This window comes from Engystomops pustulosus, chromosome 10 (assembly GCF_040894005.1).
Source record: "Engystomops pustulosus chromosome 10, aEngPut4.maternal, whole genome shotgun sequence".
Classification (NCBI taxonomy): Eukaryota; Metazoa; Chordata; class Amphibia; order Anura; family Leptodactylidae; genus Engystomops; species Engystomops pustulosus.
The window spans coordinates 45,523,582-45,811,939 of NC_092420.1; the positions used below are offsets into that span (position 1 = coordinate 45,523,582).

At 42.9% G+C, this 288,358-nt stretch overlaps 2 protein-coding genes and 1 long non-coding RNA gene across 6 annotated transcripts; 2 read left to right on the forward strand and 1 right to left on the reverse strand.

The window, feature by feature from the left end:
• Positions 1 to 105,028: 105,028 nt before the first annotated feature.
• FAM78B (family with sequence similarity 78 member B) lies at positions 105,029 to 205,249 on the reverse strand. Of its 3 annotated transcripts, none has more exons than XM_072126759.1 (2): positions 205,161 to 205,249; positions 105,029 to 107,346 (listed from the first exon to the last, which is right to left on the reverse strand). In XM_072126759.1, the coding sequence occupies exon 2, from the start codon at positions 107,235 to 107,237 to the stop codon at positions 106,824 to 106,826; it is 414 nt and encodes a 137-aa protein (XP_071982860.1). In that variant the 5' UTR covers positions 107,238 to 107,346; positions 205,161 to 205,249; the 3' UTR covers positions 105,029 to 106,823. The 3 variants fall into 3 exon arrangements, with proteins under 3 accessions (XP_071982860.1, XP_071982859.1, XP_071982858.1); XM_072126758.1 differs by lacking the exon at positions 205,161 to 205,249 and adding an exon at positions 205,016 to 205,113; XM_072126757.1 differs by lacking the exon at positions 205,161 to 205,249 and adding an exon at positions 199,044 to 199,957.
• Positions 134,104 to 134,951, forward strand: LOC140103617 (uncharacterized). Its single transcript, XR_011850147.1, has 4 exons — positions 134,104 to 134,136; positions 134,219 to 134,288; positions 134,376 to 134,430; positions 134,842 to 134,951. It is a non-coding gene; the product is annotated as an uncharacterized lncRNA (long non-coding RNA).
• Positions 205,250 to 207,709: 2,460 nt separating the features above from the next.
• On the forward strand, positions 207,710 to 210,781 carry LOC140104034 (uncharacterized). Of its 2 annotated transcripts, XR_011850230.1 has the most exons (4): positions 207,710 to 208,099; positions 208,450 to 209,155; positions 209,236 to 209,374; positions 209,810 to 210,781. XR_011850230.1 is itself a non-coding variant. In XM_072127373.1 (3 exons), exons 2-3 carry the CDS (start codon positions 208,687 to 208,689, stop codon positions 209,854 to 209,856), a joined length of 735 nt encoding a protein of 244 aa, XP_071983474.1. In that variant the 5' UTR covers positions 207,710 to 208,099; positions 208,450 to 208,686; the 3' UTR covers positions 209,857 to 210,781. The 2 variants fall into 2 exon arrangements, 1 of the variants encoding a protein (XP_071983474.1); XM_072127373.1 differs by having other exon boundaries at positions 208,450 to 209,374.
• Positions 210,782 to 288,358: the final 77,577 nt, after the last annotated feature.

Consider the following 288,358-nt stretch of genomic DNA (forward strand, 5'->3'; position numbering starts at 1 on the left):
GTGTCATTATTGTACATGGACACTGCAGGTTCTGGGTTCAAATCCCAATGAGGATAATAATTATTTTTTTTTTTATTGAGATGATTTTTATTATTATAATATGGCTAAAATTTGGGGCGTGGCCAGGGAGTGATTGGGGGTGTGGCTTAGGGGGATCGCCCCTAAAGCAGATAAACCGCCCTGGTAAGGAAGAACCCACCATCAGGAACCTAACTGACAGTCCCTGAGTAACCGTACAAGGTGACAGGGAAACCTACTTTGTCTGGCAGCTGCTGGATGGTGGAGCGGACAGGTTACCGGAATACAGATATAGGTCAGTGTTCACACTGGTAACAGAAACCGACACAAGAAAGACAGGAAGGTTGGGTCCCACTAGGAGATAAACAATACTGAGTGTGAGGGAATAGAATCCCAGTTTGAATCTGTTCTTCTACCATCCCCCCCCAAGTACACAGATCATCTTTCAGTTACATCCTCTTGAAGGCTATTGGAATGTGGGTATGGTCAGTAGGTTCCTTTGTCCCAAGAACCTATAAAAACTGTCTGCAACCTAAATAAATTGGAATTCTCACAAACATGTGAAGGTCTGAGTGATTCACCCAGCAACTCGTACTATACAATGATTTGGAACCACACATTACATCCAGAGATGGGGATATTTCCGTTCTTGTACCGTGTGCCAGCTCCTGTGTCCTGCTGTGCCTTCCTGGGTTCCTGCCCAGCGGGGTCTTCAGTCCATACCAGCGTTACCAGTGTTCCTCTGTGTTCCTGCTGTTATCTCAGGCTCGGAATGTTTCCTGCATTTCCTGCCGTACTACCTTGGCTGCCACCACGGGCCTAGTCGCACCGGTGGAATGACCTGGTGGCACCTGGTGAGGACCAGGTGCCCCTTAGACGTCAGTCCTGGGTGTCGGCTAGTACCATCATCTCCCGCGTTAGTCCAAAAGGCTTACAGAATCTTCCCAAAGAGACTCTCTGACAGTGCGTCCCTACGAACTGTGACATCGAACTCTAGTTCTCCTCCAAATAAAATCATTAAATATCCTTCGTAACAGTATAAACCACCTATCTTCAGTCCAACAAGGACTATTTGTCAAGATATTCAGAATTTGTGGAAGTAGAATCATCTTGGCTAATGCAATCCTGTCTGCTCTTGAAAGTGGTAGTTTGCTCCTTATTTTTATTTTGTTTCAATTATTTTCTATCAACGGTGAGAGATTAAATTCAATATACTCCATGAACTTCGGACTAATCTTTAGCCCCAAGTACTCAAAAGCCTCACCTGAGTTTAAAATACATAGTTCTCCTACTTGTCCCAAGCAAAATTTATCGAGTCTACATAAGGTTGAATTTTTCCAGTTGATCTCCAAACCTGAAACAAACTTAAACTCATCTAAAATTTCCATCGTTATAGGAACCGATTTTTCAGAATTTCTTAGGTATTTTGTCGTCGGCATAAAGAAGTATTTTATCATGTACTCCACCACACCCGCACCGCTCTATCTCCCATGTTCCTCTAATTTTTATAGCTGTTTTATAAACATGAATAACGTGAATAACAGTGGTGACATGGGGCACACTTGTCTTGTGCCTCTACTTCAGTTAAATCCATCTGTGTCAACTACTTGCTATCCTGTTGATTTTTAATCCTCCTACCCAGTCCGTTCCCAGGTCTACCCCCTTCTAGGAATGATTTTTGACCCAAGAAAAACATTTTATTTTGTGCCTTCTCCTTTAAGTAGGAATTATAATCATTCTGACGGTTTTCAAGTTCCTGGATTGCCTCTTCTGTTTTAAGTTTAATAGGATCTCCCTCGAGTATTTCAAATTGTGTCCGAAGGCATCATCTTTCTCATGAAACTTTCTCCGTAGATCTTTCTACAAAAAAAATCTGCCTCCCATATTATGTTAATGGGTGCTGAACCCAGATTTGTATCGGTGAAGAATTCAAGTTCCCTTCTTACCACTTCCAAATCTCCCAATAAGAATAATCAGCAAGGATTGAGTTTCCAGTGGGAAATTCTCTCTCTTTGCCCCAAACATAGCTGGAGAGACCTTGGGGAGTGGTCTGACAATACTCTTTTACCATACTTCATTTTTGCAATGTAATGAAAAAACTGGCCATTTACTAGTACTAAATCAATACAAGATCTTGTATTATAAGTAGCACTATAACAAGAAAAGGTTGGAGTCTTGTTCCCCGTCATCATATATTTTTTTAGAACCTCCAACTTAAACATGGGCAGGATATATACAAAACCTAGGGAACATTTGACACCCATTAATGCTCCATGCAAGAATATAAAGCGACCCAATCTATCAACTACTTTATCAATAACTTTGAAGTCAATGGCATTGTGTATTAGGACAGATATACCTCTGGAAAAAAATTTTATACACCATTTTTTTCAGGAATATCACGGTCTCCCTCGTCAAATGTGTTTCTAGAAGCACTATGATTGCTGGCAACTGTCTCTTAATTAAATCAAAGATAATAGATCTTTTTTTACTGATTATATAAACCTCTTATGTTTCAGGATACTAAATTAATCCCCATAAGACCTTAAATAAAAATAAAGAAAAACCCCACTCTGTCCAATCACATCACCAAGTCTATCATAATTTCAGAATCTGTGATCGTGATACCCAGAGAGCCAATGCTTATCACTGGGAAGAAAAAGAGGGGAAAAAAAGAAAAAAAAAACACCACCGGCCTTGAACTTTAACAGAAGAAGATATCAGAGCACCATAAAAGAAATATAAGCCTTTTTTCCTGTTATTATAGTACGGTATTGCATGACATCCGCTGCTTCTGTGGTGGGGTGCTGATGGTGGTCCCTTCCGGTGCTGTGCTGCAGCAGCGGTGGATGCCATGTGATGCCGCACACAATAGCGTAGGGACCCACTACATTGAGGTTAGTGTGAAGCGGGCTTATACAATTTGATCAAAATGTAACTTAGAGGAACATCGTCAAGTCATTATGGTGCAATCTGCACAGATCTCTGATATCTTAACCCATATCGATGACATCCAAAACAGGCACAGGCGCAATAACCTTCGCATTAGAGGCCTCACCGAGGACATTGGGCGCAAGATTTCTTCTCCTCCTTGCTAAAACAGCCTCAGAGTCGCCCCATTGAAAATGACCTCATCCATAGGTCCCTAGGACCGAAATCTACTGATCCAGCAAGGCCTTGTGACATTGTATGCTGTATTTACTTCTTTAAAGACAAGAAAGCCATTCTGAAAGGCGCCAGAGATGCAGAACCACTGTCATTTAAGGGCTCCCCAATGTCCATTTTGCCTGACCTGGCCAGACGTTCATTGCAGCTTCGCAAGGCTCTCAAACCACTTCTCAACGTACTGCAAGAAAGCAATATCACATATCGCTGGGGATACCCCTTCCATTTAATAGCCCGCAACGCAGGCAAGACCGCAATTTTCCGCTCTTTGGGAGATCCTTTCAACTTCTTGGGTACCTTGGAATTACCCATGATCTCTTTGCCAAATTGGCCCAAGCCACCCTCTCTATCCATCCAGCCACCGAGACCCGAATGGAAAACAGTAGAACCAAAACCAAGAAGAGAGCCCAAACGCCTGAACCCTTCACCACTCTAAATTTTTACCTGATTTCTCCCTACCGATGAGAGACTTGTTCAAGAGCCCTTGATGAATTTGCAAAAGATACCTTGCGCAGAAACCTAACTTGCCTCTTCTCCACACCTGGACTTTGCAAGCACCATGTCCTGCCAGGGGCTCTCTTGGTCATTGTCTTCCTCTACCCTGTTAGGGAACCATAGCCCTTGAGGCTCACTTGGCTTATCCCTACTACAACAGTTAAAAACAATGTTGCAGGAGATTAACACCTGCCACAGTTTTCCTTTTCTTCTTTATTAGGTTTTTGCTTTTTGTGTTGCCTATAGTCCCAGTGTAACCCCAATATCTTCCCTCTTCCCTTTCGTGTCATCCCATTGGTGTTCCCTACTCATACACCCTCTCAAAAGGGCCTAGAATCCGGTCATCAACCATGTCCTCCTTCTCCGTCTGCACATTTAATGCTAGAGGTCTCAACGCTCCAAACAAAAGAGGCCAAATCCTATACTGCATGCACCGTAAAAAGGTAATGATTGTGATGATTTCAAGAAACACATCTCAGTCCCCTACATGTGCCAAAATGCCCCACTTCACACTACTCAGTCTGGCATCACGGCCCAAACCCAACATGTAAAGAAGGGGGGATGTCCATAGCCTTGCATAAAACCTTCCAGCACACCCTTCTTGACTCTAAAACAGATCCAGAAGGCAGATGCCTCTTTTTAAAAATTTCCTTTGCAAATAGAACCTATACAATCGCTAATGTGTACTTTCCCAACCAGGGCCAAGTTGATTTTGGTATCCGAACACTCCGGGAACTAGCAGAATTTGCAGACGGTACCCAGATTGTGCTAGGAGGAGACTTCAAATCTCTCTTTTGATCCTCTCCAGGACTCTACAACTAGTAAGTATTCAGTTTCCTTCGTGCAGCTGCGTAGACTGAGGAGATCCCTAAGGGATATGCAATTAGTGGACCTATGAAGAATCCTTCTCCCCGTGGTAAAAGACTTCACATTCCATTCTGCAGCCCACAATAGCTACCATAGACTGGACCATCTTTTTATTTCACACCATCTCTTAGATTTAGAACCACGATGCTCCATAGATGGATTCCTATGGTCTGACCATGCTCCAGTCATGGGGTCCCTTACATTTGCAGCCCAATCTCTAAGACAACATTCTTGGTGGCTGAACGACAATCTATTAAATGACTCCTTATGTATATCGGACATAAAGGCAGCCATACAGTTCTTCCCCCTACAACATTCTGTAGACTCTTCTAATGCCACACTTAAATGGGAAGGCCTAAAATTTGACATAAAAGGTATCCTGAGGCACCATGGTTCACGTTTAAACAAGGAACGCACACTTAAACTTAAATCCCTTCTGGCAGAGTTGGGTCGGCTAGAGGGCATCAACAAAACTTCCCCTTCAGATGTGATTAAGGCAAATTTATCTACTACCCGCCAACAAATCTTGTCAGTCTTAGACCAAAAGACCCAATGTGCTCGGGATCGTATGCAAAGGGCTTCTATGAGTATGGGGACAAGTGCGGATCCTGGCTAGCCAGAGGTCTACACCCCAGAATGGCACACACTCACATTCTCTCTATCGATTCCCCTCTCAAGGGAAAGGTACATTCTCCCTCTGATATAATAGAGGAGTTTCATTTATTTAACGAACACCCCTACAAAACAAAAGACACTGCAAGCGCATTACTGCGCCCTGCCCCTCGGTAAATTGCGGAATACCTCGATCGACATGCTCCCCCCCCATACCCTCTGAGGCGATAGATAGACTTAAGGAGGATTTCACAGAACATGAGGTTCAACGAGTTCTCAAGGACCTTAAGTCTGGGAAAAGTCCGGGGCCGGATGGCCTCACCCTGCATTTTTTCAAATTATTTGGAGAAGACTTCATGCCTATGCTCCTAAAAACTTTTAATGCAGCGGCGGGGGGAACTCCCTTCCAGACCTTAAAGGCCACCATTACGGTATTGCCCAAACCTGGCAAACCATTAACATCCTGTGGAGACTAGAGACCCATTTCCTTACTGAATGTGGATGTTAAATTATATGCCAAAATTCTGGCACTCCGCCTTCAGCCTCTCATCCTAAACCTTATACACAGGGACCAGGTGGGGTTTGTGCCTGGATGGGAGGCATGGGACAATACGGCCAAAACAATCTCCATGATAGCGAATGCTCAACGTGCCGCCACTCCCCTTTGCCTTCTTTCCGTGGATTCCTAGAAGGCTTTCGATAGGGTTCGTTGGCTATTCTTATAGGCAGTCCTCCGAAGAATAGGCCTTGGCCCACAGATGCTGCAGGGTATTATGGCACTTTATCACAACCCCACATCACGGATGCAAGTAAACGGCTCTCTCTCAGACCCCTTCCTCATCGCCATTGGAACAAGGTAGGGATGCCCTCTTTCCCCCTTCCTGTATCTGTTGGCAATGGAACCCCTGGCAAATGCCATAAGGCTAAACCCCGACATCACCAGCTTGACGATGGGACAGCGGGATTGTAAGCTCTCCCTTTTTGCGGATGACCTCCTCATATACGCGACATCCCCAAGAATGTCGTTGCCTTCCCTGTTAAAGGAATTCCACATTTACGGGTCATTAAGCAACTTTAAGGTCAACACTCATAAATCCGAAATCCTCAATGTCACTCTACCCCCATGTGAACAGGCACACTTGGAATCTTCCTTTCCATTTAAATGGGCCAGGTCCACCATACGCTACCTGGGAACAAACATATCTGCAGACCTGAATCTTTTATTTAATTTAAACTACACGCCTCTGTTGAAGGCTATCGAGAAAGATCTCACCATATCTTGGTTTAGAAGAATTAATATTTTAAAAATGGACATGCTACCCCGCCTCTTGTACTTGTTCCAGACCATCCCCATTCCCCTACAAAAATCCTTTGGCTCCGGCGGATGACTCAATCATTTGTTTGGCACTCATCAAGGCCACGTATTAGACAATCTGTACTGAGTCTTAACAAATTAGATGGGTGCACCGGGTTACCTGATTTCCGCTCATACCATAGGGCTTCTATTGCTACGTTCATACTTGACTTATTTCACAAACACACCTCTAAACTATGGGTTGAGATAGAGCTGGAGCTAAACCACACACATGCCCTCGGAGCCTTCTGGTGGTCTCCAAGTACTTTAATACAAAACATCAATATCTCCCCTCTCTTAACGCTACTTAAATCCTGGCGCAAATTTAAGCGACTTACTACCCTCAGTACAGTACCAGGCCCCCTCACCCCGCGCATAGGCAACCCTGACTTACGCGACCTGCAAAACGCCCCTTCTAATGCTCAAGCTAGGTACCCTAGGGTAACCTAGGATACCTAGTGTAGTTGATGAGAACGGGATCCGCCCTAAGACCGTGTAACTACAGCACTGGGCCTAGCTCCATCTAGATGGCTACAATTCTTTCAGGTTCGTAAATTTTTTTACACCTTAGGCCCATCTGCACTATCTACTACTCTTACCCCATTCGAAGGATTGTGTATGGATTCCTCTCCGCCCATTCACACGATCTCCTTGGTCTACGCTATGCTGATGCAGGAGGGAGCGGGGGACACCCTGCCTCCTTTTGCTGCTACGTGGGAGAGGGACCTGAATAAGTCTGTTGTCTTGTGTCCCCCTGTAGTTTGTACTATGTTAACTGAGTTATAGTTTATGGTTTCTACCTTTTTAGATTGTGTTTTTTGTTTTTCCTGTTTTACCACATTTGATTTTATTATGCACTCAATCCTGTTAACCTAAGCATTTTATATAACGATACCTCTATACTTGAAATGCTTGTCATAATTTGCTTTAATTGTCAACGTGCATACTAAATAAAATTTGTTATTGAACCATAAAATGTAGCTAAGAACCTTGAGTTCATTATACAATGTAGCCTAGCGGCAGTAGATCATTGTGTGATGTTTGGATGTGCGGTCCAGTTTTTTCTCTCCCCATGTTGGTAAAAGAAATATAATGGTTTGTTCATAGAACAATCTCACCCAAAACGCTCCTACCTTCTAAATCGGTGGCTCAGAGTCCAGCGTGGTGGGGTTCCATCCCCTTAGCGGTTTATATGGTGTATAAGTGTGGAAGGTAAGCTCCTCATTACTGATGCATCTCCTGGCTGCCTCCCTTATCCAGACTCTCATATACAGCAAGTGGAGCCAGCCATACCCCTCCACCCCCTCACTTCAACTCCCCGGGATGATTTGGGACTGAGGTCCTCCATGTCCCGTTACCCGCACAGCCTCTGCTTTGCCTCCTTCACAGATATGATCGCTAACCGCGATCCTCCACACCGAGCTTACATCGATAACATAAAGTGCTGCTCCAGTGAGTTTCTGGTGCTCATGTCCTCCATCCTCCACGCACCCCACGGGAGATCGCCCAGATACACTGGTTTGCCAGGATGGCCTGAAGACACCAACCTGCAGCATGTCTCATTTTTGGATGCAGGGATTGCACGGCACATCTGTACGCCGGCTACGTCATGTTGCTATGTCCTGCCGCACTGCAACTCCCCCGAATGCTCATTGGGTTTAATATCGAGAGTCATGAATAAGAGATTCACTGAATGCAATAAACTAACAGGAGAGATTCAATGGATTCTAGCTAAAACACATAATTTTCAGGGACTACCCAGATTTCAATACCCAATATCCAATTTCAATGGAAACATACAGTCCCGACAAAAAAATCTTGAGGAGGATATAGCCCATAAGAAAAATAAGAAATTAAAAGCATGACTTAACGAAAGAGCAACAATTGCCCCCCCCCCCAAGAGGATACCCCTCAAACATCCTACAAGGATAAAAATAAAAATAATAAAAAAAACGTGGGAGAGAGAAATACAAAACCCAATGTAGGAAACAAATATGTTAATGACAAGGGAAGACATAACAAAGGGCCCAATAATTCTAGAGTTATACATAAGTCTAGATATAAACCAAGGAATTTTTGCACTGACAAAAGGAGAAAATCATCATACAATATCGATCTAAAAGAGAAATTGCCTAGCCCTCCCTGTCCTATAACTTTCACCCTGCAATGTTCCCATCTCCACAATCTCACTACACATGACACGTTCTTTTTTCATGGTCAAGACACCATCATTAATGCACACAAAATTTATCTCTTGAATATATCAACAGAGAAATTATGAGTAGTATCTCCCACAAGCATTACATCTCAACTCTCTTACTGCAACGACCTCTAGATCCGAGCAAACATGTATACACAACCAAAAATTTAATTCTCAACTATTTAATTCTGCTAAAAACACCAAAATCGGAGAAAAAAAAAGAACAAAGGGATGTAGGGGAGAGGCAGTGGTGGGGGTGGACCCAACCAAAAAAGAAAAAAAAAGGGATATCATTAAAGACCTCTAATACACAGCAGAAAAAATATCTAAATACAGTTCAGACATTCAACTTATCTAAACATATTCTTAGCAAAAATGAAGAACCCTTGCTATCTAAAGGCACACATTTCTGCCCTAGCAAGGTTACAGATGACTTTGACCTATTTGTAGATGTCAATTTGTTTGCGAACAACAAAGGTATTTAGCAAAAAGAGAGAAAAAAATTAAAATAGTTCAATTGAATTGACCTCAGGAGATGTGAACCCATCCCCCCTGTCTGTGGACCCATCAAGATGTAAAAACTAGATCCACCTTCTTTCCCCTACAACATAAGGGCCACTATCTAGAAACATTCTCATCTCTAGTCATAGAGTCATAGAATCCATAAAAACTTCACAGACAAGTGTGAACAATTTATCAAAAGAAAAAGACCGTGCACTGAGGACTGGCTGTACTAATGATTAAAGCCCAAAACTCAAAATACACCCATCCCAAAAATCAACACAAGACATCGTTTGTAAGAAAAGGTGGTGGGCGGCCACAGCTTTATTGCTAACAATATATATAATATACTAGACCTGTGAGGAACCCAGGCCCTTTACCTAACTTTCTCCTTGCATGCCAGGCCCCGCTTCCGCAGGGGCATGTCCTAGTTGGTCCATCAGGTGATTTGGACTAAAAGCCGTGAGGTTCTCCTCTACACTGTGCTCTGACCCCCATACAGAAGGAATAGGGCCCTCTCAATGGCGTCTTGGAGCCCAGATAGAAAAATATCCAGGCCGATCTCATTGAGATGAACACCGTCTTCCCTCTCATAAGGCCAGCTGTCTGTGGCGTATGACAATGCCACATCTAGACCTCACCAAATGGGCAACACGCATGTTCAGCATGCGCCCTGCCCTTTCAATGGAGTCAGGGTTACGGGCGCCATTCCAAATCGCTTGCGGCACTACTTCGGACCACACCATCACCAAGTCCACAAAGAAAGACAAAAAAAGTTCAATATCCGACTTTATAACAGATATCAATTCGGCCAGGCGTGTGGAACACATATCATTTCCTCCCGCGTGCACCACAAGGACCGTAGGGCCTGGGGAGGACCTGCTGATTGCCACCACCCCCGTCAGGACTTGAAGCCATTTAAGACCCTTGATGCCCCTCCATGACAGGTCCGCGTTGGTAAAGCCCAGGTTCAGACCTCCCGGACGAACAGCTGCTCGACGTGCCGCCCAAAATATATACGAATGGCTGACCAGCCACGCTTTTAGGCCTAAAAGAAAAACAAATTAGTCCAAAACCAAATTAGGCTGAACATAACGTTTGAAACAATCTGACTTACACCTGCCAATACGCATAATGTCAGCATCCAAAAGCCCATCGGCATCCACTGTTGTTGCAGTGCCTATACGGAAAGAATGGGTCCCAAATTCCGTTGCTGGGACATCCGCCACCCAGGGCCGCATCTGCCATAAGGCAGGATGAAAATCCTGCATCAGGCGGCAGATGGCAGAGCCCTGAAGGAGGATGCGGTACACAGCCCAACCACTATGTGTAGTTCTGCTTCTAGCACCAGCGCCCAGGCACTGCAATCAGTTCTTCTAGGGTAGCGTATGGGCGGCGCTGGCTACCTGTGATGTCCGGGAGGGATTGTGCTGCTGGGTGCAGCGATTTCACACACACACGTTCCTCCTGCGCTCTGCAGTGTAGGGAGAGTAAGCCCCGCCCACCAGCTCGGAGCTTCTGCTTGCACTCAGCAGACTTGTCCTGTGTGCTGCTGCTGCTGTTCCCCCTCCCTCCTGCACTGCTGTGGCAGTTTACTGTGTAGTCGGCAGTGACAGGAGGGAAGGGGAAGAATTACCAATGACACAGGAAGCCGAACAGGAGGACAGGAAAGTGATGCAACAGATGCCCAATCCCCAAGCTGATCCCTCCAGCAGCCCACACATGTGTCTCCCCTCAGCTGCTCACTTCCTCATCAGAGGCCCAGTCTTATCTTATTACCCCCCTCAGCTGCTCTTCAGCCTTCTCCATCCCCCAGCTGCTGCATCATCTGCAAGATCTAGAAAAAATGTAAGTAGTTATTTTTGATATGAGTGTATTGCATGTATCTGTGTATAATAATACATGTGGGATGTGTATATGCATATAGTAAGTGTTTGCGGGATGTGTATATGCATGTAGTAAACGTGTCTGGGGATTGTGTACATTTTTCGTGCGATGTAAAGGTGCTTTTAATGGCCCTTGGCACTCACTATTTAATAGTGAGGCAAAGTGCACTGGATAAATGGAGACTGGAAGAAAAAAATCTGTCACTCCCTGCATGCGCAAATCACATACATATGGGGCACAGTGTTATGTTCTGATGCTCTTCTGCTTTCTCTCCATTTATTACACATGCATGCTCAAACCAAGCCGAACAGGCATGTGTATGAGGGTGTTGAAAGAAATAGCAACTTAATGAAGGTTCATCTACCGGCAATCAGTATCTGTGTATGAGATGTATTAGTCTTGCACTACTTTGATGCTATTTGCCAGCGGCATGTGAGTCTCAAAAAGACTGGCATGTTCATGGTGCGGTGATGCACAGTGCTTGTACTGTACCTCACTGCATCAGGAAAGGTCCTTCACAACCTTTGAAGAGAACAATACTTTAATGAGGGGGTGCTGTACACTTCAATTGATGAAGAGAGTGATGTATAATATTTTAGTATGGGGGGGGGGGGAGCGGCATTTCAGTTATCGCCTCAGGCAGCAAAAAGGCTAGAATCGGCCCTGCCGCCACCAACAGTGCTCTTTTAAAAAGTGAGGTGGACTGGAATTTTAGTAAGGAGGGACCCATCCTGCTGGTAGAGAAAAGCTTGTGCTTTCAGGCGCTGAGCAATAAAACTCCCAAACAAGTGAACTGGGAAAAAAGAACCTCCCAACCTATCCACCGACAGACAACACCCGGAGCCATATATGTCTGTTTTAGACTTTTAGACATGCACTTTAATGAAATCCCCAACTAGCAGAACATACCCTTCGCCAAGGCTGGCCGATTCGCGGCCAGACGCAGCGACTCCCCACTGACCCGCATAAGTGCAAAAGAAAGCCAGTGCAAAACTGCTCTGCAGCAACAAAGCCTCAAATGGTGAAGAGCATACGTCTGCAGCAGAACATGCCTAGCCATGAACACAGTATTCAGTTGCAAGAAGCGTAGAACCAGATGTCTCAAAAGTGCTAAAACCTGTAAAGAACTTGGCGTGAGGCTGTTCAAGGATTGAACCGTACTCTCATTGTCTGACCAAAAATGAATCCTTTAATTCACCATTTTCGAACCCCACAATTCCACAGCCACCACGATCGATAACAGCTCCAGCAGCATCAAATTTTTTGTAAATTCCCTCTCCAACAACTGCGGTGGCCAGCGTTCCGCAGACCATTTTTTGCCAAAAATGGCGCCGTAACCAAAAGACCCTGCTGCATCCGTATACAACTGCAAGTCAGCATTATCAATCTCAGGTTCAAGGAAAGCTGAAACCCCACTGTAATCCGTCAAGAAAGACCTCCAAACCCTCAAATCATCCTTTGGCATCGTCGTCAAACGAATGTGTTGATAAGGCTTGGTTGTGCCCGCAGTTGCCAGAGAAACAGCCTCCTGGAAAACACCCTGCCTATCGGAAAAATCCTGCAGGCAAAAGTTAACTGGCCCAACAACGACTGCAAACACTGCAAAGTCACCTTGTCAGATAGGAGACAACAATCAATGTCCACAAGCAAGCGTTCCAACTTATTGGCCGGAAGACTGAGGGTCTTATTTTTTGAGTCAATCAAAAGTCAAAAAGATCAATTGTTGTGAAGGTCCCTCAGTCTTCTCCGCCGACAATGGAACAACGAAATATTCTGCAAAGTGATAAAACAGGTTCAGAAGCCTAAAACAGTTTGGAGAATCCTTCACACCTACAAACAAGAAATCATCCAAATAATGGATGGCTCAGTTCGAACCAGACTCCAAACGCACAACCCATTCCAAAAAACTACTGAACATTTCAAAAAATTTACAAGATATAGAGCAACCCATCGGTAGGCACATGTCCACAAAGAAATACCCGTTAAGTTTGCAGCCCAACAGGTGAAAACAGGATGGATGCACAGGGAGGCGGAAAGCCGACTCAATGGAGCAGATTTATCAAGTGTCTAAAAGTCAGAATATTTCTAGTTGCCCATAGCAAACAATCACAGCTCAGTTGTCATTTTACCAGTGTTCATGAATATTTTAAAGGGGAGCTGTGATTGGTTGCCATGGGCAACTAGAAATATTCTGACTTTCAGACACTTGATAAATCTGCCCCAATGTCCGACTTAGCCATAAGGCCCCCAGGGCCGGGCTTTATTAACCAATAGCACCGCCTTGTCAAAGGAAGTATAGGAAACTGCCACCTCCTCCCTGGGGATGCCAACGTTGACAGTCACCAGCTGGGTATGAAAGATGATGTATTAGCCTAAACTTACCCGACTCTTTCTTTGGGACCAAACCCAGTGGAGAGATCGCAGGTTCTCCAACAGTGGTGCTGAAAAAGGGCCAGCCATTCTACCCAGTTCAACTTTTTTAAACAATTTTCCGCAACTAAAACCTTGTTATCCCTAACCGATTTTAGATTATCTGACAACCGTAAACTGCTCAGCGGCACAAAAAGAATAATAAAACTTTAGGTAAAGCCATCGAGCAGCACCTTTGCCTCCTGCCTCAGATGGTAGCTGTCTAGCCATCCTTTGCACCAGCACGGGGGTCCTCCCCCCTACCCCGGCAGCAGATTTTGAGTGGGGGGGTGTCTCTTAAAGCAACTGCAGAATGTGCCCCAACCACAAATGGAGCATTCATGCTTGAACCTTCAGGATGCAAAGAAGCGACAGTGGCCCTCGCTAAAAAGCCAGCAGGATCCCAAACATTTGGAGGCTGAGAACCCAAGACGGCTCCTGAAAGAAAGGGAGCCTGAGGCAGAATAGGTCTGGCGACACCATAAACTGTATCCACATGTCCGCCGCCTTAGTCGCCCAACCCACCTCCGGCCTGGCCGCTAACCAGCGTCTAAACTCCTCATCGTATCTCCACTAGGAGGAAACCTCCATGTAGCTTCTGAGCAGTATATATGGTATCCAAGTATACAAAAAGATCCTGCGCGCAGTCAGGCTTCTGCTGTGCTATAATACTTTCCTTAACCGCAAAGGCCGGTAACCAGTTACCAGTTACCTAGCAACCTTGGCTTCTTATCCTTTCCCTTCTCCAAAGGCCTTTCCTTATCCACAGTTAGTTACTCATATCGACATATTCAAATTTAACAATTTTTTTCTCAAAGGTCAGCTGCAACCCGCATGCCTAATGGGGCTACCCCACAAAAATAAGAATCCCTAAACAGCATTCCAGCTGACCCCGAAGCCTGCGGCATTGTTGTCACCCCTGGGGACACAGCGACAGCACTCGCCTCCATTTTTGCTAAGACCGCCTTAAGAACGCAAACAACATTCTCGCCTGCAACAGAAGATTTTTTCCATGCATTATCACAGGGTAACTCACCAGCCGAAGAAAGGACCTGTGGCATCGAAACTGGAGGAGGATGTGCAATAGGTTCACTGGGCAGCACTGTGGAAGGAGCCGTGGGCGGTACTTTTGCATCGTCCACCCCACAAGGGGAAGAAATGCGTTGCCATCTCAGTGACCGCCTCTCTTGGGAGCAGATGTTACCACAAGATGATGACGAAGAGCGCCTGGAATAGGTCTGGCCCCAACTGGATCTACCAGAACACCTGTTGTCTCTGCTGCGAGACCTGGAATGCTGTCAGCTTGCATAGGGGGAATGGGAAAAGTATAGGGCCGAACGAGATTGGCAGCTGAAACTGCGTACCGGCGGTCCGCAGAATCATCACTATCATCCGTATCACCCGCCCCAGCGGTACATGGCTAAACGGCCAGGCTGTTTGGGTGGAGGGCCAGCAGGGGGAGAAACTGGAACCTGCGCTGTGTTCTCAGGCACAGCCACATTGTCTGGGTGAGGACACCATGCCCACATCTCTTCCCCGCGCGGGGCCAAACTATCAACAGCTTCTGGCACCCGACATGCAGCTCTTCACTTTAGCAGAGCGGAGAGCACGCTCTGCTGGTGGCGGAGTCAAGTAAGGGTTTTGGGACGGAGCCTGCGCTCGGCTCAGAGTCTTGATGGGGAAGGGACGAAGCCTGCACGGGGCTGGACCGTGCCGTGCAGGCGGGGCAGCCGAGGGAACAGGTAGCAGAGGAGCCGACACGGAAGGAGAGGGGTTTTTTTTTCCCCTCTTTTTTCAGCTAAATGGGTGCGAGCACAACTTGTTACATGGGGCAGAGAACCCCCCCGACGACATCTGCAGACCTGTAAGCCAATCAGCGACCGGCAGGCTTATGTGAGGTCACACAGGCTCACAGCCCTATAAAACTGTCGGCCATTTGCAATCCCGGCATTTCACACTGCACTGTGCAGTAGCAATTCTTGCTCCAATCCCTAGATGTTCTTTAAGGGGGATCTGTATACCCCAAATAGCAGTTCTATTTAGTGACAAAATCGATTCGGAAGAAATCTGTTTCGCATTCATGCATCTGTGATCTGTGGACCTCTCACTGGGTGTCAGTTGTGGGGTATCTGTATAACGCAAGTTGCCATACCTTTTTGTGGCTATAGTTTAGAGCCAAATTTACGTGTCAAATCCACGTAGTTTATAAACCAGTATGTCAGACAGAAAGGTGGCAGGTGAAGCAGGTAGAGGTGGCAGCACCGTAAGGGGACGTTGCAGCAGGGGTGACTTTGTGAGGCCAGAACTGCCGTTGTCATCTAGCGGCAGTGTGTTGATCAACAACCCAAAGGTTGTTTAATGGTTGACAAGGTCATCCATTTCCTCAAATATAACATCTGACAACCCCAGCCAAGAGTCCCTAGGTTCCTCTGATACAACAATTAGTTGGCATGGCCCAGGAGCAGGTCAGCGGCCCTCACCTGTCCTCAACCAGGCTCTGTCCTGTTCCTTTCCCGCAGCCAGAGAGCTACTGGTGGTCTGGGCTCAGCCCCACTATTCCGCAAGGACGAAGTGTTTGAGGACAGTCAGCAGCTTCTTGGCAATGAGGAGGCGGGGCAGACTTCCGCTACTTCCTGCAGTAGGCAGGCTGTGCATACTGACACCGGTGAGGAGAGTAGCAGTGACTGAGAAACGCAAATTGACGATGATGTAGCTGATCGAACTTAGAAGCTGGGTGTAGCAGGGGATTAATCATCGTCAGGCGAAGAAAATGTCAGCTTGTGCGTCAGGCAGCAGAGCAGGCAGCAAGTTGCTAGTGTGGCGATGAGTCAGCAGTGTGGCAGCAGTGTGAGGAGGGGAGCCAAACGTCCTCGGAGTACAAATCCCGTTCGGAGGTCCAAGTAAGCAGTGGCACAGGGGCTCAGCGAGGCAGCAGTGTTAGTAGTTGCTCAGTGCTGTGTGTTGGCAGTGTGGCATGAAAGTGAAGCATGGCCAGGGAGCTAATGTTGGCACCATGGCCCTGCGCCAACACATGCAGCCTCGCCATCCAATGACCTGGAAGAAATGGGCACAGATGTGGTCCATCCTGCAGGTGCAGAAACAGCAGCAGAACCTAGTGGCACACATGCTGTTTCAGCAAGTCAAGGCTCCAGCTCCTCTGCCGAAGGGAGCTGTTTGTCTTTGACATCATCTCCCGGTCCAGATGCTCCTGCTCCTCGCTATGCATGGCGCCAGCAGTTGTTGAGCGAGGCAAAGAGACTCTGCACCCTTCAGAGAACCAATGGCTTGTGCCGAACGGAGCTGGAGTTCCAAGCCACAATAATTTTTTCCAAAAAGGCAGTGCCAGCCCTTCACCAATATGTAGAACAGAAGGTGGGCCAGTCTTTGAGCTTATCAGTTTCTTCCAAGGTGCACAGCAGCGTGAACGTGTGGAGCTGTAACTATCTTCAGGGTCCTTTACAGCCCACTGGGTGAATGTGCTTCCCGCCCAGCCACACCAGCCTCTTTCTCCTCCACGTTGTCAAACTGCTGCTCCTGCGCCAGTGTCCGTCTCCTCCTTCTCCACCACCACCTCAGCCTCCACAAGTAATGCTCCATCATACCACATGTGCAGGGGACAGTGGTGTCACACAGTTTTACACCTGGTTTGCCAGGAGTGGAACTGCTCCGCGTCATGCAACAAGAAATCAATGTGTGGCTTTCTCCGCGACAACTAAAAATCGGAACCATGGCGACAGGTAATGGGAGGAACATGGTGTCCACGCTGCACCGAGGAGGAATTGTCCATGTGCACGTGTGGCGCACGTGTTCAATCTGGTTGTCAACAAGTTCCTGAAGTCTTCCACCCATCTGCAAGACATTCTAAAAATGGCCAGAACACTGTGCACACACTTCTTACAAAGCCAAGCACACCCTCCTCGAAATGCAGCATCAGAACGGCCTACCCCAACATAGTCTGATATGCAATATTTCCACCCGTTGGAATTCCAGCCTCCATATGTTAGACCGCCTGTATTAACAGAGAAAAGCCATTAATGATTATTTGATGATGCAAGCGGACCGCAGTACTCCCCTGTGTAACTTTGATGTCAGCCACTGGCAGTTCATGCGTGACACCTGCCGTTTGCTCAGGCTCTTTGAAGAGGTCACGTTATTTGTCAGTCGCCAGGACTGCTGGATGAATAACGTCATTCCACTGCTTCATGTCCTGGAACTCATGCTGCAAAATCTGTATGGTCAGGGCACTGGAGAAGTGGAGACTACATCTCATGGCCACATGAGTCCGGTGGGGGCTGAACTGGAGGAGAAGGAGGACATTGGAGCACAAGCAGAGTCTGGTGCAATTTGTGGTTTTTCTACTCAGGTGACAGGAGAGGAGGAGCAAGAGCATCCGGAGGAGGTAGAAGACGAGGCAGATGACCCAGAAGCAACGTGGCAGTATACAGTGGAGATGGAGGCCGGGAGTACCTCAGAGTCACTTCCGCAGATGGTCCGCAGCATGCTGCTTTGCCTAACTAGTGACAGCCGAATAGTCAACATCCGGCATAGGGATGACTTTTGGCTCTCCACCCTCTTAGACCCTTGCTACCGGTCAAAAATGGGTTACTTTTTTCCAGCTGCTTAGAGAGATGAACAACTGGCCTACTATAGAGAAATACTGAGCAAACAGTTGGCCGCTGCCTATGTGTGCCATTGTCCATCCTCTGTCAGGTCTGACCAGGGGATTCCTGGCAGTCATTGCTCACATACTACTGCCATGGCTGCTGTGTGGAGCTTATGGGGTAGGAGCAGTAGCAGTTCCATCAGCAGCAGCTTAAGTCTGGATTCCTTAATGAGCAACTTCCTTCACCCGCCTATTGAGGAGGGTAGCTGCCACCAGCAGCAGGACATGGAGCAGATCCTGCACCAGCAGGTGGTGGTCTACTTGGACAGCACTTCACCACCTAAGGTAGAGGATCCCATGGACTACTGGGCAGCCGAACTTGATGCGTGGCCGCAACTTGCAGAGTTTGCAGTAGAGAAGCTGTCCTGCCAGGCCAGTAGTGTGGCATCAGAGCGGGTGTTCAGTGCAGCGGGGGCCATTGTTACCCTCAGGAGAACCCGCTTGTCCACCCGTAATGTGGAGCGACTGACCTTTGCCAAGATGAATCAGGCTTGGATCAGACAGGATTTCAACTCACCAATGCCTAATGCATCAGATTAGATCAGCCATGACACCTCCTCCAAATGTTGAGAAATGAGTCTGGGTTCTAACTACCTGCCTCAGCCACTATTCTGATGCTGCCACTCATCTGCTGCCAGTTGCTCCATCTGCCTCCAACCATCTTTATCAGGGACTGGAATTGTCCGCCACCTCCACACAATATCATTGTGCAACTCTGCGGGTCCCTGCTGCTGCTGATGCCACCTTCACACTATATCATTGTGCCACTCTGCGGGCTCCTGCTGCTGATGCCACCTACACACTATATCATTGTGCCACTCTGCGGGCTCCTGCTGCTGCTGCTACTGTTGCCACCTCCACATTATATCATTGCAGGCTCCTGCTGCTGCTGATGCCACCTTCACACTTTATCATAATGCCACTCTGTGGGCTCCTGCTGCTGCTGCTATTGATGCCACACATCTGCTGCCAGTTGCTCCATCTGCCTCCAACCATCTTTACCAGGGACTGGAATTGTCCACCACCTCCACACAATATCATTTTGCCACTCTGCGGGTCCCTGCTGCTGCGGATGCCACCTTCATACTATATCATTGTGCCACTCTGTGGGCTCCTGCTGCTGCTGCTGCTGCTACTGACACAACCTCCCCACTATATCATTGTGCCACTCTGCGGGCTCCTGCTGCTGCTGCTGGTACTGTTGCCACCTCCACACTATATCATTGTGCCACCCTGCAGGCTCCTGCTGCTGCTGATGCCAGCTTCACACTAAATCATTATGCCACTCTGTGGGCTCCTGCTGCTACTGACGCCACCTCCACACTATATCAATGTGCCACTCTGCGGGCTCCTGTTGCTGCTGCTGCTACTGATACACACTATATCACTGTGGCTTTCCATGTTGCTGCCACCATGTTGCTGCCACCTGTGGGCTCTTGCTGCTGCCGCCACCTCCACACTCTTATCATTGTGCCACTTTGTGGCTTCTTGTTGCTGCTGCTTATGCCACCTTCACACAATATCATTGTGCCACTCTGTGGCCTACAATGTTGCTGCCACCTCCACACCTCTGACCTCATGCTGCTGCTGCTGGTGTCACCTTTGCAGTTCAAAGACCTGATATTTTCAGGAAAACTGAAAATTTACATTGAAGATTTCGAATTCAAATTCATTTCAAACTTCATCATTGTGCCACAATGTGGCCTCCTCTGCTGTGGGTTTTGTAGGCTCCTGCTGCTGCTGACTCCACCACCACATCATATCATTGTGCCACTCTGTGACTTTCGCTGTTGCTGCCACCTGTGGGCTCCTGCTGCTGCTTCTGCTGCTTCCACCTCCACATTCTTTTCATTGTGTCACTTTGTGGCCCCCTGTTGCTGCTGCTGATGCTACTGCCACCACCTCCACACTCTGTCATTGGACCCCTTTGTGGCTTTTCATGTTGCTGCTACCTGTGGGGTCCTGCTGCTGCTTCACACCTCCACACTCTTATCATTGTGACACTTTGTTGCCTACCATTAATCCGCCACCTCCATAACACAGGACATGCAAATATTCCATTTACTGCTCATCTTTTTTCTGGATCAACCCCTGTTTGTTTTTGGCTTAAGCAATACTGATGGGTTATTGACCGATTGAAAGAGGACACTGACGAGTGAAAAGACCGGCAAAATGATCAGTGACATCAAAGCAAAATTACTGCCGACACCCTCTCTACTCTTTTGGGGGGTTTCTACATGTATCCGTGTTTAACAGAACAGGTTCTGTCATAATCTATGGAATCATCTGATGTCAGTGTAAAAAGAGTGCACTCTTTGATGTTATAGTGGGATCTTGGCCCTCAGCTCAGTCCTTTCGAGCTGGCACAGATGTTAGCTTATCAGGCTGCGTTCCCGCTTCGCTTATTTGGTGAAGTTGGCCTCTGTAAGTGCACATGGAAGTGAAGAGTGAAGCGATTCTAAGAGCGGCGGCTGTCATGTGTGTGTCATATTAAAACACAGCATTGTTTGAAGACCAGACCACGCTCCCTATGCATATTTAAGCATGACACAATGTTCTAATACACCCTACAGGCTCTCTGCAGCCAGGAAATACCTGTTTTTTAACGCGACTTGTCATGATTCTATTCAGGTCAAATCAAATTTTTTCAAATAATTCGGCGAATCGGGACGAACTGTATTTTAACAAATTCGCTCATCTCTAACTGTAATCTGTCCAACTTCATCGATTTATATTTGCAGCTGTTGGTAGTCGACCCATCGACCATCATTTCTACAGGACTCTACTAGTCTCATTCTTGCCTTACAAAATATTTTCTGGGAAGACAGAACATCATTATATTCTAACATATTACATCATAAGAGGTTAGAAGCTGTAGAATGGTTCTTGAATCATAAAGGTTCATTCTTAGAGACACAAAGGATTTTTTTCATCAAGGCACTCAGATTTATCCTAGAACATAATGCATTCACCTTTGAGAAGAAATTTGCTGCTCCCCTCATGCAAATTTGTTTATGGGGTGGTTTTATTTTTAGATCTAGAGATTACATACAGTGGGAAACAGATGTTGACAAAGACCCACCTTAAACCGGTGGATACGAACAGTTTCCTTGAATACCTCACTGAATGTACCATTCAGTTAATTCCAAATCTGTAAGAATTGCATGAGAGTGGAAGATTATAAGGAACAATCTTCTATCCTAAAAGATAGATTCACACAGAAGAAGGGAGGCATATTAGGTAAATCTAAATCGTAAACAAGCGGATGCTATGAGACCATCAAAAGAGAAAAAAAGTATATCCATAAAAAAGAACCATACCCTTAACTTTATTACTACCTTTGATAAGGGAAATAGGAAAATATGACAGATATTCACTAAGCATTGGGGAACTCTCTTAAAATATCTCCTGTTAAAAGATGTGATCCCAAATAAACCCAAGATCACTTTTCGGAAATCAACAGCAATAAAAAACATTGTAGCCCCCAGCAAACTGGGGCAGATGGAGACAAAAACAAAAAAAAACATAGATGAGGAGGGGTGTAAAGAAATGTCGACATACAAAATGTTTCTGATCTTTAACATCAACGTCCACAGGTGACAATCTTTTGATCAAACAAGATCTATCATGTGGATCAGATTTTGTCATATATGCGATAAACTGTGCCTGTGGCCTTCAGAATGTGGACAGAACAATCCAAACCCTACGAGTTCGGTTGAATGGCCACAGGCACAGGGCGAAAACTTGTTTCCTTAAACACAGTCTCTCGAAACATCAACACTTTGAGTCTTTGGTTGTGACCCCCATAGAACAAATTTCAACAATCCAGTAAAATAGAATAAAAACATTGCACAGAAGGGAGTCTTTTTGGATTTATAAATACCCTAACACCTAATGGACTCAACGAAAAAATTGAGTTTGTATAAAGTAGTACATAATATTACAGAATACCCAGAGTACACCCCGCATACCAGGAAAGCTGTGATAAATCCTTCATATTGGCTTCTGCTAGACAGAGACATTCTGAAAGGTACCATTATCTAATTAGCTAGAGCTCTGTTTACAGAGGGAAAAAAATTATCATAATAGAATCTGCCACTTGTTTTCAGTAGGTTACGTGCATAATAGGCTTTTACCTTTTACATGATGGCGATTGACTTGTTGTTAGGAGTAAAGGTTCACTCTGGAGTGCGTATTCATGATGTGTCCCGTGGCCGCTGTTGGTATCGCGCTGCGTCTTTTGGTTGCTTGGCAACCGGATACAATTCTGACACACTTTACTCCCAGACATTTCATTACATGGTTTTGATCTCTTTTGTAAAGAACTCCGCTGTACCACTTTGTTGTTGACTTGCTACATGGGGTCCCGGACCTTTTGTGTATCTTGGGGTTATCGTTGGTTTAGTTGCGGCGTCTTTTTGGTTTCCTAGCAGTCGAACGCTGCCCTGACGCTGCCCCAACCCACACTGCATCCGGGTTACACCCAACACAGCTATGGATTACTTCCATTCTGAAATGGAATACAAACGCCAATTAATGTATTGTTGTCTCATAATATATTATTTTATTTTTTAAACATTAGCTTCAGCAAATATTTTATAGATGTTATGAAATGTTTTTATGCCTTTTAATGATTATTAGAGATGAGCGAGTATACTCGTCCGAGCTTGATGCTCATTCGAGTATTAAGGTACTCGAAACGGCTCGTTGCTCGGACAAGTATTTCCCCTGCTAGAGATCGAGCATTTAATTAAAAAAACACAGTGAAGAACAATGAAGAATAGAATAAAAACAGTGAACACAGGATCATTTAAGTGAAAAACACAGTGAAGAATAGATTACAGATGTTCGGCACATCTGCTTACCTGTCGGAAGATACACGCGGAACGGTGCAAACAAAATAGTATGTGAAGAACAATATATATGTGTGAAGAACACATTGAAGAACACGGTGAGCAGGACAGAGACAACGGGGAGCAGCACAGAGACACCGGGGAGCAGCACAGAGACATCGGGGAGCAGCACGGAGACACCGGGGAGCAGCACGGAGACACCGGGGAGCAGCACGGAGACACCGGGGCAGCGGCAGCAGCACGGAGACACCGGGGCAGCGGCAGCAGCACGGAGACATGGGGCAGCGGCAGCAGCACGGAGACATGGGGCAGCGGCAGCAGCACGGAGACATGGGGCAGCGGCAGCAGCACGGAGACATGGGGCAGCGGCAGCAGCACGGAGACATGGGGCAGCGGCAGCAGCACGGAGACATGGGGCAGCGGCAGCAGCACGGAGACATGGGGCAGCGGCAGCAGCACGAAGACATGGGGCAGCGGCAGCAGCACAAAGACATGGGGCAGCACGGAGAGATCAGGGAGACTTCAGTGGAAGAAGAGGAGCAGATCCCGGACCGCGTATCTCCCGACAAGTAAGCAGATGTGCCGAACATCTGCAATCTATTCTTCACTGTGTTCTTCACTGTGCTTTTCACTTAAATGATCCTGTGTTCACTGTGTTCACTGTTTTTATTCTATTCTTCACTGTTCTTCACATCTGCTAACTTGTCGGGAGATAATATACGCGCGGAACATTGAAGAATAGATTGCAGATGTCTGCTAACTTATCAGAAGACATTCTTTTTCAATTAATTAACACATTTTATTCCCGAACCATGGTCCCTTTGAAAAATGCTCGAGTCTCCCATTGACTTCAATGGGGCTCGTTATTCGAGACGAGCACTCGAGCATCGAATAACGAGCACTCGAGCATTTTAGTGCTCGCTCATATCTAATGATTATACATAATTTTATGACGCATTGTAATTCGATACACCTTAGATCAGTGGTTCTCAACCTGTGGGTCGCGACCCCGGCGGGGGTCGAACAACCAAAACACAGGGGTGGCCTTAACCAATCAGAGCTACAATTTTAGCGTGTTTTTGACGCAAAAACAATATTCTTGTACATGGTTTGGGGGTCACCGCAACATGAGGAACTGTATTGGGGGGTCACAGCATTAGAAAGGTTGAGAACCACTGCCTTAGATTATGACTCTCTTCCGGTAACATTATGGTTATTTAAATTATGAGTTATATGAACCTTGGTTTTATGTCTGACGAAGGCTTGAATCCTTTGTCGAAATGTGTCGCAATAAATCAATAAAAACATCTTCAAAGAAGCTGTTTGGAGAAGTCTCTGTATATGAGCAACGGTAAGATCCTATACTTCCATACAATATATGGGTTCTTCTACTGAAGTATGGTGACATGGTCACAGTGTAATATCCTTTATTGATTTAGAGTTTACGGTGTCTGCTTGGGAAAATGTAATTCACATAGCACATTTTTAAACTGCATGGTACTCAGTTCTGCACTACTCAGCCCGACTCAGCTTGGTACAGGTTGCTTTCCACCACAGAAAAATTCATTTATGTAGAGTTGGTTTTAGCAATTTCCAGAGTGCATGCAGGTGTGTATAACTAGCAGAGGCAGGGCTCTATAGCAGACTTCTAAATGGGGCCCCCTACCTCCTTAGAAAATATTATACATATTTGTATACATTCACACACTTATACACACAAATCTGTCCCAGTAGCGGATGACCACCTTGGGGAAATATATAGCAGGAATTAGAGAAGAGAGATCTACTGTCGCCTCCCTCTCCTCTATTTCTTTTCTGAACTGCCAATTCATACTGTATATTGTGGAGGATGTACGCTGTTATATACATATTATGCTGTACAATGTGCAGCATAATACGTATATAATGGTGCATATCCTCTATTCTTTAGTGTGTCAGGACAGGTGCTGGCTGCTACCGCTGTTGTCACGTTCCTGAGGGCACTGGCTGGGCACAGTGACTACCCAATTTATAGACGCCATGGCATTCTAGTACTGCTGTGGCTAGCTTGGTACCTGGCCTTAAGTAGGTATAAAAACCCAGTACCAGATACTTTGTTGTAGCTTTTAACAGTGGAAAAGAACAAGAGTGAGTTGTGCCAAGCCATGAAGTGGAAAAGGCCTAAAGATTCATGGTTATTAAATAATAGATCATATTTCTCTGCAAACCTGAAATACAGGTGTCTGCTTTGCTTTATGTATAGTTTCCTATCTGTTGATCTGTTACAGGCAATAAGGGTTTCTTTAAGGATAAATCACAACTACCTCAGGCAATGTGTTTTATATGGCTCTGCATGATCATCGGTGAACAGGTATTTGATTGTTACATACGACAGGCCCTGCTTTAGAGAGATTTAAAGAATTTTCTCATTTGTTATGATCCAGAGGACAAAGAATCGGAGAACCCTTCACATCTTAGTATTACTGAGTACCAAGGAAGTGGTGTTCTGGAGAGTAAAAGATCACTAATGACAAAGTATTCCAACCAGAGAGGTAGGAATAGGGAGATATACAAACATAGACAGGCCGGTGCTAGCCTTTTTGCTGCCTCAGGCGAAACTTAAAAATGCTGCCCCCCCATAGTCAAGCATCTTCAGCTCTATGTAGCACAACTTGACACTGTGCCCCTAAAAAACCACTGGCATTTAAAGTAAAATGGATCCAGTTTCTAAATATAAATTATAAACTATTCCCCACATAAAACATTCTTTATATAGTCCCCTGGATAAATATGTACTTACAGCACCCAAAATTATATATACCACACCCCCTGAACTACAATAACAGCCCTCATACATACTCCAAAATTAAATGTTATACTGATATACTGCCCCCATAGAGGTGTACTATATATAATTTTTTGCGGCTGTGATGCATAAATACTTTTAGGACATGTGTGGGGGTTACTATATGCTGCTGGGGCACGTGTGGGGGCTACATTATACTGCTGGGCACGTGTAGAGGCTACTATATGCTGCTGGGACATGTGTGGGGGCTACTATATAGTGCTGGGGCACATGTGGAGGCTACCTGTATACTGACGGACATGAGTGGGGGCTTCCTGTATACTGCTGGGCATGTGTGGGTCTACCGTATACTGCTGGGCATGTGTGGGAAGATAGGTTGGATACAGAGATGGGGGCCCGCCAGGTTCCACTAAGTCATGTGGTGCATGTAATAACTACCCGAAGTGTTCGTGTGGCGTGGCCCGCTCTTTGTAACGCATTGTTTAGTCCAAAGGTACATAAACAAAAACGGATACCCCTCACTTGGTGGGGAAATGGACAAAAACTCAATACAACATATTATTAAAAATTGTTAATTCTTTATTAATACAAAAAAACACACAAATACCAGTATAGTTACTGCTGGTGATATATACAGAAAATATTGAATAAAAAACACAGTGGTTTGGCACAGAAAAAACGGATAAACCTGGGCAGGTGAGGGAAGTTATAGTGTATTGGAGCAGGTGAATAAGAGGCTGGGCAATGCAGTACAGGTAGTCCCCGGGTTACGTACAAGATAGGGTCTGGAGGTTTGTTCTTAAGTTGAATTTGTATGCAAGTCGAAACTGTATACTTTATAATTGTAGATCCAGACAAAAAAGTTTTTGGGCCCAGTGACAATTGGAGTTTAAACATTTTTTGCTCCAATGGGACCAAGGATTATCAATAAAGCTTCATTACAGACACCTTACAGCTGATTATTGCAGTCTGGGACTATAGTAAAGCATTCAGAAAGCTTCCCCAGAAGTCAGAGGGGTCTGTCTGTAACTATGGGTTGTCTGTAAGTCGGGTGTCCTTAAGTAGGGGACCGCCTGTATATTGGGTATGTGATAGCTCCATGTGATACAGGGAGGCTCCTACGTAAAGGAGGATGATAGTGTCTTTAAGGGCTATCTAAAAGGTATGCCAGCTCTTACCAGTTCAAAGATGTTGCAAAACTCCGCTGCCAGGTTGGGACCGCGTCCCCATGGGCATGTGTGGGGACTACCTATATACTGTTATGCATATGTAAAGAACCTTTGCCTATGGTGATGGTAAAATCGCCTCTCCTCTAGGCGCAGAGGATGCCCCCTTGTCCTGGTCACAGGCCTAGGTATAAAAAGATCTTTGGAGAGATCCTTGTACTGTCCGTTCAGGTATTTTTGCATTGTGATGAGGTCTCCCCTCAGTCGTCTTTTTTCTAAACTGAATAATCCCAAATTTTGTAATCTGTCAGTGTATTCTAATCCCCCCCCCCATTCCCCTAATAATCCTGGTTGCTCTCCTCTGCACCAGTTCAAGCTCTACTATATCCTTTTTATACACTGGTGCCCAAAACTGTACACAATATTCCATGTGTGGTCTGACCAGGGATTTGTATAAGGGCAAAACGATGTCTTTATCATGAGAAACTATTCCTCTCTTGATACATCCCATAATTTTATTTGCTTTAACAGCAGCCGCCTGGCTCTGGTCACTAAAATTAAGTTAACCATCCACCGATACCCCCAAGTCCTTTTCAGCTCCAGTTTTACCAAGTAATTGACTGTTTAGAACATAATTATACTTTTTGTTTCCATGGCCCAGGTGCATAACTTTACATTTATCTTCATTAAACCTTATCAACCATTTCTCTGCCCACTTCTCAAGCTTCCACAAATCCCTCTGTAATGCTAAACTATCTACCTCAGTATTTATTACTTTACACAGCTTAGTATCATCTGCAAATATTGAAACTTGACTGTGTAAACCCACTACAAGGTCATTAATAAAAATATTAAAAAGAAGTGGCCCCAATACTGACCCCTGTGGCACTCCAATCTGAGAATGTGCCATTAATGACGACCCTCTGTTTTCTATCACTAAGCCAATTACTTACCCAAATACACAGATTTTCCCCTATTCCCAGCAGTCTCATTTTATATACCAGCCTTTTATGTGGCACGGTGTCAAATGCCTTTGAAAAGTCCAGATATACAACATCCACAGCGTCCCCCAGATGCAGTCTTGAACTTACCTCCTCGTAGAAACCAATCAGATTAGTCTGACAGGACCGATCTCTCATAAACCCATGCTGATGCTGGGTTATAAGGTTGTGCACAGTGAGATACTCCAGGATAGCATATCTAGCAAACCCCTCAAATATCCCCCCCCCCCACAGAAGTTAGATTCACTGGTCTGTAGTTTCCAGGATTGCTTTTTGATCCTTTTTTGTATATTGGTACCACATTTGCTATGCGCCAGTCCTGTGTAACATAACCAGTCCTCAGTGAATCTTCAAATATTAAAAATAACAGTCTGTCTATCACGGTACATAGTTCATGCAGAACCCGGGTGTGTATTCCATCTGGCCCCGGTGATTTATCTATCTTAGTGGTTGTGAGGCAGCGCCATACCTCTTCTTGGGTTAAACTGTTGACATTCCAAAAAGAATTTACATTAGTCCTCATTGTGTCTTCCACCAGGGGATTTTCTTGGGTAAAGACAGTTGAGAAGGCGACATTCAGTAGATTGGCCCTTTCCTCATCTCCTTCCACCATGACCCCCATGTTATTTATAAGGGGACCCACACTCTCTGTTTTTAGTTTCTTATCATTTATATACTTGAAAAATAATTTGGGGTTATTTTTGCTTTCCCTTGCAATATTTCTCTCAGTCTCTATTTTTGCGGCCTTTATCTGCTTTTTACATTATTTATTTTTCTCTCTATAATCCTGTAATGCCTCATCGCTACCTTCACGTTTTAGCACTTTAAACGCCTTATCTTTCTCGCTTATTGCTTTCCTTACAAGACTAGTTAGCCACATTGGAATTTTCTTGTTCCTCTTATGCTTTTTCCCATAAGGTATGTGTTTCTCACAGGAATTTTTCAAAATATATGAGAAAAAGTCCAATTTTTAGGGGGGAGGGGGGCTTTTGTCTTTGAGAACATTATCCCAGTCTATGCCGTCAAGGTCTTCCCTTAGTTGCAGAAAATTTGCCCTCCTGAAGTTTAGAGTGTTGGTTGCCCCTTCTCTAATGCTCTTAGTAAAGCGTAATACAAAATCAATGATATTATGATCACTATTACCCAGGTTCCCCCCCAACCTGTAATTTTGATACCCTATCCGGTCTGTTGGTTAGGATAAGGTCCAGCAATGCCCCCCCTCTTGTTGGCTCCAGGACTAGTTGCGACAGGTAATTGTCTTTTGTTGTTGACAATAACCTGCTGCCTTTGAAGGACCTGCAGGTTTCTGCCCCCCAGTCAATATCTGGTTAATTGAAGTCCCCCATGATAAGTACTTCACCATGCTTTGAAGCCGCATCCATTTCACTTATCAGCATTTCCTCTGCTGCCTCCATTATATTTGGAGCCTTATAACAAACCCCTAGTAATATTTTATTATTCTTTTTCCCTCCTCTTATCTCCACCCATAGGGACTCCACATTTGCATTTGCGTTACTGATGTCATCTCGCAAGACAGGCTTGAGGCAATTCACATATAAACAAACCCCTCCCCCTTTTTTATTTATACGATCCTTTCTAAAAAGACTATAACCATCTATAGTAACAGCCCAGTCATAGCTACTGTCCAGCCATGTCTTGCTGATACCCAATTTATCATATTTCCGCTCCAACATCAAGAGTTCCAGTTCCTCCATTTTGTTTGTGAGGCTTCTGGCATTTGTGTACATACACTTTATATGGTTTTCCCTATCCCTATTCATTTTGTTCTTATTCCCCAAATTCATTCCAGCCCCCTTCCTCCCCCATGGACTATGACGCTTCCCAGCTCTCTATCTACACTGTCTATTTGCACTGCACAAGTGTAGTTGCCCTCCCTCCAGGTGTCTAGTTTAAACACTCCTCCAACCTTCTAGCCATTTTTTCCCCCAAATCAGCTGCAACCTCCCCATTGAGGTGCAGCCCATCCCTACTGTAGAGCCTGTAGCCGACAGAAAAGTCAGCCCAGTTCTCCATGAACCCAAAACCCTCCTTCCTACACCAACTTTTGAGCCACTTATTTACATCCCTGATCTCCCGCTGCCTTTCTGGTGTGGCACGTGGTACAGGTAGTATTTCGGAGAAAACTACCTTTGAGGTCCTCGCCCTGAGCTTATGGCCTAAATCCCTGAAATCATTTTTAAAGACCTTCCACCTACCTCTTACTTTGTCATTAGTGCCAATGTGGACCATGACCGCTGGTTCCTCACCAGCCCCTCCCAGTAATCTGTCAACCCGATCCGCAACATGCCGAACCCGAGTACCCGGCAAACAACACACTATTCGATATGCACGGTCTTTGTGACAGATTGCCCTGTCTGTTCCCCTAATAATCGAATCTCCCACTACCAGCACCTGTCTGACCTTGCCTTGCTCCCATTACCCTTCTTACTGGAGTAGGCAGTGCCCTGGTTGCTAGAGGCCACATCTTGCTGCAGCATTGCTACCCCAGAGCTGATATCCCCCTCATCAGCCAGCCTGGCAAACTTATTGGGGTGCATCAGATCAGGGACTAGACTCCCTACAACTCTTCCCTCTACCCCGCCTTCTACATGTTACCCAACTAGCTGCCCCCTCACTCTGCACCTCCATACTTCCCTCCCCACACCCATCTTCCCCAGAGAGTTTGTGCTCCAGGAGCAGCAAACTTTGCTCCATATTGTCAATTGCCTGCAGCCTTGAAACTTCCTCATTAGGTCCAGAATCTGGGCTTCCAGATGAGCAATTTTCACACATCCCACACAGCAGTATTCTCCCTTCGAACGGCTGTTCAAGGAAAGCATACATGGCACAGGATGTACACTGTGTAGCAATGCCACTTATGGAGTCCATTGTTCTAATGGGGATTACAATAGAAATATGCATGAAAAGAAGAATTTACAGTCAAAGTAACACAAAATACAGCAGTTACCTGCTAAAGTCCCTCAAACTTAAGTCCCACTTAGGACACTGCACACAGAGCCGGCGCTATGGGTAGGCAAAGGTGGCAATTGCCCATGGCCCCTGGGAGAAAGAGGAGAATCTCTTCTTTCAAATGAATCTTGAATTTTGTTTCTAGGTGCCATGGATCCAGAGATATTCAGGTTTAAAGTGAGAATATCAGATGCCATTTTTATATATAAAAATCACTCCCAACGGCAGTTTAACAATTATTATCTCCATTTTCCTACATTTTCTAAACAAATTTAGATTAATAAAAAAGAGGAGACTCTCTTCTTTCATAGGAAAAAAGAAGTAAGGTTCTATGTGTCACAGAGCCAGAGATACAGCACCCTGAAATTAACCCTCCCTCCCCCCCAATCCAGATTCTTAGCCATCAGGCTGCAGGGAGAATTTGCTGCACAAGAGCTGCTGCACCTCACAGATAATAGAAATATTCACTTTATATCTTACTACATTTTGAGAAGGGATAATATCAACTAATATTTATGTTTTTAACCCTTCTCTATGCAGAACTATCTAAGAACACACAGAGGCAAAAATTAACTTATCACAGATGGTTGTAGTTTGTGATAATTCTGTAAAACACACACATGTCCTGGAATAAAGTTTTTATTTCACATCATCCTCCATTATTTGTACTATACGTATGTTATGACGTTCTCACTCTCATTCTTATGAAGGTTCTGTTATTGTGCTGCTAATACAATGGCGCACATCTAAAAGTGACTTTTATTATCTCATTAGGGAGGTTTATGGATATATAGTTATTTATTTGGGTTACCATTGTCTAAGGAGCAGACAATGATACATCTGTGTGAATTTCGTCAGTTCCATTTGCTGCATATTTTGGTGAATACAGTATATTGGTGTGGGGTCTGTATGATCTCCTCACATCTTACTGTTTTAGGAAAGTAGATTTTCTTTATATAAGTATTCTGGATTTTTACATATTTTAGAGGAAATTTTGGTTGTCTGCTTTCAAAATTCCATAGGTTTTATGGCGCCTTTACTTTTTATTCAGTTTTATTGATATATTTTGCAGGTTGTGACTGTCTAAAAATGTCTAGCTGAAAAGCAGATATCTAGTTATTACAGTTTTAGTGATATTATGTGGATTTATTTATGTTTGGATCAAATTTTTTGCCATCAAAGTCAAATTTTGAGTATTTTTAATAAAATGTTTAAATTTGAATCAAAATTGCATGAAGGCGCCTATGTCTATAAAATCTTTGATGCAATTTTGAAAATGGGGCAAGTGTCTGCTTTCAGAAAATATCGGTCCCTCTCCCCAATGGGTCTCACAGTCTAATCAACCTACCAGTAATTTTTTGGAGTGTGGGAGGAAACCAGAGGACCCGGAGGAAACCCATGCAGACACAGAGAGAACATACAAAATCTTTGCAGATGTTGACCAGTGCTGCAAGGCTGTAGTGCTAATCACGGAGCCACCATGCTGCCCATAAATCTCCCTATCATTTATCTATCTCCTATAAAATTCTCCCATATTCCAGTTTGTTTTACCATACTAAAGGAGCCTCTTAGTTTTGCCCAGGGCCCCACTTTGTCTAGAACCGGCCCTGTCTGCACACTTCGGATCAATGCACACTCGCCACCAAGCTCATACACTCGCTTTTCTGATGCTTTTTGAAAGGTTATCTGCCACAAAAATCTGCTGAGCTCACTGCAAGAAGATCTGGCTGCAAACCACCAAACAAACTGACCACAGAAGTATATGAAGGCTGCTAATTAGATAGCCACACCCCACTATTAATTAGGCAGCACCTGTGACTATATTGTCTAGATAAGCAAGGTGAATGCCTTCCTATACCCCCCACACAAAATACAGATTATGCAAGTAAAAATACCTTCAGATCTACTTGGTTGCAATAAAACTCACACAATGAAATTTAGGAAATAAAAATGTAGATGCACTTATCTATTTGTTGCTGGATCCAAAAAATACCCCTTCCCTTAAACGTAAGTCCCACTTAGGACACTGCACACACTTCGGATCAATGCACACTCGCCACCAAGCTCGTACACTCGCTTTTCTGATGCTTTTTGAAAGGTTATCTGCCACAAAAATCTGCTGAGCTCACTGCAAGGCCGTAGTCACACGTACCGCTAGGCGTCCGTTCATAACTCGACGCTAGCGCACAGGGGAGGTCCTCGGCCCGAACGCACATGCGTTTCAATGCATGCATGTGCGTTCGGGCCGAGGACCTCCCCCTGTGTGCTAGCGTCGCGTTATGGCGGACGCCTAGCGGTACGTGTGACCATGGCCCAACAAGATCTGGCTGCAACCCAAAAATTGCTGTATACTTCCTGTATACTGCTGGGAAGGTGCGGGGGTTACCTATATACTGCTGGGCAGGTGCAGGAGCTACCTGTATACTGTTAGGCAAGTGTTGGACTACTATATATTTCTGGGAATGTGTGGGGGCTACCTGTATACTGTTGGGCAAGTGTTGGACTACTATAAAATTGAGGATTCACACTGAAGGCATCAAAACTATGAATTAACAGATGTAGACTTGTATACTTAACAAAAAAGTGTGAAACACAGTGGCCGTGTCACAGCTGATGTGTGCGGGCTGAGAGCATAGATGTGCCTCTGCCCGCACTGCCGGGAATCTGAGGAGAGATGAAGTCGGAGCTGCGGGGTGAAAGGAGCACCACAGGTTAGTGTATTCTTTATTTTTTTTATGGGTCCCTTGCTGTGGACATTTAATTAGTGGGGAGAGCACTCCAGGGGAGATTTTATGGGTGGGAAAGCACTGCTGGGGACATTTTATAGGGGGGGGGGGGCATTGCTGGGGACATTTTATTAATGGTGGGGAGGCTGATGGGACATTTTATTATTGAAAAGAGGCCACTGCTGGATATGTATTTAGTGAAGGGAGACCGCTGCTGTACATGTTATTAGTGAGGGGAGGTTATTGCTGGAAATGTTATTAATGGGGGGAAGCCACTGCTGGACATGTTATTTGTGAAGGGAGGCCGCTGCTGGGGCATTTTATTATTGAAGGGAAGACACTGCTGGACATGTTATTAGTGAGGGGAGGCCACTACTGGATATGTTATTGGTGAGGGGAAGACCACTGCTGGACATGGTATTAGGAAGGCTGCTGCAGGACATTTTATTAGTGAGAGGAGGCTGCTGCTGGACATTTTATTAGTGAGAGGAGGCTGCTTTTGGGGCATATTATTAATGACGGGAGGCCACTGCTGGACATATTATTGGGACGCCGCTGTTGGCCTTGTTATTAGTGAAGGGAGGCCTCTTCTGGACATTTTATTAGTGAGAGGAGGCAGCTGCTGGACGTTTTATTACTGAGAGGAGGCCACTGCTGGACATTTTATTAGTGAGAGGAGGGAGCTGCTGGACATTTTATTAGGGAGGCCACTGCTGGATATGTTATTAGTGAAGGGAGGCCGGTGCTGAACATGTTAGAACTGAAGGGAGGCTGCTGCTAAAAATGTTAGAATTGAAGGGAGGCTGCTGCTAAACATGTTATAACTGAAGGGAGGCTTCTGCTGGACATGATATTAGTTAATGGAGGCTGCTGCTGGGAGATGTTATTAGTTAAGGGAGGCCGCTGCTGGGACATGTTATTTGAGAAAGGAGGCCACTGCTGAGATATATTGGCCTTGGTTGAACTTGATGGACAAGCGTCTTTTTTCAATCGTTTAAACTATGATATTATTAGTGACGGGAGGCCACCACTGGACATATTATTAGGGAGGCCTCTGCTGGACTTGTTATTAGTGAGAGGAGGCTTCTGCTGGCCATGTTATTAGTGAAGGGAGGCCACTGCTGAGCATGTTATTAGTGAGTGGAGGCCACTGCTGGACATGTTTTTAGTGAAGGGAGGCTGCTGAACATGGTATTAGTTAGGGGAGGCCACTACTGGACATGTTATTAGGGAGGCCACTACTGTACATGTTATTTGGGAGGCCACTGCTGGACATATTATTAGGGAGGGGAGGCCACTGCTGGACATGTTATTAGGGAGGCCACTGCTGGTACATGTTATAAGTGAAGGGAGGCCACTGCTGGTACATGTTATAAGTGAAGGGAGGCCACTGCTGGTACATGTTATAAGTGAAGGGAGGCTGCTGCTTGAACATGTTATTAGGGAGGCCACTGCTGGCTATGTTATTAGTGAAAGGAGGCCACTACTGGGACATATTATTAGTGAAGGGAGGTTGCTGCAGGTCATGTTATTACTGAAGGGAGGCCACTGCTGGACATGTTATTAGTGAGGGGAGGCCACTGCTGGGCCTGGTATTTGTGAGGGGAGGCCGCTGCTGGTACATGTTATTAGTGAGGGGAGGCCGCTGCTGGGACATGTTATTAGTGAAAGTAAGCCGCTGCTTGGACATATTATTAGTGAGGGGAGGCCACTGCTGGACATATTATTAGGGAGGCCGCTGCTGGACATGTTATTAGTGAAGGGAGGCTGCTGCTGGACATGTTATTAGTGAAGAGAGGCTGCTGCTGGACATGTTATTAGTGAAGGGAGGCTGCTGCTGGACATGTTATTAGTGAGGGGAGGCCGCTGCTGGACATGTTATTAGGGATGCCACTGCTGGCTAGTTATTAGTGAGGGGATGCCACTGCTGGACATCTTATTAGTGAAAGGAGGCCACTGCTGGGACATGTTATTAATGAGGGGAGGCCACTGCTCGAACATATTATTAGTGAGGGGAGGCCACTGCTGGGACATATTATTAGGGAGGCCGCTGCTGGACTTGTTATCTGTGAGAGGAGGCCACTGCTGGACATGTTATTAGTGAGGGGAGGCTGCTGCTGGGCATGTTATTAGAGAGGGGATGCTGCTGCTGGAAATGTTATTAGTGAGGGGTGGTTACTGTTGGGCATGTTATTAGAGAGGGGATGCTGCTGCTGGAAATGTTATTAGTGAGGGGTGGTTACTGTTGGACATGCTATTAGTGAAGGGAGGCTGCTGCTGGACATGTTATTAGGGAGGCCACCGGTGGGACATGTTATTAGTGAGGGGAGGCCACTTTTGGACATGTTATTAGGGAGGCCACTGTTGGACATGTTATTAGGCCACTGCTGGACATGTTATTAGTGAGGGGAGGCCGCTGCTGGACATGTTATTAGTGAGGGGAGGCTGCTTCTGGGTATGTTAGTGAAGAGAGGCCAGCTCTAAATATGTTATTAGTGAAAGGAGACCCCTGCTGGACATGTTATTAGTGAAGGGAGCCCACCACTGGACATGTTATTTGTGAGGGGAGGCCGCCGCTGGACATGTTATTAGTAAGGGGAGGCCACTGCTGGACATGTTATTAGTGGGGGGATGCCGCTGCTGGATATTTTATTAGTGAGGGGAGGCTGCTGCTGGACATGTTATCAGTGAGGGGAGGCCGCTGCTGGACATGTTATTAGTGAGGGGAGGCTGCTTCTGGGTATGTTAGTGAAGAGAGGCCAGCTCTGAATATGTTATTAGTGAAAGGAGACCCCTGCTGGACATGTTATTAGTGAAGGGAGCCCACCACTGGACATGTTATTTGTGAGGGGAGGCCGCCACTGGACATGTTATTAGTAAGGGGAGGCCACTGCTGGACATGTTATTAGGGAGGGGATGCCGCTGCTGGACATTTTATTAGTGAGGGGAGGCTGCTGATAGACATGTTATTAGGGAATGGCGGCTGCTTCTGGGCATGTTATTAGTGAAGAGAGGCGCTGGACATGTTGTTTTTGAATGGAGGCCACCACTGGACATGTTATTTGTTAAGGGAGGCCACTGCTGGACATGTTATTTGTTAAGGGAGGCCAATGCTGGACATGTTATTTGTTAAGGGAGGCCACCACTGGACATGTTATTAGTGAGGGGCAGCCACTGCTTGGACATGTAATTAGTTAGGGGAGGGAACTGCTGGGCATGTCATTAGTGAGGGGGGCCACTACAGAACATTTTATTAGGGAGGCCACTGCTGGATATGTTATTAATGAGGGTATGCCGCTGCTGGACATTTTCTTAGTGAGGGGAGGCTGCTTTTGGACATGTTATTAGTGAGGGGAGGCCGCTGCTGGACATGTTATTAGTGAAGGGAGGCTGCTTCTGGGTATGTTATTAGTGAAGAGAGGCTGGCGCTGGACATGTTATTAATGAGGGGAGGCCCCTGTTGGACATGTTATTTGTGAAGGGAGGCCACCGCTGGACATGTTATTTGTGAAGGGAGGCCACCGCCGAACATGTTATTTGTGAAGGGAGGCCACAGTTGGGACATGTTATTAGTTAGGGGAGGCCACTGCTGGGGCGTGTTATTAGTGAGGGGAGGCCGCTGCTGGACATGTTATTAGTGAGGTGAGGCTGCTGCTTAACATGTCATTAGTAAGGGGAGGCTGCTAGACATTTTATTAAAGTGTAGCAGCCACATTTCCCAACTTACTATACTCCAGGCCAAGTTTTCCCAGTTTTTTTATGGTAAAATTAGGTACACTCAGTTTAAAATCAGTTTACACTCAGGTTGGCTTTTACTTGCGTATATGTTGTATGTATATTTTTTCATTACAGTTAAAAGCCCAAAGACAAGGGGACATTATAGGTGTGTGGCTGTCTTATTAAAACATTAAAATGGGGATACAAAAAGAAGGGCAGTTGCAGAAAAGGGGGTATTTTAAACCTGGGGCTGCAATAAATTGTACATATTATGGGTTGGTGTTAGATATGGACTAATTGCGGGGCACACAATTTTATTTTCCAGGGACCATGGTAAGAGGGTTACCCGATCCGTGGTAAACAATTTTGGGTGCAGCCGGTTCCCAGATACAAAAAGGTTGGGGAACATTATATTGGCCGAGATTTTTTTTCAAGGAACGTAGTGTGAAGATGTTCTCCTGAAGCTACAGTCACTCGGGTGGCAAACTCTGCAGTGATAAGTCATGGCTGGGAGAAGTTTTCATGACCAGTTTCCTACCTGATGGATTGGCAACTATGAGGAGACTACAGGAAGAAGATTGGGATGGACCAGGCCAACGTAGAAATAGAAGGAAACAGTGGCAGCCTAACAGTAAGTGATGTCTGTGCTCGAGCGCAGCATATTTATTGCTTGTATATATTTTTGTTTGGTTATTTAAAGCTGATATATATTTATGCTTTCAGTATCTTCATTTGTAGTATATATTTATTTATATAAATGACCTTCCGCTACTTTCCCAACTCTGATCCCGTGCTGCCTGCCCTGACCTCCTGACTGTCCCGGACTCCATCTCTGCCTCACGATTCTGCACCTCGCCTTGGCCACCATCGCAGACAAAGTCGTGCCTTTGGCCACCTCGCCTTGGCCACCAACGCAGCAAGTCCAACCTGCTTTGAGGCGGGCTCTGTTGAAAACTGGTTACCACTTATAGTCCGCTCCCAGGTGTTACGTAATCATCCGTGGTGGTTCAGTCGGTCCACCACCCCTGAAGCCTGACATTTAAATAGTACTTTATTTTTGCTTAAGGAAAATATTTTTCTATTAGTGCTTTATATTTACTACTGATAGGCCTTATTGTAGATGGTCTCAGCAGCCCTTTTTTATTTCATTCTTATTGTTTTTTTAATGGGGAGGGGGGGCATTTAATTCTTTTCTTCAGGCTTCTCCATGATTCTTCTGCAGTCTTTTTACAATTTTACAGGGTTTTGCTTGTCTGCCTAGGGCACCAAAATGCCTCATCCCAGCCCGGCTGGGGCCCACTATGTTACACTATTGAACTGTTATAAAAGCAGCCCAGGATGTGCGCGTTGAGCGCTGCTAGCAGGTTCTGGACAGAAGCAGAATAACACTGTGTGCGCTGGGAGCTGCAGGTAAGGGCACACGGATGAGGAGTGTGACACAATGACGCTGTGAAACGGGCAGAGTTCACAGCACACACAGCATTCTGCTTCAGCTAAGGGCCTGCCAACGGCTAGCAGCACTCAAATAGTGATTTGGCAAGCTCTGTGTATCTCAACGTAATCTGTGTGTGCTATATAAAATATAAATTATTATTATTAATTAAATAGTAGTATGTGCCTTTGCAGTTAAAAAACATTTGGTTGTGTGCTCTCTCAGATGTGTGTGCCTTCATTGCTCCCTTCATTGTAGGCACTTTTCTGATGGACCTTTGGCACCTGGGGGCACTGTGAAGCCCATGATGATGACTGCAGGAGCTGCTTTTCCATTGCTGACAGATGTAGGATGATTATTTTCCAACTGACCTTCAGCTGTCGGTGGCACTATGGAGGTTGCGGTGGTGATCTCAGAAACTGAGGGTAGGGCGTTCTCACCGGACTCCTCAGGTCTCTTGGCAAGTGGTCCTGGGTACTTTAAGGTAGCTTCCTTGATGGATTGATCCAAAAGAGCCACTGTAGAAATGGTGGTGACCCTAGAAAATGCTCAGGCATGGGGAAGGAAAGCCTCCCCTCCACATCTCCCCAATAGTGTGTTATTATATAGAATGGCAAAACTATTGGAAATAAGAAAGTATACATGCAATATGTTGTCATCATAGAACACTATGCACTTTTAGTTGTATTAGTGGTTTGTGCTCATCTCTGTTTGAAATATAAGGAGCCAAATGGTTTATTTCAGTCTATAATAAATTGATATGCTCATTATGGAGATTTGAAAAATATATTTTTAGACTTTATACCCTTAAAAGGACATTTACCATCAGGATGAAGGATTTTAAACCAAGCACATTGACATGCTGGTGTTTGTCCCCTCTGGCAGGATATGCTTTTTGTTAAGCTTCCTTTCCCCTTGTTTATAAAAAAAAAAGGCTTTAAAAATTATGCAAATGAAACTGACGGACTCCACGCTCTATAGATTTTAATGGAGCCCAGAGCCCATAAGGCTCATTTGCATAATTTAAAAACCCTTTTTTTCCGTAAAAACCAGGACCTAATAAGTTAAAAGAAGAGCAGAAGAAGATCATGATAGAAGATTTCCTATAATACTTTAATATCTTGGTATAAATTGCCCCATATATATAATACCAATGCAATCTACCTTAGGGCAGTTTGGAATTTCTTTGTGCAAGTTGAGCCCTATTATTTAAGTGAATCTGATCTGTTTTCAGGATGTGCACACTTTTTTTATTGGTGTACTTTACTTCATGCTGTTGCAACACAGTGGGGCACATTTACTTACCCATCCCTTGCACGATGCCCACTGTGCGTTGTCTGACGATCATGCACTCCGCTCATATCGCTTCCCGCCCAGGTCCTTCTTTTTCCTGGTGCATGTAAGTGCATGGCTTGCGACACAAATGTTAAATCCCGCGCTCAGTCTGAATCCGTCAGATTTGTGTTGCATGAAAGCAGGTGCATTTGCGCCAAAATCCGACCGTGTGCGCCACAATCTCCTTTTAAATGAGGCACAAAACAGTAATCGTGGTGCAAACACATAATACATACACGTGCAGGCTCCAAAGACACTATTTAATGCCAAAAACTGGCACAAGCACAATAGTATATCAAGGCCATTGGCTTCAGTTTGTGCTAGCACCGAAAATGGATGCAGGTGTAAACAACAGTTCAGTGTTCATATACTATTGTTAGGAATAATGTTTTTTGATCTGTGCAATAACGTGGGGCAAACTGTGTCTCTTGCAGATCTAATGGAGATGTTGGTGGCTCTCCCGACTAGAAGTGACTTAGAGAAGTGACCAGATTACCAGAATGGAGGAAAAATGTTTGCGCGAATTGGAGGAGGTAAGAGCTAATTCAGAAGCAATTAGTAACCTTCCACACCAACATATCGAGCACGGAATGTGCTGAGATACATACACTGGTACAAACGCATTCCAATATCATAAAAGACCTGGTTTTGCAAATAGATGATCTTGAAAACCGAAGCAGGCGGAGAAATCTTAAGATCAGGGAACTACCTGAATCGGTGATGGGTGACCGGCTGAAAGAGGTTGCAGCCTTCATCTTTACTACCATAGTAGGAGAGCCAGAAAATACACCCATTGAGATTGACCGTATACAATGGGTTGAATATAAATTTAATAGAGGCTCTGATGCCACACGTGATGTTCTATGTCGCATTCATTATTTCCAACAAAAAGAAAATATCTTGAGAAAAGCCTGGGAGAGAGGCCCTATTTCAATTGAAAATGCAAAAAAAGTTTTTTTTGTTACCAAAACGTTACAAAACGTTCTTTAGCAAAGAGAAGGTTGTTGGGCCCATTGCTGCAAAGGGCAAAGGATGTTGGGGCGACATATCCTTTCTGTGTAATTCTGCGTAGAGATGGCTTGAAATAGTGTATACGCCGTCAAATCTGAACGGAGCATATATATATATTTTTGGGGATTGAACCCATAGAGATCCTGGATTGGACTTTATACCCCCAACAAGCCCCAATATAGTAAGAGCAAGAGGCCCGAAACAATGCTCAGAAACCCAACTTCTAATACTTTCAACCAGAAACTAACCAGTGGCTAGCACCAGCATTGCCTAGAACCACCCAAGACATTTCTGTGTTGCGCAGCATTTATCAGGGGTTTTTGGCTCACGCGATCGGATTTTGGCGTAATCGCTCCGACTTTCATGCAACGCAAATCGGTTTGTGCGGGATTTCAAATTCTATATGTGTAGCAAAACACGCACTTACAAGCACCGGTAAGTAGAAGGTGAACCCCGGTGGACCTTAGCAGGGAAGCAACAGATGCAGGAAATCGGGCGCACTAGCTACGTGAATATTTGCGCAGTAGCTCTATTAACACAAATAGTCTGGCCTGGGTTTTTCTATTTTTTGTTTCCAGACTTGGGGTAAAACCGTGGGGTGGGGGAAAGGTAATGGGCAAGACTAGTAGCAAGGGTATGAAAGATTAAAGCAAATAATATGTCTGCAACATGGTGAGCTCACTTTTCGAATGATCCCATGGAGAGCGATGCTGATGAGAAATAATAAATAAAACGTTAGGACTGGGGGAAGAGTAAAGAGGATGTATATTAATGAACGGTGGTATTGTGTACTGAATAAATTGCACCATTATTATTTATATACACTCACCGGCCACTTTATTAAGTACACCTGTCCAACTGCTCGTTAACACTTAATTTCTAATCAGACAATCATATGGCGGCAACTCAGTGCATTTAGGCATGTAGACATGGTCAAAACAATCTCCTGCAGTTCAAACCGAGTATCAGTATGGGGAGGAAAGGTGATTTGAGTGCCTTTGAACGTACCATGGTTGTTGGTGCCAGTAGGGCTAGTCTGAGTATTTCAGAAACTGCTGATCTACTGGGATTTTCACGCAGAACCATCTCTAGGGTTTACAGAGAATGGTCCGAAAAAGAAAAAACATCCAGTGAGCGGCAGTTCTGTGGGCGGAAATGCCTTGTTGATGCCAGAGGAGAATGGACAGACTGGTTCGAGCTGATAGAAAGGCAACAGTGACTCAAATCGGCACCCGTTACAACCAAGGTAGGCAGAAGAGCATCTCTGAACGCACAGTACGTCGAACTTTGAGGCAGATGGGCTACAGTAGCAGTAGACCACACCGGGTGCCACTCCTTTCAGCTAAGTACAGGAAACTGAGGCTACAATTTGCACAAGCTCATCGAAATTGGACAGTAGAAGATTGGAAAAGCGTTGCCTGGTCTGATGAGTCTCGATTTCTGCTGCGACATTCGGATGGTAGGATCAGAATTTGGCGTCAACAACATGAAAGCATGGATCCATCCTGCCTTGTATCAACGGTTCAGACTGGTGGTGGTGGTGTCATGGTGTGGGGAATATTTTCTCGGCACTCTTTGGGCCCCTTGGTACCAAATGAGCATCGTTGCAATGCCGCAGCCTACCTGAGTATTGTTGCTGACCATGTCCATCCCTTTATGACCACAATGTACCCAACATCTGATGGCTACTTTCAGCAGGATAATGCGCTATGTCATAAAGCTGGAATCATCTCAGACTGGTTTCTTGAACATGACAATGAGTTCACTGTACTCAAATGGCCTCCACAGTCACCAGATCTCAATCCAATAGAGCATCTTTGGGATGTGGTGGAAGGGAGATTCGCATCATGGATGTGCAGCCGGCAAATCTGCGGCAACTGTGTGATGCCATCATGTCAATATGGACCAAAATCTCTGAGGAATGCTTCCAGCACCTTGCTGAATCTATGCCACGAAGAATTGAGGCAGTTCTGAAGGCAAAAGGGGGTCCAACCTTTTACTAGCATGGTGTACCTAATAAAGTGGCCAGTGGGTGTAGATGTGCATTACAGAAAAGTGAGGGTACTTGTACGTTATTGGAGAATTGCTCGGTGGATTTCCTCATGGAGCGTAATTAATGTGAGAGTTAATGTACGCTGGGATTGTGACTGAATATTTGTATTTTAGGATATATTCTGTATAAATGTTACTTATATGAAGAAAAATGAGGGGGTGTAATAATGAAATTGTAAATGTTATGTGGTATCTATGATTTAAACAAATTTATCATTGTCTGTTTGGATATGTATAATAGATTGTCATTTGTTCGGATATTTATTATAGAAAAGTGGGATTGAACTATCTGGCACACTATTGTATGAATTTAGATACGTCCAATGGCAAATCATCAATTTCTCAGGGAACAATAAGATCAGTACAAAAGACCTTACACGCTTTTCAACTGATGGATACGTGGAGATTACTCTACCCTACTGAGAAGGATTACACCTTTTATTCGCATGCCCATAATGTATACTCCAGAATTGGATATATTTTTACATCACATCGAGCCATAACAAATCTCAGAGATGCAAAAATTTTTCCGATTTCGTTTTCAGATGATGCCCTAATCTCTGTTTCTTTGGCCCTCCATCTTCCTCAAGTAAGAAGCTGGAATTGGAAATTAAATGAGAGCATATTAGATGACAATTCAATAATTGAGGAACGTTCAGCCAAAATAAACAACTTTTTGAACAAAATGATACATCAGATATCTCTAAACAGTGGCTCTGGGAGGCGCATAAAAACCACATTAGGGGTATGCTGGTAGAAATAGAGAAAACATAATGCCCAGGTAGAAGATTTATTAAAACAAATACAACAGATAGAGAAAAATACATAAAAGGTCAATTCATCAGAGTTTGGGAGCACACTTATGTCAACTTAGGGAACAATATAAAACACTGACATTTAATGAAGCAAAGGCAACACTTCAGAAGTGTAGTCGACATTTCTATGAGTTCGGAAATAAGCCAGGAAAGACCTTAGCCAGAGCCTTGAGAGAACAGAGAAATGGGGCATATATTTCAAAGATTGCAAACACCCAGAATCAACTAATTACATTTTGGAAGTTTTTCATAAATATTATTCCGATTTATATAACATTGGGGAGAGAGAAGATATTGAGGCCTCAAAAATGGCAATACAAAAATATCTTGAAGAATCTGGGATGCCCAAGCACCCGTTGGGGGCAATTGAGGAGTTAGACATAACAGAGCAGCAATTTCAGGATGCTATCTCAACAACAGCATCAGGAAAAGCCTTGGGTCCCGATGGGTTTACAATTAAATATTATAAAGCCTTCTCAACACAACTCCAAAGTAGATTTTTAGAGACTTTTAATACGATACAACCAACTGAGTTTCTTCCACCTGGGCTTCTGAGAGCGCATATCTCCGTCATTCATAAGGAGGATAAGGATCCAAACTTTTGCGCGAGTTATAGACCTATTTCGCTCCTGAACTCTGATTTGAAGCTCTTTGCCAGGATCTTGGCATCACGTCTTTTGCCACATCTGGCAAAGATAGTGCAGAGAGATCAAATTGGTTTTATGCCCACTAGGGAATCAGGAGATGGGGCGACCAGGGTGATTAATGTGATCCATGAGGTTCGGAGAGGGGGTATCCCTGCGATTCTCTTATGTGCTGATGCAGAAAGAGCATTTGATAGAATCCGATGGGACTTCATTAAGAGCTCCTTGAGCTATGTAGGGTTGGGTGTGGGAATGCAGACATGGATTGGAGCCTATATGGAAATCCAACTACTGCAGTTAAAATAAATCTAATTACTTTACTATATCGAATGGGACCTCTCTCTCCTCTCATATTTGCTTTGGTGATGGAACCTCTTTTGTGCACTGTCAGGGCGAATGTAGATATAGAAGGTATTAAAATCGGGCAGAGGCATCATAAAGTGGCCGCATATGTGGATGATTTATTGTTTTTAATTGCTAGACCGATCATATCGCTACCTAACTTAATGGTAGATTTGCAAAAATATTCTAAATTATTGTTGTACAAAATTAACATGAATAAATCTGAAATATTAAATATCTCTATTTCTAGTGAAAAGGCAGCTATTTTGAAGAAGAAATTTCCCTTTAAATGGAAAACAGATGAGATCAGATACCTGGGAATAGCTTTAATGGCCGATCTAAATAAGTTTTTTAGAAATCATTTTATACCTTTAATAAGTCAGGTAGAGAAGGATCTGGATAAGTGGGGCAAAGGGACTTTCTCCTGGTTGGGTAGGTGTTCCATAATAAAAATGAATTTACTCCCAAGAATTTTATATCTCCTACAGGCAATTCCCATCACCATCCCCAAATCATTTTTATTTGGAGAGGGGAAAAAGGCTAGAGTATCATGGGAGATCCTATACCGGCCAAAACTCAGGATGTTTGGGCGTTCCAAATATATTTAGATACTATATAGCCACACACCTTTCAAGGGTAATAGATTGGCATAGGCATAAAGATCTAAAATTATGGGTAGAAATAGAGGAGAGTGTTTCCCCCGATTTCCCTTAAAAGTGCCCCCACTTCCTTCTCTGCCTGACTTTAAACATCCAACTATATCTCCTACATTAAAGATCTATAACAAATATCTACAGGAAAGTTCCCTATCTCCCCCTATCATCTCCATTATATCCTATTCTAAATAATCCAAATTTTAAGCCGGGAGGGATGGATCAGAGATTTAGAGAGTGGGCACAACATGGGAGGATACATGCCAGAGATTATATAAGGGAGAATGATTGGTGGTCACTGGAAGATCTAATCTCACAGGAGATTCCTAGTCAGCTGGGATACTGGAGAGCTATTCAATTACAGCATTTTTTGAAAACTCTACCACCGGGTGGTACTTTTTGTCGAGGACTAACAACATTTGAGGAAAGATGCTTGGGCAAAGGTCATGTTGCCCATTCCCTCTCAGTTATATATACTCAATTAAGGGATGGAGAGGTAAGAGGCAGACCAAATTTTATAGAGAAGTGGGAAAGAGATTTTGGATTAAACATAACAGAACAGCAAGAAAAACAGATGTATAGCATGGTACACGGTTCCTCAATAGCCTCTAACTCTCAGGAGCTGGGGTTTAACCCCTATGAGCCTCTTTTGGCCTTAAGGACGCGGCCCCATTCTTCAAATCTGACCTGTGTCACTATAAGTGGTTATAGCTTTGGAACGCTATGAGATATCCAGGGGATTTTTAGATTGTTTTCTCGTGACACATTGTACTTCAAATTAGTTTAAAAATTTGGATGAAATCTTTTGCGTTTAGTTATGAAAAAAAACAAAATTTGGCAAAAATTTGGAAAAATTCTTTATTTTCAACGTTCTAAATTCTCTACTTTTGATGCAGATAGCCATAGCTCCCAAATAAATTCATAACTTACATTTCCCAAATGTCTGCTTTATGTTGGCATGGTTCTTTAAGATTCCACATATTTTACTAGAATGTTATGAGGCTCAGAATTTAGGTACCATTTTTCAAATTTTTTGTAAAATCACCAAAACCTGGATTTAGATGGACCTGCTCAACTTCTAATTGACACTGAGAGACCTAAATAATAGTGAGACTCGTAAATTACCCCATTGTGGAAACTACACACCTAAACGTATGAAAAACCACTTTTAAGAAGTTTGTTAACGCTTTACGTGTTTTATAGGGGTTAAAACAAAATGGAGGTGCAGTCTGCAAATTGTAATATTTTTTCACAATACACTCATTTTGGGTGGAAAATTAAACATTTACAATGGATTAAATGAATAAAGGCTCCACAAAGTTTGTTACCCAATCTCTCCCGAGTACACGGATACTCTATATGTGGTGGTAACCTGCTGTATGGGTGCACGGCCGGGCATAGAAGGGAAGGAGGCGCCATCCAGATCAGATTTGCTATGTCACATTGTACAGGCTATAATTTTTTTCTTTTTTTATTGAGGACCTATAGGGGCTTATTTCTTTTGCCACATGAGATGCACTTTTCTGGTACGTAATTTGGGGGAATCTATAGGCTAATTGGTGAGATTTTATTAACTCTTTGTTGGTGGAGGAAATGAAAATCATCACTTTTCAGGAAGATTTTTATGGGTTTTTTTTTTTGGCTGTTTACCATACCATAAAAATAGTATATTATTTTTATTCTATGGGTCGCCACGATTACAAAAAGACCTCATTTATATAGATTTTTTATTTTTTCCCATTTTTACTGAATAAAAAGTAATTTGGCAAAAATGTTGTTAATTTTAGCATCACCGTCTTTCATATGCATAACTTTTTTATTTTTCGCCTCACAAATCTGTTTAATGGTTTAGTTTTTGCGAGAAGGATTGTTCTTTTTAGTGGTCTTATTTTAGAGTGCATAAGATTTTTTACATCACTTTTTAGAGCATTTTTTTATAGGGTATTAATTGAAAATGATCTTTTTTCTGGAGCTTTTTTTTTTTTTTTTATTTACGGGGTTCACTTTGCGGATCTAATAATGATTCTGTTTTATTATGCAGATTGTTACGGACGCAGGGATACCAAATATGTGGGGGTTTTGTGTATTTTATTCAATTGTACTGAATAAAAACCAATTTGGAGAAAATCTTGTTCATTTTAGCATCACCATCTTTACATATGCATAACTTTTTTATTTTTCGGCTGACAAATCTGGTTAGGGGCTTCTTTTTTGCGAGAAGAGTTGTTTTTTTTAGTGGGCTTATTTTGGAGTGCATAACATTTTTTAAATTACTTTTTAGAACATTTCTTTTATAGGGTATTAATTAAAAATTATCTTTTTTCGGAATGTTTTTGCGTTTTTTTTCTACGGCGTGTACCGTGCGGGTCCAGTAACGGTACAGATTGTTACGGACGCGGCAATACCAAATATGCGGGGGGGGGGGGGTTCGTGTTTTTGTGTGTTTTATACTTTATTAAGTGTTTTTTATAGGAAAGTGACATTTTAGGGGCTTATATTTTAATGCATTTATTTTTTATTTATTCTAATGTATTAACTTTAGTGTTTTTGACTTTTTTTTAATTATACATACTTGAACTTGAACCAGTGATGCTCTGATCACTGGTTCAAGTTCAATACACTGCTCTACAATACTATTTTATTGTAGAGCAGTGTAAACTGTCTGAGCATGCAGGCGCATGCTCAGACAGTTTGCAGTCAGACCCGAAAGGGATCTGACTGCCAGGGAGACCGGGCAGCTCCGGGACACATGCCAGTCCTCAGAGCTGCCCAGAAGTGTATCAGATCCCCCGGTAAGCGGCACGGGGGATCCGATCCATAGCGCAAAAACCCTTACACGCCGCGGTCATGCTTGACCGCGGCGTGTAAGGGGTTAACACCCGCGATCGGAGCCGGCTCCGATCGCGGGTGTTTTAGCGCAAGCTGTCAGCTGTACTAGACAGCTGACAGCCTCTGCTTCTGGTACCGGCTCCGTTTGTGAGCCGGTGCCAGAAGCAGGACGTTAAACAACGTCCCCGTGCCCTAAGTATCTAGCCCCGGGGACGTACTATAACGTCCTAGTGCGCCTAGGGGTTAAAATACTATTAAGATGGTACAGGGTCCCGGTTGTACTGAATAGGATGCATTCATCGGTTTCATCCATGTGTTGGAGATGTGGGGGGAGAGAGGTACCTTGATACACGTTTTCTGGGAATGCCCCGGTATCCATCCCCTCTGGGAACAGTTCGAATGAGTACTGGAGCAACTAGGTGAACATGAAACAGAACTGGACCCACCTCTTTGTTTACTTCATATGCCTAAAATTTCATTGAGAGATACAGATCTTCAATTACAGATCTTTAGTTAATGCAGTAAGGGCCTGGATAACCTCAAATTGGAGGAATTCATGTACTCCCACACATAAAGGATGGGTACAGAGAGTTGAAGAGATTAGGAGGATGGAGGACTTAACACCATAATTGCTTGAAGAATAATATCCGCAAATTGGGCTTGCTGTCCCCATGAGGAGACAGCGGAGAGGTCGGCTGTCGGGGGCTTTGGGTGGGGTGGATTGTGTTTGTGATTTTGTAGCATATGTATATATTTTGAAAATGCTTAAATTAAGAATTTGAAAAAAAAAATTACCCATATTTTATCAGGATGATAAATTAAATAGGATTTTACAAGATGGGTGCAATTTTGTATCCAAAAAAGGCATCTCACTGGGTGCGATTCTCTCACCTAGTATGTTTACCAGCAGGTCAGTTAGAACAGACATGTGGTTGAATACTAAAAGGTTTTCATAGTGGTGGAATCTCTCGATGCAATGTTTGCACATATGCTATTAATACCAAATCTGTGTTGGTTCCTAACAACAAAAAAAACATATTTAATTAAAACATTCATTAACTGTGACTCAACTTATATAGTTTATGTTATAGAATGTAAGGAATGCAATATGAAATATGTAGACTGTACAACCTGAAAACTGAAAACGAGAATTGCAGAGCACCTGAGGGATTGTTCCAAGGATACAATGAACAACATGTCAGGTGCCACAATACATTTTTCTTCTTGTAATTTTGGAGCTACTACATCATTTTATTTTTATGGGATAGAAAGGTTTCCCAGGGACAGACATAGATCCTTACTACAGAGGGAGGCATATTGGATCTTTAGTTTAGAGACCAGACATCCGGTCTCAATCTGAGATCCAATATTTCCTATTTCTATTGAAATATTTTTTTTAAAAAAACTCATTTATTTCTATGAGATCATAGCATAAACATTTTTTCCTTGAAGTATCCCAGTCAAAAAAGTTTTTTCATCCACATGCGAATGATGTTAGATAATATCTACTCGTTCAACTTTATATCTTGCATGACCACTTACGCTACGATGCCTTGGCAGTTAAGGATTATACAATAACAATTTAACAAATACAATATGGATACTTACCTGTCCTACAATATAGATTTTTTTTGGTTCACTGGAACATGCACCCTGGTTGTTTTTCAGATCGCGGTAATAGGTTGCTGTACACATTGGACGGATCAGCAGAAAACTGACACTTATGCCTGATGTTAACCTGCGACGGCGAAACGTACGTCGGGGTGCTGCGGTGGTGGTTAACCTGCAACGGCAAAACGTACGTCGGGGTGCTGCGGTGGTGGTCTTGAGAGCCCTGTGTTAGAGTGGTAGGCACTTAGACATGTAACGCCCTCTTTCTTATTTGGGCAAATTGACTGTTGGGCTTTGGTATCTATCTAATTATATGCATTTTGCTCTCAAATGTTTACTTTTATACCTACTGAGGTGGATTTGTGATTTAATTGACCACCACCGCTCATGTGTGTTTGTTGTTGTGTATTTTAGGTCATGTTTTTAAACTGTTTTGTCCTTTTTGGTTACCTTGTGGGAATAAAATTTGAGTATTGTACTTTATTGTTTCATGTATTGTGATTTTTTGGCTAATGTGGTCCTGTGTACTACTATTGGTATTCTCACTCATTCTTACAGTGAGGACCCGATGAACCAGCTCCAGGGTTTCCCAATTAATTATTGGATTATCGACAGGCTAAACCAAGAATGAATTTTCAGACAGATTTTCCATAACTAGCAAAGAACACAATTCTTCATGCATAGCTCCTACCACAAGCTTTATCTGCGGGGTTCAGAATTTAATTAACCCCGCCAGTAGAGGGGTCAAATCCGCACCCGACATCTGGATAGGAGTGGACAATGGAATCAATGACAGAGACAACTGAGAGACAAAATTATAATCTATGAAATTAGCTGCAGCACCTGAATCCAAGAAGGACCAACCAGTACAGGAAACAGATTGAAACTTAACAGTACAAGGCTCTTGGAACAGGTGTTGATCTGATGATCAGGACTTCCACAGTAGACGACATCTTATTCAATGTTGCTTCCGCTGTGCAGGAGAAATGCTATCCAGCTCCATTCGTTCCATTGCAAGTCAGTCACATACTATCTGAAAATGCAAGTGCTCGGTGGTCAGGTTCGTCATGAATCTTGCCTAAAGCAGAAAACAAAGCATCAAGAGAAGAACATGATAGAGAGTCAGGTGGGAGAGATAAGGCCCGATTTTTCGCATCCCCTTGCAAAAGGGAAATAACCAAGCCCACCCTTTGTGTCTCTGTGCCCGATGAGAGAAGCCGTAAAGAAAAATACAGTTTACATCCCTCCCAAAATAAAAATACATTTCTTACGGTTACCAAAAAACATTTCAGGGAGAGGAACCGTATGTTCTGGTGCAGGTGGCAGTAGAGCTGGAGGTGGTGTCTGCACCGGAACCTGCATGGCTTCCTGAATATGGAGACGGGCAGTCAGATCCTGAACAAGCTGAGTTAAGGTCTGGACCCGGGCAGCCGCAGCTGACAAAGGCTCCATGGGAGGAAAGAATGTAGCAGGTCAGATACAGAATGCAGACCTATGTGTGGCCATTGTTTCTGTTAGGGTTGGGTAACACTGAAGACAGGGGATAGCGTGCCCTGAGCTCGCCCCCAACCTCTGTCCCTTCCTATAGCCCCCCACGCTAAACCGTGGGGCGACTACTTGAAGACTCGGAATACACTAGTTAAGAGCGGGAAGGGAGCAACACGAACAGACTAACAAACATAAAACACAAAAGAGTAGTAAACTAGCCAGAGTCACAACGAGAGGGTACGTCAAGAGCAAACTCAGTAAGCAAAAGGGTCAACGTCAAAAACTAGCAAAGATCACAACAATACAGAATAAGAGCAGGTCAAACCCATAGCAGAGAGCAACCGATGAAGGGATTTCAAACACTGGCACAGTTGACTAGTGAAGCTGCAGTTTATGCAGGAAGAACCCCAGAACCTGATTAAAGCTGGATAACTTCTGGGAATTAACCCCTCATGGTGCAGGACAAAGCACAATCGCAGACACCATGCAGAGGTACCACAACTCCTAAACAGTGCAAGGTCTTAGCAGCCGCTGCCCAGAGCGCGCCAGAAACCGCTGGTAGCGGATGAGAGGTGGAGTCTGCGTGGAGAAGGTCGGAGAACGCTGCTAGCACCACCAGAAGCATCAGAGGAAGGACCAGAAATTCCAGCGTTCTCCCTTGCAGACTTGACAGGTATCCTATCGGAATTTTTCCCTGTTCGGGATAGAGCTCGCCAGGGCTACCTCTTGCCCCCACTGTTGTATATCTTGGTCATGAAATCGAGGGCCAATGCCATCAGAGCTAACAGTGAAATAACTGGCATAGATATTGGCAGTTCTACGTATAATTTGTCAGTCTTCGCAGATGACCTATTGCTGTATGTTACAAAACCTTAAACTAGCCTCCCGACGAAACTAAAAAGAAATAGACAAGTACTCAGTAGTCTCGAACTTCCGAGCATATGTTTCTAAATCAGAACTGCTCAATGTGAATCTTCCAGAGCAGCTGGTAGCCTCACTGTTGAGTTCCATGCCGTTCAAATGGTGTCAGGGGGCGATGAAGTACTTGGGGGTTTTAATTCCTTCTGACCCTTTCAAGGCATTTATTTTTAACTATACTCCACTGCTGAGTTCGGTAGAAAAGGATATGGTGGATGGGTAGGATGAATGCCTTGAAAATGGACATTCTCCGTAAAATTTTGTATGTGTTTTAAACAGTTCTGTGGGTGGTCCCTGGCTCCATTCTGCGTAAACTACGCTCCCTGGCCATGAGGATTGTTTGGGGGACTTTAAGACCACGGCTATCTTTCTCAACCCTTTCTAGGCCCAAGTCGGAGGGGGCTGTGGGTCTTCCAGATTTTTCCCTGTACCATTCTGCCACGGTACTTTCTTGCATTCTTAACCTCCTACACTGTGACCGGCATAGGCTGTGGGTGGAAATTGAGACAGCTAGCAATTCTTCCCCAAATTTAGCAGCTTTGTAGATTCCTCCTGGTCCATATTCAGGGCGACTGTGCCTGTCTCCCCTATTTAATGCTATTCTGAAAGTAGGGATGGGGTGATCCACAGAAGATTGGCTTCCTATCCTCCAGGTCCGCTTTCACCTCTGTCCTACAATCCAGACTTCCCACTGCGTTTGACAGACATTCTATTCCTAACTGTTCCAGATAGCCCAGTTATCCAATGATCATGTTTTGTCCTCAGCGAGTCTACAATCGATAAGTGACATATTGCCGCAAAACATGCCCAGGGACCGCAGATGGCTATGCTTGAATCATAGTTTATACTGTTGAAAAAAGAAACTTCAAGTTCAACCAAGGAAGGGAGGGATTGCATGAGGTAGGGATTTAGGGGAAACAATTCTATATAACATAAAGATCAATATTATTTAGGTGTAAAAAGCCATCTAGACCCTTCTTGAAGTTCTCTGCTGTCCCTGCTGTGACCAGTGCCTGAGGCAGGCTATTCCACAGATTGACAGTTCTCATAGTAAAAAATTCCCTGGTGATTAAACCTTGATTTCTCCAAATGGAGACAGTGCCCCCAAGTCCTTTTCAACAAGGGACTCTTCCAGATTTACTCCCCCAAGGACATATTTTGCCTTTGGATTATTATCGCCCAGGTGCATAACCTTACATTTATCCACATTGAACCTCATTTGCCAAGTGGATGACCAAACATTCAGTTTGTCCAAGTCACCCTGCAGCCTATGAACATCCTCCATAGACTGTATTACACTACACAGCTTGGTGTCATCTGCAAAAATAGACACAGTGCTATTAATTCCTACCTCCATATCATTAATAAATATATATTATATAGTAGTGGACCAAGCACAGAACCCTGGGATACACCACTCATAACTGGTGACCATTCCGAGTAGGAATCATTGACCACAACTCTCTGGATGCGATCCTCCAGCCAGTTCTCAATCCAATTGCAAATGATTTCTTCCAAACCAATAGACCTTATTTTACCCATCAGGCGTCTATGAGGGACAGTGTCAAATGCCTTTGCATTTGGGTTGCTGCTGGGGGAAAGTCATGGGGGCGGATAACTAGATTTCAGGAAGCTGGGGGAACAGAGTGCCAGCATACATTTTTGGAGGAGGAGTGGTCTAGATCTATGGCACTTTTCAAATTGTCAGGATTCGGGATGTGGGGATCCACTGGACCACCACGGCACATGGGGCACATGGGACACAGGAACACAGCAACACGGAGGAACACTGGTAACATGGCAACACGGAGGAACACGGCAACACGGAGGAACACGGCAACACGGAGGAACACGGCAACACGGAGGAACACGGCAACATGGAGGAACACGGCAACATGGAGGAACACTGGTAACATGGCAACACAGGACTCAGGAGCAGGAACGCAGGAATACACAGGAAGGCAGGAATACACAGGAATGCAGGAATAATCACTTGGAAGCTTTCTCTCAGGCTATGAGGCACAAAGATCCGTCGAGGGTCACAGGAATGGGCAGGAACTGATAGGCCAGTGCCAATTATCAGCACGCGCGTCCCCGTCTCCTTGGGCCGAAGGAACCAGAGAGTCCACCGCTAGAGCCAGGGAAGGTAAGTTGTGCCCTGCCCCGGGGGGACACGCAGGGACACGGGTGCGCCCGCGATCCGAGACAGGGATCGCGGGAGCACCCTTGACAGTATACCCCCCCCCCCCTTCGGCAGGAGACTTGCGGGTCTGGTCCCAAATAGATTAAGGTCCTGCACCAGATACTCTACCGCAGGGACATCAGAGGGAGTAGACAGCAGAAGAGGAGGGTGGGGAATATGTCCATAGACCACAAAGAATGGAGCCGAGCCAGTAAACCCCGAGTTCAGGGAATTGTAGACGAAGTGGCGGAGGTAGCAGCCCAAAATCTGGTTCACCCTCTCTACTTGACTATTAGACTGAGGGTTGTAGGCAGAAGAAAAGTCAAGGTTGACCTGCAGTTGGTTACACAAGGAACGCCAGAATTTTGACACAAACTGTACTCCTCGATCGGTCACGATGTGTAGCGGAAGATGATGCAGCCGGAACATATCTTTTAAGAATAGAATGGCAAGCTGTGGGGAAGACGGAAGACCTGGAAGGGGAACAAAATGGGACATCTTTGAAAACCGGTCTGTCACCACCCAGATGACAGTACTGCCGAAGAAGACAGGCAGATCGGTGACAAAAGAGCCACGGTGCATTGCACCCCAGGGTGCCCAGCCACACGAGAAGAATGTCCCCAAGACAAAATTCTTTTACGGAGAGCAGGTCTAACATATGTCTTTCCGGGAGGTAGCTGCCGAAGATCCACTGGAGCTGCAACAACAAGCTGGTCTGGAGAAATTATGTGTCCAAAGCACGGGACAGGGCATCAGCCTTGACATTCTTGTCAGCCAGACGAAAATGGATTAGCAGGTCGAAACGGGAAAAGAACAAGGACCACTGGGCTTGCCTGGGATTCAGGCGCTGGGCTGTCTGGAGGTATAGCAAGTTCTTGTGGTCAGTGTAAACACTCACGGGATGAAGAGCACCCTCTAGAACAGTGGTTCTCAACCTGTGGGTCGGGCCCCAGTGGGGGTCGAACGACCAAAACCGGGGGTCGCCTAAAGCCATCGGAGCCGCAATTTTACTGTGTTTTTACTGCGAGTTGCATGGTTTGGGGTCACCACAGCATGAGGAAATGTATTGCGGGGTCACAGCATTAGAAAGGTTGAGAACCACTGCTCTAGAAGATACCGCCATTCTTCCAGAGTGAGTTTGATGGCCAACAGCTCTCTGTCTCCAATCGAATTATTCCTTTCAGATGGGGAAAAGGTCTTGGAAAAGAAGCAATTAGTACCACTGACTCAATAATTTTCTCTTATTTCCACAGGTAAATACTCTAATTCTGTGCAAAAATTTTTTTCCATAAAACATTTTCATCTTGCAGTCAGCAAATACATGGTGAAAAACTTTAGGGTACTCATCTTAGTCCATACGTCCATAAATGTTAAAGCGCCATACCAGACACAATAGCAGGCTGTTTCACCGAGGGCTCCGCATACAGTGTGACGTTTCGGAGGTCATGCCTCCTTCCTCAGACATGCATGATTGAAGCACAGGTGAGCTTATATAGAGAAATCTCATGACATCACTTTCCCAGAATACAATTCTATAAAAACAAGACTTCCCTCTCTACATATATTTTCCTGAATGCTTCTCTAATAACCAAATAACCCTATTACATCAACACATTAAAATTACATAATTCATTAAGCCTGTGCGGCTGCAATGCTCCCATCTTATCAATCCAGAATACCTCGCATTGTAATAACTTTTGTTTAGTCATATTTATATCTGTCCCTTATATATATCTGACACTTGTTCTAAAATTAATCATCTGAGATCATACACTCTGTGCCCCTTTTCCTTGAAGTGTTTAACCACACCCGTTTCATGTCTACCTCGTTTACCTTTCTCCTATTTTCTAAGACCCTGTTCACAACTTTCTTTCTTTCGCTAACAAGAATTGTGTAATGGTAGATTTGTGTTCATTCAATCGGATTTTTATGCTCCAGGAGGTTTGCCCAATATACACCATATCATCCTTACTAAAAATTACTTTAGGTTTGGTGAGATTTTTCTTGCAGCTACAGGGATCCTCAATGGGGGCCCCTGTGGCTCCAAGTTACGCTAACATTTTTATGGCGTTTTTTGAGAATTTATTGAGTCTAGAAGAATCTTATAGCATTATATACAAGATATGTGGTTGATGTGTGTCTACTATGGAAAGGGGATTTATACACTGTGTGCTCTTTTGTGCAGTATCTGAATAGCTGTCACCCTCTTATTGAGTTCGTATTGGAAAAAAATCAAAATATGATACATTATCTGGATGTTGAAGTAAGAGAAGAAGAAGGTGCGAGTACGTTTGTTACTACCCTTCATTCTAAACCATCAGATAGGAATAATTTATTTAAAAGGGACAGTCAACATGCTCCAGAAGTGTTTAGGGGAATACCCAAGGGGCAATTTGTGAGGGCGAGGCGCATTTGCAGTAGCAATGAGAAGTATAACATACAAATCCCCCAATTGGTGAAAAAGTTTGTAGACTGAGGGTATGAGAAAAATGTGGTAGAATATGCAGCTAAACAAGTACAGGAAATCCCAATAGATGAAATTAGGAACACTAAAAAGACAAGAAAGGTTCTGCAATATTTTGTTCCACATACGACCATCATGCTAAAATGATTAAAGATTGTATCTTAAAGAGTTGGGGGATTTTACAAAATGACCCTAAATATGGCCTTCTATTTAAGGAGAAACCAATGTTTGTCTACAGGAAAGGGAAATCTATTGCTAATACATTGAAGGTCTGGAGAGTATACCAAGATGTCATACAGGTAGACCACAACACACATATAGAGAAGGTCCTGGAAAATTTTGTTAACAAATAAAAGACAGCAGGGGCATAACACACTCCAAAGGGTATTACTAAATATTCAAAATGCCCATCACAGGTATTAAACGTCGCCTTCCATTTGCCACCTTTTACGGATCCGGATGATATTGTAAGCACCCCGAAGATCCAGCTTGGAGAACACCCAGGAACCGCGTAGGTAATCAAAGAGTCCCGTGATCAACAACAGGGTGTAGCGGTTTTTAACTGTGATCTTGTTCAGCCCTTGATAGTCTATACAGGGACGTAAGGAGCCGTCCTTGATAGTCTATACAGGGACGTAAGGAGCCGTCCTTCTTGGTGACAAAGAAGAAACCTGCACCAGCCGTAGAGGAGGACTTGCGTATGAAACCCCTCTGCAGGTTCAACTTGGCAGCCGTCTCGGGAACAGAAAGTGGATAGACCCGACCTCTGGGAAGAGTGGCAGCCAAAAGGAGATCCACTGGGCAATCATAGGAACAATGTGGTGGCAAAGTCTCTGCTTTTTCCTTAGAAAAAAACATCTGCAAAAGTCCCGGTAACAAGCTAGCAGACCCTCCACAGACTTGGAAGACACAGAAGAGGTCAGGACCGGAAATGGTGCCACCATTCATAGGGATTGGCATTCAGGGCTCCAACACAGGATCTCATCAGTCCTCCAATTGAGATCCGGAGCACGGAGTTGAAGCCAAGGAAGACTCAGAAGAAGAGCTGATGTGGAGCGAGGCAGGACATAGAAGGACAGTCTCTCCTTATGCATCACACCGACCTGCAAGAACAAAGGCCTGGTGCACTACTAGACTGGGTCAGATGCTGGGAGACCAGAGCGGCATCTACGAAGTTCCCTGTGGAACCGGAGTCCAAGAATGCAGAGACCTGGATCTGGGTGCTGGTGCCTATGGAGAAGCTTTGCTTACACCTAGGAATGCTTCTCCCAAGAACACTAGGTGCTGGCCTTGCCCGGACGCTAGGGACAAACCGATGAAGTGCTCTGGACTGGCACAATAAAGGCAGAGGTTTCCCTGACGTCTTCAGATGCATTCCTGGGAAGTGAGTCTGGCCTTGTCCACCTCCATTGGCTTTTCTGCAGACGGTATGACCAGAGGCTGGAACGGTCTTTGAAAGGCAGGAGCCAGGTGAGGAAGGCATCGTGGACGGACTTGGGGTTGCTCGAAGCGTGACTCTTTGGCACGCTCCGTAAACCATGCGTCAATCCTGGTGGCCCTTTTTGAAAGCCGCGGACAGGGCCGCGTTTTTCCAGGAGCGTTCCGAGCCCAGGGTACGGAACTGGACTGCATATTCTCCCACAGACGAGTTGCCTTGGTGCAGGTTCAACAAAGCAGTCTCAGCAGAAGAGGCCTGTGCAGGTTCTTCAAATATGGCCTGGAACTCCACCAGAAAAGCCGTGAGAGTAACCATGACTGTGTCACCTCATTGCCAAAGGTAGCCCAGGAGACTAACGAAGAATGACACCTTGGATCGCTTCCAGACAAATTGTGAAGACATGAGTTCTATTTGCAGGGAGCACTGGGTTATAAAGCCCCTGCACTGTTTGGGATCTCCATCATACTTGCTGGGCATAGACAGGCATAGCCTGGGTTCAACGGTAGGAAGACAGACTGGGGTGGCAGGAGCCGCGGGAGCAGACTTGGGAACCTGTTGCTGTTGCTGGGCGGCTAGCAGCTGTTGCAGCATGGTGGTGACTTGATCCAGCTGTTCGCGTTGAGCGGCAATTTCCCTGGATTGCTGGACCACTATGGAGGCAAAGTTGAGTCGAGTGGGAAGCAGAATCTCGGCGGGATACATGGCCGGATCTTAATGTAAGGATTTGGGATGTGTGGATCCACTGGACCACTGCGGGAGGTGGTACCAGCTGACACCTGGGACTGTAGTCAAAGTGGTGCCTTGTCTTCAGCAGAGCCTGCCACAAAGCGGGTTGGACTTGCTGCGGCAGGGTACCACTAGGTCGTTCCACAGGTGAGACTAGCCCGCGGCGGCAGCCGAGATCAAGGTACCTTAACAGAAGACAGTCTCGTGGTCTTGTCCAAGCACAGGGTCAAGGCAGGCGGCTGAGATGCAGGGTCAATTCTAATCCGGGGTCAGCAACGGGAGGTCCAGGCAGATGGGAACGGTAACACAGGGACACGGGACAGAGTAACACAACAACACGGAGGAACACTGGTAACACGGCAACACAGGACTCAGGAGCAGAAACACACAGGAACGCAGGAACACACAGGAACAATCACTAGGAAGCTTTCTCTCAGGCTGTGAGGCACAAAGCTCTGACAAGGGTCACAGGAAGGGGCAGGAACTTATAGCAGGCCACCTTATCGGCAGTCACCTGGCTACACTTGTATAGATAATTGTATACACATATCTGTACCTGTGAAGCCATTGTCTATCATACAGCATACACGCTTATAGCCTACTGATCTCAGAATACTGTTACCCTGTTTTTTTCTTTCCTTCTGTTCACCATATGATGAGCAGCTACCTCGTGCATAGCTGTAACTAGTGTGCAATGGTATCTGGACATATAACAAAACATGGTCATTTGATGCAGTATACGAGTAAGGTCATAAGGCTTCAAATATAACAGAGGCAGCAGAGTAACTGCTGTTAATTAAAATGCCTTCACAGGTCAGCAGCTCTTGGTTAGGCTCTGGGTTTGTGGGTGCTGAACCTGACAAATTTGGTACAGACCCAAATTGTGGGATGACTCATCACTAGGTACTAGTCTAGGGTAAAAAATAACTACATATAAACAGTAATATACTAGGATGTTTAAGACATATTAAACAAGTCTGAGCTAATTGTTAAGCAGTGCTCCCCCCTCATGGTTAGCCACAACTGCAAGTTCAGCTTAATACATTAGAATATCAACAAAACTTTATTTTTTACAGTAATTCATTTTAAAAAGTGAAACTCATATTATATAAAGTCAGAGTGAACTTTTTTTAGTGTTTATGTTAATGTTTAAGATTACAGCCATGGAAAACCCAAAAATTCATTGTATAAGAAAACTAGGATAATTAAACGGAAACACCTCCAAATACTTCCTAAGCATTTTACAAGTTTTCTAACACTGCTTCAGTCAGCAACACAATCATGGGGAAGACTGCTGACTTGACAGATGTCCAGAAGATTGACACACTCCACAAGGAGGGTAAGCCACAACAGGTGAAGATGGCTGTTCACAGAGTGCTGTATTAAAACAAATTAACAGAAAGTCAAGGGAAAGGAAAAACTGTGGTAAAAAAGGGTGCATAAGAAACTGGTAAAGTCGCAACCTTGATACAATTGTTAAGAAAAAGCCATTCAAAAATGGAGTAGACTGCTGCTTGGGCATATCAGGAAAGTACAGATGTATACAGGACATGGGCTATACACGTCTCATTCCATGTGTAATTCCTCTCCTCAACAATAAACAACGCCAGAATCATTTTACCTGGGCCAAGGAGAAAAGGAACTGGAGCTGTTGTTCGGTGGTCCAAGTTGTTGTTTTCAGATTAAAGTAAATTTTGCATTTCACTTGAAAATCAAGGGTCCCAAAGGGAGAGTGGATAGGCACAATGCAAGCTGCTTGAAGTCAGTGATGGTTTGGAGAGTCATCTGCTGGTGCAGCTGCATTGTGTTTTATCAAGATCAAAGTCAGTGCAGCGTTCTACCAAAATATTTTAAAGCACTTCACATTTCCCTTTACCTATAAGCTTTTGGAGATGGAATTTTCATTTTCCGGCACAATTCTGTACTTTTCCACACTCCCAAAAGTACCAATTCCTGGTTTAATAACCACAATATCACTGTGCTTGATTGGTTAGTGTACTGGCCTGACATTAACCCCAGAGAGAATCCATAGGGTTGTCCCGTGTGCCCCCGGGCCCTATCTGCGAGAGAACACACCTCTCCCGGCTACAGCGGCGGTCTCTGTGGCTCCTGCGGTTTGGCGCGCGTGTCCCCGTCCCCTAGGGCGTGCACCGGCTTGCAAAAATTTTAAGGGCCAGTGCGCGATAATTTCCACTGGTCTGCCGCCTTTCCAGATAAATTCCCAGCCCCTTCCTGTGTCTCCTGACGGATCTTTGTGTCTCACAGCCTTAGAAAAAGCTCCCTAGCGATTAGCCTGCGTTCCTGTGTCTCCTGCGTTCCTGTGCCTCCAGCATTCCTGTGTATTCCTGCGTTCCAGTTTGTTCCTGCTCCTGTGTTGCCATGTTCCTGTGTTACCAGAGTCCCTCCATGTTCCTGTTTTATGAGTGTTCCTCCGTGTTGCTGTGTTCCTGTGTCCCGTGTGCCTGTGTTCCCATTCCCATGTGTCTGGACCTCCCATTGCTGACCCCGGATTGGACTTGACCCCGCATCTCTGCCTCCTGCCCTAACCCTGTGCCTGTACACGACCACGAGACTGTCTTCTGTTAAGGTACCTCGACTACAACTGCGGGCTAGTCGCACCTGTGGAACGACCCAGTGGTACCCTACACACAGTGGCGTAACAACCGCCGTAGCAGCCGTAGTGGTTGCTACAGGGCCCGTGAGGTTAAGGGGCCCGGGATGCACGGACTCAGTGTGACCCTGCAGTGTCGGTGCCTGCCGGATCGTGCCCCCGGGCCCCTACCTCTGTGTCCACTCCTAAACCCACCCACTCTGTGAGCCGTCCGCCCCCAACACAGGAGACCGGCCGCCCCCCCTGGGACAGGTGACTGCCTGGCCATCCCCCTTCATGCTGGCACAGCCAGCCCTGGACGGATTCCCCTCCTCCCCACTCTATGGCCCAGTCTAAAACCCTGAATCTCAACGTCCACCCGCCCTGCGCGCACGTGCGGCCGAACGCGTGTCCGCCCGACTATCGTCCCCCCTCCCCCTGCGGCCGAACAAGCAAAGGCCCCCCGCGCTGCAGAACAGGCACCCGCCCGACTCCCCCAGAGTGTGTGTCCCCGGCCGATCAAACACCCGCCCGAACCCCCCTCCTTCCCCGCGGACAAACAAGCACCCATCCGATCACCCACCTACCTGCCAGAACACCCACCTGAAGCCACAGCCAGGTGTTCACCCATACAGCCCCAAAACATCTGAAAAGGTAAGTATATACATATGTATTTATCTGTGTGTGTATATGTATATACTATGTATATGTGTATATACTGCTTATATATGCATCTGCTGTGTATATATTGTGTATATATGCATTTGTGTATATACTGTATATATGCATCTACTGTGTATATATGCATCTACTGTGTATATATGTGTATATATGTATATACGGTGTATATGTGTATATATGCATCTACTGTATATATATGCATCTACTGTGTATATCTATATCTGTGTATATATTGTGTATATACTGTGTATTATTGTATATATGCATATACTGTGTACAAATGTATATACTGTGTATATATTCATCTACTGTGTAGGCAAAAAGTAGAAAAGCAGCATTCCGTGTATATATGATCAGTGTATACTGTATGTGTGTTTAATATACACTCACCGGCCACTTTATTAGGTACACCATGCTAGTAACGGGTTGGACCCCCTTTTGCCTTCAGAACTGCCTCAATTCTTCGTGGCATAGATTCAACAAGGTGCTGGAAGCATTCCTCAGAGATTTTGGTCCATATTGACATGATGGCATCACACAGTTGCCGCAGATTTGTCGGCTGCACATCCATGATGCGAATCTCCCGTTCCACCACATCCCAAAGATGCTCTATTGGATTGAGATCTGGTGACTGTGGAGGCCATTTGAGTACAGTGAACTCATTGTCATGTTCAAGAAACCAGTCTGAGATGATTCCAGCTTTATGACATGGCGCATTATCCTGCTGAAAGTAGCCATCAGATGTTGGGTACATTGTGGTCATAAAGGGATGGACATGGTCAGCAACAATACTCAGGTAGGCTGTGGCGTTGCAACGATGCTCATTTGGTACCAAGGGGCCCAAAGAGTGCCAAGAAAATATTCCCCACACCATGACACCACCACCACCAGCCTGAACCGTTGATACAAGGCAGGATGGATCCATGCTTTCATGTTGTTGACGCCAAATTCTGACCTTACCATCTGAATGTCGCAGCAGAAATCGAGACTCATCAGACCAGGCAACGTTTTTCCAATCTTCTACTGTCCAATTTCGATGAGCTTGTGCAAATTGTAGCCTCAGTTTCCTGTTCTTAGCTGAAAGGAGTGGCACCCGGTGTGGTCTTCTGCTGCTGTAGCCCATCTGCCTCAAAGTTCGACGTACTGTGCGTTCAGAGATGCTCTTCTTTCTACCTTGGTTGTAACGGGTGGCGATTTGAGTCACTGTTGCTTTTCTATCAGCTCGAACCAGTCTGCCCATTCTCCTCTGACCTCTGGCATCAACAAGGCATTTCCGCCCACAGAACTGCCGCTCACTGGATGTTTTTTCTTTTTCGGACCATTCTCTGTAAACCCTGGAGATGGATGTGCGTAAAAATCCCAGTAGATCAGCAGTTTCTGAAATACTCAGACCAGCCCTTCTGGCACCAACAACTATGCCACATTCAAAGGCACTCAAATCACCTTTCTTCCCCATACTGATGCTCGGTTTGAACTGCAGGAGATTGTCTTGACCATGTCTACATGCCTAAATGCACTGAGTTGCCGCCATGTGATTGGCTGATTAGAAATTAAGTGTTATATACAGTATGATGTTTATATACAGTATGTGTGTGTATATACTTTGAGTTTGTAAATACAGTGTAACAGTGTGCATTAATGTGTGTATAAGTGTATACTTGTATGTATACAGGTGCAAGTATACGAGTGTAGAACTTTATGTGTGTGTATATAAGTATATAAAGGTGTGTATATATCAGTGTATAAATTTGTGTAATTGTATAAACATGTCTGTATAAAGGTAACATTCTACATTCAAAAGAATGTATGGGGGACGTATATCTGGCGCCTGGGCTCGGTACAGTGAGCACCACGAGTACTCACTGTTTCAAGCCGTGGCCGCAAAAGAGATAGAGCATGAACTATCTATGGCCGTAAGAACAACCATGCAGCTCTATTCTCTATGAAGAGTGGAGGGGTGAGCCGCAATCACCTCTCCTCCTCTCCAGCATGCCAGACGTGTGTCTGCCACGCTATAGCCTGGCGGACACACGTTTATGTAAATGCAGCCTAAATATGTATATATTTTTTAATGGGGAAGGGGGGCCCCATGTAGAAATCTGCTATGGGGCCCAGCCTCTCCTAGTTACGCCCCTGCCTACGCAGCAAGTCCATCCTGCTTTGCGGCGGGCTCTGGTGAAGACTAGGTGCCACTTAGACTCCGATGCCAGGTGTCAGCTAGTACCACCTCCCGCGGTGGTCCAGTGGATCCACACATCCCGAATCCTGACAAGGGTATTGTCAAGAGGAAGATAAGAGACACCAGAATCATTCATACAAAACTAGCCCCGAACAAGTATTAGGTACATAAACTGTAGATACTTGGGCAACATTTCTCTTTTCAAAAAAATTTATACAGTTAGTCTTATATAATATTGTCATTTTCCAAGATAATGGGGCAGATTTTTAAAAAGTGTCCCAAGGTTAGACAGTGCAGAGTTAGAGTAAATAGTCTTATTCTGCACCAGATTTATAAAAGTGTGCTGAATGATAAATCTGTCCTTGTATAAGACTGTCTAGTCATACTCTGCACCTCCTATTAGTTTTCTTACTTTACACCAGAAAAGTAGGACACAATTCTGTCGGGTTAGCAGTATTTATGGCGCATTGACCTTTTTGACTATGCCCCCTTTGTTGAGTTAGATGAAGGAGAGTTAGAATTGTTTCTTCCAAATAGTGATAGGGGGAGTTCCATCCACTTGTTGATGTCCCTAGAAATTTTTTCAATCAGGGGGGCATAATTTAACACATATAATCCTGTGCTCTCTCTACCTAACCAAATCCCTAAATATTTTAGTTTGTCCTTCACTATATTCAAACCCCACTTATTGTTCCATTCTGTGCTTCCATTTTTTTCTAATAAGAGAACCTGTGTTTTATGAGTGTTAACTCTATACCCCGATATACTTTCATATTCTTTTAAAAAATCTAATACCCCTTGTATGTCTTTTCCTATGTTATTCAAAATAGCACCAAGTCGTCTGCAAATAAACTCATTCTCATGTGCCCTTTCCCCCAACATTATCCCCTGAAAAATATTCCCCTGATTAATTATTCTTGCTAAAGGTTCTATAGTAAGATTAAACAATAAGGGTGAAAGTGGGCACCCTTGGCGTGTGCCTCTATATAATTTAAACCTTTGTGATATTTCCCCTTGTGCCACAACTTGTGCCTGTGGGTCCCTATACATTGTGTTTAGTGCTTTATAAAACAAACCATTCAACCACACCCTATTCATAACTTTCTTGAACCAGGGCAAGGCCACGCTATCAAAAGCTTTTTCTGCGTCGACTGATATTATTGCTGCATGCTTCCTAGCCTGAGGCCTTGTCCAGAACAGCGATTACAGAGCGCACATTTTTTACCCCACTTCTTCTTTTAACAAACCCATTATGCGAGGCATGTATCAAATCGGGCATGACTTCCACTAGTCTGTTTGCTAATATCCGTGAAAAAATTTTTGTATCCACATTTATCAGTGAAATGGGTCTAAACCCCGCTATGCCTGTTTTTTTTCCCTTTATCCTTCGGTATTACTTTGATGAATGCCAAGTTTCCTGTCATAAGAGTCTTACCTTTCATAAACATATAAGTTATACACCTGTGTTAATATTTTAACACTTTGGGGGGCAATTAATTTATAGTAGTCTGATGTGAACCCATCAGGTCAGGGCGCTTTTGGCATTTTTTTGATGATTTCCATTATCTCCTCCTTTTTTATTGGGGATGATAAAGATAGTTGTTGCTCTCCCGATAGGGATGGGATTTCTAACTCTGCCAAAAATGTTTCCATTTCTTCTTCTATTTCCTTTCTCCCTTCATACAGCTTTTTATAATAATTTGCCAGAATCTCATTTATCCCCGTCCTATCTCTCACCATCTCTCCTTCTTCATTCCGTAACCCCTCTATTTTCCCTTCCCCTCTCTCTTTCTTTATCATACTTGGTAATAAGACAGGGAAAATTATGTCAAAACTATATAGATTTTTCTCCCCCTTTTCATACTCTCTCGCTGTATCTTATCCACGTGATACTCGAACGTTTGCCTGTTCTCTATCATCTTCCCCTTATTTTCAACACTAGATTCTGATCTATAAATCTGTATTGCCTCTCTATATTTCTTCTCTAGTTCTTCGTATTTAAGTTTCTTTCTTTTGTTCTTACCGGCTACGTAAGACATTATTTCTCTCCTCATGAACAACTTACTCGTTTCGCAGAACAGAATTGGATTTTCTCCTAATAATTTTTTGTTTTCTTTCTCATATATCTCCCACTTCTCCCGAACCAAATTTTGAAATTCTTTTTCTCTACACATTCTGTCTGGGAAACGCCATAGATTCACTCCATATTTCTTCTCTCCAGTCTGTAGCTCTATTTGTATAGGGGCATGGTCGGATATTATAATATCAGTAATGTTAGTGTATCTGACCTTCCTTGCCATTGCAGTTGAGATCAATATATAATTGAGTCTAGACCACTTATCATGCTGTCCTGAAAAATAAGTATAGTCCCTTTCTTTCCTATTCTGTACTCTCCACGGGTCAAACAATAGGCCCGTCTGTGTTAGGTTAAACATAACTGTATCATTTCCCCTTTTCTTACTGCTCCTTTTAGCACCAGACCTATCTATACTCTCATCAATTACTCTATTTAAGTCCCCACCCACAATTTTATTCTCTACTTTATCCTTCGCTATCCATCTTGCCATTTTCCTAAGAAATTCCTCATTACTCCTCTTATCATTCGGTGCATAAATTCCCTAAACTGATGTACACCATGCAATATCTCCCCCTTTTGCTGAAACGACGATATAAGGAAAATAAATAGCCTATTCCAGAAGTTTCTATGGAGAAGGAAGAAAGTAATGGTCTCATTGTCTTATATGCAGAAACCACAAATGATGGGGGGGCCTCTCCTTCCCTAATTTGAGAGAATAAAATATCACATGTATAGCCAGGTTCGTGGCCCAATGGGTAAACGGATACTGTATAAAAAGAACAACGGCTTTTATATAAAAAGAACAACGGCTTATACTCGAGTCAAGGAAAAAAATAAAAAGTGAACTCACCTTCTAACGCTCCCCGGCATTCATTGCGGCTCCGACATCAGGTCCTGGTACGTCTCAGCCTTCGTGACGTCTACCGCATCGGCACACACTATGATGACAGCTTGCAGCTGACGTCATGGTGCCTGCGACTGACCTGGAGGGGCTGGCAGGCTAAATACTCAAGGGGGCAGGCAGGCAGGCTGTATACCTGAGGGGGCAGGCTATATACTCCAGGGGGCTGGCAGGCTATATACTTGAAGGGGCTGGCAGGCTATATACTCCAGGGGGCTGGCAGGCTAGGTACTCCAGGGGGCTGGCTGGCTAGGTACTCCAGGGGGCTGGCTGGTTAGGTACTCCAGGGGGCTGGCTGGTTAGGTACTCCAGGGGGCTGGCTGGTTAGGTACTCCAGGGGGCTGGCTGGTTAGGTACTCCAGGGGGCTGGCTGGTTAGGTACTCCAGGGGGCTGGCTGGCTAGGTACTCCAGGGGGCTGGCTGGCTAGGTACTCCAGGGGGCTGGCTAGCTAGGTACTCCAGGGGGCTGGCAGGCTATATACTGGGGGGGGGCTGTGACCAATGCATTTCCCACCCTCAGCTTATACTTAAGTCAATAGGTTTTTCCAGTTTTTTGTGTCAAAATTAGGGGTCTCTGCTTATACTTGAGTCAGCTTATACTCAAGTATATACGGTATTGAAAAAATTTGTTGTGATATTTTAATTTATTGAGAAGCATTTGTACTACAGAATACTTTAAAACAATATTAGTCACAATGTGTTACTAAGCACAAAGTAGGCTGTAATTATAACCCTTGAAGTTTGTATTTGTATAACATCTGGGAAATGCGGCCTAGTTTTTAATTGTTTGTAGTAAATAAAGATTATATTTTAAGTATTCCAATCAGGCAGATTCGGTTTATTCTTGATTCACTCTGTTCAGAAATGTGAAAAGAGGAGAATTCTTCTTCAGAAAACTAACCTGAAAATATATCTGTCAAATTTTGTATTTCCATTGTTCCTTAAGTATGGCCTTTCTCTTCTGGGTTATGATAAATGTTTTCTTTTATTAAGAAACTTAATCATGACAAATATTACAATTCATATAAACTCTGATAACTGTACACTATAACATCAACATCAGTTAAATACAAGAATACATTTTCCAAAATATCAAAATACTTAAAAAATTGCATCTCTCCTTTCCCCCAGTTTCTAAAAAAAAGGAAACACAGGAGTCCACTTTTTGGAGTGCTGAAGAATTTTTTTCCTTTCTGGGGACTATCTATCTATCTATCTCTCATCATCATACATTTGTGTGCAGTATAAAACAAAGGAAGTAGCAGCACTCCGTTCCAGTTCGAGGAAGTTTATTCACCAAGTGAGGGTATAGCAACGTTTCAGCTAACTCATTGTAGCCATTTCCAGGTGTTACACGGCGGGTTTAAATCCCCCGCAGGATGTGACGTCAGCAATGACGTATAACATTATACAAATACATATACATATGGAATTGTGCAATATCGTAAAATATAATATATAGTTGTGGCAATAAATACAGTGAACTGATGCTGATGTGTAAAGTTGTGATAAATGACACTCAACACCACGGCGTTCCAACTCCCGTGACATCAATGGATAGTCTGCGCATGTCTAAGCGTTGCTTGGTAACCTTCCAAGCTTAGCAACGCAAAAGGAAAATGTGAGACGCCCCGGAGTCTTCAAACTTCTGCACTCAGTACTTGCCCACAAAAGGAAGAATGACCGTCTTTGTACCTGCCGGCGAGGAGTTGCTCAGGACGCGACTGTCAGGATTTGGCGATTGCTTGTGTCCTTTGGCAGATTTGCGTCCACATACAGAGTCTCACTTCTCGCGAGTATATCGCTGCGGTATGGTACCGGCCATCTTGGAGGAGGGAACAGAGTGACGGGGACTCCACCTGATGTGCAGATGTTGAGGGGACCAGGTAAGTATGTCCATTTGTGGTACTGCCAACGGGACCAGAGGCACAAGTGTCTCAAGGACCTGATCGCTCCCGGGTCGATAATTTGGTTGGTGAAACAAGCTCCCAATGTCCATCAGGGTTGAACACCTCCAGCACGACACCTATCGGGCTGATGCCTCGGTACCCATGGGGCTGTCACGGACATTCCGAATCCCCTCGGTAATAGTGCAACAACAGGCATTGTGGTCTCAATTATATGAAAAAAATAAAAATGAAATGAAAACGTGAGAAGAGGGAGGGGTAGATTTCTGCCGGGTGGTGGGTGTCACTTGCAGTGAGAACCAAGATCTGTGAAAGAACAAAAAAAGCATAAATATTCCAAACTTAATCATAAAAGAACATTTCTTGTAACATTTAAGACTAACCTAACTCTGAAGTATGACGGTTATGCATGACTGGCTGGTACATCGGGCAAACTCACAATAGAGTGCTAAGATTAAATTCAATATTAAGACCAGAGGGATGGAGGGAGTTAAGTCTGTGTATCCACATGGTTTCTCGTTGTTTTAACACTTTTTGTCTATCACCTCCTCTCCTCATGGGGGGGACATGATCAATAATGCAAAATTTTAACTGATGGACATTATGTTTACATTCCAAAAAATGTCTCGGAACCGGTAAGTCGATTTTGGCCGTATTAATGGTAGAACGGTGATTGTTGAGTCTAAACCTGCATTCAGTCGTGGTTTCACCCACATAAAGTTTGGGACATGGGCATGTTAGAACGTAGATCACATAATTTGATCTACATGTGACATGATGTGTGATCGTGTATATTTTATTGGAGATCGGGTGAATGAATTTATCCCCTTTCGTCATGTATTGGCAGTTCTCGCAGTTCATACATGGGAAACAACCAGGTTTAAGTGCCGTCGAGAGATTTGCTTTAGTCGTGGCAGGACCAATGTCACTTCTCACCAAACGGTCCCTGAGGTTTCTGGACCTATTGTATGAAAATAAAGGAGGAGATTGTAATTCCCTGACATTACAGTGAGACCGGGACAGTAAAGACCAGTGTTTGCGTATCACCTGGGAGACAAACCGGCTGTGAGCTCCATAGGTCGTCACCGAGGGAATACGGTCTGGTTTGGTTTGTTGTCTTTTAGACTGGAGAAGATCAGTCTTGGTGAGTTGTTTAACCCTTTCTTTATGTTGGGACACCAACCTACTGGGGTAACCCCTAGAAATAAATCTGTCAGACATTTCATTAAGTCTTTTTTCGACTCTCGACGGGTCATCTACTATCCTACGTACCCTTATCATTTGACTGTAAGGGAGGGATTGTGTAATTTGTGTGGGGTGGGCGCTGTCATACCTCAGTAAATTATTGCGGTCCGTGGGTTTAATAAATAAATCAGTTCTAAGTCTGTCCCCTTCAACATACACTGTAGTGTCTAGAAATTGGATAGAAGAAAGTGAGTGGGATTCCGTAAACTTAATATCAGGGTCCATTTGGTTAAGGAATTCAAAGAAGGCAAAAAATTGTTCAATGTCACCAGTCCAGATCAAGAAGACATCGTCGATATACCGCCACCATCTAAGTACATTAGCATAGAATGGTGACGGATATATCGACGATTCCTCAAGATCGGACATGAATATGTTGGCGTACGTGGGGGCCATGTTGGCCCCCATCGCCGTACCGCGAAGTTGTAGAAAGTAATGATCTCCAAATAAAAAATAATTACATGTCAAAACAATGTCTAGTAAGCCCAAAATGAAGGATTGACATTCAACAGAAAAATCAGTCGTGTCAAGTACTTTTTGTATGCAGGAGAGACCCCTTTCGTGATTAATACTGGTATACAGACTGGTCACATCAAACGATGCTAGAATGGCGTTAGGTGGAATAGTAATTGTTGTAAGTTTTTGCAGGAAATCAGACGTATCTTTTATGTACGATTTGGCCGAAATTGCAAATCGATTAAGAATTCTATCCAAAAAGATCGCTGAAGGAGACAAAATCGAATCTCTCCCTGAGACAATCGGTCTACCAGGGGGAGAATTGAGCCTCTTGTGTATTTTGGGAAGACAATATATGACCGGGGTAATCGGTTTCTCTGGGATGAGGAATGTGTGGGTCGCTTTGTCTATGATATCGTTGGCAAAAGCGTTATCCACTAATATGCGTAATCTTCTGCGAATCCAAGGAAGGGGATTTTCCGATAATCTATGGTATACCCCTACTTCATCAAGTTGTCTCTGGATTTTATTAATGTACTCACCATGATCCTGTATGTGGACGCAAATCTGCCAAAGGACACAAGCAATCGCCAAATCCTGACAGTCGCGTCCTGAGCAACTCCTCGCCGGCAGGTACAAAGACGGTCATTCTTCCTTTTGTGGGCAAGTACTGAGTGCAGAAGTTTGAAGACTCCGGGGCGTCTCACATTTTCCTTTTGCGTTGCTAAGCTTGGAAGGTTACCAAGCAACGCTTAGACATGCGCAGACTATTCATTGATGTCACGGGAGTTGGAACGCCGTGGTGTTGAGTGTCATTTATCACAACTTTACACATCAGCATCAGTTCACTGTATTTATTGCCACAACTATATATTATATTTTACGATATTGCACAATTCCATATGTATATGTATTTGTATAATGTTATACGTCATTGCTGACGTCACATCCTGCGGGGGATTTAAACCCACCGTGTAACACCTGTATCACTGCTTGAAAATGGCTACAATGAGTTAGCTGAAACGTTGCTATACCCTCACTTGGTGAATAAACTTCCTCGAACTGGAACGGAGTGCTGCTACTTCCTTTGTTTTATACTGTACATAGCGGTCTAGGATCGGACCCGCTGTAGCTTTGCACCCACGGGGTTAAACCCTTTTTCTACTGTGCCGCCCATCTACATCACGTTTATACATTTGTGTGCAATATTCATGAATAGATTTTACCTGAATTTAGTAGCCACTTCGAGAATTACCAACCGACAGCCAGAACGCCAGCTGTGCTACAGGTAGTACACGTTACCCCTTCTTATTGTTTCCTAATAAGGTTACAAGAATGTTAATTATTATGGACTCATCAATTATTTAGTAAGACATTTTCCATTCAGCTCATCCTCTTTCAGTTCAGCTGTTGTTTGTGCTTTGGATATGTGAGTGATAACTCATCACTAAAGCCTAGGGGGTTGCGTTAGTTGGCAAAGTGGTTCTAATTATCACAGTCAATAGGATGGCTACTTGTGACAGTCTTGTAGGATCCTATTACTTCTAGCAGGACTTGTTTTTGTGGCCCACAGTATATGTAATTTGTATCATTATTAGTGTGTGATGTTAGGGAATCCTGTGAACTATATATATATTTATATATATATATACTATATATGTCACCATCACTATACTCTAGATCTATACACTTAAAATAAATTGCCTAACAATGTGCACAATGACAATGTGCACAGGCATCAGGAGAATGAGCCGACTGGCAAGACTGCATAGGACAGAGCCGGTTGTATTCCTGCACCTCTCTTTGGCCCATTTTCTATTGTCATCAGCTGTGCACACCCTCTTTTGGCCTAAAGGATGCAGCCCCATTTTTCAAATCTGCCCTGTGTCACTATAAGTGGTTATAGCGTGGGAACGCTATGAGATATCCAGGGGATTTTGAGATTGTTTTCTCCTGACACATTGTACTTCAAATTAGTTTAAAAATTTGGATGAAATCTTTTGCGTTTAGTTATGAAAAAAAACAAAATTTGGCAAAAATTTGGAAAAATTCTTTATTTTCAACGTTCTAAATTCTCTACTTTTGATGCAGATAGTGAAAGCACCCAAAGAAATTCATAACTTACATTTCCCAAATGTCTGCTTTATGTTGGATGTTTTTTTAAGATTCCACATATTTTACTAGAATTTTATGAGGCTCAGAATTTAGGTATCATTTTTCAAATTTTTTGTATAATCACCAAAACCCGTATTTAGATGGACCTTCTCAAATTCTAATTGACACTTAGAGGCCTAAATAATAGAGAGACTCATAAATTACCCCATTGTGGAAACTACACCCCTTAACGTATGAATAAACACTTTTAAGAAGTTTGTTAACCCTTTATGTGTTTCATAGAGGTTAAAACAAAATGGAGGTGCAGTCTGCAAATTGTAATATTTTTTCACAATACACTCATTTTGGGTGGAAAATTAAACATTTACAATGGATTAAATGAAAAAATGCTCCACAAAGTTTGATACCCAATTTTTCCCCGAGTACACTGATACCCTATTTGTGGCGGTAACCTGCTGCATGGGCGCACGGCCAGGCATAGAAGGGAAGGAGGCGCCATCCAGATCAGATTTGCTATGTCACATTGTACAGGCTATAATTTTTTTGTTTTTTAATGTGGACCTATAGGGGCTTATTTCTTTTGCCACATGAGATGCACTTTTCTGGTACGTAATTTTGGGGCATCTATAGCTAATTGGTGAAATTTTATTTACTCTTTGTTGGTGGAGGAAATGAAAATCATCAATTAATGTGCTTTATAGTATATTATTTTTAGTCTATGGGTCGCCAGGATTATGAAAATACTTCATTTATATATATTTTTTATTTTTTCCCATTTTTACTGAATAAAAAGTAATTTGGCAAAATTGTTGTTAATTTTAGCATCACCGTCTTTCATATGCATAACTTTTATATTTTTCATCTAACAAATGTGTTTAAGGGCTTATTTTTTGCGAGAATGATTGTTCTTTTTAGTGGTCTTATTTTAGATTGCGTAACTTTTTAAAATCACTTTTTAGAGCATTTTTAAAGGGCATTAATAAAAAATAATCTTTTTTTCAGAGTTTTTTGAGGTTGTTTTTTACGGGGTTCACTTTGCGGATCTAATAACAATTCTGTTTTATTATGCAGATTGTTACGGACGCAGGGATACTAAATATGTGGGGGTTTTGTGTATTTTATTCAATTGTACTGAATAAAAACTAATTTGGAGAAAATTATTATTTATTTATTTATTTTAGCATCACCATCTTTTCATATGCATAACTTTTTTATTTTTCGGCTGACAAATCTGGTTAAGGGCTTATTTTTTGTGAGAACAGTTGTTCTTTTTAGTGGGCTTATTTTAGAGTGCATAAAATTTTTTAAATCACATTTTAGAGCATTTTTTATAGGGTATGAATTAAAAATTATATTTTTTCGGAATGTTTTTTGCATTTTTTTTCCTCCGGCGTTTACCGTGCGGGTCCAGTAATGATTCTGTTTTATTATGCAGATTGTTACGGACGTGGAAATACCAAATATGCAGGGTTTTTTTGTGTTTTTATGTTTTTTATACTTTATTAAGTGTTTTTATGGGAAAGTGACATTTTAGGGGCTTATATTTTTATGTATTTATTTTTTATTTATTATAATGTGTAGTGTCAAGTGTTTTTGCATGTTTTTACTTCTACATACTTGAACTTAAACCAGCAATACTCTGATCACTGGTTCAAATTCAATACACTGCTCTACAATACTATTTTATTGTAGAGTAGTGTAAACTACTCCGATCGCGTGTGTTACAGCGCGGTGTCAGCTGTACTAGACAGCTGACAGCCGCTGCTTCTGGTAACGGGTCCATTTGTGAGCCGGTGCCAGAAGCAGGACGTTGTAGTGCGTCCTGGTGCGCTAAGTATCTAGCCACCGGGACGTACTATAACGTCCTGGTGCGCCTAGGGGTTAAGAAGCTGATGTGTAGACCCCTGTCAGACTCCAGGCCTAGCAAATATGAGGACATTGTGGGCCATTGTCATTGTGGGGTATTGGAAGATAGTTGAATATGGCTCTGCATAAGTTGACCTCGGCTTTAAGCTTTATGTACTTTTATGTCACAGTTTGGAAAGAGGTGAAAGGTTGCTCTAGTTATCTGTTAGATACATGAAAATTCTAACCTAAAATCTGAATCTACTCCACAAGATTGCAAACTTCACTTTAATGAAAAGAAAGAAGCATATAATCTATTGAAATTTCTTAGGGGACTGGCTGTTGTTAAACTAAAAACATTAAAGGGGACCTACCACCACGATTCTACCTATAAAGGTAGAATGGGTGGTAGGTGGATGAATGGGACGTGAGGATAGCCCTTTTTTGGGCTAATCCTCACGTCCCGACTAACCTTTTGTTAACTTTAATACCTGTATATGCTAATTTATTTAAGCGGCTACTGGGGCGTGGAGTAGCCGGACATGAGGCTACTAGTCGCGGCTACTCCACGCCCCAGTAGCCTCGTTCCTCCACCTACCATGTAATCTTCGGCGCGCAGCCACGAGGAGCTGCGCACCCTCGTCCGAATACCCTAGGAGTGCGCGGCCGGTGCTCCGAAGCCGGCGCTACTGCGCATGCACAGAACGCAGGGTACTCGGACGAGGGCACGCAGCTATGAGGAGCTGCGCGCCGAAGATTACATGGTAGGCGGAGGAACGAGGCTACTGGGGCGTGGAGTAGCCGCGACTAGTAGCCTCATGTCCAGCTACTCCACGCCCCAGTAGCCTCTTAAAAAAATTTGCATATACAAGCATTAAAGTTAACAAAGGGATAACCGGGACGTGAGGATTAGCCCAAAAAAGGGCTATCCTCACGTTCCATTCATCCACCTATCACCCGTTCTACCTTTATAGGTAGAATCGTGGTGGTAGGTGCCCTTTAAACCATAGGTATTAGCTTTATTAGTTTAGCAATTACACATTATAACATTGTTGCTTTTCCATTTTTTCTTGTTATCAAAAGACAAAGTGCAGTGTTGCTTCCAGTCACAGATAATGTGTGAGACAATTATGTTAGAAGCCATAAAATATTAAACATAGCCTTATAACCTCAATGATAATATATAATTTTAGCTCTTGGTAACAATACTGACATCCAATACTTTTTCAACTCCCTTAGAAAAAAGTTCACACTGAATGTTTGTTTCAGAATAGAACAGTGTAAATGATGAATAATGACATTAAAGGAGAGTATAGAAAAAAGAAAACAGCTGTAATACACAGCTTATATATGGGTTGTCTCTTCTAATAATACTTAAAGTGTAACCGTCATTCTGACCAAAAAAAAACTAAAATACATAATTCTGCTCCAGGTGTCCCTGGTAATCATTCCTCAAAGTATTTTCGGTCCTCATTTAGTACCTTTTTTGGCCCATAGCAACCATGGTTTCCAGCTTTTAAAAAACTACAATCAGCAAGATAGAGGGGCGGAGCCTGCCTCCTGTCACCTCATCACAAGCGCCTGCTGCTGACCAGTGACACCAGAGCTATCTATCTCTCATATCTATCTAATATCTATTTATCTCATATCTATCTATCTATGTATATACTATCTATATCATATCTATCTATCCATGTCTGTCTGTCTAGCCCCTGGGTACTGAAGGGGCCCACTCGGGCCCCCGGATCAATTGTACCAGTGTTACTATAAGACACTGGTACAATTGATCACCATCCGGATCGATCACTTTTCTGCCTCTATGCTGCGCTGGTCGGGAGCGCAGCATAGAGGCAGAATCTAAAACTCGCCTGTCCCGATTCCCATGATGCGGCGCTCCGCAGGGTATTCAGGTCTTCAGAGCCGTCACACATGATGATGTCATCGGATCACGTGTGCCGGCTTCAGAGCCGGCGCATACGGGAGACCCAGGCCGAAGACAGCTGCAGGCACTGCTCCGGGGGAACCAGGAAAGGTGAATTCTTTTTTCTTTCCCAGAGGAAGAGGGGGGCAGTGTGTCCGCAGGGGGAGGGAGGGGGTCAGTGTGTCGGGGGGGGGGGGGGTCAGTGTGTCCGCAGGGGGAGAGGGGGTTCAGTGTGTCCGCAGGGGGAGGGGGGGGGAGGGGGTCAGTGTGTCCGCAGGGGGAGGTTGGTGGGGTTCAGTGTGCCCGGTGGGGAAGGGGGGGTGGTCAGTGTGTCCGCAGGTGGAAGGGGGGTAGTCAGTGTGTCCGCAGAGGGAGGGGGGCAGTGTGGCCACTGGAGGGCGGCCCACGAAGGGGCCCACTAAGGCTCTGTCGCCCAGGGGCCCACTAAAACCTGGAGCCGGCCCTGTGTCTACCTACCTAAGTAACACTCCAGCACAGCACATGAGGGCAGAGCTTGCAGACTTGGAGAGAGTCTCCTGCCATTTCCTGCGTGTGTGAGGTGATGGGGGGCTGCAGTTTCTGTCTGTGTGGATTATTTGTTATACAGTATACAGGTGTAGGGGAAGCTGTGGAGAGATATGTGTTTAGGTGTTTGGTCACTATATCAGTGAGGTCTTCTTCCTGCACATGGCTGAGTGCTGGGGCAGTGACACATGAGGTAACAGCTGTGTGCAGGGAGAAATGAGGTAATCAGCTGATTGCAGGGGGAGGGGGGGCATGTCTCCTGTTCCCTAGTCTTCTTTATGAAGAGGCATGTCTATAGTAACAGCTATCTGAGCAGTCACTGACATCTAGGGGAAGTCTGCAGAATACAAGAGGAAGGAGCAAGATTTTGGCAACTAATCCAATTGCAAAAGGGCTTAAAATTATCTGCCCTACAACATATCAAAAGTTTTTTTAAATGACAGTTACACTTTAATGTGTGTGGATATGACATATCACTTTAAGATCCAAGGCTCTTTACTGAGATTTATAGGAGAACACTCTCAGCTGACAGATTTTTCAAATATGAATACCCTTCTTAAAAAGTAAAAAAAAGCAGTGAAATGCATGTGGCTCTTGGAAAGTTTCTAGATCAAACTATATCACAGAACCATGGATCTCCATAGAAATCATGCAGGTTTACGACCATGTTGGTTTAACTGAACCCAAAGCAGGATAGGCACAATTATAGTGGGCTCTATCATTATACTAGCTAAGTGCAGCAACTAACACTAAAATAGTGCTGTGAAGACAATTATTTGTGATCCTGTTATGAAAATTGTTTTGTTTAGTTTATTTAGTAATAATTGGTAGATGCTTAGCACTCTTATGCTTATGTTACTTGGAGTTGGGGGAGGCTGAAAAATATTCAAAACCAGGAACTCAGTTTTTCTTTTCGAATGGGGTTGTTAATGCTAAGTCTGTTCATTCGGTGAACCTTGTTACCTTGTTACTTGAGCTTTACACACTGTTGATCCAGGATAATTGTGTAGTTTTACGAAGCCTTAGCTAGCAGCAGAACAGAATCACAAGAATTACAACAGCTAGGCAAATGGCATGACAATTAATGCATGTTTTTCATTTAGTTTAAAACAACAAATGGTTATTTATAGAGAGTTATCACAGTGCCATACAAATGGGGGTGAGAATACATAGACAAAATGAAATTTTAGAAAAGAAAAAAATGAGTAGTTCACACAACTGTAATGAGTGCTGTGCCTGTCTACCCAAGAGGCAAACATGCTTTTACCATAGTCCAGCTATTCCTTACACATTTCTGTATTAGAGTAGGAACATATACGGCATGCCTAAAGCATAATGTAGAAGAGTTGAAATGCAAAAATCCAAAATGCAACAATAATGGATATGCTACTAGCTTAAAATTCATAGTGCAAATTCATTTGTGCTGCAATTCTTTTCAAACAGCATGGGGAGCAATTTTTAAAAAATTCTATCTACAACTTTAACCTGCTGCAAACACATCGAATGTGTCCCCTGCAAAAAAAATCTTCAATAATGTTGTATTAAAGATTTGTTCTTCTAGTTTACGGTGTATAGGAAAATGTGTCAGAATAGAGGAGTAAGTGTTATGCCGGTCTATGATCTCACTCTATCCAGAGTGGAGGGCACTAGATGCGAAATACTCCGCTGTACTATGAACGTAAAAAATCAGTCAGGCTACCAGCCCACAGTCGTTTTTCCTCTGCTTGCATAGCACAAATCTCTTGTACATTTTCAAGGTCAATGGGGTGAAAGTATTAAGACGGGAGATTAGTGCACCAGTCTTAATATTTTCCCCATTGGCACACAGCACCTTGGATTTACTGAGAAGCTCTGGCAGAAAACTGTGTAGGGCGGAAAGTAGCATTTGGAGCAGTAAAACCGTCAGATAACATGCTTTTTACGTGCTTTTTACATGCCTGCCAGTAAACTGACACACAAGGCAGGTTAATTTACCTTAGTGTGTCGTCATTATTTTCAAAGTACCTTATTTGTATGTTCACAAAAATGGTCCAGATGTCACCCATATATCATCTGTTTTTGAGAATCTGCAAAAAAATCAAGACTGGTAAATTATGTCAGTAGTTAGTCACATGATTGTGCTACCTAGCAACTAATTCACAAATACAGATGATGCCAGATGATGTGGCTCCTGTATTTTTCACATTCCCATAGGGAGAGCAGAGCCACAAACTTTCTCAAGGGCACTAGGCTCATACAATCCATGAGTCCATAGAAATAAATGGAGCCGCAAAAACCATGGCCCAGTGAATGAGTTCCCTAGCTTCTAAAGTTAGAGAAAGTCCTATTCCAGCCCAAGTTTGTGGCTCGGGCAGTCTATTGTCATTTGCCCATGAGCGGCTCTTATGTACCTGTATGACACTGTTTTTTATAAATGTGGGCCTATGACTTTCTTCTGGAACCATAGTAATAGCCATTTCAGCATTAAACCCATAACATTTGTATAACAATATATCATTTTAATGAGCACTAAAATCAACAAACAATTTTTATTACAGCAAGTGTTTAGTGTGCCAAATTTAAAATAGGAATTTGCCACAAAAAGTTATGTGACCTTACATTACACACACTTCAAACAAAGGTTCAAAGACAAACACTACCCCAAAAAACTGGTCTCAAACAAAGGTTCAAAGACAAACACTACCCCAAAAAACTGGTACAAGACGCATACACCAAAACATTATCCCTCAGCCAAAACCAATGCCTCCAACCAAGCGGCTTGACACCACACCAGCAACAAAACAAAAAAACCCCTCCACTTAATTTCATCACAACATACAACACCAGCCACAGCAACATCAAACGCATCCTGACAAAACATTGGCCCATTTTACTTAGCGATCCACACCTCAAACTCTCCCTGCCCAACCGACCAGCAGTCACTTTCAGAAGGGCCAGAACCCTTCGCAACATACTTGCCCCCAGCAAACTCAAACCCACTACCAAAACCCAATCGACCACTTTTCTGACCCTCAAAGGATCCTATAAGTGTGGCACACCCAGATGCCTTTGTTGCTTAAACATCCAGCAAAAAAGAAAATCATTCACCTCAACCACCACCGGCGAGTCCTTCGATATCCTCTCTCTCCTCAACTGCCACTCATCATTTATCATCTACCTCCTGGAATGCCCATGCAACCTGCAGTACATCGGTAGAACAAGCCAAGAACTTCATATCAGAATGAACAATCACAGGTCCAACATCACCAACGGCTACTTGAAACATAGCGTTTCAAGCCACTTCGCTCTCAAACACGACAAGGATTTCAGCGGCATCAGGATTACTCCGATTGAAGAAATACCTCCCACCACCAACAACAGATTCCAGAGACTGCGCCAACGCGAATCATACTGGATCTATAAATTGGACACTCTCTCACCCGCTGGCCTAAATGATATGGTCGAAACATCATTCTAACCCCCATCTTAGGTGTATATATTAGTACATTGTATTTACATTATACGGGTGTATGTGTGTAGACTGTATATTGTATATAGTATTATCTGTTAATTTATGCATCCTATACACAAATTAGCACCTTTGTCATTTTATTTAATATTTTTATGCTATATTCCATTTTATTTTACATTTTTAGTTGATACGGTTGAATGCAAACTTATTCTTCATTTGTACCCACAATTGTGTGTGTGTGTGTGTGTATATATGTGTGCATATGCACATGACTTGATACTCAACCAAATATTCAAAATATTTATTTATTTATCTTCCATTTCATCTATTTAATTTATACACTTATGTATTTATTTATCTATCTATCTAATTTTTTATTTCTGCATGATTTTGATTTGGCTCATGCAACATTTTTCACCCCATAACATACTGTCACACAGTATCCTAAATATCAGCCGTTTTATACTCCATCCTCCACCATCTCATTTTTTAATACATATCTCACTCCTTCACAGCCAACTCTAGATCACATCTGATTATTTACCAACAGTTTTACCAAACAGATCACTCACCAGCCAATCGAATCTTCATCCACTCACATCCCTCACTCCCATTCATTCTCTCTCCGTTCCAAGACCCGCGCATGCGCGCTGCCACCTCTTCAGCCCGGTCGGGCCGTCCATCAATATAAAAAAAACGCGTGTCTCCCCGGCGCGCTTCCAATCCGTCCCGCGCCAGAGTCAGCACGCAGCCACCTCTTCGCTGCACACACATCGCGGTAAGTGCTCGGACCTAACCTGCACTGTTCTAAATACCTCTAAATACCTCTTCTAAATACCTCTCCATCCCAAAAAAATACCAGCCTCACCGTACCCTTTCCTCTCTCATCAGGAACGGACTTTTAGGCAGCACAGAACCTGCCACACAAACAGCAGGACTCCCTGCAGGTACCTCATTTGCGACCACATTCCACCTTTCATCTTTTCATCTGTCACTAACCATTTTGGCTTTTACTATATTATATTAGTTCATTCATTACATTTAAAAATAATATTACATATTACATATATACTATATAACACTTTAATAGAGGCTGTATATTACATATAATAACACTTGGTGAATCAATTATCTAACCAATCGTTCAATCAATCAATCAACTTTTCATTTTCATTGATTTAATTTAATTTAATTATTTATCTATTTTCCATTACCTCATTGTTTTTACCATTGTTTTAACTATTGTTTGTATCAAATCGTGTGCCTTCATGCTTACTAATTACTAATTATTAACTACTAATCACGACATGTTATGTCTTCTGTTTCTGTTTTTGTCTTGTATTATGTAATTTTACAGTGTTTGACCTGATGAAGACGCCATTACGGCGTTGAAACGCATAGTCACGTTCTAAAATAAAAACCCTCAATATTCCATTTTGGATGTAGCGCGTCTCACTACTTCGACCCCGTTTTTTCCTTATTACTGCACATTTTATCTGGATCCTCATCCAGCTCTGGGGTCTGACGCTGCAACTCCACCCTAACACCCCCCCTCCTTTTTTGTGCACACATTTTGGTGCCTGGCTCTAAAAAATCCCCCACTATTTTCTCTTCCTTCTCACCTACATTACACACACGGTAGAGATGAAGAGATGTTTGAATATAACAAAGGAGATTTACATCTAGTGGATTGCTTTGCCAGAATATGTTGTGATTGTAAAGTGGAATAAATGTTCTTTACACAGGCTGAAAGAAAGAAATGATCATCAACAGACGGTACTCGGTGAGTTTATTTCTGATCATTGCTGGCTTGTAGTAGTAGTTAATATGTCAGCCTATTGCAGCCCTTTGTTGCAGCCAACAAATTTTTTTTAATTATTTAGTGTGGAGAGGGTTAATCGACCAAAAAGAGGTGGTGACTGGCTAAAAGCATTAAAGGAAACCTACCACTTGAAGTGGCAGGTTTCAGATGGAAATACTGAGCACCAGCTCAGGCTGAGCTGGTGCCGGAGCTTATTTTTGTTAGTGTTTTAAACCGCTGTATTGCGGTTTAAAACACTTTTTAAACTCTATAGCCGGCGCAGGGAGGTACGCGCTCGGCGCTTACCATGCGCGCGACCGTGCGCACGGCTACATAGGAAGTGAAGGAGAGCCGCGCATGGTAAGCGCCGAGCGCGTACCTCCCTGCGCCAGCTATAAAGTTTAAAAAGTGTTTTTAAACAGCGGTTTAAAACACTAACAAAAATAAGCTCCGGCACCAGCTCACCCTGAGCTGGTGCTCAGTATTTTCTTCTGAAACCTGCCACTTCAAGTGGTAGGTTTCCTTTAAGAAAAAAAGAGGCTTATTGGATTATGAATTTAAACACTAGGATCCCCTCAGGTATGAATTTTAGGGAAGACCTTATGATGATTTTCTAATGAAATGTATAAAATGTATTGTAATGACAATTGTATCCACTGTGTGTCTGTAATTGTATCTGCTGTGTAAAGAGGAAATGATGTCCAGACTTGGGTGTACCCGCCCATGTCAGTCCTCTTTTCTTTTAAATATGGTTGTGCATTGAGCGAAATGTTACCATGATTAAGGGAGATTATTCTTCTGAAACGCGTTGGTCTTTGCTATGGACTTTTTATTCTAAATGAAATAAAGAAGAATGGATTTTCACTAATGATGCTGAGATATTCCTTGCATTTGAATTTTCATTATAGTAGTTATATTCTTGTACATAGGGGGCAGTATTATAGTAGTTATATTCTTGTACATAGGGGGCAGTATTATAGTAGTTATATTCTTATACATAGGGGGCAGTATTATAGTAGTTATATTATTGTACATGGGGGGCAGTATTATAGTAGTTATATTCTTGTACATAGGGGGGAGTATTATAGTAGTTATATTCTTGTACATAGGGGGGAGTATTATAGTAGTTATATTCTTGTACATAGGGGGAAGTATTATAGTAGTTATATTCTTGTTCATATGGGGCAGTATTATCGTAGTTATATTCTTGTACATATGGGGCAGTATTATAGTAGTTATATTCTTGTACATAGGGGGCAGTATTATAGTAGTTATATTCTTGTACATAGGGGGCAGTATTATAGTAGTTATATTCTTGTACATAGGGGGCAGTATTATAGTAGGTATATTCTTGTACATAGGGTGCAGTATTATAGTAGGTATATTCTTGTACATAGGGGGCAGTATTATAGTAGGTATATTCTTGTACATAGGGGGCAGTATTATAGTTATATTATTGTACATAGGGGGCAGTATTATAGCAGTTATATTCTTGTACGTAGAGAGCAGTATTATAGTGGTTATATCCTTGTACATAGGGAGCAGTATTATAGTAGTTATATCCTTGTACATAGGGGCAGTATTATAGTAGTTATATTCTTGTACATAGGGGGCAGTATTATAGCAGTTATATTCTTGTACGTAGGGAGCAGTATTATAGTAGTTATATTCTTGTACATGGGGGCAGTATTATAATAGTTATATTCTTATACATAGGATGCAGTATTATAGTAGTTATATCCTTGTACATAGGAGCAGTATTATAGTAGTTATATTCTTGTACATAGGGGCAGTATTATAGTAGTTATATTCTTGTACATAGGGGGGGGTCAGTATTAAGTTGAGTTCTTTCTAAAAAGAAGTGTTATTCCTGTATAAGGGAGGCAGTATGAGTCTTTCTCTGTGATGTACATGTTGATTTAGACCATTTATAAACAGTTTGTGTGGAGTTTAGAAACTCCACCCACATCACATGACCACGCCTACTTGTTTTGACTCCGCCCACAGAATGGGCCCACTTTTAGAGTATTTTTCCAGGGCCACTTTAAGTTCCCAGTCCGCCCCTGCTACCAGCCCTGTTGAATTACTGGCCCCAATATATATGCAACACCCGCAATTTAATTAATATCTTGCCCCCATACTTAGTCCACCTCAGTTTGACTATATATAGCCTTAACGGCATTAACTTGCGCCATGTCATACGGTATATTCCCCCCCCCCCATTTTATTATATTTAGAAGCCCCCAAGTTCATTTATATACAGACTCACATGTAGCCACCCCAGTTTATTTATAATATATATAGCTATATATGTTTAGCTTAGTTACATATAGATCCCCCTCCCACACAGCATAAAAAGTATCCGGCCCAATATGAAAATACACAGACACCTAAAGTATATCAGTATTCGATCCCATATAAATATACCCCCCCCCCTCTAGTATAAACAGAATTCAGTCTATATAGATATATACAGACCCCCCACCCACTACATACAGAATCTGGGCCCATATAAATATATACAGACCCCAAGTCCTCCCCAAGTATATTTGTGTTTAATTCTTTATTTATTGAAGTTTTGAGAAAAGTAAATAATTAACATTAGCCATAAAGTGATCGTGTCAGATACATGCTTACAAATCAAAAACCTGCAACCTGTCAATCATAGGATACATTCAAAGTTTTCAGTAAGAATATACAATCATCTTTTTTAACATTACAAAAGATCATAACAGTCTGTGGCCCTCAAATCTACTGGTAACAGTATCAAGTGGCTATTGCAAAAGGCCCGGATTCGCGCCAGTAGTGTGCAGTCCTAGTGGTCCTAGTCCTAGTGGGCGGTACTGACCTTTTCCAGTATTGTGTTATCAGTAGAGATGAGCGAGCACTAAAATGCTCGGGTACTCGTTATTCGAGACAAACTTTTCCCGATGCTCGAGTGCTCGTCTCGAATAACGAGCCCCATTGAAGTCAATGGGAGACTCGAGCATTTTTCAAGGGGACCAAGGCTCTGCACAGCGAAGCTTGGCCAAACCCCTGGGAACCTCAGAAAAGGATGGAAACACCACGGAAATGGACAGGCTGCTTAATCGCACCATTATGCCAATGGGCAACAGCATGGCCATGACAGAGTGACCGAATGAGGCTAGATAGCATCTAAAACATGCAATAATTGACCCTGACACTATAGGGGACAGCATGCAGAGGCAGCGGCAGCAGTGGCAGGCTAGAGAGTGTCATGGCGACATACCCTAAATGGACTCAGGCTTCACCAAAGGAGGTGAGCAAGAAGCGCTGAAATGATTTCCTATGTGAACAAAAGGTTGACGGTATATTTAGTCGATAACACAGCATGGTGGCGACATAGTGACCAAGTTCCATAACATATCTGGTGAAACACCCGAAAAATGAGCCTGACACAGCTCTTTTGATAAGGGGACGACATGTGGAGGCAGCCATGGAGACGACTTCCATGATTAAGAGCGACAGTATGGGGCATTCATATTGCGCTGCTATGATTGCAACTTCAGGTCTCCAGCATGGCGGCGACAGATGGGCCGAGTTCCACTATGTATCTGGTGAAACACCTGAAAATTCTGCCTGACACAGCTCGTTTGATAAGGGGATGATGTGCTGCATATCCTCTCGTGCTCCAGCGTCTGGGGTTTAGAGTTGAAAGTTGTGCATGGAGACATTGTTGGACGCTGTGGAGCATCGTGGAGGAAAAATGGACAGGAAACAGCAGGGGCAGCATGCATGAATGCCTCTGAGGCTGCCTTATCTTGGGATGGAGCTGGCGGTCCGCTGCCAGGCGAGCTTTTGCCTGTCCAAGCCCCTGTCTCTCGGCTCCTCCCCACCCAAAATGGGCTTGGGGGCCAGAAGCGTTTACTTTGAAAAAATTATAATTTTCAAAGCAGGCCGGGTCGTTTGAATATTTCACCTAGGAATAATGGAATAGCATAGTGGTTCTATTTTTAATAGTTTTTTCGGAAATGGTTCCATGATTAAGAGCGACAGTATGGGGCATCCATATTGCACTGCTATGATTGCAACTTCAGGTCTCCAGCATGGCGGCGACAGATGGGCCGAGTTCCACTATGTATCTGGTGAAACACCTGAAAATTCTGCCTGACACAGCTCGTTTGATAAGGGGACGATGTATGGAGGCAGTGAAGTAGTAGTAGATTAAAGGTGCTGCAGTTAAAACTATGTTAGTTGGATCTTGGGATGGAGCTGGCGCTCCGCTGCCAGGCGAGCTTTCGCCTATCCAAGCCCCTGTCTCTCAGCTACTCCCCAAACAGCATTTCTAAGAACCTTTTGTATAAGATCAAGTGTAGTAGCGTTCTTATAAGTTTGGGTTATGGCGGGTGATGGGAATGTAAACAGATGCGCAAGAAGCGCTGAAATAATATCGGTAAATGATAGAAGTTTGCCAGTATATTTTGTGGATTACACAGCAGGGTGGCGACAAAGTTAACAAGTTTGATGTGGAAGCCATGAAAACAACCCAAAATTCTGCCTGACACAGCTCGTTTGATAAGGGGACCATGTATGGAGGCAGCTATATGGATGACTTTTGGAGGCAGCTATGGTGATGACGTGTGGAGGTAGTAATGGAGACAACGTGTGGAGGCAGCTAAAAAGACGATGTGTGGAGACTGCTATGGAGACAATTTAATTTGGATAGTGCCTGTATGTGGCAGTCCAAAAAAGTTTTCAAACCAGAGGAGCAAGTAGGTGTTCCTCCAGAAAAATTAAATAAATTGAGTGCCTGTATGTGGCACTCCAAAAATTGTTTAAAACAGAGGACCGGGTAGGTGGCCCTCCAGAAAAATAAAATACATAGAGTACTATAGCTAGAGCCAGTTGGCCCTGGCAAAAAATAGCCAGTTTCCTCTGCTTTAGTGTACAAAGAGGAGGGGAAGGAGGACAATGAGGAGGAGGAGTGCATACATTATTCAGGTTGAGCTTCTTTCACCTGGTGGAGAATGGAAATCCTGAGAAATCCAGGCTTTATTCATCTTGATAAGTGTCAGCCTGTCAGCGCTGTCAGTCGACAGGCGTGTACGCTTATCGGTGATGATGCCACCAGCTGCACTGAAAACCCGCTCGGACAACACGCTAGCGGCAGGGCAGGCAAGAACCTCCAAGGCGTACAGCGCCAGTTCGCGCCACATGTCCAGCTTTGAAACCCAGTAGTTGTAGGGAGCTGTGTGATCATTAAGACGATGGTATGGTCAGCTACGTACTCCCTCACCATCTTTCTGTAAAGATCAGCCCTACTCTGCCGAGACTGGGGACAGGTGACAGTGTCTTGCTGGGGTGACATAAAACTGGCAAAGGCCTTGTAAAGCGTACCCCTGCCAGTGCTTGACAAGCTGCCTGCTCGCCTACTCTCCCTCGCTACTTGTCCCGCAAGGGTACACCCTCTGCCGCTAGTGCTGTCAGAAGGGAAATACTGTTTCAGCTTGTGCACCAGGGCCTGCAGGTATTCATGCATTCTCACACTCCTTTCCTCTCCAGGGATGAGAGTGGAAAGATTTTGCTTGTACCGTGGGTCCAGGAGAGTGAATACCCAGTAATCGGTGCTGGAATAAATTCTTTGAACGCGAGGGGCACTGGATAGGCAGCCTAGCATGAAATCTGCCATATGCGCCAGAGTCCCAACGCGCAAGAATTCACTCCCCTCACTGGCCTGACTGTCCATTTCCTCCTCCTCCAACTCCTCTTCTTCTGCCCATACACGCTGAACAGTGAAGGACTGAACAATGGTCCCCTCTTCTGTCTCGCCAACATTCTCCTCCTCTTCCTCCTCATCTTCCTCCACCTCCTCCGATATGCACTGAGAAACAGACCTGAGGGTGCTTTGGCTATCAATAAGGGAATCTTCTTCCCCCGTCTCTTGTGACGAGCACAAAGCTTCCGACTTCATGCTGACCAGAGAGTTTTTCAACAGGCCAAGCACCGGGATGGTGAGGCTGATGATGGCGGCATTGCCACTGACCATCTGTGTTGATTTCTCAAAGTTACTCAGCACCTGACAGATATCAGACATCCACGTCCACTCCTCATTGTAGACTTGAGGAAGCTGACTGACCTGACTACCAGTTCTGGTGGAAGTTGACATCTGGCAGTCTACAGCGCTGCTGGTAAACTCTGGATAACATGGTTAATGTTGAATTCCACCTCGTGGGCACGTCGCACAACAGTCGGTGAGCGGGCAGTTGGAGGCGGCGCTGCGCTGCCCTGAGAGTGGCAGCATCTGTGCTCGACTTCCTGAAATGCGCACATATGCGGCGCACCTTCGTGAGCAAATCAGACAGATTGGGGTATGTCTTGAGGAAACGCTGAACTATGAGATTTAACACATGGGCCAGGCATGGCACATGTGTCAGTCTGCCGAGTTGCAGAGCCGCCACCAGGTTACGGCCGTTGTCACACACAACCATGCCTGGCTTCAGGTTCAGCGGTGCCAGCCACAGATCAGTCTGCGCCGTGATGCCCTGTAATAGCTCTTGGGCGGTGTGCCTTTTATCGCCTAGGCTCAGCAGTTTGAGCACTGCCTGCTGTCGCTTAGCAATGGCACTGCTGCTGTGCCTAGAGCTACCGACTGATGGCGCCATGCCCATGAATGGTAATTCGGAGGAGGGGTGGGAGGAGGAGGAGGCATAGTAGGCCTTTGAGACCTGGACCGAGGTAGGCCCCGCAATCCTCGGCGTCAGCAGTATATGACCAGCCCCAGGGTCAGACTCGGTCCCAGCCTCCACCAAGTTAACCCAATGTGCCGTCAGCAATATATAGAGGCCCTGCGTGGCAGCACTCGTCCACGTGTCCGTGGTCAGGTGGACCTTGTCAGAAACGGCGTTGGTCAGGGCACGGATGATGTTCTCTGAGCGTGCTTGTGCAGGGCTGGGACAGCACATCGGGAAAAGTAGTGGCGGCTGGGGACCGAATACCGAGGGGCGGCCGCCGCCATGAGGTTTCGAAAGGCCTCGGTCCCTACCAGCCTATAGGGCAGCATCTCCAGGCTAAGCAGTTTGGAGATGTGGACGTTGAGGGCTTGGGCGTGTGGGTGGGTTGCACAATACTTCCTTTTGTGCTCCAGCGTCTGGGGTATGGAGAGCTGAACGCTGGTGGATGCTGTGGAGGATCGTTGAGGCGAAGATGGGGTTTTCGCACGGGAGGTGTTTGTGCCGTGGTCCTGGGCAGGACCTCATCAGCAGGTGGTGTCTCACCCCGCCCAAGACCAGGGCCTCTGACCCCTGCAGTAGTTGGACGCCCACGTCCACGCCCTCGTCCTCTACCCCTAGCCCTCGGGTTAAACATTTTCAAAATTAAAGTGTAAACTTTAATTTTTTTTTTTTTTTAAACAAAACTATGCTATCCTATTGCTATGGCTAGTTTCTAACCTACACTGACAGCACACACAAAACCTACTTAAAGAAAGGAAACCAGATTTGCACAGCAACTTATTACCAAAAAGATTTATTAAGTATGTGCTAAAAATTCATACAGAAATTAATTTGTACAAAACAGACATTAACACACTGGGAGATGACCAGCTGACACTGGAAAGGTGTCACTGGAAAGCTTTTAGTGACACACATATCCACCTCAAAAGATTTCCTGTAGGAAAAGATTGATATCCCTCAGTCCCCCCTATGTGAACAACAAGTGGAGCAGGCACTACTGATGTAGTAAATGTAAATGATGTCCACGCATCTCCAAAATCAATATACAGCAACACTCAAGAAAAAAGGTGGGATGCGCACAAGGAACTAGACAATAAGACAAAATTTTATTAATTCAATGTAACACCTGAAAAGGCAGAACAGATCGAGACATGTGATCTATTCTGTCCACGTGTCTGAAAGAGCATTTAGAATGCCAAGGCTTCACAGCTACTCCTGTTAGTGTATTTGGTAGGTACGGTGTATACAGAAATGATTGCATAGAAGAGCATTGAGATACAGTATAAGCGAAATGGGCCCAATAGCTGGCCAGCAGGAGCCGGGCTCCTGGGGTCCACAGATAAGAATTTGGATGGTACGGAGCTAGCCACAATTTTTCAATCTCCATCCATCTGGAGTAAGCCCACAAAGTTTACCAGGCGGCTATGTGTCTGAGATGGGCAGCCCAGTAATCCTCTATCTCCTCTAATGAGATCGGTTCGCCAGGGCCTCTAAGGCTGCTTGTGATAACTTACAGAGGGAACAAGAGTACAAAAAATCATTTAGGACCTTTTCCTTCGCTTCCACCAAGTGGGTAGAGTATTGGGCAGGGAGTATAGTTTGGCATAGTATGCTTGAAATTGGTCTGCTATAGCTCTGGGGTCATGCAGTAGAGTGCCCCTCTAATCTCAGATGGCATGTGGGGTTTGGCGTTCCTGTCTCTCCCGGAGCTGTCTCACAAGGAGGGAGTGGGATTTGTTGCCCCTTTCATAAGAATGTTGTTTCGAGTACACCAACATCTTCTCTACCTGCTTAAGTTTAATTTCCCTCAATGACTCCCAAAGTTCCACCAGGTGGCGGAGTTGCCCCGTGGAGGGGTTAGCTGCCATAGATATCTCCACTGACCGTAAAATTTTGCATAGTTCCACTTCCTGCTGTGTCCTAACCCACTTAGATCGTGTCCCTCGTTCTATGAAACATCCCCTTGCTGCATTATGCGCTTCCCATAGGAGCGATTGGGTGGGGACTGTATCTAATTTAAATTGGAAGTTTTCCGCCAAGGAGGCAGACAGCTCCTCTTTAACCCTGGGTACCTTTAATAGAGCTTCATTTAACCTTCCTCCATCTGTAGCTGTACGGCGCAGAGCGTCAAGGGATTAAAGAGATAGATGCAATTTATTTATCTGGTCCACCTTAGAGCTCTCCAAAGGGCTCTGCATTCTGCTGCTTGAGGCGAGATTTTCATCTCGCCTCATGGAAAATGCGGCCCTGTCATAGCCTTCTAATGTAGTGTGGCTTATTTCCTTATTGATATAGTGAAGTTTATTGATTTGTTACTTCTGAATGTATAAATTGGACCATATGGGTCAGGTATATCGTTTACATTAATGGTCCTTGCCAAATGTCATTGATGTATTTCTGTTGTTCCAGATACAGTATATACTCTGTCCATGTTTGTGTGTTTTAACCCCTTTGTGAACAAGGATTATTGACTCCTGAAAGTCCTTGACAATTTTTGCAGTTTGCATGCGCTTATTTAAATAATTTTATCTTAGCAAAAGCTTTATATATCATAAAAATTTTTACTTTTCTTTGTTTTATAACATGTGAGACTAACTTGATATGATAGTTTTAATAATTACATATTTTTTTCTTTATAAAATTAGCTGATAAATTACTGCAAATGAGAAAAAATAAGCTTTTTGGCATGTTTTCAATTAGTAGTAAAGGTTTATAAGTGGTAAAACCGAATACTGTAACGGCGCTGATGCAGAAACACATTTTGTGTGATCCCTGATCTGAGTGGTTTTGTTCAAAAAACAATTATAAAATTAGGTGAAGTTCTGCCCATTATCTCAGCTGCTCTTTGACTTACACTTTAGCCAGTGGTTCCAGAGCTAAAGAGGATTCAGAATTATTTAAGAGAATCAACGATGGAGATAGTTATCTTTACTTCCCTATGTTTGCAGATGTCATTTTCTTCCTCTAGAATCCTGCCCAACAACCGGTACTAGATCACAGAGAAATTTGAATGGTTTGTGGGCTTTCTCAGAAATGGCTCAAAGAGCAAATCCCTAGATCTATGCCAAACCGCAGAGAACCTGACTGGCCCCCATCTAATATGGGTATTAAGTGGGTTGACACACACTTCACATATCTGGGCATACGAATAGGCAAATCACAAAACTCGATTTATGCACTCAACTACCCACCACTCATAACTAAGATCTTAGCAAATGTAACATGCTGGCTCCAACTTAGGCAGATGTCACCTAATAAAAATGATCCCATTTTTATGGGCTCCTATACCCACTGCAAACCGTAGATAAACTGATGAGAGCATTCCAGTCCTTCATATCGAGGGGGAGGAAACCCCGGATAACAGCCCAAAAACTAATGCTGGACAAATTTGAGGGGGGAGGCAATCTATCTAATATCCATGGTTATAAACCGGCAAGTCTCTTCCATCACATAGTAGACTGGGTTCATACAACAGACAAATTCTCCACCACGAAGCTATAATCAGTGTTCGCAGTGCCCCATGACCTTTTGGCACTCCTGCACATGAAATACAATAGGTGGCCTGCGGTAGCCAAGACATCGATTGCATTGAGGGATACACTAGAAGCATGGAAACAGGTAAGTGAGCTATATACACTTCCCTTCCCCCTCTCTAAATATATGCCCCTCTGGTGCCCCAGAGAATTTACTCCAGGCACGGAAAGTGTCCTCTACAGACCTTGGAAAGAAAGGGGTGATCTATTTCATGAGACTGAACCGCTTTAGCTGACAGAACAGGAGCTACAGGAAAAATACTCACTAACTGGGTGTGTCAAATTCACATACAACCAATTACATCACTTTCTTAGGGAGAGGGTAGCTGGTGAGACAAAAAATGCCTCTGAAACATACTTTACAACTTTACAAGGGACCCCGCGCGAGTGTGTGATCCATTTCCTCTTTGTATTTGTACATTAAATCACAGATACTTAAGGGAACCCAACTAAAGGTAGGAAAATGCTGGGCTCAAAAGTTCCACGAGTAGCAAAGGCGAATTTGTACCTTCCACTCAACAAGGGAGGCATGGCAATGCCAGATTATTATAAGGCTGTCTTTATCGACTCATTGAGAGAATGCTGGAATCCGGAATAAAATCATAAATGGATAAGCCTAGAACAAAGCATTTTAGGTGGGAGACCTTTAAGAACAGCAATGAAAGCAGCCTGTTTGGGGGACGTACCAACTCTCACAAATATGCCCTCACTACAATACACCTGGAAACCCTGGAATGAAGTAGGTGGCAGTATAGGTTTAAAAAGAGGACAAATGTCCATTCGAGCCTTGGAACTACTTATCCCTAATATGACACTAGAGCTGTGGGCTAATAAAGGTAATATATATATATATATATATATATATATATATATATATATATATATATATATATAATCTCAGACCTCTATGAGGGTAAAGTGACAAAGTCTTTTGAAACCCTTAAGGACCAATTTGATCTCCCTAATAAGGTTTTTTTTTCAATACTTACAAATAAGAAGTATATTAGCAGAGGGGAAAAAGGAAAGTAATCCCCAACCGTATCCACTTAAAAAACTATTTGAGCCCCCTGAGAGAAAAGTAAGGGGTATATCAATAGCATATAATACTCTTAATTTACAGGGGTAACAGACAAGCTGAGTTATATGAAAAAATGGGAGTCGGACTTGAATGTGGAATGGGATGACGAGCAGTGGGCAAAAACATTTAGATGGACTGCTCTGTGTTCGCCTTGCATAAACCATTTAGAACAAATAAAAAAGATGCATTTGAGATGCATTACACCAGACAGACTTTCCAAAGGAGGAACGTCTTCTCCTTTATGTTGGCGGGGATGCCATATTAAAGGAGATCAAGTCCAATGTGGTGGTCTTGCCCTAAATTAATCCCATTTTGGTTGCAAGTGAGGGTCTTGATCAACATAGTTACACAAGCACAGAATGTCATCTCCCCACAGTTAGCTCTATTACACATAGGGACTGAAAAATTTCCAATGGCCCAGAGATGGATTATTACGTACATCCTGATGGCAGCAAGGCAATGTATAGCAGTATACTGGAAGACGGCACACAAATTAAAGCTAACAGAAGTCTGCAATAGAATAAACATGTACAGGCATTATGAGATTATTATGGCCACAAATTACATGCATCTTTGCAGAATGAAAGAAAAATAGGACATATGGGAGAAGTCCCCTTTTTCAGTCAATTGACTCTGGTCCTTGAAAGATACCCTAAAGTGCTCAGTCCACTCTATGCAATAGAAGGGTCATATCTAGCCCGATTTTAAAATTGAAACTTAAAATATGAGATTAAAATGTTGCCCCTCCAAGGCTGCAGCTGCAGAAAGATTTCAATGGTGTATTGTTATATGTCTGTTTGTACTGTTTATATCTGTAAATGTAATTGTAGTTTTTGTATAATAAAAAAAAAAGTTCCCAGAGAGAGGTCTACGAGGAACAAAACGGAATTCTTTAAAGGGTCGTTGGGAGCTCTACAATTGTAAAAACCAGAAGTGCTGCAAAATTAGGGGGGTTTCCAAGGAATAATGTCCTTTCTACCATGAAACAAGCAGCGGGTCCTGAACACAAATATAGTGGCAGCATTACGTTCTAACTTCTTGTTTATCATCTCAGAAACTGCAAGGTGACTTATAACATTCACATCTTGATAATGTACCTTGCAAAATGTTTTTATGTCTTTGCTTTTATTCCTTTGTTTGTTGAAAATCAAATCAAATGTTGTAAAAAAAAAAACAATTATAAAATTCAGGGCCTTAGGAAAGCTGGGTTGCATGCTGGCTGCTGATCATAAACACATTACACAGAGCTTCCTGAACTCTCCTGTCAAATCAACCTAAACTGGATGACTCCTACACAGCAGCTGGGGGATGGTGCAGCGATTTATTCCTTGTGTATGTCGGAAGTACATCATCCTCTGAAGCATTGCATAATTATGGAATGAAAGAGGCACAGAGCCAGCCACAGGAGCGACAGAGCCTCAATATCATAACTTCAGCAAAAAAAACTAAAATTCAAGGATTAAACAAGATATGTTTCTGCATCAGTGTAGCTACAGAATTCTCAAGGTATGTTTGGTTGACAACGCATAAAAGCAAATGGAAGATTTCCTTTAATGTATGCAATTGAAAAAGGGGGAAGAAGCCCTAAATGCATCTGGAAGGTTATCTCCTTTTTATACTGACACCATAAAAGGTTTGTTGGATAAGCAAATACAGTACAAATTAATCATCTGGTTATTTGCTCTAAGCAGGATTTTATTCATATACTTACATTGGATACATATGGAGCTCCGGTAGTTTGTATATTCTTACAGAGCAGATGCAGCCGGCTGACACTTGTGCACTAGAACTCTCCGGACACAGAGACGAGAGACATTAGGAACAATATGCATGTATGTGAGTAACTTATAAAGAAAAAAGGGGTTTTACCTAATCCTATAATTGTGATAAACAGTCCTAACTATAACCTCCAAGGCACACCGAGTCTGTTCACAGAGTTTTAAGACTGTTATACTAGATCCTCTATAGGACTAATTTGAAAGTATTAACAGCTGTATGAAAGGTGTTACATTGAAACTCATTAGGGTTATAGAGATTTTACAATACTGTATAATATATATACACAAGAAAAAAATGAGACTGCACTCCAAGGTAAAATGTGAAAAAACGGATGGGAGCTTTATTAGCCCAAGTGCAAGTGCGTTTTTTTCACATTTTACCTTGGAGTGCAGTCTCATTTTTTTCTTGGATATATTTGTCTGGTGTGTCAAGACCAGGATATTGGGGTTTGCACCCACAAAATTACTTGGCAATTTTGGTGCTGCTGGACTTTTCAAATGATATATATATATATATATATATATATATATATATATATATATTGTGGGAACTAGCTTGGTAGAAGCGGTAAAATTAGTCCAGAATCGCAGTCAGAGACAGTGACACAAGAGCTTTGGCTATAAACAGGGCTTTGCCTGGCTTTAATAGCAGAAAACAAATACAAAATAAAACATAAAGCCTTAACTTCAGGCTAAAATAAACACCTGCTCGGCTGAACTCTAACTAACACAGAGTCTTCCCTGACTACTCGGGGGGCGTACTACCAGCCACCTGAAACAAAACAAAACGTGGGTTTTACCTCACGTGACACACACAGTCCGTATTAGGCTCGCAGGCCTCAGTGCAGGAGAATAGAGACAGGTTCTGCCTCTCCACATGTTCCCCCCCCTTGTGAAGCACAGAGTGCAATCCTTTTAAAGCTCTAGTTGGAGCTGAGCTCCAACACCTGGGTTTCCTGAAGCAACCAGGAAAACCAGTGCTGGACAGGAAGGGAATGACCAGCCCCACTACCAGCCTGCCAGTCATTCCAAAAATCCAGGCCCGAAAATAGGATTTACCAGATCCTTTAGCAAGCTATGTCTTGCTAAGGACATCAAGTCTTCCTGGATCTTCTACATCTCACTCAGCTTTCCCTGGGTGAGATGTACACCTCCTGTCCCCTAGAAGACATATGAGAGAAATCTAGGGGAAATATAGCGATTTCCCTCCACCTTACCAGTCACTATCTCACATACCCTCCCCCTTTGTTCGAACCTGTCGGGGCGGACACACTTAGCCACCAAGCAATGTGTTCTGGACAGAGCATCTGCATTTCCCTGCAGTTTGCCTGACCTGTGCTCAACTGAAAACCTAAAGTTTTGTAAAGTGAGAAACCATCTTGTGACCCTTGCATTTCTCTCTTTAGCCTGGCTCATCCACGTAAGAGGGGAATGATCTGTCACCAACCTGAAGTGTCGACCCAATAAGTAATACCGCAGGGATTCCAAGGCCCATTTGATTGCCAAACACTCACGTTCAACAATGCTATAACTTCTCTCTGCCGGTGTAAGCTTCCTGCTTAGATACGTTACCGGGTGCTCTTCTCCCCTAACCTCCTGTGAAAGGACTGCACCTAACCCTACATCAGAGGCGTCCGTTTGCACGACAAACATTTTTTTAAAGTCAGGAGTTATTAGGACTGGCTGTCTACAAAGGGCAGATTTTAATTCCTGAAATGATCTTTCAGCCTCTGGGTTCCACTTGACCATGACCGACTTACTCCCCCTGGTAAGGTCGGTTAAGGGTGCTGCAATACTTGCAAAGTTTAGTATGAATCTGCGGTAATAACCCAGAATTCCCAGAAAAGCTCTTACCTGTTTTTTGTTTAAGGGTCGGGGCCAGTTTTGGATAGCCTCTACTTTATTTACTTGGGGTTTTATCACACCTCTACCAATGACATAGCCCAAGTAACGTGCCTCCTCAAGACCCAGAGCACACTTTTTAGGGTTTGCCGTTAACCCTGCAGCCCTAAGAGAATCCAGTATCGCCTGGACTTTTGCCAAGTGACTTTCCCAATCCTCACTAAAAATGATAATATCGTCAAGATAAGCCGAGGCATATCTACAATGTGGCTTAAGGACAACGTCCATTAACCTTTGAAAAGTTGCTGGGGCCCCATGCAACCCAAAAGGCAAACAAACATACTGGAAAAGACCCTCTGGGGTGACAAATGCAGTTTTCTCCTTTGCCCTGTCAGTAAGCGGTACCTGCCAGTACCCTTTGGTTAGGTCAAGGGTGGAAAAATATCTAGCATGACCAAGTCTCTCGATTAGTTCGTCCACCCTTGGCATTGGATAGGCATCAAACTTTGATACCTCATTTAATTTTCTGAAGTCATTACAGAAACGCAGCGTACCATCTGGTTTAGGAATCAGGACAATGGGGCTTGACCACTCACTATTTGATTCCTCAACAACCCCTAGGTCCAACATCTTTTTGACTTCTTCCGAAATGGCCTGTCTACGAGCTTCAGGTACTCTGTACGGTTTTAGGTGAACTCGTACCTGTGGCTCGGTGACAATGTCATGTTTTATCAGCGAGGTACGGCCTGGCGTCTCTGAGAACACATCAGCGTTTCGCGAGATGAACTCTCTAGTTTCCTGCGTCTGAGCCTTGGACAGGGACTCGGATATACGAACCTCGGGTATGCTGTTACCATGAGAGTTTACCTCTACTGCAAGGACCTGCGGAGTAACTTCACAAGGAAAACTTACAGCTGACAAATTTTCTCTGTCCTTCCAGGGTTTTAGTAAATTTACATGGTACAACTGTTCTGGCTTCCTCTTCCCTGGCTGATATACTTTGTAGTTCACCTCTCCTACCTTCTCCAAAACTTCATACGGCCCTTGCCACTTAGCCAGGAACTTACTCTCTATGGTTGGTACCAAAACTAAAACGCGATCACCAGGGTTAAAAGTTCTGACCTTAGCCGACCTGTTATATACCCGCCTTTGAGCCTCTTGAGCCTGCTCTAGGTGAGCTTTAACTATAGGCATTATTGCACCGATCCTGTCTTGCATGAGACTAATGTGCTCTATTACACTTCTGTAGGGTGTATGTTCCTGTTCCCAGGTTTCCTTGGCAATGTCAAGGAGGCCGCGGGGGTGCCTACCATACACCAGCTCAAATGGGGAAAACCCAGTGGAGGATTGCGGTACTTCACGAACTGCAAACATTAGATAGGGTAACAGGCAATCCCAATCCTTACCGTCCTTACAAACCACCCTTTTTAACATGCCCTTCAGGGTCTTGTTGAATCTCTCAACCAGGCCATCCGTCTGCGGATGATATACAGATGTACGCAAGTGTTTAATTTTCAAGAGCCTACACAATTCTTTAGTTACCTTAGACATGAAGGGGGTTCCCTGGTCTGTAAGGATCTCTTTAGGGATACCTGTACGGGAGAACATGTGAAATAGTTCCTTGGCTATTAGCTTAGAGGAAGTATTTCTTAGTGGCACAGCCTCGGGATAACGTGTGGCATAGTCTACAACAACAAGGATATACTGATGTCCTCTAGCTGATTTTACCAGGGGACCAACCAGATCCATTGCCACTCTTTCAAATGGTACCTCTATAATGGGTAAGGGTACCAAAGGACTCCTGAAATGTGACACTGGAGCGGTTAGTTGACACTCTGGACAGGTCTCACAATACCTTTGTACTTCAACAACAACCCCTGGCCAGAAGAAGCGCTGCAAAATACGTTCACGGGTTTTTTCACATCCCAAATGTCCGCCTAGCACGTGCTTGTGGGCCAGATCCAGCACCACCCTGCGGAATGGTTGGGGTACTACCAGCTGTTCAACAATTTCCCCACGTACATTGTCTACCCGATATAGCAGTTCCCGATCAATCGCCATGTGGGGAAATACCTTCTCAGCCCCTGGGTATTGTGGCACACCATTTATTACCTTCACATTTTCCCTGGCTTTTAACAATGTGGGATCTCTTAGCTGAGCGGTCCCAAAATTATCCCGGGACACCACCAACTCAGGCATATCAGGAGCTTCCTCCTGTTCCTCAGTATCACCAGCTAGTACCGCTAGGGGAAAATTCTCGGTTTCATTATTGGTCACCCCTACCGCTGGAACCTCACTGTCAGGGTCAAAGGGTTCAGGGCTAACCACGGAACTTACATTGTCAACTGATACATTTTTATGTCGCCACAAGTCCCAGAAAAGGGGAAAGTCTCTTCCCAATATCACACTGTGCATTAGTGACTTGACCACAGCCACATTGTGGGAAGCTGCACCACAGGGAGTTTCAAACATGACCACGGCTGTAGGGTAATATCTGGTCTCTCCATGAATGCAAAGTACCCCAACAGTTTGTCCGCTGCACAATCCAGGGTCTACCAGAGAGTCATGTACCAGGGTCACTAAGCTCCCAGAGTCCAGCAGTGCATTCACAGAGCAGCCTCCTATTTTCACAGCACACATTTGAGGCTCTGCCTTAGTCTCTGCAGAGTAAACAGGTCTTGCAAACAGAGATACGGGTCCTGCGGTGTTGCAGTCCATGGGCTCGGTCGTGAGGGGACAAGTCGCAATCACATGTCCGGGTTCTCGGCAGCGCCAACAACGTATGCTGCCCCCGTCACCATTTTGAGACCCTTGTCTGGTTCTTAAGGGCTCACTAGACCTACTTGACCCAGCTGCTTGTTCCCCCTCTGAGCCACCTCCCCTGTAGACATTTCTCACCCCTTTAACAGTAGGTACAGTCTTACCAGTTGACCTGGATAACTTGCTGTCCCTGGGGTTGGCACGTCCGGGAGATGTTTGGAGTAGCTCCTCTGTTGCACTGTATCTTTCCACGAGACTCACGAGTTCATCAGCCGTCGTAGGTCCTCCTTGTCCGACTCAGCGCTGGATCCTAGAAGGAAGGGATCTGATGAATTTGTCCAGGACCACCTTCTCTATTATCTGGCCTGGTGTGGCTTCCTCCGGCTGCAGCCACTTCTTTACAAGGTGTATGAGGTCATGCATCTGTGACCTTGGTGGCAGTGTCTCAGAGAAAGTCCAACTGTGCACACGCCCTGCACGCACATGCATGTTCACTCCAAGTCGGGCAAGGATCTCACCTTTAAGCTTTATGTAGTTCTTAGCGTCCTGCTCACTCAAGTCATAGTAAGCTTTTTGTGGCTCACCTGTCAGCAAAGGTGCTACCACATCTGCCCACTGGTCGGCTGGCAGCTTTTCACGCTCTGCCACTCTCTCAAAGACCATAAGGTACGCTTCCACGTCATCTGTGGCGGTCATCTTTTTTAGAGAGGCATGTACTGTGGCCCTTAGAGAAGTAGACCCTCCTTGGGTCCCGTGCACACCAGAGGTTGTTCTGCTGGACGACAGTGTCTCACCAAGCAAGGCCATTTTCTTCACCAGGAGGCGATTCATCTCGTCTTGCTTGGCCTGGGCTTGTTGCTGCCTTTCCTCAGCCTGGGCAAAAGCTCGCTGTTGCTGCATAATCATTTGCTGCTGCTGTAGGATGGCTTGTCCAAACTGCTTAACAAAGTCCTCCATCATACCGGACCCTCTCGTAGCTTTAATCCAGGAAAAAAAAGAAGAAAAAAAAAAAAAAATACGTGTATGTCTCTTTAAGACTGCGTTACAATGCTCGCATCCTCTCGCCATATGTGGGAACTAGCTTGGTAGAAGCGGTAAAATTAGTCCAGAATCGCAGTCAGAGACAGTGACACAAGAGCTTTGGCTATAAACAGGGCTTTGCCTGGCTTTAATAGCAGAAAACAAATACAAAATAAAACATAAAGCCTTAACTTCAGGCTAAAATAAACACCTGCTCGGCTGAACTCTAACTAACACAGAGTCTTCCCTGACTACTCGGGGGGCGTACTACCAGCCACCTGAAACAAAACAAAACGTGGGTTTTACCTCACGTGACACACACAGTCCGTATTAGGCTCGCAGGCCTCAGTGCAGGAGAATAGAGACAGGTTCTGCCTCTCCACATGTTCCCCCCCCTTGTGAAGCACAGAGTGCAATCCTTTTAAAGCTCTAGTTGGAGCTGAGCTCCAACACATGGGTTTCCTGAAGCAACCAGGAAAACCAGTGCTGGACAGGAAGGGAATGACCAGCCCCACTACCAGCCTGCCAGTCATTCCAAAAATCCAGGCCCGAAAATAGGATTTACCAGATCCTTTAGCAAGCTATGTCTTGCTAAGGACATCAAGTCTTCCTGGATCTTCTACATCTCACTCAGCTTTCCCTGGGTGAGATGTACACCTCCTGTCCCCTAGAAGACATATGAGAGAAATCTAGGGGAAATATAGCGATTTCCCTCCACCTTACCAGTCACTATCTCACAATATATACATACATATACATACATATACACACACACACACACACACACCAGCCACTTTATTAGGTACACCATGCTAGTAACGGGTTGGATCCCCTTTTGCCTTCAGAACTGCCTCAATTCTTCGTGACATAGATTCAACAAGGTGCTGGAAGCATTCCTCAGAGATTTTGGTCCATATTGACATGATGGCATCACACAGTTGCCGCAGATTTGTCGGCTGCACATCCATGATGCGAATCTCCCGTTCCACCACATCCCAAAGATGCTGTATTGGATTGAGATCTGGTGACTGTGGAGGCCATTTGAGTACAGTGAACTCATTGTCATGTTCAAGAAACCAGTCTGAGATGATTCCAGCTTTATGACATGGCGCATTATCCTGCTGAAAGTAGCCATCAGATGTTGGGTACATTGTGGTCATAAAGGGATGGACATGGTCAGCAACAATACTCAGGTAGGCTGTGGCATTGCAACGATGCTCAATTGGTACCAAGGGGCCCAAAGAGTGGCAAGAAAATATTCCCCACACCATGACACCACCACCACCAGCCTGAACCATTGATACAAGGCAGGATGGATCCATACTTTCATGTTGTTGACGCCAAATTCTGACCCTACCATCCGAATGTCGCAGCAGAAATTGGGACTCATCAGAGCAGGCAACGTTTTTCCAGTCTTCTACTGTCCAATTTCGATGAGCTTGTGCAAATTGTAGCCTCAGTTTCCTGTTCTTAGCTGAAAGGAGTGGCACCCGGTGTGGTCTTCTGCTGCTGTAGCCCATCTGCCTCAAAGTTCGACGTACTGTGCGTTCAGAGATGCTCTTCTGCCTACCTTAGTTGTAACGGGTGGCGATTTGAGTCACTGTTGCCTTTATATCAATTTGAACCAGTCTGCCCATTCTCCTCTGACCTCTGGCATCAACAAGGCATTTCCGCCCACAGAACTGCTGCTAACTGGATGTTTTTTCTTTTTCGGACCATTCTCTGTAAACCCTAGAGATGGTTGTGCGTGAAAATTCCAGTAGATCAGCAGTTTCTGAAATACTCAGACCAGCCCTTCTGGCACCAACAACCATGCCACGTTCAAAGGCACTCAAATCACCTTTCATGCCCATACTGATGCTCGGTTTGAACTGCAGGAGATTGTTTTGACCATGTCTACATGCCTAAATGCACTGAGTTGCCGCCAAGTGATTGGCTGATTAGAAATTAAGTGTTAAAGAGCAGTTGGACGGGTGTACCTAATAAAGTGGCCGGTGAGTGTATATATATGTATATATATATATATATATATATATATATATATATATACACAAAGAAAGAAGAAATAGCAGCACAGTCCTTTTAAAGCAGAGCGTTATGGGTGCTATCCTCACTCTCACCAGCCAGAGTTTAATAGATATCCAAAAAATGAAGACAGGCAGCACTCCAAAGTAGTGAAAAAACTTGAGTGTTTTATTCCACCTCCCGCAACGTTTCAGCTGAGACTACAGCCGAAACGTTGCGGGAGGTGGAATAAAACACTCAAGTTTTTTCACTACTTTGGAGTGCTGCCTGTCTTCATTTTTTGGATAATATACACAATAATTAATCAATATTAATTTACCGCATGTCAATTTTTAAATTTTGTCTTGTACATTAAATGTACTTTTATTAATCTTACCACTTTAATCTCCATACTTTATTTATGGTTATGATACAGAGGATCACATTTGGGATACACTCTGAAGTGGTGCTCTAGTCTAGATAACATTGTTTATAGAGTGAATATAAGTAAATCTAAACTAATGTTGGCAAACTTATGGCACAGGTGATAGAGGCTATACTCTGGCACTTGGTATTACAGTAAATGAGTGAGTTTGGGCATTTTTTTTCTAAAAGGTTTAAAGCTTGATTTTAGTACAATATGTAGGAAGTGAATTCAAGTTTTGTGGGGCCTATAATATTCATACTGACCAGTGCCCATGACCCAGGTCTTAATCCTCCTTGTGTGTCAGGAAAAGCACACTTGAATGAAGAGTGTGTGGCTAGTGGTTCATCTCCTTCGTCTCTATAGGCCAGTATTAAAGAAGCCTTGGACCCCACCAAAACTGACTATTTTGATTATCCACTACTGAACATGAAACGGGGTTCAAAAGTTGAGAACAGGGAAGCCATGCCCTACCGAGGCCCCCTTCTGACTTGGCCTGCAGAAAAGTTAAAATAAAAGCTAAAAGGAAATGTGAAATATGTGTCTTTTTTATGCCACAATGGAATGATGACTGTATCTTAACATGATTTAGGAACACAAGGTTTTAAATTTTGATTGATTTTTTTTTCTGGTTGAAAATAAGTTGGTCCATGCAGTAGTATGTATGTACATACATGTAGTTAAACTAAGATTAAAGTCCTCAGGTACATTGGTGTATGAAGTTGTGTAGAACTGTCGTACAATATTCATAGACTTCTTTGGTGCGCTGGTGTAGAGGAGTATATTTTTAAGGAATACCAGTAGCAGGTGAATATCCTTGTGCGATACATTTGGAGAAAGGATGTTATATTAATAATTGCTGTAGTCAGGACACTTTTTGCTTTTACATTTTTTATTTAAAGTTTAAACAAAAGTATTTTTTTCTGGTTTTCAGGTTGTTTAGAAATCATCACACACATTTGTTCCACATGGATATTTTTTAAATTCCTGTTTCTCTGCCCTGTAAGCAATATACATTGCACTTAGGAATCTGCAGCTTTAATAAATTATGGAAACTTCTGTAGGACAATAACCAATACCTGGGACATAAGTAGTAGGCATTTTGTCAACTACAGTTTAATTTGTTAGTCAGTTTCTTTTGGACCAAGAGCTGACAACTAGTACCATACTGGTGTAATAATAGTGATAAATATTTATATAGCGACATCATATTCTGTAGCAATGTAAATGGATGCAGACATGGGTCCATCTTCAGCAGGAGTTGTTCCAACTATATTGCAATCTAAACTTGGGAACATTGGATATATTTACAGAATAATCTTATTGAACTGCTACATGTATACCCTTATACATTATTTCACATATAACTTTCTAACTTCAGTTCTATATTAATTTTATTCTGGCCCTTACAAACTGTTTAGAAAAAATACACACTTGTATACATCTTATGTTTTCTTGATTTTAAGAAAAAAAGTTCAGATGGTGGATTGCAGAGATACTGTTCCCTGAAAAACTGCTGTGAATAAAACTGTGATAAAAATATCATATAGTGTACCATACAGCAGCACACAGGCCTTTTAGTGATGTAGAGCAGCGAGCATGTGGACTTTAACAAGATACCAAATCCCAGGACTTACAATGCAATTTTGGTAGTTGTGTTAGCAGTTTGGTTCTTATGGTATGTCCACACAACATTTACTAAAAACAATGAAAACTGCACTGTGTGTGTGCAAAGGGCAGCAGATTTATGATTCTTCATGAATCTGGCACTCCCTGCACTGCCCCGACAGAGGGCACCAACTTTTTTTTGTTGCACCGTTAACATAGGACACACTATAGGCTTCCGTCGGACTTTGCACGTTAAATGTGGCGAACGGTCAGACTGTGCGCCAAAATGCTCATTTCAATTACAAAATTTGTGTTGCGGAAACACTTCTTGAATACAAGCAATTTGCACATGAAAGAACGTGCAAAGTCGACAGAAAACTGGCACAGTTCTCTTTACATTGCAATAAAACCCACAGACATATTGCAGATGTATAATCTCTATTGCACAGTACTGCATTTTGGGAGATTTACTTTTTACTACTGTATAAAACACCAGATTCGATCTTTATGTTATTATGTAGGATTCATCAGAATGTATGAATATATGTTTTAAAGGTGGGTGATTTCTTAAAGAGAATCTTTAGCAATTCAACGCTGAGTAAATAATGGCATCTTCGGTCCAACCGCTGAATATTTAAGACTCTGGTTCGCACATCCAAATTTTCTCATTGTATTGGTGAGGCAACATAGATTGCTCGGTTACACAAACTGTCCCATTCTTAATAAATTCCCTGGAACTGCATTCAACCAAAGCGATTCTTTAGAAATACAAACAGCACCGCATACATTAATTTAATTGATAGTAAAGTCATTAACTGAGCATCTGTTTTTACTTCTGTTTGGCCACAGGCACTATGAAACAGTTATGGCAAATGCCTTTCGAGTTCATTGAAATAAATTTACTGTATAAAAGCTTTGTACACATTCAAAAATGTGCACAATAAATAATCGCTGGAAAGAATTTTTTCAGCTTTGTCGAACCCATGCATTATCCTTGAAGCTAAAATGTAGCTTCAAAATCCTTTGCTTTCTTCTTCCCATTTTTGAGACTCCATCCAGTCCTACTTAGGAGGAATAACTATAACCGGTTGTCCTCTTTTCGGCCTCCACATTAGTACCTGTGCATCATTTGCATTAGGCTTTACCAGTGCATTGGGTGGGATTGGCTCCATGCGGCTTAAAATCCTGGGCTGCTCCTGCTGAGTTCTACCCACTAATCTGGCCCGTTTACCCAGCAGCTGAGTGGGATCCACCTCAATGTCTACCCTCATCCTCCATTTTATTGTTTGTAGAATTATCTTCTCCTTGGTGTGTGCATTCATAGCTACCAACCAAGTGGTGAAACTTTGGTCTCTTTTAATTCTGGTGAGCATGGGAACATTGCTTTCACTCACAGGCACTGCCCACGTCACACTAGGGTAGAAGTTGTCATTCATGCTGACGGAGAACCTGGAAATTTTATTTGTGGGACCCATTAAGGTCACAGTTTCAGTTGTGTTTCCATACCAAGGGTAGCTTACTCCGTCTGAATCACTAATGGCTTTTACCCGTCCTTCCCTTAAATCCGGAAGCTCCCAGCTTGACCTAGCAAATAAAAAAAATAAATATTAGCAGTTGAGAAAAATCACTGTATCATAATTTATTAGGTTAAATAAATATTCAGGTATATGAAGTCCCACCTATAATCCTACAGGTTTAATTCAGAGAAAGGCAAAACAAAGCCCTATAAGTTTGAGGCCAAAAAAAATTCACTTCTGCCTAAATATGCCAGTCGAAGAAAAAAAACCTATTACAAGAATCAAGTTTCCATAACACAATATTTTGCGTTTAAAAAAAGCTGCCAGGCTCCTTCTGAATTTGTCTTTTCTTTTGGCCATCACTTCCTGTGGCAAAGACTTAGGCCCCTTTCACACTTGCGTTTTTCATGCGCGTTTTCTGCGTGTGCTTTAGACACGCAGAACTTGCATTGCACTCTGACCCATTGTAATCAATAGGTCTTTTCAGACTTGCATTTTTTTTCACGCACACACGCGCGTTTTTTTTTAACATGCGTTTAAATCTCGACATGCTCTACTTTTGCAAGTCATGCGCGTGAAAAACGCACCATACAAGACTATGGAGACGCATCAAAAACGCATTGCACTCTGAGACACTTGCAATTACCATAGAAAAGATAGAGCTCAGTCCTGAGTCCATTTCTGCGCGTGAAAAACGCATTGAAATTGCATTGCAATTGCATCAAGAACGCGCGTGAAAAACTGAGACACTGAACAAACTCTTACTGAAAACTGATTGCAATCTGATGCAAAATGTGCGTTTTTCGCTGACCAAACCCTGATCGCACCCTGATCAAACTCTGACAAGATCTGCAACGCAAGTGTGGAAGGGGCCTTACATAGCCTCATTGCTATTACATTTAATAATCCCTGTCTGTGATCTTGGGAAAAAGTTTTTTCTGCTAGGTGTCGAGGATGCCCCACTGGTCTTGGTAGGCTATTATATGTACACTGTGGTTAGTCTTTTTTCCCCAAATGTATTCTATTCCATCCTTTAATCCAACCCTTAAAAAGTTTTGTTGCTTACTTCATACCTGCTGGATCTCATTTGTGCACCAGTGTTCATAATTGTACACAATTTTTCATATGTGGGCTGACTTATAACTTGTTAAAAGCTAAAACTGTCCTATTCCTGGGAATCTAAGCCTCTGGATGCAAATTCTATTTGCCTTGGTAGCAGATGCCTTGCACTGATCACTAACATTAAGTTTACAGTCCACTAATCCCCAAGTATTTTTCAACTGCAGTTTCAACATATATTTAACTATATTAAGCATAATTGTATTTTTGCTTCCTCAGCGCAAGTGCATAAACTTACATTTATGTACATTAAATTTACATTCGCCATTACTCCACACATGCCTTCGGCTTCCACAAATCTTCATGTAATATTATACTATCCTCCCCTGTGCTGATTACTTTACAGAGCAAATATTGAATTAATTTATCATATCTAGTAACAATCCCTCCATGAAAGTAATTTCAAAAGGTAATGTATTTGTTCTACAGTTTGGCATGTGGTAAAGGATGTTTAAAGTAACACATTGGCAAATAGCAAACAGGAACATGTGATCACCAATATAATATCATAATGAGGGCTGTGTGAAGAATACATAAAAAAATGCACCTCTATATCCTTCTATGTAAAGGTGCATTTTTTTAAAGGAGCATAAGGGGTTGCAGGCAAGAGAAATAGGAATTGCAATCTGTAGAAAGGAGGGGGACATGCAATTGCAAGCTGGAGAAAGAAGGAACCTTGGGGTACACAATGGAGGTGTGGGGTTCACAAAGGGTGTGATCAATGTGAAGAAAAAGGGGGGCATGGCTCATGGAAAGCAGAAAAAAAGTGCAGGCTGTAAAAAAGAGGGGTTATGCAATCTATATTAATAGGGAAACATTGGGGTACACACTGTGAAAAGGAGGTTGATGTTGATTGTAAAAAGGGGCTACATTGAAGTGCTGGCTTTTTAAGGAAGAAGCAAGGAGGACATGGCAATGCCAATCAGTGTGAAAAGAGAGGCAGGGGATTCAGGCCTACATCAGATAGCATAAATATGGAGGACAGCATTCAGCTCCTGCTATCCTAAAAGAGGATTGTGATGCAGACAGCACTGGATGCTGAAGAAGTGAACAACCACGGGACACAAAGCAGTGGATAAAGGAATATGCTTATAAACCTATTACTTTTGTAGACCACCAGTGACATTCAAATTAAAGGGATCCTGTCAGCAGATTCTCCCTTCTTTGCTTAGGAAGAGATCTGTCTCCATTCTTCATATTTGTTTATGAGAGATCTAACCATTTTCTTGTCTGCCTAGTCCTTGTAGCATAATTCTGTTTGTTTACAGGTGCACGGAAGCTCCGCCGAGTAGAGATTCCTGCCGGCCAAGGAAGCTGGCCACGCTGACCCGACACCACCTGTAAGTTCGTACAGACCTGTCCCCGATGTCCCCGCCTCAGCAGGATTCTCATTTTGCTGTCTGGGCTGCTCCTGTAATAGGGCACAGAGCTGTGAGCATCCTGCACTACGAGAAGATGAGGAGGCAGGAAGACAGGTGGGAGAGAGGTAAGTATTTGTGTTTATTATTTCTTTGATTATGTTACACTGTGAAAGGGAAGCATGGAAATTATGGAGGGCATTACTGGGGGCTGTTAGGGACATTGGGGGCTGTGAGGGACATCAATCGGGTGCTATCAAGGACATAATCGGGTTGCTGTGGAGGATATTAGGGAGGTTGTGGAGGATATTAGGGAGACTGTGGGGCATATTACTGGGTTGCTGTGGCGGAAATTACTGGTGGGCTGTGAGAAAATAGGTGGTGGGGGGTTCAGTGGGGAACATTACTGGGTGCTGTGGAGGAAATTAAAGCGCTGTGCAGGACATTACTGGGATGCCGTGGAGGACATTAGGGGGTTGTGAGGGATATTACTAGGGTACTGTGGAAGATATTAGGGGGACTATGGGGAATATTACTGGGGTGCTGTGGGGGAAATTACAGGGGGTGTGAGGACATAAGGGGGGTTGTGGGGGACATTACATTAATTTACTTTTTATTGAATCCATTTTTTTTAAAACTCTTTTATAACTTCCATTCATCCGATTGCTTGTTCATGATATTACAATGCATAACTGATGTATAGGTTGAGACTGCCTTTAACCCCTTAGCACTCAGCGCCGCACCAGTACTGCGCGGGCTCCAAGTATTAGCGCTCAGCGCCGTACTCCGGAGCCAAGCCGGCATCGGGAGTCACGGGATGTCAGCGGTAATCAGTCAGTGGGAGTCAGTGGGCTCCTATCACGGGTGTTTAACCCGTTAAATTCCACGGTCAGTGTGACCACAGCATTCAAAATGCTTTTGGGGGTTCTCTCCCGCACGATCGCCCCTGCCGAGACCTTTTCGGGGGGCGCCAATCGTTGCTATGTCAGCCCCGAAGCCCAGGGCTTCCGGCAGGCAGTGCCTGAAAGATGGTGTCTGTGGCGTCATCTTAAAAGGCACAGTGTCAGCCTATGCATGTGCCTAGGCTGACACTGCTAATACCCTGCAATACATTAGTATTGCAGAGTATTATCATGAACAAGCAATCAGATGATTGCTTGTTCATTTCCCATGGTGGAAATAATAAAAAAAAAAGGAAAATGTTGTTCAATAAAAAATAAATTAATAAATAAAAATGGCCATAAACCCCAAAATATATAAAAAGACCTATAATGCTCAAAAAGTCTAATCTAATATATATATATATATATACATATACACACACATACATACACACACACTCACCGGCCACTTTATTAGGTACACCTGTCCAACTGCTCGTTAACACTTAATTTCTAATCAGCCAATCACATGGCGGCAACTCAGTGCATTTAGGCATGTAGACATGGTCAAGAATAGTCTCCTGCAGATCAAACCGAGCATCAGTATGGAGAAGAAAGGTGATTGGAGTGCCTTTGAACGTGGCATGGTTGTTGGTGCCAGAAGGGCTGATCTGAGTATTTCAGAAACTGCTGATCTACTGGGATTTTCACACACAACCATCTCTAGGGTTTACAGAGAATGGTCCGAAAAAGAAAAAACATCCAGTGAGTGGCAGTTCTGTGGGCGGAAATGCCTTGTTGATGCCAGAGGTCAGAGGAGAATGGGCAGACTGGTTCGAGCTGATAGAAAGACAACAGTGACTCAAATCGCCACCCATTACAAGGTAGGCAGAAGAGCATCTCTGAATGCACAGTACGTCGAACTTTGAGGCAGATGGGCTATAGCAGCAGAAGACCACACCGGGTGCCACTCCTTTCAGCTAAGAACAGGAAACTGAGGATACAATTTGCACAAGCTCATCGAAGTTGGACAGTAGAAGATTGGAAAACGTTGCCTGGTCTGATGAGTCTCGATTTCTGCTGCGACATTCGGATGGTAGGGTCAGAATTTGCGTCAACAACATGAAAGCATGGATCCATCCTGCCTTGTATCAATGGTTCAGGCTGGTGGTGGTGGTGTCATGGTGTGGGGAATATTTTCTTGCCACTCTTTGGGCCCCTTGGTACCAATTGAGCATCGTTGCAATGCCACAGCCTACCTGTGTATTGTTGCTGACCATGTCCATCCCTTTATGACCACAATGTACCCAACATCTGATGGCTAATTTCAGCAGGATAATGCTCCATGTCAAGCTGGAATCATCTCAGACTGGTTTCTTGAACATGACAATGAGTTCACTGTACTCAACAGTCACAGTCACCACACACAGTCACCAGATCTCAATCCAATAGAGCATCTTTGGGATGTGGTGGAAAGGGAGATTTGCATCATGGATGTGCAGATAACAAATCTGCGGCAACGGTGTGATGCCATCATGTCAATATGGACCAAAATCTCTGAGGAATGCTTCCAGCACCTTGTTGAATCTATGCCACGAAGAATTGAGGCAGTTCTGAAGGCAAAAGGGGGTCCAACCCGTTACTAGCATGGTGTACCTAATAAAGTGGCCGGTGAGTGTATATATAGTGTATCACCACATCCCTACCTAACAACCCGTAGAATAAAAGTAAACAATTATTGAACCTGCACGATGAGCGCTGTAAAAAAAAACAACTTTAAAAACCTGCCAAAAATTATGATTTTTACCTATCTAATCCCACAAAAAATGCAATTAAAAGTGATCAAAAAAACATATGCACTCCGGAAGGTGACTTTTGAAAAGTACTACATGTCACGCAAAAAACAAGCCATCAAACAGAACTGTAGCCAAAAAAGTAAAAAATGTTATGCCACTTGGAAGACAGCGATGCAAAAATGATAGATTTTCCCCACATCAGGGTTTGGTAAATTTTGTAAAACATAAGAAAAAATATTCATGTATGGTATCCCCGTAATCATACTGACCTATAGAATAAAGATAAATATATCTTTTTTTCTCGAGATTGGCTTATGCAAATACAACACCTACCACACTGTAAGTTTAGGAGCAAACAATTTAGGCAGAGCAAGATAAGGAGATCCCATTGGGAATATACATATCACTTGAATTACTTTACATTTCTTTGTTCTCTACCTTATGTGCGTAGCTATACTATCAGTGTTAATGATTATTAGGCTATACGGTGAACACCAAAAAAAAAAAAGGAAATAATCCAGTACAGAATTGATGTTTTTCTACTCCCGACCTAAAAAATAGTTAATAAATTTTCAACAATAGGAGATACCAACCCCAAAATGGTAACACTGGAAAAAGCATCTCATCCCGCAAAAAAATATCACCACATGGCCCCAATATTGAAAAAGTGAAAACTTTATAGTCTACAAAAGAAGGCAATGAAAAAACTAAAATCGTGCCAGCTTCAGGGCGCTACTTTCGTTCTGCGCCTCGCTGTGCGCCTATAAAATAAGTAACGGCCACATGTGGGGGGAGAAATTGTAGAACAAATTGTATGGTGGGTTTTCTCTTTATCTTTTGCAAATGTGTAAATTTTAGGGCTAAATGAACGTATAACCGGCACAATTGGTCCATTCTAAATTTCACCTCCATTTTGATTCAATTACCATGAAGGGGTTAACAAGCTTCCTAAAAGCGGTTTCTGATAGTTTGAGGGGCGCAGATTTGAAAATGGGTTGATTATATAGGGGGTTTTAATGCTAAATATGTAAAATTTCATTCAAAACAGTATTTATCTCCAAAATAGTAGATTCTGAAAATACGGAAAAAATCGATATTCGATTTGTAAGCCGTGCGACATCAAAATAAATTATCCAGACATTTAAAAAATTCTGAAAATGTAAAGTAGACATATGAGAAATGTCATTCAGCAACTTATTTAGGTGGTAAATCTATCTGCCTGAAAACATGATGATTAAGAATTTCAAAATTTTTTAAAAAATTCTTAATTTTTTCTTTTTTTTGTAAATAAACGGAAAACGTATCAGCCAACATTTACTACTTAAATGAAAAAACAAACAAACGAACTTGGAATCGGTTTGATAAGCTATAACCATATAAAGCGACCCAAGTCAGAATACAAAAAATGGGGCTGAGCCTTAACCCGTTAAGGACACAGCCAGTTTAAGGCTTAAGATCCCGGGGTTAAACAGGTTAAACACAGTTACAGCTGACACCCTGTGTTTTATAATGCTGGCCCAGCTCCGATTATGAGCTGGACCAGCATCAGCTCAGCATTTGGTATAACAAATGCTGAGCGCCAAAGCCCAGTACTTGGTGTTAATAATAATATCTAGCGGTTCCTGCAAGTAATCACTGTTATCCAGGTGACATTATACCGTCAGTGATTGTGGTATTTTTAGGGGCGCAATGTGCTGAACAGAGCTGAAAATATCTGGCGGCGAATACAGCAGAGATAAGCCACAGCCGAGAGAAATGGTAATGAAGTCCTCTTCCTGATGGAGTAGATGTCACTGACTGATACTAGAATGTGAGACCGTGTCAGCCTGTGTAGTGTCAGTCGTTAGTAATGTGGACACTTTTTAAAGATTTGTTTCTCACTTGTGAATTCAGTGGGACAAATATAGCAACCCGAACAGGGATCATTGGTAGGATGCTGGGGGCTGTATCATGGCCGGCGCCAGCACTTGGCATACCTGGGAAAGAGCCTGGGCATAGCTTCTGCGAGGGCCCACATAAGGGTTCCATAGGGGTGAGAGGGGATAATCTAATTAATACATAGGGGAGGAGGGGGGCTTTATATAAAATAACCATGAGGGAGCTGTTTGGTATAAAAAACTAGGGAACAGGAGACTGTAATGAACTCACATGGCGACATTAAAAATTCAGAAACTAAAACAAAGGGGCCTTCTGAGGCTCTGTCGCCTAGGGGCCAACTGAAACCTGGCCCTGACCTTGGGCTATATATCTACTACAGATGGGCGAATTTATTCTAACGATTCTACCTTCGGTTAGAATTTCAGGAAAAATTTGATGCGTCACGAAGCTGAAGTTTATGCTGATTTACGGGAACGAAGTCCCCCCTCCCTTTTTTCAGCTAAATGGGCGCGAGCACAACATGTTACATGGGACAGAGAACTCTGGGAAGTGACATCTGCAGACCTGAAAGCCAATCAGCGACCAGCAGGCTTAAGTGATACCACACAACCCAGGCATTTTCAATCTCGGCACTTCACACTTTATGTAGCGTCTAGCTGCTGCTCCTGTACTGTGCAGTAGTGATTCTTACTGCAATCCCTGGATGTTCTTTAAAGGGGATCTGTATACCCCAAATAGTAGTTCTATTTAGTGACAAAATCGAATAGGAAGAAATCTGTTTTACTTTCATGCAACTTCAGTAGCGATTGGTGAACCAATCCCAGGTTGTTCTTTAACATTGCCATACCTTGTTTGGGCTATAGTTTACATCCAGATTTACGTGTGAAATCAACATAGTGGTTTATAAACTATGTCAGACAGAAAGGTGACAGGTGGAGCAGGCAGAGGTGGCAGCACAGTAAAGGGACGTCACAGCAGGGGTGCCTGTGTGAGGCCAGAACTGCCGTTGTCATCAAAAGTTGTTGAATGGTTGACTAGGTCGCTCGCTATGCATGGCGCCAGCAGTCGTTGAGCGAGGCGATTACAAAGAGACAACTCTATGCGTCCAGCCATCCTAAGGTGCAGAAGCTGACCGTGCTCTTTTCGTAATGGTTAGTACTGCAGTCTCTCCCTTTCCAAGTCGTTAGCTCTGCACCCTTCAGAGAACTAATGGCTTGTGCCGCACCGAGGTGGAGAATTCCAAGCCGCAATTTGTTTTCCAAAAAGGCTGTGCCAGCCCTTCACCAATATGTACAACAGAAGGTGGGCCAGTCCTTGAGCTTATCAGTTTCTTCCAAGGTGCACAGCAGCGGACGTGTGGAGCTGTAACTATGGTCAGGGCCAGTACATGTCCTTTACCGCCCACAGGCTGAATGTGCTTCAAGCCAAGCCACACTAGCAACTTCCACAAGAGACAGCGCTTTCTCCACCACGTTGTCAAACTGCTGCCCTGCGGAAGTGTCCGCCTCCTCCTCCTTCTCCACCACCACCTCAGCCTCCACAAGTGCTGCTCCATCATACCACATGTGCAGGGCACAATGGTGTCATGCAGTTCTACACCTGGTTTGCCTGGGCGAACAAAGTCAAACGAGAGAGGAACTGCTCCACGTCATACAAGAAGAAATCAATGTGTGGCTTTCTCTGCGACAACTAAAAATCGGTCAGGGCACTGGAGAAGTGGAGACTTCATCTCATGGCCACATGAGTCCGGTGGGGGCTGAACTGGAGGAGGATCGGAGCACAAGCAGAGTCTGTTGCAATTTGTAGTTTTTCTACTCAGGTGAGAGGAGAGGAGGAGCAGGAGCATCCGGAGGAGGTAGAAGATGAGGCAGATGACCCAGAAGCACCGTGGCAGTATACAGTGGATATGGAGACCGGGAGTCCCTCAGAGTCACTTGGGCAGATGGCCCGCAGCATGCTGCTTTGCCTAACTAGTGACAGCCGAATAGTCAACATCTGCCATAGGGATGACTTTTGGCTCTCCACCCTCTTGGACCCTTGCTACTGGTCGAAAATGGGTGACTTTTTTCCAGCTGCTAAGAGGGAGAAACAACTGTCATACTATAGAGAAATACTGTGCACACAGTTGGACGCTGCCTATGTGCACCATTGTCCATCCTCTGGGATGCCAGGGGATTCCTGGCAGTCATCGCTGCGCGTAATACTGACACGGCTGCTGTAGGGAGCTTGGGGGGTAGGAGCAGTAACAGTTCCATCAGCAGCAGCTTAAGTCTGGATTCCTTATTGAGCAACTTCCTTCACCCGCCTAGTGAGGAGAGTAGCCGCCACCAGCAGCAGGACATGGAGCAGATCCTGCACCAGCAGGTGGTGGTCTACTTGGACAGCACTTCACCACCTCAGGTAGAGGATCCAATGGACTACTGGGCAGCCAAACTTGATGCGTGGCCGCAACTTGCGGAGTTTGCAGTAGAGAAGCTGTCCTGCCAGGCCAGTAGTGTGGCACCAGAGCGGGTGTTCAGTGCGGCGGGGGCCATCGTTACCCCAATGAGAACCCGCTTGTCCACCCGTAATGTGGAGAGAATGACCTTTGTCAAGATGAATAAGGCTTGGATCAGCCAGGATTTCAACTCACCAATGCCTAATGCATCAGATTAGATCAGCCATGACGCCTCCTCCAAACGTTGAGAAATGAGTCAGGGTTCTAACTACCTGCCTCAGCCACTATTCTGATGCTGCCACACATCTGCTGCCAGTTGCACCATCTGCCTCCTACAATCTTTACCAGGGACTGGAATTGTCCGTCACCTCCACACTATATCATGGTGCCACTCTGCAGGCTCCTACTGCTGCCACCTTCACATTATATCATTGTGCCACCCTTAAGTCTCCTGCTGCTGCTACTGATGCCACCAACACACAATATCATTGTGCCCCTCTGTGGGCTCTTGCTGCTGCTGATGCCACCTCCACACTATATCATTGTGCAACCCTGCAGGCTCCTGCTGCTACTGATGCCACCAACACACTATATCATTGTGCCACTCTGCAGGCTCCTGCTGCTGTCACCTCCACACTATATCACTGTTTCACAATGCAGGCTCCTGCTTCTGCTGATGCCACCTTCACACTATATTATTGTGCCACCCTGCAGGCTCCTGCTGCTGCTGATGCCACCTTCACACTATATTATTGTGCCACTCTGCAGGCTCCTGCTGCTGATACTGATGCCGCCTCCACACTATATCATTGTGCCACTCTGCAGGCTGCCACCTTTGGAGTTCATTTTTGTCCAAGACCTGATATTTTCAGGAAAACTGTAATGTATTATGGATGTAGCGTCTCGAATATACAAATTAAAATTTACACTTAATACTTTGAATTCAAATTCATTTCAAACTTCATTGTTGTGCCACAATATGGCCTCCTCTGCTGTGGGTTTTGTAGGCTCATGCAGCTGCTGATGCCACCTCCACACTATATCATTGTGCCACCCTGCGGGCTCTTGGTGATACTGATGCCACCTCCACACTATATCATTGTGCCACTCTGTGGCCTACCATGTTGCCACCACCTCCACACCTCTGACCTCACACTGCTGCTGCTGGTGCCACCTTTGGAGTTCTTTTTTGTCAAAGACCTGATATTTTCAGGAAAACTGTAATGTATAATGGATGTGGCATCTCTAATCTTCAAATTCAAATTTAAATGGAAAATTTCAACTTCTAATTCATTTCAAACTTCGTCATTGTGCCACAATGTGGCCTCCTCTGTTCTTGGCTATATGAGCTCCTGCTACCACCACCTCCAGGCTCTATCATTGTGCCAACCTGCGGGCTCCTGCTGATACTGATGCCACCTCAACACTATTTCATTGGACCACTCTGTGGCTTTCCATGTTGCTGCCACCATGTTGCCACCTGTGGCCGCCTATTGCTGCTGCTGCCACCTCCACACTATTATCACTCTGCCACTTTGTGGCCTACCATGTTTCTGCCACCTCCATAATTTGTCATTGTGCCACTCTGCAGCCTACTCATGCTGCTGCCAACTGACCAATGTCTCCCTGGAACACCCTGTGATTTCCATAATGCTGTTTTCACCCTCCACCCCTCATTTCATCTGTCAGAAGGATGAAAAGCTTCAGGATTGATAGCCAAAAGCAGGAGTGGATACAGAACACACAGGACATGCAAGTATCCAATTTGCTGCTCATCTGTGGATCATATTCTCGAAGCGATTCTAAGAGCGGCGGCTGTCATGTGCGTGTTATACTAAAACACAGCATTGTTTGAAGACCAAACCACTCTCCCTATGCATATTTAAGCATGGCACAACGTTCTACAACACCCTAACAGGCTCTCTGCAGCCAGGAAATACCTGTTTTTTAACGTGATTTATCATGATTAGATTCTGGTCAAATCAAATTTTTTGGAAAAATTCAACGAATCGTGACGAACCGAATTTTTACAAATTCGCCCATCTCTAATATTCATCTGTCTTTCTGTTATTTATCTATCTAGAAAAAAAATAGCACTATTCCAATCCAGATAACAGGTGAAATAAGCTGTGAACTTTATTGCAAGCTGTAACGTTTTGGCTGAGTAGCCATTAAACATACTTTAAACATTGAAGTTTATTTTACTTGATACTGTTTAAGTTTCATTTTTTGCAGGATGAGCTGAAGTTTTTTTTGCTACCTTTTTAGGGCGGGAACTGTACATCTGTAGTAGCGTGCCACAAGCATCAATATCAGTATCAATATACTGCCAAAATTGCAGTGGTGACTGAGTGGCATTTGGGTTACTGAGTTTTTGCAGCAATTTGAATCCCTGTTGCTCTGCCAGTGAGCCTTCTCCATACTCTGCCTATCAACGTACTAGTATGGCAGTTGTTGGGGTTAATGGCTGTTCTCCATAAAACATATCTATACTCTTTTACATTAATTCACACATAGCAACACATTATTTACTAAGGGTCCGCGGATCGGATTTCCGACATTTTCGAGGATCGCCCTGCTGGGACAGGTATTTAGAAGGGGATTTTGGCGCATGCGATTGGATTTTGGTACAACTGTGCTGGCTTTCATGCAACAGCAATCGGGGGGTGGGGGGCGTTGGGCGATTCAACTAATTCGGACTTAGTGTGGGATTTAACTTTAAAATTGTGTCGCAAGACATTCACTTACATGCACCAGGAAGAAGTTGATGAACTCTGGCGGACCTGATCGGGGAAGCGACAAATTCAGGAAATCAGGCGCACTATCTTATTGAATTGCGGCACAGTGCATTGTCCTCGGTCAATGCACCTTCGGGAACTCTGAGAGAACGGGTAAGTAAATGTGCCCCATGAAGTTCAACATACACACTGACCTTTTAAATTCACTTATTCAGTATTTTATTGATCTTTCGTAAACCCTGAACTGCTGACAGCTTAGCAGCAGAGGTCTGCAGCTGCCAGTGTTACATAAAGGGGGACCAGGGGTGTAAATACACAGCCCTGGCACACTAAATAATAGCGAAAGTTCACCAGCAATCTATACTTATTATGCTGCTCATTGTACAACATAATATGTATATAACAGTGAAATTGTCCACAGTTGGATAAGAAACTTCGGGGGAGGGGACGGCAGAACTAGGAATTTATCATCTCTAGCTGCCAGGCGTCTACTTCCTCCATGTGGCCTGAAGATACTGGAACAGATATGGAGAAGGGGGGCCTTATTCTGAAGTCTTCTATGGTGTCCAGCCTCTCCTAGATACGAGGGGGAAAACAACATAGGCAAGGCTTACTTCTTACTGGTCAGGCAGCTCTCTGTGCAGCCTTGATTTGAGGCTTCTCTCCTTCCTCGGTGTGACTCGACAAATAAAGAGGTGAAGAAGCTGCAGAGGATATTGTTTATGGACAGTTTTCTGCTGAACACGAAAGGTTACAGACTGGATGGCAAGGTTCCATAGCAGCCATTTTCCTGTTGCTGTACCCCTGTGATGATTGTTTATTCATCCAACATCACCAGCAGCCTTACAGAGGGGGAGCGGGGCCGGCATAGGGGAGGTGATTGAGGAGGCCCGCTGAAGACACTGCTCTGTGGGAGGTCGCTACAGCAGAAGCTTCTGATCCTGCCTCCTGTTCCCCCATACTGTAGCCCTGAAGCTTTAGAGTGTCCGCAACAGGAGGAGGATCTCTCTTGTTTGGTCTAGGACATTGCAGGGGATATTGGGACAAACTCGCAGTCGCCTGGGATGACAGCAGGACTGTCCCATGGAATTTGCGACAGTTGGGAACTATGCCTCTCCCCATCTCCACACATCAAAAGGCTCCCCTTCACCCAAACCCATATGGCGTGAAGAAATTGTGATTATTTCAGTGGTTATGAGCCAAAAACTGGCATAGAAGTATTGATAAACGCCCCACATTATTCCCATATACATTGAAGAAGCAAAATAGAAACATGACACAAAGGGGCAGAGAAAAGCAGAAGAGAGTTTTAGGACCCCTGCACAAAGTCCTGTGCAAAAAAATTGTGTATGAAGAATCTGCTGCAGGTTATAGTACCCATGTAACCAAGGAAATCAGATGGACGTGTACACTGTGCAGGAAGCAGTTTTTATCTTCCAATCTCTGCTGCAGATTCTCTGTGGATTTCTATTCTCCAATGTGCAGTTACTCTCAGGGTCCATAGATAGATAATCTACTTTTACGGTGGATCATTGTTGTCACTGAGTTATTAGCAGTTTATGTAGACTGTTCGGCCCTCAAGTCCCCACAACTCTACCTTATCAGATTAAAGGGATTGTGTATGGTGTTTTTCGATATAGGTCCCCCCATTTTCTAAAATTAGAAAATGCACCATACTCACCCATCTCCGTCTCTTCAATCAGTGCGACATCTTCCATCACAGGTAGCCTCTTGCATACAGAGAAATCGCGTGACTTCATGCCGACAGCAATAAATGCGCTACAGCCTGCAACTGCTGCTGTAGCGGATTGCAGCTTTCTATATAAACAAAGATAGGTGGCGATGGAGGCACCTTGTTAAATAGTTGTGCCAGTAAAGAGTGTAAAGGGTTTGTTTTTATATACTCACCTGGGACCTATTAAAAAAAAAAAAACCTGATACCAGGCAACCCCTTTAACAATGTGGAAATGGGGAGATCCACTTTTCCAGAGACATTAAATGATCCAGTGTATCACAGCAATCAGAGCAGATGCAGAGGAAATACACAAGAAGCTAAAAAGATTACACTGCAAATAGCATCTAGTGATTACTTTAAGGCAGTTTAACCTACTCATCTACAAGAGTTGTGATAAGGTAATGACTCCGCTGTGTCTAGATTAATACCTCTGCTATCATATCTGCTCCTCTGTGTAGCTAGTAAACAGGACCCCCTTCATGATGTCTAATCAAGTGTTGGATCAACGCAGTGTTTTCCACCGCTATTTATATACGCCAACATATCCTCCTGCACATAATCTTACTCAATTAGCACAGCAAGGATTTTATATCACAGCATGGAAACACAACAAACATTTTAACTCATTGATGCTCTAGGTATAGAACTATGAAGGCATTTTTTCTTAAAAACAAAGGCATTAAAAGCTTAAAGAAGTTTATATCCTCCCAGAGAGGTCACACACCGTTATGTTAGCGAGCTTGGTTTACAAACTTTGATCCTGGTGGTATATGTCCTTTAACTTGAATTTGTATAGTATAAAATTTTAGGTTGTCATAGGAACAATGATTAACAATAAAGCATGATAACAAATCACTTTACTGTGGATCATTGCAGCCTAGGGCATTCAGAGATCTACACCAGAGGTCAGAGAGGTTTAAGAATAGGGATCCCATCCACATTCGCCAAAGAGCATACATTCACAACGGAATGGGATGGGTTAATTGAAAAATGTGCTTTTTAACTAATATCTAGGGTCATTACCCTACACCCTACCCTACCACACAAAAATATACTGCAGAAATTGAAAGATTTATAAGGAATTAGACAAACTCAGAGACCACCCAGATTTCAATAGCATTAATAAAATACAAATTTGCGGCTTACTGAACTGGAGAATAAAATTATTCAGAAAAAAGTTAAGAAATTAGAAAACCTATGCCCACAAAAACCAAATCTCTTATACTGATAAAACGCTAAATAACGATCAGGGTTATAAACAAATAGAAAATCAGGCTTCACCTTTAACTAATACAACTAGAATTCCTCAACAGAAAAAAAACTGTCATCCCAGAGTCAAAACACGATCATCATGAACCAATATTACCCCAAAATAGCATTAACCGACATTAGTGAAACAGAAATCATCATAGTAAAGGACCTATTAACCCCATCAATCTTGGTATCTCCGTCCAGTATCCGCATCACCCACCAGTACCACATCAAACCTCTCTTTTTTTAGAAAAAGGTCCAACGCAACCCTCAACCCCCCTGACCAAGATCTCGGATCCGAGTCAAATGACCACAATTTCACAAAGATGGAACCACTACTGACCACTACAACCTCAGATACTTTTTTTTACATCAACCAGAAAAAAAATCCACTTTTAGGCTATATCCACACTGCCGTTGCCCGTACCGTACCGTAGCGGGCAACGGCAGTGTACGGGGAGAGGAGGTGAGCGCAGCTCACCCCCGCCCCTCTCCATAGGAATTAATGGCGCACGGCGCCGTATTACGGGAAAAGATAGGACAGGTCCTATCTTTTTCCCGGGTATGGAACAGTACGGTGCCGCGCGTGTGCGGCCCCGTACCGCTCCCGTAGGGTGCCGTGCGCCCATTGCTGCCTATGGGGGACGTATATCGGACGTATATACGTCTGCCGTATATACGTCCCCCATACGTTAGTGTGAATGTAGCCTTAATCCAGTGGCTTATAAGGGTCCACATATTGATGCATTTTATACTGTGATGAAAGAATGTAGCAATATCAAAACAAAACAAACATCAATAAATAACCTAACAACTGATGATTTGAATGCATTGTCAAACATCAAAAAGAATCAGAACATCGTAATAAGAGAAGCTGGTAAGGGGGGAGGTATTGTTATTTACAGGAAGCCACCAATCTACTCTCTGACACAAAATATTACATTACCCTTAAGACGAATCCTGTACAAGAACATCTATCATTATATAAAAACTTTATTAAACAGGCATACTACGAGGGAATTCTCAACAAACAAGAGAATAACTTTCTTATCATCAGTCACCCTGTCCTCTCTACCTTCTATCACCTCCCAAAAAAGCATAAAAATGGTTAAAAAAAACCCCAAAGGATGACACATCATATCAGGGATTGGATCGCTCACAAGTTCTCTATCAGACTATGTGGACCTATTTCTACAAGATATTGTAAAAACCCTACCATCCCATCTTCGTGACTCCAGTGCCCTAATCCTTGAACTTCAGGGGCTTAAAATGGAATCAGAATTACATTTTCTGACCCTATTCAAATATTTCACACAGTTTGGGGATAAGTGCGACTGATTGCTATCTAAGAAACCAAACAAATATGAATGATAAACAGGTTAAACTCATTACTGACAGCATTATATTTGTTTTGGACCATGCTATATTTGACTTCCAGGGTCAAATATATAAACAAATTTGTGGAACAGCCATGGGTCCTCAAGCCACCCCGAGCTATGCCAACTTGTTCATGGGGCGGTTCAAGGCCCAATATATCCACACCTGTACTTCTTGGTTAAAAATAAAACTCTACCGATGATCTAATCTATGACCTATTTTTCATCTGGTGTGGAAATTGAAACCTTAGCCAAAGCTTTTGTAGAATATGTGAATAACAACTCCTGGGGTCTAAAATTCACTTCAACCTTCACTTCAATTCACTTCAAACTCAATAGTACTTCTGGACTTGGAAATCCATAAAGATTATCTACATCAAATAAAAAACTAAAACACACTTCAAAAAGGTAGATGGGAATAGCTATTTAAATTACAAGAGTGCCCACTACAATAAATGGTTAAAGTAAATCCTGTTTCACCTATTTCGTAGAATAAGAAACTGTAGCAACACGATGGATTATAAAGCACAAGAGAGAATTATTTATAATATTATATTTATAGTTTTTGGGGAAAGGGTATCCTAGACCATTAATACAAAAAGCATACAGGAAAAAAAAAAAACGTGGACACGTCACAGGAATCAATGCTTACTGCCTAAAAAAGCTACTACTCCAACTCTAAAGCACACCCAATTCAACTTTATTAATACATTTGACAAGGGAAACAATGCAATTAGCGAACTACTACAGAAAAATTGGAAAATCTTGAAAGACCATCCTCATCTGGAAAAAATACTTCCAAATGCAACAATCACATTTTGGAAAGCATAAATTATAAGGAGCATCATTGTACCAAGTAAACTCAAGTGTGTAAAAAAAAAAACCCAAAAATATACTAGGAAAAGATTTTCCAAAAGGTGCCTATAAATTCAAATGTCACAAAAGAGAAGTTTACCATCAAAGATAGAATGACTTGTGATTCTGATTTTGTTATATATTTAATTAATTGCGCCTGTGGTCTCCAATATGTGGGTAGCACTACACAATCCCTTTATTTGCGGTTAAATGGGCATAGATACAAAACAGAATCGGGTTTCCTACTCTAGAGTCTATCAAGACACCCAACTACAGTACATAACAAAGATTTTAACTGTGTCTCCATTACACCCATAGATCATGTATCTATAGAAATTTGTGATGGTGCAATGGCACTAAATAAAAAATAATCACTAACCCTCGAGAGGCTAAACAAGGCGATTGAAACATTTAAAAACTGAAGCCTATATATACTGGGAATTTCCTAACAATTCGCAATGCCAAATGTGTTCCTTGCATTATCTTTTATTCTTTACACTTTTTAACAATTTGTACAGGAAGCTTTTAATTAATTTGCCAAATACTAGGGATCGATACTAACCTGAGAACTACAGGGAATATACGACAGCGAATCCGTGCTTCTGACCAGATGGTGTTTGGATTCTTGATCCTATGTGGCATCCGTAGTTTCTGTATCAGCAGATCCTACAGAGTAGCTGCTAAATACCCACAATCTATCATCTGGTTCTGGACCACTATTATCATACACAGGGGTCCCCACTAATAAGTTATTGGTAGCCATCATGGAAATCCCCAAATTGCACTTTGGCTATACATAACATAGCAGTGATACTATACGAAGAGCAACCCATATACGTACAGATAGTGATGACGGAGGGACGAATTCCCCTATCACACCACCATTACCATCCTGACGTACTTCCTAAATAAATAATGAGGCTCTGTGTATCGACATAAAAGAAACTAGTCATACACTGTTTGCCATTCATTGTTTTTATTATTTCTTAAACCTGATGAAGGCACTTGTTCAGTGCCGAAACGTGTTGTTTTATATTTTAAAACTATCAGTGTGGATAACTTCTACTTGCACAAACCTGTTCAACAAATGTATTTTACCTGTTAAATTAACAAAACTACATCTAAAACCACCTCAAAGCTGATAGTGATGCAGTTTCAACTGCAACGTATGACTGCACCCTGAGGGGAGGGAAACAATGATCCTTAACATTTGTCACATTTGTGGTTACAAGTAAGCTTGCCTTGTGAAACGCTAGCAGACCAGGTTACCTGTAATCGGAGGTTCCACTGTATATAATATATAAGCTGTGAACCTTTTGCTTGGGCATCTTTCTGTTAAGAAGGAAACTTTCAATACCCTAGAGGGGCAAAAATTGGTCCAGCTCAACCTAAAGAGAGACTGGAACATGGTGCCCACAGCCTTAGGTCTCCTGTACATGAACGTATAATGGGACGGGTGCCAGTCATCGTCCCAATGTCTGGCTATGGGTTTATGCACACAGCCGTGGGAAGCATGATGGACCAAAGGCCTGCTTGCTGCCTGTGAAAGACACAGGTTCTTGAGAAGGAAGTGAGAAGGAGATAGAGTGTGGTGGTCACAGGCAGCTTGTATAACATTGTGAAGAGGTAGGTGGTGAGCAGTGTAGCCAGGGAGCGCAGACATTGCACCACCCTCAATATGTCTGAGAAGCCAGTCTGCATAAAGATAAAAATGGCAGACTCCTTTAAAACACATTCCTATGACATATATAAAATCTGCTGCACTGTAGCAGTACAGAAACCATCTTTGTAAAAGGTACATTCATTTTACTACTCTAAATGAAGAGAATATACGTAGTTGTGCTGTTGAGCTAAAACATTCACTTTATCTTGAACAATCCCTGTCCTACATATCGTCTCTAAATGGACTTTCAAATGTAGAGGATGATCTTTTTGAATAACAAAGCACCAATTGACCCATTTATAAGGCATGAATTCCGGTCTCCAGCAAATCTTGGTACTAAAGCAAAGAATTTGATTCCAGACAGAAAGGAAGACAAAATCAGTTTAATTCTGTGTCAAAATCTTCCATTATATTAAGCAACATAAATCTTGTAATGCAGACTAAAAGATACATGCTATTACTATGAAGCTGTGTGACTATGAAGTATTCCAACTCCATACTTTATTAAGTGTATGTTAATCTTGCAGCCTTGCATGATGCTGGAAAAACATGGTTGTTACTTTAAAATATAGAAGAAGGTGGTCTAGAGTAGATGGAGATTTCCATGACTTTGGGACAATCTACCATCTACCATCAAATTTACCATCAAGCGTGATAAACCAGGGTCCTGTGACTAGGTTAATCTTTTTATATTTGTTATCCTTGGCCTCCTTCCATCAAAAATTAAATGTTAAAGTTATGCTAATCAGCCTCAAGGGTTCATGGGAAGTGTTACTAGGGCCCCTCTAGCTGCAGATTCAACAGCTGTGGCACGGAGCTCTTCACTCTCCTACTATGTTCTGAAACTTCCTCCATGAGATTACATGAGGCAGAGAAAGTAGGGGGGCAGAGGGGAGTCAATAGCCTGTGAAGCTGCAGCGCAGTGGGGCCCTGGTAACACTAAGGAGTTCTTCAGGCTCATTAGCATCATTTTAAAAGTTGATGTTAGAAGGAAGGAGGCCATGGGTGACAAATATAAGAAAATTACCACAGCCATGGTGCCTGGCTTTTATTATTTATTTTAGCCTGCAGATAATGGTAGTTTACACTAAGTAAAAGGCTGGTTCCCCAGTGTCACCTGAGAAGAAAAATAGAGTGCTCATTAATGTCAACAGTTTATATTGGAGATCCATTGGCTTCTTTTGTAGCTCTATTGGCTCTTAAAGGAAATCTACCATTTGATTTCATGCATTATGAACCAAACACACCTTGAGAATGTTGTAGCTACACTGATGCATGCACATGAGTTTAATCTCTGAGCTGAATGGTTTTTCTGAAAAAATAGTTATAACATTCAGGACCTTGAGAAAGCTGGATTGCTTCAGCCTGAACATATTACAAGGAGCTTTCTTTACAGTCCAGACATGACTAATCAAACTGAGCTGGCTGACTCAAACAGCAGCTGGGGATGGTGCAGACATCAGCTACACAAGTACCTGAAATGTTCTGCTATAACATGTGAGACACAGACATCAGCTACACAAGTACCTGACATGTTCTGCTATAACATGGCTGCAGCCTGGAGCTGTTGTATCTCTCCTATACACACACACAGGCTGCAGGGGGTGTGGCCACCAGCACCAGGAAGCACATCATTATACAGCCTCACATCATTACACAGGCTGTTAGTCAAGCACTGGGGGTGTAGCTGTACCTCCCACTCATGAATAAGCTGGACAGCTTGAATATGCTAATGACTCATCGGACATCTCACAGGTCATTTGGATACAGCTTTAGGACCTCATTGCTTAGGTTACAGGCATGTAGAGGGACAATGAGGGATAAAGGCAATGCTCTCTAATGGCGGTTTATGAAAATATATTTAATTTAGGGGGTTATTTTGCCTGATGGGTTCTCTTTAAATGAACCGCTGATGTGTTGAAAATAAAACAGAAATGAGAATAGACACATATCCTTAAATGGGATGTAGTGTAAAAATGGCAATGATGATGAAGTAGAATCTGACAGATTTGTTTCCTTAAACTTTTGATCCCCACCGTGACAGAAGTGATGATGAGGAGGCCATCACTTAGCCAATCACTGGCCTCAGTAGTCACATGTTCATTCACACATAGCCACTGTGGCTTGTGACAGATAACGATAAAAAAGGCCAAGTAACATAAAGTAAGCATTTTCTATATGGTTTCCTTTAATAAATGGATAGAACAAGCAGTCAGCAGTCCAAACCTGATGGTAATATGAGCTAACTGAACCATGATGATTTTATTAACTGGTTCAAGACCGCCCGTCGTGTATTCACGGCGGCGGTCGTGTGCCGCTGCATGGAGAGGGCTCATGGGCTGAGCCCTCTCCATAGCCGGTAAGTCTTCCCTGCATATTGCAGCAAAGGCTTACCGGTAACACCCGCGATCAGTGCTAGCATGGGCGCCGCCATCTTACCTAGGATCGTCGCTCCCCGTGACGTCATCGGGGAGCGGCGATCCGTCTCCATGGTAGCCTTGGGTTTTCCGAAGACCCGAGGCTATTTCGTTTTAACCCCTTCAATGGCTGATAGCACATTGTAAGGAATGAGGAGGAAAATCCCCATATACTGCAATACTGTAGTATGGCAGTATATGATAGAATCGATCAGACAACCTAGGGTTAAAGTACCCTAGGGAGTCTGAAAAATAGTAAAAATAAAAAGTAGTTTAAAAAAAAAAAAAATTATAATAAAAAAACCTAAAAATTCAAATCACCCCACTTTCCCTAGAACTGACATAAATATAAATAAACAGTAAAAATCATAAACACAATAGGTATTGACGTGTGCGAAAATGCCCAATCTATCAAAATATATTAACGGTTTTTCAATGCGTTTAACCACGTAACGGAAAATAGTGCCCAAAGTCAAAATGTCATACAGTCCTAAAAATTATATAATTGAAAATATTATCAAATGTCGCAAAAAATGACACCACCCACAGCTCTGTACAACATAGTATAAAAAAAGTTATTAGCGCCAGAAGATGACAAAATGAAAAAAAAAAATTTTGTACAGGAGGATTTAAATTTTGTAAATGTATGAAAACATTATAAAACCTATACAAATTTGTTATCCCCGTAATTGTACCAACCCAAAGAATAAAGTAGACATGTCATTTGGGGCGTACAGTGAAAGCCATAATATCCAAGACCACAAGAAAATGGCGCAAATGCGTTTTTTCACCATTTTCACTGCATTTGGATTTTTTTCCCGCTTCTGGGTACACGACATGAAATATTTAATACCATCACTATGAAGTGCAATTTGTTACGCAGAAAACAAGCCGTTGCACAGCTCTTTACGTGTAAAAATAAAAAAGTTATAGATTTTTGAAGGTGGGGAGTAAAAAATGGACATGAAAAAACAGGAAAGGGCCCGGTCCTTAACCGGTTAAATCTCTGCTATGTAAAGCTTGTGATTTACTAACTATTATTCTTTCCAGAAGCGATTTCCATTTTCCCACTAATCACTGTGGTATAGCAAGGGATTTTACACTCCATATTTTAGCCTATTTATTTTAGTAGTAATAAGTGATGCAGTAACTACTATGGTTCAGCAGAATTATTTAATCTGTCTTAGGTTGCACAGGCTCATATTCTTAAAGGACACCTGTCATCAGGTCTGTGTCACTAGTCCTGTCACCTCTACCTTTTGGAGCAGCTCACAAAGATCCATCACAGCCTTTATCTGTTCAATTCATACATTAATCATTATTAAATCATCTTTTCTTTATTATGTCAGAGGCAGTGATGTCACCCCTGTTCCCCCTCCCCCTGCTCGTGTCTGTGTGTAATGTGTATTAGGAGGGAGAGCATGTCAGCAGGTAAAGCACAGACACTAGCAATGCTTTACTATACATGTGTGAGACACAGACATCAGCTACACAAGTGCCTGACATGTTCTGCTATAACATGGCTGTCTGGAGCTGTTGTATCTCTCCTATACACACAGGAGACCGCCAGCACATGGAGGAGCCATTACACTACTATACCTCACATCATTAAACAGGCTGTCAGTCAAGCACTAGGGGTGTGGCTGTGCCTCCCACTCATGAATAAGCTGGACAGCTTGAATGTGATAATGACTCATTGGACATCTCACAGGTCATTTGCATACAGCTTTAGGACCTCATTGCTTAGGTTTACAGGCATGTAGAGGGACAATGAAGGGATAGAGGCAATGCTTTCTAATGGCAGTTTGTGAAAATATATTTAATTTAGGGGGTTCATTTGCCTGACGACTTCTCTTTAAGTAGTCATACACAACAATAAAAACAGAGGTGCAAAGTGTTTGTAGTAAAACTAGATGCGCAGAAACACCTTGATCCAGCTATTTCAGGAACAGGCTTCAGTCACCATAAAATCTTATTTATTTCATCAGTTTAAACGGAACGACATTGTTCATTTCTAAAACATTTCGGACGTGGCAACGTCCTTTGTTATGGATAATCTCTAATCTACCAGTGCACTGTTTTAAAGGTAATAGGACATATCACGTGATAATGACATCAGAAGTGGGAGGTGTACTTCACGACATACCGAGTATTGAGTGGAATCCTGGAATAACAGGTGAGCATTAATTATTTATTTGCGAATAACCGCATACAAACCGCATGTGAAAAACATCCACTAAAATATAAGCTCACTGGATCCAGATTCCATTCAGGACGCAAATTTACCAGTACTATATACAAACATTTAAGTGACATCATGTACAAATGATCCAAAAAGTGCATATACATATACAGTGAGTCAACCTGTCTGTTTTGAGCATTGCGAATGTGAGCTGTAGCTCTGCTGACATTTTTGACTTCTTGGTTCCCAACTTCATTTATATGTTACAGTAACTTTGTTTTGAATTTTCTGGTCGTGCAGCCTACATAAAGAACATTGCAAATGGTACACTATCACATAAATAGCATTATCACTATTACAAGTGAGATGCTGCTTTATGTGATACATTTTAGTGCCTGTGTTATTGTGAAAGGTTTTTGTTGGAGTGATAAAGGAGCAGATTCGACATTGCCTAGAGCCACAACAGTAGAAACCTTGGCTATTTAGCCATAATGTTTTCAACTTTCACAGGTTGTTCAGATGGACAAACATTGTGAGTTTCCTGAACATTAACGTCTAACATAAAATGTCTTTTCATAGTAAGATTGCGCATGAATTTATTGATGTCATAAATGGTTGAAAACAAATCAAAGTTTTTTGTTTGGACAAAGTTCATTCCAAGTGACAAAACCTCCCTTTAATCAACTGTCATATGGTGAGATGATAAATTTACAACACCCAGGGGTTTCTTTATGTTTTGTGGTTTTCCTACTCCGTAAATTGCGGGCTGATGGTTCCGGGGCGCTTGTGTTTGTGCCCTCCCCTGCGTATTTTGAGGTTTCTTCCCTTCCCTGTGTGTTTTGTTTTTTTTATTGCGTTTTTGTTATAAATTTTGTATAATATGAATTTTTTCTTTTGTATTAACCTGAATCCAAACAGTCATGTGTACCATCTCAGGGATCTTGATCAGAGGATGTCAAACTAACATGTCAAGTTGAGTGGGACAGTCTTTTCATTTTTTAAATTGATCTTGGTTTTTGATTAGGACGCTCCCATCGCCCCCACTCATAAACCTGATCATGCGTGTAGCCAAAAACATCTCTTTGAAATGTATTTCTTTTGTAACCACGATGTCATCCTCCATATCAGCAATTAACTTATGTATTTTTTCATGTCTTCATAATAATCCATTATTGTTTTGTCATTTTTAAGTGATTCCTGAGAATCAGAAATGTCTATTTTATATCTTTTCATTTGCTTTCCTCATACTTCATAATGATTTGCATGAGAGCTAGTGAGCATTCTGACAGCCTAAGATTCCATTCCTTGATGAAGTCATTAGAATAAATGTGTGTTGGGACTATTTTTTAAACCTAGCCCTCTAAGTATCATACCTTTATTCACATCATTTTGTAGGGTGGTGAAATCCGACCATGTACATCAGGTGGCTGTATAAAGGCTGTTGTGCTCCTTTACAAATGCATTATGAATAATTTCATGTACGTAAGAGATGTCCAGATACTGAAATCTACCCACAAGCCATAGTAAATTAGTAAGATCTATTCCTTCCAAAGTGTGCATGGAAGAAAATGGAAAACAAGAGGGAATGGGGGGGGATTTATGCCTCTAGTGTTTTTCAGCTAGAAACTGGCGGAACCTGTCTTTCGCTGCGCCAGATTTATCACAGTCAGGATTTATCACAGTCAGGATAAGACTGTCAGTTCCTACTTATCCTGTGATTAGCAATTGCGGTGTTTAGCAATTTTTGCTAAATGACCCAATGTTTTCATTGCTTTCATTTTGAGGACTGTCCTCTGTATTACATTAACCCCGGTGCATGGAGAGGGCTCGCGGGCCGAGCCCTCTCGATAGCCGGTAAATCTTTGCTGCATATTGCAGCAAAGGCTTACCGGTAACACCCACGATCGGTGCCGGCACCGATCGCGGGTGTTTTCCTGCTGATCGCCGCCGGCAAAGGTGCCGGCGGCTTCAAAAAGATGGCGGTGCATGATAACAGCTTTCCGTACAGTCAATACAAACGAGTAAGAAAAAACTGTACGAACACCTCAACATATAAAGAACAGTCACAAATCCTTAAGGATCGGTTCACACAAAAGGGCTATCCTCTCCATCTCATTAAGGATGCCTATAAGAGGACAAAAGCTCTCACACAGGATGAATGCCTACTTCCATCAACCAAACACATCCGCCAAGAGAATGATTGTAATCTCAACTTCATAACCACATTCTCTTCAGATCATAAGTTTATCAGATCCACCCTGGAGAAACACTGGCCTATACTCCAGAAGGACCCATACCAGGCCAAGACACTCTCAAAGAACCCCAGGTTAACCTACAGGCGTGCCCCAACCCTTAAAAGTCTTCTAGCACTCACTCGGATGCGGACCACCGAGAGGAATGCTACCCTCGGCTTCACCCAAGCAACTCTATTTCCATCACTTAAAGGCAACTTTAGGTGTAATGGCCCCAGGTGCTTAACGTGTGGAATCATGCAGCATAAGGCACAGACCTTTATGTCACATTCCACGTCAGAAATTTTCCAGATCAGACAAATTCCACATTTGTCAATTGTGCTTCGGACCATGTGGTTTACTTATTGGAGTGCCCCTGCACTCTCCAATACGTAGGTCAGACCTCCCAACCATTTAGGGAGAGGATCAACACATATCGCAGCAAAACCAAAGCAGGCTACATGCTGCATAGCGTGTCTAGGCATTTTAAACTTCACCACGACAGAGACTTCACCCAAGCCAAAGTCCGTATCATAGAACAAATTTCTAAACACCATCCTAATAGGCTCACTCAGCTAGTAAGGAGAGAAAACTTTTGGATTTTCAAATTAAATACTATGAGCCCCTTTGGTTTAAACAAAACAATGGAAAAAATATAGATACCTCTCCATCATCCATCCCTACATTCCATGTGTTAATGCTCCCCGTCCATGGATATACATTTTTAGGGCCAGAAAGTAACCCATACGTACCTGATCTACCCCTTACTCCCAGATTCATTACTCTCATCTTTCCCCCCCCCTCCCTCCTTACAAAAAAAAAATAAAAAAATGTCCATCTTGTAAGCACGCCCACTCACAAAGCCTTATAAGGCTTCCACCTCCTGGCTGTCAGCAGTCACTTTCAACAATGCTGCCAGACAGTACAGACCTCAGACCAAGTAAGTCCTCTACTCTAACCTGCACCCAGCCTACTTACTTCTTGCCAGTCCATACCTTAACTGAGACTACTCCTGTTTTCAGCATAACAGAGACCTCAGCAACAAACAGCCTGCTAAATACTGGTCTTTTTCCCCAGTGCTCAGCTTTGAAGGTTAGCAGCTAATTAACAACAGGTCTACTATTTGACATCAATTAAACTCTTAGGTTCCTCATCTAATCAAATTATTTATCCCTCCAGTGTCAATATTGTTTACATATAGAACATCCCATGTGCTCCCCCCAAATATAAAAAGGTTAGTAGATCTATTACTATACAGTGGATTGAGATGTATACACCCCAGCTGTGAAAACTTATACCTACAAGGTCACGATTTAAAATCAATTTTCTGTTTACAAATGCCTCATAGTCGAGTATCTTTACTGCAAATATTTATTGTATGTTGTACTGATATATCAATCTCCAGTATCTTATAACAATTTCGAATATGCGTACTGCTTTTTATTTGTATCTATTTTTATTTGTATCTATTTAATCTTTATTAATCTCTATATATTATTTTTATATATATTTTTTATTGTTCTTTTCCACCTATTAATCTATATGTATTTATACTTTCATTATGGTATAACAACCCTATGTGTGTATATGTATATATATATATGTAATAGAGTAGAACTTGATACAATGTTTCTACACATTACAGAAGCCTATGGACCTGAAGAAGGGATAAATCCGCCGAAACGCGTTGTCCTACTTGTTTTATCCAGTCTTTTATGTAAACCAGTTGTGACAATAAATGTTAATTATTTATTATACAAATTTTCTTGCATCACTGTCAAGCAATCAGACCTACCTCTGCCCTTAGCAGCGCGACCGACTACTGGTTACTCCTTCCAGAAAATGATCTGTTACTTTCAGGGTTTCCTCCCTGTTAACCAGAGGACGCAGCAGCTTTTGTCAAACTACACCTCTGAGATTCCCATCCACACAATCCAGAAAGGCCCTCATTCAAAAACATCACCTTCCCACACCCATGGAGCGCGGTGTTACACGCTAAAAACTAGTTCTCCTACAGCAGTGATGGTGTGTGCCAAAACTGAAACGCAAAATGTACCTACTTATCGAAAAGTGCCAATAAGGCAATTCAAACAAACTGTTTTAGTAACAAAAATATCATATAGTAAAATATTTTATCCTAAAAGAAAAAAAACACAATAACGGCGCTTAAAAGGTTGTATTTAACATACTTTTGAACACTTAACCCCTTCACGCTCCGCGGCGGATATATCCGCCACGGAGCGCAGTGACTTAGCGCTCAGTGGCGGATATATCCGCCACGGCGCTTATGCCGGCTCGGCTCTGGATCAGAGCCGAACCGGCATCGGGAAACACGGGGTGCCGGCTGTAACTAATAGCCGGCACCCCAGTGTAACACCCGCGATCGGAGTTGTCTCCGATCGCGGGTGCTTAACCCTTTAGATGCCGCGGTCAGCGCGACCGCGGCATCTAACAAGCATCTGGGGTGTCTTTCCCCCACGATCGGCCCCCCCGAACCGTTTTCGGGGGGCGCCGATCGTTGCTATAGTAACTCTGGGGTCCGATCTGGACCCCAGAGTTACTAGCAAGAATTGCCAGTAAGATGGCGTCTGTGACGTCATCTTACTGGCACAGTGCCAGCCTATGCAAGTGCATAGGCTGACACTGATAATACTCTGCAATACATGAGTATTGCAGAATATTATCATGAAGAAGCAATCAGAGGATTGCTTCTTCATGTCCCATGGTATAAAAGTGAAAAAGTAAAAAAAAAAGTTATTCAATAAAAAAATAAAGTCATAAATCACTAAAAATGCCCCAAACCCCCAAAACATATAAAGAGACATATAACTCAAAAAAAAAGTCTAAATCATAACACAAACCCCACATATATAGTATCACCGCGTCCGTAACAACCCGTAGAATAAAAGTAAATCATTATTGAACCCGCACGATAAACGCCGTAAAAAAAAACTGTTATAAACCCTCCAAAAATTATGATTTTTACCTTTTCAATCCCACAAAAAATGCTATAAAATGCGACCAAAAAACCATATGTACTTAGACATGATACTGGTGCAAAGTACAACATGTCCCGCAAAAAACAAGCCATCAACCAGCTCCGTAGCCAAAAACGTAACAAAGTTATGCCACTTGGAAGATGGCAATACAAAAATTATAGATTTTTCCCCACATTAGGGTTTTGTTTGACAAATTTAGTAAAACGTAAGAAAATATATTCATGTCTGGTATCCCCGTAATCGTATCAACCCATAGAATAAAGCTAACAGGATTATTAGTCTATACGGTGAACACCAAAAAAAAAAAAGTCAAAAATCCAGTACAGAATTGATGCTTTTCTACTCCTGCCCTCAAAAAAAGTTCCTAAATTTTCAACAATAGGTGATACCAACCCCAAAATGGTAACAATGGAAAAAGCATCTCATCCCGCAAAAAAAATGCCGTCACATGGCCCCAATAACGAAAAAGCGAAAATTTTATAGCCTTCAAAAGGGGCCAATGAGGAAACTAAAATCCTGGCAGCTGCAGGGCTCTCCTTCCCTTCTGCGTCTCGCTGTGCGCCCATAAAACAAGTCACAGCCACATGTGGGGGGTCTTTGTACTCAGGAGAAATTGCAGAACAAATTGTATGGTGGGTTTTCTCTTTTTATATTTTGGAAATGTGTAAATTTTAGTGCTAAATGAACGTATAAGGGAACAGTATGACCATTCTAAATTTCACCTCCATTTTGATTCAATTACTATGAAGATCTCAAGGGGTTAACAATCTTCGTAAAAGCTGTTTCTGATAGCTTGAGGGGTGCAGATTTGAAAATGGGTAGATTATATAGGGGGTTTTGATGCTAAATATGTAAAATTTCATTCAAAACTGTATTTATCCCCAAAATAGTCAATTCTGAAAATCTGGAAAAGCGCTATTCTATTTGTAAGCCGCGTGACATCAAAATAAATTATCCAGACATTTCAGAAATTATGAAAATGTAAAGTAGACAAATGGGAAATGTTATTCAGCAACTTATTTAGGTGGTAAATCGATCTGCCTGAAAACGCAATGATTTAGAATTTCGAAAATGGCAAATTTTTCAAAAAATTTATCATATTTTCTTTTTTTTGTAAATAAACGCAAAACTTATCTGCCAAAATTTACCACTAAAATGAAGTACAACATGTGGGGAAAAAACAATCTCAGAATCGTTTTGATAAGTAACAGTGTTCAAAAGTTATAACCATATAAAGCGAAGCAAGTCAGAATCCAAAAAATCGGGCTGAGCCTTAACCTGCAAAATGGCTGCGTCCTTAAGGGGTTAAAGGAATCTGGCATATCGACAGTTATTTACTGCATCATTGACCAACTATGACCTATCTTTGGAGCTTCTCTTTGGGTCTGCCCTCGAACAGGACTGCTCCTGTGTACTGGCAGACAACTACTACAATACGGTCCCCTATGTACAAGGATAGAACTACTACAATACTGCCCCCTATGTACAAGGATAGAACTACTACAATAATACTCCCTATGTACAAGAATATAACTACTATAAGACCACTCACTGTGTACAAGAATATAGCTACTATAATACTGCTTGCTATGTACAAGAATATACAGGCAGTCCCCGGGTTACGTACAAGATAGGTGTTCTGTAGGTTTGTTCTTAGGTTGAATTTGTATGCAAGTTGGAACTGTATACTTTATCATTGTAACCCTAGCCAAATTTTTTAGTGTCGCTGTAACAATTGGATTTTAAAAATGTTGGATTCTCATAAGAACCAAGATTAACAATAAAGCTTCATTGAAGACACCTTTGATAACTGTTATAGCCGTTTATTGTAGCCCAGGGCTAAAGCACAGTAAATTGGCAACATTCAGAGGTCCATTTGTAACTAGGGGTCATCTGTAAGTCAGGTGTTCTTAAGTAGGGGACCGCCTGTAACTACTATAATACTGCCCCCTATGGACAAGAATATAACTATCATAATACTGCCCCCTATATACAAGGATATAACTACTATAATACTGCCCCCTATGTACAAGAGCATAACTACAATAATCCTGACCCCTATGTACAAGAATATAACTTCCATAATAGTGCTCCCTATGTACGAGAATACAACTTCTATAATACAGCCCCCTACGTACAGGAATATAACTACTATAAGACCGCTCCCTGTGTACAAGAATATAACTACTATAATACTGCTCCCATGTACAAGAATATAACTACTATAATACTGCCCCCTATGTACAAGAATATAACTACTATAATACTGCCCCCTATGTACAAGAATATAACTACTATAATACTGCCTGCTATGTACAAGAATATAACTACTATAATACTACCCCCTATGTACAAGAATATAACTACTATAATAGTAGTATCACACACAGGGATACCTACTCTATGGAGTCCCAGAATTTAGCCCTTAAACTCCGCCCACTTCCACAAAATGGCGTCCTAACGCTAAATTTACTCCACACAATCTTGGCACCCAGTCCACACTGCCATCACCCACAAGTTACTTACGCACAGAAGGCCGTAGCACCTAAACCACACAGACCATGCACCCTGATGATTACACAGCACATGCACTCACTACTTACCACACTACTACAATGATAAATTCACACAGAACATGCAATCGCTTACTACATGGACTATGCTAAAAATGACTTCTGGTAACGTAATTCCCTTCAGAGACTCAGATTCTTTAAGGCTACAAGCAGAGGCTTATTAAAGTTAACACTTTAATTTATATAAAAAATGCAGTACACTCAAAGAATAAAATTGTTAGATAAAATGAAAAAGATTAAAAAAAACAATACACATACAATACTTACAAACAGTTAGGTTAAAAGGACACAAAAAACTCTTGCTAGTGAAATATGAAGAAATTCTTTGGCCCGTGGACAGGGCATAGATAGCGATCCAGTCTTATAGTGTGATAGAGTCCTCAGAACTGAACAACACCATGTGGCTGTTTCACTAATTTAAACCCAGGGGATTTTTGACCCCCACCCCTGGCTGTGATGTCACTGTGGAGGGGGAGTTTTTCTATCCCCCTCCCACCAGTGAGGTACTCTTTGGGTCTGGGATTTTTATCAAAACCCCATAACTTTTGATTGGAAGATGGCACAATTGTGCCATGGCTTCCAACCAAAAGAGTATGTTATTCCCATCAACCACATACCAAACTCGGGGTGTCTTAGCCTAATATCAGGGGTATTCTGCTATTGGCTGCCTTCCCCAGGAGCTAACATTCTGATTTTCGCTCTAGGAGTGTGTCTAGACCCCATATCCGCCCAGTGCCTCTTCCTGGCTGGTTATAAAACTGGTCAAATGGAGTCTAATGACTCAGAACAGGGAAGAATGAAACACCACAAAAGAAAGAAAAATAAAAAAAATAAAGCAAACTATAGAGTGGTAATATTATGACAACAAGTATATAACTACTATAATACTGCCCCCTATGTACAAGAATAACTACTATAATACTGCCCCCTATGTACAAGAATGTAACTACTATAATACTGCCTCCTATGTACAAGAATATAACTACTATAATACCGCCCCCTATGTACAAGAATGTAACTACTATAATACTGCCTTCTATGTACAAGAATATAACTACTATAATATTGCTCCCTAGGTACAAGAATATAACTACTATAATACTGCCCCCTAGGTACAAGAATCTTACTACTATAATACTGCTCCCTATGTACAAGAATATAACATACCATAATACTGCTCCCTATGTACAAGAATATAGCTACTGTAATACTGCCCCCTACGTTCAAGAATATTATTACTATAATACTGCTTCCTATGTACAAGAATATAACTACTATAATACTGCCTCCTATGTACAAGAATATAACTACTATAATACTGCCCCCTATGTACAAGAATGTAACTACTGTGAAAAGTCCCTGATCAGTAGTAACTCCTACTTTGCTTTTAAATTGAATTGCGTTTTAAAAAATGCAAACTGCTCAATAATGGCAAAATAAATAACTAGAAGATTTGCAGCAGTCCTATGTTATTAATGAATAAAAAAAATAGACAACTACATATATAGGGAGCTACTGGGTTTAACAGCCCAGTTTTAAGTTTCAACAGAACTGCTGGGATACCAGACCGCATATATTACACAGGACTGCTGCAGTATGTCTGCTTTCTTTCCTCGTATACTGGACTGCTACTATTTTCCGTATGTCAAGCAGACAGTCCTGTATTATGTGTCATACCTTATACATGACTGTTTTACATTGAGGAAGAGGCAGCAGTCCTATGTAACGAAAGAAAGCTGTCTAGCTACAGGAGGACTGTGTAACTTATGGAGCAATAAGATGCAGCAGTCTGTTACTCAAATGGCTTTTGCACCATGAAATGCTGCATTTTACACAGGACGGCTGTAGTCTATTGTTCCATAGTTTACTCAGGACTGCTGTATTTCCTTCAATGTGACACAAACAGTACAGTGTAAAATGTTTTTATACTTTTTACAGGACTGCCTGAAGGAGGGTGAGGCAGTAGTCCTATGTATGTAACTTACATAGGACTGCTGCTTTTCCCTCAATGTAAAGGAGACAGTCCTGTGTAAGTACAATAGCGCAGTGCTATACACAAGACTGTCTTATAGGGATTGGGATCCTGCAGTATGTACACTATACAATGAGTGAATAAGCATCAGGGCTGACACAGGGGGCTAAATGTAAGTGGAATGAGCAGAACTGAAGGGTCGCCCACCAGCTATCTCACATCCAGGACTCCTGTGCTGCATTGTTCTCTTATCTTCAGTTCTTCCTGATGACAGGTGGGAAGAGAGCAGGGGCTGTGGAAGGAGACTCTGTGTGAGTGTCCAGTGTCAGTGACTCCGCCCACATGTAACCTTTGACCTTTGTGGCAGTCTCCGTGCTGCTGCCTGCTGAAACATGTGTAAGGCTGTGAGCAGACAGCAGCACTAGGACACAGGAAACTCCATAGAGACCTGACACCTTCACAGCAGTGGTTCAGGCATCGGCACGCGTGCCATAGGTTCGCCACCATTGTCCTAGAGCATAACACCATCAGTTATGCTGCCTGACATAGGTTTCTTAACTCATTCTTCCCAAAATCAATTAAAGTATAGAATTAAAAACTGTTACAAAAAGTATTGAATTAATAGTAAAATCTTTAACACCTGCCCAAAACCCCCTTTCTTTCCCAAAATAATCTACAATAGTGTATGTTGCACTGTGTCAAATCTGATTGTGGAATGTGAGTACGATCGATCTATGGGGCACATTTACTAGGGTCCTTGTGCCAGTTCTCAGGTTGACTTTGCACGTTCTTTCATGTGCAAACTGCTGCACTTGTATTTAAGAAGTGCCCACATGCGTGTCGCATGCAACCCTTTTGCGTCTGCAGTATTCTTCGAGCAACACTAGTTTTGTTACTGAAATGGTGTTACGGTACACAGTCGGACCTTGCACCACATATAACATGCAAAGTCCAACAGAAATGTGTTGCACATTCCATGTTAATGGTGCACCAAAAAAATGTCGGGGAAGTGCAGGGGTGCCAGATTCATAAAGAACATGGCGACCTCTGCACACTATCATTTTATGTTATATGTTATTACTTGTATGTGTACTTTTATGTGATCTATGCTCAGAGTAGTATTGTACAAAGCAATTCCCTCAAGGAGAATTTTATGGTATGGTACATTTATTTACTTTAACCTTAAAGGGGTTTGCCCATTAAAGAAAATTCTCAAATTTAGATCCTATAGTGATGTTTACACAATAAAGATAATTTTTAACCCCCTTATTTTACAATTTTACTCAGGTTTATTGCCGTTTTAGTTCCTATAGTTCAGTGATGGTCAGTGTAAAATTCCAGAATGTGGGCGGGGACTCCAAACAGACTTCATGATCCCTCTAGTGCGATGTACAATATAGATTGCAGACAATGTGGTTAGTTTATCAATGTACGGGTTTTTTATACACTTTCTTTTATCTGCTGAACATTCTACTAGTACCTGACACACAGAAGAAGAGTGATGACACAGATAATAGATGATGAGATCCATGAGATGTATATTACACATGGCATTATCTGCTCTACTATGACAGCCATAACATACACAACTCTGCTATATGCCTCCCTCCCCTGGATAAAGAAGTTATCTATCTGTAGCTTTACACTCCTCACATTGGGTTGTAGTTATGGGTCAATTACGAACATGAACAAATGTAGGCGGCTCCCTGAAGTGAGCCGAAAGCTCACTTAACCCCGCCCATAATCGGCTCCCCACACCCCCTTTGATTCGATTAAATCATGGTTAAAATTGGTTTAAATGAATGGTGGAATGGCTGGCTTGAGGCTCCCTATTATATATTTAATAGGGAACTGTTCAGGAGCCAGAAGAGGCAGAGCCTAATGATCCAGCTCGCTCAGAGCTGCTTGGTCTAATAAGACCCAGTCCAGCTCTGATCAGCACCACCAGTAACAGGTGGTGGTATTCCTTTTTAACTTAGGCTCTTATACAGGGGAAAACTTGTAAAGAAAAGTAAATTTGAAAAAGTCTTTTATGACCTCTTGGGGGACATATAAAGTAAAAACACACACAATTAAAAATACAATGACATTTTCACATATAATAAAATAAATCCCCTGCTACACTACAAAAAACAACGCCATAGTCGCCCTCGATTGCCTGATTTTACCCATTGCAAGTGGTAAAGAATAGGTTTGCTGTTGATATATTCAACTGGGGAGTTAACCATGATATCACATGCCTTACATAACTATAAATCATAGAGCAAAATATCACGAGGACTATTAGAGTAATTTTTCATCAGTGCTACCAGATGCATGTGGGCTCTCTGACCGTGAAAGGATTCACAATATGACTCAGATAAACTGTAAAATTTAGCATCCAATAATCCTGGCAAGAGCTTTAGAGTGATTTCAGTAGGGCTTCCCTTCAGCGCAGGCAGCTTCATATCTTCATTATAGCAACAGAGGATTCTGCTGGGCAGTCAATGTAAACTTCCCTCCCAATCTGACTTGGTTGCCCGAGGGAACACAGCAACGACTGGGGAAGCACAGGACGTCACATGCCACATGATAATTACATTGAGGGCAACCGAGGACATAAAAGACTGGTGCTTAAAGTTTGCACAGATTTACACAATTCATTGCAGTGAGCTGTTTTACAGTTTTGTATGTTTTTCTACACACAAAGAAACCTGCACAGCTAAAGGGTAATTCAAAGTAACAAGAAGCGGCCAACACACTAATATAGCAATCAAATAGCACCAACAAAAGACAAAGGGAAGTGTGTATAGGCCAAAAAATCTACACAAATCTTTATTAAGTATTGACACCACATAACATCAGATTAAAAACACCTAAAAAGTACATAAGTGCATCCGACCATGACCCATGTATAAGACCACAATAGATCAATACATATCACATTGCACCAACAAACAAATATATTGCCTCTTGTCCCATATAAATAAATCAGTGTGAACTATAAACCATACAAAATGCTGTTTGAAATCAATAAATGTAGTTCCCACATGAGAAAATGCATATAACACTGATGGAACAGATGGCACACTCTCATGAATTACAAAAATAACTGATCAGCGGTACATAATTACCAATACATAAATGTTTGTAGCAAGCAGAGTGTTTATAGAGGGCAATATGGGCAAAATACCCCAAGCGTTTCGTTGCTATATGCGACTTCCTCAGGGGTCCATATTGGTACAGTTTTGTATGTTACTGCTTCCAGTTGCTTCTCCGCTCTCTCCATTCTCAATCATTCTCTGACAGAGCATTATTTATAAGCAGTGCAATGAAGAAACTAAAGGAATTTACTAGATGATTTTCCTTCAATTTGTCAGCTAAAATTAACTCTGATGTCTTATGAAATGTATCAGTGTGTTGGGGTGTTACTAAAATACAAGGCATCCATGTACGTCTAAAGGACATGTGCAACACCCCTGCCAATGTATAGGCAAGACAGGGGAAAGAAAAAACAACAGGCGCTGCCTAGTGCAAATAAAAGTGATTTGAGTGTATATGAATTCATATGTGTATTCCACTCACCTTTAGTGGTTGTGCAATCAGGCACAACACTATCAGTTCACGTTTTTGGGTGTTGCCCCATCCTTGCCCGTGGGTGATTTGCTCTCCTCGGGTTGTAGAAAATGCATAGGTGGATCCAAAAAATGGAGTGTAATTTCCTCAATGGATACCAGATATAATATAGGGACTTCTTCTGGCGCAGCCCAAGGAATCACGGCTATACGTGAAGCTCAATCGTGACTCAATTTAATATTATAATCAGGATAAAATACATACAGATAAAATCGGATGAATAAAAATGGTGCCAGTGTTTCTTTAGAATATTGGTGATCTGCTTTGATCTGTCATTATACCTATACCCTGAATTTCATCACTAGGTATAATGACAGATCAAAGGAGTTCAACAAACACTGGCACCTACTAGAAAAAGACCAACTATTAAAAGCCCATATCCCAAAGAAACCAATAATCACATATAGGAGAGCGCCCTCACTTAAAAATGTATTGGCCCCCAGTCAGATAAAACAGCACCAGCATAAAATCAACAAATCCCTGAAAAAGGACACGATCCCTAGGATCAGGAGACGTGGCCATACATTGTGTCTCTGCTGTCCCAGTATTAACAATCACGCGACTCATATAAAATCAAATATCACACAAGAATCATTCCCAATTAAGAATACAATGACTTGCCGATCCAGCTATGTCATATATCTAATCAAATGTCCGTGTGGCCTACAGTACGTCGGCAGAACTACACAACAATTATATTACCGGCCAGAGGGGGAATATCAAAAAGGGCTTTTTAAAACATGGCCTCTCAAAACATTTCGCCTTCAAACACCAAAAAAATGAAAAACAAATACTAATCAGCCCCATAGATCAGATAAATACAAATGTCACCAATCAATACGAAGCCCTATGTCGTAGGGAGGTATATTGGATGTACAAACTACATACCCGAGTCCCGAGGGCTTGAACGGAGCATCGGAAGCAGTGGTGTAAGCTCAAGCATGATGCCAGTTCATCCAAGTTTCATTCACACACGACAGTCTTTTGTCCTTTTTTGGCCACCGTAGTTGAGGTGTTGCACTAAACTCCATCTGCTCCAACAGTGCACCGTGCCATCATTTCCGCCCACAACTGCATCACCGTTCGCCAAAATGCGTCCCAGTAGCAGTCCACAATTAAGTCAAGCAAGAATAAGAAATCAAAATATGTCTTTTCTATATAATACGCTGTATGTTCAAGTATGATGAATTGTACCTAATATAAGTGTAATGTATGCCTTTATATGTTTAAAAGTGTATGTTCTTCAAACAATCAAGTTTCTGGGGGAAAAAACATTTTATTTTTTTTGAAACAATGACCTCACTTCCTGGTATGTATTATAAAACCAAACAAATGCTTATTACTGTGCACACTGGGCAGGGAGGAGCAAATTCTCTTTCCAGCAAGCTCTCTTGAAACCCAGCTCTCCGAAGAGCGCAGATCCTCTTTCCAGCATACAGAGTAAAGAGAGAGAGTACCAGTCCACCATCAGGGCTGACACTTAGCTAATCCCAGGGCAAGAGTCAGGAGACGCAGACCTGCAGCTTCCAAAACTTGGACACAGCTGCATCCCAGCCTGCATCTACTACCAGGCTGGTGAACCATTCCTGAGGACTCCTCTCCATGACCACTCCAGTAATTCGAATACGCTGTGAGAACGCTTAGGCCCGTTGCCTGCTGTTGTTCAATAAAGAACCTTGAGTTATTTTGCACAAAGTTGCCTCCGTCTGATCCCTGGATATGGATTTCACCAACATGGACTCCCCATCCATCACCCAGGGACATATACTATAGAATGACACTCAGGGGTTGCCCCAGGGAGAACCAGTACATCAGCCTCTCCTTACAGATTTCTTGCACACACCACCTGCTAGGACAGCCCACCGGTCCCCATACCAAGCACTCTGACATCAGTGTGCCCTAGGCCGCAATCGCCAGCAACTCCGGTATTCTGGGCCCCGGCTGCCTTTAGGCCCCAAGAAAAGGCGAGGCCCGGTGGGGGATGTTGCACATGGAACAAGAGTGGCTTCAAATTTAGCAAAATCTCACTATTTAGCAATCAGTGAAACTTGCCTTGAAAAAATATCCCATAGAAAAGTCTCCTATACATATTCTCTTATTCAAAAATTTGGTGCTTGCTTAAAAGGGCCTCTAACAGGACCTTAGGATTGAGTCAATCTTTTAAAATATTTTATCTCTTTGATAAATGGTAAAATAAATTGATAATATTAAATAATAATAATAATAATCTGAACAGACACACTAAAGAAAGGAGGATGTTCATCATTGTATGCTGCAAATTGTACAGCATATGTATAAAACAGTCCACAGTATACAGCTGAGCCAGAAGCCCCAATAAGAAATGTCAGGGGAGAGGGTGGAGACAGGAGAATGACAGGACTAGGGATCGCTCAGCTCTAATTCCTGCATCTACTTCTCCCATGTGGTCAGCAGCTACTGGGACAGATCTGTGCAAGTGTATACATGTATCTATCAGTGCATAAATGTATGTATGTGTATTTGAGTGTGTAAATGTGCCAGTATACAAATATGTATATTTTTTGAGGGGTTAGGGGGCCCCAGTCATTAGTCTGCTATGGGGTCCTGCCGCTCCTAATTACGCCACTGATCATATCAATTAAATTTTTACATTTTTAAAAAGCACTATATTGACACACATAGAAAGTAAAATCGCTATAACAAAAACAGTTCACAACTACAAAAAACAGCATCATCTGGACTACTCAAATAGCCTCTTGTCTATAGAGCAGTCACTGATACCACCTAGGGTGGTCCAGGGACATTAAAACAATTGGAGACACATTGGAGGACACATATGGAGGACACATTTTAACCCCTTAACGCCGAAGCCACTTTTCACCTTACAGCGTTTAAAAACACATTGCAACAGCTGAAGAGTGATGTGCCTAATTCAACAGCTGTTAACACTTGCGTTTGTTAATGCAATGTTAACACATGTGTTAATGCAAGCGTTAACATCGCATTAATGCATGCATTTGTTAACACATTCGTTAACAGCTGTTGCAAGGCGTTTTTAGACGTGTGACCGCACCCTGAGATGCACTTTACAAATACTTCATTTTAATTGGTTATTGGCTTATTGATGAGATTTTATTAACTCTTAAATGTATGTAGGGAAAGAAAACCGTAAATTCTGGTCTCCTTTCTTCTTGTATTTTTTGGGGGCCGTACACCGTACCATAAAAATAACATATTATCTTTATTCTATAGATCACTACGACTACGGTTATACTTCATTTATATAGTTTTTTTATATATTTGTACAATTTTACTGAAGAAAACCTAATATAGAGAAAATATCATTTATTTTCGTATTACCATTTTATCGGGGAAATTAATTTTATATTTTTCGGGCGACAGAGCTGGTTTAGGGCTTATTACGTGTTCAGTTGTCCTTTTCAGTGATATAATTTTTGCACGCATACGGTTTTTTTAATCACTTTTTGGAACATTTTTGTGAATGAATTTTGTTCACCGAGCGGGTCCAATGTTACCAATTTATTGGACAGATTGTTACGGACGCGGCGATACCAAAAATGTGGGGGGTTTTCATGATTTTGTGGTTTTTTTGCACTTTAGGTATTTAAAGGGAATGTTTGTGTTTAGGGGACTTTCGCATTATTTAATTATTTTTATTAAAAAAGGTTTTTATAAAGTGTTTAACTTTTTTTTTTTTACTTTTACAGGTTGGCTTGAACACGCGATGCTCTGAAGGGGTTAACAGTATACATACAATTCTCACCATTGCATAAAGTATTCCTCCATAATATCACACTAGTTTACACTGGTACTTGAATATACATCCTACATCAAAAAAAAAAAAAAAAAAAAAAAAAGCTAGACTTCAACGACAGTTTTTATCATCAATATAAACATCAAAATCTTATTGGGGCAGATTTATCAAGTGTCTGAAAGTCAGATTACAGTATATGTAAGCCGACCCGAGTATAAGCCGAGTCCTCTAATTTTACCACCAAAAACTGGGAAAACCTATTGACTCGAGTATAAGACGAGGGTGTAGTATACAGCCAGCCAGCCAGCCCTCCCCCCAATGTAGTATACAGCCAGGCAGCCCCCCCCCTATATAGTATACAGCCAGGCAGCCCCCCCCCTATATAGTATACAGCCAGGCAGCCCCCCCCTATATAGTATACAGCCAGGCAGCCCCCCCTATATAGTATACAGCCAGGCAGCGCCCCCAATATAGTATACAGCCAGGCAGCCCCCCCCCCCCAATATAGTATACAGCCAGGCAGCCCCCCAAATGTAGTATACAGGCAGCCCCGTGCCAAAAAAAATAAAAAACGTCCTCCGGTGTCTGGATCGTTGGCGCGGGTCCTGATGTTCAGCGCGAGGCTCCCGATGTTCAACGCGGGTCCTGGCGGCTCCTCTTCTCTCTTCTTTCTTCTCTGTTCTCTCGCCGGCAGAGTGGCGTCCATGTACACTATCTATTCATGGAAAATATATTTAGAACCTAAATAAATTGCTGAATAACATTTCCCATATGTCTACTTTACATTTTCAGAATTGACCATTTTGGGTATAAATACAGTTTTGAATGAAATTTTACATATTTGGCATCAAAACCCCCTATATAACCAACCCATTTTCAAATCTGCACCCCTCAACCTATCAGAAACAGCTTTTAGGAAGATTGTTTACCCCTAGTGATCTTCATAGTAATGAAATCAAAATGGAGGTGACATTTAGAATGGTCAAATTGTGCCGGTTATACGTTCATTTAACCCTAAAATTTACACATTTCCAAAAGATAAAAAGATAAAATCCACCATACAATTTGTTCTGCCATTTCTCCCGATTACAGGGACCCCCCACATATGGACGTTACTTGTTTTATGGGCGCATGGCAAGGCGCAGAAGGGAAGTTTAGTTTTCTCGTTGCCTCCTTTTGTAGGCTATAAAATTTTCCCTTTTTGTTATTGGGGCCATGTGACAGCATTTTTTTTGCGGGATGAGATGCTTTTTCCAGTGTTGCCATTTTGGGGTTGTTATCACCTATTGTTGAAAATTTAGGAACTCGTTTTTGAGGGCTGGAGTAGAAAAGCATCAATTCTGTACTGGATTTTTTACTTTTTTTTGTCGTGTTCACCATTTAGCCTAATAATCATGTTATCTTTATTCTATGGGTGAATACGATTATGGGAATACCAGACATGAATAATTTTTCTTATGTTTTACTAAAATTGTTAAATAAAACCGTAATGTTGATAAAAATCTATCATTTTTGCATTGCCATCTTCCAAGTGGCATAACATTTTTACTTTTTGGGCTACAGAGCTGGTTGATAGCTTGTTTTTTGCAGGACATGTTGTACACCAGTATCATTCTGAAGTACATATGTTTTTTTAATCACTTTTTACTGCATTTTTTGTAAGATTGAATAGGTAAAAATGATAATTTTTGGTGGGGTTTTTTAACAGCGTTCATCGTACGGGTTCAATAATGATTTACTTTTATTCTACGGGTTGTTATGGACGCGGTGATACTATATATGTGGCATTTGTGTTATGATTTTTTGGGGTTATATGTCCCTTTATATGTTATGGAGCTTATGGGCATTTTTATTGATTTATTACTTTATTTTTTATTGAACAACATTTTTTTTTTTTTACTTTTTCACTTTTTCCCATCATGGAACATGAACAAGCAATCATCTGATTGCTTGTTCATGATAATACTCTGCAATACTGATTGCAGGGTATTACCGGTAGCAGTGTCAGCCTGCATATGCATAGGCTGGCACTGTGCCAGTAAGAAGACATCACAGACGCCATCTTACTGGCAATGCCTGCAGGCATCTCTGGGGCCCCCCTGAAAATGGTTCGGGGGGTGGGCGATCGTGGGAGAAAGACCTCCCCAGAGGCATGTTAGATGCCGCAGTCGTGCTGACCGCAGCATTTAACAGGTTTCACACCCGCCTTTGGAGCCACTCCGAATGCGGGTGTTACACAGGGGTACCGGCTATATGTTACAGCCGGCACTCCGTGTTTGCCGATGCCAGTTCAGCTCCGATCCGGAGCCGAGCCGGCATCATCTCAGCCGTAACAATCACCCATATGGGCAACATGGGTTAGTGCCTATTGCATATCCTCTATTGCTATATCATCCCATAGAATTAAAGTGCCAAAAAGAAATCAATGTTCCTCAACTAGAGGGAAAAACAAACAGTCTACCCCTTTCTATAAGTACAAGACCTTAAAGGAGTACTTAGAGCATATTACCTGCACACCGCAAGCGCCTGCATCTGCCCGGATGACTGACACCCCGTCAAGTGTTTCGGCACACTGCCTTCATCTGGGGGTGATCCAGGGATTTACAGTAACACACAAGAGTGGAAGCTGCAGGTGAAAGTGTTTGGTTGGCAGCTTAGCCCTAATTCCCCAAAAAGCTCCCACAGACTAGCCCTAAGACCTATAGAGCCCACAACTTCCTAAGCTAAGCTAGCCACCAAATGGTTCCACCTGCGCCTTCCGCGCTCGTGTGATACTCTATAGCCCTGGATCACCCTAGAGGACAGACCGGTAAGATCCATCCTTTTTGTCTGTGTGTCTGTAACTGCTCTATAGACAAGAGGCTATTTGAGTAGTCCAGATGATGCAGATTTTTGTAATTGTGAACTCTTTTTGGTATAACAATTTAGCTTTGTGTGTGTCAACATAGTGTTTTTATAAAATAAATTATAAAATAATTAATTTTAACTGCACTTTTCTGCAGTTCTCCACTGTATTTAGTACAGATCTATTTGAATAGTATCTTATGTTAATTGATGCTGTGTGGAACATCTTAGAACAGTCCAGGCAAAGTTTACATTGTCTGACAGTATTATTAAATCTGCCCCAATACTTGCTCTTTGAGTTTTAATGGTCTACTACCATGTAGTTAATCTGTTATACAGCATTACCATTATAATCGCCCATTTCAGGGCAACCACAAAGCTGAACATATATTTAAATAACCAGAGACACTGGCATGGCCAGTATATGCTCCTCAATAGTTGCACCATCTCCACATAGTAGTCAATAGTCACAGTGCCCCCACACATTAGCCAGTAGTCACAGTGCCCCCACACATTAGCCAGTAGTTACGCTGCCACCACAATAGACAGAACTCACAGAGCCCTCATAGCTTCCTGTCCCTCTCCCCCCAATGTTTGCATGTTTTGGTGTGGGGAAAAATTAATTTACTGACCTTTTTTTGTACTTTTGCACTTTTTTGTACACCTATTTGTTCCTCTTTCCCACCTTGTTATTTTAGTAAAAATAGTTTAGTAAAAATAGTTTTTTAAAAACTGTCCTTTGGAGTACTGGGGATGTGGGGTGTGGGATGTGTTTCCATGCACCAAGACAGAATATAAGGTGAGCCGATATAAACTGTTTAGGTGGCATTCATTTTTGATTCTAGTCTACTTTTCAGGCAACCAATTTTAGCGATGTTGCATTGTAGTGCACGGCCTTAATGTATCTAGTATAGTAAAAAGGAAAAAGGAGTGTCAGAAATATCAAACCACATTCATGAAGGGGTTTAGAAGCTGGCAGACCTGCTTATAATTGGTCTAATTATTCGATAAAATATACCAAAAAAGTGTTGTACAAACAACAAGTAGATATTCGTTAGACCACTTATATGGCCAGACCCATAACAACTTGGTTTAACTCACAAAAGTTGAACTCATGCAACAATAGAGGTCCTTTGACCAATAAAAAATAACCTTTAGATCTTTTTATTAGCAAATACAAATAAATTAAAATCTGTTTGTAAATATATATATATACGTGTACAAAGTAGCTATTAAAATAATAGTGGCGGGAGTAGATTTTTTTGCAATAAACTTTCCCACTGTTCTACAGTACAACCTATTATTTGATGTTACTTAATGATTTTAGCCTGCATCTATGTTATGGCAGGGACACACTTGTTTCTTATAGTCCTGTAATTATACCTGGTAGATATACAAAGTTTTTTCTAGTTCAGTACTAAACTTGACAAACACACATTAGTTTTATCCTATATCTAGGGTTTGTAGTTACACACACGTTTCTGCCTGCTATACCAGTTAATTAAAAACTTTCAGATACAAATGTTGCTGCAGTTTGACCCTTGATCTATATTATTTGTCTACCCTTAACACCACCTTAAAACAGGCCCCCACCATTTTTTGCCATGCGTTTACAAAAAGTGTTGTAAAACTAAGGGGCAGATTTATCATTAGTCCTATGTAGCTTCTTGGCATATAATTGTTGGAATTTTTTGCGCAAACATAGTTTTTGGGGGTATTTTTAGCGAGAAAAAAACACAACTCTAAAGTCACGCAATGCCGGAAAAAATACACCACAGAAGAAGGCATTTAACACTGCACACACACCAGACAATAAACCCGACTGTTGGAAACCTGCCAGTCTAACACAGACAACTACTCAAAATCCTGCCCAATGAAACATCTCCCCCTGAAAGTGCAGGAAAAGTATCGGGATCGAAGAGCTTCACTCAAATTAAACAAAAAAAAACGAAAAAACTGCGTGATTGTTAGAGAAGTAGCTACATTGTGGCACTGACACATAATAAATATGGTGCACAAGTCCCTAAACAAAACATAAAAACAAGGAAAATGGTGCAAAGCCAAAAATTAATGCCCCGATTTGTGTTTGCAATACAAAATATACCGTATATACTCGTGTATAAGCCGAGTTTTTCAGCACAAAAAATGTGCTGAAAAACGTCCCCTCGGCTTATACACGAGTCTATTACAAAAAAAAAAATTACCCACTTAAAAAAATAAACTTATACTCACCCTCCGATGTCAGCGCCCCCAGTCTTCTTTCTTCTCCGCGGCTCCTCTTCTCTCTTCTGTCATGGATGCGGCCATGTTTTCTTCATGGGCGCGCATCAGCAGCGGCCGCGTCATAGTATGCGCATGCTAGAAGAAAACATGGCCGCGTCCATGCCGGAAGAAAGAAGAGGAGCCGCGGAGAAGAAAGAAGACGGGATGCGCTGACATCGGTAAGCCGCGCTGACATTGGAGGGAGAGTATTTAAGTTTATTTTCTTAAGGGCCGTGGGGGCAGGCTGGCTGTATACTACTAGGGGCAAGCTGTATACTACATGGGGGCTGGCAAGCTGTATACTACTGGGGGCTGGCAAGCTGTATACTACTGGGGGCTGGCAAGCTGTATACTACTGGGGGCTGGCAAGCTGTATACTACTGGGGGCTGGCAAGCTGTATACTACTGGGGGCTGGCAAGCTGTATACTACTGGGGGCTGGCAAGCAGTATACTACTGGGGGCTGGCAAGCTGTATACTACTGGGGGGGTTTGACCAATGCATTTCCCACTCTCGGCTTATACTCGAGTCAGTAGTTTTTCCCAGTTTTTGGTGGTAAAATTAGGGGTCTCGGCTTATACTCGGGTCAGCATATACTCGAGTATATACGGTACCCATAAAGTCAATTATTAAATAGCCTCTCGTGTCGTCTTCAGAATCTTATAAAATGTGCGGTCATTATTCAAGAACAGTGGAAAGGGGCTAGGATAGCCAAAACAGAAACTGAAAGCTTTGAGCCAGTAGAATGCCGAGACCTATTTAGGTAGTTAGGTAAATCCAGGTAGTTACCCAAGTTTCCCTTAGTTTTTCTTGCATCTGTATTATCACATACGTGAACAGACATCTCATTTTCTTCAAGAATCCCCTTTTATTTCTGGCCATTTTCTATGTTTAAACATAACACAGGAATCCCCCCTATTAGCTGCCATAACACCCATCCCATTACACATTCTACTTATCCATGATTTCCGGCTGACTTGTTAAGTTCAGTGATTTTTATATTACACCTTTGTCTAATCGACGAGACATGCAGATACATGCTCTGATGACCAAGCTGAATGCCTATTTCCTATTATAACCAGAAAGAGTTTTTTCAATAGTAGCTCCACGTTGACATAACAAAAGAGACCTAGAGCAATCTAATGATATCCACCAGCTTTTACAAGCATTCAGTGTGCATGAGCACACAAAGGCAGGGCATACCCTGCTGCCTGTGCCATGTGCCTGTGCTTTATATTGCTAAACATTTAATGAAAGTAATTCTGTTATTTTGATAAAACATTACACCTTTCATTCCTATGGTGTATGAGTCTGTTCATTAAAACTGGAGAAGAAAAAACACACATGACCAATACAATTCTGAAAAAAAAAATTCCTACAATTTTCACATCAATGTGGTTGGTGGCTGGCATTGGGTGTTTGTAAGTGATCCGCGATAAGCAGGTGATGCTCAAACCCACTGGTCCACTTAGATCTGCAGTTGGCTTAGTGGTCCAACTGGAAAACTGAATTTGCAAGTATTATCAAATATTCTCTCTATTAGTTTCTTTGTAGACTTCACTACAAAATATACATCATACTGTGGGAATGATTTTTATATAATACAAAATAACTGAGAAAATTACATGTGCCTAGGTCAGAGTTCTCAGTATACTCACTACAAAAAGTGCACTTTATAGAAGATTACTGTTTTTTTAGCTATTGGGATCACAACTATTCTTATTAACTATAACTAATACAATTATCATCATTCTCTACAAGGACCCCTGTATGTACATATACATGAATTATTGATCGCTCTTTGGACTTTTTAACAGTTACTTCTTGAATTGATATACAAATGCGTCTTTCAGGTTGCATATTATTCTGGACTTCCCGTTTGGCTTTTTTATGAGAAACAATGGGGAATAATGTCCTCTTCTTTGGTGTTCCTGAGGTACAGGGATAATAAATTTTAACTTTAAGAAGACCGAAGAGTTCATCCTGGATGGACTGCGTCTCTTCTACCTCCTCTATTTTCAGGGTATCACGTACAGCCTTTAAGAGGGGTTCTAGATCTTCAGAGGCCAGTAAATATCTCGACTCCATTTTGTTTGCAGAGGTGGAGGGAAATGTATCAAACTCCAATGAATCCCTGACCGTAGCTCCTTCAGAGTCTGAAGCGGTGCCTGAAGACGAGTCTATTATCCTGTGTTGTTTTTGAGGTGGCTCCTGGGGAGTAAAGGCAGCCAAGGATGATGAAACGGATGATAACGTACTTCCTCCTGGATAAAACTACGCATCTCAACCCTGAATGAGGCCCTCTCCTCACAAAGCAGATTGTCCAGGCATTTCTTGCACACAAGCTTCCTATAAGCACTAGTCAGTTTTTCAAAACACATTGCATTTTTTGTGAGCAGTTTTCTTTCTCTAGTAGAACGATCTTTTTCCTTCTCCTTGGGATCCTATCAAGGAGGAGAGCCCAATTAAAGAGGCGCTATAAACGGGACATGTGCGCCACCCTATCCCTTTAACCCCTACTCACAGGAGGTAGGGATATGAGTTCCAAACCTGAGGCCTCCAAATTGCAGGGTTCCATGTTCCCAGTAGAGGGACTACAGTAACCAGCCAGCCTAGAATGTAACAATAACAAATGAAGGCCTGGAAATGACAGGATTTTACCTGGTACGGGTAAGCCAGGAGAGATCCACCAGGGTCTATAATGTAAATGCAGCCAGTGTCAGAATACACAAATTACAGATGTGTATAGCGCACGTATATGCAAGGCAGACCGACCTGAATAACGCCAGAAAACCTTGATCTCGGAAGCAGGCAGGTTAGGCGTATGCTGCGGTGTGAAGATTAGACCTTTGATCAATGCGATTACCACGCTAGAGCCATTTAAACTTACCGCCCCGCGATCCTGCTTCCGGGTCGCGCGGCTTTGACGTTACATCCGGTTTCGCGTCACTTCACCGGAAGTGGATGCCGGGGGTGGCCGGAAGTCTGACACATGTGCGCATGCGTGAAGACCACGCACTCCGGGTGTCATAGGCTCCAGGAGCTGCGGGCAGAGCCGGAGAAAGGCACAGTTCTGAGGGGCAGAGGATCGAGGCCTGAACTGAGAGGGGTTAAGGGACGGATCCCGCGCCTCGGTTCTCCCCCCTCACTGTCCCAACTAACGGGAAGCGAGGAGAGAATTTTTCTCTCTATTCCCTGCCCTGTGTAGGGACAGGAAGCCACTGGAGTGTGGATGCAGGGAGGGGCATTTAACCTCTCTGCTTCCTGTCCCTGCAGAGGTCAAGGGTCATCCTCCAGTTGGGCCGGTCATGGGGGACGCCATGGAAATATTCAGTGTTTTTTATAGTATGATATACATTTTAGATATATTTTATTGTGATTAATTTTGTATACTAAAATAAAAGGACATTTTTACCTCTGTACATATAGACTCTATATATAGTGCAGTGTTATTATCTAAAATTGTTACCATATATAATTTTTGTTCTTACACTTTGATACCAGGGCTAACACTTTGCATACCTATAAATACATTATGAGTTTTAGCAATCTTTCTATGCCAGAATTCTGGAGTAAATTGCACCTGAAATTCTGTGTGCCACATATATTTACGGTTTTAATGCCATGGGCTTTAGAAAAGGAGACGTGGGCTAGTCCAGGCGGTAGAAAATTTAGTCTGTGCACCAGAAAACACAGTAATTCAGACCAACTAATATTTGACTCTGCAAATCTCACACAATGGTGGGGATTTATCAAGGCTTGTATGCCAATTTTATGGTACTTGTGAACCACCAGTAATTGCAATATATTTCCCCATTTCCTCCATGGCAAGTGGACATGGATGGGGCGTGGCTGGTGGCTGCCACGGGGTGTTCTTGCCCCACTCATCTGAAATTGCTTTCATGAGTGAAAGTTTGCAGGCAGCAGCCAGATAAGGCATTGCAGAATTGTATAGGTTTTTCCTCTGCATCTACGTCATTCAGAGATGTAATACATGCACGAATGCATAGACATATCCAGTGTGAACAGTACCTTCGATCAGGTAAAGATGAAGTAAGTGAATTCAAATCTCTGTGTGTTCCTTCTGTGCGGAGTTCACGTGAGTCCCGTTGCTCCACTTGCGGTGTACAGCGGACGGCTGTGCAGATCTCCTGTCCCTCCTACTCGGGAACTGGGCCACAGCTCTTTCTGTTCCGCCCTAGTTCGCCGTGGTCCGTGTGGAGAGAAATACGAGAGAATAGTGCAACACAGTTTCTTTTTTTGAGAAAATTTTCTTTAATATTGTACTTACAAAACTTTTATTTTTGTGGAAGAAGCTGCAAATTGGCGAAACTCGAGTCGGGTAGATAACGCCGAACGTGCATAAGAGATTTTTTCATAAGGCCTGTTTTTAATAAAAGTTTTGTAAGTACAATATTAAAGAAAATTTTCTCAAAAAAAGAAACTGTGTTGCACTATTCTCTCGTATTTCTCTCCACACGGACCACGGCGAACTAGGGCGGAACATAAAGAGCTGTGGCCCAGTTCCCGAGTCGGAGGGACAGGAGATCTGCACAGCCGCCCTCTGTACACCGCGAGTGGAGCAACAGGACTCACGTGAACGCCGCACAGAAGGAACACACGGAGATTTGTATTCACTTACTTCATCTTCACCTCATCGAAGGTACTGTTCACAGTGGATATGTCTATGCATTCGTGCATGTATTACATCTCTGAATGACGTAGATGCAGTGGAAAAACCTATAGACTTTTCTGATCATAAGGAACATTGGACCCCCATTCCTTTTCTTTCCTCTTTGCGTTGTCATTGTTTTAGCAACTGGTTGATTTCTTTTTCCAATAATTGTTAAGTTTTATCTATTGCAGAATTGTACACTGTTCAGCCTAGTTGACAGATATATCAGGAGGCTGGAGCCTCCTGATGTATACTGCGGTGTCGGAGGGACAGGGACTTTATGATATGCCGGCACCTGTGTTCCCCAATTCATAATATTTCATTTTTGTGCAAGTGTTTTACTGTATTTTGTTTGTACCTGCAACAATTTTTCTGCCTTCTTTCCTTTTTTGAACCTCACAATTTATTAAATTAGATGAAAATCAAATAAAGAATGTAAAAAAATATAAAAACAATTACTATAGCACTAAAGATATTAAAAGATCGACTTCTGGCAAAGACCAGTCACTGATAACATTTTCTCTCATCATAATTTCCTTGTGTAATTTGCTTGTATATCAAAAAAGTTTGAAAATAATAAAACCATAATGCAGGGAAGTGATAGGCAGACCCACTAATGAACAAAAATAACAGACTTTGTGCCTTCTGCATGGTGAGTAAGGAAAGAGTTACTAGTTATCTGTGCTTTTTCTCACTCCTTTTCCCTCCCCCTCCCAGAGTCAGCTGGTGGCTCAGGCAAAGGAGCTGGCCAAATGCTGAAAATGCTTTGAATTCTTGCTGCTGTCCAATATCCCCACTATAAGCTTCTTAATTTCAGAAAGCGAAGATGAATCCTCGCTTTGGATGTCACTGATGGCGGTGGGAAGCATCGAGAGGGGTGGATGCAGGAAGACGCACAAACAGGGAAGTTTGAAACTGCTTTGATGTAGTAAAGCTAACAAGTGCATTTGTCAAAGCTGTCAAAATCATATGTTTACATAGTAATTTTCACATAATGACAATACATAAATGCTTCTTCACTAGATGGTTTGACGATTCTGGAATTATTTTATGACTTTTAGTCTGTTTCCCAGTAGGACATTACTGCACTTTCACTAGATTGACTAAGGGGCATTTACTATGAGTTGTAAGTGTTTTCGGGCACCGGAATCCTTTCTTGTTCTTTGTGCGCAACATGCACCAGATTTATTTTTTGCCACTCACTCAGATGTAACTTTGTGCCCATGGGATTAATGATTTGGCATAGAAACAAAATAAGGTTAGAACTGTCTCCCATATAGGCAAATATTGTTCCACAAAGCAAGTTAGAAAAATAGAAGTGCCAGAAAAGAATCAGATTCACAAGCGGTACCACAATTTTACGCCCAAAAAATGAACAAGTTGACTAGCCAGATATAATATCTTGACATAATACACAATATATTATATTATATTGAGCCAGAGGGGCTATGGTCGTGTTACAGAAGCACTCTGTGTTGTATGAAGGCTGTTACATTACAAAGGAGTGTCTCCCTCCCACAGTGTGCTCACTGCTGCTGTCAGATTACAGGAAGTGCAAAGGGAGCAGGGTGGAGAGTGAGACTGAGACATGCTACACAGTGTAACAGCCTGTGAATCCAGAGCACAGAGATATGCTGTATCACAGTCCTTCTGGATAATGAGCATAATGTTAAAAGTTGATTTTAAAAAGAAAGAGTCACAGCTCCTGGAACTACGAGTAAGTGTATATGCAGCCTCCCCCGGTACACACAGCCGCCACCGGTACACACAGCCTCCCATTAAAGGCGCCGATGTAAATTATTTTTCAGGTAGTTTGGACTTGCCAGCCATTGGCAAGTTCGTACTACCTGGCGGCAATATGCCACCCCTAAAAGGGGTCTGCAATTTGCAGTTTTAAGAGGGGACTTCATCCCGTCTTATGGCAAATGTGGCCCTAGCTATAGTACACACAAGTAATAACTGCACCATTCATCCCAATAAAAATATGGATATTCCCAGCAAACATTTAGGTCCTATCCTGCTGGCATAGGATAGGGCCCATAAAGCCCCAGTCAAAGGAGATCACTGCACAAATGTGAAGAAGCAATGGGACAGAGAGCAGTGACAGTCAATGTGAATGCAGTCTCTGAAGTCATAAATCACATCACCCAATATAAGAAACAGTGGCTCTATTAGGCTAAGAGGTAATTAATCAATTACAATTAATCACAGTTCTAGCCACATCAGCTCTGCAACCAGTAGCCTTCAGCATTCTAAACTGCTTAGTATGAAGAGAGAAACCAAAGCATGGAGGGCTGTTCAATACTCTACTCATTCTAAAATGGACATTTGGCAAATGGATCCAGAGGAGATCGAGCCAGTAGGTGCCTCTTTCCAATCTCATAATAGAGATGATATGTACTTTTAGAGAACCTCTCAGATATAAGCATCCTTTGATTCAGTAATGATTACCATTTTATTAAAAAAAAAAAAAAAAAAAAGTGAAAAGTGACAACCAATATGATTGTACTTCCCATTTTTGCTTTTTTAAAAATAACGGAAGACAAATGCAGATTAGATTGCATTGCTAGTCCCACAGATTAGATTCTAAAGAATCAGATACTTATCTGGTGGAGAGGATGGGGGGGGGGGGATTTATTTTTATTCCTGCGTCTGAAAATGACAAAATAGTCTAAAATGCCTTCCGCCACATTTTCAAAGGCTTTTATACCACAAGACTAGTAGTGACAAGCTATGCACACATTAACCCCTAGACGCACCACAACGTTATACTACGTCCCCGGGGCTAGATGCTTAGCGCACCGGGACGTAGTATAACGTCCAGCTTCTGGGACCGGCTCACGAACGGAGCCGGTACCAGAAGCAGCGGCTGTCAGCTGTCTAGTACAGCTGACACCGCGCTGTAACACCCGCGATCGGAGCCGAGCATGACCGCGGCGTGTAAGGGTGTTCCTGCTGTGGATCAGATCCCCCGTGCCGCTTACTGGGGGATCCGATCCACTTCTGGGCAGCTCCGAGGACTGGCATGTGCCCCGGAGCTGCCCGGTCTCCATGGCAGTCAGATCCCTTCCGGGTCTGACTGTAAACTGTCTGAGCATGCGCAAGCTTGCTCAGACAGTTTACACTGCTCTACAATGAAATAGTATTGTAGAGCAGTGTATTGAACTTAAACCAGTGATCAGAGCATCACTGGTTTAAGTTCAAGTATGTATAAGTAAAAATATGCAAAAACAGTTAACACTACACATTATAATAAATAAAAAATTAATACATAAAAATATAAGCCCCTAAAATGTCACTTTCCCATAAAAAAACTTAATAAAGTATAAAAAACATAAAAACACAAAAAAACCCTGCATATTTGGTATTGCCGCGTCCGTAACAATCTGCATAATAAAACAGAATTGTTACAGGACCCGCATGGTAAACGCCGGAGGAAAAAAACGCAAAAAACGTTCCGAAAAAAGATAATTTTTAATTAATACCCTATAAAAAATGCTCTAAAAAGTAATTTAAAAAATTTTATGCACTCCAAAATAAGACCACTAAAAAGAACTGTTCTCGCAAAAAATAAGCCCCTAACAAGATTTGTCAAGCAAAAAATAAAAAAGTTATGCATATAAAAAGATGGTGATGCTAAAATGAATAAGATTTTCTCCAAATTAGTTTTTATTCAGTACAATTGAATAAAATACACAAAACCCCCACATATTTGGTATCCCTGCGTCCGTAACAATCTGTATAATAAAACAGAATTGTTATTAGATCCGCAAAGTGAACCCCGTAAAAAACAACCTAAAAAAACTCTCTGATAAAGATGATTTTTTATTAATGCCCTTTAAAAATGCTCTAAAAAAGTGATTTTAAAAAGTTACGCAATCTAAAATAAGACCACTAAAAAGAGCTATCATTCTTGCAAAAAATAAGCCCTTAAACAGATTTGTGAGGTGAAAAATAAAAAAGTTATGCATATGAAAGACGGTGATGCTAAAATTAACAACAATTTTGCCAAATTACTTTTTATTCAGTAAAAATGGGAAAAAATAAAAAATATATATAAATGAGGTATTTTCATAAACGTGGCAACCCATAGAATAAAAATAATATACTATTTTCATGGTATGGTTAACGGCCGAAAAAGAAAACACATAAAAATTTTCCTAAAAATTGATGATTTTCATTTCCTCCACCAACAAAGAGTTAATAAAATCTCACCAATTAGCTATAGATGCCCCAAAATTATGTATTAGAAAAGTGCATCTCATGTGGCAAAAGAAATAAGCCCCTATAGGTCCACATTAAAAAAAAAAGAAAAAAATTATAGCCTGTACAATGTGACATAGCAAATCTGATTTGGACGGCGCCTCTTTCCCTTCTATGCTCGGCCGTGCGCCCATACAGCAGGTTACCAGCACATATGGGGTATCCGTGTACTCGGGAGAGATTGGGTATCAAACTTTGTGGAGCCTTTTTTCATTTAATCCATTATAAATGTTTAATTTTCCACCCAAAATGAGTGTATTGTGAAAAAATATTACAATTTGCAGACTGCACCTCCATTTTGTTTTAACCCCTATAAAACACGTAAAGGGTTAACAAACTTCTTAAAAGTGGTTTTTCATACGTTGAGGGGTGTAGTTTCCACAATGGGGTATTTTATGAGTCTCGCTATTATTTAGGCCTCTCAGTGTCAATTAGAAATTGAGCAGGTCCATCTAAATACAGGTTTTGGCGATTTTACAAAAAATTTGAAAAATGATATCTAAATTCTGAGCCTCATAACATTCTAGTAAAATATGTGGAATCTTAAAAAACCATGCCAACATAAAGCAGACATTTGGGAAATGTAAGTTATGAATTTATTTGGGTGCTTTGACTATCTGCATCAAAACTAGAGAATTTAGAATGTTGAAAATAAAGAATTTTTCAAAATTTTTGCCAAATTTTGTTTTTTTTTCATAACTAAACGCAAAAGATTTCATCCAAATTTATAAACTAACTTGAAGTACAATGTGTCACGAGAAAACAATCTCAAAATCCCCTGGATATCTCATAGCGTTCCCACGCTATACCCACTTATAGTGACACAGGCCAGATTTGAAAACTGGGGCCGCGTCCTTTAGACCAAAAGATGCTGAGTCCCGTAGGGGTTAATGAATCCCCCCCCCCCCCCCATATGTGTAAACAGCAGAAAAACCCTTTACACAACATATAGGGGCACATTTACTTAGAAAGTCAGAAACTGCACTAAAAGTGCTATTTCTGTGTATAATGCTGTGTGTGACGATTCACTAAGACATGCACCAGAAATCATTGTGTTGCACAATTTGCAAGTTAGCCACGTACAGACGCGCACCATAATATTACGGCACGCGGCAGGTCGCGGTGCATTGCCAAGGAACGTTGCTCCGAAGACCCGCGGCTGTCTCATTTTAACCCTTTCATTACAATGTGCGATCATACTGTAGTATGGCAGCATCTGATAGGATCAATCAGACAACCCAGGGTTAAAGTAGTATGGGCAGCAGGAGAAAAAGTTTTTCCAGCTTCCTACGGCATGCAGATAATTATTTAAAAGTCCACTTTATTAGAAAAAATATGAATAATATAAAAACCTTATAGGACGTCTCTTCTTACTATGGGCGTCCTATAATGTTTTTAAATTATTCATATTTTTTCTAATAAAGTGGACTTTTAAATAATTATCTGCATGCCGTAGGAAGCTGGAAAAACTTTTTCTCCTCCTGCCTCTACTGCTTACTGGTGTCCCAACCCAGGTGTCCATGCATCTACGTACCATGCAATCTATATGGAGGTGAGCTGAACTGAAAACACATTTTTTCTTAGGGTTAAAGCACCCTAGAGAGTCTGCAAAATAGTAAAAATTAAAAAACGTAAAAAAAGAAAAATAATTGTAATAAAAAAAACCCCCTAAAAATTCAAATCACCCCCTTTTTCCTAGAACTAATATAAACAGTAAAAATCATAAAAACATTAGGTATCGCTGCATCCGAAAATGCCCGATCAAAATATAATAACTTTTTTTACTGAATTTAACCCCATAATGGAAAATAGCGGGCAAAGTCGAAAATGGCACTTTTTATATTTTTCAAAATAGCAAAAAAAGTGATCAAAAGGTTGTACAGTCCTAAAAATGATAGAACTGAAAACGTCATCAAAAGTCGTAAAAAATGACACCACCCGTAGCTCTGCACATTGAAGTATGAAAACGTTCTTACCACCAGAAGATGGCCAAAAAAAAAAAATAATTATAATAATAGTTTGGTACAGGAGGTTTTAATTTTTGTAATTGTATGAAAACATAAAACCTATGCAAATTTGGTATCCACGTAATTGTACCAACCCAAAGAATAAAGTAATCATGTCATTTGGGGCGCACAGTGAAAACCATATAATCCAAGCCCACAAGAAACCGTCGAAAATGCGTTTTTTACCATTTTGACTGCATTTCAAATTTTTGTCCTGCTTTCCAGTACATGGCATGGAATATTAAATACCATCACTATAAAGTGTAATTTCTCACGCAGAAAACAAGCCGTCACAGATCTCTTTACGTGAAAAAAAGTTATAGATTTTTGAAGGTGGGGAGTGAAAAATGGAAATGAAAAAACAAAAAAAAGGGCCAGGTTGGTAAGGGCTTAAATACAGCACTCGGCCCAAAATGCCCCCTAATTTGTGTCACATGGAGGCTAGCGCAGCGGCGCCACAAGAGGGTCATGTGCGACACAAAAGCTGCACAGGCACTTCTTAAATACCTGTGCAAGCCACATTAGCCTAGAAGAACATGCACAGTCCGACAGAAGTGCGGGGCAAAGCCCTTAGTTAATGTTCCCCAAAATGACATTGGTACCACTACTTTTACCACATACAATGGATTTCACACAAGTTATCTGTGAGTGAATGAAACAGACGTTCTACCATTCCCTATGCATAAGTGCATAATAAAGCTATTAAGTAATGTGGAAAAAAAGAAAGCTCTGGCAATATCTCCCTTCTCTATGCTTTGATTGATAATTTGACTGAGTGTGTTAAACAGTTGAGAGGATTAAGCACTAGAAATTAATTTATACAGCAGAAATTCAGCCTTAAGAAGAAGCCTTGAAGAGCTGTTATTATACCTTTGAATGTGTTGTTTGTAGCAGCAGAACTGTCCATAACCCGCTGTGCTGCAAGTTCTCTTAATTTTATACTGTGACTGGGTGAAGTGTATGGAGCAGTAAACCTAGAGCTGAGATCAAAGCAGTTTATGGACACTCCATAAGTGCTCCAAGTCCAGCTACAATGTTGGAATGTAAATCCATTTTTCACAGTCCTGCTAGTACAGGTAGACTGAGTTTTAAATTCCCATCTTGCTAAAATTTGTACTGCTGTTTTTCTCATAAAGGGAATATTTTAGCACTTATTTTTTCATATGGGTTTTTTATGTGACTATCCTGACCTGACTAGCCAGGTTTATATTTATCCAAATGAGCTTTATAAAGCACTATGAGAGCCTAGGATATATTTTATCTGTAGAAAACTTCCGTTATCGATTAAAACCAGTACCAATGTAAAAAGCAGTACCAACATAAAAAGTACCAAAAATATGCATTTAAAACATGCATAAAATATTAAAATACAGGCGTCATGGTTGTGGGTTTCATCAGGTCAGTATTCATGTTTGGACTGATAAAATTTTTACCTATTTATATCTATGGAAGTAAGTCCAAGGAAGCATTGTGCAACCAATGAGCCTGGGTGCAGGCATAAACCTGGGTCTTCAGGCATAAACTTCTTCATATAAAAATAAGAAAAACAAGCAGCACTCCCAGATTTCACTGAAAATTCAGGTGAAAAATTTATTTCAAGATGGAGAAATTTCGGTGTAGCACACATTGCTTAGGCAAACAACAAGTGATTTCACCACATATTTATACAAATCATTATGGGTAAATTACCATCTCATTGCATGATGTAAACATTTTATACAAAATTTAAAGTTAAAAACTATTGTGTAGTAAAGGCCTGCACGTCACTCCACTGGGTGTGTAAGAGGGTACTCAGTCCGTTAAGTATAATAATTAGAGATAGGCAAATCAATTAGAATGAAATGGAACTCTATACGAATTTCACTGAAAATTCGATTTGTCACAAATCCAAAGTTTACGCTGATTCGTGTGAACGCAGCCCCCCCCCCCACACTTCCTTTTAGCTAAATGGGCGCGAGCACAACATGTTACATGGGGCAGAGAACCCTGGGAAGGAGAAAGGAACACCCTCAATGACATCTGCAGACCTGCAAGCCAATCAGCGACCGGCAGGCTTATGTGATGTCACACAGCCCTATAAAAACCAGCCATTTGCAATCTCGGCATTTCACACTTTCTAGCTGCTTTTACTGTACTGTGCTGTAGCGATTTTTGCTCCAATCCCAGGGTGTGCATTTAAAGGGATCTGTATACCCCAAATAGCAGTTATTTTTTGTTACTGAAGCAAATCCACACAGCTGCTGTAGTGATTTCTGCTCCTCTCCCAGGGTGTGTGCTTTGGGGAATTTATATAACACAAATTCCCATACTTCTTTGTTGCTAAAGTTGAGAGCAAGAAATAGGTGTCAAATCCACATAGTTGATTAACCACTATGTCAGACAGAAAGGCGGCTGGTGGAGCAGGCAGAGGTCGCAGCATAGTAAAGGGTCGTCGCAGCAGGGGTGACTCTGTGAGGCCAGAACTGCCGTTGTCATCTAGCAGAGTGTGTTGATCAACAACCCAAAGGTTGTTGATTGGTTGACTAGGTCACCCAATTCCTCAAATATAACATCTGACAACCCCAGCCAAGAGTCCGTGGGTTCGCCAGATACAAGAATTAGTTGTCATGGCCCAGGAGCAGGTCAGCGGTCCTCACCTGTCCTCAACCAGCATCTGTCCTGTTCATTTCCCTCAGCCAGAGAGCTATGAGGTGGTCTGGCCTCAGCGCCACTATACAGCGAGGACGAAGTGTTTGAGGACAGTCAGCAGCTGCTTGGCAATGAAGAGATGGGGCAGACATCAGCTGTTTCGTGCAGTAGGCAGGCTGTTGAGGAGAATAGCAGTGACAGGGAAATACAAAGTGCAGAGTGTTGGCAGTAAAGTCACCACCTTGGTGATGTGGCAGTTTTTTGTTAAGACACCATGAGCCAAGCATGTGTATATGTAGAATCTGTAGGCAGAAAGTGAAGAGTGGCCCTGTGTCAACACATGCAGCGTCACCATCCAATGGCCTAGGAGAAACGTATGCGTCTAGCCATTCTAAGGTGCAGAATCTGACCGTGCTCATGTCCAAGTTGTTGGTACTGCAGTCCCTCCCTTTCCAAGTCGTAGACTCTGCACCCTTCAAAGAACTAATGGCCTGTGCCAAACCGAGGTGGAGAGTTCCAAGCCGCAATTTTTCCAAAAAGGCAGTGCCAGCCCTTCACAAATCTGTAGAACAGAAAGAGGGCCAGTCCATGAGCTTATCGGTTTCTTCTAAGGTGCACGGCAGCACGGACATGTGGAGCTGTAACTACAGTCAGGGCCAGTACATGTCTTTTACGGCCCACTGGGTGAATGTTCTTTCCGCCCAGCTACACCAACAACTTGAACAAGAGACGCTGCTTTCTCCTCCACGTTGTCAAACTGCTGCTCTTGCGCCAGTTTCCGCCTCCTCCTTCACCATCTCCTCAGCCTCCACAAGTCTAAGTGCTCCTCCATCATAGCAATTGTGCAGGGCACAGCGATGTCACGCATTTCAACACCTGGTTTGCCTGGGTGAACGAAGTAACACAGGGGAAGAACTGCTCCGTGTCAAGCAACAAGAAATCAATCTGTGGCTTTCTTCGCGACAACTGAAAATCAGAAAAAAGGTGACAATGGGAGGAACATGGCATCCGCGCTGCACTGAGGATAGATGGCCCATGCTCCCTGTATGGCAAACATGATCAATCTGGTTGTCAACAGGTTCCTCAAGTCTTCCACCCATCTTCAAGACATGCTAAAAATGGCCTGCATGCACTTCAGCCATTCATACAAAGCCAAGCACACCGTCATCAAGTTGCAGCGGCAGGACAGACCAACATGGTCTGATATGCGGTTTTTAAACCCATTGGAAATCCAGCCTCCATATGTTAGACCGCCTGTATGAACAGAGAAAACCCATTAATGATTTTTTGATGATGCAAGCGGATCGGCGTACTGCTCTGTGTAACTTTGATGTCAGCCACTGGCTGCTCATGCGTGAAACCTGCCATTTGCTCAGGCCCTTTGAAGAGGCCACATTATTTGTCAGTCACCAGGATTGTGGGATGCATAATGTCATTCCACTGCTTCATGTCCTGGAACTCATGCTGCAAAATCTGTCCGGTTAGGGCATTGCAGACAACATCTCATGGCCACATGATTCCGGTGGGGGCTGAACTAGAGGAGGATTAGCACATTGGAGCACAAGCAGAGTCAGGTGAAATCAGTGGTTTTTCCACTCAGGTGACAAGAGAGGAGGAGCAGGAGTATCCGGAGGAGGTAGATGACGAAGCAGATGACCCAGTAGCACCGTGGCAGTATAAAGTGGAGATGGAGGCCGGGAGTCCCTCAGAGTCACTTGCGCAGATGACCCGCAGCATGCTGCTTTGCCTAACTAGTAACAGCCAAATAGTCAACATCCGGCATAGGGATGAATTTTGGCTCTCCACCCTCTTGGACCCTTGCTACTGGTCAAAATTGGGTGACTTTTTTCCAGCTGCCGAGAGGGAGGAACAACTGGCGTACTATAGAGAAATACTAAAAAGATAGTTGGCCGCTGCCTTTGTGCGCCATTGTCCAGTAGCAGCAGCAGTTTAAGTCTAAAGTCCTTAATGAGCAATTTCCTTCACCCTCCCAGTGAGGAGGGTATCTGCCACCACCAGCAGGTGGTGGCCTACTTGGACAGCACTTTACCACCTCAGGTAGAGGATCCCCTGGACTACTGGGCAGCCAAACTTGATGCGTGGCCACAACTTGCGGAGTTTGCAGTAGAGAAGCTGTCCTGTCTGGCCAGTGCTGTAGCATGACAGCGGGTGTTCAGTGCGGCAGGGGCCTTTGTCAAGACGACAAATGCCTTATTCATCAGACTAGATCAGCCATGACGCCTCTCCCAAATGTTGAGAAATAAGTCTGGATTCTAACTACCTGCCTCAGCCACTATTCTGATGCTGCCACCCCGCCTGATGCCACACATCTGCTGCCAGTTGCTTCATCTGCCTCCTACCTATCTTTACCAGGGACTGGAATTGTCCGCCACCTACACAATCTGTCATTGTGCCACTCTGTGGCTTTCCATGTTGCTGCAACCTGTGGGATCCAGCTGCTGCTTCTGCTGACGCCACCTCCACACTATCATTGTGCCAATCTGTGGCCTAACATGTTGCCACCACCTCCACACCTGGCCTCATGCTGCTGCTGCTGCCCCCTTTGCAGTTCTTTTTTGGCAAAGACATGATATTTTCAGGAAAACTGTAATGTATGATACATTTGGCGTCTCTAATCTTCAAATTTAAATCAAAATATCAACTTCAAATATCAAACTTCGACATTGTACCACAATGTGGCCTACCCTGCCAACTCCAGAATTTGTCATTGTGGCACTCTCTGACCTCATGCTGATGCTGCCACCTTGTAGCTGCCACGTGTGGGCTCCTGCTGCTGCTGATGCCACCTCCACACTATCATTCTGCAACTCTGTAGCCTACCATGTTGCTGCCATCTCCACACTGTCCTTGTGCCACTCTGTGGCCTACCATGTTTCTGCCACCTCCATAATTTGTCATTGTGCCACTCTGCTGCCAACTGACCGCTGTCTCCCTGGAACACCCTGTGATTTCCATAATGCTGTGTTCACCCCACACCACTCTATGATGTTGCCACTATGTTTAGTATTCCCCTTCTTTTCTTCTGTCAGAAGGAATGAAAAGCCTGAGGATTGATAGCCAAAAGCAGGAGTGGATACAGAACACAGATGACATGCAAATATCCCATTAATTGGTCATCTCTGTTTTGGATCCACTCCTGTTTGTTTTTGGCTTTAGCAATACTGATGATGGATTATTGGCCAAGTAAAAGCGGATACCAACGGATGAAATGAAGGGCAAAAGGATCAGTGACGTCAATGCAAAATTACTGTTGACACCCTCTCCACTCTTTTGGGGGGTTTCTACATGTATCCGCGTTTAATAGAACAGGTTCTGTCATAATCTATGGAATCATCTGATGTCAATGTAAAAAGAGTTGGCCTTTGCAAGTGCCCATGGAATTGAAGAGTGAAGTGATTCTAAGAGCGGTGGCTATCATGTGAGTGTCATACTAAAAACACAGCATTGTTTGAAGACAAAACCATGCTCCCTATGCATATTTAATCATGGCAAGACGTTCTACAACACCCTACAGGCTCTCTGCAGCCAGGAAATACCTGTTTTTTAAGGCGATTCATCATGATTCTATTCGGGTCATATCAAATTTTTTCAAAACATTTTGTCGAATCGTGTCAAACCCAATTTCAACAAATTCGCCCATCTCTTATTATTATTAAACAATTGGCACTCCATTTCATGATGCTGAAACACATAATTTTACAGGTGTGCAAAGTATGACAATCCATGTAACGTTTCGGTCTTTACTATAGACCTTCAAGGTGTGGAAGAGGAGGATGATGATTAGCCGCTGTGCGGTGAGAGGCTATAGAAAAAGCAGCGAGTACTGCTGGGGTGTATTTTGTAAAATTCTGTGTGAATTCATCTATTAAAACCACAGTGTGAATGTTTTCCAAAGTTGTGCGATACATAGTGGGTTAATGTGGGGTTAAAAATGCCCAAATGACTCCAGACGTTCCTCCAGCATATAGTGAATGGCACTAACCGCCATGCAAATGTGGCGTTCCTCTCCCCTATTTGCGCTCATATCACAGACATGCGCAGTATGTGAGAGATCGAGGAATGTTGCATGTGTAGCAGCGGGTCTCTCCTATTACTGACGTAAGTGTGATCCGCGACCCTTAGTAAATAAGCCCCAATATCTATAGCGTCTCTTTAACAGAAAGCCATCATTCAATAATAATTTACCCCATGAAAGAAAATTCTCAAATTTCAATCCCCTAGCAATGTTTACACAATAAAGATAATTTTTAACCCCTTACATTACAACTTTACACAGGTTTGTTGCTGCTTTAGCTCCTATTGCTCAGTGACGGTCAGTGTAAAATTCCAGAGTGTGGGCAGGGACTCTCTAAGCAGACACTTCATGATCCCTCTAGTGCTGTGAGATGCTGTGTGCTGACAATGTGGTTAGATTATTAGGGCCCAGGATTAAATACACTTTCATTTAGCTTCTTAACATTGACTAGTATCTGACACCTATAAAGAGAGAGGAGACACATCAGAGATGAGAGATGATGAGATCCATGAGATGCATATACACACAATGACATTCTTAGCTCTGCTATCTCAGCCATAACATACACTCTGATGTGCTTCCTTCCTCTGGATAAAGACCGTATCTTGCCTGTAGCTAGTAGAGTAACACACTGCCGCTTGACGGCACGAAGTTTGTGTGTATGAGCTTGTCTTGGAATGCAAGGGGAGGGGCCGATGCAGAGAGCAGCTCAGTGCAGCATCAGACAGGAGAATAATCTATCCTGCCCGACACTAGATTTCTGATTTCCGGTCGGATCCCAGAGATTGTATACACAATGAATGACAGGTTGGAATTATATCTGTGAGATGCTGTATTTTTTATAATAACAGCGAGTTAGTGAAACAGGGCAGATTTAACCCCTTAAGTGCTTAAGGGGGTTAAAGCAGATGGCTCTGTCAACTGTTTAGTAGTCAAGCAAAGTGAGCACATAGTGCATGTTGTGTGCTTACAGGAGCTCACTTATAAAGATTAAGGCACTCTATTAATGAAATTTAAAGGAGTTGATCACTGCTGGAGATAACGGTCCTGGTTAGTAAAGAAAAAAAGGTGGTTAAAGCGTATTCCTGCAGATGCTGAAGAAAGATCATTACAAGAAAAGCCCCTTAAATAAAAAGATAAAGTGAAGTAACGTCTATGGCTATCAATTACATTATCTATCTCCGTGTGCCCCATAATGTTACTGATAATAACAGTAGCAATCTACACAAGACAAAATTTTACATGGCGGTACATCTGTCACCACCCATAGCACCCAGAATCCAACGCTCTGAGATTCTGTTGCTTTTCATGGCAAGAATAAACAGTTTGATGTGCTATACTGTTTTTTTTAATTTATGAGCTTGTCATATAATGAACCTGACCCTTCCTGGTTTTCATTATAACCAGAAGCCATGAAACTACAGTATATTTATAGATATTACATGCATTCATCACCACTATATAACATCTGAAGTGGAGTACAGATGCTGAATGATTAAGCCGTAATTGTCCTTACAAGCAGTAGGAAAATAAGGGTATAACGGAAAACTAACCCTCCCTCTTCCTTATTTGTAGATATAATGATAGTGTACATAGGATACAATGACAGGCAGATGCTCAGGGGTGTTCATGGAGAAAAGCTAAATGGGATCCTGTCATTGTGAAGACTTCTAACCCTATATTGTTACATACCCACCACACTACAGGTTATTGTGTATACATTTCATATAATCCAAAGATAAGAAGAATGCTAATGTCTCCAGAATCAATAGCTGCAGAACGTGATCTATGTTACATCATCTGCTGAAGGCAGGACACACATGAAATATACATGCTCTGTGCCTGGATGGCAATGTGCCAGCACACAATCTGTCCAAGAATATTCTGCAAACAGCAATAATTCCTATGTAGTGAGAAGAGCAGTAATTAACGCTGCAGATGATACATTCAGGGCATACATCTTTTATATGCACACCAAATCTTTCGTCTGTTATATACAATTCTCATAGGATTTGGCAAATATTCCATTTATTTTAGGGTTTAGCGATCACATTGTATGTGGTAGTGAAAAACACATCTCTTTTATCAAGTCTTAGTTCTATAGAATTAGAATAAAGCATTGACGTAGCATTCACATGTCATATCCAATGTTTGTGTTGTACAGCAGCAATGATGTGGGCAGATATTTTTCTATACATTTTGTCATTAACCCCTTAACGCCGAAGCCACTTTTCACCTTCCTAACACGGCCCATTTTTTCAAATCTGCCCTGTGTCACTATAAGTGGTTATAACTTCGGGATGCTTTAACATATCCAAGTAATTTTAAAATTGTTTTCTCGTGACACATTGTACTTCATGTTAATTGAAACATTTTGGTGGTATGTTTTGCATTTATTTATGACAAAATTAGATATTTGGTGAAAATTTGGAAAAATTCTTTATTTTCGAACTTCAAAATGTTCTACTTTTTCCATACATAGTCATAACCGCAAAAATACTTAACTAACATTCACTAAATATCTAATTTATGTGGACATGGTTTTTTATGCATACTCTTATTTTTGTAGGATGTTATGGGGCTTTGAACGTTAGGTGCGATTTTTCACATTTTCATAAAAAAAGCAAAATCCTGCTATTGAGGGACCTGCTAAGGTTTCAAGTCACTTTGAGAGGCCCAAATAAAAGTAAAACCCCATAAATTACCCCATTATAGAAACTACACCCCTCAACGTACGCAAAACAACTTTTATGAAGTTTGTTAACCCTTTAATTGTTTTACAGGGGTTTAAAGAAAATCGGATGCAATTTTGAAAGTAAAATTTTTTTGGCTAAATGAATGTGTTTTTCAAAAAATGTACAAATTCTCAGTGGATAAAATACCAAAATGCTCCACAAAATTTGATACCCAATCCCTCCCGCGTATAACAATACCCCATATGTGGTGGTAACCTGCTGCACGCCAGGGCATCGAAGGGAAGCTGCGCCATTCAGAGAAGATTATGAATTGTCACTTTTTATTGGCTATACAATCTTTATTTTTTTGGCAATTTGGACATATTTATTTTTGTGACATGAGATGCACTTTACAAATACTTCATTTTAGTGGGTCATTAGCTTATTGATGAGATTTTATTAACTCTTGAGTGTATGGGTGAAAAGAAAATTGTCAATTTTGGTTTACTTTCTTTTCGTATTTTTTGGGGGTCGTACAGCGTACACGAAAAAATACTATATTATCTTTATTCTATTTTTGAAAGTGATCCCAGCGTGTCAAGCTTAGTGGAGTAAAGCACCAGGATCAACATCAAGAAAGGGGGTGAGTATTAGTAGTTTTTGTTATGAACTGTTTGTTTTAAGAATTCATGAGTTCATTAAAAAGACATCTATCATCAGCTTTACTGAGCTATTATCAGCTATTATGAAGTTCCTCAGGACTTTTTATTATAACTCTAACTTCGCAATTGCGACAATATAGTTAGAAAAATTATTCAAATTAGCTTGAGGTACTCCTGTTACATCACCGGGGCACTTCACATTTTAATTTATTTGCTCCCCCATTGCGCTAGCAGTCCCATCCTGTCCGGCTGTCATGTTTTCTATGCATGAAAAGGGGGATAAATAAATTAAAATACTAGGCGTTTTAACCGCGACATATAGAGTTATAATAAAAGAAGTCCTGAGGAACAACTTCTTAAAAAGACACATCTACCATCAGTAAAACTGGGTCAGTGAGTGCCATCAAGTAAATTTTAGAAGATGTGCACCAGAATATGGTGGCATGGTGGGGCTTGGTCTCCATGAGTATCCATGTAATAGAGATAAGAATACATGGCCACTGCAGGGGGAAAGAATTTGAGGCATGTGGATCTGTCTGTAGCAGAAACACACTAATACATCTGCATATGTATAAATAAAAAATACCATCAAAATCAAGCATGATAGACAGACACTTATTCATAGATCCAGGCACCGTGACTGTAGTTATCTTTTAACATTTGTTATCCAAGGCCTCCTCTGTTCTAAAATCAACTTATAGGCAATTATGCTTATTATTCTCTGCCTGTGTAATCCAGATGTAGCAGGAAGTGCAGGGGGAGGGAAGACCTGCTTTGCTCATTTTAACAGTCTGGGAAGCTACAGCACTGAGGGGCTCTGGAAACACCCACCAGAGCCCTTGTGTCTCTTTAGCATAATTATAAAAGTTGATTTAGAAGGAAGGAGGCCATGGATAACAAATATAAGAAGATAACCACAGTTAATGTGGCTGAATCTATGAGTAAGTGCCCTTGGTTTTTCATGCTGGATTTGTATGGTAGATATCCTTTAAATATATGTATCCGGTCAGTGGTGCTTTAGGAGCTGTATACTGTACAAAGGATTATTATTTTTTAATTGTTATTTAAAGAAATATATGAGTCCTACCATTGTCAGCGTGAAAAAAAAATCAGTCCAGAAAACATGGATTGGCTTTTCTGTGGTCCTTTACTGTATAGTCCTGACATTTTTCCCTGTAGTCCTGGTCTGTTTCTGCTTCCCGCAGGTTAAAGAAATGGAATATCCTTAAATGCGAAGGTAAGCAGAGCCTTAACAAGAGGGGTAGCCCAGGATATAGTATGTAAGGACAATGCTATAGAGCAGTGATGGCTAACCTATGGCACTGGTGCCAGAGGTGGCACTCAGAGCCCTTTCTGTGGGCAATCAGGCCATCACCAGAGATGACTCCAGGTATCTTCCTGCAGTCCCAGACAGCCCAGGACTTGCTGTGCACAGAGGTATTTTAAAGTGACAACTGTACCTGGGACTATTTTCTGCTTTATTGGTGTCCTTAGGGTGCTGGTATCAATTAAAACTGACAGAGAAGGGAGTATAAATCACAAATTAAATTTCTGTGTTGGCACTTTGTGATAAATAAGCGGGTCTATGTTGTAGTTTGGGCACTCGGTCTCTAAAAGGTTTGCCATCACTGCTATAGAGTGTCTGTTTTAGAAAACGAATTAGATGTAAATAAGGTTTATTGGTTTAGAAGACAGCGTAATTGTAATTGGATTGAAAGCTGGTTCCACAAATAACTCTGGAAACTTGTGGTTAATAATTTATACTCTGAGTATAAGTGTGTTACCTTACAGTTCAGCTCTGGAAACATTGCTTGTCTTACAAATACAGTATTTGAGCATTAGATGAATAACAATGCTTTAATATCGTAAGATAATACATTCTATTAGATGCTGACAAATTCCAATGCTGCGAAGCATGGGTGGAAAAAAAAAACCTACATAACCATAAAAGTTGGGGAGGGAAGTTAGACTTAGTTGTATTTCTAAATGATAGTGGCATTTTTACAGAGTGATCATATGGCCCAACAATTCAGATAAGGCTCAATTAGTTACATAATCAAAGATAAAAATTACTTTAGAAATGTTGTGTTCTTTTTCTCTGTGTTTAGAAAACCAACAGATACCATCAAATACAACACATCTATAACACTTCTGTTTTGCTTACATAACATTTTTCAGTCACATAGTTTTTTTCAGTTAACCCAGTGCCATTCTATTTTCACAATACATCAGCATTTTATTTACTCAACCAAATATTACAGAAGATACAAACTGCAGGGAGGAGGGAGAGCGAGAAAAAGATTGTCATATCTTGCCTAATGCGGATTATTGATTGTATTATTTCCGCTGACCTGATATTTACCTAAATTATATGGTACTTAAATATACTGGTTAAATACAGAGCATATCTGTTTTACAAATACCTTCTCTGTAACATAACTCTGGATTCACTTGTAAGTGAGACCTTTATCTTTCTTCTTGCTGCTAGTAGCTGGAAGTACACACGATTTACCCAAGTGATAAGGATTTGATACAATGCATACAAAACTAGTACAATTTCTAATGTTACATGAAAACGCAGTGAAGACCACATGCAATATATAGATTTATCTGTGCCACCATGTCCACAAGCTATAATCAGCCAAACTATATCATAGGAGACCCTGTTCACGAGCACCAGTCCCTTCAATAAACCCTTAAACATTACATAGAACAGCTGCACATCCAACCATGTCAAAAGGGGATGTACTACCAAACTACCAACTAACCCTTAGAATTTGCAGCAGATTGTGACAACTTTATTTATTGTTTAAACATAGACTCTTAGTTAATATAAGCTAGATTTCCACTTTCAGAATTTTGTGTGCAATTTTAATTTCAATTTTGATTTATTCGAAGTGTTTTGTTTTAACAAATAAAGGAAGAAAACTAATTCTACAAGAATATAACAAAGTAAACCAACACTGAATCATAGTGAAATGGAGGTAAATTAAATAAAAGTAAATTTAGCATTCAAAATAAACAGAAGTAAACATAAATGTTCTGCGGGTGAACCTCATGTATTTTCATCAGTTTCACAGTGTTTTATGTGATTATGCCTAAAAGAGTCTTTGTTTTAGAGTTGTATTCCATACAGATGTTGTCCATCCTCTGTTTATCAAGGAGTATGAACTTGAGGGGCCCTGCAGAGCACCTCGTTGCTCCTACGCAAACTAATATATGCACGCCCTGCTGCCTGTGGCACTGCCTATGGAGCGCTGAGAGTGCCGGTGACGTCACCGACTCCCACTTGAAATCATACGCATGTGCAATAACAACTACTTGCGCACCTGCAGTACTCAGTCGGCAGCACAAAGAGTTAGTATCAAGCATTTTGATGTCATGCGAGAGCTGGTGACGTCACAGGCTCTCATAGAGCTATATAGGCAGTGACAAGGGCAGCAGGGAGTGTGCATATATTAGTTTGAGGCAGAACAAAGAGGTGCTCTGCAGAGCACCTCAAGCTCATTAGCATATGTTAAAAAGTTGATTTTTGATCATAAGCGGCCGTTCTCAGAACATACAAAACCAACTGCCTGGAAACTGTATCGGGATGGGGAGGTGAGTGATACACATCTATAATCAGGTAAACTGATGGTAGATGTCCTTTAAAGTACATAGGTGTTTAAACAATTGTCCCATTCCAATTCATCCTTCCACAAACCACACAGATATGCAATGTTTTTTCTAATATCTCTCATTTCTTCTTACTCCAAAATATATCCAAAATGTACAAATCAATGAGAGAATAACTTCTAGTATTTACTGACCACAGATTGGATGGTTGTGTCTGACCTGGATGTAGCTGATGAAAACATACCCTAATCTCTCTGCATCTGAATAGCTGGCCATGTCATGGTCATTTAGTTCCTTTGACTGATGGAAGAAGTTGACAAGTAAAAGCTCTTTGCTATTTAGCTCTAGGAGCTATATTAGGAATTCCTGTAAACCCTATATCTGACACAGCATTACTACAGGAATGAGAAATCAATCTGTAAGACTGAGTAATTGATAGGTTATTCCTGCAAGCCTCACAGTTGTCACCCATTTATAGGGGACTTGTATAGGTCAGCAAATATATAGGTCTGCAAATCCAAATAAGTATTTTCCACAGTTAATATATAATAGGCAGTTTAGTTTTTTATGTAAATAGTGCACCCAGATTGGTGCATTAAGCATCAAGTAGAACCACCGACCTGAATTCAAATGTTACATATTATCAAATTGAGGTTTTAATGGAATATAAAAGGAGTTTTCCCATGACAGAAAATTCTCAAATTTCAATCACTAGTGATGCTAACACAATAAAGATCATTTTTAATCCTTTACTCAGTTTTATTGCTGTTTTAGCTCCTATCACTCCCCAGGCTGGTCAATGTAAAATCTCAGGGTGTGGGCAGGGACTCTCTAAGGAGACACATTATTATTATTAGAGATGAGCGAGCACTAAAATGCTCGGGTACACGTTATTCGAGACAAGCTTTGCTCGAATAACGAGCCCCATTGAAGTCAATGGGAGACTCGAGCATTTTTCAAGGGGACCAAGGCTCTGCACAGGGAAGCTTGGCCAAACACCTGGGAACCTCAGAAAAGGATGGAAACACCACGGAAATGGACAGGAAACAGCAGGGGCAGCATGCATGGATGCCTCTGAGGCTGCTTAATCGCACCATTATGCCAAAATTATGGGGAACAGCATGGCCATGACAGAGTGACCTAATGAGGCTAGATAGCATCTAAAACATGCAATAATTGACCCTGACACTATAGGGGACGGCATGCAGAGGCAGCGGCAGCAGTGGCAGGCTAGAGAGTCTCATGGCGACATACCCTAAATGGACTCAGGAAATCATTTCACCTCCTTTGGTGAAACCTATGTGAACAAAAGGTTGACGGTATATTTAGTCGATAACACAGCATAGTGACCAAGTTCCATAACGTATCTGGTGAAACACCCGAAAAATGAGCCTGACACAGCTCTTTTGATAAGGGGACGACATGTGGAGGCAGCCATGGAGACGACTTCCATGATTAAGAGCGACAGTATGGGGCATTCATATTGCGCTGCTATGATTGCAACTTCAGGTCTCCAGCATGGCGGCGACAGATGGGCCGAGTTCCACTATGTATCTGGTGAAACACCTGAAAATTCTGCCTGACACAGCTCGTTTGATAAGGGGATGATGTGCTGCATATCCTCTCGTGTTGAAATGAGACATTGGTGGACGCTGTGGAGGATCGTGGAGGCAAAATGGACAGGAAACAGCAGGGGCAGCATGCATGGATGCCTCTGAGGCTGCCTAATCTTGGGATGGAGCTGGCGGTCCACTGCCAGGCGAGCTTTCGCCTGTCCAAGCCCCTGTCTCTCGGCTCCTCCCCACCCAAAATGGTCCTGGGGGCCAGAAGCGTTTACTTTGAAAAAATTATAATTTTCAAAGCAGGCCGGGTCGTTTGAATATTTCACCTAGGAATAATGGAATAGCATAGTGGTTCTATTTTTAATTGTTTTTACGGAAATGGTTCCATGATTAAGAGCGACAGTATGGGGCATCCATATTGCGCTGCTATGATTGCAACTTCAGGTCTCCAGGATGGCGGCGACAGATGGGCCGCGTTCCACTATGTATTTGGTGAAACACCTGAAAATTCTGCCTGACACAGCTCGTTTGATAAGGGGACGATGTATGGAGGCAGTGAACTAGTAGAAGATTAAAGGTGCTGCAGTTAAAACTATGTTAGTTGGATCTTGAGATGGAGCTGGCGCTCCGCAGCCAGGCGAGCTTTCGCCAATCCTAGCCCCTGTCTCTAGGCTACTCCCCAAACAGCACTTCTAAGAACCTTTTGTATAAGATCAAGTGTAGTAGCGTACTTATAAGTTTAGGATATGGCGGGTGAGGGGGAATGTAAACAGATGCGCAAGAAGCGCTGAAATAATATTGGTAAATGATAAAAGTTTGCCAGTATATTTTGTGGATTACAGAGCAGGGTGGCGACAAAGTTAACAAGTTTGATGTGGAAGCCATGAAAACAACCCAAAATTCTGCCTGACACAGTTCGTTTGATAAGGAGACCATGTATGGAGGCATCTATATGGACGACTTTTGGAGGCAGCTATGGCGATGGAGACAACGTGTGGAGCCAGCTAAAAAGACGACATGTGGAGGCTGCTATGGAGACAATTTAATTTGGATAGTGCCTGTATGTGGCACTCCAAAAAATTGTTTAAAACAGAGGACCGGGTGGGTGGCCCTCCAGAAAAATTAAATACATAGAGTACTATAGCTAGAGCCAGTTGGCCCTGGCAAAAAATAGCCAGTTTCCTATGCTTTAGTGTACAAAGAGGAGGAGAAGGAGGACAATGAGGAGGAGGAGTGCATAAATTATTCAGGTTGAGCTTCTTTCACCTGGTGGAGAATGAAAATGCGGAGAAATCCAGGCTTTATTCATCTTGATAAGCGTCAGCCTGTCAGCGCTGTCAGTCGACAGGCGTGTATGCTTATCGGTGATGATGCCACCAGCTGCACTGAAAACCCGCTCGGACCACACGCTAGCGGCAGGGCAGGCAAGAACCTCCAAGGTGTACAGCGCCAGTTCGTGCCACATGAGTTGTAGGAGGCTGTGTGATCATTTAGGACGATGGTATGGTCAGCTACGTACTCCCTCACCATCTTTCTGTAAAGATCAGCCCTACTCTGCCGAGACTGGGGACAGGTGACAGTGTCTTGCTGGGGTGACATGAAACTGGCAAAGGCCTTGTAAAGCGTACCCCTGCCAGTGCTGGACAAGCTGCCTGCTCGCCTACTCTCCCTCGCTACTTGTCCCGCAGAAGTACGCCCTCTGCCGCTAGCGCTGTCAGAAGGGAAATACTGTTTCAGCTTGTGCACCAGGGCCTGCTGGTATTCATGCATTCTCACACTCCTTTCCTCTCCAGGGATGAGAGTGGAAAGATTTTTCTTGTACCGTGGGTCCAGGAGAGTGAATACCCAGTAATCGGTGCTGGAATAAATTCTTTGAACGCGAGGGTCACGGGATAGGCAGCCTAGCATGAAATCTGCCATATGTGCCAGAGTCTCAACGCGCAAGAATTCACTCCCCTCACTGGCCTGACTGCCCATTTCCTCCTCCTCCAACTCCTCTTCTTCTGCCCATACACGCTGAACAGTGAAGGACTGAACAATGGTCCCCTCTTCTGTCTCGCCAACATTCTCCTCCTCTTCCTCCTCATCCTCCTCCACCTCCTCCGATATGCGCTGAGAAACGGGTGCTTTGGCTATCAACAAGGGAATCTTCTTCCCCCGTCTCTTGTGACGAGCGCAAAGCTTCCGACTTCATGCTGAACTGAGAGTTTTTCAACAGGCCAAGCAGCGGGATGGTGAGGCTGATGATGGCGGCATCGCCACTGACCATCTGTGTTGACTCCTCACAGTTACTCAGCACCTGACAGATATCAGACATCCACGTCCACTCCTCATTGTAGACTTGAGGAAGCTGACTGACCTGACTACCAGTTCTGGTGGAAGTTGACATCTGGCAGTCTACAATCGCTCTGCGCTGCTGGTAAACTCTGGATAACATGGTTAATGTTGAATTCCACCTCGTGGGCACGTCGCACAACAGTCAGTGAGCGGGCAGTTGGAGGCGGCGCTGCGCTGCCCTGAGAGTGGCAGCATCTGTGCTGGACTTCCTGAAATGTGCACAGATGCGGCGCACCTTCGTGAGCAAATCAGACAGATTGGGGTATGTCTTGAGGAAACGCTGAACTATGAGATTTAACACGTGGGCCAGGCATGGCACATGTGTCAGTCTGCCGAGTTGCAGAGCCGCCACCAGGTTACGGCCGTTGTCACACACAACCATGCCTGGCTTCAGGTTCAGCGGTGCCAGCCACAGATCAGTCTGCGCCGTGATGCCCTGTAATAGCTCTTGGGCGGTGTGCCTTTTATCGCCTAGGCTCAGCAGTTTGAGCACCGGCTGCTGTCGCTTAGCAATGGCACTGCTGCTGTGCCTAGAGCTACCGACTGATGGCGCCATGCCCACGGATGGTAATTCGGAGGAGGAGGAGGAGGCATAGTAGGCCTTTGAGACCTGGACCGAGGTAGGCCCCGCAATCCTCGGCGTCGGCAGTATATGAGCAGCCCCAGGGTCAGACTCGGTCCCAGCCTCCACCAAGTTAACCCAATGTGCCGTCAGCGATACATAGTGGCCCTGCCCGGCAGCACTCGTCCACGTGTCCGTGGTCAGGTGGACCTTGTCAGAAACGGCGTTGGTCAGGGCACGGATGATGTTCTCTGACACGTGCTTTTGCAGGGCTGGGACGGCACATCGGGAAAAGTAGTGGCGGCTGGGGACCGAATACCGAGGGGCGGCCGCCGCCATGAGGTTTCGAAAGGCCTCGGTCTCTACCAGCCTATAGGGCAGCGTCTCCAGGCTAAGCAACTTGGAGATGTGGACGTTGAGGGCTTGGGCGTGTGGGTGGGTTGCGCTATACTTCCTTTTGCGCTCCAGCGTCTGGGGTATGGAGAGCTGAACGCTGGTGGATGCTGTGGAGGATCGTGGAGGCGAAGATGGGGTTTTCGCACGGGAGGTGTTTGGGCCGTGGTCCTGGGCAGGGGGCCGACTAGCAGATGACACAGGGGAAGGAGCAGTGGTGTGCACGGCCGGAGGTGAACGGGCTTGGTGCCATTGAGTGGCGTGTTTAGCATTCATATGCCTGCGCATACTGGTGGTAGCTAAGCTAGTAGTGGTGGAACCCCTGCTGATCCTGGTTTGGCAAAGGTTGCACACCACAGTGAGTCGGTCATCCGGTGTTTCTTTAAAGAACCTCCAGACTTCTGAAAATCTAGCCCTCGCCACGGGAGCTTGACTACGGGCAACATTTGGCGCTGATGCACCAGCTCTGGCCCTGCCTCTCCGTCTGGCCCCACCACTGCCTCTTCCAACCTGTTCTGCTATAGAACTCGCCTCCGTCTGTGTTCACCCGGCCTATCAACCCAGCTTGGGTCTGTCACCTCATCATCCTCCGATCCCTCAGTCTGCTCCCTTCCTGCCCTGACAACAACTTCACCACTGTCTGACAACCGTGTCTCCTCATCGTCCGACACCTCTTTACACACTTCTTCCACTACGTGAATAATGTCATCATCACCCACAGACTGCGACTGGTGGAAAACCTGGGCATTGGGAAATTGCTCAGCAGCAACCGGACAAGTGGTTTGTGACTGTGGGAAGGGTCCAGAAAACAGTTCCTCAGAGTATGCCGGTTCAAATGCCAAATTTTGGTGGGAGGGGGCAGACTGGGGGGAAGGAGGCTGAGGTGGAGGAGCTGGAGGAGTGCTGATTTCGGTAACATGGGTGGACTGCGTGGAAGACTGACTGGTAGACAAATGGCTAGAATCATTGTCCGCAATCCACAACATCACCTCTTCGCACTGTTCTGGCCTCAACAGTGCTCTACCACGAGTCCCAGTAACTTGAGACATGATGAACCTAGGGAGTGTAGCTCTGCGGCGTTCCCCTGCTCCCTCATCAGCAGGTGGTGTCTCACCCCGCCCAGGACCACGGCCTCTGACCCCTGCAGTAGTTGGACGCCCATGTCCACGCCCTCGTCCTCTACCCCTAGCCCTCGGGTTAAACATTTTTCAAATTAAAGTGTAAACTTTAAATTTTTTTTTTTGTGTGTTTATTTTTTTTTTTTTTTTTTTATTTTTTAACAAAACGATGCTATCCTATTGCTATGGCTAGTTTCTAACCTACACCGACAGCACACAACTGGATTTTGTGCTGTGCCTGATGACTTTGAGCTATAAAATGAAATAAAGGTAAAAAAAAATAAATAAATCAGCAGACTCTGCCTAATTCTAATCAAACCCCTAATAAATTGTCCCACTTCGGTGTTTGAGGTGGATATGCGTGTCACTAAGAGCTAATTTTACTAAAAGGAATTGGACCAATTGTCAGGCAGGGTTTGTTACTGGAAAGAGATACAAAAACCGCCCTAGGGCGGCACAAAGGAGCCCATATCCTGACAATAAGGAGTGGCGATTAAAACTTAACTTTTATTTATGAGCTAAAGTATATAATATAGGGTATGAATAGATACTTGGTGCTCAAAACAGAATTCGTGATTTAAAAGCACAAGTGTCCTAAATGAGGTGGCCTTAGGGTATAGGATCGTAGATCTGTGTATATAGTAACATCGGAGTGGGCTGGACTCGGGTAGTGATAGCTAGTATGGCAGATATACAAACCTGAACGCTATGGGTTATTATCATTTAAACCCAAGCGTTGATTCCTGTGGTATGGGATCAGTGAGATCCCAGACTTATACAGGAATCTATTGCGGTATCCACAGCCCACAAGACCCTAAGTCTATCCAGCCTACAAAACCAAGGTACCACCCCTAGATAGGACCACTGCAATTTAAAATAAGAAAAGAAATTAGCCCCCCGACATGTTTCGCCAGTGACCTGGCTTCATCAGGGGTCGGGCTAATACTCACTAAGAGCTAAACACAACGGTAGCAAGTCTCCCAGCAAATTCCTCACAATATGGTACTAGCTGCACTACTAATGCCAGCAAGCCCAGCCACAAGCAAACAAAAAAAAGGAAAATATAACGCTATTGTAGGCCTAAGTAAGCCGTTGGGGTTCTCCTATGGCTATTTTGTAGCCTACACTGAAAGCACACTGCTTTGCAAGATGAGTTTGAGCTATAAAATGAAATAAAGGTAAAAAAAAAAAAAAAAAAAAAATCAGCAGACTCTGCCTAATTCTAATCAAACCCCTAATAAATTTTCCCCACTTTGGTGTTTGAGGTGGATATGTGTGTCACTAAGAGCTAAACACAACGGTAGCAAGTCCCCCTGCAAATTCCTCACAATATGGTACTAGCTGCACTACTAGTGCCAGCAAGCCCAGCCACAAGCAAATAAAAAAAAAATGTATAACGTTATTGTAGCCCTAAGAAGGGCTGTTGGGTTCTTGTAGAATCACTCCTGCCTAACACTATTCTAATAGAACAGCCTAACGCTTTCCCTGACCAGCAGCAGCTCTCTCCCTAGCGGCATCCAGACAGAGAATCATCCGAGCAGCGCAGGCAGGGGCTAGTCTATTCCAGGGTCACCTGATCTGGCCAGCCAACCACTGCTATCGACGTGTAAGGGTACCACGTCATGCTGGGTGGAGTGCAGAGTCTCCTGGCTTGTGATTGGCTCTGTTTCTGGCCGCCAAAAAGCAAAACGGCGGGAGATGCCATTTTCTCAAGCGGGCGAAGTATTCGTCCGAGCAACGAGCAGTTTCGAGTACGCTAATGCTCGAACGAGCATCAAGCTCGGACGAGTATGTTCGCTCATCTCTAATTATTATCCATCTAGTTCTGTGAGCTAATATGGTTACATTATAAGGGTACAGGATTCTATACACTTTTATCTGGCTTCTGAACATTTTACTAGTATCTGAAAAATAGAAAGAGAGAGATGAGACAGATCAGAGTTGAGGTGATGAGATGCATAAGATGCCTACTAGACACACTAGATCTGCTGTGCCTTCCTGCTGTAGCATGTAGTTCTCCTCATGCTGCTGCCAACAAGAACTGATTGTCTGTCTCAGTGTGCATCAGTGAGTGAGCGGGGCTAGAGTGCAGGGAGCAGAGAAAGAGTTGCATGGCTGTCACACAGAAATCCAAGATGGTGTCCCCAACCCCAAGTCAAAAGTTACAGGGTCATGTCTAGGGGCAACTGAAATTGTGTACCAGGACTGATTGGTAGACAGGTTGGACTTATCTTGTCTTCGTGGGAATACCCCTTTAAAGGACACCTTTTAATCAGTTTTCTGTCACTAGTCCTGTCACCACTACCTGTTGGAGCAGCTCACAAGGATCCATCACAGCCTTTATCTAGTCAATTCATACAATAATCATTCTAAAATCATCTTCTCTTTATTATGTAAATGAGGCTGGTCACATGGTCAGAGGCAGAGATGTCATCCCTGTTACCCCTCCCCCTGCTCATGTCTGTGTGTAATGTATAGTAAAGCATTGCTAGTGTCTGTGCTTTATCTGCTGCAATTCTGCATCCTCCTAATACACATGTGTGAGACACAGACATGAGCTACATAAGTACCTGACATGTTCTGCTATAACATGGCTGCCTGGAGCTGTTGTATCTCTCCTATACACACACAGGCTGCAGGGGACGCCAGCACCAAGAAGCACATGGAGGAGCCATTACACAGGCTGTCAGTCAAGCACTGGGGGGGGAGGGTGTCTGTGCCTCCCAGTCATGGATAAGCTGGACAGCTTGAATATGCTAATGACTCATTGGACATCTCACAGGTCATTTACATTCAGCTTTAGGACCTCATTGCTTAAGTTTACAGGCACATAGAGGGACAATGAAGGGATAGAGGCACTGCTTTCTAATGGCAGTTTATGAAAATATATTTAGTTTAGGGGGTTAATTTGCCTGACGGGTTCTCTTTAATCCAAGCACACACTGTGGAATTTTTGTATATGGTTGGCCCAACCTTCAACCTTTGTATAATTGAACATGGCTATGGAGCCACTTGTTTCCATTGCACTACAAGAAATATTCTGTATTGGACATTTATCAGGGATCATATGCCAGTTTTCTGCCAAAAAACCCAGCAAGATAAATCGGCCCCATGATGTCTTTTTTGTAAATATTTTTCCTCTCATGTCCCTGGAGTCATACTCCTTACCCTTATAGTGAACCTGGCAGAAATCTACTGCAAACAGTAACCGAAGGGAATATTACAGCCTCAGTGGTTGTGCACACTGGAGATATTTATTATATGCCAGCGATCTTTCTCAGGTTTCGGCCTCCTGATGTATGTGGCAGGGTCCTGTGCAGCATCTATTGCTATGTGAGGCAATAAACGCAGCTGGCAAATTTTCCCATGTGAAAATTCGCTGGCTGCAGCGAATGCGCAGGCGTGGGAAAAGTAACACCCCACGCCAGCCTACTTCCGGACGGCCGCACCCCACGTTCACGCCCACTGGCCTGAAGGTGGCGGATTTGAGGCAAATAATCGCAAGTGCTAGTAATGTGTCTGTCAATGAGCATTTTCCCTTAATCCTAATAGATGCTGCATGTGCGATGGGTTACAAATAATATGCCAGTAACCCAGAGGATAAAAGCAGTATGCCGCCGTGTCACTATGGGAATGCGCTCTGTAACAGAGCAGCAAAGCTAATCTGAACTGTAACAATTTGAGATCATCCTGCTGTGACGCTCATTAAAACAGACCCTGACCTTTAACTACACGTGGACTCATCTTCACTGTCCGGCTCAGTAGAAAATGAAGAAATAAAGTGTGAGACTTGCTGCGGAAGGATTAGAAATAAGCCTGCTAACTCCTCTAAGATAGCAACGAGTAAACATAGTAACCAGAAAACGTAAAAGCATAGCAACATGATGCTCTTTTAACAGGAAAACCCTTTTATTGTTTTCCGATTTTCACCAATTATCTCAGGACCTTTGTATGTTCATACAGCATTCCTAGGGTGTCCTTTTCGTACCAACAGAATTTATTTCTACACATCCTGATTAATCTCATATTAAGACCTGTAATGTGTCCAAGTTTTCAACAAAAATATGTTTTAAGTCATCAGAAGGCTATTAGAGATCAGTATACATGATAGGCCTACAAGTCTCTATAAGTCTGGCAACTAATTGGTGCCCTCTGATGACATCACAGGAGAAGAAATCAAGTAATCAAGATGGTGGCTCCTACAGAGTGGTTTTAACTGCGGCACATAACAGGTTAACTGCACGATCGGTGCCAGCATTGACCACGGCAAATAGAGGCAGGTGTCTGCTGTGTTATACAGCGGACACCTGCTGTGTATGGAGAAAGCACAGCCCATGAGCTCTCTCTGTACAACCCCTGCAGCACTACAGAATTATAGTAAGTCTGTGTACTCATGCACTTGGCCGTGGTTTCTACAGTGCATGAGCCGACTGCCCATGCCGCAAAACATATTCCTTATTCTTGCCACAAAACATATTCCTGTCTGAGTCTGCAGCTAGGGCGTGCTCTTCTCCTGTCATTAGCCTGTGAGCTAAGCTCCTTGTTTGTGGCCCATGAAATGCACACTTTTATGTGCAAGAGTGCAGTACCCTTATGGACACAACTAGGTCATCTTATCACAGTCTGATCTATAGTCCAGGGGGTAGACATGAGGTCAGCCTACAGATGTCACTTTTTCAAATCCCTCTGAAGATAATAAGAGTGCAGTTATATAGTATGGAATGGAAGTTTACAGTACCACCCCCATGCATGGGGGGGATTATCTCCGGCTAGTATGAGCTTACTCACATGTAAACCGGTGATCATATCTTTTAAACAGGTCAATTTAAAAACACACCAAATTGACGAGGAGCTCCTTATCAATAAAATATGGTATGTCATTGATATTTTAAGTAGTGACAATCCCTATTTAAAAAAGTAAATTTAAAGTTATGAGAACCATATTTGGATTTTCAGATGAAAAGTGGCAGTATTTGAGTTATCTTCCAGCCTTTTTATTTTAGATGGAAGTTAATATGCTTAAATCCCATTTGCTTCCTATTTCAAAAGGTGTTAATGATACCAAGGAATAGTAGGAAATAAGAATTACTAAGCTCTAGAGTATATTTAAAGCACACGCCTGTCAAGAATATGGCGGAGGATATTATAGTCCTAAATTACCACCTGTCAGAGGCAATAATGCACTAGTATGAAATAGTGTGTGTACTTGTGCCACTCGTAGTGCTGCTTTTAATAACCTCATGTTGACAAGAAGGAAGGCCTATGAACAACTCATTTAACTGCACACCACAAGGCCAAGACTATTAGAACAATCTGGAAGATCGCACAATGTCAGTTTTGTATTAACCGCTCAGCGCCGTACCAGTACTGCGCGGGCTCCGGCTATGAGCACTCAGCGCAGTACTCATCTACCGCTGACATCCCCGGGTAACACCTGCAGTCGAAGTGGGCTCCGATCACGGGCATTTAACCCGTTAAATGCCTCGGTTAGCACGACTACGGCATTTAATATGCCTTTGGGGGGGGGGGTCTCCAAGCCGTTTTCGGGGGGCGCCGATCATTGCTATGGCAGCCCAGAGGTCCGATCAGGAACCCAGGGCTGCCAGCAGGCAGTGTCTGAAAGATGGCGTCTGACACTGCTAATACCCTGCTATACATCAGGATTGCAGAGTATTATCATGAACAAGCAATCCCATGGTGGAAATAATAAAAAAGCAAAAATAAAATATTGTAGCGTATAGCCACTGGTCTACATTAGCAGTGCAAACTGAAGTGTGCAGGGTGCGACAGATTCATAACTTGTGATGAACATTCTTCATGAATTTGACACACCATGCACTGGAAATGTGCACCATTTTCTTTTGGTGCACTTTGTTCACGCTGTAGAATTGTGGTGCATACACAATTGTGGCGCAAGTTGGACTAAGCAGCAATACGTCCTTTTTGGTGTAAAATTTTCTGCCTGTCACAAAAAAAAAACCCTACAAAACTGGCGCAGGCAGTTTGCACATTTTTTCTAGTGCAAAGTCAAACAAACTGGTGCAGGGGCTTTAAATAATGTGGGCCACTGTCCTTTGTCAATGAATTATCTATCTGCAAAATAGCGGTTAAGTCATGTAAAATTCATGTTGCTCAATCTTTACTTTCCCAAACATCATATGTTAAGAGACATCCATACACATTAGATAGATGTCCAGTCCTGTCGAATTAGTCAGGCTCAATAGACATTTCTCTAATTTGCATTTAGGCCCCTACGAATAAGTGTTTTGGCTTTTTGCGATTTGTTAATGTTGCACTGAACAGCAAACCGGCACAGGAACCAAATGTTACGCCTTATATTCAACGAATTATGTTTTATCCTAAGGATAGAAACAATTCCTGGAAAACTCTTTCTAATGCTACATTTATAAAATATTGACCCATATGCATCTATTTTAAGGGAACCTACCACCACGAATCTACCTATAAAGGTAGATCGGGTGGTAGGTGGATGTATGGGACGTGAGGATAGCCCTTTTTAGAGCTAATCCTCACGTCCCCGCTAGCGTCACATAAACTTTATTGCCCTAATATGTTAATTTAATTAAGCGGCTACCGGGGCGTGGAGTAGCCGGACACGAGGCTACACGGCGCGGCTACTCCACGCCCCAGTAGATGCTTTCCCCCGCCTACCCTGTGATCTTCGGCGCGCAGCTCCTGGCAGCTGCGCGCCCTCGTCCGAGAAGCCGGAGTTCTGCGCATGCGCAGTAACTCCGGCCAAGATGCGCGATCTCGGGAACGAGGCCAGAGTTACTGCGCATGCGCAGAACTCCGGCTTCTCGGACGAGGGCGCGCAGCTGCCAGGAGCTGCGCGCCGAAGATCACAGGGTAGGCGGGGGAAAGCAGCTACTGGGGCGTGGAGTAGCCGCGCCGTGTAGCCTCGTGTCCGGCTACTCCACGCCCCGGTAGCCGCTTAATTAAATTAACATATTAGGGCAATAAAGTTTATGTGACGCTAGCGGGGACGTGAGGATTAGCTCTAAAAAGGGCTATCCTCACGTCCCATACATCCACCTACCACCCGATCTACCTTTATAGGTAGATTCGTGGTGGTAGGTGCCCTTTAAGGAGTTGGCAGAACAAGCAGGGCCACATTCACTCTTACATAAAGTAGCATAGTTAAAGGGGTATTCACATCTGGGCATTTACATTTAATTTACTTCATTTGCCATATGTAAACATTTCTTCAATTGGATGTTATTAAAAAAAATGTTTAGGTGTGAAGATAATTTCTCATAAATGTAGCCATGTTGTCCCTTAGAAACGAGATGGCTTCCTCGGATATGACCACCTCACATTTAGGCAGCAGTGGCCAGAGATGCACTATTGAGTCCTGCCTAACCACCTGGATTCCGCGTTCATTACCACAGGACGTCTGTGGGACCTGCAGTAACTCCCGGACACATATATATATTATATATATTACAAAAACTTTTTTGCTTCTGCAGAGGTGGCCGTATCCGATGAGTAAGTCTAGTTTCTAAGGGACCATACGACTACATTTGTGATAAACTATCTTGACACAGGTAATTTTTTTTTAATAGCATCTAATTGAAAAAATGTTTATACATGGAAGATTAGTTAAATTAAATGTGAATGCTGAGACAAGAATACCCCTTTAAATAATTCTAACATTCCCATAAAATTTCTGGCTGCGCAACACAGCAAAATATTAGTACTTCAATAACCAAGAGGTAATTATAAAGGACTCCATTAACTACTTAAATAGCACAAGTATCACATATGACTCCAGCTTAAGATGGCAAGCTCTGCCTCACAGAGGTACATGCCATGTGTCAGAACACATGGAAACCTGAGGAAGATCCTGCAGGCCTTTATACAGCAAGCAAGGACTCAGAAATGACTAGTCAAGTCACATATGATTAAATGTATATGTTAGGCTACATTCACACGATGTATGCCCACCGTACCGTAGTACGGCGGGCATACATCAGCGCTGCGGAGAGGAGCAGGTGATGAGCGCAGCTCACCCCCGCCCCTCTCCATAGGAAGATACAGCGCACGGCGCCGTACCGCTCCCGTACAGGGCCGTGAGCCCATAGAAGTGTATGGGGGACGTATATCGGCCGTATATACGTCCCCCATACATGTGTGTGAATGTAGCCTTAGCATTCAGCGGTGCAAAAAATACATTGGGGGAGATTTATCAGAAGAGTCTGAGGGCAGAAATGTTCTAGTCTAACATGACAACCAATCAGAGCTTAGCTTTCATTTTACCACAACTGTTTATAGAATGAAAGCTGAGCTCTGATTGAAGCCAACACAGGTGTTTTCTGCAGCATGTAATTAACTTATTGGGGGATGTTTATCGTACGCCGGCACTATTGCCGCTGCTTTTTCGCAGTGCAATACATCGAGAAGCAGTGTTTATTTCTACGGAAAGCAGAATTATGTCAATGTAAATGGACCTTTACATTCATCTTGATTTGTAAAGTGCTACGGAATTTGATGGCACTATATAAATAAAGACTATTATTATTCTTCATGCACCTCCTGTTGAGGGGTGCTCAGATTGAAATGGGACACAAGGGACCCGCTGAACTGGTTCTTTAAATCCTTAGGTGTGCCTGATTTAGGACCCCAAATCGATCATACATCAAGAATGTAGAACTGGAGCCATTTTAAAGATGATGGGCATCAAACACTAGAGGAAGACTATTGCATAATTTGTATTATTTTGTCAAAACAGATTCATTTGTTCCCTCAATTGTTTAGACATGACAGTCGGGATATTTCGAACTCTATCAGGAAAAACACTTCAACTCTTATAAAGATATTTAAAGAAATTCATCTACAGAGAAATTAGGAAAAATGATTATAAAAGTTTGCCATAGTCTATATAAACTTCTACTAGTTAAGAGACCAATGTAATTTTTGAACCAACTCACAACCCCCATAGACTTGCATTGTGCACAGACAGGGTGCGAAAATTGTGCCAAATGCTGCACCACAAAATGTAGAGCAGGTACTATTCCTTTCTGGTTGTGATGGGGGGGGGGGGGTCACCTACCCTGAGCATCTTTCCACTGGTGATAGGCTTGCTGCTCAACTTGTTAACTCTGCCTTCAATAGTGAGGCAGATTATAAAGTGTTTTAAATATAGCTCAGGTTGTCTGAATTGCCTATCTCTGCGTTTCCCTGCCTTACGAATTTCTACATCGGCCCTTATGACTGATGCATCATCAGAGACATACCAACATTAAGGCACATTCACACATTAATGCAGCAGTACAGACACTGCGACCACCGCTAGTAATGCTCAGGTAGTCAAAGCCGTCCGTCTGCTTCTACAGTGCCGGAGAAGCAGACGGACGGCTCTGACTACCTGAGCATTACTAGCGGTGTTCGCAGTGTCTGTACTGCTGCATTAATGTGTGAATGTGCCTTAATGTTGGTATGTCTCTGATGATGCATCAGTCATAGAGGCCGATGTAAAAATTCGTAAGGCAGGGAAACACAGAGATAGGCAATTCAGACATACATAGTGCTGAGGTTGGCGTACTCTAGTCCAGTGTGCGATCCTAGAACCCATGGTGGCTCTCTAGCACCTAATCACAAATAGAGGGTTAAGGAGGGTCACACTGGTAAGCCTGAGTCCAGTTAAGTTACGGCTATTTAGTAGCCCAAGGTTTTAATATTAAAGTTTGTTTTTAAACGTTCTATTCAGGCAGAAATAAATCTTTCAATACATAAAGAACGTGAATTGAACATTTGTAGACAATTTAGTGGATTAATCTGTATACATGATTACTGTATGTAGAATTCAATTAAAAAAGACGACAACTTGCATTTTATATTTTGTGTTGAGTTGCTGGCTGATTATTTTCTAAGTGCACCATAGTTAAATTCGAGAAAACAATTAGCTATAGCAATTCTCTTGATGGTGTTGACATGTATGGCACAGTGCATTAAATATGATCTCACTATTTTTATTAAGTCATCTTTAGTAACCTTTCCCACAATGTCACAAGGCATATTTAGTCCTCGGATGCACGTTGAGCATTTTATTAATATAGAAATCACCTGTCTTGTACATGTAAAATACCATTCTAGCAGTGTGGGCACATTCCAGGCCCATTCTGTGCATTCCTACACCACCATGAGGAATGTAGCATTCACACCTGCTACATCATAGTTGCTGGTCCAGGGCTGTAAGTGTCACCAGCCTGGAATCATGTGCATTCAAAGTTTAGAACTGTTCTGTCTGAGGATGACACTAGGCCAAGCAGTACTTCACAGGCAGATCCTGATACCTGGCCATCAACAGGGAGAACATTTGGATGTATTATAATGCATTCTCAGAACACCTTTGCTGCAAGAACTACTCAATGTAATTAGATACATTCCTTGGCTATACTGATGCATAACAGGTTGTGACATAATGGGGCACTATTATTAAGGGCTGTACGCCATTTTTTTGTCTGACTTTGCATGTTCTTTTAGGTGCAAACTGCTTGCACAGGTATTTAAAAAGTGTCCACGCTACATTTGTGTCTTACGCCACCATTTTGTGGCGCAACTGCACTATGCTTCATGTGGCACAAATTTCTGCACTGAAGGGGGTTCTGGTGCTCTGTAGGACCATGCGCCAGATTTAACATGCAAAGTCTGACAGAAATGTATTGCACGCCCCCCAAAAAATAAGTGGTACACTCTGGCAAGCAGTGCAGGAAGCGCCAGATTCATCCAGAACGTACGCCACAAATCCTGTATGTGGTGCACTCTGCACATAGTGCAGTTTGCACTGTTCTTAGTAAATGTGCCTCTAACTGTTTATGCGATCATTCATTAAGGGGATTCTGAGACATCCTAGTTGTAGATTCAGTGTGATATCAAGCTTCATTTATCATTTCTTGGTGAAATGATTTGGTCATTGGAATAATATTAAGTGCAGTATGGGGGTGGTTAAACTGAGTCATAGGAATTCCTGAGAGCAGCGGACCACGCAGACACATAGCCATCATCTGCCGACTTGATTTACAGTACAACCTCTGCTAACAGGAATGACTTCACGTTATCTTAAAGGGAACACCACTCAAATGCCCATTATCATTATTATGAAAGGACTGGAATATTGCAGGTTGTACACATGTTTTATTTGGATACAACTAGATCTTCATATATTTGGCCAATTTGACCCCTAACGGCAGAATGTATAAGACATGTTCTGAAAGTATGATCACCAAGGAATTCCTGAAAATGGAAAAATTACACAACACACTATTTTGTCATAATTGCTAAGGGGAGTAGTCCATAATTTTCTACTTACAGAAGTATAATGACAAGAGAAGTCCCATAATATTTCTTTAACATTAGTTCAGTCAAGTAAGATACACCTGCAAAACGTCTCGCAGGATTTGAAATTGAATTACAGAAATGGTTGTTTTTTTGCTGAAAGTTTATAGCAAAATGTCAATTATTTTGCAAGTGCCACAATGGAGGTCCTAGGTTTAACACGCGCACTAGTAAACACCTTGCTGAGGTGCAGTAATTGTTGGCACCAGTGAGGTCCACAGCAGGATGAGTCGCTTGGTCTGGAACAAAAGGCACATTTTTGAAATTTCATTGCAGTTTACATTAACATTGCCTGATCAGGGTGCAATCAGGGTTTAGTCACTGAAACATTTTTCATCAGAGTTCAGTTTTCAGTCAGAGTTTGTTCAGTGTCTCAGTTTTTCATGCATGTTTTTTTGCAATTTCAAAGCATTTTTCATGCGCAGATGAACGTGCATGAAAAGGACTCTTATATGGCCATTGATCAGTGAAATGCATTGCACTTGCATGTGTCTCAGAGTGCAATGCTTTTTTTTGACGCATCTCCATTGACTTGTACGGTACGCTTTTCACGTGCGTAGCAAGCAAGGGTTAAAAAAAGTGTGTGTGCACAAGTGAAAAAGTCTGAAAAAGCAATGCAAGTTCTGCACATCAAAAGCACATGCAGAACACATGCTTGAAAAATAAGGCCTAGGCTATTGGCTGTCAATTAAAGCCAAGAGTGAGGCAGTGGAATTTGCATATCACATGAGTTGTCGTCTTTTTAATCAAAATACCATAAATCAATTATGGTGTATGCCCCCATATTTGTGGGAGCCCTATTAAGCATTGTGGCATGCCTGTGGACTGTTTAGGCTAAGGTTACACAGTTATTTTTATGCAATTTTATGATCCAAAGCCAGAAGTTGGATACAAAATGAAGTACTGAAATCTCTAATTTTTTACCAGCCACCCTTGGCTTTGGAACAAAAAACTGCAACAAAAAGTCTATGTGCAACTAAACCAGCCTAGTGCTCTATTAAAGGAATAGTTCAAGCCATGGAGTAATCTTTCATATTAGCTTATCAGAGTAAATAATGCTGCTTTCACTTTATCCATCCATCTGTCTATACTTTAGTGTATAAGTAGCAGTAATATTCTTCTTTCAACTATTTATACATTCTTCTATAACCCAACTCATTTCACCCAACCAACCCCACTTCATATAATAAGGAGAGAAGAGGCAAGGCACCTCATCACTGAGACCCCCACCGATAAGCAAGTTAGGTCCGAACCTGTGGATAGGGCCTAACTTTGATTAGTGGGAAAGCCCTTTTAAATGTCTAAATGTCTTAAAAACATTTATTTGCAAGAAAAATTGTTTAGTGCAATAATAACATATTCAATTTAAAAAAAAAAAAAAAAATCTTACAATTCTAGATTCTTCCTTTTTTGATTCCAAACTCCATAGGTAACATAGTAATTATCCATGGTTACTGTTATATAGAGGCTCCAAAGTGAACTAAATCTGAAGCTGTCATGTTAAAAAACTAACAATTCTAATAAGAATTGCTTATATGCAATTGTGCCTCGAAGCGCTTATAACTGGAGAGATAAGTGTGTAGACATTATTTTTAACTTTAAAGGGGTTGTCCGAGACTGTAAAACAGAAAACATTGGTGGCTGGAAGGGGACTGCTTAAAAATTTTTTACATGTATTCACCTCCAAGGTCCCTTATGACGTGCCATCTCTCTGGTCTATGCCCCATGTAAACAGATAGGGACACGGAAGCTGCGCTGAATTCAGCATCCGGCCAGCCTGTTATTTACATGGGGCACGGACAGTAGAGATGGCAGCGCAGGATGCCAGGAGGGTATGTATAAGGTTTTTTTTTTAAAGCAGTCCCCTCCCAGCCAGCAAGGTTTGTTGTTTTACAGTCTAGGACAGTGGTGGCTAACCTATGGCACGGGTGCCAGAGGTGGCACTCACAGCCCTTTCTGTGGGCACTCAGGCCATCCCCAGAGAGGACTCTAGGTATCTTCCTGCTGTCCCAGACAGCACAGGACTTGCTCTGCACAGAGCTATTTTAAAGTGACAGGACTACCTGGGTCTACTGGAAGAGTGGGGGGGAGCAGATCTGGATTATCATTGTAGCTCCTGCTCAGGCCCTGACAATTCTTCCTGTTTATGGAACCTTGGAGGGAAGGTACAATGATCATCCAAATTTCTTCTATTTTCTGCTTTATTGGTGTCCTCAGGGTGCTGGTATCAATGAAAACTGTGACAGGGAAGGGAGTATAAATCACAAATTACATTTCTGTGTTGGCACTTTGCGATAAATAAGTGGGTCTTGGTTGTAGTTTGGGCACTCAGTCTCTAAAAGGTTCGCCATCACTGGTCTAGGACAACCCCTTTAGGACATCCAACAGAGATAGACTTACAACACTGATGTATGGTGAGACAAAATCCAATGCTTCCTAACTTCTGTATGAGAATCATGTGTGAGAACTCTTCAAATGCTCTTTGAAGAAAACTCTTTCTGGCTATAAGACATGGTCACTTTGGTTCATATTGTTACCATTGGTTCTGCTAAAGTTTGATGGTCATCATTAAAGACCTCACAAGGGATTTCTGTCATCTAGTTGTCCTGGACTCCACAGACAAAAAAACCACAGAGGTCTAAAAAAAGATGGGCAACAATTACATGTAAAGAGTAATTGTAGTTTTTAACATATTTTGTAAATTATTAGACAAGGTGAATATAATCAATTTATGTTCTATAGTTTAGGAAAATAATATCTTCCCTCTTGTTAGCTCACTGCTGTCTGCTATATTGCCCAGTTTTCTGCTCATATCTATTTTCTGTGCAGACAGACTGCAGTTCATAGAGGTTTGTGGAGAGAGTAGAAAGATTCAAGGGTGGCTTTCTGCGCACGAAGTGGGGATCTTGGCCTGTCTAAGCATTGAAAGCATTCATGTGAATAGTTGTCCTTTTATGATAAATTTCACCCTGTAGTTTCTGTCCAAATACTGTTGCCATGGGTGATAACAGCTGCATTCAAGCCAATCCCATAATTTCCCCCAGGATTCATAAGGTATTTGTAATGAGTTAGGTTTTCATGCCATTCTCTTCTTTATTATTAGATTGCTCCCATATAAAGGGAAATTCAAATGGTTTATAAGAAGAAATCTGTTACAGACCCAAGTCCCCTACAAAGGGTATAGAAGCCAATTATTACAAGAATCTGCTGCCTTGCAGGTGCTACTATATGCTGACATGGTGATCACAATGTTGTTGGATTTATCATATATTCTCTCTGCACAAGAAGACAGTGTATATACAGTACTGCATGTGAACCTGGAACAGTAACGCAACATGCACTTTACTGCGGACATTCACTGATATTACCACATTATTTCAGTAACCGCCATCCCACTAACATTCTGCCATTTGGGGACTGCGACGTTCAGTTATTAGTAAGTTGCCGTCTTCCAACATTTTAGCAGGTTCATTGAGTATAATCTAACCTAAAGTGTCCTTGGCACCAGGGATATCAGCAGATGACTTCTACTCTGTACAAGAGCCACAACCAGCATCTTGTTACCCTGCAGAGAAGAGACCTCAACTGCCAGAAACAGCTGAACTTGTGTATTCCATCACAGAGGCACCATATATCTTCAGATGCATTACCAGGGGGCATCTACTGGGCACTATTAGAGCTTCTCATACTCCCATCATATTTATATTGTGCTACCTGGTTTAGTGCCTGAACCCTTGGGAGTATATCCACAACTTTGGGATTCTTGCAGAGTTGGGATGGGCAGTGCCAACTATTCCCTCATGTGCCATCCACATTCCATGCCACACAGACACATCTAGGAGGAGGTTGCAGCCTCTACAATGTTACATATCCTTGTGGAAGAGTATTATTGCCCCAGCATAGACTACATAGGTATATGCCACCCAGAGGAGTGTCACTTACATGCCCAGGTCGCTGTAGATGTTGAAGAACTCCATTTGGTTGCAAGCTTGGATCCATCCCACCACCCAGGTCTCATTCCTAGGTAGGGGCGGCATGACCACCCGGGCTGAGGCTTTGAAGTAGGGGGTCTTGTACCTTAAGACAATGGGCGAGTTCTCCTCTATGGAGGTCGGGCACTGGTCTATGGTGGCACACACGTCATACACGGTGATGTTCTCCCTCCTGATGCGGGACTTGCAGGTGAGGCTCTGCAGACAGCCCATGATCGCCGCTTCGCTCGGGGGCAGGAGGGCAGAGGCATCAATTCCACGGAACAGGGCAATCGCCGCGGTGGGAAACAATGGGGCGTGCGGTGCGTGTGCCAGCAGCCGTGGCCCGGGTCATGTGTGACGGGCCGGACATGCAGCAGTAGCAGCGGCGGTGATGATGAGGAGGAGGAATCCCGGGAGTGTAGATGGTAATATTATATAGCCGCACACTGATGGATGGATGCCCCCCTCCCCGCCCCTCCTCCTCCCTACCATGCTGTTCTCCAGTGCCACCTGCCTCTTCTTCCCAACCTGTGCCCTCCACCCCAGGCCGTTCCTAGACCGTCCTCCAGTGCTCTTGTGGGGTCGCCAGCCCTTGTCATGTCCCAGGTGGCAGGAGCCGGCGCGGTGGTCGGGCTGCCTGTCAGCCGCTCTGTGCAGCTTGGGAGGAGAAGCGGCGCTCAGCTGATGCCCCCACCCACCGCACTGTCAGAGCATTAGCACAAGCGGGGAGCTACTAGCGCGGCCATATGCCAGCTCCTGGGTCCCCATCAGCCGCCTCCGCACACACTGCTATGTGTCATGTCGGCTCTATCTGCAGCACCGCGATCATTGGGGGGTCACAAGCAGATTGTCCCTTCTCGGCAGCGGTAAGATTACAAGGTGTAAATCCCCTGCTGCTGCTGTCACATGCAGGTTGTGTGTGAGAGGAGGACGCGCTGTGTATACGGTGACACATGACATACCGCCATTGGAACAGGGTGCGTGGAGTGCGGGACTCCTGCCCGTGTCATAGTAGTGTGAATTCACAGTCTTGTCATAAGATGAATATATATACATACACACACACGTATATATTTTCAGGTGGAGGCTATGCTCACACTTGAAGACCTTTTTCACAATTTTGCCTGGCTTCAGTAACCAGTAGGGGGAGCCCTCTGCATTCGGGTCTACATGTCTAGTAGTAGGCAGCTCAACAGAGGACACAGAAGTGTACTCTATTAATTTGCTTAACAAAGTAGGGGCTCGCCAAAAAATTTAAATGTTATAGATTTCAGGAACACATTTTGAGATTATTTTAATATTTTCCATGTGAGTGAACTATATCAGATTTTTTCAGCACACTACCTCAGCCTATAACCTACATGACTGGTGATACTAGGAACTTATTGAAATTTCCATGTTCACCACAAAGAGCACTTACTTTATTGGGTCCATGAAAAAAAACCACAGGGTCTTGCAATTGTTTGGTCTGTTTAGTATGGACTACTATTTACCATTGAACTCGCAGCTTTCATCTTAGTTCTCTCCATGATTTTTCTTTTTCTTGCATAGGTTTATTTTATGTCACCTTCATGCGTTTTTTTTTCTTTCGCGCTATTTTACGTCCTAAAAAATATTTGCATGGGGAACTAAGTGTGCAGTATTATACACCAAGCACACAAATGTTGTTGTGTGTTCCCTGAAACCGGATGCGTTCTTATTTTACCTTCTATTTTAGAGAAAACCTCAGGTGCTCCTGGCTATATCACAGAAGCTCCTTCTGGCTCTGTCGTCTGCTGATTATAAGGTCACCAGTTCTCTTGCTGGGGAGGAGGAGGTAGGCAGTAACACCGCACAGAGGTGTGCAAATTAGATGAAGACCAAGCTAGAAGGGGCTCCCGCGGAGCCCTTGAGGCTTGTTTGCATAATTTGGAAACACATTTTCTCCAAAACTAAACCATTAGAAACTAAAGGAAGAATGGACTGTTATAGAGGACATACACCACAGTAAGTGTGTGTGGTGTAAAATACTGCAGCTATGTGATGGAAATATAAGCCTAGCATAGGAGCGGCAGAATACACAGTTATAAGGAATGATGGTCCAGAAAATGTTCTACACAGTTGTGAATTGCAGGCAAAGATTATTAGCTAGGCCAGGTTTCAGATCAATGGGCCAGATCTAGGGATCTACAAGGCATCTTATTTGGGTCATTAGACATGGGTTTGTGGATGTTATACAGTTTATATAATATGGATGGATTAAAGACAAGATTCTTAAATATACTCAGGATAAGAAAATAACACTCTCTAATTCACTGTTTTAACAAAAATACAGCATTTCACAGATCATGCGGTCTCTATCAGTCCTGATGTACACAATTCCTTGGAATCTGACTCTTAATCTCATGAATTAAGGGCCAGGAAGCATATTTTTCTCCTGTCTGAGCACACGCAGACACACCGACTTTCTGCCGGCAAGCAACATAGGAGGAAAGTAAAGCTACAAGATACAGACAGTCTTTATCCAGGGGGGGGGGGGTGGAGGCACATCGGATCTGACAGTATATGTGGCTGAGATGTAGTAGTGCTGAGAATGTCATGTGTTATATGCATCTCATGGATCTCTTCATCTCTGATCAGTCTTATCTCTCTTTTTCTATGTGTCAGATACTAGTGAGTGTTCAAAAGCTAAATAAAAGTATAGATAAACCTGGATAATTTAAGCACATTGTCAGCACACAGCATCTCATAGCACTAGAGGGATAATGATCCCTCTTAGAAAGTCCCCCCTCCCACACTGGAATTTTACTCTGACCCTCACTGAGTGAGGAGCTAAAACAGCAATAAAACAGCGTGAAATTATAAAGCAAGGGGTTAAAAATTATCTTTATTGTGTAAATATCACTAAGGGATTCAAATTTCCGTTTATCAGCAAACCCCTTTAAAGTGTAACCATTATTTAAGATCATTTTTTATATTGTTTGGCAAACATATTTTTTAATATACTTCATTAACAAATTCTTCATAGTTTGTACTGTATGTACTATATATGTACTAATGTAAGCAGCTCCTAGTGCTATCTCCGATCGGAACCCTCTGATGCCAGCAAAAACTGCTGTGGAGTACAATTGAAACTTATTCATGAGGGGGCGGGGCTAGGGGCAGTGACTCACGGGAGGGGCGTTGGAGAGTCCGGCGTTTCTATTGTACTTCGCAGCAGTGTTTGCTAGCGTTATCGGAGGGCTCCGATCTGAGATAGCTCTAGGAGCTGCTTACATTAGTACATATAGTTTACATTAAGCTCCTAGCGCTTTTGTTTTGGGTGACAGGTCCTCTATTAAGGTGTTTTACCAAGTATTATTCTTATATCCTTCTTGTGATCGGTGGGGGTGCCAGCAGTAAGCCAACCCCCCCCCCCCCCAATCAGCCCCTTTTTTTGTAGCTAGGGGATAACAATAATACTTGGTACAGCTCCTTAAACCCATATTGTATAATACAGAAGACTGTATATCTGTTAGATGCTGTGGTTAAACCTGACCATGGCACCAGAATAGCGGCTATGCAATCCAGGATGAAAAAAAAGTATCAGAGAAAAGTAAAGAATCAACTTTGCCTAGAACATATATAAAAATAAATGTAAAAAGATTATAAACATAATATCTCAATGAATGAAAATGCCTGATCGATTAAAATGTCAAGTTTAATACACCATAAAAGAAAAAAAATCTGGATCAACATTTTTTTTATAAAAAAAGTGATCAAAAGGTCTGACATTTCATGAAATGGTCTCACTGAAAGCTAGAGATTGTCTTGCAAAAAATGAAGCCTTATCCAGCTTTGTACACTGATGTATAAGAAAGTTATGGGTGTGTCAACAAAGTAATATAAAGACATTTTTTTTCCAAAGTTTTTCATTTTTTATAGGTCTTATAAATAACAAAAATGAAATATAGTGTCTACACGATTGTATTGACCTAAAGAATAAAGGGGAGGTGTCATTTGGACCACAAAGTGAAAGCTGTAAAAACAAAGCCTGCAAGAAAATAGCGTAACTGTGTTACAAATCGTGTCCAAATTTGTCCCACAATTAAAAACAAGCCTTTATGTGGATTCCCGAGGAAGGAGAGAATGAAGAGAAAACACACCCTTTGTGTCTCGGTGAGTCTGCCGGCATGGTGCCAGCTACTTCAGGTTTAATGGTTAAAAAAAATCTGATGAATGGTTCCCCTTAAATAAATGTGGTTCATTGGTAAAAAAAAAAAAAAAAAAATTAACCAGCAGTTTTCTTTTCCAATGTGGTTTCTGATGCAGTTTGAATCACCCCAAGCACTACTTGAATATACCATAAGGATGCTTGAGTACTCTAGATTCCTGAGGGTCATGCTTGAAGTCAAGGGAGCTGCCTTACAAGGTATCAAAAAGAGGCATGGTTTTCCTTAACCCATCATGGAAAACTCATTTGGAATAGATATACTTGTTTAGTTTTAATCCTGCATTATGTCAAAAGGCTTCCTGAAGGTCATGCTTGATGTCAAAGAAGCTACAAAGAGCTAATCGAGGCATGGTTTTCCTTATGCCATCCTGGAAAATGTATTTGCATATTTTCCCAGAATTCCCTAGTGGAGCGTCCATGGCTATAAGCCTCCACACGCCTACATACTCTAGCACACAGACTCACAATGCCTTGGGAAGGTTAGATATGTACTGCCAAGACACATGGTATCCATGGATAAAACAAAGAGCAAATCTACTGCAACAGCATGCATATTTGACTACTGCAATAAGTACAGGGAGCCTTAAAGGCGTGCTATCTGTGCCTGATTGATTTGAACGTTGTTATCCCTACCCATTGCTAGAATGAAATGTCAGCAGCAATAGGAAAAAGTCTGGTCACTATTGAGCATATTGCAGTGAAGTTTACATCTTGTAAAGCCTAATGGACCTCAATACAACGTCACAATTTGCATATAAATGAAGTTTTCTTAAAAAATGCTGTCTGCTTATCATTTTTTATTTTAGATTTTGGCACAACGTCTTGTCGCTGTGTCCCATTTACATGAAGGACATTGCTTTTATGCTGCAGATAGCTATGTCTGCCAAGTTTACTGATTCAGTTGGATGTTTACTGAGAATTGGAATTTTACTTTGGTGATCTAAAAGATGGGAATGAGAGAGGCTGCAAGTCATAGTGGAATCTTCTGACAGATTATAAATAGGCAAAGAATGTGCCCTGCTATATATGATACCTCAAACAGGGACTCCTGCGAGAGATCTGCAGTGGACATGCCCATGATGAGTGTGTGTACAGGACTGCAGATTTTTCAGCATAAAACACAAAACATCTGAACCTGACCAGAAATGTTAAATTATGTTACACTTTAGAGTTAAGGCAACATGGTCTATGAACAAGTACTGGAGCAAATCTAACCTTCCTCCAAACTCTGGAGACATCAGTAGCCCTGTATTTGTACATCAGAAGAAACACCGTTATTATTAGTATTTGACTTGTAATCCTTATTATCTAGTAACGATGCAATCCTCCCAGCCTTTTGCAGTGGCGAAAAAGAGATGAAAGATTTTATATATTTCTTTGCCCTCAGCCAGCCCTTTACTCCAGCACCATACAATATAATTCCCCCTTCACGCCCACCATTACCTATCCCATTGTGTCCCCCCCGGGTCACTGTCACATTGTGGCCTTCTCTTCCCCCTCACTTGTGCCTTTAATAATTCCTTTACTTATATAGCGCTCACAGATAACGCAATGCTGCACACTGTTTGCGAAATCCTCACTTCTCCCCAAGAGCTGTCCTCTCCTCTGACATGTGTAAGGGATCAACTCAAATGGCAACTTCAGTAACAGTCCAGGTAGCTGTCTTTCAAAAAAAAACAGTTTAACAGAACAGAATAGCTTGCTTCAATATAACAGAAAAACACAGTCAATATAAAGGCTTGACTCACAGTCCTTTGTAGATTGTCTTCTCATGCTGGTGGATGGATACACAATGTCACTATTGCTGGTCCTTGGCTGTATAACACCTCCAGCTCTGCATGCAGTATAGCAGACTCCCAGACTGCAAAACACATCACACAGCTCACAGCTCACCTGAGCTTCCTGGCTTCATCTTTCAGCCAAAACCTGGCCTGGATATGTGGGTGTAGTCACCCACCCTGCTCTTTGACTACTCCAATGAAAGCCGGCCCATATCAACTGCATTGACTCCTTAAGGATGCAGCCAGTGTATAGCTTAAGGCCTCTTGCACACTAGCGTTGCGTTTCACGTGCGGGTGCAATGCGTGAAAAACTGACGTTTTGGCTGCGTTTTTGTTCCATTTTTCCTTGGAGTAATTTGCGTTTTTTTTGCGTTTTCGGCGCATTTTTGACGCGCGATTCAATGGGAGACTCGAGCATATTTCAAAGGGACCATGGTTTGGGATTAAAATGTGTTATTTAATTGAAAAATAATGTCTTCTGATAATTTGCAAACATCGGCGATCTATTCTTCACTGTTCCGCGCGTATATTATCTCCCGACAATTTAGCAGATGTGAAGAACAGTGAAGAATAGAATAAAAACATTGTACACAGTGAACACAGTGAACACAGGATCATTTAAGATAAAAACACAGTGCAGAACACAGTGCAGAATAGATTACAGATGTTCGGCACATCTGCTTACTTGTCGGGAGATACGCGCGGAACGGCGCGAACAAAATAGCATGTGAAGAACAATATATATGTGTGTGAAGAACAAATTGCAGATGTTTAAATACATCTGCAATGTCTTCTTCACACATATATATTGTTCTTCACATGCTATTTTGTTCGCACCGTTCCGCGCGTATCTCCCGACAAGTAAGCAGATGTGCCGAACATCTGTAATCTATTCTGCACTGTGTTCTGCACTGTGTTTTATCTTAAATGATCCTGTGTTCACTGTGTTCACTGTGTACAATGTTTTTATTCTATTCTTCACTGTTCTTCATTGTGTTTTTTTAATTAAATGCTCGATCGCGAGCAGGGGAAATAATGTTATTCTGGTCACCTAGCAACCCTTACGTTTAAAACGCATTGCACTCGCATTGCACTTGCAATGATTGCGAGTGCAATGCGTTCTTGATGCATCTCTATAGACTTGAATGGGGCGTGAAAAACGCGCGTGACCCGCAAAAATAGAGCATGCTGCGATTTTGACGCGCGTGCAAACGAACGCAAGCACGCGCGTTAAAAACCACGCTAATGGAGAAAGACCCATTGAATACAATGGGACAGAGTGCAATGCGAGTTCTGAGCGTCAAATGCACGCGCAGAACTCGCGCGTGAAAAACGCCAGTGGAGAAGGGGCCTTAGGCTCAAACCCATTTTTTGGATTCTGAATTGTGTCACTTTATATGGTTATAACTTTAGAACACTGTTACTTATCAAAAAGATTCTGAGATTGTTTTTTCCGCACATGTTGTACTTCATTTTAGTGGACAAATTTGGCTGATGTGTTTTGCGTTTATTTATTAAAAATAGAAAAAAAATCATGAATTTTTTATTAAATTTTCCATTTTCGAAATTCGAAATCATTGCATTTTCAGGCAGATAGATTTATCACCGAAATAAGTTGCACGTCTTACAAATCGGATATCGATTTTCCGTATTTGGGGCTAAATACTGTTTTGAATGAAATTTTACATATTTAACATAAAAACTCCCAATATAACAAACCCATTTTCAAATCTGCGCCCCTCAAACTATCAGAAACAGCTTTTAGGAAGATTGTTTACCCCTCCAGATCTTCATAGTAATTACATCAAAATGGAGGTGAAATTTAGAATGGTCAAATTGTGTTGGTTATATGTTTATTTAGCAATAAAATTCAAACATTTCCAAAAGATAAAAAGATAAAACCCATCTAAAAATATGTTCTGCAATTTCTCCCGACAGACACCCCCCACTTGTGGCCATTACTTGTTTTATGGGTTCACAGTGAGGCGCAGAAGGGAAGGAGCACCCTGCAGCTGCCAGGATTTTAGTTTTCTCATTGGACCCTTTTGTAGGCTATAAAATTTTAGCTTTTTCGTTATTGGGGCCATGTGATAGCATTTTTTTTGCGGGATGAGATGCTTTTTCCAGTGTTACCATTTTGGGGTTGTTATCCCATATGGTTGAAAATTTAGGAACTTTTTTTTAGGTCAGGAGTAGAAAAGCATCAATTCTGTACTGGATTTTTTACTTTTTTTTTTGGTGTTCACCGTATAACCTAATGTGGCATAACATTTTTGCTTTTTCAGCTATGGAGCTGGTTGATGGCTTGTTTTTTACGGGACATGTTCTACTTTGCAACAGTATCATTCTGGAGTACATATGTTTTTTTGATCACTTTTTATTTCATTTTTTTGTGGGATTCAATAGGTAAAAATCATAATCTTTGGCGTGTTTTTAACAGTTTTCATTGTGCGGGGTTCATTAATTATTTACTTTAATTGTACGGGTTGTTACGGACACGGTGATACTATATATGGGGGGTTTGGGTTATGAGTTACACTTTTTTTAGTGTTATATGTCTCTTTATAAGTTATGGGGTTTATGGGCATTTATATTGATTTATTACTTTATTTTTTATTGAAAAACACTTTTTTTACTTTTTTACTACTTTCACCATGGGACATGAACAAGCAATCATCTGTTCATGATAATACTCTGCAATACTGATGTATTGCAGGGTATTAGCAGTGTCAGCCTATGCATATGCATAGGCTGACACTGTGCCTTTAAGATGACGTCATTATCTTATGCAGAACATAATTTCCAAACAGGAGGCAAAATACTTAGCAGTGGATCATCCGGTCATACCGACCTTCTATCTTGTCCCTAAGGTACACAAATCCCTTGAATCCCCACCTGGAAGACCAATAGTGGCAGGTATTGGCAGCCTAAGTGAGAAGGCATGCACTTATTTGGATTATTTTTTACAGCCTTTCGTGCTCGAGTTGGACTCATACCTACGCGACTCCATGCACCTCATGGAACGTCTGAACAACATACAGATACCAACAGGTACGCTAATCGTGACAATGGATGTAGAGTCCCTCTACACCAACATTTCACATGATATAGGTGTGGGGGCAACTGCTTACTTCCTGGATAAGCAGACCAACTCAGACAGGGGACATGATTCTTTTTTATTGGAGCTTTTGGATTTTGTCCTTAGGCACAATTACTTTACCTTTGACAGGACATTTTACCGCCAGGTCTCGGGGACCGCGATGGGGGCACGCTGTGCTCCTTCCTACGCCAACCTCTTTTTGGGTTGGTGGGAGGAGACCAGGGTGTTCCCGTCGCGGTCTTTCCAGACCAAGGTATTACATTGGCTCCGCTTTATTGACGATATTGTGTTGTTTTGGCAGGGTACATATCAAGAATGCCTAGAATTTGTGGCGGAACTCAATGATAACCCGTACAACATCTACCTAGCCCCACAGATTTCGGAAAAAACGGCTGACTTCTTGGATCTCAAACTAACAATCCAAGATTCAAGCATTACAACCACACTGTTCAGGAAGAAAACAGCTACCAACAACTTACTGCACTATACGAGTTTTCACCCAACACATCAAAAGAACGGTATCCCAGTGGGGCAGTTCATGAGGATACGAAGGAACTGTAGCGATGACAAGGAATTTAAGAAAAATGCACTGGAATTGACAACAAGACTAAAAGCAAGAGGTTATCCCAAGAAAATAATCTCTAAAGCCTATATGCGAGCCAAGAATGCCAACAGAGAAGACATCCTAAAACCAAAGTATCGAATACCGGAAAAGAAAACAAGACTCATTACCACATATAACAACCAGTGGCAGGATATATATCGTATACTGGGCAGAAATTGGAACATACTCTTAACTGAACCGAAATTGGAGTCTTACATCGACGCGACTCCGACAATTACGTCAAGGAAGGCACGAAACCTTAAAGACATCTTGGTGAAGAGCCATTTCAAACGCCAAGGAGACTCAACAGGTGGAAAGAAATTAACAGGCTCATTTGCATGCGGAAATTGCAACATATGCCAATATATGCTGCCATCGAATGAGTTTGAAGACCCTATAGACGGTAAGAGACATCATCTTAAACACTACATTAATTGCCGCACAAGAAACGTGGTATATGCAATCACTTGTTCTTGCCCTAAGGTATATATAGGGCAGACATCACAGGAGCTGCGCAAAAGAATCCAGAAGCATCTTTCCACAATATCCACAGCAAGACGAGACATTGGCAAAGATAGAAGTCTGACTTCGGTTGCCTCGCACTTCCACCATTACCACGGAGGTAAGTGCGGAGGAATCAAAATCATGGGTCTGGAGAAAGTCTTCTCCAATATAAGAGGGGGAAGTGTAGTTCCACTACTACTACAAAAAGAGAGCAAGTGGATTTTTCAAACTCAGTCCATGACCCCCAGAGGACTAAACGAAGAATTCCTCTTTACTGGCTTTTACAAAAAATAACAACATTAACAGGAACTAAAGCGTAGAATCACTGTAGTAACAAAAATAAAGATAAATCAATACCCCTATCTACTATATGATGGGCATATATGGAGGGCATTAAATTTTCTATGCAACTATATGCCAGTACTCATATATATGCACACATGACACTTTATAGTACACTTATGTCACAGCTTTGTTTTTTTCATGAAGGTCTTATCGTTTTATTTATTATTTTTTCTTCCTTCTCTTCCTTCCCACTTTTGTTTCACTACAGGTTTTCTCCACCAAACACGAAGAAGCTCATTTACGATTTGCACCTAGTCCATTTTTATCCTAAATCACTTTCTACTCCAGAGAATGTTCATGCAGAATAAAAGATGAAGGAAAGAAGCAAACTACTGGAGCCACAGAGATCAATGTACTAATGTTTTTTGCACAGGTCACTTTAACATATCTGCACTAGTTTCACTTTGTACAGCCATATTATGAAATATAACAATTTTAGCATAATTATAATAACCTAAGCACAAAACTGGTTATTGAACAAAACCTTATAATGTATAGAATAACAACAGGTCAAAACTATGTATATCCCCATGTATTCCCCCATGACACAAGCCTGTTCCCCTTCGTTATGCACTTATGATACGTATCATCCTTTCTACCTGTGATGTGACGATCGCGGCACTACTCTCGCGATCGTCGCTTGGCCCGCGCATGCGCAGTCCCCCGACTTGGAGGAGGAGGATCGGGGTGACTGCGCGTGCGCGTGGTTCGGGCGACGGCGCGGGAGGCTCGCGGTCGTTACACTCACAAGCGGAAGCCAGGTAAGAACGCTGGCCGCCATTGGTACATAACTTGTTACCCCTTTGTATATATACCCCGGACACCCTAGTGTTCAATTACCCCTGAGGAAGCCACACTTAGTGGCGATACGCGTGGGGCTCGCAACCACATCCCCCTGAATGCAGCCCCAATTGGGTAATATTCGGCTCTTTGACACTAGCATGGTTTGGCCTATATGTTGACTGGCTATTTGTGCCTTAATTATAGACGGGATTTGTATACCTACCTGCTTCTTTGTCAGCCATGAATATGTACAAATGTATCTTTGTGATTTAACTATACTGCATTCTCACGCCAAGGGGGCAATGTGGAGGGTTATTTTGGTTGCATCATAACCATTCCCTTTGTATGCATGAACTTTTTCATGCAGTTTTAAATGTTTTTAACGGTGTCCTTAATAAACTTTGTACTGATTAATTTTCAATCTTTCTGAGGATCATTTATACACACCACACTGGTTTACCTTGATACTACTTTGCAACAGTATCATTCTGGAGTACATATGTTTTTTTGATCACTTTTTATTTCATTTTTTTGTGGGATTCAATAGGTAAAAATCATAATCTTTGGCGTGTTTTTAACAGTTTTCATTGTGCGGGGTTCATTAATTATTTACTTTAATTGTACGGGTTGTTACGGACACGGTGATACTATATATGGGGGGTTTGGGTTATGAGTTACACTTTTTTTAGTGTTATATGTCTCTTTATAAGTTATGGGGTTTATGGGCATTTATATTGATTTATTACTTTATTTTTTATTGAAAAACACTTTTTTTACTTTTTTACTACTTTCACCATGGGACATGAACAAGCAATCATCTGTTCATGATAATACTCTGCAATACTGATGTATTGCAGGGTATTAGCAGTGTCAGCCTATGCATATGCATAGGCTGACACTGTGCCTTTAAGATGACGTCATAGACGCCATCTTTCAGGCAGTGCCTACAGACAGCTCTGGGGTCCTGATAAGGGTGTTATAGTTATAGCTGGCACCCCGTGTGTCCCGATGCCGGTCTAGCTCAGATCTTGAGCTGAACCGGCATCAGCTAAGCGCCCGCTATATCGGACGCTGAGCGTCAAGAGGTTAAGAAACTTTGCTACATTTAAAAACATGTCAGAAACCTAAGGTTCCTGACCAAACATTAACCGTCTCACTTCACTGAGGCCAGGCACCTCGATGATACATATCTTCCATCAATAATGGCCCCTTGTACCTTCTCACACATGCTACTGGGTGCCACTCTGATGCTGGCAGACGAGATGACATAATATCATATTGCCTGTCAGACTCTGCTGCACACATCAGCCGTCACAGTGATAACACAGAGAGCTGACACCTATCGGCATCATCACGATTTTGAACTCCAAATACCACCCGCTGGGCAATTTCATGACAGTTGGGAGGTATGTCTATGCAGGGTCTGGGAGTTTGCAGTGCAGTACACTTAGTACACTAAGATTTTACTTACTGAACTCACTGCTCCACCTCCATGGAGTTTCTATATAAACTGGCACCTCAGTGACCTTTGGTCTGTCTGATGTTAGTTATTATAACATTATGATCTTCAAATGCTGTCTATATCATCTGCAATTAATGCGACTGGGGGAACATTTGTGTATTATCGTTAGCATTTGGTTTAATGATAGATAAAAGGGGTTGTCATTAAAGTGTATCTCCAAAGTTATATTGATTTTGCCAAACTATTATATGTGATCCCCCCTTAAAACAAACAGACCAATGACCATATTGTGCTGCTTGTTGTTTTCTTTCCAAGGTAGATCTACTTTTTTTTTTTTATTAAATAGTTTGCGAAACATACAAACAAGCACAAGAAATAATCTTTTACATAAGGCATTAAAAAGAAAAGAGAATGTCATATCATGTCATAACTTAGACATATTCATCTCATATTTTTCAAACACATGCTTCCCCACTCTGATATTATAATTTTCAAAGTCAGTAACATTCATTAGTATCATATCTCCTCCCTTTCTAAGCCAACATTCCCTGATGAAAGATACAAGAAAGAAAAAAACAAAAAACAAACAAGAAATCACTATTAATTATATATTCGAATTTGTATTTCTTTTTTTCCCCCCATCTTTACTCTATAACAAGACCCCCAAATAAATCTGGCTTAGAACTCCACATTTCCCATCTCTCCATAAAGTTTGGAAGTTTTCTTTTCTCTATAGCTATCCAAAATTCATATTGATAAAATGCATTTATTCTCATTAATGTACCTTTTATTGTGGGATGTTGAGTTATTTCAATTGTAGCTGCACATAATATGTGAGATACCAAAAATCTTACTCTTTTTGGAAGTAAATCCAAGTTCATTGTTAAGAGAGCCAATTCCACAGATGGGGGTACCTCCTTCCCAACAACTCTAGATATAATCCTAAATAAGTCCCTCCAGTATTTTTTAATCAATGTACATCCCCACCAAGAATGTAGAAAGCTTCCATCTAGACCACACCCCTTACTGCAAGATGCACTTTTCCCTCTGTTACTACATTTTTTTTAACAACCCTGGGTAATAGTGCCATCTATATTGATTTTTCTTTGCTCTCTACCTACACCCTTGTCCCATTTTTTCTTATAAATAGCTGTAGGGATTTATATGGTGGTTAAGAGATTTCTGTAGATCCCCCAAAAGCAGTTTGTCTTGACGCTGGGTTTGTTTTGCAACTTTGTTTATAAACTGGGAGGTACATTTTTGCATAGTCATTGGGGGTCATTTACTAAGGGCTCGATTCGCGTTTTCCTGACGTGTAACCCGAATATTTCCGATTTGCGCCGATTTTCCCTGTATTGCCCCAGGTTTTTGGCGCACGCGACCGGATTGTGCCGCATCGGCGCCGGCATGCACGTGACGGAAATCGGGAGGCGTGGCCGAACGAAAACCCAACGGATTTGGAGAAACCGCCGCATTTAAAAAAAAAAAGTGTCGCGGGACACGCACTTACCTTCACCAAGTATAGGATCGTGCACTCCGGCAGGCCTCGGCGGACTTCAGCGCAGCAGCGACATCTGGTGGACGTCGGAGGAACTGCCTTAGTGAATCGCCGGAAGACCCGAATCCACCGCAGAGAACTGAATCTGCCCCATTTTCCTTTAGATATCATGTCGTTTTATAGAGCTGCTGTTACTCATATAAATCAGAAAATCACCCCCAATCCATTGCTGCATCAAAATAAATCATTCTATTTCCTAAAAGTAAGTCTTCTAATGTAAACTTCTTGCATCTCTGTCGAAATTTTTTCGAAGTCGTAGCCAGATTTTCAACCAACCAAGCTATTATAATTTCTTTTGTATCAAAATATATCCAGTTAGTTTCTTTAAAATCCTGCAAGAAGGTGATCAATTGTGACGGATTTGTATTACAGTATTAGCAGACCAGCCCAAGACCTTAACAATATCTCTTTCAAAGAGCAACTTGGAGTAAACAGCGCTTCTTCCACTTTTAACATTGTTGCTGGTTCAGTTCTATACCACTTCTCCATGATCCCATGGTAATGATAGTATTTTACCGGCCGCTCTTATCCCTTTCCATATAAATTTAAATAACGTACTTTGTATGACTTTTAATGTTTCCTTAGGAAGGAATGGAAAACACCGGAGTGTGTACAGTATTTTCGGTAATACCAACATCTTCACCAGATTTATCCTCGCAATCCAAGTATACGTACCTCTACACTTAATTATATCATCCCTAACTAATCTCATCATTTTCTTAGAATTGACCAGACAGGTATTCTCCAAGTTCTCCCCTAGTAAAATAACTAAATACTTTATTGTTTTAACACATTTAAACACGTATTCAAATAACATATTCTTGTTAATTCTTCATAAATCTCTCTTTTGCCATTAATCATAAAGTACTAACATTTTTTCTCATTTAATTTATATATAGAAACTATTGAAAACCAATCTATAATCTCTTTAATATCAATGGTTCAGAACATGCTAACATAATATCGTCGGCATATATAGATAGTAATGTTGAATTGTCTTTTCCGTCTACAAAAGAACAAGATCTTAGAGCAATAGCCAAAGTCTCTATGACTAAATTAAAGATCATTGGGGATATCAGGCACCCCTGCCTCGTACCATTGCTTAAAGTAAATTTTTTAGAGCTTGATCTATTATGTATAACCCTAACACTAGGAGACGAATACAATGACATTATAGATGACAGGAAAGGACCTTCAAACCCATAGCCCCTAAGAACTTCGAACATAAAGCCCCGATGTATCCAATCGAAGGCTTTGGCTGCATCCAAAGATAAAAATATAGTCGAGATACCCCTCTGTGTAGAAAGTTCTATTAAATTTATTACCTTCCTTATGGCATCAGTGGTTTGCTTCCCAGGCATAAATGAATTTTTAGCCGAGTGGCCAAAACGGCAAAAAAAATTTTATATCCCCATTTAACAGGAAAATTGGTCTGTAATCTTCCGGCTATTCTGGAACCTCGCCGGTTTTTGTGTTGCTACAATCAGGCCCTCCAACATTTCTTTTGGTAAACTTTCCCCATCTGCAACACAATTATACAGTATAATCTGACCATATGCGGTACAAGAATCCGTACAAAATATTTATAATATTCATTGCATAGCCCATCAGGACCCGCTGCTTTTCCCACCCGTAATTTTGAAATCTCTTCCAAAATTTCTCGACCTTCGAAAGGCATATTCAACTCACATTTTTGTTCTTCTGTTAATCTGGGCAAATTAATTTTTTCAGAAAGTCAGAATAAGATGATTTCTTATCTTTCCCTCCCTCCCCTGACACTTCTCTCAGATTATATAGTTCTGAGTTGTAATCTGCAAAAACATAAGCAATTTCTTCAGGTGAAAAGACTACATGTCCTAATTTATTCTTAATTCCATACCTTTAGTTCTGTGCCTTTCTTCTATTAATACGGTTACTTAATATTGCACCTGCTCTATCTCCTAATTCATAGTGCCTAGCCTTTGAATCCTGTCCCGTATACAATTAATTTCATCCGTTAATTTTTTTTATGGTAATATTTTAATTTCCCTTTCAAGCAATGCCAAATCATTATGCAACTCATCAAACTTCGCATTTTTTTGCTTTCTAATCCTGGCAGACAACTGAACGCATTTGTTTCTAGCCACTATTTTATGGAGTGCCCATACAGCTTGCAACTTGGTCTGATCATTCTGATTATCCCTGTAGTATCCCTCCAAAGACTCCTGAATTTCCAACCTTATGCCATCTATACTCAATATAGATGGCCTTAAACGCCAGTTGTTTGGAAATGGACTGGAGTGCGTAAAGTTATGTACCTCCAGCAAAAATGATCGGACCACACTCTCAAACCCACCTCAGGACTTTGTACCCTTTCCACTAGGGGCCTACTCACTAAAAAATAATCAATATGCGAGAATGTGAGATGCCTTCTTGAAAAAAAAAGAATACTCTTGAACACCCGGGTGCAAATACCGCCACACATCATGGAGGTTCTGCTTTTACAAAAATTCTTTCAAATCCTTCCGTTTATCTATAGCTTGAGATGTTGTATCATTCTCATTAACTACTGGGAGGTTAAAGTCTCCTCCTATTATGACATTTGATCTGTTTATTTTGCTTATTCTATTAACCGTCTTCTTAACAAAATTAAATTGTCTAGCATTTGGGGCATATATATTAACTAAAATATATTCTCTTTCACTAATTTCGGAAGTCAAAATCAGATTCCTACCATCGGAATCTGCATCTATCTTTAATAGTTTAAAATTCACCGAATTATGAATCATTATTTTCACCTCTGCATTCTTTTTTGAAGCAGGGTGCCAACCAAAGGGGATTTATAGGTAGATCTACAGAACACTGAATAGTTTACAGACAGGATGTATATGATGACATGGACATGTAAAATGGCATGGAACATGTAATAAGTAGTAGAAATCAGAAGAAAAATAGTTACATAAAGTGTATAGTCTAAACTGTTGGCTATACATAACAAAGATTAAATATCTACATCTACAAAAAAAATTTTTGGAACTGCACATTTATGTCACATTCTCAGATTGGGTTGAAGTCACCAGTGAGGAGCCACAGGGTTCAGTATTGGTTGCCTTTCTTTTCAATATTTTTATTAATGACCTCAAAGAGGGTATGCACTGTGAAGTATGCGTACATATAGTATAATCAAGGTTATGTACTTGCGCAATGCAAACAAAAAGTACAATCATGCTCTAAACAGTCAATTACTTGGTAAAACAGTAGCAGAAAAAACATGGGGTAATTGATGGATGGGACACTTAATTTTAACCCCTAAAGGACGTAGCCTGTTTGTACGTTAAGGCTCAGCCCTTTTTTTAAAAATATGACCAGTGTCTCTTCCTGTGGTAATAACTTTTCAACACTTTAAACATATACCTGTGATTCTGAGATTGGTTTCTTGGGAGACATTGTAGTTTATGTAAGAAGCATAATTTCACTGATCAGACAAACACCCCAAATATCGTTCTGCGGGTTGTCTTGAGTATGGCAATAACTCATTTTTGGCAACAATCGACAGACTGGCCACCCAGCAAGGCTGAGAAGGGAAGGAGCAAAATTTTGCTTTTGGAGCTCCGTTTTCACGAGTTTGGATTTGGAGTGCCATGTCATGTTCGCACAGCCCCTGAAGTACCAGTACAAAGCAGTGCCTGAAAGTACTCCAGCTAAGAGACATGGTTGCCTCCATCTTTTCAACCTTGCTATCGGAGGAAAGAGCTCATGCGATACTAGTGGAATGAAAACACAGAGCCCTAAAACTGATACCGAAACTGGATGAGCCGCCACGTGACTTTATCTGTGGCTTGCTGAGTTGCAATACAGCTGCCCTTATAAAAGCAGCAAAAGAAAAACAAGACTCTAAATTTCATAACACTGTCATTTCAATCTATCAGGACATTGCCTCATCTACACTATATAAAAGGCGACTTCTGCACCCTCTGACGGACTACTTACTCCAGCACAAAAATTAGTACAGATGGCTGCACCCATTCGGACTCACATTGACTTACAACGGTAAAAGATGTACAATCCGCAACCCCCGAGAAGAGCCTGGGACATTTTATAGATTGAGCCACTAGCGATTACATCTTGGCTACCCATCACGGAACAACATCTGGATCTGCCACCCCTGCCAAAGGTGACCAAGTGGGCACAAGTCACCAAGATCCATGAAGTTGGGATAAATGGACTGAATCTCTTTCTTTTGATACAAGACTTATCCCCCTTTATGCTGGTCTAAACCCAGCAAGGAGTTGGTAGTAGAATGTCAGTCACAGAAGTGACATGTTCTATATGTTGTATGTTTTATGAGATACTTAGTTTGCTGCATGCCACCTTACCCTATTTCACAACTGTATGCTTATGGAGCATGAGTTCTGCAGAAAATAATTGTGTTGCTTCCCGCTCCCACAAGCACCAATACTCGAAAGCTTATTGGTCTTACTGATGATACACACTCAAAAAGCATTGTACAGACCGGATACCCCCCCATCCGTGCCACCCAATCAGGATATGCTCCTTAATATCGAGCAGCTACCTCCCCTCACCCTCGGCCCCCAACAGCATTTGTAGGTACAGGCCCTCTATGCGCTTTATTAAATAAAAGCAAGGACTCTCTCAACTACATTTTTCTCGTTGGGCCTTATGAGGGCGACTATATGCTAGCAACAGTAAGAATATATTCAACTGCAACAACTGTTTTCTCTGTATTGTATGTTACTTTCCAGGTTATTTACATGTTATGTTTGTATGTTCTTAACAGGTCCGTCTCTCAGCTGTTTAAAGGTATATGTATGAAAACACCTGACACACCAATGACAACTGTTAAGTATAACTTCTATGGGAGGTAGATGCTCCCCATCTTTGGCCAGTTTATATATTGGCTCTACCTCTTTACTGAATCCAACCCCTACCTCTCCCATATCAGGTGGTATGGCCGTTATATAGATGACCAGCTCCTGATATGGGAGGGGACCCACCTTGAGGCTAACTATTTTATTGAATATGTCAATTCCAATAGTATGAATTTAAAATTTACTCATAACATCCAGGACAAAAGCATGAATTTTTTTGGATATCAACTTAACCAGTACGTCCACAGTACAAATTTCCCCTTACGAAAAACCCACTGCAACCAATTCAACTCTCCTAGCTAGCTCTTGCCACCCTAGCCATGTCGTCAAAAATATTCCTATAGGTGAATTGATTCGAACTAAAAGAAATTGTTCTACTGTTGCCACTTATGAATTAGAGAAAAAGAAAATGTGCAACAGATTGATGAACAGAAAATATCCAAGATGGATGCTCAATCACGTGTCTCATATTGTAGATAATATTCCACGATCAAATCTAGTACACACATCGAAAAAAAGGTTTTAATGTAGCACATAAAGAACATATTCATCCTATAGTGTTCTCTACCACATATAGTGTGCAATATAGAGAAATTGAGAAAATAATATATAAAAATCTGCCCATTTTGTATACAGATCCAACATTACTTGAAGTAATGCACAAAAAAGTAAAATGTGTAGCTAAAAAAGCTCGCACATTAAGTACTGTATTGTCACCTAGCTTATTTCAAACAAATATAACAAAAAGTACATGGCTTAGCACAAAAGGGTTCTTTAAATGTGGAGCATAACGATGAAAATGCTCGGTTGCGGCCCCAAGTAAAATCTTCTCTTCCTATTCAAATGATATGCAATATGAGATAAAACAATTTATCAATTGCAGTACTACTTTCAAATTCAATGCACTCTCTGTTGCTTAGATTATATTGGGTGTACCACAAACAGTTTAAAAACCCGTATTCATAGACACCTATCAGACGTCAGTGCAGACAATGCAGTAAATATTTCAGCAGTTTCCAAACATGTCAGGGATAATCATGCTGGTTGTCACAGTCTATGGGAAATAGTCCCTTGGGACTAAAGTCTGTGGACTCCCTGGACCACCGCGGGAGATAACGATGCCAGCCGCAACCTGGGAGTGGAGTTTAAGTGGACTCCTGGTCTTCGCCAGAGCCCGCCGCAAAGTGGGATGGACTTGCTGCGGCGGGGAGCCACCAGGTCGCTCCATGGGTGCGACTAGGCTCGCAGTGGCAGCCAAGGTAGGGACACGGGGCAGGCAGGACCACGGCATGGCAGGACCTCGGGAAGGCAGGACCTCGGGAAGCAAGGACCTCGGGAAGGCAGGACTTCGAGAAGGCAGGACCTCGAGAAGGCAGGACCTTGGGATGGCAGGACCTCGGGATGGCAGGACCTCGGAAGGACGGCTGGCAGGATCTCGGAAGGACGGCTGGCAGGACCTCGGAAGGATGGCTGGCAGGACCTCGGAAGGACAGGTGGCAGGACCTCGGAAGACCACCAGGATTACAGGACCAGCACAAGATTGCAGGACCGCCAAAGGATTGCAGGAGCGCCACAGGATTGCAGAACCGCCACAGGATTGCAGATCCGCCACAGGATTGCAGGACTGCCACAGGATTGCAGGACCGCCTTGGATTGCAGGACATGGGGACACGGGAATCACAGAATACACGGATGCGTCTGGAAACGTTCAGGAACATGGAGGGCTTTCTCTTCAGTAACAGGACATGAAGATACGGCAGGGGCTGCTGGGAGTCGCCAGGCTAGGAATGCCAGAGCCAATAAGGAGGACTTTAAGGCTTGGAGAAGTCCACGCTCCCCCCCCCCCAACTGCAGGGAAGAAGCATGCGGCCTACACGCCAGGAGCCAGAGTACAGACCGGAGCCAGGAGATGTAAGTGAGGGCAGGGGGAATGGGGACCGCGGTAGCAGGCACGGGTGAACCCACGATCCATACCGAGGATCGCGGGTGTAACCGTGACACTGGTGACTGTAGTATCCTTAGGTGTAGAGCTATAGAAAAAATTAAGAAACCAAAAAGAGGTGGAGATCTTAAGCGAATCCTTCTAAATAGGGAAACATTTTGGATATTCACCATGCGTACTAGAACTCCTTTTGGTCTAAACAAAAAACAGGATCTAATTTCTGTTGAAGTACTCATCTGTATATAGTATGTGTTGTTCATGAAATTGTTTGTTTTTTATATACTAGTGATTTTTATGTATTGAAAGAGTTAATTTCACTCCAATGCCATATTGGATTGAGTAGGTGGGTTAAAAAGGCAATACTGCATAATGTCTTGCAGAAGCCATGAATAAGGTGTCATACCAAAACGTGTAAGCTTTTCAGCTCTTTCTTGTTTTTCTCCTAATGTGCTCTGCTTTACATTTTTTTAAAACAATCTAAATAAACATTTTTGGATTTTACCTATATACCGATTTCCTGTGTCCAGCTGGAGGATTTTCTTCTGTTGATGTTTGCTTTACCTGCACCTGTGGCCAAGGCTGTCCTTGCTGGAGTTCCAGGACTGAGATCAAAAGCATCATTCAGACGAGTCTGGTGGGCTGACTTCTGCGAGAAAGACTTTTCTCTGTTAAAAATTTGTTAAGTATAACGTTACATCACAATGACAAGTTGTAACATATAACATAAAAGGCCTTAACACACCCCAAAAGAGGTCTCAGCTTATATCTGACCTCTCGCTGGTCACCTTAGAAATTTCCTTTATAACCTCCTCAAATCTACCTACCATTGGCGTCTAGGGTTAGGGTAAAAAATGTTAAGGGATTTTTGTTTTTGAGCCAGACGCCTAGAGGTATGTGCGCAGTAGGGGAATGGTGGGGTGGTGGTCAGGTTGAGGTGGAGTTGCAGCGTCAAACCCCGAAGCTGGATGGTAGTCTAGAAGGAGATATTACTATTTATTTTAATTTACATATCATATATCTATACACATACTTTTCAACAGATATATTCTTTGTTCCATTGCTCAAATGTGCGTGCCACTCATTAATCCTCACTAATCTACTAATTTATTTTTATATGTCTTTTGTTTGTTCCATTTTATTATGATTATGGACCTGATGAAGACACGGATACGGTGTTGAAACGCGTTGCCAAAATACTAACTATTAATTAATTTAATCTCTAACATCTATCTATCCCTGGAAGTAGCGGTGTCAATCAATTCTACCCATACTTTTTCTCTACTTGCAATACCATTGGCGTCACAATGAAACTTTGTGTCAGGATTCACACCTGTGTTCTGATGCCTGGTTCTGTGTCTCCTTGTTTGCTGAGCCACTCAGCTAGTTCAATAGCTGCACTATTGTGTTGAACCAACTTGAAAAACCCACCACCTGTTTCTCCTGATTAGAACTGCCCTGAGTTTACCTTGATTGGTCTGCCTATATATATGTGTCTCTGACACTTCCTGCTTGTGTTAGTATTGTGTTCAGTTTACTGAGTACAGCCTATACACCCTGGAGACCTCCTTGCTGGAGATCTTCTAGTTCCTTGGAACATCACCTTTGTAGGACAGCCACTCTAAATGCCATCCTCACTAAAATAGAAACCTTAGAAATCAACACAAAACACTCCAAAGCAGTGGCAAATCACACTGAGCTGGTAAATCTCAGAGGGCAATTGCTGGACCACTTAAATGTTATCCACGCCAAGCAATATCTATATTCTATAATCTATACAATTTCTCAAGAGTCGCAAGCCAAGCAGTTACATGCACTGGGAAGAAGAAAGTGAACTCGGACCTGAGCGGGGAAGCGACACATGCAGGATATCGGGCGCACGATCTAAGTGAATCGTGGCACAATGCATTCTTGTCGGACATTCTGGATCGGGAAACGCACCAGGGACTGGTAAGTAAATGTGCCCCATAGTCTCAGAATTTCAGAAGTTTTATACTTCCCTATACAACATATCACCTCCAAACCTACCACCCGATGTCCAGACATCAGATCTCACCCTTCATTAGCCCCGGAAAAAAAGTTCCCTCCTGATAACCCCAATCACCGCAGAAGAATTAGGGAAGGTCATTGACACATTACCAATGAGCTTCTCAGTCATCTCCTACAAAAAATTCTCATATAATCTAAAGACACATATGTTAAAACATTGCAATGCAATGCTCAGTGGAGAAATGCCACCCAGCACTAGAAGCAACTATCTCCATCATACACAGGCCAGGTTAGCACCCTACTGAGTTACCACCTGATCTCGCTCCTGAATGTAGATCTAAAGATATGGGCAAAGATCTTAGCTCTTCAAACAGAACAACACCTTCCTACATTAATTCATAGGGATCCCACTAGCTCTGTGCAGGATAGAAAGGGTTACCATAACCTTGATGCAAGCTATAACTCTAGCAAGGAAGAGAAACATATGACGCCAAGAAGGCATTCGACAGAGTGAACTATATGTTAGAAGTTTTGAAATGCTTTGGCAACTCTACACAGTTCATTGCAGCGATAATGACCCTGTACCAAACTCTCAACGTAAGAGAAATAATGAATGGCACCCTGTCAGAGACGTTCTTCATAAAGAACGGTACCCAATGGGGGTATCCTCTATTGGCCTCAATATTTATATTGGTCATGGAAATGCTTTTCCTGTCAATCAGACAGCATCCCCTCATACATGGCCTCACTATAGGGAAATCATGCCACCACAATGCAGCTTTTGTAGACGACTTATTGATGTTTATAAAAAACCCCCTCACAGCCTTCCCAGAGATTATATCAATCTTTGAAAAATTTGTAACCATTTCCAATTTCCAAGTTAATTTTAAAAAATTTGAAGCACTGAACATCAGCATCCCCCCAAACATCATCAGATCACTTAAAAAGTCCACCTCTTTAAGATGGCAACATGGCTCACTCAAATATTTAGGCATGCAATTTACCTCTAACTCCCACAAATTCTATAAGCAGAATTATACTCCATTGTTATCCCAGATTGCCACACAGCTGAACTCCCTTGCCCTACCATAGGGCTAGGACTACCATATGTTTTAGTGGATGGGACACAAACACCTGATCAAAACCTTCACCATTCCAAAAATATTGTATGTACTACAGACAGTTCCAATCTTAGTCCCCATGTCTTTCTTCAAAACCATTTAGTAAATTTTTATAGGCAGGCAGAATGGTGAGAAATAGCTTATGAGAAACTGGTTAAACATAAGAAAGCAGTGGGCTTGGGCATTCCAGATCCAGCAACTTACTATAAGGCTATACAATTAGAAAGTCGGCTTTAGATCACCAACCCACTATGGGGACATCTAGGGACGGAGCTGGACAAAGCCACCATGTAAAGACAAATCCAAGCACATAAATAGCTCAGGAATACACCTACTACATGCACAAACCTACTCACCAAGGGGATTATCTCCACCATTAAATCCTTTAAGTGTAACAAATCCCCACTGCATGGCCTTTTCCCATGTATGCCCTGTGACCTAATACCACTAAATCAGAATCTGAAGCAATGCTATGTCTCAGATACTTGGAACAACCTATCTCACTTATAGACAGCACAAATTCACAAACTCGACTTCTCAGATATTGAGACACTTCTGCAACAACGCTCACCTAAACCGTCCTTTCTGTAGATAGAGGAAATAAGGATGCCACACTCCCTACTCCACAAAAGGCAAAGAGTGATTAAAGACCCTGCATGGTTGCGGTGCCTACTTAGAAAAAAGCTTCCCTCAAAAGGGAGCAATATCTGCTTTATATTCTAACTTTGTTGACGGTAACAGAGAGATTAAGCCATCATATATAGAACAGTGGGAGAAGGATCTCACCTTCTCTTTCTCAAAATCAGCGATTAACACTATCCAGGCAAGGTCACATGGCTTCTAAAAAAAAACTCATATAAAATAATGACTAGGTGGTATAGCACCCCCTCAGATCTCTTCTCTCATGCCCTCTGATTGCTGCTAGAGGTGCGGTAAGACGAGAGGCACATTAGGACACATATTCTGGCACTGCCCATGAAATAAACCCTACTATATAACCATACGTATAGAGAGAACAATTTCAGATATCATTGACAAACCCATAACCCTCAAAGCCGAGTCAGTCCTTTTGTGGCTCCCTCAAAAACCCAGAAACCATCAAAACATGATCTAACTACCCATTTTGTGCAAGCAGCAAAATTACTTATTACCCCCAAATGGCTGCAAAATAAACCACACCTCATACAAGAATGGTATGACAAAGTAGACCATATGCACAGAATGGAAGAGTTAGTAAGCTGGGAAATGAGAAAGCACAATAAATTCAAGACCTTTTGGGTTCCCCCTAGGGAAAACACACATACCACATGACCACTGAACTTGATTAGAAGAATAGGAAACACAAACCTACTAAACCCAAGACCGCATAGTAAAGACTCTTAAGTGAAATTGAGCAGCCGTATCATATTATAGCTTAGAAAACCCTGTGTTATTCTCGCACTCGCCTCTGAGATTGGGTGTATACTTTATAAAATGCATGTAACCTATCTGAAAACTGCTTAGAATGGTACTGTATCAACTATCAATGACACCTCATTTGATCAACAACAGACCAAAATAATTAGTGGTTCACAACGTTGCAAGTGGTTCACATATTGTTTCTGTACGTTCTTTATACTAAATGTGTCCCCCCTCACCCCCTCCTCCTCAACCCCCCCCCCCGACACACACACATAATCACAATCCTCCTGTACCATCTATACTTAACGACATGGAGTGGTGATCAACATGAGAATCAGTACAAGATGGCAACTCCCTATGTCTCTCACCCTACCATTTCCGAACCCCAGGTGCTCCACCCCCAATACAGGAAATCAGCCAAATTGTAATGCAGCACTTTATTGCCAACTGTGTATTTATGGAAATTTAAAGCCTTTTATTTTTCTCATTTCCTGTATTGTACCCTACTTTCCCCGGGAAAACAATAAAAAGATTTACTTGAAAAAAAACTCATGCCACTGCAGACAAGGACCCCAAATATCATTCTGCGGGTTATCCCGGGTACGGCAATATGGCAATAATCTACAGGATGGGAACACGGCAGGACCCAGCAGGGAGCCAGCTAAATTTTTGGAGCTCCTTTTTCACTTAACTGGTGTTGGGTTACCAGTACAATAAAAAAACCCTGAGAAGTGGCACCATTTCAGGAAAGTGCACCCGTCAAAGAATTTATCTAAGGTTGTATGAGCATTTTAACCCTAAGATGCTGGCTGGTAATACAAAGTGAATGGTGCAGAGTAAAATGCATCGCAATTTATCAATTATGCCATTGATAAATAAGCCCAGCTCACGCCACCGAGGACAAACACCCCAAAAATCACTCTGAAGCTTATTCCGAGTATGACAATACTTATTTTTTTCTTTTTGGCATCATGAAGCATTTGTAGATGCCAAAAGGGACCAGTACAGTAGAAACCCCTGAGAACTGACCCTACTCTGGAAACTGCACTACTCCATGAATTAATCTAGGGGTGTAGTTAGCATGTTAACTCCACAGATGTATAATGAATAGTGCATAGTAAAAAAATTATCCATTATGTCATCTTGTACGCAGCTCCTGCCACAGGAGACAAACGCCTCAAAAATCATGATGCAGGTTCTCCCGGGTACGACAATACCCCATATGTGGAAATAATCTACAGGATGGGAACAGAAGGCTTAGAAGGGAAGGTGCGGCATGCGGAATGATGTATAAGCTGTGCATAATACATCAGGGTAAAATCAACATCTAAACGTCCAGAGATGTATGATAAATACATAAGCACTCTTTCATACATAGTCCTGGTTTTTCTGTGCATGTTTCTGGGAATGATAAATAGTGTCCTTCTGAATGCTTCTTTTGGAGAACACCCTGCACCTTTTTTGTGTCCTTTCCCTCTTGTCAGTTTGGGGAACTTCTCCTGGAAAGTGCTGCCCTGGTACAATACGTTTTGTAGCCTCCCTTTCAGAAGTGGCTCTCCCCCCTTCCTGATCTCTAAAAAAGAAAATTCTTAATGACCAACTCTTGAAAATCCAGGAAAGTTCCCCTCTGGCTTGCTCATCGATATAACCTGTAAGCATTATACAGTGCTATCTGCTATCGGCTGTCAGGATTTGGGATCAGTGGTTCCTCTGTACCACCGCGGGAGGTGGTACTAGCAGACACCTGGGACCGGAATCTAAGTGGCACCTGGTCTTCACGAGAGCCCGCCGCAAAGCTGGGTGGTCTTGCTGCGGCGGGGTAGCACCAGGTCGTTCCACAGGTGCGACAAGCTCAGGGTGGTAGCCAAGGTCGAGGTACCTTTGCAGGAGACAGTCTCGTTGTCAGGTTAAGGCACAGGCTCAGAACAGGTAGCAGAGATGCAAGGTCAAGTCCAATCCGGGGTCAGCAACGGGAGGTCCAACAGGAACACAGGAATGGACTTGAACACACAGGAGCATGGGAACAGGAACGCAGGAACACACGAGAGTACGGGAACAGGAACACACAGGAATAACCAGAAATGCAGGAATACGCAGGAATACTCAGGAATATCGCAGGGGAGCTTTCTCTATGGCATAGGCTGAAAGATCTGGCAGGGAATACTGTGATAGGCTGGCTTAAATCAGTTTCCTGGGAATGGCCAGCACCAATTAGTGGTGCGCTGGCCCTTTAAATCCAAGAGTGTTGGCGCGTGCGCCCTAGGCAGCGGAGGCGTGGGGGTCCTGCTGCCGGAGCATGAATGCAGACAGGTAATGTATTGAGTGGAGCCGGGGGGACGCGGTTAGGCACCCATGAGAGTACTCCCCGCCCTTTCGCCTCCCCCTCGTCTTGGTTTGGAGGAGCCTTTGCAGGAGGCCACGGTCCAGAATGTTATCCCCAGGCTCCCATGATCTCTCATCATGCCCGAACCCCTTCCGGTCAACAAGGAAGAACCGCTTACCTCTCACTGTTTTCATGTCCAGAACCTCCTTTACCACAAACACATCAGCGGAATCAGCCTCAGGAGGGGGAGGAGGTTGCCGAGAAAAGCGGTTCAAGATGGAAGGTTTCAAGAGAATTTTCAGCGGAACGTACTTGGACGAAAGCCACACCTTGTCACCTAGCGAAAACGGGAGGAGGTCTGGGTTTTGGTGCGGGCAGACGTCCAAAGTAGAGACTGACGAGTCTGTTCCCAGATAGGCCTGAGGTCCTGCACCAACTCTTCCACCGCAGGAACAGACAGAGCAAGAGGTGGGCATGGAATTTGTTCGTCGATAATAAAGAATGGGGCTGCACCAGCAGACTCAGAGACCAGAGAGTTATAGGAGAACCCTGCCCATGGCAACATAGTGGACCAGTCGTCCTGATGGGCAGAGACAAAATGACGAAGGTAACAGCCCAGAGTTTAGTTAAATCTCTTTACCTGTCCAGTAGACTTTGATGGTACACAGAAGAGAAGTCCAAATTCAGGTCCCGCGATCTGGAATGTTGGTCCCAGGAGCACCCGTGACAACGGCTAGATTCTTGTACCACACCCTTGATTTCCACAAGGCGTTATATGGATGAAGCCCCTGGTCCTACAAGTCAGCCCCTCCTTGTACTTGTTATAGTCCAATATGCTGTCAGGTTTGGGGGTTTCTATACAGGTAACTCGTAGTGGGATAGGGTGCTGGTGTGCCCATGTATTGTTCTTAATACAAGGACCTCTCTCTTGTCCCTGTATTTATCACACAATACAGAGTCGCTGAATAATGCCTTACACAATCCAATCCCCTAGGGAGGAAAAAGCAACTTGACCCTTTTAGGTTGTAAGAACTAGGTGCAAAAGGATAACAGCCAACATTTAATAATTTTCCAATAGTTGCCCGGTTTGCGACCAAAAAAAACCCTTTTATCCACCAGGGCGAAAGTGAATGGTTAAAATGTAACCTTATTCTATTACTAATTAAGAACAGTAGAATAAGGGAGGTAAAAATACAAACGGACAGTAACCGAACTCATGATATTCAGGGATTTAGGGATACTATCTTATATACAACAAAGTATTCTGGTCAAGGAGGGTTTGATCACTTCCCCCCTATATAGCGATCATGTGTATAAGAGCATAAGTTGCGGATAGAATTGTCTCTATAGATCCCTGTGTTGAAAGATAGGGGCGTATTTATCAGGTCCTCTGCGCTACGCCCTGAAATAATCGCAAATGCTAGCTTATTGCTAGCAAAAATGCATTATCCCGACGTCAATGTGCGACAGCAGGACAGTTCTCCAATCAAGAGACTTCATAAGCTGGGAACTCTCCTCCCCTTCTGTTTCTCTCTTGTTTTTCTATACAGTTTTGTGGAACCAAATAAAGCTTGCGGAGTGCTGATTTTTAACAGCATTAGCAAATCTTGCATCAGCAATTTGTCATTCTTTGCATGTATTTGATTAGAAACACAGCCAACGCACTCTAAAAGAGGATATCTTAAATCCTATCATAACACTTGGAGGCACTGCTAAGACCCCCGTGAGCAGAACCAGGAAGTCCCCTCGTTCCGGCACCATCTGCAGCCTCGGGGTCGCCACTTCCCGACCTGGACCGATCAGCCCACGAACACGGTAAGTTTCAGATTTCATATGTTAACCTGCTACTTGCCTGTGACTCGGGTGGTGATAAATATGGCTGTAGACAGCCGGGACTGAAGGGTAAATATGTATAACCACCTGGTGTCCTACGCGGGGTCTGAATTGTTAGACACCTTTGTGTGAAATTGAAACAAGAGGATCTGATGATTGATTGCACAAGTCAGAAAACTTGATCAGATTTTCAAACAGACACTTAGAGCCTTTAGCTTTGACAGAAGGACCAGGACAGAGGGACAGGAATCCTTCAGAGTGCCCATTGAGAAAGAGACGCGCGATAAGGGACATTTCAAAGTTTTTGATGTGGAGAGAATTTGAGAAAAAAGAGATTTTATTATATTTTCCTCGGGAGGTAAAGATGGCGTCTGGAATGCAGACTCCACCCCTGTATCTAGTGGTTAGAGAAGATGACACAACCTACCATCCTTCAGTGGCGGAATTTTTGAACAGTTTATTTTTCAGCGGCGGCCATCTTAAGACAGTTATATTCTCTTCAAGTCCCTGAAAGTTAATTGCCTAAGACTCTACTCTGTTGGCAGCCATGAAGGCTGGTTGAGGATAATTGTTATAGAAAACACCTGTTTTTCAGTTGTAGCAGCTGAGCACCCTTCGAGATTCTTGACAGGTGTCTGGAATAAACGCCGGCATAGGTGATATATTACCGAATTTCAGACTTCTGCTAAAGATCTTGGGATTTATGGCCCAGTTAAAACTTCTTTGATCCTGACGATTAGAGAAAAATTACTAGAAAGAGTGTTGCAATGTCTCTGGTACCTGCTTTCTGGAGTTTGTAGCGTTAACAAGGGAGATCGTGGGGGCAGCTGTGCAGCTGGGCTTTGCCTGAGCTGCCTTATCTGTGTTTGTATTTTGTTCAGAACTGACAATGGCATTCACAGAAAGCCAAATTTCTCCATATTGAGCTGCTAGTGCCAATGTTTACAATAGGGAGGGACACATAGCTGCGTTTAGAGTTCTTTCTGACAGTCTAAGAAGACTTGAAGGAATTTGACATGTAATGTCAATGATGTCTTCTGTGTACCCCACGAACAGACTAAACAAGAACAAGCCCCCCAACTGTATGACAGAGCTTATGACTGACTTTTGTTCTTTTTTGACTAAAAACCAACACAAGTGTACCTGACTTCTGTTTGAGACGTTGCAGTCTGGCCAGAACTTTACAGATAGCATAGAGCGCTGGGTTGGAGATAGATAGTTAAGAGAGTCCCGTATGTCTGGATGAGATAAAGCGGAGACGTAAACGTTAATGGACGAGTTCCATTGGAACTGTTTACAGCTTTAGGACACATGGGGGGGGGGTGACCTGACAGTGAAGTGTACATCTCTGCCAGACTTGCGTACAGAGGGGCTGATAAGACTCTGACAGGGTGATGTACAGGGGGAACAGAGACCAGGTTCGGTAGTTTCACAGACCACGCCAAAGTGAGACTGACAACCGTTCAGGAAATCTCAACCGACCGACCCAAGTGGGCATGTTTCGACTGCTGGGAGGAGACATTACTGAAGTGACTGAAGAGATTGACCACATTCTAGGGAAACGGAGACGCCCGCAACAGGGCAGGACTAGGAGGGTGGTAACTAACGAGGACGTCAGCAAGTACATTCCCCCCAGACAGAGTTAGCTCCTCTCATTGTAGAACTTAAGTTTGACTCCTCCCCTGCTAGCCCAGTGTTGATTTTAACCCGTTCCCAGTCAAGAAAAAGACCCAGAAAGAACAGCCGGATACATGTAGGATGGTCCATGACCTCCAAGCTGCCAATGAGTGTACTGAAGCCCAGTGGTCTCTAGCCCAAACTGGCAGCAGTCACCGGGAGTGACATATTACTCACGTTTATTGATTTGCTAAATGTTCTCCTTTCTGTGCCCCTAAATGAAGATTGACAGTAACTATTTGCCTTTACCAGTTCAGTATGCCAGTATACCTGGTGTAGATTCCCACAAGGGGGGCAAAACTCACCCAGCCAGAACTCCATGGTCCTACAGGAAGCAGATAGGCAGACTAGCCCCTTACTGGATGTTCTCCTTTTTACAGTATGCGGATGACCTACTGTTTTTGTGCCTCCATTTTGCAGGTTTGCCAGAATGCATTTATTGACCTTATGTGTTTTCTGTTACAGATGGGTTGCAAAGTTTCCAGAGACAAACTTCAGTATTGCCAGGAGAAGGTGGCCTTCCTAGGCCACTGATTCTCAGCCACAAGCAGATACCTGACAGAGGAAAGAAAGCTGGCAGTCCCGAATATGCCCCTGCCCTGAGGCCCTAAGCCTTTTTACATGTTTCTAGGACTGGCCAGCTCCGCAGGCCTGGTGCTGATGGCCTGATGCTGCCCCTTGATGACTGCATTGTCTCTTCTCCATTTGCCTTTAGTCAGGAGGCAATTGATGCATTCCACAGCCCTAAGCTGCCAATTCCTGTATGCCCCAGACCTAGGCACACCCCACTGGACCAGACCTTTTATTTTATTTTGCACTAAGTATCTAGACCACGCCACAGGTGTCCTAGCCCAGGAACATGGTGGCCTCCCCAGTGGCCCACTATTAAGCCCGGTTAGACTCAGTCGTGAGGGGAGCCCCTCATGGGTTAGTAGCTGCAGCTAGCAATCTGATCCTAGATCCTAGATCACTCAGTTACTGTGTAAACCCCACATAACTTGCACAGCATCCACATCCAAGTACAGCCCAAGCATCTGAACGAAGGCCAGACAGCTCAGACTGCAGTGTGCACTCCTGATGCTCCGTCACACTGACAAGGTGCACAGCCCTGAATCCTGCCGTTCTGTCACCAGTCTTTCGGGATTCAGAGAGGGGGGGGGGAGTGATTAACCCAAATGTTGAGTTTTTCTCATAGATGGCTCCAGGTCTGTGGGAGAAGACAGACGATTCTACACTGGATATACAGTGGTCAGTGGCACACATCAGGTAGTACAAGCAGAACCACTCCCTCCACACAGGTCAGTGCAGGAGGTGAAGTGACGGCACTCCGTGAAGTGCTACAGCTGGTGGAAGGTAAAAGCGCAAACATCTATACTCAAGGTAAAGTTTTGAGGTCTAAACACGAATATGAACCCATATGGAAGGCTAGAGATTTCCTCACCTCTGCAGGGACCCCCTTTAAGCATGGCAAGCTGATTAAAGAGGTCATGGATGCTCTTTTACTTACACAAGAGGTGGGAATATTAAAAGTAAAAGCACACACAATTTGGTAACTCCAGAAGCCAAGGGCAAGTATGTGGCTGACAGGATGGCGAAAGCAGCTGCACAGATGGGATCCAGAGACTGTCCTGAAGTCTCAGCGGTGAGTTCTGAGTTGGAAAGTTTGATCCACAGGTGCTCCAGTCCCTGATGGCCCCAGGGTCATCAGAAGTGAAGGGAGTGTGGAGGAAAGCTGCAGCCCAGATGCCGATGGGACCTGGATGCTGGGAGAGAGCGTGTGCCTGCCCAGAGCCCGACTGCAAGTCAAGTAGCCCACAAACACACACACATCCAAAATGGCCATGCTAGTGCTCATAAACCACAAGTGGTTTGCTCCGGGCATTACTGCCCCTGTCACTAGGCTAGTGAAAGCCTGTATAGTCTGTGCCCACCACAACCTGGGTAAGGTGGTAAAGACCCCACGGAAGGTGACACCCAAGCCACTGTATCCCTTCCAGAGACTGCAGATGAATTTTATCCAGCTACCAAAAAGTGGTACGTAGGAATACGTGCCCGTGTGCATTGATCTCTTTCCAGGGTGGCCAGAAGCTTTTCCCACGACCAAGGCTACTGCCAGTGCTGCAGCCAAGAAGTTGGTGAGTGAGATTTTTCTGCAGGTTTGGACTTCCAGAGACCATAGAGTCCGGTCGCAGTACCAACTTCACTGGACAGGTAAAGACCTTGTTTTGTGTGTAGAACAGGCCTTGCACACCCCTTACCCTTCCCAAGTTAGTGGTGGGGTTGAGAGACAAAACAGCACTCTTAAAGGACACCTGTCCTCAGGTCTCTGTCACTATTTCTATCACCTCTACCTGTTGGAGCAGCTCACAAGGATTCCATCCCAGCCTTTATCTAGTTATTTCATACATTAATCATTATAAAATCATCTATTCTTTATTATGTAAATGAGGCTGGTCACATGGTCAGAAGCAGTGATGTCACTCTTGTTACCGCTCCCCTCTCCTCCCCCTGCTCATGTCTGTGTGTAATGTATAGTAAAGCATAGTTAGTGTATGTGCTGTATCTGCTGACATGCTCTCCCTCACCATTATGCTGGCTGTCAGTCAAGCTCTGGGGGGTGTGGCTGTACCTCCTACTCATGAATAAGGTGGACAGCTTGAATATGCTAATGAATATGCACCCTCAACAGAAAGATGGGATTGTCCCCTTTGAAGTACTTTTTGGCTAGGACTAGGACCTTGCTTCCCACAGACCCTATAGATGATGGCAGGAAATCAGGTGGAACATGCCACACAGTTGATCCAGGCCTTGGAAAAGGTCCGCAAAAGTGTTTCTGATTCCTTTTCAGATCCAGACAGAGACCTCAGGACGCATAACCTGAAGCCTGGAGACTACATGGTGGTAAAGAGACACCAGTGAGAGAGTCTGGAGCCTCGCTACGACGGTCCTTTCCAAGTCCTGCTGACCAGTGCCATGTCTGTGAAGCTACAGGGAAGTCTGCATGCTTCCACACTTTCTGTTGCAAACTTACTTATTCTTCTTTCTATCTGGTCTCTTCTGACTGACTGTATGCTCAGGGACACCCCTACTATGACTAACACTGTATCTATAGGGCTGACCAGGATGCCCCCAGGGTAGGAGACTTTACCTACTTTAACATTGACAGCACAGGTAACCCTGTATTGGCAGGGTCTGTTACATATTGGATTTGTGGGGGTAGGAGAGTCAGGTCAAGCCTAGAGGCTGGGAAGGTGAGTGTACTGTGATAAAGTTTGTGCATTCCTTCCTCGTGATCCCCAAGGATGAGTTTGATCGGACACATAAAGAAAAGGTAGAGAATCCCAAGGGATTCTGGAGGTAAAAGAGAGAAGCACCTAGATGACAACGTTTATATAGATACAGTACCAAGGGGAGTCTCAGATGAGTTCAAGGCCCACAATCAGATATGGGCAGGTCTGGAGTCCATTATTCTCCAGATAGCTATAAGCAAAGATGTTGATTGTTAACTTTTTTTATTGTGATCAACAGAGATTTGTGAATTATATCCAAGATGTTTTCCAGAACCGCATGGCTTTGGACATCATTCTTGCTGAGAAGGGAGGAGTCTGTAAGATGGTGGGAGCAGCTTGTTGCATGTACATCCTGGATGACATCACCAATTATGGATCCATTACCCATGCCCTTAAATAGATTGAAGGACTGTCCAGGGAACTGAAGAGAAACTCAGAAGTGGACGGTATATTCTTCACTTTGTGGTTGGGGATTGGAAGGGTTTCCTTTAAGTGGGGGTGATATTGAGGATTGTGATTTTGCTCTTGTCATTTATTGCGTGTTATGTGGTCCCCCTCATCAAGTCCACCAAGTATCATGGGTATCAGGAGTTAGACAAGCCAAAGACCCCCTTTCTCAAGTTTAATTTTAAGTTAAATTTGCATAATGCAGATATCCCTCTAAGATCAACCACCCCTAAAACATATAAAACAGCCCCCTGGAGTAAAGAGGAAGAAAAAATTGTGGAGGATTTGTTTCGAGCCAGGCGCCAAATGATGTGTGCACGAAAGTGGGGGAGGGAATGTTGGGTTGGAGTTGCAGCGTCAGGCCCCGGAGCTGGAATATGGATCCAGAGAAAGTGTACGAGGAAAAGGAAAAGGCGGGGTCGACTAGTTAGACGCGCTACATCCAAAGTGATATTATTAGTTTTATTAGAAAGTAGGACACAAGATTTCGTAAAAACAATGGTTTAGTAAAACAATGGTTAAAAAGATGATTCATGTATACAGATATACAGACACATGAATAGACTTAGACATATATAGGAGTGTTGTTTAGATATATATATAGAAAGGGTAATGAATAGAGATGAGCGAACATACTCGTCCGAGCTTGATGCTCGTTCGAGCATTAGCGTACTCGAAACTGCTCGTTGCTCGGACGAATACTTTGCCCGCTCGAGAAAATGGCATCTCCCGCCGTTTTGCTTTTTGGCGGCCAGAAACAGAGCCAATCACAAGCCAAGAGACTCTGCACTCCACCCAGCATGACGTGGTACCCTTCCACGTCGATAGCAGTGGTTGGCTGGCCAGATCAGGTGACCCTGGAATAGACTAGCCCCTGCCTGCGCTGCTCGGATCATTCTGTGTCTGGATGCCGCTAGGGAGAGAGCTGCTGCTGGTCAGGGAAAGCGTTAGGGTGTTCTATTAGAATAGTGTTAGGCAGGAGTGATTCTACAAGAACCCAACAGCCTTCTTAGGGCTACAATAACGTTATACTTCTTTTTTTTTTATTTGCTTGTGGCTGGGCTTGCTGGCACTAGTAGTGCAGCTAGTACCATATTGTGAGGAATTTGCAGGGGGACTTGCTACCGTTGTGTTTAGCTCTTAGTGACACACATATCCACCTCAAACACCAAAGTGGGACAATTTATTAGGGGTTTGAGTAGAATTAGGCAGTCTGCTGATTTTTTATTTTTTTTAGCTGTATTTCATTTTATAGCTCAAACTCATCTTGCAAAGCAGTGTGCACTCATTGTAGGCTACAAAATAGCCATAGGAGAACCCCAACGGCTTACTTAGGCCTACAATAGCGTTATATTTTCCTTTTTTTTGTTTGCTTGTGGCTGGGCTTGCTGGCACTAGTAGTGCAGCTAGTACCATACTGTGAGGAATTTGCTGGGAGACCTGCGACCGTTGTGTTTAGCTCTTAGTGACACGCATATCCACCTCAAACACCGAAGTGGGACAATTTATTAGGGGTTTGAGTAGAATTAGGCAGAGTCTGCTGATTTATTTTTTTTTTAGCTGTATTTCATTTTATAGCTCAAACTCATCTTGCAAAGCACAAAATCCAGTTGTGTGCTGTCAGTGTAGGTTAGAAACTAGCCATAGCAATCCTAAATTTTTTTTTTTTTTTTCAAGTTTACACTTTAATTTGGAAAATGTTTAACCCGAGGGCTAGGGGTAGAGGACGAGGGCGGGGACGTGGGCGTCCAACTACTGCAGGGGTCAGAGGCCGTGGTCCTGGGCGGGGTGAGACACCCCCTGCTGATGGGGGAGCAGGGGAACGCCGCAGAGGTACACTCCCTAGGTTCATCATGTCTCAAGTTACTGGGACTCGTGGTAGAGCACTGTTGAGGCCAGAACAGTGCGAAGAGGTGATGTTGTGGATTGCGGACAATGATTCTAGCCATTTGTCCACCAGTCAGTCTTCCACGCAGTCCACCCATGTCACCGAAATCGGCACTCCTCCAGCTCCTCCACCTCAGCCTCCTTCCCCCCAGTCTGCCCCCTCCCACCAAAATTTGGCATTTGAACCGGCATACTCTGAGGAACTGTTTTCTGGACCCTTCCCACAGTCACAAACCACTTGTCCTGCTGCTGCTGAGCTATTTTCCGATGCCCAGGTTTTCCACCAGTCGCAGTCTGTGGGTGATGATGACATTATTCACGTAGTGGAAGAAGTGTGTAAAAAGGTGTCGGACGATGAGGAGACACGGTTGTCAGACAGTGGTGAAGTTGTTGTCAGGGCAGGAAGTCCGAGGGGGGAGCAGACTGAGGGATCGGAGGATGATGAGGTGACAGACCCAAGCTGGGTTGATAGGCCGGGTGAACACAGTGCTTCTGAGACAGAGGCGAATCCTATAGCAGAACAGGTTGGAAGAGGCAGTGGTGGGGCCAGACGGAGAGGCAGGGCCAGAGCTGGTGCATCAGCGCCAAATGTTGCCCGTAGTCAAGCTCCCGTGGCGAGGGCTAGATTTTCAGAAGTCTGGAGGTTCTTTAAAGAAACACCGGATGACCGACGGACTGTGGTGTGCAACCTTTGCCAAATCAGGATCAGCAGGGGTTCCACCACTACTAGCTTAACTACCACCAGTATGCGCAGGCATCTGAATGCTAAACACCCCACTCAATGGCACCAAGCCCGTTCACCTCCGGCCGGGCACACCACTGCTCCTTCCCTTGTGTCATCTGCTAGTCAGCCCCCTGCCCAGGACCCCGGCCCAAACACCTCCCGTGCGAAAACCCCATCTTCGCCTCCACGATCCTCCACAGCATCCACCAGCGTTCAGCTCTCCATACCCCAGACGCTGGAGCGCAAAAGGAGGTATAGCGCAACCCACCCACACACCCAAGCCCTCAACGTCCACATCTCCAAGTTGCTTAGCCTGGAGATGCTGCCCTATGGCGGCGGCCGCCCCTCGGTATTCGGTCCCCAGCCGCCACTACTTTTCCCGATGTGCCGTCCCAGCCCTGCACAAGCACGTGTCAGAGAACATCCTCCGTGCCCTGACCAACGCCGTTTCTGACAAGGTCCACCTGACCACGGACACGTGGACGAGTGCTGCCGGGCAGGGCCACTATATATCGCTGACGGCACATTGGGTTAACTTGGTGGAGGCTGGGACCGAGTCTGACCCTGGGGCTGGTCATATACTGCCGACGCCGAGGATTGCGGGGCCTACCTCGGTCCAGGTCTCAAAGGCCTACTATGCCTCCTCCTCCTCCCACCCCTCCTCCACCTCCTCCTCTGAATTACCATCCGTGGGCATGGCGCCATCAGTCGCTAGCTCTAGGCACAGCAGCAGTGCCATCGCTAAGCGACAGCAGGCGGTGCTCAAACTGCTGAGCCTAGGCGATAAAAGGCACACCGCCCAAGAGTTATTACAGGGCATCACGGCGCAGACTGATCTGTGGCTGGCACCGCTGAACCTGAAGCCAGGCATGGTTGTGTGTGACAACGGCCGTAACCTGGTGGCAGCTCTGCAACTCGGCAGACTGACACATGTGCCATGCCTGGCCCATGTGTTAAATCTCATAGTTCAGCGTTTCCTCAAGACATACCCCAATCTGTCTGATTTGCTCATGAAGGTGCGCCGCATCTGTGCGCATTTCAGGAAGTCCAGCACAGATGCTGCCACTCTCAGGGCAGCGCAGCGCTGCCTCCAACTGCCCGCTCACCGACTGTTGTGCGACGTGCCCACAAGGTGGAATTCAACACTAACCATGTTATCCAGAGTTTACCAGCAGCGCAGAGCGATTGTAGACTGCCAGATGTCAACTTCCACCAGAACTGGTAGTCAGGTCAGTCAGCTTCCTCAAGTCTACAATGAGGAGTGGACGTGGATGTCTATTATCTGTCAGGTGCTGAGTAACTTTGAGGAGTCAACACAGATGGTCAGTGGTGATGCCGCCATCATCAGCCTCACCATCCCGCTGCTTGGCCTGTTGAAAAACTCTCTGGTCAGCATGAAGTCGGAAGCTTTGCGCTCGTCACAAGAGACGGGGAGAGAAGATTCCCTTGTTGATAGCCAAAGCACCCTTAGGTCTGTTTCTCAGCGCATATCGGAGGAGGTGGAGGTGGAGGAGGTGGAGGAGGATGAGGAGGAAGAGGAGGAGAATGCTGGCGAGACAGAAGAGGGGACCATTGTTCAGTCCTTCACTGTTCAGCGTGTATGGGCAGAAGAAGAGGAGTTAGAGGAGTTGGAGGAGGAGGAAATGGACAGTCAGGCCAGTGAGGGGAGTGAATTCTTGCGCGTTGGGACTCTGGCGCATATGGCAGATTTCATGCTAAGCTGCCTATCCCGTGACCCTCGCGTTCAAAGAATTTATTCCAGCACCGATTACTGGGTATTCACTCTCCTGGACCCACGGTACAAGCAAAATCTTTCCACTCTCATCCCTGGAGAGGAAAGGAGTGTGAGAATGCATGAATACCAGCAGGCCCTGGTGCACAAGCTGAAACAGTATTTCCCTTCTGACAGCGCTAGCGGCAGAGGGCGTACTTCTGCGGGACAAGTAGCGAGGGAGAGTAAGCGACCAGGCAGCTTGTCCAGCACTGGCAGGGGTACGCTTTACAAGGCCTTTGCCAGTTTTATGTCACCCCAGCAAGACACTGTCACCTGTCCCCAGTCTCGGCAGAGTAGGGCTGATCTTTACAGAAAGATGGTGAGGGAGTACGTAGCTGACCATACTATCGTCCTAAATGATCACACAGCTCCCTACAACTACTGGGTTTCAAAGCTGGACATGTGGCACGAACTGGCGCTGTACGCCTTGGAGGTTCTTGCCTGCCTTGCCGCTAGCGTGTTGTCCGAGAGGGTTTTCAGTGCAGCTGGTGGCATCATCACCGATAAGCGTACACGCCTGTCGACTGACAGCGCTGACAGGCTGACGCTTATCAAGATGAATAAAGCCTGGATTTCTCCGCATTTCCATTCTCCACCAGGTGAAAGAAGCTGAACCTAAATAATGTATGCACTCCTCCTCCTCATTGTCCTCCTTCTCCTCCTCTTTGTACACTCAAGCAGAGGAAACTGGCTATTTTTTTGCCAGGGCCAACTGGCTCTGGCTATAGTACTCTATGTATTTAATTTTTCTGGATGGCCAACTACCCTGTCCTCTGTTTTAAACAATTTTTGGGAGTGCCACATACAGGCACTCAATCTATGTAATTTTTCTGGAGGACCAGCTACCTGCTCCTCTGGTTTGAAAACTTTTTTGGACTGCCACATACAGGCACTCAATTTATTTAATCTTTTTGGAGGACCAGCTACCTGCTCCTCTGGTTTGAAAACTTTTTTGGACTGCTACATACAGGCACTCAATCTATGTAATTTTTCTGGAGGAACAGCTACCTGCTCCTCTGGTTTGAAAACTTTTTTGGACTGCCACATACAGGCACTCAATCTATGTAATTTTTCTGGAGGACCAGCTACCTGCTCCTCTGGTTTGAAAACTTTTTTGGACTGCCACATACAGACACTATCCAAATTAAATTGTCTCCATAGCAGCCTCCACACGTCGTCTTTTTAGCTGCCTTCACATGTTGTCTCCATTGCTACCTCCACACGTCATCGCCATAGCTGCCTCCAAAAGTAGTCCATATAGCTGCCTCCATACATGGTCCCCTTATCAAACGACCTGTGTCAGGCAGAATTTTGGATTGTTTTCATGGCTTCCATGTTAACTTTGTCGCCACCCTGCTGTGTAATCCACAAAATATACTGGCAAACTTTTATCATTTACCAATATTATTTCAGCGCTTCTTGCGCATCTGTTTACATTCCCCTCACCCGCCAGAAACCAAACTTATAAGAACGCTACTACACTTGATCTTATACAAAAGGTTCTTAGAAGTGCTGTTTGGGGAGTAGCCTAGAGACAGGGGCTAGGATTGGCGAAAGCTCGCTTGGCAGCGGAGCGCCAGCTCCATCCCAAGATCCAACTAACATAGTTTTAACTGCAGCACCTTTAATCTACTACTAGTTCACTGCCTCCATACATGGTCCCCTCATCAAACGAGCTGTGTCAGGCAGAATTTTGGGTTGTTTTCATGGCTTCCACATAAAACTTGTTAACTTTGTCGCCACCCTGCTGTGTAATCCACAAAATATACTGGCAAACTTTTATCATTTACCAATTTTATTTCAGCGCTTCTTGCGCATCTGTTTACATTCCCCTCACCCGCCATATCCTAAACTTATAAGAACGCTACTACACTTGATCTTATACAAAAGGTTCTTAAAAGTGCTGTTTGGGGAGTAGCCTAGAGACAGGGGCTTGGATTGGCGAAAGCTCGCCTGGCAGCGGAGCGCCAGCTCCATCCCAAGATCCAACTAACATAGTTTTAACTGCAGCACCTTTAATCTACTACTAGTTCACTGCCTCCATACATGGTCCCCTTATCAAACGAGCTGTGTCAGGCAGAATTTTGGGTTGTTTTCATGGCTTCCTCATCAAACTTGTTAACTTTGTCGCCACCCTGCTGTGTAATCCACAAAATATACTGGCAAACTTTTATCATTTACCGATATTATTTGAGCGTTTCTTGCTCACCTCCTTTGGTTCCTCTCTGCCACCCATTGGTTTTAAGCCTGAGTCCATTTGGGGTATGTTGCCAAGACACTCTCTAGCCTGCCGCTGCTGCCACTGCCTCTGCATAGTCCCCTATAGTGTCAGGGTCAATTATTGGATGTTTTAGATGCTATCTAGCCTCATTCGGTCACTCTGTCATTGCCATGCTGTTGCCCATACTTTTGGCATAATGGTGCGATTAAGCAGCCTTAGAGGCATCCATGCATGCTGCCCCTGCTGTTTCCTGTCCATTTCCGTGGTGTTTCCAATCTTTTCTGAGGTTCCCAGGTGCTTGGCCAAGCTTCCCTGTGCAGATCCTTGGTCCCCTTGAAAAATGCTCGAGTCTCCCATTGACTTCAATGGGGCTCGTTATTCGAGACGAGCACTCGAGCATCGGGAAACGTTCGTCTCGAATAACGAGTACCCGAGCATTTTAGTGCTCGCTCATCTCTAGTAATGAATATAGATGATAGAATAGATAGATAACTAAATGAATGACAGAATGAAAACTAGATGATAAAGTGGATTGGGTAAATTGGGTAAGTGCATGAATGAGCTGGCGGATGGGTAATGAATGAATATATATAAATATATAAATAAATAAATAATTAAATTGATTAATTAAATAAATGAATAAATAAATAATTAGATAAATTAAATCAATTAGATTGAATAAATAAATAGTTGAATGGATGATAAGGTATGTAAAGTGTGGAGTAGAAGTACCTGCAGGGGGTCCTGCTGGTTCTGTGGCAGGAATCTATGCTGCCTAGGTGTCCAGACCTGGTGGGGGAGGAAAGGGTACAGATGATGCCGAAATTAAGAGTGAGCAGATTTATTTATTCATTTATTTAATTAATCAATTTAATTATTTATTTATTTATATATTTATATATATTCATTCATTACCCATCCGCCAGCTCATTCATGCACTTACCCAATTTACCCAATTTACCCAATCCACTTTATCATCTAGTTTTCATTCTGTCATTCATTTAGTTATTTATCTATTCTATCATCTATATTCATTACCCTTTCTATATATATATCTAAACAACACTCCTATATATGTCTAAGCAGGGAAGTTCTCCAATCAAGAGACTGGGTACTCTCCTCCCCTTCTGTTTCTCTCTTGTTTTTCTATATAGTTTTGTGAAACCAAATAAAGCTTGCGCAGTGCTGATTTTTGCCCTGGATAACAGCATTAGCAAATCTTGCATCAGCAATTTGTCATTCTTTGCATGTTTATTGATTAGAAACACAGCCAACACACACTGAAAGAGGATATCTTAAATCCTACCCTAGCAACAGCTCCACACGTCCGCAGTACCGTGCACCTTGGAAGAAACTGATAAGCTCCAGGACTGGCCCACCTTCTGTTCTACATATTTGTGATCGGCTTGGAACGACCTGGTGGTATCCCGCCGCAGCAAGCCCATCCCACTTTGTGGCGGGCTCGGGTGAACACCGGTGCCACTTAGACTCCGGTCCCAGGTCGTCTAGTACCACCTCCAGTTGTGGTCCGGAGGGTCCACAGACTCCCAGTCCTGACACACATGCTCGGCTCCTCTTGTGTCTTAACAAAAAACTGCCACTACTAACGCTGCTTCCTCACTGAGCCCCTGTGCCACTGCTCCACCTGTCACCTCTCTGTCTGACATATTGGTTAATCAACTATGTTGATTTGACACAGATTTCTTGATATCAACTTTAGCAACAAAAAAGAATTTAAATTTGGGGAATACAGAACCCCAAAAACTGAGACCCTGGACTTTGAGCAAAAATCACTCCATTTGCTTTTGAGCAGAAGTAGATAGACGCTACAGACGGCACATGCCGTGTGAAATGATGGGATTGCAAATTGCCGTCTGTTTTTATAGGGCTGCACATAAGCCTGCCGGTCACTGATTGGCTTTCATGTCTGCACATTTGATCGAGGGTGTTCCCAGATTTCTCTGCCGCACATAACACGTTGTGCTCGTGGCCATTTTGCTAATAAAGGGCAAAAACAAATTTGTTCCCACGAATCACAGTAAACTTCGGATTTATGCAGAACCGAAGTTTTCCTGAAATTCTAAACAAATTCCACTTTGTTAGAATTGATTCGCCCATCTCTAACCAACACTGTAGTATGGCAGTATATAATAGGATACTACAGACAACCTAGGGTTAAAGTACCGTAGGGAGTCTGAAAAATAGTAAAAATAAAAAAAAATTATAATAAAAAACCCCTAAAAACTCAAATCACCCCCCTTTCCCTAGAACTAATATAAACAATAAAATTATAAACACATTAGATATCGCCGCGTCCGAAAATGCCCGGTCTATAAAAATATGATAACGGTTTTTCACTGCTGTAAACCCTGTAATGGAAAATCACACCCTAAGTCAAAAATGGCACTTTTTTGCCATTAAAAAAAAAATGTTTAAATTCTATAAAAAGTGATCTAAAGGTCGCACAGTCCTAAAAATGATAACTTTGTAAACATCATCAAAATCCGCAAAAAACGTCACCATCCGCAGCTCCATACACCAAAGTATGTAAAATTTATTAGCGCCAGAAGACAGCAAAATCCCCCAAAAATATTTTTGTACAGGAGGTTTTAATTTTTTTAAATGTATGAAAACATTATATAACACATTTGGTATCCCCGTAATTGTACTGACCCAAAGAATAAAGTAGACATGTCATTTGGGGCATACAGAGAAATCGGTAAAATCCAAGCCCACAAAAATATGGCACAAATTTGTTTTTTTTACCTATTTCACTGCATTTGGATTTTTTTTCCCGCTTTGCAGTACATGGCATGGAATATTAAATACTACCATTTTGAAGTGTAATCATACAGCTCTGTACATGGAAAAATAAAAAAGTTATATATTTTTGAAGGTGGGGAGTGAAAAATGAAACCGCAAAAATGAAAAAGGGCTGCGGCGTTAAGGGGTTAAACAAACTATCATAACTGGGGTCATCTCTGGGTGGGCACTGTGTGTTGTGGGTGAAATGCAAAAACTTATGGATTGTTTCAAAGCGCATCCTGCTCATCGCCATGTAGAACATCTAGGTGTGGTATAGAATGTCCATGCTCCAGTAGTCCCTGATTGATGGCTTTTTTACCAGGCCCATAAGAAGTATTATGCCCCAATACTTCTTCATCTCTTCTGTAGTGACAGGGGTCCACCTATGGGGTTGTGTATAAAATGAAATGGAGTTTTGACTAATATGTTGTGCTGCGTGGAGATTTTAATAATAGAAAGGACACATTTATGGTAAATGGTAGTGCAATATGGTAATTATAAAGGTTGTATTGTGACCTTGGGGCTTATTTACTAAGGGTCCGCGGGCCGCACTTTCGTTGGATATACCAACGTATTTGGGTTCCCCACAGCTGGAACAGGTATTTAAAAGAGGATTGTGTACCAGGAAGAAGAAGGTGAACTCTGGGGGCTCCCGATCGGGAAAGCGACACATGCAGGAAATCTGCCAGTCCCTGTAGCATATAGCCCGCCAGCATATAGCATATATAGCATATAACCCCCTGTAGTATATAGCCTGCCGGCCCCTGTAGTATATAGCCTGCCAGCCCCCTAGTATATAGCCTGCAGCCCCTGCCCCCAATATAATGCCTGCAAGAAAAAAGCTGTGAGCCAATGCCAAAGCATTGCTGTACACTGTTTGTTTGTTTTTTCTTGACTTCAGTATTAGCCGAAGTAAGGTTTTTCAGCAGATTTTTTGTGCTGGAAAACTCGGCTTATACTCGAGTATATACGGTATATATAAATAAATAAAGTGGATATAAAGGGATTTGAAGAGTAATAAATTATAGGTAATAAATGCTTGGTGGTAGGATATATGGATATATATAAATATATAAATAAATAAATGGATAGTGGGTATCAGCAGTATAAATAGGGAATTAGAGGGTATAACATGATCATTGGACGAATACACAGATAATAGAGTAGGTAGCACCAATGTAAGACGTAGTGGGTGTTTTAGGGGGGGTCGGCTAATGTAAGATGTACCCCGAAAGTAACACATAGTTAGAGCGGACGGAGCGGGAGCTGTAGCCTCTTCATGTCACTGCTGTAGCTCCCAGCCCGATAGAAGATTATGTGATAGAAGATTGACCGGAGCTCAGCTACTCTGTGCAGGCTCCGGTCACATGACCCAAAGCAGAGGAGACAGAGGAAGCAGCCTGCGCACTGTGGAGTCTGCAGCATGGAGCTAAGGGAGAGGCTTCCTGCTCTGTGCTGCCTCTGTGTTACTATAGCAGCTCCTCCCCCTCCTGTGTAGCTGCTAAACACTGCTACATCAGTCCGAACAGGAAGGGTGGAGCAGGGAAGCACATGTCAGACTGGTCCAGCCTCTACTCAGCCCTGCAGTCATGCCCATCAGAAACACTGAAAAGTATGTATGTTTATGTGTTTTTGTGTAGTGTGTATGTAGGTGTGATGTCTGATCTATATGTAAACATTGTGTGCATATTTATTTACATGTATAATGTATGAATGTAGTGTGTGTCAGTGTGTTTGCTTGCACAGTACTATGGTTTGTGTTAAAACACCCACCCCCCCCTGAACTGTATAATGCCCCTACTCTGTATAACCCAGCCACACTGTATAATGCCCCCTCGCACTGTATAACCACCCCCTGCACTGTATAATGCCCCTACTCACACTGTATAAGCACCCCCAACTTTATAAATCAACATTTTTTTCCAATATAAGACATACCCCGAAAGTAAGACATAGTGGGACTTTTGGGGGTAAAAAGAATGTATGACACGGTCTTACTTTCGGGGAAACACGGTAGATACATATGGGAATTTGAGGGTATAGACAAGATCAATGGATACGTAAATAAATACATAAATAAATACCTAAATAAAAAATCGGTAACACCAATTAAAAATGGAGGTAAAAAAAAAAATATATATATATAATATAAATATATATATAATTAATACAATTTTTAATAACATGAGTAGACACAAATGTAAGTACCAACAATAATCGGAGTATTAAGTCAAGGGTATAGAGGCATGAATATATATATGAACAAAAGTATGCACAAAAGTATGAACAAAAGTACAAACAAAAATAGGAGGCTAATGCCTATCCAGGAAAATACATTAAAAAGTATATATATGGTGTTCTGTAGGAGTCGGTAATCTAAGAGGTTATGTGAAGTGTTAATTTTCCTGTTCTATTATGTCCATTAGATCAAGTGTTTAGTTTGAAGATCCAGAAATTCACCCTACAGACTAATTGATTGAATCTGTCAGGGTGTGAAGCAGGGATTTGTTAAATCGGGATGAATTTTATTAGAGTTGGATCTTTATTGTGGTAGGATGTGAAATGGTAACCATAGAGAGTTGTCTGGACTACAATTAAATTCAATAGCTCCTCATCAGAAAAATACTTTATAAAGTCCACAGCTCTGAGCCTTGTCCTGTCAAATTTAATTTCATGCCATGATTAACGGTGCGTGTAGCACCTGAAACGCGTAGGCTTTGACCCGCTATATGTAACAACTGGTGTTGCCATTGGGTTGTCAGTTTTTTATGTTTTAACCTTGGACGACAATAAAGACGAAAAAATTTTAACCAAGCCACGTCAGTGCGGAGTGACTTTGTTTACAAGCTGCATTACAAGCCGCTATTTAAACCTATTTTTTCTTTATCTATTTGCTGTCAAATTTAATACAAGGTTGGCCCGTAAACTCTGGAGGGGCATAATTATCTAGGGTTATCCATGTGGGGTCAGTGGAAGCCCCAGGCACTTCTCCCGCAGAAGTCCCAGGCACTTCTCCAGCATCAACCCAAAGCGGTGGGGGCGTGGAGATTTATATGATTTTAGAGGGAAGAGGCCATTTTTAACAAATTTAAAAAGATTATCACACTCATGATGCCTTGATCTATGAGTAAGTGTCCCTGGTTTATCATGCTTGATTTTGGTGTGATACTGTGTTGGGTTGAAAGAACTGAAAAAATAGTTGGATGCAGTTGAGGACGTATTAGGGGTTCATACACCTCTATTCAGCACAGATAGAGCATTTTGAATTCTCTAACAAGGATTGGACTAAATTGAATCAGAGAACTTTATCTGGCGAATCAGAATTAAAATAAATCTGGAAGTTTTGCACATCATCTCTTCTAAAGACTTCTCATAGATCATTCTAATTTGCTTCCTGCATTTTGAGACTGTGGAGTGTTGTAAAATACAAAGTGTATTCAGCTTTCAAAGGAAATGGATAACAACATTTTTAATGATATATTCTCCATCACAGTGGAAACACCTGCTAGTGCATTAAGCATATTACCAGTTAGAGGGTTCAACAATGCTCTATACCAGTGATGGCGAACCTTTTGGAGACAGAGTGCCCAAGCTACAACCAAAACCCACTAATATATCGCAAAGTGCCAACACAACAATTTAAGCAGTAACTTAAATTGCTGTATTACAAGTTTTAATCGTATTGGTGTCCTGAGTTTACCAGTACAATAGAAAATGATGGAGACATTTGGATTGTAGCTTCCCTCCAGGGTCCCCTAAAGAGGAAGAATCAGGAGACCCAGAGCAGGAGCTCCAGTGACAATTAGAGATGAGCGAGCACTAAAATGCTCGGGTACTCGTTATTCGAGACGAACTTTTCCCGATGCTCGAGTGCTTGTCTCGAATAACGAGCCCCATTGAAGTCAATGGGAGACTCGAGCATTTTTCAAGGGGACCAAGGCTCTGCACAGGGAAGCTTGGCCAAACACCTGGGAACCTCAGAAAAGGATGGAAACACCACGGAAATGGACAGGAAACAGCAGGGGCAGCATGCATGGATGCCTCTGAGGCTGCTTAATCGCACCATTATGCCAAAATTATGGGCAACAGCATGGCCATGACAGAGTGACAGAATGAAGCTAGATTGCATCTAAAACATCCAATAATTGACCCTGACACTATAGGGGACGGCATGCAGAGGCAGCGGCAGCAGCGGCAGGCTAGAGAGTGGCATGGCGACATACCCTAAATGGACTCAGGCTTCAAACCAATGGGTGGCAGAGAGGAACCAAAGGAGGTGAGCAAGAAGCGCTCAAATAATATCGGTACATGATAAAAGTTTGCCAGTATATTTTGTGGATTACACAGCAGGGTGGCGACAAAGTTAACATGGAAGCCATGAAAACAACCCAAAATTCTGCCTGACACAGCTCGTTTGATAAGGGGACCATGTATGGAGGCAGTGAACTAGTAGTAGATTAAAGGTGCTGCAGTTAAAACTATGTTAGTTGGATCTTGGCATGGAGCTGGCGCTCCGCTGCCAGGCGAGCTTTCGCCAATCCAAGCCCCTGTCTCTAGGCTACTCCCCAAACAGCACGTCTAAGAACCTTTTGTATAAGATCAAGTGTAGTAGCGTTCTTATAAGTTTAGGATATGGCGGGTGAGGGGAATGTAAACAGATGCGCAAGAAGCGCTGAAATAATATTGGTAAATGATAAAAGTTTGCCAGTATATTTTGTGGATTACACAGCAGGGTGGCGACAAAGTTAACAAGTTTGTTGTGGAAGCCATGAAAACAACCCAAAATTCTGCCTGACACAGCTCGTTTGATAAGGGGACCATGTATGCCTACAGTTCATGCCAGTCGCTGCACTGGCTGCCAGTCTCCTTTCGAATACAGTTTAAAATAATAACCCTCATCCATAAATCTCTGTATAATGCTGCACCCCCCTACCTCTCCTCTCTTATCTCAGTCTATCGCCCAACCCGTGCTCTTAGATCCGCCAGTGATCTTAGATTAACCTCTACCCTAGTGCGGACCTCCCACTCGCGTCTCCAAGACTTCTCTAGAGCTGCACCAATTCTATGGAATGCTCTGCCCCGGACTATCAGACTAATACCTAACCTCCAAAGTTTCAAACGTGCTCTTAAAACCCATTTCTTTAGGCAAGCCTATAACACTCATTAACTGCATGAAGTTTTAACTCTTCTACTAACCCGCCCTGTGTCGTCCTCCCATCTGTTATCCAGCAACCAACAGGCACCAGACTTCTCTGCAGTCCCATTCACCCTGGACCTGGTATATAAGATGACGGCTGAGTGGTTCAAGCGACAGCAATTCCTTTTATTATATTTTGTGCTATTCCCTAAGAAGAATGGCTTGACCATTAAATATTCTTTTACCTCGTGTTACCCCATCATCTTCATAAACCTTAAGCTCTGGCGAGCAGGGACCTCACTCCTGTTGTTCCACACAAATGTTGTGCTCTGTTACATTACATTTGTATTTGTTTCCTATGATTTGTAAAGCGCTACGGAATATGATGGCGCTATATAAATAAAGATTATTATTATTATTATTATGGAGGCAGTGAACTAGTAGTAGATTAAAGGTGCTGCAGTTAAAACTATGTTAGTTGGATCTTGGGATGGAGCTGGCGCTCCGCTTCCAGGCGAGCTTTCGCCAATCCAAGCCCCTGTCTCTAGGCTACTCCCCAAACAGCACTTCTAAGAACCTTTTGTATAAGATCAAGTGTAGTAGCGTTCTTATAAGTTTGGGTTATGGCGGGTGATGGGAATGTAAACAGATGCGCAAGAAGCGCTGAAATAATATCGGTAAATGATAAAAGTTTGCCAGTATATTTTGTGGATTACACAGCAGGGTGGCGACAAAGTTAACAAGTTTGATGTGGAATGCCCTGTAATAGCTCTTGGGCGGTGTGCCTTTTATCGCCTAGGCTCAGCAGTTTGAGCACCGCCTGCTGTCGCTTAGCGACGGCACTGCTGCTGTGCCTAGAGCTACCGACTGATGGCGCCATGCCCACGGATGGTAATTCGGAGGAGGAGGAGGTGGAGGAGGGGTGGGAGGAGGAGGAGGTATAGTAGGCCTTTGAGACCTGGACCGAGGTAGGCCCCGCAATCCTCTGCGTCGGCAGTATATGACCAGCCCCAGGGTCAGACTCGGTCCCAGCCTGCACCAAGTTAAGTGTAGTAGCGTTCTTATAAGTTTGGGATATGGCGGGTGAGGGGAATGTAAACAGATGCGCAAGAAGCGCTGAAATAATATCCCTAAATGGTAAAAGTTTGCCAGTATATTTTGTGGATAACACAGCAGGGTGGCGACAAAGTTAACAACTTTGATGTGGAATCCATGAAAACAACCCAAATTTCTGCCTGACACACCTCGTTTGATAAGGGGACAATGTATGGAGGCAGCTATATGGACGACTTTTGGAGGTAGCAATGGAGACAACGTTTGGAGGCTGCTATGGAGACAATTTAATTTGGATAGTGCCTGTATGTGGCAGTCCAAAAAAATTTTCAAACCAGAGGAGCAGGTAGGTGGCCCTCCAGAAAAATGAAATAGATTGAGTGCCTGTATGTGGCAGTCCAAAAAAGTTTTCAAACCAGAGGAGCAGGTAGGTGGCCCTCCAGAAAAATGAAATAGATTGAGTGCCTGTATGTGGCAGTCCAAAAAAGTTTTCAAACCAGAGGAGCAGGTAGGTGGCCCTCCAGAAAAATGGAATAGATTGAGTGCCTGTATGTGGCAGTCCCAAAAATTGTTTAAAACAGAGGACCGGGTAGGTGGCCCTCCAGAAAAATTAAATGCATAAAGTACTATAGCTAGAGCCAGTGGGCCCTGTCAAAAAATAGCCAGTTTCCTATGCTTTAGTGTACAAAGAGGAGGAGAAGGAGGAAAATGAGGAGGAGGAGGAGTGCATAAAATATTCAGGTTGAGCTTCCTTCACCTGGTGGAGATTGGAAATTATGAGAAATCCAGGCTTTATTCATCTTAATAAGCGTCAGCCTGTCAGCGCTGTCAGTCGACAGGTGTGTACGCTTATCGGTGATGATGCCACCAGCTGCACTGAAAACCCGCTCGGACAAGACGCTAGTGGCAGGGCAGGCAAGAACCTCCAAGGCGTACAGCGCCAGTTCGTGCCACATGTCCAGCTTTGAAACCCAGTAGTTGTAGGGAGCTGTGTGATCATTTAGGACAATGGTATGGTCAGCTACGTACTCCCTCACCATCTTTCTGTAAAGATCAGCCCTACTCTGCCGAGACTGGGGACAGGTGACAGTGTCTTGCTGGGGTGACATAAAGCTGGCAAAAGCCTTGTAAAGCGTACCCTTGCCAGTGCTGGACAAGCTGCATGCTCGCCTACTCTCCCTCGCTACTTGTCCCGCAGAAGTACGCCCTCTGCCGCTAGCGCTGTCAGAAGGGAAATAGTGTTTCAGCTTGTGCACCAGGGCCTGCTGGTATTCATGCATTCTCACACTCCTTTCCTCTCCAGGGATGAGAGTGGAAAGATTTTGCTTGTACCGTGGGTCCAGGAGAGTGAATACCCAGTAATCGGTGCTGGAATAAATTCTTTGAACGCGAGGGTCACGGGATAGGCAGCCTAGCATGAAATCTGCCATATGCGCCAGAGTACCAACGCGTAAGAATTCACTCCCCTCACTGGCCTGACTGTCCATTTCCTCCTCCTCCAACTCCTCTTCTTCTGCCCATACACGCTGAACAGTGAAGGTCTGAGCAATGCTCCCCTCTTGTGTCTCGCCAACATTCTCCTCCTCTTCCTCCTCATCCTCCTCCACCTCCACCTCCTCCGATATGCGCTGAGAAACAGACCTAAGGGTGCTTTGGCTATCAACAAGGGAATCTTCTCTCCCTGTCTCTTGTGACGAGCGCAAAGCTTCCGACTTCATGCTGATCAGAGAGTTTTTCAACAGGCCAAGCAGCGGGATGGTGAGGCTGATGATGGCGGCATCGCCACTGACCATCTGTGTTGACTCCTCGAAGTTACTCAGCACCTGACAGATATCAGACATCCACGTCCACTCCTCATTGTAGACTTGAGGAAGCTGACTGACCTGACTACGAGTTCTGGTGGAAGTTGACATCTGGCAGTCTACAATCGCTCTGCGCTGCTGGTAAACTCTGGATAACATGGTTAATGTTGAATTCCACCTCGTGGGCACGTCGCACAACAGTCGGTGAGCGGGCAGTTGGAGGCGGCGCTGCGCTGCCCTGAGAGTGGCAGCATCTGTGCTGGACTTCCTGAAATGCGCACAGATGCGGCGCACCTTCGTGAGCAAATCAGACAGATTGGGGTATGTCTTGAGGAAACGCTGAACTATGAGATTTAACACATGGGCCAGGCATGGCACATGTGTCAGTCTGCCGAGTTGCAGAGCCACCACCAGGTTACGGCCGTTGTCACACACAACCATGCCTGGCTTCAGGTTCAGCGGTGCCAGCCACAGATCAGTCTGCGCCGTGATGCCCTGTAATAGCTCTTGGGCGGTGTGCCTTTTATAGCCTAGGCTCAGCAGTTTGAGCACCGCCTGCTGTCGCTTAGCGACGGCACTGCTGCTGTGCCTAGAGCTAGCGACTGATGGCGCCATGCCCACGGATGGTAGTTCAGAGGAGGAGGTGGAGGAGGGGTGGGAGGAGGAGGAGGCATAGTAGGCCTGAAAGACCTGGACCGAGGTAGGCCCCGCAATCCTCGGCGTCGGCAGTATATGACCAGCCGCAGGGTCAGACTCGGTCCCAGCCTCCACCAAGTTAACCCAATGTGCCGTCAGCGATATATAGTGGCCCTGCCCGGCAGCACTCGTCCACGTGTCCGTGGTCAGGTGGACCTTGTCAGAAATGGCGTTGGTCAGGGCACGGATGATGTTGTCTGACACGTGCTGGTTCAGGGCTGGGACGGCACATCGGGGAAAGTAGGGCTGGGGACCGAATACCGAGGGGCAGCCGCCGCCATGAGGTTGCGAAAGGCCTCGGTCTCTACTAGCCTATAGGGCAGCATCTCCAGGCTAAGCAATCTGGAGATGTGGACATTAAGGGCTTGGGCGTGCGGGTGGGTTGCACTATATTTGCGTTTTCGCTCCAGCGTCTGGGGTATGGAGAGCTGAACGCTGGTGGATGCTGTGGATGATCGTGGAGGCGACGATGGGGTTTTTGTGCCAGGGTCCTGGGCAGGGGGCTGACTATCAGCTGACACAGGGGAAGGAGCAGTGGTATGCACGTCCGGAGGTGAACGGGCTTGGTGCCACTGAGTGGGGTGTTTAGCATTCATATGCCTGCGCATACTGGTGGTAGTTAAGCTAGTAGTGGTGGAACCCCTGCTGATCCTGGTTTGGCAAAGGTTGCACACCACAGTCCGTCGGTCATCCGGTGTTTCCTTAAAGAACCTCCAGACTTCTGAAAATCTAGCCCTCGCCGCGGGAGCCCTCGCCACGGGAGCTTCACTACGTGACACATTTGGCGCTGATGCACCTGCTCTGGCCCTGCCTCTCCGTCTGGCCCCACCACTGCCTCTTCCAACCTATTCTGGTCGAGGACTCTCCTCCGTCTCAGAAGCACTGTGTTCACCCGGCCTCTCAACCCAGCTTGGGTCTGTCACCTCATCATCCTCCGATCCCTCAGTCTGCTCCCCCTTCGGACTTCCTGCCCTGACAACAACTTCACCACTGTCTGACAACCGTGTCTCCTCATCGTCGGACACCTCTTTACACACTTCTTCCACTACGTCAAGAAGGTCATCATCACCCACAGACTGCGACTGGTGGAAAACCTGGGCATCGGAAAATTGCTCAGCAGCAACCGGACAAGTGGTTTGTGACTGTGGGAAGGGTCCAGAAAACAGTTCCTCAGAGTATGCCGGTTCAAATGCCAAATTTTCCTGGGAGGGGGCAGACTGTGGGGGAGGAGGCTGAGGTGCAGGAGCTGGAGGAGTGCCGATTTCGGTGACATGGGTGGACTGCGTGGAAGACTGACTGGTGGACAAATTGCTCGAAGCATTGTCGGCAATCCACGACATCACCTGTTCGCACTGTTCTGGCCTCAACAGTGCTCTACCACGAGTCCCAGTAACTGCAGACATGAACCTAGGGAGTGTAGCTCTGCGGCGTTCCCCTGCTCCCTCATCAGCAGGTGGTGTCTCACCCCGCCCAGGACCACGGCCTCTGACCCCTGCAGTAGTTGGACGCCCACGTCCCCGCCTTCGTCCTCTACCCCTAGCCCTCGGGTTAAACATTTTGAAAATGAAAGTTATAACTTTAATTTTTTTTTAACTTTTTTTTGTGTTTTTTTTTTTTTTGTGTTTTTTAGTTTTTAAAACCAAACGATGCTATCCTATTGCTATGGCTATTTTCTAGCCAAGTATGAAAGCACACTGCTATGCCAGATGAGATGACGCTGAGTTATGAAAAAATAAACGTAAAATAAAAAGGAAATGGCAGACTGTGCCTAATTGAAATCCAACCCCTAATAAATTTTCCCACTTCGGTCTTTGCAATGGATGTGTGCGTCACTAAGCGCTAAACACAAAGGTCGCAAGTCTCACTACAAATTCCTCACAATTTGCTAGTAGATGCACTGCAGCAAGGACAGCCACCAGCAGATCAACCAGAAATAAAATATATATAACGCTATTGTAGGCGTAAGTAAGCTGTTTGGATTCTCCTTTGGCTATTTTCTAGCCAAGTATGAAAGCACACTGATGAGATGACGCTGAGTTATGAAAAAATAAACGTAAAATAAAAAGAAACTGGCAGACTGTGCCTAATTGAAATCCAACCCCTAATAAATTTTCCCACTTCGGTCTTTGCGATGGATATGTGCGTCACTAAGCGCTAAACACAGCGGTCGCAAGTCTCACTACAAATTCCTCACAATTTGCTAGTAGATGCACTGCAGCAAGGACAGCCACCAGCAGATCAACCAGAAATAAAATATATATAACGCTATTGTAGGCGTAAGTAAGCCGTTTGGATTCTCCTTTGGCTATTTTCTAGCCAAGTATGAAAGCACACTGCTATGCCAGATGAGATGACGCTGAGTTATGAAAAAATAAACGTAAAATAAAAAGAAACTGGCAGACTGTGCCTAATTGAAATCCAACCCCTAATAAATTTTCCCACTTCGGTCTTTGCGATGGATATGTGCGTCACTAAGCGCTAAACACAAAGGTCGCAAGTCTCACTACAAATTCCTCACAATTTGCTAGTAGACGCACTGCAGCAAGGACAGCCACCAGCAGATCAACCAGAAATAAAATATATATAACGCTATTGTAGGCGTAAGTAAGCCGTTTGGATTCTCCTTTGGCTATTTTCTAGCCAAGTATGAAAGCACACTGATGAGATGACGCTGAGTTATGAAAAAATAAACGTAAAATAAAAAGAAACTGGCAGACTGTGCCTAATTGAAATCCAACCCCTAATAAATTTTCCCACTTCGGTCTTTGCGATGGATATGTGCGTCACTAAGCGCTAAACACAAAGGTCGCAAGTCTCACTACAAATTCCTCACAATTTGGTAGTAGATGCACTGCAGCAAGGACAGCCACCAGCAGATCAACCAGAAATAAAATATATATAATGCTATTGTAGGCGTAAGTAAGCCGTTTGGATTCTCCTATGGCTATTTTCTAGCCAAGTATGAAAGCACACTGCTATGCCAGATGAGATGACGCTGAGTTATGAAAAAATAAACGTAAAATAAAAAGTAAATGGCAGAGTGCAGAGTCTCCTGGCTTGTGATTGGCTCTGTTTCTGGCCGCCAAAAAGCAAAACGGCGGGAGCTGCCATTTTCTCGAGCGGGCGAAGTATTCGTCCGAGCAACGAGCAGTTTCGAGTACGCTAATGCTCGAACGAGCATCAAGCTCGGACGAGTATGTTCGCTCATCTCTAGTGACAATCCATCCCGATCCACACCTTCTCGCTCCTCCTGTAGTCCTGGCAGTCAAAGATGTTGCTTAAAAATAGCGCTGAGCTTGGCACGTCCTGGGCTGTATTGAATCACAGGAGAAAGCTTTCAGGTGAAGCACTGGGTGCCCACAGAAAGGGCCCTGAGTGCCACCTCTGGCACCTGTGCCATAGGTTCGCCACCACTGCTCTATACGTTCCTATAGTAATATGATCTCATATTAAACACATATTTTAATAGAATTTGAGCACAATCAATTCCATAATGCATTTTACACTAAAAGGAACATATGGCTTTATCTGCTTTCTCTAATTTGGTGGCTATTATAAATTTAGGATTTGATTCAGCAGTAAATTCTAGAAATGCAAAGGTTTTTGGAGTGTGGGCAATGTGCCAACAGAATTATTTTTATATTTCGATCCCAACTAGGGGTCCTGAAAAATAATATCATATACACGTTAGGTATCCACATATCCCAAAATGCCTGATCTATAACAATGATTATCCCAAATAGTGACGGCTGTAAGGGAAAGAAATGTCTGAATGATGAGTTCATCTGTATGGAGGGGCACATGAGTTTCTTTTAATCACTTAAGCACAAAATTGAATTAAATGAGCTTTGTGTATGAAGTGGAAACCCCCTTTTACTGAGCAGTCACTTACAGCCAAAGTTTTGATTGAAAATGTACTACTTTCAACAATGGGAAGAAGAACTTTTCCAACTAGTATAAAAGTGGGAGTGGCTTCATGGGAAAAGGTCTATGCTCTTAAATATGGGCTCTGCCTATGAAAGCAAGTCCTCAAATTTTTTTACCCTAGTGATGTTTACACGATAAAGATCATTTTTAACCCCTTACTGTACAATTGTATTCAGTTTTATTGCGGCTTTATCTCCTATACCTCAGAGTGTGTGCTGGGACTCTCTAAGCACACACTTTCTGATTCCCCTAAGCTGTGTGCTGACAATGTGCTTAGATTATCAGGATGCAGGTTTATCTACACTTTTATTTAGCTTCTAAACATTCTAATACTATCTGAGACATACAAAAATTAAAATAAGACAGATCAGAGATGAGAGATAATGAGATCCATGAGATAGATATAAAACACATTGGGGGACATGTATCATTATTTCTGCTAGTCAAATTGTTTATTATTTGTGACTTTTGTCATTTTTGCAACTTTTCACTGCAACATTTGTTATTGTTTTTCAAGTACACCTTGGTCTGCACCTTGTGCAGTATGCATTATGTACCTTTTTTTTCCAGATGTTCTGTGCGACTTTTCAATTATGTATCAGTTTTTTTGTTTATTTTTGTGACTTTTCAGGTGAAAATCTGCACCTAGTCCAGGGCAAGTGCAAAGGAAGAATTTTTTTCATGGACCCTATTTTATTATGTAAATTGGAATTCTTTCACATGCATTAAATGTTTAAAATTTAGCACAGTAACCTGTTTTTTGAAAATGCAGAAATGTTTTAATTTAAATTTATTGGTCACGCATGCGTTTATAAATGCATTGCAACAGCTGAAGAGAGATTTGCCTAAGTAAACAGCTGTTAACACTTTCATTTACAAAACGGAAATGTTAATGCTTGTGTTAACAATGAGTTAACAGTTGTGTTTTGTAAATGAAAGTGTTAACAGCTGTTTAATTAGGCAAATCTTTCTTCAGGTGTCGCAATGCGTTTTTAAATGCATGCGTTAACCCCTTCCCGACGCGGGCCGAGGCCTCTCCATAGCCGGTAAGTCTTTGCTGCATATTGCAGCAAATGCTTACCGGTAACACACCGGTCGCGGTCGCTAGCACCGATCGCGGGTGTTTTCACCTCAATCGCATTGCCGGCGGCTTCAAAGAGATGGCGCCGCATGGACGCCGCCATCTTGTCGTGGATCGCCGCTCCCCGATGACGTCACGGGGAGCGGCGATCCGTCGCCATGGTAGCCTCGGTTGTTCCGAATACCCGAGGCTACTTCGTTTTAACCCATGCATTACAATGTGCTAATTGCACATTGTAATGCATGGGGAGTAAAATCCACATATACTGCAATACCCTAGGGAGTCTGAAAAATAGTAAAAGTAAAAATAAAAAAAAGTTGAAAAAAAAATTTATAATAAAAAAACCCTAAATTCAAATCACCCCCCTTTCCCTAGAACTGATATAAAAATAAATAAACAGTAAAAATCATAAACACATTAGGTATCGCCGCGTCCGAAAATGTCTGATCTATCAAAATATTATAAAGTTTTTTCACTGCGTTTAACCCCGTAACGGAAAATAGCGTCCAAAGTCGAAAATGGCATTTTTTTGCCATTTTGAAAAATATAAAAAAATTCATAAAAAGGGGTCCAAAGATCGCACCATCCCAAAAATTATAGTAATGAAAACGCCATCGAAATTCGCAAAAAATGACACTATCCACAGCTCCATACACCAAAGTATGAAAAAGTTATTGGTGCCAGAAAATGGCAAAATAAAAAAAAAATATTTTGTACAGGAGGTTTTAATTTTTTTAAATGTATGAAAACATTATAAAACCTATACAAATTTGGTATCCACGTGATCGTACCGACCCAAAGAATAAAGCAGACATGTCATTTGGGACACTGAGAGAAAGCTGTAAAATGCAAGCCCACAAGAAAATGTCGCAAATGTGGTTTTTCACCATTTTCACTGCATTTGGAATTTTTTTCCTGCTTCCCAGTACACGCCATGGAATATTAAATACCGTCACCATGAAGTGAAATTTGTTACGCAGAAAATAAGCCATAACACAGCTCTTTATGTGGAAAAATAAAAAAGTTATAGATTTTTGAAGTTGGTGAGTGAAAAATGGAAGTGAAAAAACTAAAAAAGGCCAGGTCGTTAAGGGGTCAAATGCAATTTGTGACTGCACCCTCAGGGTGAGGTCACACATAGGGGGTCATTTACTAAGGGCCCGATTCGTGTTTTCCCGACGTGTTACCCGAATATTTCCAATTTGCGCCGATTGTACCTGAATTGCCCCGGGATTTTGGCGCACGCGATCTGATTGTGGCGCATCGGCGCCGGCATGCGCGCGACAGAAATCGGGGGGCGTGGCTGAACGAAAACCCGACGTATTCGGAAAAACCGCCGCATTTAAAAACCGAAAATGTGTCGCTCGGGACGCGCTTACCTTCACTCAGACGGCCTCGGTGAATTCCGGCGCGTTAAGATGCTTTTCAGCGCAGCAGCGCCACCTGGACGGCGGAGGAACTACCTTATTAAATCCCGGCCGGACCCGAATCCAGTGCAGAGAACGCGCCGCTGGATCGCGAATGGACCGGGTAAGTAAATCTGCCCCATAGTGTTTTAATTGCGCTTTAATTGCATTTTATTACCTATTATAACAGCTGAGGAGAGGTTATTTGCCTAATTACATTACTGTTAACATTTGTGTTTCATCGCATTTACAATGCATTTTGTAAATGCAAATGTTAACAGTAATGTAATTAGGCAAATCACCTCTCCTTAGCTGTTTTAATAGGTTTCAAAACGCAACGCGTGACCTCACCCTTAACACAACGCCAAAATTTGTGCCTGCCAGGATAAGCAAAACTGAGCATTTATCACAAGTAAAAAGACATGATCATACATAAGGCGCAAAAAAGAGCTTCCAAATGTCTCAAAAGTTCACCACAGAAAGGCAAACTATGGTACATGTCCCCCAATGACACCCTCAGCTCTCCTATCTCACCTAAAACACACACAGATTCAGCTCTGCTGTATACCTCCCTCGCTGGTAAAAAAAACATTTTGCATGTAGCTAGTAGAGTATGTGTCTGCAGGCTGCTTGCTGGCAGGAAGCGCCTGCGCCTGAGCTGGTCTTGTATTGCAGGGGTTAGGGGCAGGAGGCAGAGAGCAGTGCGGCTGAATCTTGGCTTCATGGAAATACCCTTTTAATTCATGGACATTTATCAAAAGTTTCTAAGAGCAAACTGTTCTAGTTAAACAAGCCAACCAATCAACCTATCGGAGCTTAGATTTCATTTTTTCACATTAGTCTACAAAATTAAAGCTGAGCTTTGATTGGTTGCCATGAGAAATTAGAACAGTTTTGCTCCGACACGATTTTGATAAATGAGGCCCAAGCCAACTAGACAAACTAATAGATTGTGCAAAATGTGACTCAATGGTCTTAAACAGCTATTGATTTATCATCGAGCATCAGACATGCTGATAAATCTGGTACAACAGAGTAGTCCAGTGATTGCTTACCTATGACATGCAGAGATGTTTATCATGACACACAGCAAGCTGACAGCAACTGGTGGCAGGGCAACTCCTGCTGATAGCAGGCTGCACGCCCTACAGTAACGGTGGTTACTGCTCCTCAGCAGGAGAGTTGCCCCACCTCTGGATGCTGATGCTGTCTGCTTGCTGCTCTACCTGACAGCGTCACCATCCGGTAATGGCCTAACTTCATAAATCTGTCTAACGCATCTACATTCACTTTATAAATCAGGAGTAAGTTAAATGAAGTGAAAAGAAGAGGGGGTTAGAAAAGGTCACAAAAAAGTTGTGAGACATTGGGGCTCATTTATTTACCCGGTCCTGTCACGATCCAGGATCTCCGACGAGGATTCAAGTCTTCCGGCGATTCACTAAGGCCGTGCACCCGATGTCCACCAGGTGTCGCTGCTGCGCCGAGGTCCGTCAGAGTTTACCATCCTATTCCAGGTGCATGTAAGTGTGTGTCAAGCGACACTTTTTTAAAAAAAATAGCGCAATTTTTACGAATCCAACGGGTTTTACGATGGCCACGCCCCCTTTTTTGTCGCATGCAAGCCGACACCGATGCAACACAAACCAATCGCATGTGCCAAAAACCAGGGGCAATTCGATGCAAAAAACAGTAAAATTCTGAAAACCCGCCGGAAAAACGTGATTAGTAAATGTGCCCCATTTTGTAGACAAATAATTGACCTAACAGATCATCCCGCAAAGAATCTACTAATATTTATGTATTTAGTTAGAAGAATGATGTTCAGAGCAATAAGATCACCATCACCTTGATAAAAACTGTAGTAGTTTGGACATTCTGGGGCACATTTGCAAAGGGTCTGCACACCGCATTTCCGTCGAGTTTCCCAACTATTTTGGTGCAATCGCGCTGACTTTCATGCGACACAAATCGGAGGTGTGGCCGTCGGACAATCCGACTGATTCGGATTAAGCGCGGCTTTAATATAAAATTGTGTTGCAAGACATGCACTCACATACACCAGGAAGAAGAAGGTGAAGTCCGGTGGACCTCAGCAGGGAAGACACACATGCAGGATATTGTGTGCAAGATCTTAGTGAATTGCGCCGGACTTCATCCTTGTCGGACAACGCACTTCGTGGATTGTGACAGGACCGGGTAAGTAAATGTGCCCCTCTGAGTTTGATACTAAAATTACATTTATCCAGAATTGATGTTCCGGTCTCAACTCTTAAAAGCTAAGAAAAGCTCATTACACAAATTTATATCAGATCATATTAGTCTGTTCATTAAATTCTTACATTTCAGATTCAAACCATTATTCAATGTGAGCCGTCAAGCTGACACGATTATGTTTGAATCACATGTATGCATCCTTGTAGCTCTCTGTCTAGTTCTTAAAGGACATCTACCACTAGGGTCAAGGATTGTAAACCAAGCACATTGACATACTGGTATGCACTCCCTCTGCCAGGATCTACTCTTCTTTTAGCCTCTTTTGCCCTGGATGTTACAAAAAAGATTTTACAATTATGCAAATGAGCCTTAGGGGCTCCGGGCTCCATAGGTGTTAATGGATCCTGGAGCCCCTCAGGGTCATTTGCATAATGTTAAAAGCTTTTTTTCTTAAAAACAGGGGCATATGAATCTTAAAAAAGAGCAGATCTTAACAGAAGGGGCACGCACCAGTATGTCAGTATGCTTGGTTTACAATCCTTGATCCTGGTGGTAGATGTCCTTTAATCTGGGAATGGAAAAGAAAGGCATTTAAATCAGAATGAAAAGTTTTTTTAGCCTCTCAGTTAAACCATTTGTAGATGGCTTTCTAGCCAAGTTCCTATTTTTCCTGAAATTCCTTAGTTTATGGGTTTCTCTGTATAAATAACAATCCAGAAAAAGCATGAATAGATCCCTGCAGGTCCAGCAGATATGAAAAACTACATGGCTGCATCAATCTTGTACAGCACAGGCTTCAGGTACAAAATGTGGGAGAGGTTTGGTTATTAACCAAATAAATGTGACAGTCAATGTACAGAAATGCATTAATATAGTTAGTATGGTTGAAAAAAGACATATTGTATACAAAATGTGGGCACTGTATAGGACCTGTCTGTAAGATACTGAGGAAGAAGCATCTCGCTTTGAAATGTGTTTGGCTAAAGAAGAATTGAACAGTTACAACACAATACTGGATTTGATACATCACGCAAGCGCAAACCACTCCTAGTGAAAGAGAATGACCCCATAGAGAAATTATCTCTGGGAAGAACACCCCTAACAAATCGCCACCAAGAATTACTAACAAAGACTTTGCTATATCTATCACTCTGTTATAGACATAAAACTTACCATGCCACGCGTGCGTTGTGGAAGTACAAGTGCTTGGATCATCTAGTTTGAGCTGCACAAAGTGGAGACCATTGGGCAGAACAACGGCGTCTCAGACGCCATCGTGGAACACAGAACGGGTGTAACCAAAGCTATTCCCAAACGCTCCACACAACGTTCTCCCAGTAGAGCAAGCCGGAAAAGTGGATTCGGAGGAAGGTTGCAACAACACAATTTAAAGTTCTGAGGAAAACAACACCGATAACTCAGCTACAAGTCAACAAACCATGAGTATTGGATTGCATATAACGACTCGCACAACAGTAACTGGTATAACAACTGAAGCTGTTCAATTAATTAATTTTAAACTGTTGAAGTTGCAGGTATAGGGCCCTATAACCTGGTAGCATAAGCCTCCTGGATATTAATCCCACAAATTAGTCACAGAGACTGTACACATATTCTATTTCTCAAATAATGTGCGCACATCCTATACATTGTTTGCAGATGGTATGAATTTTTTATATATATCATTTTTTTTACCTTTTTATATTTTTCCTTTTTAACCCAAAGGCAATTACTACAGTATGAAAGTCAACTCTTGGTGAACAAACAAGAATATTGGATTCATCCTTGCTAGATACTATCTATAATTATACCTTTCTACAATATACTACATTGAGTATTATTGATTATTTTACGTTTTGTTGTATGTTCTGTAAGTAACAAAATTAAATATTTCTAAATGTGTTTAAAAAAGAGAGTCTGAGACATCCTATATAGTGCCCATATTTTATATACAATTTCTTGTTCATAATTTTCCTTTATTGGTGTGAAGGTTTTTTGTGGTGGCAGATAGGACTGGGGAGATAAGAATTGATAAGTGCCACTATAAAGATTTTATTACATTGAAAAAAGACATGTCCACCAAGTTCAACCACGGTCGGGAAGGAATTGGATGAGGAAGGGATGAAACTCTTCTAGGTGATAGCATAACCATCAATGTTATTTACATGAAAAAAAGGAATCTAGACCCTTCTTGAAGCTTTCTGCTTACCCTACTGTGACCAGCACCAAAGGCAGGCTATTCCACAGATTTACAGTTCTCACAGTAAAAAAGCCCTGTCGCCCTGTGAGGCTCTACCTCACCTACCTCACCCCAGATCCTGCAGCTAGCCCAACACCTCCAAGAGATCAGAGTGGACGACGCCAAGGTCTCCATCTTACCAGACTTCTCCATGGAACTGCACAAGGGAGAGCAACATTCCTGGAGGTAAAACACAAACTTCGGGGAAAAGCAATTCCCTTACTCCATGATCTACCCTGTGAGATTGCGAGTGGTGGATGGAGAACAAGGAATTTTCTTCAATGAGGCTGATGACTGGATGCAACAGCGGAGAGGATCCTCACCACTTGGAACAGAGATATCTAAAGACCACTGATTGAAGGACTGGACTGGACCTAGTCAAGTTTGAATTCCTATGTAACCATGTTGTGCATTTCTAGTTAAGTGCATTTGCAACAGTTCTACCAAGTTCCTGCATATATTGTACACTTTTATGTAGGGGTGAGATGGCTTTCAAATTGCAATAGGGCATATCATATTGAGGGAAGTAGGAGCATATACCTGTCGCCAACCAAAACCACTGTTTGGCAAGGGTATCCCCGAGATACTAGCCTTTTAGCAAGACTCAACAGGTACCACTGCTTTCTGGCCATTGGTGCCAAGACGATCGATTCCTATATCCATTAATCTATTGTTTATTGTTAGGTTGAATGTATCGAGTCAATGGCAAAATGTGTTCACTGGTTCTGTGGGGCTGTGGCAATCTAACTCTTAGGTTGACTTTCTCCTCTAACCCGAGGTATTTGGCAATCCTGTAATATTCCTGAACATGGATGAGTGAACTTAGAATCTGGTCATGGAATATAAGGGGATTGTGCACCCCTAGGAAGAGGCTGATGGTGTTTTCCCAGCTCAGTACTCATAATCCCCACATAATAGGCCTTTAGAAGACCCACCTAGAGGAAGCTAGGAACCACCTGCTATATGACTGCTTCCAAGGGGTATCACTTTTAAAACACAGATCCTTGAGCTGGGAAAAATCTGTCCTGTCTGATAAGTGATGAGGGATGTGATAATATTGCACCACTGTACATCTGTATGAGTTTCATTGTGTTTAATTTTTTTTCTTTCATTGCGTCATTTATGGCTGTCTAGAGGAGCAAATGTTAATTACTGTTACAGCTGGACTAGCTGGATACAACACCACAGGATATTCCTCTCTGACCAAGTGCAGAAATTAACACCTCAGCTCTGGGGACAAAGAGATCAAAGGGATAGGGGACCTTTGTGTTGCTTTCCCTCCAAAATTCAGACAAAAGGAATATCATAGCTGTCCATAACTGGGGCATAATTCATAATTATGGGTACCCAGTTACATGGGTCAGTTATAGGATCTAAATACACTCCTGGACTGAGTATCTGAAGCCTAGCCGCAGGAGAACCCAGCCAATTGTGGAACACCCCTCATATTAGACTTAGACACCTCGAGTTTGTTATGGGGAAAATGGTAATAAGGTACACGCTTGTTTAGAAGCAATGGTTGTGCCATCGTCCAATAAAAAGTTATGGGGTTTTAATAAAACCCCAGACCCAGAGAGTGCCTCTCTGATAGGAGGGGGATAGAAAAATTCCCCCTTACAGTGAAATCACAGCCAGGTGTGGGGGTCAAAAATCCCTCGGGTTTAAATTATCATACCCAGAGTTCAGTTTGAGGACTCTATACATTAGAAGACTGGACGTTTCCCTAACTGTTTGTAAGTATCGTATGTTTTAAACTTTTTTTTATTTTTATCTGACAATTTTGTTTTTGAGTGTACTGTATTGTTTATGTATATTAAAGTCTTAACTTTAATAAGCCTCTGCTTGTAGCCTTAAAGAATCTAAGTCTCAAAAGGGAATTACGTTACCAGAGGTCATTTTTAGCATAGTCTATGTAGTAAGTGATCGCATGTTCGCTGTGAATTCATCATTTTAATATAGTATATGTAGAAATTGCATGTGTGAATCATCAGTGTGCATTGTCTGTTTGGTTGATGTACCTTCTTTGTTTAAGTAACTTGTGGGTGGTGGCAGTGACTGGATTGGCTAGGTGCAGAATGTGTGGAGTAAATTTAGAGTTAGGATGCCATTTTGTGGAAGTGGGTGGAGCTTAAGGACTAAATTCTGGGACTCCATAGAGTAGTTGCACCCTGTGTTTGGACTCCGGTGTGTGGGGTTTGTGACAAGGGTTATTATATATTTGTCGTTGCATGCATAGAAGGGGCTCCCCATAATGTCATCATATATCATCATATAGATGTATGGGAGACCTTAATATGTTATTGCACCCCCTCCTAGACAAATATTGCAAACAAAAGGATCAATAACAACCACCAGCATCGGACATATTAGACACCGTCTTCAAGGAAACAAGCTAGTTTGACTTCTGGAGTCACTTGCACCCAACAGACCGATCTTACTTGTGTCGTTGTGCAACCTTTAACTCTCTGTCACGTATAGACTACATAATGGGTTCAGTGACCCTAGATGTTGAACACGTTGCCAATTTTGTGGCATGCGCAATATGGAAATATTATTAAAAATTGAGAAGAAGTTTGAGGATACTAACAAGAAATTCTGTGTCATGTGTAATAATGAGAAACGGAGCTGTAAGATTCTGGCAATGGATACATAAAACAGACAGAAATGCTGACACTAACCCCGTTTCTGGCTATCCCTGCCTGATTGCCTAAGCAGTAAGGGACAACTAATTGATATTTCCTGTCTTCACCAAAGTGTTGATACGGGGAGAAAAAGACTAAACAAAAGACAAAGAGGTGGAGAGGTGAGTTAGAATGCTGGTATAGAGGGGAACACAGAGAAGCATGGGTGCACCCGCGACTCCAGACATGGGTCACAGGGGCACCTGTGACACAGAGCAGGGTATGCAAAAGACAGACCGGTGTGGTGCGATTCAATTAATTAACCCTTTCAGGACTCAACTCTTTTTTGTTTTTGCATTTGTTTTTTACTCCCTTATTTCCAAACGCTATCATTTTTTCATTTCTCCATTTACAGAAGCTTTTTATCACCAAGTAATGTCGTAAAGTCCATGCTGAAGATTCCTCCTGACTTGAAGTTTCAGACAATAATTGAAAAATCCAGCACAAGATTGGTTAGAGTGCTTAAAAGTGCAGTCCACAGCCTCAAATCCAAAATTTACAATAGTGCCCACTCCTGTGCCTTTAATATCAATATTAAAATTTACTTTATACCATTATACTTTATTCCAGCTTCATAAATTTGCATGTAAAGTAGGCATTTTTTGCGCCTTAAGTATATCATGTTTTTTTCCTGTGATACATGTTTAGTTTTCCCTGTTCTGGAAGATGCATCTTTTTGTCTCTTTTTTCGAGACATGAATGTCTCAAATTAATCTGGACACAATCCATGTGATGGGTTAAGTACAGGAGTGGGCACTATTGTAAATTTTGGATTTGAGGCTGTGGACTGCACTTTTAAGCACTCTAACCAATCTAGTAAAGATACACAAGGCACACTGCCCAAGGTGCAGTCAAAGGTGTATTTGAGAAACTACAACAAAAGGTTGCAGTGAAAAGTAGCAAAAGCACAAAAAGTTGCAAAAAAGAAAGAAAAAAAACTGCAAAAATAAAGATACATGTCCCACAATGTGTCCTTAATCATGGCTCACTACCAACATTTAAGGTTACCATTAGAGATGAGCGAGCACTAAAATTCTCGAGTGCTCGTTATTCGAGTCAAGCTTTTTCCGATACTCGAGTGCTCATTTCGAATAACGTACCCCATGGAAGTCAATGGGAGACTCGAGCAAGGGGACCAAGGCTCTGCACAGGGAAGCTTGGCCAAAAACCTGGAAACCTCAGAAAATGATGGAAACACCACGGAAATGGACAGGAAATAGCAGGGGCTGTATGTGGCACTCCCAAAAAGTTTTCAAAACAGAGGACCGGGTAGGTGGCCCGCCATAAGAATTAAATAGAGTACCTATATGTGGCATTCCCAAAAAATTTTTAAAACAGAAGACCGGGTAGGTGTCCCTTCAGAAAATTAAATAGATATAGTACCTGTATGTGGCACTCCAAAAAATTTTTTAAAACAGAGGACCGGGTAGGTGGCCCTCCAGAAAAATTAAATACATAGAGTAATATAGCTAAAACCAGTTGAAAACCCGCTCTGACAACACGCAAGAGGCAGGGCAGGAAAGAACCTCCAAGGCGTACAGTTCGGGCCACATGTCCAGCTTTGAAACTCAGTAGTTGTAGGGAGCTGTGTGATCATTTAGGACGATGGTATGGTCAGCTACGTACTCCCTCACCATCTTTCTGTAAAGATCACCCCTACTCTGCCCAGACTGGGGACAGGTGACAGTGTTTTGCTGGCGTGACATAAAATTGGCAAAGGCCTTGTTAAGCGTACCCCTGCCAGTGCTGGACAAGCTGCCTGCTCGCCTACCTGCCTAAGTCAAAAGCAATCTGCAACAGGGCTAAAACAAAGTCACAAGGGGAAGGTTTTGCACACGCCCAAGCAACAGCCCATTACCTCACCGGAATTGTATTAACAAAGACTTACGCACAGTGGAAAACATTATTAAAACTTAACTTTTACTGAGTTATCACTAAATTATGCATCAATCAAATATCCACATCAAATACACAGTAGCTGCCACAGTAATGGGTTTGCCACTTGAGATATTTACAAGGCAACAATGTACAAATCACAAGGGAGGGTATGCAAGATAGCTCAAGAAAAAGAACGATCTCACCATGTCAGCGATGTATAGGGAGCATAGGTAGGCACAGGGACTTGATCGCCGTGTCTGCAGGCGTAGGTAGAGACAGCTGTATAGTCCCGGAGGGCAATAAGACAACTTGCTCCAAATGTCCTAATGTTGGATACTATCCCTACTTGTCCCCAAATTGCTCCCGTCCTGACAAGGACAGTCCACAGCTAACATCTTTTTCCTATCTATCTGCTCTCTTTCCCCCACATTCCCTTTGTTCTTTCCTTATGCATATCAGTCCACAGCTAATCCTAGCATGCATACCCTGCACTAAGACACTGTTGCCATATATTGTCCAACGCGTTTCTTCCACTGTCACGTGGATTCATCAGGGGTGAAATAAAGAAGTGTGCATAGCAGACAGATGAAGCCGGTGGATCGCTTCACCAAAAGGTAAGTGATAGCGGTCTCCGGCGTAGATAGACAGAAGGCAGTGGTCCTCTCTGTCAGGTTGTGGAGGCGGTATATTCGAGGCCGCAGATGCATATGGCTCGATACACAACCCCTTCCGATTTACAATTAATGAAGGTTCTAATGTTGTAGGTTTTACCGGTGACAGATGATGTAAACTCTTTAGCTGTTAACATTGAAGAACAGGCAATGCAACCACCACATTGATAGTTCCCATTCACCTGAAATTTGTTAAGCCAAGTCTCTTTCCTTGGGGGCACAAAATCACTATGAATGAGACGGTCTCTCAGGGAGCGTCCCTTCCTGTAGGTGATTGATGGTTTTTGACTTAGAGAGTCCCTGATATCCGGATCCATGAGTAGCGTACCTCAGTGGCAATGACAGATCTAACTGCTGATGCACCATTGTCAAAGGTCATGATAAGTCTAGTAATACTCTTATCCTCACGTCTGGGTTTCTGACATAGAAGATCACTTCTCTTATGATGCAACTGGAACGCTTTCCAAGGGCATAATCAGGGTATCTTTTATCTCTAAATCTTTGACGCAGATCATGAGCTTGTCCGTCGGTCATCCGCTGTTCCTTTAAAGAACCTCCAGACTTCAGAAAATTTAGCCCTCGCCACGGGAGCTTCACTACGTGAAACATTTGGCGCTGATGCACCAGCTCTGGCCCTGCCTCTCCGTCTGGCCCCACCTCTGCCTTTTCCAACCTGTTCTGGTATAGGACTCGCCTCCGTCTCAGAAGCGCTGTCTTCAACCGGCCTATCAAGCCAGCTTGGGTCTGTCACCTCATCATCCTCCGATCCCTCAGTCTGCTCCCCCCTTGGACTTCCTGCCCTGACAACAACTTCACCACCGTCTGACAACCGTGTCTCCTCATCGTTTGACAACTCTTTACACACTTCTTCCACTACGTCAACAATGTCATCATGACCCACAGACTGCGACCGTTGGAAAACCTGGGCATCAGGAAAAAGCTCAGCAGCAACGTGACAAGTGGTTTGTGACTTTGGGAAGGGTCCAGAAAACAGTTCCTCAGAGTACGCCGGATCAAATTCCAAATTTTCCTGGGTGGGGGCTAAAAATTCAAAATTTTCTAACCAACACTGACAGCACACAAAAGGATTTTGTGCGGTGACTGTCACTTTAACTGTTGAAAAATGCTAATGTAGCCCTAACAAGGGCTGTTGGGTTCTTGTAGAATCACTCCTGCCTAACAGTAATCTAATAAAACACCCTAACGCTATCCCTGACCAGCAGCAGCTCTACCCCTAACGGCATCCAGACAGAGAATGATCTGAGCAGCGCGGGCAGGGGCTAGTATATTCCAGGGTCACCTGATCAGGCCAGCCAACCACTGCTATCGACATGTAAGTGTACCACGTGATGCTGGGTGTACTGCAAAGTCTCCTGGCTTGTGATTGGCTCTGTTTCTGGCCGCTAAATATCAGAACGTCGGGAGATGCCATTTTCTCGAGCTGGCGAAATACTCAAACGAGCATCAAGCTTGGACGAGTATGCTCGCTCATCTCTTGTTACCATATATACTTCCTTGATTAGAGGACCTGAAAATCAGAATGCACAAAACCTGTAGTGGAGTCTTGGTACATACAATATAAGCACGATGGGGCAGATTTATCAAGTTGTCTGAAAGTCAGACTATTTCTAGTTGCCTATGGCAACCAATCACAGCTCACCTTTCATTTCACCAGTGCTCATGAATATTTTTAAGGGGAGCAAGGGGCAACTTGAAATATTCTGACAGCTTGATAAATCTGCCCCAATGTTTTAAGAAAATCAACCAATTGAGAAAGCAAAATAAAACCTACAAATACACTGCTCCTCTTCATCTTGATCTCAATGCAGTCCATCGCCAGTTTTGACACGCTGGGAATCCCTAGAAAAGAAACTTATAATTAGGAGTGTTAAGGTAAACCTAGCTGATAGATCAAATCCTGTCAGTTCTACTTTTCTTATTTTCCTAAAATGTACTGTAATAGAAACAATGAACTCAAGATGGAGCCGAGACAGAAAAGTTTTGAAGCTAAATAATTTCAGAAATGCATTATCCTGACGTCAAGGAAGTTCTCCAATCAAGAGACTACACAAGCTGGGAATTCTCTGCCCCCTTCTGCTTTCTTTATAATTTCTATATAGTTTTGGAGGTACTGCTGAGATTTGAATTCGCAATCAGGATCAGGAAGCCCCCCCTCGTTCCAGCACCATTTGCAGTCTTGGGGTCATCGTTTCCCGACTGGGTCTGATCAGCCCACGATCACAGTAAGTTTCAGATTACATATGTTCTGCTACTTGCCTGTGACTCAGGAATGGTGATACCAGTGGCTGTAGACAGCTGGGATTGGAGGGTAAATATGTATAGCCACCTGGTGTTCTGCTCTGAATTGTTAGACACTTCTGTGTGAAATTGAAACAAGTGCCTTTGCTGCTGTGTGTATGCGCTTTGCTGAACCAGAAGAGAAAGGGAGGGGGAGGACGTTCAAAGTTAATATAGAGAGGAGTATAGGGAATCCGCAGTGAAGATCAGACATATGGGCCGTTAGAATAAGGGGTTAATAGGACAGGTGTTTGCACATCAAACATAGGCTGCCAGAATAAGGGAAAAAGGACGGATGTTTGCTCACCAGACATAGGCTGCCAGAATAGGAGAACAGGTAAAGAAAGGGTGTCTGGGGATTATTTTTTTTTGTATAACCCTTTTTATTATTTTGTTACACAAGAAGAATTACATAATGCAGATAAATGCGACAAAGTGTAAACATTTTCTTGTACATCGCAATTGTTACAGATGTATTTATAACATGGTACATTTCTTTAATCTATTACTTCGCCCTGATGGATGAGCTTAGGGAAAATCAATTCTGTACCTTAGCTACATAGTAGGGTACAGGATGGGTATTTGCATTTTATTGAACAATAAACTATAAAACTTGTAAAACTTTTGAAAAAGAATTTCAGTGCATTTCAGTCATTTGTATGAATTCTAGCTGTATTGTTGTTTTTATGCAAGTCAGTGTTTTTAACCCCTTAAGGACGCAGGTTAAGGCTCGCAACTTTTTTTTGAAATTTGACCAGTGTCTCTTCCTGTGGTAATAACTTTTGAACACTGTTACTTATCAAAGCGATTCTGAGATTGTTTTTTCCCCACATGTTGTACTTCATTTTAGTGGTAAATTTTGGCTGATAAGTTTTGCGTTTATTTACAAAAAAAAGAAAAAAATGATGAATTTTTAGAAAAATTTGCCATTTTCGAAATTCAAAATCACCCCGTTTTCAGGCAGATCGATTTACCACCTAAATAACTTGCAGAATAACATTTCCCATTTGTCTACTTTACATTTTCATAATTTTTGAAATGTTTGGATAATTTATTTTGACGTCACGCGGCCTACAAATCGAATAGCGATTTTCCGTATTTTCGGAATTGACTATTTTGGGGATAAATACTGTTTGAAATCAAATTTTACATATTTAGCAACAAAACCCCCTATATAACCAACCCATTTTCAAATCTGCACCCCTCAAACTATCAGAAACAGCATTTACAAAGATTGTTAACCCCTTGAGATCTTCATAGTAATTGAATCAAAATGGCGGTGAAATTTAGAATGGTCAAATTTTGTCGGTTATACGTTCATTTAGCCCTAAAATTTACACATTTCCAAAAGATAAAAAGAGAAAACTCACCATAAAATTTGCTCTACAATTTCTCCTGAGTGCAGCGACCCCCCACATGTGGACATTACTTGTGTTATGGGGGCACAGCGAGGCGCAGAAGGGAAGGAGCACCCTGCAGCTGCCAGGATTTTAGTTTTCTGGTTGCCCCCTTTTGAAGGCTATAAAATTTTCGCTTTTCCGTTATTGGGGTCATGTGATGGCATTTTTTTTGCGGGACGAGATGCTTTTTCCAGTGTTACCATTTTGGGGTTGGTATCACCTATTGTTGAAAATTTTGGAACTTTTTTTGAGGTCATGAGTAGAAAAGCATCAATTCTGTACTGGATTTTTTACTTTTTTTTTTTTTCGTGTTCACCGTATAGCCTAATAATCATGTTATCTTTATTCTATGGGTCGATACGATTACGGGGATACCAGACATGAATATTTTTTCTTATGTTTTACTAAATTTGCCAAATAAAACCCTAATGTGGGGAAAAATCTATCATTTTTACATCGCCGTCTTCCAAGTGGCATAACATTGTTACGTTTTTGGCTACAGAGCTGGTTGATGGCTTGTTTTTTGCGGGACATATTGTTCTTTGCAACAATATCATTCTGGAGTACATATGTTTTGTTGATCACTTTTTATTGCATTTTTAGTGGGATATAATAGGTAAAAATCATAATTTTTGGCGGGTTTTTGGCGTTTTTTTTTACGGCGTTCATCATATGGGTTCAATAGTTATTTAGTTTTATTCTATGGATTGTTACGGACGCGGTGATACTATATATGTGGGGTTTGTGTTATGATTTAGACTTTTTTGAGCGTTATATGTCTCTTTATATGTTTTGGGGCTTATGGGCATTTTTAGTGATTTATAAAGTAATTTTTTATTGAAAAACATTATTTTGTACATTTTTTACATGATCCACCATGGGATATGAACAAGCAATCATCTGATTGCTTGTTCTTGATAATACTCTGCAATACTAATGTATTGCAGGGTATTATCAGTGCCAGCCTATGCAGATGCATAGGTTGACACTTTGCCTTTAAGATGACGTCACAGACGCCATCTTAAAGGTAAACCCTCTAGGCTTTTCTGTGGTCCCGATCGGACCCCAGAGGAGCCAAAACAGCGATCGGCCCCCCCGAAAACGGTGCGGGGGGGCCGATCGTGGGGTAAAGACCCCCAAAAGGCAGGTTAAATGCCGCGGTCGCGTTGACCGCGGCATTTAACGGGTTAAACACCCGCGATCGGAGCCCACTCCGACCGCGGGTGTTAGCCGGGGATGTCAGCGGTAAATTACCGCTGAAATCCCGCGGCTAACGATGCCGGTTCGGCTGCTATACAGCGCTGAACCGGCATCGGCTCTGCGCAGTAGCTGTACTGCGCTGAGCGCTAATCGCGGGACTCAGCGCAGTACAGCTACGGCGCAGAGCACTAAGGGGTTAATAAATATCTAATGTTTGTTAAGCGGCAGCAAGGTGGTTAATTGGTGGGATTTTAAGTAGAAATTATCTTTCAGTCCCTGATGACATCTGGCCAGGGGCATTCTCTTGTGTTGCAATGTTGAATGTGGAGGGGTTCCTAAATAATTTCCATGGTGTCCATAATTTCATGAATTGCTCATGAGATCTGTTTTCTCAGCTGGTTATTTCCTCCATCCTACAAATGTTATCTAGGCGGGTCAACCATTCATCAATAGAGGGGGGCTCTTTTTGTAACCATTTAGGAGGAATGACTAGTTTAGCTGCTTGAACTAGATGAGTGGCTAGATCTCGACCATGTGGGATCCATGTTTCGTTAGGGAGCCACAGCAGGACCGACCCTGGATTTAATGTGATTTTTTTGCCTGTAATTTTAGCAATGTAGCTTTGAACTTCCCCCCAAAAACGGAATAGTTTAGGGCATTTCCAGAAGATGTGTCCCAATGTGGCTCCTCCATTTCCACATCTCCAACAAGTGTCGTTTGAGGTGAGGTGCATTTTCTTTAGGATGTCTGGGGTATTGTACCACCTTATCATAAGTTTATATGAGTTTTCTTGGATTTTGACGCACCTTGAAAAGCCATGCGACCTCTTATGGATTTTTTGGATTTGGGCTTGGCTAATGTTTATGTTGAGATCTGTTTCCCAGCTTCTTATATAGGCAGGGACAGCGTGTTGTCTCTGGTTTAAAATATAATCATAAAGTGTTGCTATTGCCCCCTTCGGTAATATTCCGTTTTGTAACCATTTTTCGAGCCAGGTCGGATTGTGGAGTACAGGGTGTTTTTTGCTAAGTTGTGTCTGGTGAAATCTAAGCTCTTCTAGCTGGAGGAAGTTTAACGATGGTATGTCCTCTTTAAGGATTTCAATTTCAGAGAGTGATTGTTTATGAAAGAATTTAAGCGGCATCTTATCGAAGTTCTTCCAGAAATGTGAGGGGATATTTTTATTATCAGGGTGTTCTAAAAAAGGGATTAAGCTGCTAGGAAGAAGAGGTGAAGGATGTCCTAATATGCACAGGTTTTTGGACAAGGTTAGTATCGTCTGAATGGTGCCCTTACTGATCGGGTTTTCGCATGTGTTTATTTGAATGATATCCCACAGTTGCGCTTTTTGGCTCTGGGTCATTAAAGCTAGCTCCAAAGATGTGCTAGGGTTGCTAAGATTATTATTATGTAAAGTGATCCATCTTTTAAGATGATTCGCTCTATAGTATGTTATTATATCTGGTAGGCCCATACCTCCCTGAGATTTCTTAAGTATTAACCTGTCGTAAGAGACTCTTGCCTTCTTACCCTTCCATAGAAAGGTTGTGAATAGTCTTTTAAGTTTTGCAAAGAATATTTTAGGGACCTTTATTGGTAAAGTTTGTAAAAGATACAGAATTTTAGGCATGATGTATGTGTTCAGGAGGTTCTTCCTGCCTATCCAAGACACATAGGGTAATGCTAATGAATCTAGTAATGTAGAGATCTGCGCTAGTAAAGGGAAGTAGTTTTCTTTGTATAGCCAAGAACATGTCTTTTTTTTTTTTTTTTTTTAAATCATCTTTATTTGATTTTTTACCATTTTTTAGAAAACCTTAAACGCCCCCTTTAGGGGTATCATTTTCGTTCTTAACATATAAGCATATTTTACAAACCTACTTTTATTAACATTGTTCGTTTATCATTGCATCGTTACAGCATTCTTCACCCTCCCCCCCCCCCTCCCTGAGATGCAACTGGCTTCCATATAGTTCATTTCCTAATTAATGTTCACCATATAATGCACTTATTTCCTCTCTTGAGAAGATCCTGTTAACTATGGGGCCCCAGACTAGCAACCACTTCACCCTGTTGTTCTTTTTATATTCACTATTCTTTTCAACCCATTGGAAGTACATAAATTCTTTCCATTTCCTTTTCACTTGTAGCATTGTTGGTAGGTGTGTGGATATCCATTCTGCCAGTAATATTTTTTTTACCGCCAATATCAGCAAGTCTACCAGTTCTTCTTTCTGCCTGTTTGGTCTTCCCTCGTGGTATTGAAAAATACATCTCCACACATTCATCTCCACTTCTTCCCCCAAAACATACTCAATAAGCTGGTGTGTTGACCTCCATAGGTTCTTTACTGCCTGGCAGTACCATAGGCAGTGTATAAGGTTCGCTTTTGGTTTCCCACACTTCGGGCATTCTTCTCTATAATCTAGGAATGTATTTTGAAATGGCTTATCAAATGCCCAATAGGCTCTTAACAGTATCTTCCACTGCATCTCTCTCAAGTTTTCAGATGTGGTAACTTTCTGTGTTTTTCTCCACCCCTTCAGGAGTCTCATGCCTACTTCTTGCTCTGTTAACTCAGTTCTTATCTCTTCCTTCCACTTTCTTGCTGATCTTCTTTCAAAAACATCTGCTCCTCTCTGTGTGATAGCTTTTCTAATACTGGCTATTGATGGATTCCCATCCCTTTCCTTTATAAAGGCCACAAAGTGTATCTGATTCATTCTCCCTAGCCACCACATATCTTCTTTCTTTCCAATTACATGTACTAACTGATGATAGCTCAGAAACTGAGATTCTCCTAAGCCAAACTCTCCTCTTAGCTGATCGAATGTTTTTAATCTTCTCTCCTCCCTATCTACTATATCTGCTACTTTCAATATTCCCTTCTTCTCCCATTCCCTGATCCATGCTTTGGGTCCTTCCCATTTTTCCATTTCTAATACTTCCCGGATACTTAAAAACTCAGATTTCTCTACTGGCAAACCAAATCTTCTCCTTAATATCTTCCACACCACCCTTGTATCTCTCAGTAGTATTGAGGTCTTCCCCTCCCCACTTAATTTTACTGTTTTCTCGTGTAAATATTGGTTCAAGGACATAGGCTCTACTAGGCTTTGTTCTACTTTCCGGTCCACCAATGTTTCTTGTCCGTTTACCCATTGGGCTACGAACCTGGCTATACATGCGATATTGTATTCTCTCAAATTAGGGAAGGAGAGCCCCCCCATCACTCGTGGTTTCTGCATATAAGACAATGAGACCCTTACTTTCTTCCTTCTCCATAGAAACTTCTGGAATAGGCTATTTATTTTCCTTATATCATCGTGTTTCAGCAAAAGGGGGAGATATTGCATGGTGTACATCAGTTTAGGGAATATCACCATTTTTATCAAATTTTTTCTTCCAAATAGTGATAGGGGGAGTTCCATCCACTTGTTGATGTCCCTAGAAATTTTTTCAATCAGGGGGGCATAGTTTAACACATATAATCCTGTGCTCTCTCTACCTAACCAAATCCCCAAATATTTTAGTTTGTCCTTCACTATATTCAAACCCCGCTTATTGTTCCATTCTGTGCTTCCATTTTTTTCTAATAACAGAACCTGTGTTTTATGAGTGTTAACTCTATACCCCGATATATTTTCATATTTTTTAAAAAAATCTAATACCCCTTGTATGTCTTTTCCCATATTATTCAAAAATAGCACCAAGTCGTCTGCAAATAAACTCATTCTAATGTGCCCTTTCCCCAACCTTATCCCCTGAAAAATATTACCCTGATGAATTTTCCTTGCTAAAGGTTCTATAGTGAGATTAAACAATAAGGGTGAAAGTGGGCACCCCTGGTGTGTGCCTCTATATAATTTAAACCTTTGTGATATTTCCCCTTGTGTCACAACTTGTGCCTGTGGGTCCCTATACATTGTGTCTATTGCTTTATAAAACAACCCATTCAACCCCACCCTATTCATTACTTTCTTGAGCCAGGGCAAGGCCACGCTATCAAAAGCTTTTTCTGCATCGACTGATATTATTGCCGCATGCTTCCTAGCCTGTGGCCTTGCCCTGGCCCAGTCCAGAACAGCGATTACAGAGCGTACATTTTTTACCCCACTTGTTCTTTTAACAAACCCATTCTGTGAGGCATGTATCAAATCGGGCATGACTTCCGCCAGTCTGTTTGCTAATATCCGTGAAAAAATTTTTGTATCCACATTTATCAGTGAAATGGGTCTAAAACCCGCCGGGTCTGCTTTTTCCCCTTTTCCCTTCGGTATTACTTTAATGAATGCCAAGTTTCCTGTCATAAGAGTCTTCCCTTCCAAAAACATATAGTTATACACCTGTGTTAATATTTTAACACTTTGGGGGGCAATTAATTTATAGTAGTCTGATGTGAACCCATCATGTCCGGGCGCTTTCTCTTTTGCCATTTTTTTGATGATTTCCATTATCTCCTCCTTTTTTATTGGGGATGATAAAGATAATTGTTGCTCTCCCGATAGGGATGGGATTTCTAACTCTGCCAAAAATTTATCCATTTCTTCTTCTTTTTCCTTTCTCCCTTCAAACAGCTTTTTATAATAATTTGCCAGAATCTCATTTATCCCCTTCCTATCTCTCACCATCTCCCCTTCTTGATTCCGTAACCCCTCTATTCTCCCTTCCCCTCTCTCTTTCTTTATCATACTTGACATCATTTTCCCTGTCTTATTACCAAAACAATATAGGTTTTTCTCCCCCCTTTTCATACTCTCTCTCAAGAACATGTCTTGGTCACAAATATACCCAGATATTTTAGTTTCTTGGGCTGCCACACAAAAGGGTAATCTTTCTGAAGGTTTGTTATAGTTTTTTGTGGAACTGTGATGTTTAAAGCTTCAGATTTAGAAAGATTTATTTTGAAGTTTGATATCCACCCAAACTCATTAAAAATGTCTATTATATGTGGGAAGGATTTTAAAGGGTCTGACAGTAGTAGCAATAGATCATCGGCAAAGGCCACGCACAGGTGCATATCTTTCCCTACTTTAATGCCCATGATATGTGGATGTGATCTGATAGCTTGAAGTAGGGGTCTCCATCACTAATATGAATAAGGTGGGCGACAGGGGGCATCCTTGGCGTGTGCCATTGCATATTTTAAAGGAAGGTGACAAGGTACCGTTAATCTTTATACACGCGCTAGGGTTGTTATATAAAGACATAATGGCTGTGATAAATTGCATTGGGATGCCAAAGGAATCTAGAGTTACTTCAAGATATGACCATTTCACCCGGTCAAATGCTTTTTCCGCATCTGTACCCAGTAAAACTAGAGGTATATTTTTAGAGCGGGCATGGAAGATAGCATGTATCACCCTAATGGTATTATGGTTCCCTTCCCTGTCAGCGACAAATCCAGCTTGGTCTGGATGTATCATAGAGGGTAGATATGGACTTAACCTTCTAGCCAGAAGCTTTGCCCAGATTTTAACATCCACATTCAAAAGTGATATGGGTCTGTAGCTGCTACAGAGTTCAGGGTTCTTCCCTGGTTTGGGTAGAACTGTCACTATGGCCATCAATGCTTGTGGTGGTAGGCTGCTTTCACCAAGCAAAGAATTACACCAGTCTGTCATGTTAGGTGATAGTACTTTGGAAAATTTTTTGTGATAGCCTGCAGGGAGGCCGTCAGGGCCTGGGCTTTTTCCTAAGGGGAGTGAGTTGATAATTTGAAGTAGTTCATTATCAGTGATAGGGGCAAGGATTTTCTCCTGTTCTTCCTTGTTTAGGGATGGGAGCGATAATTTATTTAAGAATACTTTAGTGCGGTCCATAAGATCCAAATCCTGGTCTCTATGTTTACTGTTTAGATTGTACAGGTCCTGGTAGAAGTTGCAGAATGCCTCACCTATCTCATGTGTTTTAGTCGTTCTCCCTTTATTAGGAGAAATTATGGCGGATATAAACATACTATCTCTTTCCTTTTTTAGCAAGTATGACATCTGCTTATTCTCTCTATCGCCATGGGCGTAGTATTTAAATTTGGCATATTGGACCTTTCTCGCTTCCTTAATGTTAAGATGGTTTAGGAGTTCGTTTCATAAGCTATCTAATTTATTTTGTCTTGTTATACATTTGGAGCGTTTATTTAGTATTTCAATTTCTGAAATTTGTTGTAAAAGATTGTTTAGTGTAGCTGTTCTTTGTTTCTTAAGTCTGCAGCCAAGTTCTCTTAATTCTCCTCCTATGACCCCTTTGTGTGTTTCCCATGTAATAGTGTGAGTGGTGTCTGTTGGTTTGTTTTCCTCAAAGAAAGTCTGGATTCTTTTAGAAAAGAGGTTAACAGTGTCTGGTCAGTCTAATAGTGTCTCATTGAGACGCTATGTATTTTTCTTTTTGGGGAGGTCTGCGATAGATAGCTTGACGTGTATTGGTGCATGATCCGATACCATCATTGTGCCTATATCTGCAGATTTAATGCTATCAATATGGGCGGATGAGCAGAAGATATAATCAATTCGCTGATACGACTGATGTACAGCTGAGTAATGTGTGTAATCCCTACTAGTGGGATTTAACAGTCTCCAGGTGTCCACTAAGTCTGCTCCCTTCAGTGATCTAAAAGCTAGGCTAAGCGATTTCTGTGATTGTGACGATCAAATGTAATGTTTTCAGGGAGGCCTTTAATTCTTACATTTTTATACCGGCTTCTATTTTCTTGGTCCTCGATCTGGAGGATAGCCATATTTAATCCATCCGCCTGTGTAGAGAAGCTGTGAGCAAGTCCCGCACTAAAATTTACTATGGCGGCTTGGTTGTGCTCTAGAATTTCCACCCTTCTACCCACAGATCTTACTTCTTCTTTGATCACGGTAAGTTCCTTCATCACCGGAGCCAGTGCTTTAGCTAGCACATTTTGTAAGATGGTTTTGGATAAAGGTTCAGCATCTGGTGCAGCAGTGATGGATTCCGTTTCAGCTGCGCTGTCTGAATCATCCTGGTAATCGGATTCTGGTGGGAGTTCCGGCGCTATCTTGCGAGGCCTCGTCGGTGGCGTGTTTAGCTTTTTACAGAGATATTTCTCCAAATCTCCTTGGTTTTTCTTACACCTCGGGGTCTCGAAGCGTTCAGAGTCTTTCTCCTTACTGGATTTTCCCATTTTTGAGGGTAGTGAGATGCTATATATCCGTGGTGCAGGGTCTGCTTAGCCAGAGCTCTCGCTTAAGCTTCCAGCTCGCTTCGCGGTCAGGCTCCGCCCCCGGGTGTCTGGGGATTTTGACAGGAATTAGGAGAAAAGGGAGATTGTTAAGCGGGGACCTTCTGATAAACCTCTAACTGAGATGCAGTGAGCTAAGTCTCCTTAACTGCTGATCGCAGAGCTTGAAGGTCAGCCCTTAAGCCATGAGCAGTCTCGGAGTCTCGGATAAATTATGCTGCAGTTTCGGAATAGAAAGGACGTCCTTCCGGAGGGAACCACTGGTGCGCTAGCGATAGTTCAGTGCAGAGAAGGGAAAGATGTAAGTAGACAGAAGGTTGTTGACATAATCGGACATAAGGGCTGGTAGCATTGTACTGAAAAGAAAAGTAGTAGTGAAGGTTTAAAAGTTTTGGGAAGTGTCAGATGATCTGATTTTTGTACAAGTGAGAAAACTTGATCAGATTTGCAAGCAGACACTTAGAGCCTCTAGCTTTGACGGACAGACCAGGACAGAGTGACAGGAATCCTTCAGAGTGTCCATTAAAGAAAGAGACAGGCATTAAGGGTCATTTAAAGTTTTTGATGTGGAAAGAATTTGAGAAAAAGAGATTTTATTATATTTTCCTCGGAGGGAAAGATGGCGTCTGGAAGGCAGATTCCACCCCTGTATCTGGTGGTTAGAGAAGATGACACGCCCTACCATCCTTAAGATGGTATTCCCTTCAAGTCCCTGAAAGTTAATTACCTATGACTCTACCCTGTTGGCAGCCATAAAGGCTGGTTGTGGGGCTTTCTTGTAGGTTGGCAGCTGAGCACCCTTCGGGATTCTCGGCAGATGTTTGAAATAAACGCTGGCTTACGTGATATTTCACCATTTCAGAATTCAGCTAAGGATCTTGAAGTGTGGGACGTTGTTTGTTTGGGTATGGTCTAATTAAAACTTTTTTGATCCTGACAATTAGAGAAAAATTACTATAAAAAGTATTGCAATGTCTCTGGTACCTGCTTTCTGGAGTTTGAAGAGTTAACTAGGGTCAGATTGTGGGGGCAGCTATCCAGCTGGGCTTTGCCTGAGCTGTGTTATCTGTGTTGTGCTTAGGACAGAACAGAAAGTAACCTTGCAAGTGAAAATTGTTTACAAAAGGGGGGCATACCGCTGCTTTTAGAGTTCTTCCTGACAATCTAAGTAGACTTGAAGGAACTTGTTTGTGATACAAGAATACAGTATGATGTGATGTTCTCCTGTGTACCCCACGAACAGACTAAGCAAGTACGAGCCCCCCAACTGTATTACAGAGCCTATGACTGACTTTTATTCCTTTATGACTAAAAAACCAACACAAGTGTACCTGACTTCTGTTTGAGATGTTTGAGTCTGGCCAGAAGTTTATAGATAGTTAAGAGAGTCCCATATGTCTAGATGAGATAAAGCGGAGACCGATGTTAACGGACTAGAGACATCTCTGCCAGACTTGATGTACACAGGGACTGATAAGACTGATATGACAGATTGACTAACAGAGACTAGGGTCGGTAGTTTCACAGACCACGCCAAAGTAAGACTGACAAAAGTTTTGATCCCGGAGGAGCCCAGCGGGGAGGAGACATGACTGAGGTGACTAAAGTGAGTAGGGGTATTGAACGTGAACGTCACAAGAACTGAAGTTTGACTCCTCCCCAGCTAGAAGATGATGATTTTAACCCATCCCCAGTCAAGAAAAAGAACAGCCGGATGGTCCATGACCTCCAAGCTGCCAATGAGTGTACTGAAGCCCAATGGTCCCTAGCCCAAACTGGCAGCAATCCCCATTACTGATTTGGCAAATGTTTTCCTCTCTGTGCCCTTCCATAAAGATTGCCAGTACCTATTTGCCTTTACCAGTTCAGTATTCCGGTATACCTGATGCAGATTCCCACAAGTGGGGTAAAACTCTCCCAACCAGTACTCCAGACTACATGTCCCTATAGGGAGTAGACTGGCAGACTAGCCCCTTACTGAATATTCTTTTGTTTTTGTGCCTCCATTTGTCAGGATGCATTTATTGACCTTATGTGTTTTCTGTTCCAGAAGGGTTGCAAAGCTTCCAGAGACAAGCTCCAGTACTGCCAGGAGAAGGTGGTCTCCTAGGCCACTGCTTCTCAGCCACAGACAGACACCTGACAGAGGAAAGAAAGCTGGCAGTCCAGAATGTGCCCCTGCCCTGAGGCCCTAAGCCTCTTCACATGTTTATAGGATTGGCCAGCTACTGCAGGCCTGGGGTAAGGCTGCTGCCTCCAGCCTGATGCTGCCCATTGATAACTGCATTGACTCTTTTCCATTTGCCCTTAGTCAGGAGACAATTTATGCATTGCATAGTCTTAAGATGGCAAATCTTTTCTGCCCTGGCCCTAGGCACACCCAGATGTTGAGTTTTTTCCTCATAGATGGCTCCAGGTCTGCAGGAGAAGACAGACGGTTCTACAATGGATATACAGTGGTCAGTGGCACACATCAGGTAGTACAAGCAGAACCACTCCCTCCACACAGGTCAGCGCAGCAGGTGGAGTAATGGCAGTGAGGGAAGTGCTGCAGCTGGTGGAAGGTAAAAGGGCAAACAACTATACTCAAGGTATAGTTCTGGGGTCTAAACACGACTATGAACCCATATGGAAGGCTAGAGATTTCCTCACCTCTGCAGGGACCCCCTTTAAGCATGGCACGCTGATTAAAGAGCTCATGGATGCTCTCTTACTTTCATAAGAGGTGGGGATAGTAAAAGTATTTACAAAAAGGAGCCCTTTTAGGACTGCCAAGGCAATAACAATTTATTAACAAAACTGTCCTAAGACAGAATGGAGCCTTATTCGTCAGGCCTAAAACATAACTTTTATTTTTCTTATAAAAGAGTAAATCATAAATTTGTGACACACTTTGTTAAAAAACGCAAGTGTGAGGCTGTAGATTGTCCTACTCTAATAAGTAATGCTGGGTGTGAACTCAGCCTTTAAGTATATATGTGGGTCCCTGCAGCGACCCATTAATTAGACATCCTCGGACTTGGCACGTTAAAAGCCAGACAATAGCCCCCCCGACATGTTTCGCCGGAGAACCAGCGTCATCAGGGGATCGGGGCTAGTGAGTTGTGGGAGGAGCTAGGGTAGGTATTTATAAATTTTAGGGCGGTTCCTATCAAGTGTGGACACCAATGCCAGCAATTTGTTGTTGATGTTACTTAGCAACATTTGACTGACACCATGATTGGCCAATCGTCTCTTAGCCTTCTATTGGGAGTCACAACCCCTCTGTGAAGCTATAACGCCATTGGTTCCAGTCATTGGTGAATAGTGCAGGCTAATTGGTCCATTTTGCGGCGGATTCTATTGGGTGCCGCCAATTATGAGGCCATCAGTAGGTGACGTCCGATATTGATGATGTCACTAGGTCTTGCACATATGCGCCACAATTCTGTCGCAACCCTTCAGGAAACTCGCGCATGCGCGGGAACTTAGTGTATTGCGCGACAGACCTAACACTGTGGCGCACGGCACATCAGATGTTGCGCTAATGCGCCAAAAGCTACCGCAACGGTTCCAAGAGTTCGCGCGTGCGCGGTGACTTAGTGCAATGCGTGTTGTAGAGCCTACGCGCATGTGCAAGGAGATAGAGAGATTCTTGCCATGCGATCATAGTCTATGGATGGAGTATATGTCATGATGGCTTGGTCAGATAGGGGAACCGTATGGAGCAACATACCATGCCACTCAGTACAACAGGAATACATACTTGCAACATTAATGAGTGTTGCAGTCTTTGATAAACAACTGCTTTTTTTAGATATGCGTTGTAATTATTAATGATGGGTCAACTCATTAAATGACATTGCTGGGTTGCATTAGATGTATCCTCGATATCAATTGCTGGGTCATTCAAGTGACAAGGGCAAAGCATGGTCGAACATTGTCCTGTCTTTGGTGTACAAGTGACCGACCTACCGTTAGCTCCGATTGTGTGTAATAGATTATTCTTGGTGTATTAAAGTATACAAATTTGTCCAACAGAATATGGATTGTATTTCTTAAAGGAATGCAGAATAGGAAAAACCCTCATTTAATTCTTGCGGGCTAAAGAGTTGAGTTGGTATATCCATCTAGCTTCGACTTGAAGAAGTTTCCGATCTAGATCGCCACCTCTTGGGCCCAATGTCACTTTGCAGAGGCCCCAAAATCTCAATAGGCTAGGGTCGCCATGATGGTGCTCGTGCATATGCCTGGCGATTGGGACCTCTGCGTTAGTCCGTACGGAACTCAGGTGTTGCGAGATCCGACGTCTAAATTGTTGTGTAGTTTTCCCTACGTATAGTTTAGGACACGGGCATGAAGCAATGTATATGATGTTACTACTCTTGCAGTTTATAAACTGTCTGATCGTGTATTCACGGCCGTCACATGGATTCCGAAAGGCCTTGACCTTTGGCACTTGAGAACAAAAGCTACAGTTTCCACATGGGAAAGATCCCTTTATGTCAGATTGGAGCCAGGTGGATTGTGCAGCATCGGTGTGTAAGTGACTCTTGACCAGATAGTCCCTTAGATTCTGGCTGCGTCGATATGTAACGCTCGGATTCTTAGTCAATACCTGACAGAGGTCTGGATCGGATCTTAGTATCTGCCAATGTTTTTTAAGAATGCGTGTGACTTCGGACGCGTATCCATCAGATAACTCTCCGAGAGGGTTCTTTTGGGTAAGTATCCCTTAGTAGACTTTCACGAGAGGTGTGTGTAGCTCTACGGTAAGCCTTTTGTAGGGGTTTCTTTGGGTATCCTCGTCTCCGAAATTTAACATAAAGATTATCGCACTCCCTCTGGAAAGGGGCTTCGGTGGAACAATTCCGTCTGGCCCTTAGATATTGCCCTATGGGTATACTCCTCTTTAGTGGCATTGGGTGCCAGGTGTCCCAATGAAGCAGGCTGTTCGTTGCTGTAGGTTTTCTGTATATTTCTGTATTTACACGGCCAGCAGGGTCCAGGGAGATGGTCAGATCTAAAAAGTGTAAACGATTAGGGTGTATTTCGTGAGTGAATTTCATGCCCACCTCATTGTGATTGAGGTGGGCTACAAATTCTTCAAATAGGGCAACATCACCCTCCCAGAAGATCAATATATCATCGATATATCGCCCCCAGAAGGGGATGTGCTTAGTGTACCGGTCACTGTTGTCGGTGAAAACATATTGTGCTTCCCACCACCCTAAAAATAAATCAGCATAATTTGGGGCACAGGATGTGCCCATCGCTGTGCCCTTGGTCTGTAAATAATAAGTCCCATCAAACAAAAAATAATTGTGCATCAAAACAAACCTCAAAAGTGTCAAAACAAAGTCGTTGTGTGCGTGAAACTGATTGCTCTTGGTAGAGAGAAAATATTGTACTGCCTTGAGCCCTAACATGTGCTCTATGTTTGTGTGCAACGCCTCTACGTCGAGGCTAGCAATCATAGTATTTGCTGAGAAGACCATATCCTGGACCCTGGTGACCGTGTCTTTGGTGTCACGCAAGTAAGAGGGCAGGGCTTCTACAAAGGGGGCCAGTATAGTATCTACATAGATACTTGGGTTCTGTGTCAAGTTATTGTTCCCCGATATGATGGGTCTACCGGGTATGGGGGACACTTTCTTGTGTACCTTGGGTAAGGCATACATCGTGGCTACTGTGGGGGTCTTGTTCAAGAGAAACTTTTTCTCATCTACTGAGACGAGATCATGGGCTAAGGCCCTAGCTAGTATATCTTCAAGTTCTTTAAGGTATACTTTTGTGGGATTGTCTTGGAGTATTTTATATGTTTTTTTTAACATTGAGTAATCTCAGGACCATATTTTTATAGTCATCCCTGTTCATCACAACGGTGTTGCCACCTTTGTCAGATGGTTTAATTATGGTCTGACTGTTGTTGCGTAGTGCATCCAGTGCCTCTGTTTCCTCACTAGTGAGGTTAGAGCTGATTCGGTGTTTAGATGGATGAATCTTCCTTATATCCTGAGTGACCATCTCATCAAAGGTTCCTATGGCGTGATATTGTGTAAGTGATGGTGTCATTTGAGATTTGGGTCTCAATGATGTGAACGGGGCTGATTGTAGAAGTGTAATGCCCTCATTCTCTAACAATAACTCCTCTAGGATATTTTCCACAGTCTGGTCTCTGATCATACTGGTATTGGAATCAGACTCCCTTTTAAGGTGATATTTGTGTAAGGCTAATTTTGGTGCGAACAGATTTACGTCTTTAGTCCATTCAAATGTGTTTAATGGAGGTACTGGGGAGAACGAGAGACCTTTTTTCAGAAGGTTTGTCTGTGCTTCAGTTAATGTACAGTTAGACAAATTGATGATTTGCATATCACTGTTGGGGTCATCCTCAATTTGCGGTAAAGGTTTATGTGTTACATTTTGGGGCGCCGAGGTGTCTGGCCCTGTAGGCCTAAAAAAGGCGGGTATAGAGAAATCGGGTTGGTAGAATAGACATTTGCCCCTATTGTGGTGGTGGCATTTATTGGGGTCAGACTGGGTATGTGCATGTTGGAAGTATTGATCGTATTGGTTACAGTACTGAGTTGCGTTGGTGCCGTCATCGCAGCTGCATAACCAGTGGAAGATGAGGGAGAATAAGAACGAGTATTTGTTCATGTCGTATCAGTAGTGATCTTCCTTATGGTTTGATCCCTTATTGGATCAGATTTGTATATATTTGCAGTCTTGCTCTTTTGGTATGGTTTGCGGTATGGGTTTTTCCTTTTAGTACCGGCTCTTTGACTGCGCACAGTGCTACTACTGTCGGACTCTGATTGTTCTGATTCGGAGATGTCGGTGTACCTCGTGTTAATGGGTCTATGATTTTTCCAGTTGTAGATTTGGCCAGACTCAAAATCCTTGGAATCTCTGATGTATTTTCTATGTTTTTTATATCTTTAATATCCCTAGCCAAAGACTCAATGTTCCGTTGTAGCTTAGTCTCCCACTCTGTAAAACCTGTGGTTTTTGAAAAATGTTGTATATCTGCGATCTCTTTCTCAAGTTTGCGACTGACTATCTCGAAGTGTTTTTTCTCGTATTCGAGGAGATTGTTGATCATACGGAGGGAACAGTCTGTCAGAATAATTTCCCACCCTCTTATAAATTCGGGGTCCTCCTGATGCGAATTGGGCTTAATGGGGATCCTAAGTCCTCTAAAAATAAGCTTTTTTTGCAAGTATGTTTCTAGAATGGCTATTTCCCACCAGGCTCTAATCTGCTGTTTGTATGTCTTCTGCAATTCCTTAAATGCTGTATCGATATCCACTTGATGGAATGGGATATCGTTTTTAGAAAAGACCTGATTAATTTCAGATGAAAATTGTTCGAAATTGAATGTGTTGGACAAAAATCCAGCCATCACTCTGTTTGGTTGTGGCAGAGGGAGGCTGGCCCCTATTTGTGGGGATAGGGCCAATTACAGCTAGGCAATAACCTCAAATTAAACTATTTACAAAAAGGAGCCCTTTTAGGACTGCCAAGGCAATAACAATTTATTAACAAAACTGTCCTAAGACAGAATGGAGCCTTATTCGTCAGGCCTAAAACATAACTTTTATTTTTCTTATAAAAGAGTAAATCATAAATTTGTGACACACTTTGTTAAAAAACGCAAGTGTGAGGCTGTAGATTGTCCTACTCTAATAAGTAATGCTGGGTGTGAACTCAGCCTATAAGTATATATGTGGGTCCCTGCAGCGACCCATTAATTAGACATCCTCGGACTTGGCACGTTAAA

Excerpts from the sequence above, each read along its gene's own strand:
- FAM78B (XM_072126757.1), bottom strand. The coding sequence starts at position 199,306 with ATGGGCTGTCTGCAGAGCCTCACCTGCAAGTCCCGCATCAGGAGGGAG. Across the intron at positions 107,347-199,043 it reads ATCTACAGCGACCTGGGCAT|GTCAAGCTGGGAGCTTCCGG; the intron begins GTAAGTGACACT and ends TTTATTTGCTAG.
- LOC140104034 (XM_072127373.1), top strand. The coding sequence starts at position 208,687 with ATGAGGATACGAAGGAACTGTAGCGATGACAAGGAATTTAAGAAAAAT. Across the intron at positions 209,375-209,809 it reads CTTCCACCATTACCACGGAG|GTTTTCTCCACCAAACACGA; the intron begins GTAAGTGCGGAG and ends GTTTCACTACAG.